The 252,636-nt window shown below is 38.2% G+C and overlaps 6 protein-coding genes across 7 annotated transcripts; 1 reads left to right on the top strand and 5 right to left on the bottom strand.

Annotated features, from left to right (window-relative positions):
• Positions 1–22,862: 22,862 nt before the first annotated feature.
• Positions 22,863–28,988, bottom strand: dtx3la (deltex E3 ubiquitin ligase 3L a). Its single transcript, XM_052114252.1, has 5 exons — positions 28,921–28,988; positions 28,696–28,829; positions 28,182–28,351; positions 24,492–24,703; positions 22,863–24,308 (listed from the first exon to the last, which is right to left on the bottom strand). Exons 2-5 carry the CDS (start codon positions 28,769–28,771, stop codon positions 24,239–24,241), a joined length of 528 nt encoding a protein of 175 aa, XP_051970212.1. The 5' UTR covers positions 28,772–28,829; positions 28,921–28,988; the 3' UTR covers positions 22,863–24,238.
• Positions 28,989–85,277: 56,289 nt separating this feature from the next.
• Positions 85,278–88,710, bottom strand: c1ql3a (complement component 1, q subcomponent-like 3a). Its single transcript, XM_052113722.1, has 2 exons — positions 87,744–88,710; positions 85,278–86,079 (listed from the first exon to the last, which is right to left on the bottom strand). Exons 1-2 carry the CDS (start codon positions 88,356–88,358, stop codon positions 85,900–85,902), a joined length of 795 nt encoding a protein of 264 aa, XP_051969682.1. The 5' UTR covers positions 88,359–88,710; the 3' UTR covers positions 85,278–85,899.
• A 5,166-nt stretch (positions 88,711–93,876) lies between these two features.
• rsu1 (Ras suppressor protein 1) lies at positions 93,877–140,830 on the bottom strand. The gene is made up of 9 exons (XM_052113721.1): positions 140,682–140,830; positions 140,453–140,564; positions 140,179–140,229; positions 133,545–133,665; positions 130,482–130,600; positions 126,927–127,009; positions 125,326–125,440; positions 121,787–121,919; positions 93,877–95,595 (listed from the first exon to the last, which is right to left on the bottom strand). Exons 2-9 carry the CDS (start codon positions 140,559–140,561, stop codon positions 95,493–95,495), a joined length of 834 nt encoding a protein of 277 aa, XP_051969681.1. The 5' UTR covers positions 140,562–140,564; positions 140,682–140,830; the 3' UTR covers positions 93,877–95,492.
• A 5,511-nt stretch (positions 140,831–146,341) lies between these two features.
• On the bottom strand, positions 146,342–194,020 carry cubn (cubilin (intrinsic factor-cobalamin receptor)). The gene is made up of 66 exons (XM_052113729.1): positions 193,881–194,020; positions 193,496–193,625; positions 192,922–193,050; positions 192,709–192,810; positions 192,005–192,108; positions 191,575–191,701; positions 188,008–188,176; positions 187,558–187,689; positions 186,930–187,025; positions 186,393–186,517; positions 186,132–186,318; positions 185,925–186,043; positions 185,409–185,643; positions 184,998–185,179; positions 184,741–184,903; positions 183,860–184,050; positions 183,029–183,185; positions 182,566–182,744; positions 182,127–182,292; positions 181,433–181,658; positions 181,174–181,304; positions 179,342–179,528; positions 179,060–179,220; positions 178,774–178,955; positions 178,432–178,588; positions 176,411–176,598; positions 174,295–174,454; positions 170,107–170,288; positions 168,577–168,751; positions 167,802–167,983; positions 167,503–167,659; positions 167,295–167,411; positions 166,840–166,953; positions 166,415–166,543; positions 166,190–166,322; positions 165,884–166,089; positions 163,509–163,690; positions 163,056–163,248; positions 162,773–162,970; positions 162,540–162,686; positions 162,264–162,454; positions 161,963–162,131; positions 161,474–161,648; positions 161,210–161,388; positions 160,915–161,124; positions 160,687–160,827; positions 160,164–160,345; positions 159,288–159,459; positions 158,370–158,567; positions 158,117–158,266; positions 157,760–157,881; positions 157,418–157,643; positions 157,107–157,294; positions 156,824–156,980; positions 156,025–156,174; positions 155,752–155,940; positions 154,861–154,990; positions 153,354–153,571; positions 151,188–151,393; positions 150,936–151,098; positions 149,630–149,838; positions 148,184–148,328; positions 147,914–148,095; positions 147,151–147,316; positions 146,814–147,049; positions 146,342–146,715 (listed from the first exon to the last, which is right to left on the bottom strand). Exons 1-66 carry the CDS (start codon positions 194,012–194,014, stop codon positions 146,608–146,610), a joined length of 10,896 nt encoding a protein of 3,631 aa, XP_051969689.1. The 5' UTR covers positions 194,015–194,020; the 3' UTR covers positions 146,342–146,607.
• Positions 194,021–196,037: 2,017 nt separating this feature from the next.
• trdmt1 (tRNA aspartic acid methyltransferase 1) lies at positions 196,038–205,017 on the bottom strand. Of its 2 annotated transcripts, none has more exons than XM_052113707.1 (10): positions 204,529–205,017; positions 203,290–203,399; positions 202,400–202,476; positions 202,237–202,308; positions 200,923–200,988; positions 200,519–200,588; positions 200,319–200,402; positions 199,438–199,754; positions 197,985–198,172; positions 196,038–196,260 (listed from the first exon to the last, which is right to left on the bottom strand). In XM_052113707.1, exons 1-10 carry the CDS (start codon positions 204,590–204,592, stop codon positions 196,160–196,162), a joined length of 1,149 nt encoding a protein of 382 aa, XP_051969667.1. In that variant the 5' UTR covers positions 204,593–205,017; the 3' UTR covers positions 196,038–196,159. The 2 variants fall into 2 exon arrangements, with proteins under 2 accessions (XP_051969667.1, XP_051969668.1); XM_052113708.1 differs by lacking the exon at positions 204,529–205,017 and adding an exon at positions 203,825–204,064.
• Positions 205,018–205,554: 537 nt separating this feature from the next.
• Positions 205,555–212,643, top strand: vim (vimentin). The gene is made up of 9 exons (XM_052113706.1): positions 205,555–206,234; positions 206,684–206,744; positions 209,256–209,351; positions 209,599–209,760; positions 210,913–211,038; positions 211,387–211,607; positions 211,893–211,936; positions 212,214–212,296; positions 212,387–212,643. Exons 1-9 carry the CDS (start codon positions 205,690–205,692, stop codon positions 212,426–212,428), a joined length of 1,380 nt encoding a protein of 459 aa, XP_051969666.1. The 5' UTR covers positions 205,555–205,689; the 3' UTR covers positions 212,429–212,643.
• The last annotated feature ends 39,993 nt before the right edge of the window (positions 212,644–252,636 follow it).

The raw sequence follows: 252,636 nt of genomic DNA, 5'->3' as shown, positions 1-252,636 counted from the left end.
TATCACACAATAAATCACAGTGAGCGGTACAGCTGATACAGGCTCAAGGACAAACAGGTCGCCTCTTCAGTAACAAAATACACCTTGTGACATACCCTACAGTCTGCTGTAAACTCAAACTTTATTTATTTATTTATTTATTTACTAATTGACAAGCCATTAAAATGTGTTTCTTGTAAGCTGACATTTAACATGCCCATTAACTTTTGTTATAGTTCAACATCAGAATTTTAAGTTAAAATGTATATAGTGTATTTCTTAGGTCCTGTATGACCACCATTTTTCACAATAACGTTTCTTCTTCAGTAGAACATTTGAAATTGTCCTGCGGTGTGACAAATGAGCCTATTCCAATAATAGAAGAATTTAAAAAAACATTTTTTTTCAATAATTGCATCAATATTGGGTAAGTTACTTAAAAATAGTAATAATGTAAGTTACTAATTATTTCTCTAAAAATGGTAATCATATTACATTACAAATTACTTAATTGTACAAGTAATCACATTACTAATTACTTTACTTTTAAGTAACACTTTTCCGCTCATCAAATTCAAAATAAAGTCTATATTTCTTTCTTGTTCATTGTTGCACATAAGTCATACACTCATCACCTCACATTTCTCCTTCACAAAGACTCATTACAGAGCCATTATTCATGTATTCTATTCTAAATAATATATTAGAAATAAGCATAACCCTATAATGTACTTAAAAGTAATTAAAATAATTGAAAGTCAGTAACTGTAATCTGATTACAAGAAATTAAATGTAATGCATTACTCTACTTTTGACTAAAAAGTCATTAGATTATAAAAACAAAATACTTTGTAATTGGATTACACCGTATACTGGATGCCACACTGTAGGACACTTGAAAGTTCATGTCAACCCCCCCCATAAACAACACTCCAATGGGATTGGCCTGTGATATTAAAATAAGATAAACAAAAATATTTGCATACTATGTACTCTTTTCAGGTTTTCTACACTTACATTTACAAACACTTTCTTTGCAGATTCTTTCCAAACACTATGCTATGTTATTATGTAAATAATTAATAGTATAAATAACATTTATGTATTTTTGATTACTTGGTAAAATTGCATGTCGATTTTCATTTCTTGAAATGCTGTTAGGTGTTCTTGAATGCTGTGAAAGGCACAAAAACAAATATATATATATATATTATCATTATTATGTCTTTGTAGCGGGCCGAGCAATGAACCTTGTTGAATCCCAATGGTGAAAGTACAGGATGAAGAGATTAAATCTTTCCAACTGACTAGCTATGACCTGTTATTCAAGTTGCACCTGAAGCAAACCTATTTTGTCACTGGTGCAGGTAAGTTTCTTTCACATGACCCAGTGTATACCGTTGAACATCACACCACCTCTGCCCTGTGTGAAAGACATACACTTTATAAAACCATCATCTAAATATGTCTCATACACAAACAGACCTGCAGATGTCGTTATACTATCAGCACAGATTAAATCCTACTAGCGTCACAGAGCGGTCTGCATATCCCGAGGGCCCATCTAGAGAAAGCTCTACCTGACAGCATTAGGACTGTCACCAGCGTACCCTTGACATCTATTCCTCCTCACTAGGCCTGTCATTACCAATCTTGTCCCGTTCTCACAGGAGAAAATCAGAGGGAAAAACCCAACGCATTCTCTGATAGGGAGGCGTAAACTCGGAATGGGGACTCTTTATCTGCTGAACCCAACCTTAAATATTATTTTGTTGTTGTTGTTGTTGTTGTTGTTATGGTAAAAAAAATGACATTTGTAGATAGCAAAGAGATGAAAAGAAACAATGTAAAAAAAAGGGATAAGGCATCATGGGTCGCGTCGCAAATTTTAACAAGTATCTTTGTCTTGTTTTCCAGTAAAAATAATGAAATATCCCTAAAACAAGTTAGGATTGGCTTCTGTAATATGAATTTGTGAAAAATCCTAATCTAACATTTTTCCCAAAATGAGATCTTAACTGAAATTGCCATGGTAACCAAGCAGAGAAGATAGAATTGTAAAGTTTTCTCTCTGTAATACGCCTCCTGGTCTCACTCAGCCGATGAGTTTGTTGGTATTTTTTCCCCACGGGGAACAAATCCGCACTAAAATCTCTGACGCTGAGCTGTTGCAGGTTCTCTCTCACGCAGTTGAGAAGCTTCAGCTTGAGTGGCCCACTCCAAGTGGGCCCTAATAGTCTTGTCTCGACGAACAGTTCCTACTGAATCTGCGTGACTCTGAGTCATGTCGTCGGTTGCAATGTTTCCCCGAGCTGCACAACCAGCTGGCCAAAACATCCTACTCTGCATAAACGCACACTTCTGTAGCAGAAGTCTTAATGATGCTGGATCACGCAAAGGGGTTACACTGAGATCCCCCCAGTTAAAGAGGAAGTTGCGCTCCATGTATGCCCCCCCCCCTCATCATTGAGATGGCAATCCCAATAACACAACATGGCAGTATTGCAGACCTACCATGCTTAAAGACATGGACATGAACGGGCCATTTAGTGGGGACCAGAGTGCACAAAACTGTCTACTCCATCTCCAAAGATAGCCCAGACAACTTTTCCCACAGAGTTTTCCTCATTCTCCCCACCACTGACCGCCAGGAATGAGAAGATTTTAAAAAAACGTTTACTATTTGAACTGTTGCGGCAGCTCGAGGCTTAAGTATGAGCATGAAAATGAGCTCCTTTCCAGTTCCGAATGTGAACTTCCCAGTGTTCAGACTCAGGCCATCCCCTGTATCCCCTGACTCTCTACACCGAACCATGGCATGGCGTGGCGTTGAACGCGGCTATGTACTTCCGATTGCAAGGCTGCCACCTTTGGGCAGTTTGTCTGTGGGTAAGCACCCTCAGTCATTAAGTTCTCGAGAGGGACGAGATGGTTGAGTTTGATTCGGTCAAGGCACAGAGACTTCACATGCTTTGCCTGGTGAGGGAGTTACATTAATGCATTGACCGTATGAGTAAATTCAGGCTGACAGATGCTTCGGAGGCCATTCAAAGGGTTTGGCCATCTCCAAGCAAAAGCTTTATCACTGGATTGTCAACGCAAATGCGCTTGATTGTTGGTGGTTAAGGCCCATGTCAAGGAACATGGCTTCCTCCTGGGCTTGGACAAAGGGTGTATCCTTGGAGAATATCTGTCTGGAGGAAACAAAACGCTGCATATGCTAGCTGCACTACTGATTTCTCGCTGTTAAGGTACCAAGAGATGCGCTCTCTTCCCTTCAGTCGAAAAATCCTGGTGAAATGGTGCAGTACACAAGTTTATATGTCTGCATCCTGGGCAAAGTGTCAAGTGCTAACAGCACCTCAGAGGTTGTTACCATAGTTTCATTCCCTTCTTTCAGGAAACCATGGTTACCGACATAACCAAGCCTTTAATGCACTATGAACTAACATGAGCTAACAATGAGCAATTCATAAATTACTATTAAACAAGATTAAAAAAATACCATAAACAAATTTTTTTTATTGTTAGTTCATTAAACCCAATGCATTGAGTAATTTTAACATATACAACCTTATTTCAAATTGATAAATATATTTTTATTGGAAAACAAGACAAATATACTCATTAAGAATATACATTTTGGGGTGTGGATTCAAACACGTAGTGCCCGCATGAACATCACACCACAAGGCATCAGCTCCAACAGAATAAATTCTTATGATGCAATAATACAATTAATATTTCCATAAGGCCATAGAGTATAAACAATATGGTTTAAAAGTTCCCTTAGTATTTATTCTGCCCATTTTGATAACCTGTTAAAACACTTCCCAGGGTCTGTCCTTTGAGGTTTATTCACGCTCCAGTAAATGCAAGTGAAGCAACAGAAAATGTATATGCCTTTTCATCTCTTTATGAGGTTCTGCAAAGATCAGCCCCCATTAGAATGCTCACCAGCTTATCTATTTAAAGCATCCAGCAACTCCTTTGCAGGGGTGGTTTGCCTGTGATATTTTTCTCAGTACATTAATGAAATCCTCACTCACATGATTTAATTCGACCCTTGCATTAATGGCAGAGGAAGTAATAATTACATTCAAATATTAATGCGGGCCCAGAGACAAAACCATGAATCATTAGCACTCGCCATGTCCAACACAAGCTCTTGTCCTTTTTCTTTTACCTGTGTCTGACCAGATGAATTAAAAAGACAAATAACTGCAATTCCCTTGTGGAGGGCGTTTAAAAAAAAACAAAAAAACTATTGGTTGAGCTAAGAGGGTGAGTGATGAGAGCAATTTGTTATGCTGTGTTTTGAACATGCTTGAGCTTAATGACAGAGAGGAGAGAGACAGAGATCAAGGGCGATATCAGGACTGTAGTAATCGCCTAGCAATCGCCACCGAAATGGAACCATGCAACTCAAATGTCATTTGTTTGAGAGTCCCCATGATGTCAAAGGGATAGTTCATGCAAAAATGAGAATTCTCTATCCCAATAAGGATAAGTTATAATAGCTTTGCACTGTTCTTCAGAAAATTGGAATAAAAATTAACCCAAGTAAACAATCTATAAACATACAGACTTGACAATGAAAATCCTCTCTACAACACCCCAACAGTCATTTCAGTCAGATAAACTCCTCCTTATACAGTAATTGATAAGGCCTTAAACACATCATATGCTCAAGCATATGCTCGAGATGAGATTGTTCAACAGAGTCCTTTAAAGAGATCTCACCCTAATTACTTTACTGTTTGCAGTGCCATGGGATAAATCTATAACTGGTCTCCCTAAACAAAGAACAGCAGCCAATTACTGATAAATGTGTTTTCAGTATTACACAGTAAACAAGCCTGAAGTGAGCATCTAATTGTGCGGGTGGACAGGACCTTCTCTGGTCCACCTCATTTAATGGAAAATAACCTTTATGGCCTTATGATGTCCAACACTCTGGGCAAATAATTTTGCCCAATGTGGGTTGAAAGCATGACATAACTGCCTGAAACTTTGCTTGGCTAAGTTAGAGCTTGCTTATTTTGTTAGCACTGACCTCATTACTAGAGGCCAGAGTCCATAGCTGTGTCCTATACTGTACACTGCGCACTTCCACTATGCATTCAGCCAGTTAGTGTATGAATTTTTAAGCTTAGTACCGTCTCAAATGGAACTGTAACGTTTTGTATTTTTATATTATAATTTTTTTTACTGCACGGAAGCATTCATTTTTCAACTGAAGGAAGTAACTTTTAAAACACGTACGATATGTCGCTGCTGGCTTTAGCGCTTTAGCCAACATTTCAGATAACATACAATCACTGAGGACTTTATTAGGAAAATGTATAAATTGCCCGAGGTGGTATTCTGCTGTTGTAGCCCACCTGCCTTAAGGTTCAATGTGTTGTGCATTCTGAGATGCTATTCTGCTCACTACAATATGTACAGAGTGGTTATCTGAGTTTCCATAGCCTCTCTGTCAGCTCGAACAGTGACAGTCTAGCAATTCTTGACCTCGCTCATCAACAAGGTATTTTTGTCTGCAGAACTGCCGCTCACTGGATGCTCTTTGTTTTTGGCACCATTTTTGACTGTTGTGCGTGAAAATCCAAGGAGATCAGCAGTTACAGAAATACTCAAACCAGCCCACCTAGCACCAACAATCATGCCACGGTCAAAATCACTGAGATAAACACATTTTCTATTCTGATGGTTGATGTGAAAATTAACTGACTCTCCTGACCCGTATATGCATGAGTTCATGCATTGCACTGCTGCCACACGATTGGCAGATTAGATAATCAAATAAATATGCAGGTGTAAAGGTGTTCCTAATAAAGTGTTACGTGAGTGTACATAATCGCATACATAATGTTGTCAAGATGTTGTCTCTCTTTACATCCATCATTGTGGATTGTGGAGCTGAATATCTTCCTTTGCCAAAATGATTGCATCCCTGTGAGGTCAGTGATTTGATGGTATGGATGTGAGTATTCAGGGGTTACTGTTACATATGTTTTTGTTGCTAGGTCATGGCTCCAGAAGAATTGATTTTTATGTTTATGATGTAATATTTATAGTAGCCCCAAGAAGTATTTGGACACTTAAGTCATGTTTAAAAATATCTGAATGTCATAGCATTAGATAATAAAATATAAATCAAAGCAAGGCACATCTGAGACAAATGATGCTAGAAATTTTTACAGAACTAACTTCACTTTTCCTTTTTCAAGGTCATTTTGTTCAATATATGAAGTTCCTACTCAGTTCTCAAACATGATCACAGGAAGTCAAAATATTGCCACCTAATGTTCTAGTAACCTGTCATCAGAATTCTGCAAGGTTGCTGACAAGCCCATCAGACATGTTCAGAGTTCAGAGACAGAGTGTGATTCAAAGGTTGCATAGATTACATTTTTATTTCACTGAAGGTAAATTTAGGGGTTGAGATTTGGGTTAGGGAATATGGTTATTAAAATGGGCATTCCTGTTGACTGTTAAAAAAATTACAAATAAAAACAACTCTTGGTTTGATATTGTGTTATCTATTGCCTACATTTTGAAATGTAACTTAAATGTCTAAATAATCTTGAGGTCACTGTATGTCTTTGTATATGAGACGTATTTGAGATATAATGTCATGCACGCTTTAGAATACTCACTTTAATTGCTCCTCCAGAGTTTGGCACAGGCAGGTTTGGGAGGGTTACCTTTTAAATGTATTCCACTACAGATTACAGAACACATGCTGTAAAATGTAATTTGTAACATATTTCATTTCATTAGATTACTCACGTATTGTAAATACTTTGGATTACTTCTTCAGCACTGGTACATTTCTTCACTTGTTTTGACTATAAAAACTCTGACGGTACAGAAAGACAAAATACACATGTTAAAAATACATTCTCTGAAAAACCTAAATATCTTATGCAGTGTTGTTTCTAAAACAAGATACATCAAATTGATGTATCTTGTTTTAAGGATTTTAAGGATTTGTAGATATTTTTACAGGAAAGCAATACAAACATTATTATCAAGAATAAAATTTTTGCCCTAATATCAAAGATCTTACTAGAAAAAATAAATTATGATCCAACATGAATTTTCTTGATAAAGAAATATGATCAAGTCTGGTAACATGTGCATGTAAAATGGGTAGAAATAGCATTTTAGCTTAGCGTAAAGCTGACAATTTACACAAGGATTATTTCTATTTCTTCTGCTCCAAACTTACTTCAGACTTATTTCTCTGTCTGCTCGTATGAATGTAACACATCATAAGAAAGTGTTTCACTGCTGTTCAAATGCACTTCGGATCGCATCATTTATATGTATAAATGTTTTCCATCTGAAAGGACTAAATATTAAATGAAACAAATGACAATAAAAGATAAAGTAATCTCTTCAGTAATCAAAATACTTTTTGAATGTAACTGTATTCTAATTACCGATGATTTAAATTATAACTGTAGTGGAATACAGTTACTTATATTTTGTATTTTAAATGCGTAATTCCGTTACATGTATTCCATTACTCCCCAACCCTGGGCACAGTGATACTCACTTTCTAGTGTATCTCGCCCATGGTCTGTAGTGGAAAGAAACAGAATAGACCATATTCCTTTGCAGTGCTTTGTAAACACCCCTCACAAAAAATAAACCCCCATATCTGATTGTAGTGATGTATTATGTAATAAGAAATTGATGCCAAAGATCACATTGAAAATGTGGTCATATGACAAAGCCACCAGCAGTGCCCTTCAAATAACCTCATAACCCATTCAATTTCTCCCCCTCTCTTTCTCTCTAAGGTCTTTCTCTCTCTAAATCTAAGTTGAGTTATGAAGTCACTCTCGCTATACCCCGAGCCCTATAGACAAAAGGCGGCTCAGACATGGTATCAATGCTTTAAATACAGGTCGGAATGATAGACAGGAAGAGTGGGGAGAGAAGAAATAAAGAATAAAAAACGAGTACCATGGAAGTGTCATTTTTCAGGCCTGACTCAGACCTGGGAGAAGAGGGGCAGTTAGATTTATGGGACCCCTGTTAAGACCACGCAGACAATGAGAGTGAGGGAGAGATGGAAAGAGAGATGAACGCTTGACATTTATTGGTGCAAGGGGAGATGGGCCATACTGTCAGGGATTGGGCGGCTCCACGGCCCTGTTTGAAGGTTATGTGAAGTCCCTCTCATTAAGAGACAGACCCACTGACAGGAAGCTAATCCTCAGTGGACAGCTCCCTTTCTCAGACAGAGAAAAAGCATTGTCTCTCATTGGTGGCAGCGAAAGAAAGGGAACGAGAGAGAGGGAGGTTTATTAAGAAATCGTTTTCAGGCCTGCCATTAGCTGCTCACTCTGTCAGCTGTAGAGCTGTAGCCGGTGATCAGAATGGACACTTAGATAAGAAAATCTTAAAAATAATATTCTTTGAAATTAAAGTGATATTGGCTAGCCCGAATATTCACACAGTAACCCTGTGTAGCCAATTAGCTAAATGGCTAAACTAGTAATGTTTGCTAAGACAAGCATCACTATTGCTTGTTCTCACACTTAGGCCACATCCACACTAATATGTTTTTGTTTGTAAACACATACATTTCGCTATGTTTACAGGTCTTATCCACACTAGAACAGCATTCTCATCCACCGAAAACGACTTTAGACTTTAGAAAACGCTTCTCAAAACTGGATCAATGTGGATGTGGATTTGAACAAACCCCAAAGCCTATGTAAATTCGGTATGTAACTTGTCCCACATCATTGATGACAAATGTTATATTAATGAGTTTTTAATGGTTTTGGTGGATGATAAAACTCATACTTGTACCAAAAACACCTTATTGACTTGATAGCAGCACCCTGGCAACCAGTCAAAACACCATATTGGCGGTGACTTCACAGGCAAACACCAATCATATATTCTTTAGAAAATGTAAACACAAGTTTCCGAAAACAATTTCATGGAGAGATCATAAATGATGGAAAATACAGTAGAACCTTGCATCCTGCCTAAAACCATCCTGCCTAAATCCATGCTGAACCCACAGAACATAAGAAACAATAAAGCATCAATTATTCAATATCAATTACCCAATATCTCACTGGACATGACCTTTAGTTGGTGGATGGCCACAGGTGCTTGTTACCACTCACCATTTGCTTTCTCACAAACACACTTTGTCACTACAGAGACAGAAAGACAAGCATCTTCAAGTAATCAAAAATTGTACCAAGAGTTAAATACAAAGGGAATTCCTGTGACAACAGCAACATTAACATTTTGGCAACCAAAGCAAAAAATTTGACTGTAATTTCCCAATTTAAATCATTGTCGTGAACTCAAACAAACGAAGGACCAATTCAGTGGCTTGAGATAAATATTGTATATGACATGGACACATGATAAAAACATAACACAGAATAGCTCTCAGTGCATCCAGTTGGATAGAGATTGAGGAACCGATGACCTTTAGGAGCAAACTAAGTTAGCTGGAAGAGTTTATTGTAAGGTCAGTTGTGGTGACAGATATGATGTTGTCAGTCACTACAACAAATTTTTAATTTCCAAGACTTCCAATATGAATCATGGACAAACATTTTTAAATTACATTGATTATAGAGCAATGCTCAAGAAGCTGGCAAATAGCAGGACATTAGAAGTAGCAGGGCAACTAGCCTCTGTTGTGCCATCTCATTTTATAACAGCCGGGTCAAAGGACAGAATATGTTCAGCAATAAAGTATGAGCCATATGTATACACTGCAGTCAAGATTAACTGTGAAGTTCAACATATTCTGAGCTATCTAAAACCACTGTTGTTCTCCAGTATATCTGGGTGGCTTTGTCCCTGTTCAGCACATGTATAGAGTCCAGGCAGGAGAAACAATGGGCCATTGATTTAAGCTAGGCAGACTCTACACACTGCTATTCCGTAACAGAGGTGATTTGTCACCAAAAAGGTCATAAATCACAAAATGCCACTTGGGCAGTTCAGCTCATCCACTTAGAAGATTTGTTAACCCACCAGGACAAGCTTAGACCCAGTCTGACGGTGTAAAATTTGGTATTAAAGCATTATAAAATCCATGCAAAGTGTCTGAGTATGTCCGAGCACATTGCGTAACACAATCACGAGAAATACCAGGATTACCTAACGTTTCTGGCAAGATTCTGCAGTGCGGATCGACTGGACACTTTACGATCCCCCGGGAGCCGAGGAGACGTCACGTTCAAATTGCTGGATTTAAAAGAATGCCGATGATCCGTGAGTCTTTTCAACTTTAAGTGCCTGTTGCTTGTTTAACCCTCCTAATATTTTCAAATAAGGCCCTAGCTTGTAATTGCAAGTCAAAAATAATTTGAAAGATAAAAGGAGTAAAAAATAATTTTACCAATAAAATCATAACATTATTTTAAAAAGATTTTATGCTATTTGGATCTTGTTTACATGTAAATTTCTTAATTTGAAAAGATGGACGTCTGTTTGATGAGGCCCTACACCAAAGTGTAAACTTTCCCACAATGGAAAATGAACATTTTCTTACCTTTTTCTTACTCAGAATTTGTTTTTGTTTTTATTGTTTTTCTGTGTGTGTGTGTGTGCGCATCCTGAGTGTGTGATTGTGTATGTGTTGGGTTGGGTTGTGTGTTCTTCCTTCTGTCAGTTTTAGTCTCACCCATTTATTTACGTGTGTTTGTGTGTGTGTGTGTGTGTGTGTGTGTGTGTGTGTGTGTGTGTGTGTGTGTGTGTGTTCTGCATTGTGGCTAATTAATAAATGTTATTTGACAGATTTCAGAAAAAAATGCTCTGCGTTATATTCTTTCCCATTCATTTACTATGGCCGGTCAAATGTTAAAGGTTTCACTTTTTTTGTTGACTACTTAGACCAAAGGAATAAAGTACATTTGTGTGTGTGTGTGTGTGTGTGTGTGTGTGTGTGTGTGTGTGTGTGTGTGTGTGTGTGTGTGTGTGTGTGTGTGTGCGCGTGCGTTTGTGCGTGCGTGTGTCCGTGTGTGTGTGTGCGTGCGTGTATGTGTGTGTGTGTGTGTATGTTCAAATAGCCATTGGGAGCAAAGTCACCAGTTATCAGTTAAAGGAAACTATTTTTATTAAATCTGAAAAATCAATTCAGATCAAAACTGACAGAAAGCAATAGGACAGTTAAAAAAACCAGAGTAGATAATGTTCGCAGTTGTTGTTATTACACCATACATTCAATAACAATGTCCACAGATGAAGTATGTCCGGAATCTATTTATACTACTCACATGCATACCCAAAGAACATACTGTTACCGGCTGAGAAGTGCATCCTCAAATTCCATACATACTGTGACAGTACACGGTTTCAAACGCAGGGACTGAAATAGTCTGGGTTAGACAATGGCTATGATGAATACATTTTGACTCACTTAGACTGTAATCCTGTTGTTAGTGGTGGTTGCTAAGGTAAGCATCACTATTTTTATTACTTATACATTACTTAGTTATACTTAAGGTTAAGGATTGTTTTAAACACCTGACACTAAGTATTAAACTTTGGTTCATAACTCGCCTTGCAGTGATCAGACTTGATCAGAATTATGTCTTGCGTCAGGAAGCAACATCCAAAATACTCCAACATCGCCTTAGTAATCACCAATAGCCCTTTTCCACAGAAATGGCAAGGGTTTGCATGCCGAGCCTGTGATTCGCAGGTTGACGGTAGGGGCAATCTGGAGCCTTTCGTAAGCCAGCCGCGCTTTTCCACTGAACCAAACGGTGACATAATGTGTTACGTGGCTATTTTACCTGGCCATAAACAAACATGGCACATCACAACAGTGTTTGTGTACAGCTTTTACTCTTGTTTTTGAGGGCATATTTGAATATACGGAGTAATGCAATCCAACGTTATTACATTGCTTAACAAGATTATCAGAGATGACATCTACGCTTAAGAAGACAGGTAATGTAATTGTATTATTTTCTATGAATCTTTGGCTTAACTTACTAAATTCTGTAAACTGTAACAGTGGAATCATTATTAACATTGGTGTTACAGATTGTCATATTTGAAGTTTTGCCATAGCATATAATATTATGTTAACGTCTTGATTGAGAATCCCTACATTTACTTGACAGATAGCTGCGTTAGTGTAGCTGGTCAAAAATGCCCTTACTGAACAAAACAATGCACACATTAAGAGGGCAACAGTGTAAGGAAAGCTAACAAAGTTGACAAATATAATAACTTACTAAGAACAGCAGCAGATGACACTGGCGATTCGGTGCTTATCTCGAGCGTGACTGGCTGAATTTAATGTCCCGTTTAGATAGTAAGCTGATCGGTGTCTGAGTCCAAAACATTTTGCTCCATCCACTGTCGCTTTTGTTTAGGTCCTTCTTATGGTCCCTGCACTCCCTTAAGTGTTTTTCAATTGGTTTATTATTTGGTGAATCATCTGATTCAAGCCGGCACGCATCATTTCATGCTGGATCTTTTCGTAGACTATTTTGTCCCCTTTGCGAACTCTCTAGTTCATCTCGGTTCTCCGTAAAGACCATATCGCAAGTAGAATGCTCTTTTGTCCATGTTACCTGAACGCGTTTGATGAGTTTTTTTATTGAGTTAAGAAGTACTATTTACTGCAGACAGTAGCTACTTTTGTTGTTTGTGAAAATTTGTTGACGAAACATTATCCCGCCCTCTGCCTCCTGACATAATCGATTCCTGTGTGGAGACCAGCAAGCTTATGGGGACGGTGTCGAACCAGGCTTTTCTGCGGTGGAAATACACTACCTGAATACCCAAGCAACCACATAACATCATCCTGACAACCAGCATCATCACCCTAGCATCATGAGAATTCCATAGTCAGGTTTTAAATACCTAACCAATTTTCACAATAGTATAATTCATTTATTCTAGCGTCTTTATCTCTCTGAAATAACTATGGCCTTCTAAAGACAGGAAGAGACATTGCAGCCCAATTCACACAACACAGAACTAGTCCTAGGAGCCATTATGTATGACTTTCTAATGCCAGACTCCTAAAAGCACTCAGGCCCAAAGATCGAGCCTCTTTGTACAAAGGCAGAAGTCCTGAGAATAGAGAAGTGGAGAGAATCATCTTCTATCTCTCCATCTTTCTCAACAGAGCAGAGTCAGGCCAGAGCTAAAGGCCACCAACCGATACGAGACCCCTCTATCAAGGGGATGTATCTGTGACTCTTTAGAAGCCCTGGTTCCATTCAGTTACTAGCGAGATATGTGCTCTTGGTGACTGTGTGTGGCAGACAGACAGAGTGGGACTAACCTTCGAGTACAAAAAGAAGCTGGAGGTTATCACATGGGCTGATCTGTGACTGCTTTGATTTGGCTGTGTAAGGAAGAGCGGTGGGTTTGCGAAAAGCCCATGTGTATGAGATGAAAAGAGCAGAGCAGGGACCTACTACGCTGATGAATGGAGCTGGAAGGCTGAAGAGTGAATACGTTTGTGTTTGTGGCTTTATGAAAGCAAGACAACAAGTTCCTGGGAGGATACCGAATGACAGCATCGTAAATCAAACTGAGACATGCTCCCCTCCCCAACCGGTACAAGTCTACATATCTACTGTTCTGTCTCCTCGCTGTTTCTGTAAATCAGTCTAGCTTTTGAATGATTAGCATTGAAGAGTGGTTCATGTACTTTTACGTCCATTCTTTTTTACTTTTAAACCCAAAAATGAAAAATGTGGTGTCTTCTTTATTAGTTTTAACACTGATGACTAGAATAAGCAGATACAAACTCATTTTCTGTTAACTGTTTCATTTTCTATTAAAAAGGAATAAAGAGAAAGGGGGAAAGGGCTCAATTCTGTTTTATTTCAGTGTTTAAAAAATGTACTGCTTGAATATTTGATGTGCACATGTGAGCGGCACTGAAACACCCCTTTTATCTGATTATGAACCTGCCCCGTCTTCTGTACTGTCTTAATTATATCATCCAGAATTAGAGTAGGGATTGCTCTGCAAATTTGTCTCACTTTTTATTAAAAATTGTTCCGAACCACCACTAACTGTAAACTATGCATGCCATATGTCTTAGAATCTTGCGGCTTGGCACATCATGGTGTTGTTGTGAGCTCTTGGTACATCACTTGGCCATATGCTGGCAGGGAGTTGGTCTATTATATATTATTTTTATTTGTAATAATATTTTATGATTTTGTAGTACCTATGTATTCATGTCCCATTGATAAATGTAATATAAAAAAAAAAGAGTTCTGTTGCTTTGGATAAAAGCGAATGATAAATAACTGTTTAGGCATCATGAACGTGGATTGGAGTGGACATAATTTTCCAATAGCTATGATTCAGAAACAAGATGTCCCGACGTAAGTCCATCGGGATGTGGGACACGGCGTGTAATATCAGGACTGTCCCTGTTATTGGGACATGTAGTCACCCTATCTCCATAAGCAGGGACGGATTATGACTTTCAAAGGCCCCGGGGACAATTATCTCGACAATTTGCCCCCCCTTCAAAAGGTGTTGTCATTTTCATGGCCAAAAGGTGATTGAAAACTTTAGTTTTCATTGTTGATGGGTTTTCAAGCGGGGGATCGCCAAACTGGATTGCGCAACCTTAAAGCCCAGGGCCCCCTTGGGCAGTTATGGGCCCCTGCTAGTCAAGGGCCCCTGGGCACCTGCCCCATTGGCACGGTCGGTAATCCCTCCCTGTCAATTTCTGCAAGCCATAGATTGCTGATACAGTGTGCTGCCTATGTAGTTGCCTCTTTCCTGGATGAACATTTAGTAAATATATTTTTACATGTCAAAAATAAACTTGCGTTAACTCGTGGGGGTTTTATACAAAGTGACGCAACTTTTTTTAATTCAATTTATCAATGGGACGCAGCACTTCATTCACTACAAAATCATACAATTTATAAAATTAAAAGAGCAAAGCTCATGCATAAATAAAAATCAACCCAAAGCTAATGGAAAGTTGAAAAAATTGATGCAAAGCTAGTAAATGAAATAAATTGAAAACATTTATAGAAGTATTTAGTGATTTCATTATTCATTAAATTATTTAATAGTTTTGCACTATTTTAATATGATTATAATATTTGGCCCACAATGGATAATTAACGCATTTTATTTGGCAGATCTAAAACTGAAATAAAAACTACAGTATACTGTATTAACTAAAACTAGAAAACACACACAAAAAAATTGGTTAAACTGAAACTAACAGCGATACAGTAAAAACATACTGAAAATTGAAATGGCAAATTAAAAAGAATATAGAAATAAAAGCGATAAACATGGACTAGACTCTGTATTCATCAACAATTCATAGTTACTTTTGTTAAAGATACTTTTCTAAATACATTTGCAAAGAATTATGTCTAATTCTTCTTTCCCTCATACTGACATCCTCCCATTCCTACATCGTAAATGTCTCACCTGTCACCTATATCTTCATTTCATCTCCCTGTTAACCTAAAGGGACAGGTCTGTCTTATCATCATGCGGGGACAAGGGCTAGAAACACTCTATCCATCTCCACATCAAGATTTAGTACTTCATAAACCATTTCCTCCGCAAGATTCACTCTGCGCACCATTGTGGCAGGAGCCTTATCCGCACAGACAATTCGGACTGAAAATACGTAATATTGTATCTCACTTCCCTTGTCGCCAAGGTTTATAGGGACGTAAAACACACTCTGTGTGACACAGATGGTATGTGCTGTGTCAAAACTTTCTTGGTTTTGATGGTTCAAAGAAACTCACGACGACTTACTACATCACTCTCTTTAGCTGAGATATTTGGTGTTTTTGTCTCCTTATTTCAATTAAATACATAAAATACAATCAAACAGCAAGTTACACTCTCACTGACCACTGCTTGCACCATTTCTTTTGATAAAATACATAGACAATAAATAACTGCCAACTCAAGCATTTACCAGCCAAACAGCAAAATATCCTGCATCTCCCACAGTCAATTCGTGATGGACTTCTAAAGACACATTATCATTAATCTTACAGTTCAATCAATCTGCTCTGTTTACTCAATTAATACATGACATGTATTGGGACTTTCAAAACATTAGCCATTACAGCATGGTTTCTTGCAAAGCTGCAAAGCTGCTTTGAAACGATGAGTATTGTGAACAGTTCTATACAAATAAAAATGATTTCACTCGACTTTATGTGGTTCACTTTTTGTGAGTCATTTGTTTTATGGCTAGCCATACAGTTATTTGCTAACTGATTTAGTTAAATCTCCCACAGGACCGGTGCAATTAACACTGAGCTGAGCATGACACAGGGTGATCATTACTGTAATGTATAGCATGTTAATGAATGCATCTTTGGGTGTGGTGGTAACAGAGGACAGAAAAGGTGGCCTGGTGTTTGAAAAGAAAATAAGAGTCGAAATGAGAGAAGACTTTGAGATGAAATGAGACGATACAAGACAAGAGAAGATGCGAGAACATCATTAGTGTAGAGCAGAAATGAGACAAGAGGAAAATAGTGGAGAAAATATGAGACAAGTGTAGACGACATGAGAGTAGGGCATAAATATCAATGAAAATAGAGCTGAATAAAGGAGAGGAGAGGAGACAACGTGTGATGAGAGTAGGGCAGAGACGAGGAGAATAGGGCACAGATGAAATGAGACAAAAACAGAGAGGGAGAGGAGGGGCATGAAATGACATGAGACAAGACAACATGAGACAATAAGAGAATAGAGAATGAAGATTAGGACAAGGGGAGACAAGTTGAGAGCCCAGATGAGACCATTAAAACAGAGATGTACAAAGGAGAGGAGTTGAGTGAACATGAGACAAAACAATATGAAAGAGTAGAGCAAAGAATAAGAGGACAGGAGAATAGAGCAGAGAAGATGAGATGAGACAATATGAGAGCAAAGGTTAAATGAGATGAGGGCAGAACAGAGGAGAGGACATGAGATGACATGAGACAAGACAACATGAGATGAGATGAGAGTAGAGTAGAGTAGAGTAGAGCAGATTTGAGACGGGGAAGAATAGAGCAGATGAGATGAGACAAGAGGAGATGAGAGCACATGTGAGATGAGACAAAAGCAAAGCTGGTGAGGAGAGATGAAGACGATATGAGACAAGACAACATGAGAATATAGCAGAGATGAGACGAAAGGAGAGCTGAACAAAGGGATGAGACAACATTAGAGTAAAGTACAGCAGAAAAGAGAAGAGACAACATGAGATGAGAAGCAGAGCTGAACAAAGGAGAGGAGCTGAGATGACAGGAGACAAGACAACATGAGATGAGAGTAGAGTAGAGACAACAGGAGAATAGGAGATGAGACAAAAGCAGAGCAGAACAGAGGAAAGAAGACAACATGAGACAAAACACAATGAAATAAGCAGAGCTGGAGAGGAGAGGAGAAGACATGATGCAAGAAAACATGAGAGCGGAGCACAAGAGGGGAATGAGAGACAAAAGGAGAACAGAGGAGGGGGTATAAGACAAGAGGAGACAAGAGGAGAGGAGATAAGAGCAACATGTAAAGAGAGTAAAGCAGAGGCAAGACGGGAGGAGAATGGAGCAGAGGAGATGAGACTAGATGAGCACATTTGAGACGAGACATAGAGCAAGAGGGGAGATGGAGACGACACAGGGGCAGATCTAGACATTTCCAAAGGAGGGGGCCACAGAGGGGCCAAAGTGTGCAGAGAGGAGCCAAATTAATAATGCGTCAGCATGAGTCTATGCTCTTGAAATCTGAACAAATGGCCTAATACATAAGGCATGTAAAAACAAACTTATCAATACCTACATAATATTTTTATATTCTTTTACATACTCTGATCACCTCATTTAATAATTTAATAAAGGAGCGGTTCTTTGATAACAGCTGAAAAAGAGTTATCATGAAATGTATTTTGCATGAGGAGGATCACATTTAAATCCAAATGATAATCCATTAACATGGAACAGAACATGAACATCAAACAGCAAAATATAAACTAAAAATAAATCTATACAAACAAATCTTGCATTGTATGGACCCACAGAGCTAAAATATTCTATTAAAAATCTTTGTTTGTGTTCTGCTGAAGAAAGAAATTCATACACATCTGGGATATGGAGGCCAAAACCTGCATAAATAATAAATAAATAAATGTAATAATAAAAAAATAAATAAAGGAATAAATGTCTTGATAAAACAAATATAATTAGTTTTTAATTAAATGTATTCCTGAATTTATTATTGTATGACTTTATTCCTTTATTATTTTCTATATTTATTTTTAACTTTATTTTTATTATTTTTAACTTTTAATTATTTATTCATTTATTTTGCATATTTTTTTATTTATGTGTTCATTTATTTTGTATATTTATTTATTCCCACATATATATTTATTTCCATATTTATATATTCCCATATATATTTATTTATTTATACTTGTATTTATTTTTACTTTTCTGTGTCCAACATGGAAATGAGGAAGGCGGTCCTTGCGTAGCTCCAGTGCATCATTGGTTGAGAGCTCAATAGTACTTATCGGAAGCAGATGGACGTCCCACCTTAGCACCCTCTGACTCGCACAGATTTTGAATATGCAGGGAACGTTTTGCAGAGAGTTTAACAATTCAGGATGTGCTTGGATATTCATACCGGCCTACAGCTCGCCTAAAACATCAATAAGCACCTCTACTCTAAATGAAACATAGTCATTTGATGCGTGGTTATCGACTTCATTCGCAAGTTGCGTAACTCTCTAGATATATGTGAAGCGTCAGCTATAGTTTTTATTTTTTTATTTTTTTTTTATTGCAGAACTTATATATACATACATACATAAACGATCAGGGAAATTAAGCATGGTTGTATCTTTTACAATGAACAATCATAACAACAGAAATCAATAGTATGGATTTGCGGACATCAAAATATGAAGTTATATACACAGAAAAAAAAAGAAAAGCATAAGGTTAAGGTTAAATCATATCATTTATGAAACTTGTTGAAGAAACAGCTACCCATTTATTTTGTGATTGTAGTATAACCAATACATCTTGGATTGACTTAAGCTCTTATGTTTTTGGCCCCACAAATAGCTATAGTTTACAAGATATAGCGATGACCTAATGTCACTTCAAAACAAGTCAAGAGTAATCGAGCACACACTTCAATCTACGATAAGCCAATGGTAAACAGGACTCGCCCACATAATTATCATAAAAGAGACAGAAATGTAAGAATAAATACAAAAACAAATAAATGTGGGAATATTTAAGTATAGAAATAAATACAGGTGGGAATAAATAAATATACAAATAAATGAATGCATAAATAAATAATAATAAAAAACAAATGAAAGAATAAAAAAAGTTTTAAAGAATAAAAATAAAAATAGAAAATAATAAATAAAAAGAGAAAATAATAAATAAAGGAAAAAAGTCTTTAAACTTTCATTAAAAACTAATTATATTTGTTTTATCAAGACATTTATTCCTTTATTTATTTTCTTATTATTACATTTATTTATTTATGTATTTATTTATTATTTTTGCATGTTTTGTCCTCCATACTGGGATGGCACAAGGGTGAGTAAATGATGAGATAATTATAATTTGTGGGTGAACTATCCCTTTAAGCTAACAGATACTCAACGCAGATCTATATTGTTATAATAAAAATAATTCCAGCTGACAAACATGGGATTCTCCATCAATAAAGCCTGTTTCATTCTGCGTTTCGGGGAGTGAACTGCCATCAGGCTCAAGTAGACTGACAGCATAGCAGAACAGTTCTGTTCATCATCATTCTGTACTACATCATTTTATGCTGCTTTATTAACTCCTATTTTGCAAACAGTTGTGATGATAAATAGGTTTCAAGTGCATTTTAAAGTTCGTGACGCTGGCTGCTCCACATAGTCAACTAACTGCGGTGTGTCCGACGGGTCTGTGAAATCTGGTTGCTCAAATGCATCTCCTCTGATCACTTGTGTTTGGATTTCGAAGGGAGTTTTCATGAGGATATACATCAATCACTAAGTGTGATTGACTAGTGTGTTACTGCATGATAATAAACCATAAGAAAGTGTGCAAAGAAAGCATGACGAAATAATATGCGGTTTCTCAGATTATTTTGCTTGCAGTGAGAAAGAGGCAATGCACAGGGGTCTCGAGACGTATTTTGAGACAGATAAGTTGAACCGCTCCTAGTGAGAAATCTACTATAATTCACACAAATGTTTCTGTCAAAACAATATGCTGTACCTGCAGATATGATTTTGCTTGGACATTTCGGCTTAGCAACACAAGTATGCAAATGAGCAATTATTATTATTTTTTTTGACAAATGCTTTTCCAGGACAGGGGCACTGAAGGGCCAATCAGATTTCAGCTGGGGCCATTGCCTCTGTGGCTCCTCCCCTAGATCTGTCCCTGAGACGACATGAGACAAGACAACATGAGATGAGAGAAGAGCACATTATGAGGCAAGATGAAAGGAAAACAGAAGAGATGAGAGGAGACAGTATGAGATATGAGTAGAGATTAAATGCGAGAGAATATGAGACAACATGAGATGAGAGTAGAGCAGAGACAAGACGAAAGGAGAATAGAACAGAGGAGACGAGACGAGGAGACGGAATGAGAGCACAGATTAAATGAGACAGAAGCAAAGCAGATGAGATGAGTTGAAATAAGATGAGACGGCATGAGAGGAGATTAAAGAACAAACAAGACGAGAGGAGAATGGAGATGAGACGAGACAAGTTGTGGCCCTGTTTCCACCTGGCATTACCATTACTCCAGTGACTACTTGTGTTCGGATTTCGAGGGGAGGGTCTCTGATTTCATGACGACATACATCAATCACTTTGTCAGTGTGTTACTGCAAGATAATAAACTGCAAAAAAGTAATAAAACATGACAAAGAAAGCGTGAAAAAAAACAGCACACTGTTTCTCCCAGATGCAGCTGAAATTTGATTTAAGAACAAATGCAACATTTCAAGCAGAATTCTCAGTTATTTTAGTATTAACCTAAGTTTTGGATGTGTGTTCATGTCATCTGTCTCTACATGTTGATATCAGACACACTGAAAAAGTTCAGTGAAGTTCTCATGTTTGTATACAGTCCGTATTCGCTTTTTCAAAGGTTCCGGTTGGATGGTTATTTCCCTTTAAAGCTGCACATAACTGGCAAAGTTTAAACTCTTGTTTTAGTACAGCAGTTGATTGACAGGTGAGGGGTGGTGCTTCGCTGTTGTCTGGGATGCAGTCAGGATGGATTGCGTTTCACACCTCAAAATCGATTCTGATTACCTCCGTATGTGGTTTCAGTGATCCAGTCACAAAAAGTTTTGGATCCCGTTTCAAACTCTATATAACGTTGCCTACTTGTGATCGGACTTCTAAAAACATATCTTAATACCAGGTGGAAACATGGCCTGAGATGAAAGCACAGAAGAGATTAGATGATAGCAGAGCAGAACCGAAGAAAAGAGATGAGACAAAAGGAGACGAGATGAGATCATATATGAGATGAAACGAAAGAGCAGAAGAGAGGAGATGAAATGAGGCAACATGAGATGAGAGTAGAGCAAAGATTAGAAGAAAGGAGGATAGAGGAGATGAGATGAGATCAGATGAGACAAAATGAGATGAGGAGTATAGAGAAAAAAGGAGAGGAACTAGTTAGTAATTAGAGAGTGCACTCTAGAAGAAGAATTGACTTTGGAGGGCAGTGTTGTTCTTGGAGAGGATACCCTGCGTTCACATCCATCTTCAGTGTCTGTGAGTCTGCCTTTTAATTAACAACTTTAGTATCTGCTTTGTCTTCTAAAAAGAGACGAAGTTTAATTGTGCCCCAAATTAAACAGCCTAATGAAAACATGCCTTCAGCTCATTCATCACAAACAGCCACAGCACAGAACAACTTTCAGCCCCCCCAAAGGGGAAGTCCACAAAAACACTCATGGGAAGAATGGGAACACTTTCTAATGAGAATTCCAGCTTTGTTTTCCTTAATGAAGGCTTGTTGGTTTCTCTGTTAGGGGAAGAGTCACTACTAACAGATGATCTCAATTCTCTGGATATTTGTATTGAAAAACAAGACAAATAAATGAGTAGAAATAATCTTTGCAGTCTAACAGAGGGTTAAAAATGTTAACAGTGGATGTACAGCAATGGGGCAGGATATAGACGAGAATCCAGCTGGATAATGGGAAATTCCAATACAACTTTCTCAAGCTGGTTCGTGACACATTCAGAGACAGTCTGGCTCCTCCGGGTCTTGAACAGAGAGAGGGGGGTAGTGACAGAGGAAGGGAGAACCGTGCAGATTAAGGGAGGATGGGGCACGGACAGATTTGATAGCTGTCACAGTCATGGTGGCGGCTGACAGTTGGGACTGATGACTCCTGGTGGAGAAAGTAGTTTAAGAACACCCCAGGAGATGACGGAGCCCTCTCTAATGGGACCTGCCAATCTGATTACTCTTTATTGTGTGTATAAAGCCTGGTATGTAATTCAGTTTGAGGAGAACAGAGGGGCACCGTCAGCCTGGGAAAGTTCACACTTGGCAATGTGCAGACTCATTTCAGGCGAGGAGGAAATATTACAGAGAATGTGTTGACTTCACCTGGCAGGCCATGAACACTGAGCAGGTGAAGAAAGAAGTATATGATGTTTGCTTCGTTTAAACTCCAATTGCAGTATAGAATTTCTCACATTTATCTATACTAAATCATAATCGATATTTGAGTCAGATTAATTTCAAGATACATGAAATAGTGGCAAATTAAAGGAAGAGTTAAAGGAACATTTTAATTTCTTTCATTATTTTGCCACGCTCATAATGTTCTAAACCTGTATGATTCTTTTTCTTTTGTGGAACACAAAAGGAGTTATTTAACAGAATGTCCAAATGACAAAAAAGCACCATAAACGTAACATAAAAGCAGTTCATATGACTCATGCACTAAATTTGAAGTACAGACCAAATTTAAATAATGGAAAATCTTCCTCTCCATCGCAACTCTTTAATCGAATTCAGGTAAATGTAGCATGTTTTACATCAATGACATTAAACTTTAAATGTTTCTGGTCATGGTGTGTGATTACATAGACACCAACCAGTACACTGATAACTATGGAAACCCTAAACAGCAAGGTGAATTGCTGTCACAGTGATTTATTTATTTATGTATTTATTGTCTTAGTGCCCTGGTGGCCAAGGTTGGTACTGCATGATAATTGTTAGCTTGTATTCTCAAAAATAAAATGTTGCTGTTGTTGAAAAAACATTTAAGTGAAAAACTTTAAATGTTATTTCCAGAGGGAAAAAAAATCTTTCAGAATTATTATTTTAATTTTTTTCCAGAGAAACAAATTATTTTCAAAGCCAAAAAGATATAGGAAAAAAATATTTGTGGATTTTTTTTCTTTGTTGGAGCATAGGCTCAAGAAGGACACCAAAAAACCTAGACATTTGTTTTTCATTATTCACCTTGACGTTCAGGTCTTCCACAGAGAACTGCCAAAATCAGCTTATTCTAACAATCCGACAATGCCAAAAAAAATAAAAAAGGTGTTTACATGTTATTTGAAATCATCGGATTATTCTCCGCTTTTGACATCAAAATGAAAACACTCATGCGTACAATAATTGCTCACATTGGATAAAACAGTAAGAATGCAGTTAAAGGTGTTTACATGCAATGCAAAATCATGATAATGTGCAAAAATCTATGCGTGCATGAAGCCATTAACTGTACATGACCTCACATGTTGTCGGCTTCAGCATTAACTCAGTAAGATTGTGTATACTATATCAATGCATTTATTGACATCAAACCTGGTGCGACACATTTTGAGTTAACAGCAATGTTTCATAAATTCATAAACCTCCATGAAGAGAGAAAACATTTTTACATTTGTATTAAAACAATTTATAAACACATAAAGCATATGTACCGTACAATGGCTCGCAATGTATGCAATGCTGTCTTACTTCCAGTGAGAAGATTATGGTCTGTTTAATACAAAATACACATTGTCTAATGAGCGGCAAGATACAGGATACAGCGTGCACCATAGATGCAACTGATCAATTTCCAACATTATATACAGTGGACTTTATTTGTCCATGTAGATTTGGCTGTAAATGTCAAACTCTGATTGACTGTCATATGAGCCTCATTATCCTGGTCTCACAGGGTCACGATGAAGTTAGTAATCCACAATAGTAGTCATAGTAGTCTCTTATTTGATCCCTTTTACCTTAAGACTCTTACTCAAAATTTTCAGGTAGTTTGGATCTGGAGAACCCAATCTGAGAGGGTGAAAGAGAAAATTATATACATTTAATTTATACCCATAATAATTATCCAAGTAATTGTCCACAACTGGGACAACAAAGAACATTTTCACAGATGTTATAGCTGTAATGCATGTGGTAGGGATAGTTGTGATCTGAGATGATCTGAGATGAAGTTTAATTAAATTTAGTATGTACCTCCCAGATACCCCACCATCTAATGGCTTGAGGGGAATATCTGCAAGAGTCACACAGTATTCGCCGCTGCTATCAGCTGCCACAGTGAACAGCAGCTTTTGTTGAAAGGCCACTTCTAGTTGCCGGAGAATCTTTGTCCCCATACTGTTCTGAGGCAGGAAGGTCATAGTCTCCATCCCGTTGTATCTGTGCCCTGGGTGTGGATGCCTATCCTACAGGGTGAGAATTGCACTTAAATCACACTTAATTACAAAATTATCAATTTTACTATTCAGCCTATGTCACTATGTCATTTTATTAATTTAGCATATGGTTGGGCCAACATTGTAATGGCAATATTGATACATTTCAATGGGATAGTTCACCCAAAAATGAAAATCATTTTCTCACACCTATGTTGTTCCAACCTGTATGGCTTGCATAATGCAAATGCATGTTTTATTAACTCTATGACCTAACCCCATCCCTGAACCTAACCGTGAGTAACATTTTTAATTTATGAAACCTCAGAATCTTGCTCAGCATTGTTTGTGTGAACACTATTACTTCCTGGTTCCCATGGAACCGGAACCCATGCCTCAGAGGTTGCTCATGCAGTAGTGCTAAAAGGACATTTATTTACACTATAATAGATGCAAAAATGTCTGATGGTGCCTTTTACTAATTCAGCTGAATGGGGTTTATTTCCAGGTACACGAACTGTCTGAGGCAACATGCTTATGTATCCTTGTGTTCCACAGAAGTTGGTTTAAAATGATATGATATAAAATGTCTGCACTACTAGTAAAAATAAAATAAGTTGTCCAACAAGCTATGCCAACAGCTCTAAGACTCATCATGCCCTTTTGCGCTCTCTGATTCCCGCTGTATAAATAAAAGGTAATAAACATTTAACATTGTAATAAACAATACCACTATAACATATAAAAACCAGACACAAAGTGTGGTAGAGGAATCGGGTTTTCTGATAACATCGCCGGATTGAACGACAGTTGGGGATACAACACATGAGGTAGGATGGTTTTTCTGTTAACTAGTAAGTGTAACGATACATATTCTGAGTATCTTACAAATATATCTGGAGCTTGACAACTTGTGTGGCAATACCTTGTGTGTAGCTTATCTGTCAAGAAGAAACTAGACAAGTTCGGCATCTCCATCGAACCCCAAAATTTCCCTCAATGCCCTTCACCTTGTAAATGCGATGCAAATGTTCACTCTGGATTTACTCCGTTCTCTGTCTCTGTTAGAATTTTGGCTAAGCTAAATATCTTTTCCTCTGTACACATCTGCCATGGATGTTAATTTTCCCCCGGTTGAACAAGTAGCCACGTCCCAAACTCATATGTTGAGATAAAAAGTGATGGGTGGAGTTGAGTGGAGTACCGGTTAAAGTATAAGTATCAATGTTTTGAAAGTGCCTGGGAGGTAAACCCACCAATGGCTTACTTATAGTGGCCAACAGTGGCAAATTCTCAGGGCCAGCAAAGCCTTCCCTGCTGGCCTAACATGCCAAATAAATACATATTTTTCATCATTTCATTCTCAATCACCTCTTTGCCTATGTGTTGTTAATCGCTTTCCACTCTTAATTAATATACAAACAGTTTATCCAATCAGAATTTATTCTTTGGAGGCAAAGGCAAAGAGTTCGAGATCTTGCTGATCAGTTGGCTGTAATCGCTGTTGGTATTGGCGTTGAGAAAGAGATCCTTATGGATTTAAAAACGCAAGATGTTCTGCATGACCGTGTGATTGCTTAATTTATTAAACAGGAAAGGAGGACTGATTTTCACTTCAAGTAATTTGGTAAGTGCTTTTTGCATTGTTATAGCAACATTAGTTTTCTAAGTGTAAATTCGGCTGCTGGAGCATTCAGTGTCGTTTCAAGTTCTGACTTTATTGCATGGACGTGTTTTTAAAATGTCAGTTGGTATTACTAGTTGACTGCCATGTAATGTATGATGGGCATACGGTGTCTTATTCATTGTGAAACTGTGTTTTCTTAATGGCATAAATTCCACTGAAGACTAGACTTAAAATGCTCTGCCCATGGCTGGTTGCCAATGTACACAATCGGAGATAGTAGAATGTATTTTGACTAGGGCTGTCGATTTAACACGTTAATTCAGTGTGATTAATTTTACAAAAAATTACGCGTTAAAAAATGTATGCAATTAATCGCAATGCCCCCAGACCATAATAAGGAAGATTCCTGAGAAATGCAAGCTTGTAGTATCACCTGTTTACTCCAGAGGGCAGTAAGTGAAATTTCAGCTGTGTGGCAATGAGCAGTTTATATAGTGAAGGAAACACTTCAGTAGGCAGAATAACACAAACATGCGTTACATTTTGCGTTCAAAACACTTGATGGAGCACAAATGCGATCTAAGGGATCTCAAGATGAGTTTAAAGATTGAGTATTAAACTATATTTAACTTGACACAGTGACCTGAACATTTTATGTTTATGATGCAACATACTCGAGACGCGACACAAGCACGTCTGACGCAGGGTGTGGCTGGATTGAGATCAAAATTTGGAAGTTACCTTCAAACTTATTTATAAGTACTACCCCACTAATTATTTTCTTGTAGAGAGATTTAATTGTGATGTCGATATATTCTGTACATTTTGTGGTCTGCAGGCGGAAACATTTTTTTATTTATTTTGGAGTTGTCCCAACTCGACTTGTTTTTGGTCTGATTTCTGCAAGATTGTTAGAGATCATATTATTCCCAGCTTTCAAATTAGTTTTGAAAATGTTTTATTCTGGGTTTTGTCTCTTTATGAGGAATATTATTGTTGGCAAAGTTTAGTATTCATAAATGTAAGTATGGTGGTTATAAACCATTAGTTTTAATTTTTCATTCAGAGGTTCAGCAACACCTAAGAACAATTTCCAATTTGAGTAACAAGAAAGCTGTAAAGTATATTGAAATATATTGTGTAATATGTGAAATGGATTGCTGTGAACTGTGTGCTAATGATTGACTTATGATCAATAATATGGTAGTAAACAATACATTGTATTCTAAAGCCGCTTTTTGTATTGTCTTATTAATGATTAACTCTTCTGCCACAAGATTGTAATGCATTTTAATTATCTGAATATTTTTGTTTTATATATATATATATATATATATATATATATATATATATATATATAAAAATAATTTTTTATATTTAAAGATAACTATGTATAATTCTATACACAATGTAATTAAAAAATTGTATCGATTGACAGCCCTAATTTTGACATAAAAAGTTACATACTTCACCTCTAAGGACTTTTATTTTGTTTACTTTTGTATGATGTTAAATATTGGTACTGTGTTGGATCGCCACTTGTAAAACCAGTTATTAGTTACTAAAAAATTCAATAAAATGACATTTATTTATGTTTGAGACAAATGTTTTGTCATTTGTTTTTCCAAGTTCCACACATAGACGACACTCAGACTTCATGTGCTTCATGTGAAAGCAAACTCTTAGAGACTCTGCATGAAACTCATGAACAATGCTTTTTGCACACATCATTCAGTGTTGGTATTTACCCTGTGGAAGTGTATGAGAAACAGGCTGGACAAGATTCCACAGAGCAGAGAACAAGATAGTCTAGATGTTTTAGAGAACTCTGCTAATGACTGAAAATGATACTGTAAAACATAAAATATGTGATGAGCTCACCGACTGGATGCCATCATCAAAATGAAAGATGATTTGAAAAGAGTCATAGTCAGGGAATCCTGGCAAACTCCGTCTTTCAATATTCCAAATCATTTGCCCTCCCTCAGGCTGAGTCCCTTGTTTTATCAGTGCATCCTTTTTGTGGTTAGGTCCTTTAGTTTCTGCTTCAACTGTCATAAAATATAACATGAATTTTAGCATATACAGTTACCCCAAAATGTGTACGTACTAAAGCCTTATGTACTAAAGTATGAATTGCACTGCATTAGATAACAAAAATCATACCAAGTGGCATCTGCAAACAAATTATGCTGCAAGACCTTTTCTCAGAACTAACCTCATTTTTCTAAACCATTTTTTGTTGCTTTTAAACAACTGGTCCTAAGGGTCTTTTGAGTGGCTGTATGAAGTTCACTAGCAGAGTAACCACAGGTCTCAATAACTCTGGACATATTTCACTAACATTAACATATTTTTTTATCGCTTGACCAACAGAAAGAGCTGGGAAACTCACCCATTTCGGTCAGTGGTGGAGGGCCTTTTCCATCCAGGTACCTGGTGCAGTGCATCTTATCCTGTGAAGCCCCCATGGTCAGAGTTAAAGAAGCAGTGATTTTATACGTCAGCAAATCATTGAAAGCACACAGCCTGAAACAGATAAAAACATAATATAAGCATCATTAATGATTGATTGATGTGTAGCATATTTACAGTTGTCTTGATGTTTCAGTGTACTTACCAGATGCCTTGTAGGGTGTACACTTGCCTCTCTGTCTCTCTAGAGTGGAGTGCTCATCTATGCCCTCACTGCAGGGTTTAAACTTTTTTCTTAGGTCACAGGTTGTAAGCACAAAATAAGGGCATAAATAAGGAAGTGAAAACAGGTGTAGTTAAACCGGTTCTGGATGAAAGCTGGTTGAGAAGGTGAGGGCCTTAAGGATTTAAGAGCAGATAAGTGGGGAAAGGTTATTGGTTTAAAACACTTCAACAAGATTTTATCTGATTTAGTTGGAAATCATGACAATCGCTTGATCTGGTTCATTCTCAAGAGACAGTGCTATTTGTGTCCCATATACATATACTGATACAGGTGATAATGGTGATAAACTTAAAGGAACAGTTCAGCAAAGAATGAAATGCAATATCCTGGTCCGTCATCTCAATACAATGGCAGACGATAGGGACTCTAGGGAATGCTTAAAGTATCATGGGAGAAGTTCATAGTGGAGCTGGCTTTGTTTAGCATTAAGAACACAGCAGGTTCGCACATGACAAAAGCAAGCCACTGTGAGATATATCATGAATGTGCTACATCAAGGTTTTCACTGAATATTTAAATTTTGGGCTGTTACTCAAAGCCTAAAAACCTGTATGACAGAAGCCGTACAGGTTTATAGTAACATAAAGGTGAGTAAAATATGAAAGAATTTTAAATTTCTGGCCAAACTATTCATTTAACAGAAAGGTGACCTACTATATAATATACACTTCTTATTGCTTATACATTCATAGAAATGTCAACCTAAAATCTTACTGTTAACCAAAAAGGCCATGGACATTGAATGTGCCAACAACTATACATTTGCAGATTTCATATCCAAAATACTTTATGCAAAACTTTCTGTTCCATCAATACTCTGAAATCTCTTTAAAAAATGAATGTAATCGTTCTGACATCAAAATGAAATAAGAAACATCATTATATATTTTGATACTTATTTATTATTTATTAAGTCTGTAACCACAGGGTTGGGGGTAATAGTTTAATAATTGGAAAAATGTACATTTGTTGACCTCTAATCTGAACATTGGTGGTGCCCCAATGTCTATGCCAGTTACAGCCCTTATACTTTCGGTCTCGGGTAAGAAAATATTATTGCCTGAATATTCAGCAGTATCCTTTTCAAATGAAATGATAAAAAACTACAAACTTTCCTGACATTTTCCAGTTTTTTCCTAGTCACCGTTTCCTGATGTTAAGATGACAATGTTCATACAGTATCTTATCTCTATCATATCATATCTCTAAACTTTCTAATAGATTTTCAATGCTCTAAAGCAGGGGTTTTCAAATTTCAGAGGGCTGCATTGGGGTGCTAGGGGGCCTTTCTGTCAGTTCGAACCAGCCTGCTTATTCTCCATTGACCTCTCTCATCAACAAGGCATTTCCATTTGCAGAACTGCTGCTCACTGGTTGTTTTTTGTTATTGGCACCATTCTGAGTAAACTAGAGACTGTGTGCATGAAAGTCCCAGGAGATCAGCAGAAATACTCAAACCAGCCTGTCAGGCACCAACAATCATACCAATAACTGAGATCACATTTTTCCCCAATCCAATGGTTGATGTGAGCTTTAACTGATGCTCCTGACCCATATCTGGATGATTTTATGCATTTCACTCCTGCCACACGATTGGCTGATTAGATAATCATATGAATAATATGCGTAAAGGTGTTCCTAAAAAGTGGTCAGTGAGTATATATAAAGTCTATAATATAATGCTTTTTCACAAACAGTATATATGGGTCTGTATACATTAAAATATATACTGCCTTAATTTTTAACTAGGGTGTCCCTCACACTGCAATCATTTTGCAGTGTGAGGGACACCCTTTGGTTTATTAAAAGTTTGAAAAACTCTGCTCTGCATAGTGTTTATCTCATGATGTTTCAGAGGCCATATATTGACTGTAAGTGTGTCGAGGTCTGTTCCTTATCACACACAGATGTGTGTTCCAACTCTATAAATTATTATTTAATAAAGCAAGGCTACAACAACATGTAGTGTCGTTCTCCAGAAGCGTGGAGAGAAATATCACTCAGAGAGTGTATGAAGCCATGGATTCAGTGCAGAGGCTCAGAATGAGATGAGAGGAGATGAGACGAAAGACTCCTGGCTGAGGAGATATTGAGAATCCCTGCCTTCAGCAGACAATCAATCCAGGGACCTGAGAAGAGAGATGGACCTGCTGATCTTTAGGCTTTGCATGTGTTTACTGTAAGTTTAATTGGTTTTCTGTGAGGTAACACAAACTGAATTGTTTTTGAGAGTTTGTCTGTTTATCTTTGTACATTCTGTGTCACACGCGCACATAGAAATTCCCTTTTTTGTTCGCTCTCATATACATATTTATTACAAATGCTGAGTTAAAAAATGAATTTTTGAGGAGCATTAGAGTCTTGATGACTTGATTAGAAGCGCAAGGAGCTAATCAACCAGATAATTCACACACACAGCAGAGAGTAACCTCTGATTAATGATATTGATAATCATATGCATTTTCAGAGTGTGTAACTAAGAGACAATCACACGCTCTGCCATCTTGTTCTCTTAGGCAGGAAACCTTTTCTCCACCATAATATTTCACACTTAAAGGACCAGTTCATCCAAAAATGAAAATCTTGTCATCATTTACTTACCATCATTTTGTTCTAAACTGATTTTCATGACTTTTAGTTCCATTCACAATTCCTACCCTGCTGAAAAGACCAGCATGGCAAGTCAATGGCTTATGCTGTGTTTTGTGTGCTGGTCCCCCAGCATGGGATGCAGGTGTGCTGGTGTCTTCACTAGGCTTTTAAACTAGCTTAACCAGCTACACCATCTAGGTTGTGCTGGTGAAAAGCATGGATATGTTGGTCCACCAGCTAGACCAACACCAAACCAGCACTAGCCAGCATAACCAGCCTAAACCAGCATGATGGGGCAAAAGGCACACCTTAGAAGGATAGTTCACCCAAACTTGTCAGATCAGTCATTGTTTATTCACCCCTGTATTGTTATAACACCATATTCATTTTTAATTTTCTTAACACAACTGGAGAAATTGTGAAAAATAAATTGTTCTCGGTGATGTCATATAACGGCAGTTTATGGTGACCATCTCTTCATGCTTCAAAAAGACACAAAAGTATAATTCAGAAGTCTAATAAATTATTCCATGAGACTCATGATTGTTATGAAAGCATGCAATAAGGTTTGGTGAGAATGTTCACTGACCGTTGAACTCCTCTGCACGTGAGCTTTAGAGCGACACTCAATATAAGTTATATTTTCTACATTATGTTAATCAGAGATTTTGTTTGTAAATACATCTATTCTTCCCCTACAAACTCTTCAGACATGTATGTAAGTTCTGTTCTCTGATTTGTGTGCAGCTATGTTGTGTTTTCTGTTGTTAATATCACTGGTGGTGCTGTTGAAATGAAGCAAAATTAGTTTTCGCTTGAACGCCCCATCTCGTGCATGCTGCGTCACTACTGTTGCTCTCCTGCAATGAGCTCTAAAGCTTGCTTGCAGTATCACGATCAGTGAAAATTTGTACTAAATAATACGTCTCAGGTTACGTAGTGTAACCCTTGTTCCCTGAAAAAAGCGGAACGAGATGCTGCGCTGAGAAAAGTGCTTTGGGAACAATCCTACATTGTGACCAGCTGTGAATATGTGTGTAACACGTCAATGAACATTGACCGGAATTTATAGTCTCGATGCACCTGTGGCCAGGCTATAAATAGATGCATCACCAGCGTGTCGTTAGATATATTTTTTTTCTGAAGAGCAGTCCTGGGACATCCCAGTGCGGCAAAGAAGAGCAGCATCTTGTTCCGCTTTTTTCAGGGAACAAGGGTTACACTACGTAACCCCAGACGTTCCCTTTACAAAAAGCTTCACTAGGATGCTGCGCTGGGTGACTCAGGGAGAAGTAGAGGAGACATTGCGCTATTCATAGAGGCAAAGAGGTCCTCTTCTGCCCCTTAAAATCTCAACCAGATTTGTTACAAGTGGAGCGAGCCTAGCACTTCCTGTGCTGTGGCGGAATTTCTATATGAAGATATGCATCCATGAGATTTATGGTGACCAGCCAAACGTGATATAGGGCTTGTGACACGATCGTCTTGATAGTTAGCATCTTGGACTTGAACGCCCTGACTGGGCAGTTCAAGCCTGAAGATCTAAGGTCGGACGCAACCCCCCACCCTTTTTGGAAACCAGGAAGTATTCACTGTAATAACCTGACTCTTTCTCTGGAAGGGGAACATGTTCTATGGCCCCTTAGACCGAGCGATTTTGCAGTTCTTTTCACAGTAGAAATGCCTACTCTGGTTTACGGTAGTGGGGACCACACCATTGAAACACGGAGGGAGGCGAGCGAATTGAATTCTGTAGCCCTTCTCTACTGTTCTTAGGACCCACATAAAAATATCTGGTAGAAGTTTCCACACTGCCAGGTACTCTGAGATGGGTATTAATTTAAGACTTCCTGTTGAGGGGGTGTTGAGTGTTCCGCGTCCTGGATAAATGCAGGAAGCCTCTGCCTCCCGAAACACCAGAGGCGGCGGGAAAGGAGAGGATTCATGGGGGTACAGGGAGGGGTGAAGTGAATGATACACGTGCCCCATCCCGAGGGGAGCTACCCCCACAGGGCTAGGCACAAGACCATCAGGGCTTTTCCTTCTAGAAATTACTTCCTTGAGGTCTTGCTCTGGGGGCTGTCGAGGGCGACGAGCCTGTCCCCAGTCTCTGCGAGGGGGAGCACGACTCGCCATGCTCTGCTTCAGAGCCTCCCTTCTAGAAGGACTGGGGCGGGACTGGGTGGCCGGCGGCCCCTCCCCTGAGTGGGGCGAGGAAGGAATTGCCCTAAGGCTTCCTCATGACTTGGTGATAACTATATTCATAGCGTCACCAAATAAACCAGAAGGTGAAACAGGGGCATCGGGAAGGAAAGTTTTTGTCCTTGTCTCAGATGCCTGATATATTTGTCCGAGAGCAGATCGCAATGCTCGCACCCGCCCCGCTCCAATGCGAAAGCTGCATGCTCTTCCCCCAAACAAACAAAGCAAAACTGATGCATGTCCCTCTCGGATATAGAGCGGAGGCAGGGAAACACGCATCGTTTGTCTTGACTTTCTGTCATATTTATATATATATATAGCAAGAAAGAGAAAGAAGAACAGGTTCACTGTGCAGTGCTTAACAGATTTTAACTCCTAACAGAGGAAAGACTGTTTTGATAGGCTTGTGAGACACACATACAGAATGCTCTAAAAAAAAAATTATCTGATGACACGGTGGTGACGCGTCTATTTATAGCCTGGCCACAGGTGCATCCAATGATCTCACCAGCCGAGGCTATAAATTCTGGTCAATGTTCATTGATATGTTACACACATATTCACAGATGGTCACAATGTAGGATTGTTCCCAAAGTGCTTTTCTCAGCGCAGCATCCTAGTGAAGCTTTTTGTAAAGGGAACATCAGATTTCTGTTTGTTTCTCACCAAACCTTATCGTATGCTTTTATAACAATCATGAGTCTCATGGAATAATTTATTAGACTTCTGAATTATACTTTTGTGTCCTTTTGAAGCTTGAAGATGTCACCATAATCTGCCATTGTATGACATCATCGAAAACAAAATGTTTCACAATTTCTCCCTTTGTGTTATGAAAAGGAAATTTTCTGATCACAAAGTGTATCAAGATTGAAAAAATAATCATTTCTGTTTATTGAATATTGATGGACAAACATAATTTGTGAAAAAATTATAATAACAGAACATTGTTTTAATTCAAATGTTTTTTTTTTCTACTTTGTTCTTTTATTAATTTTTTTTAAAGGTGGCAAGGGAGCCTTTTGCCCCACACTTGGATAAAATACCCCCAGGGGAGTTAAAGTGATATTGTGTAAATATAGGAACAATAGATTTAGGTAGGGTTGCCACCCGTCCCATAAAATACGGGATCGTCCCGTATCGAATGAATACAGGACTTGATTTGTCTCGTATTTAATCTGGTCAGATGGCGTCACGGAGAAATCGTTCCAGATCGCCAATTTAACTTTGATACAATTTGGAAATTTGCCTACGGTGGGTAAGGGACCATCTGAAATGTCCACACATGTTGCTAAAATGTGCTAATACTGAGGAGGGTTTAGTAAGGGACAATCTGAAAAGTCCACAAATGGTGCTAAAACGTGCTAATACTGTGGAAGGTTTGGTAAGGGACCGTCTGAAAAGTCCACAAATGTTGCTAAAACGTGCTAATACTGTGGAGGGTTTGGTAAGGGACCATCTGAAAAGTCCACACATGTTGCTAAAACGTGCTAATACTGTGGAGGGTTTGGTAAGGGACCATCTGAAAAGTCCACACATGTTGCTAAAACCTGCTAATTCTGTGGAGGGTTTGGTAAGGGACCGTCTGAAAAGTCCACACATGTTGCTAAAATGTGCTAATACTGTGGAGGGTTTGGTAAGGGACCGTCTGAAAAGTCCACAAATGGTGGTAAAACTGTGGAGCTTTTTCTATGTAAATGTTCAATAAGATCAAACAATATATGAATACACTGAGTCATAAAGACCAGAACAGGTGAACAAATAAAATTCAATTATAATGTGTTGCAGTGTAAAGTGAAAAACAGGATTTCAGGAAAGTACATTTATATTACATTTATTCATTTGGCAGATGCTTTTATCCAAAGCGACTTACAAAAGAGGAAGAACATCAGCGAATAATCTTAGGGAGACAGTGGTACAAAAAGTGCCATATTACAAAGTTTCACTATCATCAGAATAGTATACAAAACAGATTTAAGTGCAACAAGAAATGTAAAAAATATATATATTTTTTTTTTTACTGTTGTAGTTTGTATTGCTGTTTAGTGTTTTGTGATCGAATAATATCAAATGTGCCTTTTATCCCCGGGGGCCTTTAGCCCCATCATACCCTAATTTTAGTAGTGTATTAATATTGTTAATGGAACCATTAAGGAACCAGAATAATTATGAATAATCAGAATTGTTAAATTCCTTATGACTCCCCTCCATAGGGAATTACATTATACTTTGACTAACATTATAAGTTAATTCTACAAAAGCTTAGAATTTGACACCTTTCGGAACGGTCTTCCCAGTTTATCTTATCCCTCCTAAAATGCAACAGCACACATACACATTCTCTGGGCAGCATTGCAGAGAGAGTTTTGGTGTGTGTTGACTGTGTGTCGCGAAGAATGGAGAGAATGACTGGAGTGAGGGGGGCATAGATGTACTTCGCTCCTCTGAAGCGTGCCAGAACATTCCTCACAGATTTTTGCGTCATCTTCTTTCTCTTAAATCCATGGGAGTGCTGCGTTTCCATGGTGATCGAAAGTTATATGAGCCATCTTTATTCATCACTGTAGCCCGGAGGGCTGGAGAAGAAGCTCTGAAAAAAGAGACAGATAAAGAGAGAAACAGAGTAGATGTGAAAAAGACGGAGACGGAGACGATCTCTTATTTGTTTGTGTCTGTCTGGGGTTTTATTTACACCCATTCTACAAAGAAGGCACAAGGGTAAAAGCAAAGATCAACCGTAAGAGGATATTTTACCAGTACTTTTAAATTTTTTCATCATTTAATTCCCCCTCATGTCATTCTAAACCTGTAATAGTAGTCTATATGACTTGTGTACTATAATCAAAGTCTTTTGAAGCCATATGAAAGCTTTGTTTGAGCAACATACAGAAATTGAAGTCGTTATTCACTGAAAATCTGACAGCTGTGGTCACCATTCACCATCATTGCATGGAAAAGAGCAGCCTACGCATTAAGCTAAATAGCCTTTCACTAAAGAAAGTAAGTCATACAGGTTTGGAAGAACATGGGGGTGAGCACAGATTTTTTAGTGTTTTTTAATTTTATTTAGGTTTAAAGGTCAAAAGGTTTTTGAGAGAAACATAAATTCAGTAAAATGTGCCCAAATGCTTTCTCCTCCAGACAGTTTATTTGTAACTGATAAAATAGATTTGTTGTCAATGAGATCCATATTTAGATATTTTCTGTAAATCTGCTTTCAAATAATAGGTACTGTAAAAAGATCTGTACAAATGTAATCGACTTGAATAGACTTGTGGGTATTTTTGCACATGTGTGCATACAATAGTGTCTTAATACTTCCATTGATCCCTGCAGCATATGACACATGAAAAATAAACAAGGCTTTCAATGGAGACGATCATTCACACAAACAAACAATGAATTCTCTGCTGTACTACTTTCATAATCCATCATGCCCACTGGCTCTGAGCCCCTAATCTGTCTGCGTGTGGTCCTGTCTGAAGTCTGCTGCTCTATTAACAGTTATCTGGAACAGAGCCACAGAAGCATCATTTTGTTCTGATGCCGAGTCTGTCTGTATCTCAACCCTTCTCAAGAACTCCTTGTTAACTGTTTCTCTCCAATCGCTTCATCTGAGAGCAGAAGTCCCTCAGGATACTGAAAAGGGCAACTTTACTGACATCATACTGTAATAATGAGAGAGTGAAAGAGACTACACAGATAAACAAACACATTAGGTAGTATTCTTATTCTTGTGGGGGCTTTGCATTCAAATCCATTGTTCTTAGTATGACCAAATTATAATTACAATAGACTAACTCTAAACAATTAAAGAACCAAAAATGACTATGCTGTTGATACTATGGCAATGCCATGTTTTTTTTAATAATTATTTGTTGTTTATTTGGACATATACCATGCAATACCATGTTGTAACAAATTCAGAATATGGGTATTAAAGTAACATAGTAATATCATGTCAATAATGTCCCATTAAATTTGGGAAGGACCGTAAAATACATCTTTTTGACTTATTTGTTATTGTTTGAAACCTTTAAAAATCTTTATTATTTTGGGACACCCTCACAAAGTTTTGTTATTCTTCTTGTAACTTTCCAGGAAAGGCCATGAAAAGTCATACATCATTTACAAGTTGGCTATTTCCTATGGTCTCACACAATGTTGTTTGCATAAACTCGTACGACTTCATCACGTGCAAATTTCCGTATGTCTAATGCGGAAGTAAGCGCACGATGCGTTAAGGGCATACTTATTAATAATATGCCCTTTCCCAAACCCCTTATCTAAACTTAACCAATCAGTAGAGTGTGTAGGCAAGGTAAGAAGCTGTTGTGTGAGACAGAAGCAAGTAATTGTCGCGCATTAGATGGAAAAGATGTCCAGCTCAAACGAGAGCAGTCACACGATATCATACGAATTAGCCACATTTCGAAAAGTTGCACGAATCCTGACGATTTCGCCGTAAGAACGTGTTGCTTTATTGCTAAATATTCTACTCACAATTTCACATATTGTGTTTCCAGCTCAGTCTCACAGGTTAGAGCAAAAAAAAACGATGCAGTGTAGCCTGGTCCATTATAAATGGCTGTGAGAGCAAAAGTAATTTGTTTTCAATGAAAGTTGGTGGATGGGAAATTTGAGGATGAGCTAAAGCACAGCAACAGTTGGCAATGGGATGTGGTGGATGTATCCATAGACTGTAAAAAAAGATGGACGACGCACCTTCGCTCTTTTCCATTGGTGAGAACTGAAGCCGCCAGTGTCCCGATATGGCGCTGACATCTTGGGACTTGAGTCTGCGAAGTTGCGATTTCGCGACCAGACCTGCGCAGTAGTGAGCAGGAAGTAAAGCCGCGAAATCAAGACCCCGCCCTCACTTTCGCTGAATCAATCGTAAGCACACGCCCCTGCACTTTTGAATTTTGACTTATGACGGTGTGAAATAATTAATTATAAAAATTTAGATATTACATTTAAGGCTCCAATCTCCTCAGTCCTCCGAAGATCCCAAAAAAAAATCAGTTGGTGCTTCAGTGACTACTTCTCTCAGAGAACCTGTCAATCACAGCTGTCAATCATGATGTCACAGCACCGTTTTTATAGCATCAAATAACTAACAAAAAACAAACACTTGAAATTACATCAACGTGATAGAAACTACAGTAAATTACAGAAAATATCTTTTGGAAAAAAGATATGTGAAGTGTAATTTAATAGTTTAGTTGGTCTCACGTCCCGTTGAATAACATGGGGAGGCGGGGTTTATGACCTATACTAGGACCAGTCACCGGGGGGCGATCGAGACGTTTTGGCTTCACTTTTGAGGGCTTGTGCGGCACACTTGGAAGCGACAACCAATGGGAGTGAAGACAGATAAGCTTTACATTATTAGACAGTGACACCTTTGACTTTTGATGGGAATGACAACAGCTGTGCGGGATAGACCTACAGTCTCTTCAATGGGTTGGACAGTTGTTTAAAGTGTTTTTGGATTGTTCCGCTGACGAAACTCGTCAATTGAAATTTATGAAAGTTCAGTAGATAAAAAAACAGAAAACTGAACATTTTATGGAATTTAAGAGCTTTATAAAGCTTTATACAGTGTTTTTCACTGAAAAGATGGTAAGTCTATACCTCAAAGCCTCAGTTTCATTCCTGTCAAAAATCAAAGATGACGCTTCTGTGAATAAGGTCTATTGGCTATTTAAAAGGGTTTAACAGATTTAGGAATTTGAATTAGTCTTTTTGTGAAGCCCCAAATTAATCAGCACTTCACATTATTTTGGATTGTCCTTTTACACAATTATTTGGGATAGAGTTTTGTAGTTGAATTAACAAACCTTTGGAGCTTTTGGGTTTCTCTATGTTGGACTGTTTGAATTTTATACCATCAGCAAAAGAAAATGTGGATTTTATGATAAACCTGTTATTGCTGCTTGCCAAGTTTTACATTCAGCACAGCAAATTAATAATCAAAAGCCCTTAATGTTTTTTAAGAAGCAAAATATCCAATACGCCCAAACCATTTCATCTTCAAAGAACACCAAAGCTCTTAAGACTGTAAACCTATGCTTCCTCTTTAAATAATTTTGTGTTGATGCATAATATGTAATATTTTATACCAGGTGCTTTTCTCTCTTATGAGAGAAAAATGTTATATATATTATTATTATTATTATTTACTTATTTGTTTATTTTATTTTATTTTTTAAGAAGACAGATGAGCTCAACGGTTTTGCTATCTGCATTGCAATACAATTCATTTATTGTAAATAATAGATTGATAGTGGGTAGTGGAGTCTTGGGTGCAAATGAGGGTAATTTCCCAGGCACCAGTCTAAATAATAACAATAATAATAATAATGAGTATTATTTTTATTATTTAAATTATTATTATTATTATTATTATTACACACAATATCTATTATAATTCTAATAATAATTATTATTATTATAAACATAATGATTCTTAATATATTGCAGTAAAAAATGAAAAGTGTTATTTTTTCAAGCATTGTAAATACTACATTATTTTTCTTTTCCCACTATAAAGAGCTTTCCGGATGTCTTAACCAAAACAATATTTTCCCTCATGACAAAAATAAAATACAATACAAATTGTGAAAATATTATTATACATTTTGTATTTTGGGCATTTGTATTCTAAAAAATAACCACGTGAGCATACTGTATGTAATGTATACTCTACTTTGTGTATTGTAAAGTAAGCAGATATCAGAATATGTGTATATGTGCAGTGTGTGAGTTTCAGATGAGGCAGTCTATGTGGTGTGTTCAGGCAGAGCTGTGTGAACTGCTCCAAATGGCTGTGATATATTAATGAGGGGCAGTACAGTCAGGCATGCTAACAAATTGGATGTAGAGCAATTGACCCCCTCAGCGCAGTTTCTCTCATAAGGAAAGAGAGAGAGAGAGAGAGAGGGGGGGGTTGCACAGGATGAAACCAAGAAGGAGCTAAGGACATGGAAAAGGCTCAAACGAGTGCTAAGTTTTACATACATTGTTGGGAGCAAATGTACCTGATAGTAAAACCTGAAATCACCTTTTCTTTGTGAGGACTAGTCAACGATTAACATCTAAAAATTTACAAAATAATGTCTTCATGAAATATGCTAATTTTTGTGAGGATTAGGTTTAGGGGTTGGGTTAGAGAGATAGAATACTAAGTATAATAAAAACTGAAGTCAATGGAAATTCTCCATCATGGAGAAAGAAAAAAAATGCAAATCTGCAGTTTCAGTTTCAGTTTCAGTTTATTCACAATACCTCTTCAAACATTACAATAATACAGTTTTTAAAAGTACAGAGTAGATTGGGTACAGTACAGTGAAATGGGTCTCCCAAAGAAGCAAAAAAAAAAAAAGCTTATAAGTAGGCACCCATAGTTCTTGAATGGGTAGATACTGACAAGGTACAGTGAGACACAATAAATACACACAAATAAATACATACCATGACATATGTTACAACAACATACTCACTCATACCAACATACACATACGTCCCAGTAATCCATGAACATCAGTTTTTTAATAATTAAATATAGGTTAAGAAGAAATTATGTTTTAATTGTCTTTTGAAGTTGGAGATAGAGGGCAACACCTTAATACCATCATCAACCCTGTTCCAAATCTGCGGACCCCTACAAACAACACTCATACTGGTGCGCACATGTCTGCGATATTTTCCAAATATAAGTGGTTTGAATCTCGTTTGGTATGTATGCTGGGGGCTGGAGATAGGAACAAGATTACTCAATCTAGGGTTCAAGCTATTTACAATTTGAAACATCAAACAAGCATTATGATATTCATTTAACTCAGCTAGTCTTAATAACTTAAAGCGTTAGAATAGAGGGCTGGTCGGGGAATTTATCTCTGACCAGGACAACGCCCGTATGGCTTTCTTTTGCAAGGATTCGAGTTTTTTAAGATGACTTGTAAAGGTGTTGCACCATATCACATTACAGTAATTAAGGTGTGGTTCAAAGAAAGTTTTATACAATATCATAAGGGCAGACAGAGGAAGAAAATGTCTGATCTTATAAAACAGGCCAACATACTTTGATCATTTATTTACAAGATGGTCAATATGACATTTAAAGCTAAGAGAGTCATCAATGAGGAGAGTCATCAATGAGTTCAGATATGAGTTCAGATAAAATGAAATAAAACAATAATAATAAAAAAAGATTTTCCCCTATTGACGTGGTTGAAGCAAAGCATGAAGTGTGCACTTCCCCAGCCTACAGTCTTAATACTTACTACTTAAGTGCACAGCATGTATATCTTACCTTCACCATGTTTACACCGCAAAGCACTGCAGCAGTTCATTTCTATCAGGAAGACTCGCAGACTTGAGTGAAATATATGATGACATTTATTTGATGAAAATAAAACAGAAAAGTAATGTCTCTCTTTGGCGTAGGCCCCGTCTGGCGGTCCTAAGTAGTTCCATTCGGAACTCATACTCATATCCTGCCGGAGATAGGAGGCAGGGGCGAGGATTCTTCCCTCGTGCAGGACGGGACTCAACTTGTGGTGGTGGGGTGGTGGAGGTTGCCGCGTTAGCACACTGAAACAGCAATGTGATTGATTGTGAGCAGACTTATAAAGCAACAGCTTACATTTGATTGACTGGGAATTACCCAGCTAATGGTGCGATGACGTACAGCTTCTAGTATTCCCGTTAGAACTAAGCTGCGCTTACATATCTGTCTGTTGTCTCACGTCACCTCAAAGTGTTCACTAACCAATTAGCTGTAAGATTGCTGACAGACTTCAGCAAAGGTAAAATGTATTAATTTCCTTATTTTCAACTGAAATATAGGTAGAAAATTAAATGAATATTAAATAAATGATAAAAATTTATAGAATTGAAAATATATTTTTTATACACGTTAAAACTATGCATACATATGGTCGTCAACTGAAGGAACATCACAAAATATGCTTTGATTGTTGTAGGAGCAATCAATTTTTTCCACTCCACTTGCATGGATCCCATAAACCCTATTCCTGAAAAATCAAACTAAATATCTCAAAACCAAAGAAGGACCCATACAGTCCCTTTCAAAACTGTGGTTCTGCCTTTATAAGCATAGAAAATCCACATCTGTGGGGAAATAGATGTTCTACAGGTGAAATTCGAAAAATTAGAATATCGTGCAAAAGTTCATTAATTTCAGTAATTCAACTTAAAAGGTGAAACTAATATATTATATAGACTCATTACAAGCAAAGTAAGATATTTCAAGCCTTTATTTGATATAATTTTGATGATTATGGCTTACAGCTTATGAAAACCCCAAATTCAGAATCTCAGAAAATTAGAATATTACATGAAATCAATAAAAAAAAGGATTTTAAATACAGAAATGTCGGCCCTCTGAAAAGTATAATCATGCATATGTACTCAGTACTTGGTTTGGGCCCCTTTTGCATTAATTACTGCCTCAATGCGGCGTGGCATGGATGCTATCAGCCTGTGGCACTGCTGAGGTGTTATGGAAGACCGAGATGCTTCAATAGCGGCCTTCAGCTCTTCTGCATTGTTTGGTCTCATGTCTCTCATCTTTCTCTTAGCAATGCCCCATAGATTCTCTATGGGGTTCAGGTCAAGCGAGTTTGCTGGCCAATCAAGCACAGTAATACCATGGTCATTGAACCAGGTTTTGGTACTTTTGGCAGTGTGGGCAGGTGCCAAGTCCTGCTGGAAAATTAAGTCAGCATCTCCATAAAGCTTGTCTGCTGAAGGAAGCATGAAGTGCTCTAAAATGTCCGGTAGGCGGCTGCGTTGACTCTGGACTTAATAAAGCCCAGTGGACCAACACCAGCCGATGACATGGCTCCCCAAACCAACACAGACTGTGGAAACTTCACACTAGACTTCAAGCATCTTGGATTGTGTGCCTCTCCATTCTTCCTCCAGACTCTGGGACCTTGGTTTCCAAATGAGATGCAAAATTTGCTCTCATCAGAAAAGAGGACTTTGGACCACTGAGCAACAGACCAGTTCTTTTTTTCTTTAGCCCAGGTAAGACGTTTGACATTTGAAGCCCATGTCCAGGACCCGTCTGTGTGTGGTGGCTCTTGATGCAGTAACTCCAGCCTCAGTCCACTCCTTGTGAAGCTCCCCACACATTTGAATGGCCTTTTCCTGACAATCCTCTCCAGGCTACGGTCATCCCTGCTGCTTGTGCACCTTTTTCTTCCACACTTTTCCCTTCCACTTAACTTTCTATTAATGTGCTTTGATACAGCACTTTGAGAACATCCAACTTCTTTTGCAATTACCTTTTGAGGCTTTCCCTCCTTGTGGAGGGTGTCAATGATGGTTTTCTGCACAACTGTCAGATCAGCAGTCTTCCCCATGATTGTGAATTCAACTGAACCAGACTGAGAGACCATTTAAAGGCTCAGGAACCCTTTGCAGGTGTTTAGCTGATTAGAGTGTGACACTTTGAGCCTACAATACAGAACCTTTTCACAATATTCTAATTTTCTGAGATTCTGAATTTGGGGTTTTCATAAGCTGTAAGCCATAATCATCAAAATTATATCAAATAAAGGCTTGAAATATCTTACTTTGCTTGAAATGAGTCTATATAATATATTAGTTTCACCTTTTAAGTTGAATTACTGAAATTAATGAACTTTTGCACGATATTCTAATTTTTCGAGTTTCACCTGTATGTATACATCACTCTATTGTGATGGACTAATTGTCTGAGCTCTGTTATATAAACTATTACCGCCAAAGTCCATTTATTTTTCTTTAAATATAGAGAGGTGGGAGCCAGTGGCGGCTGCTGGTCTTTCAAAGAGGGGAAGCTCATTTTCGGCCTACATTATAAACTTATTTACCCTATTTTTTGCACTAAATCAATCTTAGGTGTTGATCTGCCCTGCTGTTTAATTCTAATTTTTTCCTCGTAAGGAAGACTTTCAAATGGCTTCGCCAAAATCAGGTCGACACCCGTTTCAGTTTCACCCGTACGACGCTAGCCTAGCCTACTGTATGAATGAATGAATGAACGAACGAACGAACGAACGAACGAACGAACGAACGAAGGAACGCTCTAAAACAAAATATATTAAACTTGGTAAAACTGAAACAAGGAATGTGGTGTATAATTGTGTGAAATGTATTATGCAAATTGACTAGCAATTTCGCCAAACAAATATAAAGAAATAGGTTGCAGCAGTTTGTCTTTCGACTACACTTGAGAAATCCATGATGGGACTGAGCGTGAAATAGCTTCAGTGACTTCTTACAGTACAGATTCGCTGTCAATCAAAAGGAGATGCAGTCTTTCGACAGATCCTCCAATCATCACGCGAAGCCCGAGTCGGGCCAGCCCACTCCTCATTCACCCCCAGAGACGCTGAGCGTCCGTGGGCGAGACATAATCGCAGTATTTATCCAATGACCGTCTATTTTCGGAGCACTGAAAAAACTGTTCAGAGCAGCCCCATTGAAGTCAATGGACGCTGGGCTTCAACAGGGAAATGCACTGACGCTTACGGGAATGTATGAGAAGTAAATCGAGTCAGCCGACCTGCTATATGTAATGTAGCTGATTCTGAACGAACTCGTCTTCGAGATGAACGTGTTCTAACGCATTTTTAGTCAATAAATTGTTTACACAATAGTACATATTTGACCATTATTTTTTTTGACATTATAGGGGAAGCTGAGCTTCCCTTGCAGTCTTAAAGAAATCCCCACTGGTGGGAGCGTTTAATACCAACCAGACAAATAGGGTCTGACCACTGTCAGGATCAATAAAACCTTCTCTAAAGGAAGCTACAGATCCCCTATTATCCAACTCTAGAGCTCTTATACATCTAAGAAGAGCAAGCAAAGATACAAGTCCATTGGGACTAGCACAGTCAATACTGCTCCCTGTTCAGAGGCCTGAGGGGGTCATGTAATGATCCATCCACTGAGCCAAATATTGTTCCAGCCTTCCGATGTTTTGAGAGATATTTTCGATCTACCTGCAAAAGTGTTTGCTAAAAGGGAAGAGAATTTGGCAGCATATACACTGCAAAGTTTGGGAATGACAACCGCATTTGAAGGAATTTTCCGGATTCTGTACAAATTAAACTCAATCGACAGGATTTGTGGCTAATAATCATAATGTTGATTACAAAAAACAAACAAAAAAAACATTTAGAGTCGTCCCTCATTTATAAAAACTAAAATCAAAAATCACAATTTGTTTTAAATAATTTATTGTGGTAATCAACATTATGCTGAAAATACTGTCGATTGAGATTAAGGCTATGTCCACATTAATCTGGATACAGTTGAAACGCTCTCTGTCCACACTGCTGTTTTCAAGGGTTTTCCAAAACTTGGTGGTGCTGGTAGCTGTGAACCTGCTGCAAACCTTTGGCGACAATGAAGAGTTTGCTGCAAAGCTCATTTGCATGTGAAAATTAATGAGTACCTTAATAAATATGTGGAAAGTTTGCAGCATTTGTGGCAACTCTGGAATTTTTGTAAGGGTTACTCTGTCCACACTACAACTTGAAGACAGTGGCTGTGTCTCGTTCAGAAGGATGCATCCTCTGGATGTCGCATTTGTCGGCCACATACGTCATCGGGGCTGTCTCGTTTCATAAAAGCGAGTAGGACACTTCGAAAGTAGCCTTCGACTGCCACCTTCTTTCACGGGAATTCAGAGGATGCTTGAGGTGTATCCTTTGTGGGCACTCACAACCCACAATTCTTTGCTTCAACTGAAATGTCCAAAAACAAATGACACCAATTTTCCCATAAATGTAATGTTCAAACGCAAGTAATATTAATTCCCAAGTTGAAATACCTGTGTAGATGGGTGCAGAGTATATAATATGTATAATTATACCAATATATGATTAAAATAAAGTATTAGACTAAAAGTACACCAGTAAAATCTATTTTCTCTTTACATCATTATAACTCTCCTAAAATGTACCTCATGCATTCCCTTCCAGAGGGGCTTTGTTACCTTCTCACTTAAAGCGCTTGCACTTGTTAAAGAGTGGCGTGCTGTCATAGCAACCATGTTACGTGCCGTTTCCGTATGTCCTACGTAGGCCGTCTCGTTTAAACGAGACTTGTTTAAAGGAGGACACTCTGTCATAGGTGCCATAGGTTGTCGACACCTACCCTAGATTATCATTCTATGCCTAACTTTGTATGCCCTACCCTTGCTAACTTCCCTCCATCTCTTGCACTTGGATGTACGCCATTGCTTATGTTGCATGAGTGCTCACTGCTGGCGGAACCCATGCAATGAGTTTAACTGAAACACCCAAAGCCCTTGATGTCAGTTTGTGGAATTATTTAGTGATTTTTTATTTTAGGGTAATAAACAGTCTGTTTAAGGTAGCCACTTCCATCATACAACAGAGTTGTGTGTGGGTGGGGTAGTTTAGGTGTGATCTGTGATGTCAAAATCGAGTTGTATTTTGGGATATAGAGCTGCATGAAGTGTACATCTGTGTAGACTGTCAGCAGAAACTTCCCTCACTCACTTAACGAAGTAAGGGATTCCCCCAAGGGTAAGTGCTTAGGGAAGTAAGGGAGTGGATGTTAAAAATGAAGTGGAACCCAGCCCATGTGTGTATGGAATACAGGAATCACTCCTGAAATGAGGATGGCTGACACAGTGATACCATAGCAACATTTGACGTTTTGCTCACAAAATAAATGGCAACAGTTTAGCCCTTTTTGTGTTTTATTTTAATAAAATGCTATTTTTATTTATACAAACTCTGTTGCATGTACCGTATGTTGATTAAACTGTTATACAACTACAGTAATTCATAAACATATTTCCAGTATGTTTTATTTGTTAACCCAACTGCCTTTCAGCTTTTACAATAGGCTAACATACTTTTCACCTGATCAATCAAATCCTTGTCACCCTCCAAAACTCTTCATATCAGTTCATCCATCAGTTTTCCACTCATAACTACATATTGGACATATACATAAGAAACAGTTCTCTATTGTTAATATGGCTCATTATGAATCAGACATGTTCGAAAGAGACGGTACAATGTGTCGGTGAGTTGTTGAGCAAATTATTCTGTTTTGTGAACCAGTTCAACCGATTCATTGAAAAGCTCTGAATTCACGTTCATGAATCTGGCATTGCTAGTATTTAGCTGCAGTGTGTAAGTGGCCTTCACTTCATTATTACTATGCAGTTCAGTCTTTGTCTCATCTATCAGGTTGATGAGACTATGCTAATCAGAACAAGTTCTGTTATTAGACGTCTCGGACGGAAAGTGGATTTTGTTAACAGAATCAAGCCGTTGAAGACTTCTGATGTGATCTGGCAGCTTCTGCTAGCTGCCAAATAATTAGGCTATCAGATGTCCAACCCTACAGGCAAACGTTGAGTGACATTAAGTGAAAGCTAGCTGCAAATATATGGACAGACCTTCCTGATAACTGAGCACAGAGTGTCTTAACAGACAACCTGATTCCTGCTCTACACAGACACGTCTTCAGATAATTCAACATTCTCCAGTGTATCTCACACTAATTAAATGCAAAACGTTCCATCCAGAAATGTCACAATTGATTTATCTTCTTTTGCAGACAGTGACTTTACTTCAATCTTTCCATGGATAAGTAGAAGAATGAAGGAAAAGCAGGGAAGGGAGTGGTGATGTTATTTGACTCCCACTTTATGTCCTTTTCTCTCTATATCACTCGTTTCTTCTCTCAACTTCCTCCTCTCCAGTGTGTTGACTCTTTCTTTCTATCCATCTTACTTATGTTTACTGGATGGTGAGTTTCTCTACATGTACCCTTATGATTCTGTAGCTAACATGTGAATCAGTCTGAAAACTTTCTGTCTAATGACAACATGGGAACCTCATAAATGACTGATTTGAGACGCTCTTTATAGTCACATGCTGCACGCAAATTATATACCTCAAGTTAATCAAAGAGAGACATGACTTCCCTTACACTAACCGCTGAGTATAGTGTTAGCATGTTGCTAAGATGCGATACACTATTAAGCACAAAAATATGCAGCACACAAATATTGGTCGAAATACAATATTCTTAAATTTATGGAACTATTTCCTACTGTACCTTTTAGTATTGATTGCAAAAAAAAAACATTTAATAAATAGTAACATTAAAACATTTAACAATGGCTCTAAAATAAAATACAACAACATTCATTAAAAACAGAAAAGTTAATCCATCCATCCATCTTTAACCGCTTATCCGAAGTCGGGTCGTGGGGGCAGCCGCTCCAGCAGGGGGCCCCAAACTTCCCTATCCCAAGCCACATTAACCAGCTATGACTGGGGGACCCCGAGGCGTTCCCAGGCCTGTGAGGAGATGTAATCTCTCCACCTAATCCTGGGTCTTTCCCGAGGCCAGAAAAGTTAATATAGCATTGAAATGACTTTTTTATTTTTTATACTACTTAAATTCACACTTTTCATTCCTCCTGCTGTGGCCAGGTGTACTTCCATAAAGATCACATTTTAATGAGAAAATCTCCTCTGGCTGATGTTTTGTGATTGTCACATAATATTCAATATTACAGTGTGTGAATAGAGACACAGGGCTTGTTACTTCCCTCACATGACCTGACCTGTTTTCTTGGTCATTGAGCCTCATTCATGAAACTTTCATAAATATATGAGTAAATTCAGAGTAATGTAACAAATGCTTCACACTCCCCAGATTTGTTAGTAAAACACGCGTGTTAGTGAATTCCAAACATTCGTAAATAGGGTGTGTGTGTGTGCACGTTCATTCAAAATTATAATCCACACCTAAGAAAATGCCATATCAGGAAGGCATTAGACTCACTTGTAAATCCTGTTAACATCTATTCAGAACAGTAATGAAAACAGTTTTTTGAATGAAGTGCAGTCACTTTAGCAAGCACAATAGTGTCTCAAAGAAAGTTACGCTCATTGCATTTTTTGCTGTCATATGTCGCTCTTTTGTGAGTCAAGCTGTTGACAACAAGGCAATTAAAAATGGTTTGACATGAGTATAAAAATGTTCAGTTCATGCCATGCGGTTTGAAATTCAGATTTCAGTTGGCTATAAATCTGCTATGCGCTGTAATAAACATGTAAATAATGTTGCGTTTGATTCTTCATGATTTGTGAATTCAGATGACATTATCCTCTGCAATCAGTCATTTAAAATGTACGACTTTTCATTTTCTAATCCAAAGAACTCCAAAAGTTGAACACGTAGAAGACTGAAACCACTCTCATCTTGACCAGCCTGATTTGTGAACTTTTTACAGCAGTTTGATTTCCTGTCAACTCTTTAATTCTATGAGTCTGGAAGGTGAAAAATAAGCTCTCTTCACTTTTTGCGCTTATTTCCAGTAAACACGCAATCTGGATTCATGCTAATTCACTTGTATTAGATAGAGCCTGATTTGTGAAAACTTTCACAATCCCATTTGATCATGTTTGATTGCGTCTTACTGCTCTATTCTCCCATTGAATTGTGCAATAGTAACAATATAGGCTGTGTCAATGGATAAAGCCATCAGAGAAATCAGCTTATAATTCTAAAAACTGAGCACCTAGATGGGTCATAGTAGGCTCAAATAGACCTTCATGATTTGTGAATGTTTTCACAGGTCAGTTTTTGCCTCTTAACCTTTCTTTGAGTTCTGTAGTCAACAGTTTACCTGAAAAATCAGTGTTATAGGCTTTGAGAGGTCACATTCTGCAAACACATTATAATTATAATAGAAAAACACTAGTTTCAACAAAACTGGATTTGTGAAAACATTCACAAATTGAATTTACTCAGTTTGATGGCTTCTTGCATATTGGAATTGTGAAAAACAAATTTTCTAAGCAATAAAACCAATAAACGTCTTATAATTCTACAAAATGAGCACCTGGATGAGCCACATTAGGCTTGAATAGACCATACTGATTTGTTCACTTTTTCACAGATCATATTTGGTCATTTAAACCTTTTTTGAGTTATTGAGTCAACAGTTTGCCTGAGGAATCAGTGTTATAGGCTTAGTGTTATAATTGCTCTGTGTTTTAGTCTTTCCCATTCATTTCCTATGGTGGGTCAAAAATGACCTGGAATGACCACAAGTGTTACTTTTTTGTCACGGGGGCTAAACCCTTCAAATCCACTCCAATGTTTTTTGTGAGTTCAGATGGCAAGTTAAAGAAATGTAACCAAGCCTTGGCACACTGAGATGAATTAAACAATTTTTTTTAAAGAAACCAAAACTAAATGGGTCAAAATTTACCCGAACACCACACAAGGGTTAAATAAAATGACTAGATAGTTGAGATATTATCCATATCAAAATGTTATTTGTCGACAGCAAACCAAAGCCATCAAACTGAGTCAAATCAATCTCTGAAATTCAGTTTTGTGTAAAACAATTTCTTTTCTATCATAATTATCATGTGTTTCAAGAATGTGAGTTCTCAAAAACTGTTGACCCAAGAACTCATAAAAATGGTTAACTGACCAAAACGGATCTGTGAAAAAAATCACAAATCATGAAGGTCAATTTGAGCCTAGTGTGACACGTCAATGTGCTCAGTTTTTAGAGTTTTAGGCCTGTTATTACTTTTTTGGCTTACAACCTTCATTTTTCACAATGCCAATATGCAGGAAGCCATGAAAATTAGTCAAATCAATCTGTGAAAAAATAATTTAGAAAAATTAAATGCAAGCAGCAAATAATTTTTTTTAAATAAGTATAGGCTATATAAAAAAAAGCTTGTTTCTCTTTTATTTTGTTTTTATTTAAAAAAAATATATATTTAATCCGAAAACTTTCATGAATCTGAGATTTACGTCAGAACAGCTTTACAAGTGATTTACACAAAAAATCTGTTCTGCTCATGTTTCACGAGTGAGGGTGAATTGTATTTTCTGGCTTTTTTGCATCTGGCACGAATGCCAGCTTTACAGGTCACATACAGAAGTTGTGCTACAAATATCTGATGGACTGAGTTATAAAGTTTCCATCATGGTCTACTTTTATCCATCATTTTAGTTTACATTTTAGTCTTGATATACTCAACATTATCAATTATAAATGCCAATGCGTAGATAGTGTAGGTTTGATGAAACGGGTGTTCTATTTAATAATATGCAGAGCTGGGGAGCGGACTTTTAAAAGAGTACAAAGTACGTTATTGATTTTTCTGGCTGAGAATGGCAGAGCACGTTTGGCCATTTCTCTTGTGTACACACATAACAACCGTGAGAAGAAGCACTGCTTTTCTACTGTTCGGGTCTCAATGCTATCTTGGAGGGTGTGTTTTGGAAAGATGTGGCATGTCTAATTCAACGGCTTAGTCTTTTGTAAGTTCCAGAACTTCTAAAATCACTCAAAGTACCTTTAGGCATATAAAACATGAAAATTGATGCACAGTATCAAATACACAGAATGTGTGAAGTCCTAACTGTAGAGAGCAAATTAATATGAAGATCCAAAAGCCAAATCCTGGACATTTTTCAGGTCTGGAAAAGAGCTTACATCTAGGAAGGAATTTTCAAGCTTTTAAGATTCATCATCAATCTTTGGGCAGCCACACTGAAATTGTAGTTTTCCAAGCAAACTAACAAGTATCTAACAAAAATGTTACTTCCCAACTCTACCTACCAATACATTGTGTTAAAACAAGTGCTTACTCATTGGAAAACAAATAGCTAGATACTGGAATAACCTACACTATTGTGAACAGCTGGATTACTGCCATGCTACTGAAAATGTACAGTGTAGTTATGTAGTGCTGCTACCTTTATTTAGTTACTCCACAACACTCCTATTATTTTGTGTAGATGTTAGTATACTTAAATGTGTATGCGGTTGCACAGGAATTCGATGAGACTGTTCCGCTGATAACTGAGCAGATGGATTTCAGAGACGTAAATGTATCTAATCACCCAACGTATATACTACATTGTATTTGTGTTTCAAACAACTACAATTCTTAATGCCACTGAAAAGCAAGATAGATCGAACAATGAGACTCTCTTCCTCTCTGTCACTTCCTTTCTGTCAGAGTGAACCAAACGGAAGCAACATGTCATTGTAAATGTGTCAGCTTCTGAGTTGTCTTGGTGACCATCAGAACACGAGCCCGTTAGGGTTGTGTGGACCATGATTGACTTGTCTAGGCTGTCCAGAGTTCACCTTATTCCCAAGACTGCCTCCTGGACTGTTTTTCTCCATAGTGCCTGCTCATTTCCTGTTTGACCCTATGGACATACTCTATGAGCGCTTGTGATGGTTATGGTGTGAGTTGACATGTCTTGTCTCCAAGTGACAAGTCATGGAATGAGAAAGCCATCAGGACATCAGTGTCCTGGGCACATCTGTGATCTGTGTTTTTATTATAGACAAACTCAAACACCTGTCTGTCTGCAAGACACGTTGTGTGATTTGAACATTAGACAGCTGACTTATATCACGTTGGGTAAAGCAGGTTGAGTTGGTCCCCACTAGTTTGGTTTCCTTGTCACTGGTATGTGGATCAGACAAGTTTTTTCCAAGTATGTTTGAACCTGCAAGCAGGAATAATGATTGACTTCTGAAGTAACCTCTGCTCCTGCAGTTGAAGTGTAGGCAAAGATTGTAATATTTTAGGAATTGGATTAATGCTAAACTTTTTTCATCCTTGCATATAGTGTGATTCTTACAAATCCTGTGAAGAAAATCTTCTGGTAATATTGAACTTAGCACTTAGCACTTCCGGTTGAGTTGACACTGGCATGTCTGTCTGTCGCTGCTCTCCGTTTTCATTTTGATGTTTTAGTTGGCCTTTTAAAAGAGTGAACTGTCACCCGGCCTTTGCTACTTTGCTACTGGCCCTTGCCAGTTTCAGTGGAGAGCTCCCTGAAAATGCTGTTATTTTGCTTCTGATATGGTTTTATATTACTCATCCCTGGAATTACAGTGCTTAAATTTTTCGGCCCAACAGTCAGCTGGAGTTTAAAACTATTGTGCTGCCTTTGGAATTGCGTGCCACCCCCAGTATGTCCATTGAGGGTTACACCAACATCCCAGCAGATTTCCGACTGACTCTGACAACCACAACATACCAGCCATTTGGTCTTCTCTATGTCGCCCTCCGACTGGTGCAAGGGATTTGAAGCGGGGGTCATTTTCAATAGACTGGACCTGGTAATTGTGATCCACTCACCAGTAACTCATTGTACTTTGGCCTCCATCAAACTGCGTTATCCTGCCTACAGCTGGTTAAAAATGCAGTAGCTAGACTTTTGACAGTGTCAAGAAATAGGAATCACATTACACCTGTATTAGCATCTCTACACTGGCTTCCCGTAAAATTCAGGGTTGATTTTAAAATTCTGCTTTATGTTTACAAGGCACAATCTGGTCTCACACCCAAATACATCAGTGATCTTCTCGTCGCTTACTCCCCCACCAAAGAACTCAGGTCCTCTCATCAACTTATTTTGAGGGTTCCTCGTTGCCGCTAGAGATCTAACGGGAATCGTGCCTTCTCTGTGGTGGGTCCTAAACTCTGAAATAATCTCCCTTACCATGTGAGGTCAGCTTCTTCAATAGCCATTTTTAAATCCTCTTTGAAAATGTATTATCAGCTGACAGTTAAGCATTCCCAGCAATCTGTGGAATGGTGAAATAAACACAGGACAACAATGTGCGTGTGATCAACTCTGGTCTTGCTGGGTTATCTTTATTTTAGCAAAATGTTCACATTAGAACAAGCACAAATGTCAAAAAGATTAATTGTCAGAACAAATTGTTTTCTTTATGCAAATCTCACTGTTTCAGTCTCTTTCTTGCAAATACACAGTGTTTTCATGAAGATATGTCCATCAGCCAATCACTGTGTTACTCATTTGCATATTCAAAATGCTGTTCAGTATTACATGACTTTCAGAGATTTCACTCAGTTCAATGGGGGCGCGTCCCGCATTCGCGCGCTCAGAGCCTGCTGAAATTAGCATATGAGGGCTATATAATGAACGTCCCGTCATGCCAGTTCTTTTAGATTTAATCTCCTTCAGCGAAGACCTTCTCTTCGCTGGATCCTCCGGATTTTTGGAGTCTTTCGCCGCCGTGGACAAGCTTACAGCGGGACTGCTGAGAGGACGCCGGCATCTTCAGCCGCCTTCGAAGCCTTCTGCTACGCCATCCGGCGCGCATCGCATATCCTTTACTGAACAAGCGTTCGCCCCCGCGACGCTTTTTAAGAGTAAAAGAGTTATTTTCCAGGCGTTGTTTCAAATGCCTTCAGCCTGCGCCTCGTGCAGAGGTCCTCTTTCCGACAGAGATCGGCACATCATCTGCACTCGCTGCCTGGGTCTGGACCATGCAGAAGCTGCACTCATTCAGGGCGGATGCCCTCGGCATCAGCGGACACGAGCGCGGGCACCAGCATGGACTCGGAGATCGTCCGTATCCTGTCTAAGGCCGTGGAAGACCTCGGGCTCGACTGGTCTTCTCTGGAAGAACCCGCCCGCAGCCGGCTGGATGAGTGGTTCCTGCAGGGCGCCGGCAGGCCCCCCGACAGAGACCCTCTCCTTTCTTCCCTGAGGTGCACGACGAGCTCATAAAGTCGTGGAAAGCCCCGCACTCGGCTCGCCTAAAGCCTTCTTTCTCTTCTTCGCTCTCCTCAGTGGACAGCGAGAGAAAGAGGCTACGAGCAACTCCGCCCCTAGAGGAGACTGTGGCCAACCATCTATGCCCACCCTCCACCGCTGGATGGAAGGCCAGAGCTTCTCACCCATCGAGCCGTGCAGAACCACATCAGCTCTCGCCGGTCGCGCATACGCCGCCGCCCGGTCAAGCTGCGTCAGCGCTGCATTCGATGGCGGTTCTACAAGTGTTTCAGGCCAAACTTCTCCGCTCTATGGGCGAGTCTGGACCTGAACCCGGCGCTTTAGGACCTCCGCAGTGCTACGGACGTAGCTCTGCGAGCCACAAAGCCACCGCCCAATCCATTGGCGGGCCATGGCTAATTTGATCGTCCTTGGCGCCATCTGTGGCTAACGCTAACAGAGATGAAGGGCGCGGATAAGGCACCCTTCCTTGGCGCACCTGTCACTCCGAGCGGCCTGTTCGGACCTACGGTGAGAGATTTCACGGAGCGCTTCACTGAGGCACGGAAGGATTCGCAAGCTATGCATCACTTCCTGCCTAAGCGCTCCAGCTCATCTCAAAAACCGCCCCAGCAGCAGCAGCGAGCCAGGGCAGAGCCGCCCAGCCGAAGAGCAGACCTGAAAAGGACGCTCGACGCCGCTCACGTTCCGCTGGCCGAAGAAAGCCGCAGGAGCAACGAGGCCCTCGACCCAGAATCACCCTGAACACAGAGCCTCGTAAGTCTTCCTAGCAGCAGGAAGAAAGAGAGGGAGTACGCGTCTCGCAAATGCCGGACCACTCCCTCGCAAACATTTAAAACATTACCCAGTCCCCTTACAGGCGGCTGGAAATGTCTATACAGCAGTCAATGGGCCAGTCATAAAACTCGCTCACCTGCAATCAAGCGCCGTTTTCACGCGACACACAGAAATCACCAAAAGAGTCATTTTCTGCCTGTGTCACTAAGGGTTCACATGTCCACACTAAAGTGCGCATTCCCACATATCAATACTGTCCAAACAGTGCCAAACACCTCCCAGCTCAGGCTGGATGTCTCAAAAATGTAGATCGTGTGCCTATTGTCATGTATGCACCACTACACACAAGCACTGTTCCCACAGTTATAAACACTTCCCCAGTAAAAGCGGGAAGTGCTATAAGTGTAGCGTGTGTGCCTGCCGTGTGCACGCACCCCTACACACAGCTACCCACACAGTTTCAAACAGCTATGCGCCAAACATCACAGATGCAATGCGCGAGCTAAGAAACTCCCGCTAAATCGCGGAAAGCTTTATGAATGTGGTGGCGTGCCCATAATGATGAATGCACCCCCACTTCAAAATACTGTTCATACAGTTTCAAGCACCTCTCCGACTCATGCTGTGAGCATTTGGAAATAGCGCATGTGCCTGTACTCTCACACGCACCTCTGCACTCGGCACTCAATACGGCTGCTCAGCGGCACCTGCGCCTCTGAGAGCCGTAGATTCTGTGTTAGCACAAAGCGATTTGCCGGCGGGGCCCATCGTCACTGCGACACGCCCCAGCTGGCATTCACCCCATATCTGTCGCGAGCAGAAGCCTGGGAAAAAATCCCGACATGCGAAATGGGTTTTGAACATAATAAAACACGGATACTCACTTCAATTCAGCTCGCAGACCACCCCGCTTTTCAGCGGTGGTCGAGACGAAAGTGAGGAAAGATGTGTCACATGTTCTACGCGCGAGGTGCTCAAACTGATAGAGAAGAGCTATAGAAACTGTTCCTCCCTCTTTGAGCGAGGCGGGTTTTTACAGCCGCTATTTTCTCGTCGAAAAGGGCGGTGGCCTTCACCCCATCCTGGATCTCAGACATCTGAACAAAGCGTTAATGATTCAGCTCGTTCAGAATGTTAAGAAACAAACATATCCTCACGCAAGTTCAGCCCGGGGATTGGTTTCTATCAGTGGATTTGAAAGGCGCTTTCACATCCCGATAGCGCCTCACCACAGGCCCTTTCTGAGATTAAGCTTTCGAGGGACAGTCATACCAGTACACAGTACTACCATTCGGCCTATCATTGGCCCCCGTACATTCCACGAAATGTATGGACGCGGCACTTTCCCCCTGAGACAGCGGGAGTCGCGGATACTGAATTACCTCGACGATTGGCTAATCATAGCACAATCAGAGGTTCAGTTAATGACACACAGATCTTGGACTATCAGCCATTTACAATGCCTGGGTCTGAGAATAAATTTTGCAAAGAGCGTGCTATCCCCAGCCAGAATATTTCTTTTCTGGGAATAGTGCTAGACTCAGTGCAGATGACAGCGCGCCTCTCATCAGAGCGGCGCTCTCTATTCGACGCCTTGCAACATCGTTCAGAGCGGGCGCGCACACCCCGTCAAGCGATTTCAGAGAATGCTCGGTCTCATGGCCTCGGCATCAGCTGTACTCCAGTTAGGATTGTTGCACATCGTCCTCTCCAGCGCTGGCTCAAGAGCCGCGTCCCCACTCCGCAGCGTGGCGCTCTGGCCACTTTTTGATCAGAGCGAATCACGGCTGTATAAAAGCCCTGGCGCCCTGGAAAGCCATAAACTGGTATCAAATCGGCGTGAGTCTGGGCGTGAATACTGCGGAGAAAAATGATCACGACAGATGCCTCCAAAATAGGATGGGGGCCCTTTACGAGGGCAGGCCTGTTTCCGGCTTTTGGTCAAACCGGAAAAGCGCCTACACATAAACTGTCTGGAAATGGCGGTGCGCCTTGGCTCTCAGAGCCCTGATTCCGTACCTGCAAAGCGAACACGTCCTGGTCGAGCGGACAACATGGCCGGTAGTTTCAGTATATAAATCGCCAAGGTGGACTCAGGTCGAGCTCCTGCACTCTATGGCCAGGGAGCTCATCCTATAGTCACAACACCACCTGCGCTTCGCTAAGGGCAGCGCGCGTGCCAGGCGTCCTGAACCAAGGAGCCGGACATGCTATCCAGAGACAAAGTTCTCCCAGGAGAATGGTCTCTCCACCCTCTGATGGTTCAGTGGTTATGGCGAACCTTTGGCGAGGCAGAGGTCGACCTCTTAGCCTCCAAGGAAAGCGCACTGCCCTCTCTTCTTCTCAAAAAGCACGGACGCGCTTCGCCCAAGTTTGGCCGAGCCGCCCCTTGTATGCTTTTCCCTGATCGCGATGCTGCCTCAGGTCATCAGTCGGATCAGGGAGGTGAAATGTGCAGTGCTCCTGGTAGCCCCACTCTGGAAAAACCAGGCGTGGTTTCCAGAGCTGGTACAGATGATGCAATCTGCCCCATGGCCGATTCAGCTGAGGCAAGACCTCCTCGGACAGGCCAGCGGGATGATTCTTCATCCCGCCCGATCTGTGGGCCCTCCATGCATGGCCCCTCAGCGGGTTCCGAGAACCTCCCCAGTGGAGTTCTGAAAACCATTACTGGTAGCGAGCCCCTCTCGAGGCTTGTATGCCCAAAAGTGGAAAGTGTTCAGTGACTGGTGTGATACCAAGAGCTTGAACCCCAAAGCGTCGCGAGATACCAAGTGTACTACGCCTTTTTGCAGGAGCTGCTGGAGGCGGGCCGCACACCCTCCACGCTCAAAGTCTATGTGGCTGCCATAGCGGCGTCACACAATCCTGATAAAGGACATTCATTAGGAAAAAACGATCTGATTGTTACGTTTCCTAAGAAGCTAGGAGGATGAACCCTCCTCGCCCACCTTCGGTGCCGATCTGGGACCTGGCCCACGGTCCTGGGCGCACTCAAAGGTGCCCGTTCGAACCTCTCCGAACCGTGCACCTCAAGCAGCTCTCGCTCAAAACCACGCTCTTGCTGGCACTCGCTTCAGTTAAAGAGTGGGCGACCTGCACGCTGTCATCAAGCTGCTTGCCTGGAATTTGGACCTAACGACTGCAGAGTTGTCCTTAGGCCAAAGCACGGGTATATTCCTAAGGTGCTCTCTACACCCTTCAGAGCACAGGTGATATCTCTGGCAGCGCTATCATCCTCAGCAGGCGAAGGTGATGCAAATTTACTCTGCCGGTCAGGGCGCTAAAGTATATTTGGAGCGTTCTGCCCTGTTCAGACAGATGGAACAATTATTACGTATGCTTTGGCGGCCGAACTAAGGGTCTCGCTGTCTCAAAGCAACGAATATCGGCTGGATAGTGGATGCTATAGCGCTAGCTTATGGAGCCAAGGGCCTTCAATGCCCCTTAGGCGTCAGAGCTCACTCTACGAGGAGCATGGCCTCCTAGTGGGCATGGTCGAGTGGGATACCCATTGAAGATATTTGTCTGGCGGCAGGCTGGGCCTTGCCTTCGACATTTATCAGGTTTTATAACCTACAGGTCCCTCACTGCATTCCAACATTCTATCAGTCTGACTGTGGAATGAACTGGAGTATGTATATGCTGGGCATCATCTCCTCCCTTATAAGGTCCGTCTCTGACCGACTTAGAGGTTTTATTATGCGTACCAGTACACAAAAGCTCAGTACATGAGATATGTGCTTGTGTTTGTACCAGGAGCGCCCCACCTTGAAGGCAAGGACGCCCTGTCATACCCCACTATATAGCTCGCCGCTGGCCGGCTCGTGGAATATCACTTTGCTTTAAGGCTCAGGCAACTGCCTCTGGCTTGATAGAGCGAAGTCAGCACGCACAGCATTTTACATGGTGTTCCCATAGCGTAAGCTACTTACGCAATAGGAGAGACCTCTCGATAGGGTTACTAACGTAACCTCGGTTCCCTGAGAGGAGGGAACGACTATTGCGTAAGCTGCCGTGTCTGTGCTTGGTCAGTTAAGCTTCAGTCGATTGAACCTAAAAGATCTGGCATGGCGGGGCGTTCATTATATAGCCCTCATATGCTAATTTCAGCAGGCTCTGAGCGCTGCGAATGCGTTGCAGCGCCCCCATTGGTCGTAGCGTTCTAAGTCGCCCCGTCACTGGTTCGAGCAGTTGCCGCAGCACAGCCAATGACCGAGCTGCCTCGCTCATCACTGTCTGCTGTGCAGCTGCAATGCGTTTTACATAAAGATTTCAATATTTCTCGAGAAACTGAGTTTTCCCATAGTGTAAGCTACTTACGCAATAGTCGTTCCCTCCTCTCAGGGAACCGAGGTTACGTTAGTAACCGAGTCGGTATTTACTCTGGTTCTATTGGTAACTGTCCCAAAGTCCCTCTTGTGCAAGTCATTGGTAAACCATCGCTTTCAGTGGTGCAAGGTCCATTCCTTACTTTCTGAGACAGTACATTTTCCGGTTCTACTCTCCCAGTTCCTGGATATTTTGAATTGCTGTCCCTCCTCAAATAGTAACCTTCATCTTCTTCAGAGCTAATCTCTCCATCTTCTTCTGCCTCCTCTTTTTGTGTCACCTTTCTGTTTTGCTGTCCCCTTGTCACAACACTTCTCCTCTGAGTTACTTCCTGTCTCTCTGGGTCCAAGCTCTCTGGTGTTGGTAAGTCATTCACAAGCAAAAGGAGGTTTCGATGCAGTGTTCTAATCTTGCATTCATTGTTTTCAGGATGCACAAAGTTGTCACCTAGTTGCTCTTTCACAACATAAATGGTGGGCTCCCAATAAGAACGCAGCTTTCCTGGGCCACCTCTCTGACTTAGATTCCTTACCAGGACACGATCTCCAGGTCTTAGGATGACACAGCTGGCTTTCTGGTCGTAGTACTCTTTATTGCGAAGACTCATCTGCTTGCTGCTCTGCACTGCAATTCTATAGGCTTCAGCCATCCGATCTGCCCAGCGTTCAGCATACCCGTGTGGGGTGTTGAATCCATCTTCCTGCACCAGCCCGAACAATAAGTCAATGGGGAGTCGGGGATTGCGACCATACATAAGGTAGAATGGTGAGTACCCCGTAGATTCATGTTTGGTGCAGTTGTAGGCATGGATTGCCTTCTGCAGATGTTCCTTCCAGCTTTGTTTATCCATATCAGTCAACGTCCGAAGCATCTGTAGCAAAGTTCGATTTAGTCTCTCTACAGGATTACCTTGGGGGTGGTAGGGTGTAGTCCTGGAGCGACCAACTCCAGAGAGCTTCTGTAGGGTGTGGAAAAGGGAATTTTCAAACTCGCGCCCCTGAGCATGATGTAGCTTTGCGGGGAATCCGAAACGAGGTATGAAGTCATTGAATATTTTCTCAGCTGAGGTCTTCCCAGATTTGTTCCTGGTAGGACAGGCCTGGCCAAATCTGGTGAAGTGGTCAATCACCATAAGGATGTATTCATACCCCCCACGACTGGCCTCAAGGTGCAAGTATTCAATACATACCAACTCAAGAGGTGCGCTTGATGTGATTTCTCCCATTGGTGCACGCACATGCGTTACTGGCTGTTTCTGTGTTATGCATGGACACTGGCGGGTCACATACTCTTCCACACTCCTCCTCATCCCAGGCCAGTAGAACCTTTCTCGAGCTAGCTGTAACACCTTCTCTGCCCCAACATGACTCATGTGGTTATGCAGCTGCTGAAGGACCATTTTCCGATACTTTGCAGGCAATACTAGTTGTCGTCTTTGTGTGGTTCTCCTATACAAGATGTTGTTTTCTAGGACCAACCTGTGCCATTCTCAAAACAACTTCTTTGTGTCGCTAGCGGCTGTGCACCGAACATCAGGGGTCACTGTCTTACCAGCTTCCTTCAGTTCGATGACTGGTCCAATCACCATGTCCTCCCGTTGGGCTCTACTCAATTCATCAGCACTGATGGCTGGTGAGAACTGGTTATGGAGTGTGACTTTGTCTGGTGCCGTCAAATTTAAGACTGCCACCCAGGCTACATCTCTATTCTTAGACATCATGTTGCCCTCCCAGTTTTTTTTGGATGGCATTTTGTGACAGGCCTTCTGTACACTCACTTTTCTGTCATTGTATATTGATTTGATTGATTTTTAAAGCACTTTGGGTCAACTTCTGTTGTTTTTAAATGTGCTTTATAAATAAAGTGCGACTTGACATGACTTTAACTGCAAATCAATACAAAAACATATGAAATTTATTAAGCATAATGAAAATGAAGCCTACATTTAGGGCCATTAAGATTTTTTGCATTGTGAAATAATTTTCCAGATTTTTTACTTTTATTATTCCCATTGTTTTCATTACAGTTACACTAATATATTACAGAAAAAAGATTACGTTGTACAATGAATTTAAATAAAATGTAATACTTTACAACAAAAAATATATATAATTTCTACACATTGCGGTAATGAGAACTAGGGTGTACAATAACAAAAACAATGACAAACTAGAACTGATAACAAAGTACTCAAACAATGGACCAATGAAAACAAGACACATGAACAAGGGAAACACATGACCACATCACATGAGGGAACAGGAAATCACAAGACAAGAACCACATGACCAGAACAGGAACTAAACTTACAAAATAAAAGACATGAACACAAAACATGAACAAAAACACATCTAGACATTACACACTGCCTCATGTGGCTGAAGCTGGAAGTGTGTTAAGATGAAATGTCCACAGGGTGGCGCCAAAAGTGAGTTGTATTTTAGCTGTAAATGACATTATACAGTCAACAGGAATGGATGTTACATAAAACCATTTATTTAAAATAAACATAAAACCATAATAGTCATGTAAAGTCAGATACACTGAGGGAAGAATAAGATAAGATGAGAGAGAAAGACATTGAGTGTGTACTGCCATGACAAATGTGCTTTTGCCATCACTCCCCCTAACAAAGTACAACAGACTCCTTTACACTCTGACAACAAATAGAGATATTAGGGATATTGGAACAGACAAGTCCCTTTAAGCTACATGGCACAATTTGCTTTGAGTTAATAGTCTCCTCTCTGGAAGATTTGATAAGCATGGAGAGCACTGTATCACATCCCTATCCAAATAGTTCCACAGCACTGTCACAACTGATAACATCAAAGCAGGGAAGAAAGGGCAAGGGTGCTACGTGTGTGTGTGTGTGTGTGTGTGTGTGTGTGTGTGTGTGTGTGTGTGTGTGTGTGTGTGTGTGTGTGTGTGTGTGTGTGTGTGTGTGTGTGTGTGTGTGTGATCTCTGGCACCACAGACAATCGGTTGTTTACAAACCATCAAATACCTTCAAGTTCCCAAAATGATTGCATTACTTGCAACAGCATTGTCATTGACGCTATAGGGATTTCTTGGTGTATGTCCAGTGTCATGTTTGCCTGCAACCACTAATAAATAAATTAATGAATAAATAATATTTTAATTTCTTATGTCATTATCTGAGGAATGTGGAAATGTACAAATAAAATATAAAGTTAGCATTATTTATTATAATTTAAATGCACTCATTGAGCATGTGTACACCTACTTATTCATGCTATTATCTAATTATCCAATCATGTGGCAGCAGTGCAATGCATGAAGTCATGCAGATGTGGGTCAGGAGCTTAAGTTACTGTTCACATCAACTATCAGAATAGGGAAAATGTGATCTCAGTGATTTAGACCGTGGCATGATTGTTGGTGCCTGACAGGCTGGTTTGAGTATTTCTGTAACTGCTGATCTCCTGGGATTTTCACGCTCAATAGTCTCTAGTTTACTCAGAATGGTGGCAAAAACAAACAACTTCCAGTGAGCGGCAGGTATGTGGACTGAAATGATTTTCAAGACAATTATTTTTAATTGTTTTCCAGTAAAAATATCTAAACATTCTTAAAACATGATTTATTTACTTGACAAGCAAACTGACATTAGATTTTACATCTTGTTTTGAGAGAAATATAAATTTAGGGAGATTTATGCTTAAAACAAAAAAAAAAAATGTTTTCCAATGGGTAAGAAAAATAAACTTAATTCAAAGGGGAAACAATTTTATTTTGATTACCCCATTGGCAGAAGTCTAAAGTTTACTATATTTTGTCAGATTTATCTTAAAACAAGGCTTGATATCTAATCCCATTTTGCTTGACAAGTAAATAAATCACTTTTTAAGAATGTTACGGTAATTTTACAGGAAAACAAGACAAAAATACTTGTTTTGTAGAGTTGTTGATGAGAGAGGTCATCAGATAATGACCAGACTGGTTTGAGCTGACAGAAAGGCTATGGTAACTCAGATAACCACTCTGTACAATTGTAGTGAACAGAATAACATCACAGAATGCACAACACGTCGAACCTTCAAGCGGATGTGCTACAACAGACCACATCAGGCACTTTATTAGGACCGTAGTGTTCCTAATAAAGTTCTCAGTAAGTGTATTTTATGGTACATTTTATAATAAATATAATGTACATGCAATATTTACACCAATGTGCATTTTGCAATGTATATATAAACTTGTAACTATATTAACTATATAAACTGTTTATATCTAACAGGCTATAATGTTTTGTTTATTTTGTATATAGTTTGGTCTACAAGTCAAGGACCACTAGTCAAATAAGTTCTATTTTGCATTCTTTCTAATTTAATGATACAAAAAAGAAATTACCTATACAAGTTATATTAGCAGCATAACAATGTGAGTGAAGAGTTAAATTAGAAAATAGACATGACTTAAAAATGCTCTGTATTTGGTACTGTGTGTCCCCCTTTTGCCTTCAGGACAGCATGCACTCGAGCTGGCATGAACTCCCTAGGTTTGTGCAAACCCTGAGTTAACATGGCCAATGTCACAAATTTGCATAAATACATATAAGTGCATCGGTTCAAGCATGTTTACCTTCTCCTGTGGCATGAATGAAAGCACGTTGTGTCAGCTGCATGGGAGGTTTCTCGTCCCATGTTGAAACCAGGAAGTAAGTGCGTTCGCATATTCAGTGACGAGCGAGATACAGAGGTTCCATTTTCCCTCTAAGAAAAGATTTTTACTCCACTGGCGGTTAGATCTAGGGTTGGGGTAGAGTTAATAAAATAGGCATTCCTCTTTACTGTATTACATCCTGTACAGATAATTATAAAATGGATAGTTCTGGTCCTGGATGTTGGTTGGTCAACCGTCATGATTTATTCACAATAAATCTCAGCTCTGACCTCTTCACGGAACTTCTATTTGTATCACTGCACAGTACCTATAGCTGACAGTAATTCTTGTTGCCTAGCAGTGTTCTGTTTACTGTTTTCCAGAGACTATTTATTAATGAGAGACAGGCCACTTCTATTAAAATGAATGGGACAAATTGGAATAGACAACCAAAGATCTCTAAGCGACCAATGGTCAACGGTTGTAGAAAGGAAGTCACGCCTCCCTGGTAAACGAGCCAAACAAATGTTAGATACAGACATCGCCTGTCAATCAACTCGAGAACCCGCATGCACGTTAGCTATACAAGCTGGGTAAATTTAGTGTTTTAGTGTAAAATTAGGTAAAGAAGCGCAATTTATAATTCCAATGTTATTAATTGTTACTGCTGATTTGAAATCTGTTCTTTAATTTGTAATCTTGATCAACTGCTTTTGATATTTCAGTCTTTCCCCATTCAAGGAGATAGGAGCTGCACTGGCATGACTGGAAATAGTCTCCCGGGAACGTTCCAAGTATGGTCGACTGTGTACTGACTTGCTAGAAAGACTTTGATATTTACTGCCAGGGAATATTTTTTCTGGCTGAAGGTTGGCATTAAATTATTTTACTTACAAAATATAGCATTTGGATGAACATTTGTGTCCTTATTATTATTATTATTGTGTAGTGACCATTTAATACACGAGGCTGTGCCATATTGTGAATATAAGGTTTGGATTAGACAACGCCCTTCAGCCATGACTATATTCACTATAGCACAGCCTCTCATACTTTATTGCTTAAAAACACCACAACTCGATTTTGGCACCCCTCTGTGGGCATTTCACAATGGAGCTCACGTATGCCTACAAGTTCAAAAACCTCCTGTTTCAACCACTGGGGGCAGTGCTTCAAATTTCGGTAAGCACAGACAGAGTTTAGCTCAGGAATAGTCAATCAGTCTGATGTGGTCTCAGACTTTCTCAGACCCTACTGTGTAAGTCATTTTCTGAGCTTTAGAAACAAATTACTTTCTTTAAGGACAAGGAGACTAAATACATGGATTTCTGTCTTTTTTCTATCTCCATCTCTCTTTTTTCTACACTCTATTTGACTGATGGATGTGGGGTTAGAGGTAATTGGACATATTTATTTTTCCCCAGTGGATCCTTCAGAGTCCAGGAGGATTTAAGGCTGTCAGAAATAGTTCCGTGGTGGGTTTTAATTATCCTCCTTGGAGCTTTGTCAGGGACAACAGTGTCAGCAGCCCAAACTGTTTTCCAAACAGAGCTTTAAGATCTCAAAGTCCATCTAGCCCAGACAGGGTCATCTGACATCACAGCCAGTGGCTTGTTTGGTATTCATACACACCACCAGCGACACACTCCAGTGTGGAAATCAAACCCTGCAGAAAAATGGTAGAGTTTAACATGGCATTCTTCTCACTTCATTATTTAAAAACCCTACAAATGTGAGTTTTATTGCTTAAATACATGTCCATTAGCTTTAACAGCAACTCTATGCAAGTATACTGTGTAGCATAGTATACACCTAATAGTTAACCAAATACAGATTTAGCAGATTTTCACCATTAGTCTCCTAGGAAAGTAGACCAAAAAGGAAATAGGAGAGTGTCAATTTAGTCCAATAAAACGATCTCTTGAATGATAATGGCTCCTCCCCCTAAATTACAAGTACCTCCTTAGTTATCAACTTGCTCCAATGTCCCCTACCATAAAAGTCTATCATAACTCTGTATCTGTAATATCTGCATGCATGTGGTAAAATTGTTTGTGTTAAAACATTGAAATTGTTTGTGTTGTGTCAAAATCTGCTGCACAGTGGACCGACTTAACATTAAACCTTTCTCACACTCTCTTATTCTCACTTTCTCGTTCTCGCTCTCGCTCTCTCACTCTCTCTAACCTTGAATAAGTATAAATAAATATGCTTGAATGTGTGTGTATATCTGATGTGGATGAGACACTTATTGATATTCCCCACACATTGATGACACACATCCATTGATCCAACAAGATACCACATTTCCTTTCCTCTTTTTCTCCTCCCATTTGTTCATTGCCAGAATAAAAATGGTTTATCTTATTAGAATGCACATGCAAGTGATTATTTATGAGGCCTGTAGACACTCACATATGATCCTTTAATGAAAAACTCTTTATTTCAACTGAATATCCTACTTTATTATTCCTTATGTAAGATGTCAACAAAACAAAATAAAGAAGAATCTGAAGATGGATTTGGAGCTCCATGAACTTCAGCTTAAGTGATCCCAATAAGTAGCACAACATGCCAGTATTGTGAATGTCCTGTAGCTATAACAGCTATCAGAAGTGAACAATACAGATTGATTTTGCTGGTCCACAAGCCTACGATCGTCCAATTCCTTTTACTGGCACTGCTAGATTAATGATACACAATGTATTCCCTCAGCATTTTTATCAGTTTGTATTGAATTTTGTCCCAGAAACACCCTACTCTCTCTCTCTCTCTCTCTCTCTCTCTCTCTCTCTCTCTCTCGCTCTCTCTTTCTCGCTCTCTCTCTCTCTCCCAGTAATGACACCTGTGAGTATTTTTGTACACTGTGTGTTTGTGAGAGAGAGTGTGTTTACACCATCATATCTCAATTAAGACTATTTATTAGAATAGACAGTTTTGTGCTTTAAAACTGTGTAAGTGTCTCTTAAATTCCATCTCATGGCAATAATCATCCCCCATCTTAGAGACAGAATCACTTTATGGTGAAGCATTTTTATTTTAAACTAGGGCTATCAATTTAGCAAACTAATTTAATGTGGTTAATTACATTAAAATGTGGTCATTAAAAAAAAAATGTATCTTGCCCCATGACCCATTTTTAGGAATTGTTCCACCATTGGAGAGAATTTAAATGTTTTGTCTTTGTAAACATGCGCAAGACGGACATCTTTGACTGCTGCGCTCACTGTTTTTCAGAAGTTCACGCTGTAGTGCTGCATTTTTAAGATGTGTCCATTTAAAAGGACTTAAAATGTTAAAAACGCATCTGGAACACCACTATTCGTTTTTATTTGTTGCACTATGTCTCGCTTTTTTCACGCTAAGACACTTTCGGTCTGAACGGCCCCTAAGGATCCTTTCACATGGAAGAGTTCTTGCATTCAAAGGCAGCTGGATATTTCAAGTGTATCTGCTTGTGTCCCACTAGACAGCCTGGAATACTCACTACATGACCACTCCAAGTAAGGCCCCCCTGAGTCTTCTCTTTACTGTTGTACATGAAACTGTTTAGCGGGTAGAATTCAATGAAGCTGTCAGCTGAGGACATGTGAGGCGTCTATTTCTCAAACTAGAGACTCTGATGTACTTCCCCTCTTGTTTAGTTGTACATCTGGCCTCCTTCATCTCTTTATGTCCTTGTTAGAGCCAGTTGTTCTTTGTCATTTTAGACTGTAGTGTACATCTTTGCATAAAATCAATTTCAAGCATTGTTTAGCCTTCATTACTAAAAAACAATGATTGACTGATGAGTTTCTAGAGAAAGTTACTTTTTTATCTAATATTGACTATTAAGACATGCCAGTCTATTGCATACTGGCAACTCAAAAACAAACACAAAGACAATGTTAAGCTTCGTTTAATGAAACTAATAGCTTTCAGCTGTGAAGTGATTCACATTTTCCCCTCACTGTCACCACCTACTGGTACAATGGTATGATTGTATTCAATAGAACTTTTTAAATAAATGTTTTAATGTTTGTGATAAGGGTTAGGTTTGGGTTAGGGATAGGTGTAGGGTTGCTGTTGGACTCAAATAAACACAACAAACAAAGTGTATGAATGTGACATCCAACTGTTGTGAGACTTTAGCAATGTGCCTGTTATTTGAAGGGGATTTAATTTGTAGTAGTGCATGCCTTGTAGTGGGCGTGTCTTGTAGTAGTCTTACAGGATGCAGACTGACCCCTCTAGGATATTTGAGACACTACATTTACCTTGACAAGGCTTCTTAAAGAGGCAGCACTAATAGAAATGCAAACACAGCAAGATGTTGAAAAACAGCAAAACACCATGAAACAGCCAAAGATGTAAATCTGCACATGTACATAAACCAGTAATGAAAATTTAAGTGCAGACAGAATTCAAGAACGCATTCTGCGTGAACAACATCTAAATCCAGGTGCATATTACATACAACTTTTACTTTATTCAATGCTTTCATCTGCTGCAATCATGCAATATCTTTGAATTATTTTCATTTGGGGCCTTTTCTCAGCCAATATTGATTAATGTAATTCATTGACATTAGGGTTAGGGTGAGGGTTAGGATTAGGCTAGGGTTAGGGTTAGGGTTAGGATTAGGGTTAGGGTTAGGGTTAGGATTAGGGTTAGGGTTAGGATTAGGGTTAGGGTTAGGTTTAGAGTTAGGGTTAAAGGTTAGAGTTAGGGTTAGGATTAGGGTTAGGATTAGGGTTAGAGTTAGGGTTAGGGTTAGAGTTAGGGTTAGGATTAGGGTTAGGTTTAGGGTAAGGGTTAACGGTTAAGGGTTAGGTTTAGAGTTAAGGTTAGGGTTAGGGTATGGAATAGGGTTAGAATTAAGGTTAGAGTTAGGGTTAGGGTTAGAGTTGGGGTTAGGGTTAGGATTAGGGTTAGAGTTAGGGTTAGGGCTAGGGTTAGGATTAGGTTTAGAGTTAGTGTTAGGGTTAGGATTAGAGTTAGGGTATGGAATAGGGTTAGAGTTAGGGTTAGGGTTAGGGTTAGTGTTAGTGTTAGGGTTAGTATTAGAGTTATGGTTAGGTGCAGGATTATGGTTAATGTTAGAGTTAGGGTTAGGGTTAGGATTAGGGTCAGAGTTAGGGTTAGGATTAGGGTTAGAGTTAGGGTTAGGATTAGGGTTAGAGTTAGGGTTAGGGTTAGGTTTAGAGTTAGGGTTAAAGGTTAGAGTTAAGGTTAGGATTACGGTTAGAGTAAGGGTTAGAGTTAGGGTTATAATTACGGTTAGGGTTAGAGTTAGGGTTAGGCTTACGGTTAGGTTTAGAGTTAGGGTTAGGGTTAGGGTTAGGGTTAGAGTTAGGGTTAGGGCTAGGTTTAGGTTTAAGGTTAGAGTTAGTGTTAGGGTTAGAATTAGAGTGAGGGTATGGAATTGGGTTAGAGTTAGGGTTAGGGTTAGAGTTAATGTTAGGGTTAGTATTAGAGTTAGGGTTAGGTTTAGGATTATGGTTAGGGTTAGAGTTAGGGTTAGGGTTAGGATTAGGGTTAGAGTTAGTGTTAGGGTTAGGATTAGGGTTAGGATTAGCGTCAGAGTTAGTGTTGGGGTTAGGATTAGATTTATGGTTAGGTTTAGGGTTAGGATTAGGGTTAGAGTTATTGTTAGGGTTAGGGTTAGTATTAGAGTTAGGGTTAGGTTTAGGATTATGGTAAGGGTTAGGATTAGGGTTAGAGTTCGAGTTAAAGTTAGGGTTAGGGTTAGGATTAGGGTTAGAGTCAGAGTTAGGTTTAGTATTAGGGTTAGAGTTAGGGTTAGGGTTAGTGTTGGGGTTAGGGTTAGGATTAGGGTTAGCATTAGAGTTAGGGTTAGGGCTAGGGTTAGGATTAGGTTTAGAGTTAGTGTTAGGGTTAGGGTTAGGATTAGAGTTGCGGTATGGAATAGGGTTAGAGTTAGGGTTAGGGTGAGGGTTAGAGTTAGTGTTAGGGTTAGTATTATAGTTAGGGTTAGGTTTAGGTTTATGGTTAGGGTTAGAGTTAGGGTTAGGGTTAGGGTTAGAGTTAGGGTTAGGATTAGGGTTAGAGTTAGGGTTAGGATTAGGGTTAGAGTTAGGGTTAGGGTTAGAGTGAGTGTTAAAAGTTAGAGTTAGTGTTAGGATTAGGGTTAGGATTAGGGTTAGAGTAATGGTTAATGTTAGGGTTAGGGTTAGAGTTAGGGTTAGGTGCAGGAAAAATGGTTTTTATTTTTATGTGCCGGGAAAAGAATATAATATATTATTTTCTTCCTTTAGGTAATACTGGCTCACGATTCTGGTTTATTTTGTATTTTTTCTTTCTCCATAAACAATTTACCCAGTGAGAGAGAGAGAGAGAGAGAGAGAGAGATAGAGAGAGACACCCCCTCTTAATACCCCACTCTTGAAGATTATGTATTACTTTTTTTTAAAAAAATTTCTCCTATTTTTTTAGGAAACCAACATTGGAGACATGCATACTGGAATTCCTCTCCCTATTAACCCATTCTCCCCCTCCAAATATCTTCATGTTACCCTTTTTGAATCCCCTTCACCCCTTCCCCTCCTGGTTAGGGGATTCACCTGGTCCGGTGTAGTAATCAGTTCATCCCCATGGCCTGTCCACCTCGCGTGTCGCCCTTGGTGGTTCTTCAGTTAAACCTTCACCACTGATGGCATAGCCCACTTAGGGATCCACTCTGCCACTATCCCAGGTTTCACCACCCTCCCATCTTCCAATTAGGTTAGGGTTAGGATCCCCCCAGTAGGGTTAGGGTTAGGGTTCGGGTTAGGGTTAGGGTTAGGGTTAGGGTTAGGGTTAGGGTTCGGGTCAGCATTAGGGTCCAATAAGGTTAGAGCTAGGTTTTGGGACAGCATTAAGACCCAGTAAGGCTAGAATAGGAGCTGAGATTAGAGACAGCATTAGGGCCCAGTAAAGTTAGAGTTAGGGCTAAGATTTGAGTCAGCATTAGGGTCCAATAATAGATTTTGGGACAGCATTAGGGCCCAGTAAGATTAGATTTAGAGCTAGGATTAGGGTCAGTTTTAAGGCCCAATTCAGTTGTAGCTAGAGCAAAAGTACGGGTCCATATTGAGGACCAGAGGGGTTAAGGCCAGTTTAGGATTGGGATTGGGTTTCAAAGCCACCCTCTAATTATAGTATTGGATAGATCTATTAATAGAGACATGGATATTAATCTTGTATAGCAGGGGTTTTATATTCTTGTCGAGTCATTTTATGACAATAGGGTTAAGATTAATAGGTGCCCACACCCCCATATGTATAAATAATATAGATATAGATACATTATATATTTCATAAATATATTTATTAAAGTAAATAAATATACAGAACTAAAACCAGAGAGATTGCCGCTGTCAAATAAAAACCTCTTAAGTGCTATACATTTAAAAAACCAAGTTCTAATCAGTGCTCAAAATCAAGTTCAAAAGGATTTTATAAAAAAGTTTAAAAGTTAATGGTATCAAGTCCCATAAGTGCTATTCTTCATATAAGTGCTCAAAATCCATCAAAATCAACCCATATCCAAATTTATTAAATTAAAGGGCACAACCACACACATAAAAGAAGTTGGTTTTATTCAATACCGGTCACTCCCCTATACATATACATATATATATATATATATAAATATATTTGTTTTAAATTTGATATATTATCCCTATCTATCCCCCACAAAAAACATGTAAACACATATACAACCCCATTTTTCCTCCCATCTCCCTAAAAAATGTCCCCTATTATCAAAGTGTACTTCTCCCCGATCGAAATCAAGCATTTAGCCCCCTGGAAATTGGGTTCCCAATCTATTAATCCACATCCATTCTGATCTACGTCTCTGTTGAGTGGACCATTGAGGATTACTTTGCAGACCTGCAATTTGAAGGTTTTGTATTCCATGCTGTTTAAAATGAAGGACTAATTGTGTATTACAGTTATTCTTTTTAATGTTATACACATGTTGTTTTATTCTAATTTCCATAGAATATTTTGTTTCTCCTACATATTTTAGGTTACACTGTTTACATGAAATAAGATACACCAAATTTTTGGTGTAAAAAGTAATATCGTCTGCAATTGGATATCCCTCTTTTTTAACTCTCAGATACTTCAGCGTCCTATGAAAATCAGCATAATTCATGTTGGGTGTCCGAGCCCGAGGTCTATATGAATCAGAGTTGAATTTTGATCTCACCAGCATACCTTTCAGATTTGTATTTTTCTTGTATGCCGAGACCATCTTCAGTCCTTGTAGTGGCTCATGTATTTGTTGGCTCTTATTAAACTCTTCCTTAATTCTGTTATTCAATATCATCGCTGGGCCCGAGAAAGTGGTTATCAATGGGAGAACTTCCTCTGGGTCTGGCCCCACGCGGTCATTGCCCCCTAGTTATCTCCAACAAGGTGTTAGGGTTAGTATTAGAGTTAGGGTTAGGTGCAGGATTATGGTTAATGTTAGAGTTAGGGTTAGGGTTAGGATTAGGGTCAGAGTTAGGGTTAGGATTAGGGTTAGAGTTAGGTTAGGATTAGGGTTAGAGTTAGGGTTAGGGTTAGGTTTAGAGTTAGGGTTAAAGGTTAGAGTTAAGGTTAGGATTACGGTTAGAGTAAGGGTTAGAGTTAGGGTTATAATTACGGTTAGGGTTAGAGTTAGGGTTAGGCTTACGGTTAGGTTTAGAGTTAGGGTTAGGGTTATAGTTGGGGTTAGGGTTAAGATTAGGGTTAGGGTTAGAGTTAGAGTTAGGGTTAGGGCTAGGTTTAGGTTTAAGGTTAGAGTTAGTGTTAGGGTTAGAATTAGAGTGAGGGTATGGAATTGGGTTAGAGTTAGGGTTAGGGTTAGTGTTAGGGTTAGAGTTAATGTTAGGGTTAGTATTAGAGTTAGGGTTAGGTTTAGGATTATGGTTAGGGTTAGAGTTAGGGTTAGGGTTAGGATTAGGATTAGAGTTAGAGTTAGGGTTAGGATTAGGGTTAGGATTAGCGTCAGAGTTAGTGTTGGGGTTAGGATTAGATTTATGGTTAGGGTTAGGTTTAGGGTTAGGATTAGGGTTAGAGTTATTGTTAGGGTTAGGGTTAGTATTAGAGTTAGGGTTAGGTTTAGGATTATGGTAAGGGTTAGGATTAGGGTTAGAGTTCGAGTTAAAGTTAGGGTTAGGGTTAGGATTAGGGTTAGAGTCAGAGTTAGGGTTAGTATTAGGGTTAGAGTTAGGGTTAGGGTTAGTGTTGGGGTTAGGGTTAGGATTAGGGTTAGCATTAGAGTTAGGGTTAGGGTTAGGGCTAGGGTTAGGATTAGGTTTAGAGTTAGTGTTAGGGTTAGGATTAGAGTTGCGGTATGGAATAGGGTTAGAGTTAGTGTTAGGGTGAGGGTTAGAGTTAGTGTTAGGGTTAGTATTATAGTTAGGGTTAGGTTTAGGTTTATGGTTAGGGTTAGAGTTAGGGTTAGGATTAGGGTTAGAGTTAGGGTTAGGATTAGGGTTAGAGTTAGGGTTAGGGTTAGGTTGTTAGAGTGAGTGTTAAAAGTTAGAGTTAGTGTTAGGATTAGGGTTAGGATTAGGGTTAGAGTAATGGTTAATGTTAGGGTTAGGGTTAGAGTTAGGGTTAGGATTACGGTTAGGGTTAGGGTCAGGGTTAGGGTGTGGATTAGGGTTAGAGTTAGGATTAGGGTTAGGGTTAGGATTAGGGTTAGAGTTAGTGTTAGGGTTAAGATTAGCGTTAGGGTATGGAATAGGGTTAGAGTTAGGGTTAGGTTTAGTGTTAGGGTTAGTATTAGAGTTAGGGTTAGGTTAAGGATTGTGGTTAGGGTTAGAGTTAGGCTTAGGGTTAGGATTAGGATTAGGGTTTGAGTTAGTGTTAGGGTTAGGGTTAGGATTAGGGTCAGAGTTAGGATTAGGATTAGGGTTAGGAATAGGGTCAGAGTTAGTATTAAGGTTAGGATTAGAGTTAGGGTTAGGGTTAGGTGTAGAGTTAGTGTTAGGGTTAGTATTAGAGTCAGTTTTATGTTTAGGATTATGGTTAGGGTTAGGATTAGGGTTAGAGTTAGGGTTAGTATAAGAGTTAGGGTTTGGTTTAGGATTATGGTTAGGGTTAGGATTGGGGTTAGAGTTTAGTTAGAGTTAGAGTTAGGGTTAGGGTTACGATTAGGGTTAGAGTTAGAGTTATGGTTAAGATTAGGGTTAGAGTTAGGGTTAGAGGTGGGGTTAGGGTTAGGATTAGGGTTAGAGTTAGAGTTAGGGTTAGGGTTAGGATTAGGATTAGGGTTAGAGTTAATGTTAGGGTTAGGGTTAGAGTTAGGGTTAGTGTTAGAGTTAGTGTTAGGGTTAGTATTAGAGTTTGGGTTTGGTTTAGGATTATGGTTAGGGTTACAGTTAGGGTTAAGGTTAGGGTTAGAGTTAGGGTTAGGATTAGGGTTAGGGTTAGAGTTAGGATTAGGGTTAGGTTTAGAGTTAGGGTTAAAGGTTAGAGTTAGGGTTAGGATTAGGGTTAGAGTTAGGGTTAGAGTTAGGGTTAGGGTTAGGTTTAGGGTTAGGGTTAGAGTTAGGGTTAGGGTTAGGATTAGAGTTAGGGTTAAGATTAGGATTAGGGTTAGAGTTATGGTTAGGGTTAGGATTAGGGTTAGTATTAGGGTTAGAGTTAGTGTTAGGGTTAGGATTAGAGTTAGGGTTAGGGTTAGGGTTATAGTTAGGGTTAGAGTTAGGATTTTGGTTAGAGTTAGGGTTAGGATTAGGGTTAGGGTTAGGGTTAGAGTTAGGTTTAAATTAGGGTTAGGGTTTGGATTAGGGTCAGAGTTAGGGTTAGGATTAGGATTTGGGTTAGAGTTAAAATTAGGGTTAGGATTAGGTTTAGAGTTAGAGTTAGGGTTAGGATTACGGTTAGTGTTAGGATTAGGGTTAAAGGTTAGAGTTAGGGTTAGGGTTACAATTTATATGGTATAAATGTATCATATCATAATACATTTGATTCCAGTTTTTTAATTAATTGACCACACATAAACTAATCCTGCCCCATCTCACCAATGACAAATTCATACAGTTCTATTTTTAACCAACACCAGATTCTGTATCTCTTATATACAGATTCACATACATACACCTAGAAAATGACAAATGAAAAATGACAAGAGAATGGAAATAGGATGTAGGTTTTCTGGGCCAACACAACAGTTGCGAGACACAGAAGAGTGGATTTAAACTCACAGAAGCATTTCTGGTAAGCTTAGGACACAGATGCAAACAGCTATAAAGATTCCTTAAGATCCAGTCAAACTATTTTAGCATCTACCCCATAAGTGTGTCTAACAAAGCTCCAGACAAACCTGTTGTTTTTTAGAACAAAATTGCTTAGCTCTCTACAATTTGGTTTATCTCTGGCATTTTGCAGCTGAAGTTATGATAGTGTCTGCTCACAGTTACTAATGCAGGGCATCATATGATCTGAGCAACCCAGTCATAAGTCTCTCTCGATGTGGGGATGACCTTTCTGAGAGTGGCAATTTTATTTAGCGTTTGCATAATTAGCTCATAAAATGTGGATGGTGGTTTTGTAAAGATGTGGGCTATAAATTCATGTCTAGAGCTCAAATTTAAACGTATCCACCTTTTAGGGCATATGTGTGAATTTAGGTTGCATAAATGCTTCTCAAACCCTGGCTGCTTCCTATGAAGTTTAGATTTCTACTGAAGGAAATGTTTACCCAGACATGAAAATTAAAAATATTATTTTACTCACCTACAAGTCGTTCCAGACCCTTATGGCTTTTTGTATTCAGTGGAACATAAAAGGAGATGTTTTCAAGAATGTTCAGAACTGCTCTTTCGCATAAAATTAAAGTATATAGCGAATATGTGTAGTCAAAGAGAAAACAAAACCTCCATAAAAGTGACTTGTATGCTATACTCCAAATTTTCTCGAGCAATAAAGCAACATGCAGTAAAATTGTGGAAGATTTGACATCACTGATGCCAAACACCATTGTTCTGGACTCGAGTCTCATAACCAATCCTGACCAGCCAAGTTTGAAAGTGCAGAAAGGCAAATAAGATGTGAAAGCTAAGATGGAGCGGATTATGTTTATTATTACAAAACAAAACCTTGTGATTATTTCTTTATTTTCAGATACTCAGGTATTCAGGGATTTTATCCAACATTCAAACTGTGATTGGTCATTTTGAACTAATCTCCACGCCCATTCTGCGTTAGAGCCAATCACTCATCTGATCAATTAGATCCATCCAATCAGTGAATAAGGAACTGAAAAATTATTAAAAAACTGTCAGGGCTTTTCAGTCAGACCTCATTCATTGACAAAAATGTGCTGTTTAAGTTTAAGAGACATTCACATACCGGCATGTCTAATTTTATTACCGAAACATGTATTGAAAACTCCTCATGTTAAGGATGATATTGTGGGTGAAAGATGACTAATGCTGAGTGATGTTTCAGTCATGGTCGCCCCTGAGAATGGCCAGAGAGTGTCAGCTGAACAGGTGGCATCTTGAAAAGGGTTCTTGGTGATGAATGATATCCGTTCAGGGGCAGAAAAGAGATTTTGTTTTCCATCACCAAAAAGAGAAAAAATGACCTGTGTCATTTCTGGCCTTGGCTTCCAAGAGTCCTGCCTCAACTGGATGTGTAACTGACCCTGTACAAATCCTTTGAGCCCTGGAATCATATTCAGAAGGTTCACCCTGTGACCTTTGGAATAGAAGGGGGCATGAAAGCTGATTATTGGAAAAAAGGTCAGTTCTTGCCCATATATTATATATATGTTTTATCTATAAACATTTAGAGATGATTATAAAAATAAGCTTAGGGGATCATAGTAAATAGGAGGTTAAGGTCTCTTTTTATTTTGGGAATTAATTGTCCACACAAATTTTTATTAAGTTAATGTGTCTGGATGTTTGACTTTTTAACTCTTGTCTAATTCTCATTATTTTCGATGATGATTCTGATTGAATTATCATTATTGTGTACATTCATACATTTATGAAATTAAATATTAAATAAACGTTTAGATTTTTTTACTGCACTGAAAACAAATATTCAAATAAATGATTATACTCAGAAATGTACATCTTTCTAAATAATGTATCTTTACTTAATTTGCATTAATGTGTACAATACCAAATATTAAATCCAAGGTGAACTTAGAGCGATACATAAAGTAAAGATATATAAGAGTCCTTGAACTTTTTTGGCTTAAAATCAATCAAATTAAGATTTTAAGTAATGCCAACTCATTCGATCAAGTAACAGAACTGAGGTTGTAGGGGGAATACCCATAAGCCCTTGCACTTTAATAATTTAGGAACATTTGTTTGGTCAAAAAAACTTATTGGGCCATTAAATTAGTTGTTATTAATATTCATATAGATATATAATGGATAATCATTCATTTTAGCTCTTTTTAGTATTATTGATGTTGTTATCCTGTAATTAGTTGTTTTGTGTAATAATACCATTGGGGTGATTAGTGTTCCCCCTGATAAAGTGAACTGATACATTTGTGTATCTAACAAAGGTTTTCTAGTTATGCTGACATAAAAATACTTTGCTTAAAATACTACATATATATTTTAGTAAATCCAGCACTTTTATTCAGTGCACTTGTGCAAATACTTAAATGCATTTTAAAAAATATACTTTTTAAATAAATTATACAGATATATATATATATATATATATTAATTCACAATTTGTATATATACCTGTATATATATATCTGTATATTTTTTTGGGGTAAGGGGAAACTGATCATGAAAATTTTGTCACAATGCAGAAATTTTAATGGTCCAAAACAGGCTTCTTTCTTTTATGCAAAATATAATTTCTATTTCTTTCTATTGATTTCGAAATGAACCAGACACATTTTTGACAGGTTTCGTGAGACTCCTCCATGCCGAAATATATGATCAACTCCATCAAAGCAATTAAAACAAATAAGAAACTTTGAAAAAGATGAAAAAGTGGGAAAAAGGCGAAAGAGAGAGAGAAAGAGAGTGTGTGTGTGTGTGTGTGTGTGTGTGTGTGTGTGAGTGTGTGTGTGTGTGTGTGTGTGTGTGTGTGTGTGTGTGTGTGTGTGTGTGTGTGTGTGTGTGTGTGTGTGTGTGTGTGTGTGTGTGTGTGTGTGTGTGTGAGTGTGTATTTATCACTTTGTGGGGACCAAATGTCCCCATAAGGATAGTAAAACCCGAAATTTTTGACCTTGTGGGGACATTTTGTCGGTCCCCATGAGGAAAACAGCTTATAAATCATACTAAATTATGTTTTTTGAAAATGTAAAAATGCAGAAAGTTTTCTGTGAGGGTTAGGTTTAGGGGTAGGGTTAGGATTAGGGGATAGAATATAAAGTTTGTACAGTATAAAAACCATTATGTCTATGGAAAGTCCCCATAAAACATGGAAACACAACGTGTGTGTGTGTGTGTGTGTGTGTGTGTGTGTGTGTGTGTGTGTGTGTGTGTGTGTGTGTGTGTGTGTGTGTGTGTGTGTGTGTGTGTGTGTGTGTGTGTGTGTGTGTGTGTGGACCTTATTATAAAAGGCCATCTTTATGTCAAGGATCTTACAGGTCTGTGAATGTTTTACACACAGAGTTGACTCCTGTTTGACCCCTCACTGATCGGCCCAGTCACAAACAGCTCGCCTCTGAAATAATATTTTATGCACAAACGGACAACAAAGATGATGTTTTATACCAACTGAGAGAGTTGTATAGTGTCCAAAATGACATAGTGAGAGAAAATATATCCATCTGTATTAATGTCATATGTCCAGTGTCTGGTTGGTGTTATTAAAAGACCCATTTCATCTTGAGTGATTTATTCCCGTTCATTCACAGCTGTAGAAGCCAGACCTCCATCTGGAGTGTTAACTTGAATATGTCCTCAGTGTGACCTTCACCATTCATCCTGTCAAAATTTTTATCTGAGAGTGCCGAAGAATCTTATAAAGCCCAAACTCCACAAATCAAATATTTACCCTTTTAGTGTGATAGATGGTCAAAAAAAAAAAATTCTAGCATAGAGAAACCATTTGCAAGTTCTTATTTTATTATTCTTCTACATTCCTCAGAAAGAGTATTTCTGGTCCAAAAATCTGGGTTCCAGTGAGGCAATGGAAGTAAATGGGGCCAGCCCATAAATGTTAAAATACTTACTGTTTCAAACAGCCACAATAAGTAAATAAAATACATGTTTATTTAGTGTGATAAAATCACTTACTATCCTTTTCTGTGTAAAGTCATAGGCAAATTGTACAACTTCATTGCCATGACGATGTAATGTAAAACTCTAAAATGACTGACCAAAAAAAAAATGCTTTGCAGCTCAAATAATACATTAGTTTAAACAAAAGAATTAAGTGCTGCCATTAAAATCTTTAAAAAAAATCCCCATTTCACTCCTGGAGTCGCAAGTTCGAATCAAGGGTGTGCTGAGTGACTCCAGCCAGGTCTCCTAAGCAACCAAATTGGACCGGTTGCTAGGGAGGGTATAGTCACCTCGTCGTGGTCACGATTAGTGGTTCGCGCTCTCAATGGGGCTGACATGCACAGCAGGCCACGTGATACGATGCCCAGATTGATGGTCTCAAAAGCGGAGACCACTGAGACTTGTCCTCCACCACCTGGATTGAGGCAAGTAACCGTGCAATCATGAGGACCTTCTAAGTAGTGGGAATTGGGCATTCCAATTTGGGAGAAAAGGGGATAAAACAAAAACTATTGTTTTTTTTTGTGGTAATCAAGATTAAGCCACAAATGCTGTCAATTGATCTTAACTTGTATTGAACCCAAATATTGGCACCCTTGGTAAATATGCGCAAAGAAGTCAAAATCTGAATTGTTTGATCTTTCATTCAAGAAATTCACAAAAATCTGTTCTTTAATTGAAGTAAAGCAATTGAAACCGGAAATATCTCATTATTAAATAAATATTTTTCTCCAAATCACATTGACCGTAATTATTGGCACCCTTTTATTCAATACTTTGTGCAACCTCCCTTTGCCAAGATATCAGCTCTGAGTCTTCTTCTATAATAACTTATGATGTTGGAGAACACCTGGCAAGGGATCTGAGACATTCCTCCATACAGAATCTCTCCTGATGCTTCAAATTCAGAGGTCCATGTTGGTGGACTCTCCTCTTCAGTTCACCCTTCAAATGTTCTATGGGGTTCAAGTCATGGGACTGGGATGACCTTGGAAGAACCTTGATTTTGTGGTCAGTGAACCATTTTTGTGTTGATTTTGATGTTTGTTTTGGATCGTTGTCCTGCAGGAAGATCCAACCAGGGCCCATTGTAAGCTTTCTGGCAGAAGCAGTCAGGTTTAGATTTTATATCTGTTGGTATTTTTATAGAGTCCGTGATGCCCTGTCTCTGAACAAGATGTCCAGGACCTCTGGCAGAAAAACATCCTCACAACATTCAAGATGTATATAGACGCACATCCTCTTCCAGGCCGATTCATAACATCTCCAGTTGATTGGAACTTGTTAATTTTTGCCCTGATGGTGGAAATTTGCATGTTCAATGCTTAAGCTATTTTCTTATAGCCACTTCCCATTTTGTGAAGCTCAACAACCATTTACCGCACATCAGTACTGTCTTCTTTAATCTAACAAACTGACTGATGAATTTAGCCTGTGTGCTACCTCATATTTATACCCCTGTGAAACAGGAAGTCATGGCTGAACAATTTCATGTTCCTAGTCACCCAGGTGCACTACATTTTTTTAAAATATGAATGGGAACATAATTCAGATATATTTTACTCATAAGAATTTGTAGGGGTGCAAATAATTGTGGCCAATGTGTTTTGGAGAAAAATGAGATATTCCCCTCTTCAATAGTTTTACATCAATTAAATGTCAGATTTTGGTGAATGTTTTTAATGAAAGATCAAAAGGATAAACAATGCAGATGTTTTCTTTGCTCATATTAACCAAGGGTGCCAATATTTTTGGCCACAACTGTACGTGAAGGCAGACACTAGTAAACATTTCCAAAATGTTTCAAACAGCTTTTCATACCACTACACAAGTATGCATTGCAGTCTCAACGGTGCCACACGGGGCACTATAGCAGATATTAGTGTGATCTCTCTGCTTCTACTGTGAGTATTTTATTTCAAGCCAACTACTACAGTAATAGCAAAACAACTGTTTAAAGAGCATATTGCTGAGCAAGTAAGTTTATAGCAACTTTAATCTGAATAATAACACATCCAATTTAATGGCACGTACGTTTGTTTGTTTTTTTCTCCCCAATTTGGAATGCCCAATTCCCAATGCACTCTAAGTCCTCGTGGTAGCATAGTGACTTGCCTCAATTCGGGGGGCGGAGGATGAATCTCAGTTGCCTCCGCATCTGAGACAGTCAATCCGCGCTTCTTATCACATGCCTTGTTGAGTGCGTTACCACGGAGACATGGCATGTGGAGGCTTCATGCTGTTCTCCACGCACAACTCACCACGTGCCCCACTGAGAGCGAGAACCACATTATAACGACCACGAGGAGGTTACCCCATGTGACTCTACCCTCCCTAGCAACCGGGCTAATTTGGTTGCTTAGGAAACCTGGCTGAATTTACTTTGCAGGCTCCAGTGGTGGTAGTCAGCGTCTTTACTCGCTGAGCTACCCAGGCCCCAATGGCACAGACTTTTGAAGGTAACTCGATCACCCTCTGAGTACTGAGGTTTGTTACAGCCACAGTAATGCAAGAATGCACATTAAAGGGATAGTTCACCCAAAATTCTCTCAGAATTGACTCAACCTCATGCATCCCAGATGTGTATGACTTTCTTTCGTCTGCAGAAGACAAGCAAACATTTTAGAAGAATATCTAAGCTCTGTAGGTCCATACAATGCAAGTGAATGGGTACCAAAATGATAAAGCTCCAAAAGGACATAAATGCAGCATAAAAGTAATCCATAAGACTCCAGTGGTTGAATCCATATCTTCAGAAACAATATTATATTGTAGGTGTGGGTGAGAAACAGATCAGTATTTAGGTCCTACTATCAATATCCACTTTTAATATCACATTCTTCTTCTTTGAAGGAGATTTTATATGAATAAAGCTTAATTATTGACCTGTTCTCACCCACAGCTATCATATCACTTCTGAAGATATTGATTTAACCACTGGAGTCTTATGGATTACATTTATGCTGCCTTTATTTGCTTTTTGGAGCTTAAAAATGTTGGTACCCATTCACTTGCATTGTGCGGACCTACAGAGCTGAGATATTCTTCTAAAAATATTTATTTGTGTTCAGAAGAATGAAAGTCATAGACATCTGGGATGGCATGAGGGTGAGTAAATCAGAATATTCATTTTTGGGTGAATTATCCCTTTAAGCATATTCAACTGAACTTCAAGTTGACAATGCGTTGGCTAAGTGCTCGCATCTGCGTACACGTACTTGCGTAAACATGTTTTAGGCCTTAAATCAACATGAAATCAAAGTTAATCCTATTTACTTTCTTAATACGTGTTCCTGATTTTATTGTGGTGCATATTATTCAGAAGAAACTAATGTAGTCTTACTGGTGTTTTATCAGAATGTAATAACTTGCTTTGCCTCTGAAATGACTTTCCTTTTCGGCTGATGTCATCAAGGTTGCACAGGCTATTGGCTAATGTTAACCAATAGCCAAATAACTAGTAAGACATTTTTTATGGGTACTATTTTAAATAATGCAGACTTTTTATAATCATGTAAATCACTAACCCATTTATTAAATGCCGGTTCTTTTCTATTTCGAAACATGCACTTTTCATGATCCAATCCAATTCCTGATGGATTAAATCAAGTCCCACTCCAGCATTTCCTGTTTCACTCAGAAATACGTCACATTTCAGAAGCAAAATGGGTTGCGAATGTCATTTCATGTTGACTTTAAAGTCAGGAGTGACATCTTATAATAGATTATGAACCAGTTATTACTAATTAATGTTCATTTAAAAATTCAACCCATTGATAGATCACCTGTTTATCCACATAAATAAGGAAAATGCACATAACTGATCAAAACTTCCATTTAATGGAAAATTTGTTTGAAGGGTTTGGAGATGTGAATGAGAATTACAGCAGCAAGACAGGAAAAAAAATAATCCTCAGATTTGAATTCGTCACACACATTCCTCTGCACCCGAACCTGGAGCCGAGAGAGCGAGAGACTGTTACATGGCGGTCACCCATGCTCTCCAAAGAGTTTCACATTGAAAAGGAAAAAATAAACTACCCATTACCATATTTACACTGAAAATAAGATGCAATATTAATAAATCACATTCTGGAAATCTCTGAAGATAGATACACATTTACATATTAACACCCATACTCTGCATAGTGTTCTAAATATCACAAGAAAACATATTCCTTTTCTGTCTAGTATGTCTGTGTGCAATAAAAGATGCCAGCTTACATTACACAGACACAAAAAAGAAAACAAATTCTATAGTTTTGACACCCTAATACTGCAGACTACAGTAAAAGGCTGAAAGCATGAACTATTCTGGTATATTTCACTGCAAGCCATTGCAACCAAGGTATTATGGTCCTAATTCATAATTAGCACTCACAAACAGTCAAGGACGAATAGCAGATGTACCGTGGGGTCCAAAAGTCTGAGACCAATGTTTTCACTACAAATTACAGTAAATTATCGGCATAACAAATTGGGTGGAAAAGAAGATTCATAAAAAAATACAAATACATGAATTTCACAGTTTCGTAATATTTGGTACGTCCCTCTTTTGGTTAAATGACAACATGCACTCGAGCTGGCATGGACTTTATAAGTTTGTGCAAAACCTGATGATTCCTGTTAACCAGCATGATTTGAGAATGTTCCAATGAGCATCTTGTGTGCTTCAATTGAAGCAAGGAAATCTGACCTTCTGTACAGAGTTAACATGGTCAAAGTCACAAGGTTTCAATGAAAAATGTCCAGATTTTTTAAATCGTTGGCTTTGTAGGTCTTTCGTTTAATGGAGTATTAGTGCAAAAGGGCACCATTTTTTATATTATTTATTTGAAACCATAAAATGTCTTTGTTTTACATTTGTCAAAATACTAAACTAAACTTTTTAAATCAGGTTATGAATGCCAGATTTTCAATGTGGTCTCAGACATTTGGACCCCACTGTATATTGTGCAATAGGAACACAAGAGGTACATTTCGATCCGGTTACATTTGATTTTGACATAATTCGTGCAAATGCTCCATGATACGCATATTAGGAAATTAAAGCAACATGAAACTCATTTAAGCATCTGATTTGCCTGGCATTACTGAGATGGCCTGATTATTACGAACAGTAAGTGTATTTGAATAACAAGTATTGTAGTATACTTTATTGCACATATAACTGATTATGTCAGATTACACATTATAAAATATCTCACAGGCTTCTTTGATAGTCACAGACATAAATAGACACAGAACTCCAGTAACTCCCTTAGATTCTTCTTTGCCGATTCTTCTTTACATATTTTCGAGTGTAAATCTTTCCTCTTTGTGATGAAGTGCTGGTTCCTGGGCCGTATTTGGTTCATTCTTGATTTTTGGATTACAGGGCATTGCTTTCTGCCTTCTCACCCACACCTATACACTAATGATGAGGGGGTTTGAGCAGGTCTGTCTACTTGCCCCAGGCCCGAAGGAAAAATAAAAGCGGAGGAATAGTGAAGGAGAAGAAGAGACCATTCTGGAGAGGTGAGTAGTTGGTGCGTATGTCCTAATCGGCGTATATGATAAAACCAGAGAAGGTGCTGTACTTGTTGTTGTTGCCCCCGTGGGCTTTGCCCCCATCTAGTTTGATGTAGACTTCATCTCCTGGCTCCAGGTGAAGAACGGCACTGTTGCTGGCGTAGTCATAGTTTTGATCCGCGTCTTGGGCGATGGCACTAGCGCGGACCTGCGGGAGGAAAGGAATGTTTAGTTCAACATTCAAAAGCTCTGGATGTCAAACCCCAAAATTGCTGAGTATTATATATGCTTCCCATGCCTAAAGGCGTAAGCAGATAAGAGAGACCCATCCCAAAAAAAAAAAAAAGAGTGAGATTTGAGGTTTGGAGATTTCGATTATGGCCTTTTGTGCATAACAAAAAAATAACAATGTTTATTATGTTATTGTCCCACTATATCATTAGTATACCATATATCTATATAGTCTAATGATAGACACACCCCCAGACCTTTAGTATCACAGAAAAGCATGGAATGATGCCTTTAAATGCACCAGGACTTGAAACAGTGCCATGTATATAACAATGACAACAAACCAATTCAAAATATGACAAACATGGTTTTAATGGAGAACAAATATAATCAATCATTGCATACTGTAAAATAGCCATATGTCTGAGAAATATGAAATATATGACCATTTTACAGTATGCACATGGGTAAAACTACATTTACAATTTTACCCAGGTAAACTTAATTTCAGGAACACAGACAGCTTAATGCCTGCAAAAATGCCTTTAATATAGTATATATAATGAGGCTGTTCATTACGTATCTCTTGTGCTGTGTTGTATGGTACATGGAAAACTGCTTGAACTCACTGACGCTGTTGAATCTATTAACAGTTTAAGTGTTTTTATTTAAGTCATTCATTTTCACCATGCGGAAACCCAAATCACTCCTTTAACTCAAGTTTAATGCCGCTTTGAGAAAAATAGAAAATAAAAAAATTAATTTAATATCATCAGACAAAAGCAGTTTTCATAAATGATAAATATTAATTATTAATTTTCAACAGCAGAACATCTGGTAGAAAGACTCTATTCATTGTTTTAAAATGTATCTCTCAAACCAGAGCATCCGAATATGTTATTAAAAGTTTGTAAATTAATTAACTGGTACTGGAATAAAATATTCTGACAACAATTAAAGTAATAAGACTGTTATACAATAATAATAATAATAATAATAATAATAATAATTATTATTATTATTATTATTATTATTATCGTTATATTATTATATTACTAAACATAATTATTCATTGTTTCCTATCCATCAATATTATGTTATGACATATAATATAATAATATTTTATAGTGTGTGTGTGTATGTATGTATATATATATATCTATATATATATATATATATATATATATATATATATATATATATATATATATATATATATATATATATACACACACACACACAAACATCACTTATATATTATTATATTATTTTTTATATTTAATACAAAAACTTGATAACTGACATCAAAAAATGTTTTAATGGTCTGATACTTTTATCCCAGATGTGTCAACAGCCTCCTGAAAAATGTTTTTTATTTGAATAGGTCAGATACCGCCTAAATATAACCTGAACAGGCACACAGTCTTCTATGCACAGAAAGAAAGAAAGAAAGAAAGAAAGAAAGAAAGAAAGAAAGAAAGAAAGAAAGAAAGAAAGAAAGAAAGAAAGAAAGAAAGAAAGAAAGAAAGAAAGAAAGAAAGAAAGAAAGAACTTGGTTCATATGCCATTCCTCTGATGTGCAGAATATTTTAACACATAAAGTGGTGTGTGTTGGTGAGTGTTGTGTGTGCGCGCGATCACCTGGTTGTTTTTACACAGATCAGCCCACATGCTGGTTCCGTCTCCTCCCCGCATGAGCACATGGTAAGTAAAGAAGTAAATTCCCGGTATGGAGCAGGTGAATTTCCCAGTCGTAGGGTCGTAATGATTCCCGAGATTCGTGACCACATCGTCAAACTTCAGCAGCTCGTAGCCCTCGTGTTGCTTTTTGAGCCCTGCGTAAAAGGCTATTTTGGGAACGGTGCTGTAAGTAGCCGCGCTGATGGCACCGGTGGCCACATTCGGTCCCGGTTGTCCCGGTAATCCAGGTCGGCCCGGTTCTCCTCTCTCCCCGGGAGGTCCAGGTGGCCCCGGTTCCCCATGCGGGCCCCTCGGTCCGGCTTTGCCCGGGCGCCCTGGTTCACCTTTCGGACCTTGTATAAAAGTTGGTAACGACTGCATAAGGTTGCTGTCCCGGACCGTGTCTGCTGAGACCGTGCTGGTAGGAGATTTGGTGCCATAAGGGTCGCAAACCATTCTGCAGGTGCCGAGCATCTCGTAGTGCGCGGCGGAGGTCCCGGCGGAACTCACCAAAACCGGTATTAGGATCACCAGCACTAAGATCATGACAACGCCGAGCACCCCAGCCACGATCATCCGCTTCCTGCTGACGAGTCGTGTCAGGACCGGCCGGTCCTCTTGTCTACTTTTGGGCGAAATTTTGAAAGCTGGCGAGGGACCCGTACAGATGAGAGGAAAAAGTCCAATGGTTTTGTGAGTGAATTTTTGGCCTGGGCCCCAACCGCTTCTCTTTCTTTTTTTTCTTTTTTTTTTCTTCTTCCAAACTTCTTTTCTGCTGATGTTGTCTCACTCAAGTCGCACTAAAACACAGCCCTGCCTCAGCATCCGCACATCTCCAGAAGCGCATCACCATCAGCATCTCTCCATGTGGACGCACAAAGAAAAAAACTCCACTGATGGGCGACAAAAGAACTCCGTTATCCTTCCTTCGCTTTTAAAGTCTTTCTTCCGTGCACAAAAGACAGGATGAGCTGGGAATAGCAGGATAAAAGTGGGTGACATGAAGATCTGGAGAAGACGCTCTGTGCGCGTGTGTGAGCGCGGTGCAGGACAGGAGAGAGAAAGAGGGAGGGAGAGATCGAGCACCGTCTTATAACACACCAAAACGCAAAAAACCACAGACACCCAAAAAATCTATCTAGAACTCTCCAGGAAAGACATAGGGGGGGAAAAAAGAAGCAACTAAACCCAAATCAGACGCGACAAACTAGACAAAACGCACTTTAAAACAAAGCGGGCATGTTGACACACCACGTGGGGTACGTTTTTAAAAAGGGAAGCTGCTGTTTATTGACAATGATTTGAGAAGAATATAATTTTTTTTGAGAAATACTATACATAAAGTAAAAAAGAAATAAAAATAAATCTTCCCAAACACATTTGTTTTTAAAACTTATAATAGGGGTTTTTAATGTCTTTTCAGCAATATTTTACCAGTAAAAATGTTTTGTATATTTAAAGACATATTCCGGGTTCACTTCAAGTTAAGCTTGATTAACAGCATTTGTGGCATAATGTTGGTTAGCACAAAAAAAATGTTTGACTCCTTTTCAAAAGTCAATGGGGCCAATCCATAAATGCTAAAACACTCACTGTTCCAAAAATTGGCCCCATTCACTTCCACTGTAAGTGCCTCATTGTGACCTCAATTTTTATTTTATTTTTTTTAAAAGAAAAGGAGGGACGAGTCAAAATAATTTTTTTGTGGTAATCAATATTATGCCACAAATGCTGTGGACTGAGCTTCATTTGTTCTGAACCCGGAATATTCCTTTAAATACACATATTTAGTAAGGAGTGGTGGTGGCGTAGTGGGCTAAAGCACATAACTGTTCATCAGAAGGTCACTGGTTCGATCCCCACAGCCACCACCATTGTGTCCTTGAGCAAGGCACTTAACTCCAGGTTGCTCCGGGGTGATTGTCCCTGTAATAAGTGCACTGTAAGTCGCTTTGGATAAAAGCGTCTGCCATTCTCACCCCAACTTGTCACATACGGACGCTTGGGCAGTTTCGTCGCTTATTGACACGCCGGGTGTACATTTGGCGTCATTTTTCAACGCGCAGGGTAGTCCGATAGACTTCTATGTATCTCTGAACCGGAGCGTGTAGCGTTGAAATTTCACGTCTTGGGTAAGCTGACGCCGCGAATGGGTCGAGAGTCGAGACTGCAATAAATAAAAATAAAAAGGAATAGGCTACAATGGCCCTCCAACTGTTTACGGACGCGTCGTAAAATGACGCCAAAGGTACACCCAGCGCGTCAATAAGTGACGCCAAGGGGTCCTGCCCTAGCGTCCGTATGTGACGAGTTGGGGTGTGAGAATGTGTTGATTCAAATTATAGTAAAAGCAATGATCAAACAGCAAAATTGGAAACGTAACACATAAAACACTCTTTTGACTAACAGGAATTATAACAAACTGTGTGGAATTATAAAATATAAAACATATGTGACAACCTGCCCCAACCTGACATTTATGAAAAATACCCTCGTCCTGAGAATACAGTTAAACTTTTCGGTTATCTCATTATATGGAAAAGTGTAATTATATTGTTCACCCTTGAATGTCAGAATGTGGTTTTATTGTGTTCACAGCTAAAACATTATAATGTAAAGGATAGAATTCACAAAAATATCCTAATTTTGAAATAAGTGAAGCATTTGTGCAATTGGACCTTTGACTCAAAGCCTTGTAGTTACTGAGATACGGCCCTTGTGACATCTTGCCCTGGTCACCCTACATATAAATATAACAGATACTGCAATATAAAGTGAAACCTCTAGATATTTTTTGGCCTCATTAAAATGGGTTTCTTGTTGACTTTTAAACGTGCAACCCCAAACTTTTGCATTCATGCAGTCCCTTTTTAGTCAAGTTGACATTCTGGGTCACAACATTTAAAAATGAATCTATTGGAAATATTTATTCACAGTTCTGTATGCGTAAACGAAAATGAACTTTGAAGGTACCTGCTGTACTGCTAAATGACACGACTGCCAATAGTATAGACCTGCTAGTGATGCGCTGCCACTACAGGACGCGAGAACAAATCATTCATTTAACTTCGATTCGAGAATCAACATTTTTACAGTTGCACAACAGTTTGGATGCATCTATCAGACAATTCAACAGGTTATTTGTGCAATGACCTCGGTTTTGTACTACTATTGGTTGGACAATAGTGCTTCTACAAAAAGTTATATGGTGAAACTATGGTACATTGATATATACCATGGCATTTACATGGTACTCCAAGGTACTTTCAGGAACAATGCAATACTACCATGGTACATGTCAAAAAACATATAGTAGTACCTTTGTACTTTTTGCTACTTTTTTTGTAAATGTGTCAGTGGACTGATCCTGGAGGTTGTTTGAAAGCTCACAAACATTGGCATCCCCAATCAGCATGCAAGCCATTCATGGTTACCTCTTTAGCAACTTGGTAGGCATATTGTGCTGTAAGATCTTGAACACACCCAATTATTCTCAGACAACACAATGGGCCACTATCCATACTGTTTACCTTGGGTGCTTGATGAAAGTCTACGCTCAACGGTGTCTCAGACCACACAATTTCATTGGTCGGCCTGGGACCAGCTCTCTAGAGGAGTTTCCCTCACCCCATAAATCAAGCGGCAAAAATCAATGACCTCGTTTTGCAAGGGCCTTAATGCCCTTCAGCGTATGAGCTGCATAGAGAGTACGCCACGAGATTGTTTGAAACGGGGTGATAAAACAAACTAAACAAACCAAAAAAGTAATCAAGTCAAGCAAAATCGCTACAAATCTGTAACTCCAGGAAGACAAAAAGACATTCATGGATTTCACCGAAAGGTCAGTGAGTAATTGTTAGCGGTGACGCATGTTGCCATGCATGGTGATCCATCGCCATTCAGAGCCATTTTTAAACTTTAACATCCCATTTCCTATCGACACTGGCAGAAGGATGGTACAAGCTCAGGTCGGGATCTAAAGAACTGTTTCTCTGCAGAGCAAGAGATTGATTGCTTGACGACTTTGCCTCCGCAATGAATGTCCAACAGTTTGTGCCAAACTTTGAAAACCACACCTCTCCAACTCTACAAGACTTATAGATTAAAATGTGAGGGATTCGAGAAAGTTTTGAAAGTGGATGAAGAATACTAGGGGTGAAAGACAGAAAGAGAGACAGTAGGAGAATGATAGAGGTGTGGTACGTGGTGTGAACAGATGTTCATGCTGAGTTTGAGAGTATGTCAAAGTAAGTATATTGGGGCGGGGGGGAGTGTGCACTGGACAGATGTGCCTGCTGAGTGTGAATGAGCAGGACAAGGCGACGCACACACATCGTCTGGACAAGGTAATAATGAGATTAGAATATTAGCCGAGAAGGGTTGAGACAGGAACTCCCATAAGGCTATCATAGACCTTCTTCCAATACAAACCCAATTATCTGACTCACAGCACTGAAAGGTCAGCTCCTTTACCCCTGATCACCTGACATGGATCTGGTCAGGGCCATTACAGGGCCTCTGATGCAGGGCCTCTTTTTAGATGTTATTATCCTCTTTAGCTGTTTCAGATCACACATTCCAAATCAAGCATTCTGTGAGCTGAGATTACAAGATTTTTATAAAACTTTCTCCCAAATAGAAAACTTGAGCCTCTAATTTTTAAAAAATTAATGCATGAAAATCAATGAGTTTGGTCTTTTTTGTTTTTTTTTTCCTCCATAAATTGTCGCATTAATTCAATAATAAAAAAAACAATACATTACATGAGACCTAATTCATGAAACACAATCAGAACAAATATCTGCGTAAATCGTTCAGAAAAAAAAAGTATTGTCTAATTTACTTGATAATAAAAAAACCAATAAGATCTATATATTTCTGTGTAAATTGTTCGCAAAACCCCTTTAAATTGTCCCACTGACGCGACAATAAAAAAACAATACAACAATATACAGAAGACCTAATTTATGAAACATGAGTAGAAAATTTGTTGTAAATAGTTCATAAAACCATTTTCCCCAACATTTTTGCAATGATGTGACAATTAAAATCCATGTATTAACATTAAACCTAATTCATGAAACACAATCAGAACAAATTTGTGTAAATATTTTTAGTAAATTGTCACATTGTTCTGACAATAAAAAAAACGAAACGATAAGAATTCATGAAACACTAACATCAAATTTCTGTGTAAATCGTTCGCAAAACCATTTTCTCCTCGGTAATTGTCTTATTGATGTGTCACAAAAACGTTATAATAAAATACTTTTTTATTAAATATTTGCAAAAGAAATTGCATCGACTCATCGATAAAAAAACAATACAATAGAAAACATAAGACCTTATTCATGAAACACAAGCAGAAGACATTTCTGTGTAAACTTTTTTTTTGTAAATTGTCATATTGATGCAGCAATAAAAAAAACATGAGACCTAATTCATTAAACACAATCAGAACAAAATTGTCAATAAATTGTTCGGGAACCTTTTTTTTTTTTTGCAAATTGTCGCATTGACATGACAATAAAAAAACTAAATAATTGTAAAAAACTAATAAATAAAATAGAAGCAGAACAAATTTCAGTGTAAATAATTCGTAAAACCATTTTCCCCCAAAAATTGTCTCATGTAGGTGTCAATAAAAACATATAAACAAGATCTAATTCATGAAACATGAGCAAAATAAATGTACGTGTAAATCATTGTTAATCCTTCCCATATTTGTTGCAATGGCGTGACAATAAAAAAACAATACTATAAAATACATCAGACACAAGCAGAGCAATTTGTGTCATTTAATAAACTGTCGCATTGACATGCCAATAAAAAACATTACAATAATTTTTAAAAAAAGTTTATTAATGAAACACAAGTAGAAGAAATGTTTGTTTTCATAGTTCACAAAACCATTCTTTCGTAAAGTGTCATGATGAGCTTTTACACAACACTGACTATATATAGACTAGGTCAATATCCATCTCATTTTCTGATTATTATCTGCTCTAATGCTTCTCTTACAGATTTACGATTCATGCTGAATTAAGAAATACAGACTCGTCAAACAACATTGTTATCATTTTAATATCAGAAATACAGCACAAGGCGCATAGCTTCATGTGCGCATGATAAAAGAGATTAAAATATTACAGCTTTATAATGTAATTAATTAAACATTCTGTGACCTTTTACAATATAAACCACATCTGTAAAAAAAGTAAAACTTCAAGCTTTGCAGAATAAGAAGATGTTAGTGTATGCAACCTAAAGGCGTAGTGGGCATCATTACAACCAAATTTACAATTATTGCTAAATTATTTCGACCACAATCCATTTTTTTATAAACTGCATTGTTCGGTAAGAAGTTGCACTGTCATGTTACATTGAAAACAATAACAGTCAGAAACATTGGCTGTTACATGTTGATGGTTTCAAAGAACGCCATCTATGGTTTGTTGCGATATCTTGTTGACCCTTTCAAATGGCCAGTGGGACGTTTCTGTCTGGTTTCGGCTGTGTACCATCTGAAGCTTTCTTTTGCAGCCATTCATATCTGTCATTAAGAGGCAGAGGAAGCAGTCAGCGGCATCCCCCCAGAGACCTGACACAATCCTGCTCAGACTCGACTAAGACCCCAAAACTTTGGCTAAATCCCTGTACAGTTATACAAGCTTTGTCACTACCCCAAAGAATTCACTAAGAAATGCTGCTCTCCTCATGTGGATGGCTGGATAGGACAATACTTCCTCTGCCTCTCTAGCGATTCAGGCAAAAGAAACATGTTCAGAAACCTGATTAACGTCCAACACCATGTACAATAATGTTGATAAATAGATCGTTCATCCAAAAATGAAAATTCCCTTACTCACCATCATGTTGTTCCAAACCAATTTGACCATGACCAATATTTCTTCTGTAGAACACACTAGGAGAAATTTTGAAGAATGTGCTTGTCGTTTTCTTTGCAATTACAAAGGATGGACACAAGAGCTTTAACGAATATACGAATCATTACTATGGATTTGTGTGAGGAAAAGACCAACATTTAAGTCATTATTCACTAATAATCTTCAGCTCCAGAAAACTGTTAACCACTGTACCGGGAGTGACCTCAAAACTGGACTTGTGAATGAATTATTCAGACTAGTTTTAGAGTCATTAAAAACATTAGACTCTTCATAACTATTTGTTCATGAATTGTACTGCTGCTTTTATGGCACTTTTGCATTATTCCGAAATCTTGAAAGCTCCAGTCACCATTCTTTTTAATTGCAAGAGAAAAAAAAAGAAAATCTCTAACAATTTCTACTTTTGTTTTTGTAAAACAGAAAAGTAAACTGCATTCGGCTTTAGAACAACACGAGGGTGAATAAATGACGACAGAATTTTCATTTTTGAGTTAACCATTCCTTTCAAGTGTGACTTAACAGAAGTAGCACTTACTCTTAAACAGTGTAAATATGTAGATCGTAAGTAGAAAAAAAGGACACTTGTCTCTTGGCAAAATCAGACAGTCACTTTTAAAACTTGGGTCAATAACATTCAGTAACGGGTTTTGGGGCGTATCAAGGGTGGACTCACCCAGAGGTTAGTGATTAACATAATACTGAAGCAATATAAAACATATTTTCAGAATAAATATAAAACGGGAAGGCACATGCAGTGAGGTTCAGCTCAGAGAGTTGGATCAGCCCTTCTTCATACTCTTCTTCACTTGTTTTTGGCCGCCAGCGGCTTGCGGCTGATCTTTTTGGATTTGTCCGTGTTCTTTTTGGGCGCCTCGGGGTTGGCCTGCATGTGTCTCCCATAAAGACTGCAAAACAAAAACAGACATTGTGTGATCACACCTGGCCTCTCTTAGTTTCTGCAAAAAGGGTTGAATACAGAGTAGTGAGGAAGAGGAGTGATATTTTTAGTGTTAAGCAGCTGAAAGAGGATTAAGTGTCCAACACACTGACAGGTCCCCTAGTGGGACACTGAACTCTCTGTGCTGTCCAACACCCCTCGGCTACAGCTGTGTATGGCACAGAGAGACAATTATCCACAACCACCCTACACAGAGTGGAGAGAAAGAGAGGACATGTAGGAAGAGCAATTTCCAGTCCAGTGGTCTCTCTCTATTTCAGAAGCACTCAAAGAGTAGGTTCAGTAATACAAGGAAAATTAAAAAGAGACAGATAGAAAAAGAGAGGGGGAGAGAATAAGAAAAATCTAAAGGGGATGAGAGTTACAATATGTATTATGGAGGCACAATCCAAACCCTGGCTCTGTTCCAAAACCTATTGAGCTCCCTTGCTTTCTACTTCATTATACGCAGCTGTCTTAAGGCAGCATCTTGAAATGAAACCTCAGAAGTGACCATTTTATAACGCTCCACATAGGTGGCAACTTTGTGCATCATGAAGTGACATTAGTATATTGCTATGCTAACAGCAAGTATTTTAATTGCTGCTTTTTGGTACCGAATAAATATGATGCTTTTTGATATTGAATAAAATCTATGTATAATTAGGGCTGTTACCTGATTAACATTTTTAATCGAATGAATTACATGGCATGACAATAAATCAGATATATACAAATTTGCTGTGAAAGGCCCCAAATAAAGATAATTCAATATTAGATAATTTTGAATTACGATTTGATAATTAGTGCTGTCAGTCGACGAAAATTGTTAAACGCAATTTTCATTTTTCATAGATAATCACAATTAATCGCAGATTTTGAAAGTGCTGGAATTTTACTCCATGTATACTTTTATCTTGTCAAAATGCATTTATTTCCTTTTTAGGAAAGAAAACAAAACAATATGTACATATGGATATGTACAAATATGTAAAACATTTTCCAAACAAAGCATTCCACTGTATAAAGATGCACTAAAACTGTACCAATTCAAGTAACATTAAACGTTTCCCAAAATCTAAGTGTGATGTTGACTAAATGAAATAACTAGTCCCCACATAGGATGCATACTCATTGCAATGGGCACTAAATCTCATAACCTCTCATCCTCCACAATATTAATCAGCCTGCAGACTGTGGCTATCCACTTTGCTACAGCAATCGTGAAGCTGCATTCATGATTCGCGTCAGGGCATCAATGCCAGCATCAAGTGCCGCTTTGATCTCCATATGAAAAGCTGTGCAGACAGCATCTCATACTGTGTTTCTGTTATAGATAAGACTTGACCTGCTTCTGTGGCAATTAAATAGCATCTTACAGAATCTGCAAAGTACTTATTTTCTGTCGCAAGTCTTGCTTTTAACATACAAATAGTGTTAAGAGATCCTTTCCCCATCGCTGTTGTGTTTGTATTGTGGTGTGTGTCAGTATAATGACTCAGGGCAGATACATCGCAAAGGTTCCGCCCTAGTCCACCAGTTTTTTTTTAATGCTTTATTAGTGGTAAATGTGTCAATCGTGATTAAGAAAAATTTACAGGTTAAACTTTAATTATTCACATACGTTAAATCTGACAGCTCTAATAATAATCAAAATAATTATAAATATAATACGTACATATGCATCAGATAAATTAACAAGTTAAAGCGACAGACCTGTTCCTAATTAAATTTTTTAAACCAATGTATAATTTCTCTCGCTATATCTGCCATCTTAGATGGATTTTTCACTGACCTCATCACAATGCATTATAATGGGATTGCCTTCTACACGCAGTATACACACACAACACTACCTGACAATTTGGCCAAAAGAAGGTATATAAGAAGGCAGCATAATTGCACCTCCTACCTTTTGGAACAGCTTTCACTTGAACGCCTCCTAAACCTTAAAATGCAGCCCACAAAGGCAGCAAGCCTATCTCAACAGTGATACCCACTTCTGCTTTAGTTACCTCATTATTACTCATCTCTGACTGGATGTTGACATAGTGGCTGGTGAGTGCAGGGTCGGCAGTGCTGCACCAAGCATGCCAGAACCATGACCATTAAATTCCCAAGAGTAATTAAAGAATACTATTTGAAGGAGTATTCTAATTGCAGAGCAGTGAAATGTCAAGCGGTAGCTCGGATTCATGACTAAAGTTCATATCAAATATTTACAAAGGACCACACAGGGCACGAGCTGAGAGAGCAGTCGTTCTCAGCTCAGTGTTTGAGCCGTTTTAATTATGTCATAACAGACGTTATGTCATTTAGCAGACGCTTTTATGTAAAGTGGCATACAGTACATTTATAATAGGGACAAATAATTCATGGGCTATGCCTTAGTGGGTTTGAACCTTTTCGGTTGGCATCTACTATACATTTTCATTTATGTTTATGTATTTGGCAGATGCTTCTACCTAAAGTGACTTACAGTGAATTCGAGGCTCACATTGTATCACTGTGTTCTCCTTGGGATTCTAACCCATGTCTTGGCATTGCGAAGACCTTTACCAGTTGAGGTACAGGAACATATTCAACATCCACTTACTCACAGAACATCTTCCCCTTTGCCATAGTTAAAAAAAAAATCTAATTTGCGATTGCGTAGTCAGATGCAAGGTCAAATTAAAAAGTTAGAAAAGTATATATATTTTTTTTTTAAGTCAAATAAAATTATAAAAAGTAGCGCAAGATTTTACATAAATTAAGTGAAATGTCTTTGGTTTGTTTGCATGTCTCATGAGCTATCGTTAACGGCATTAAACCTCTAATCACAAAATATTTGAATGTACATGTGCACAAATGAGATTTGAAAGCTAAGGCATAGTTTTTTGTTGCTTTTTTTTTTGTTTTTCAAACTAAGATCAGCCCTTAAACCTTTCTCTCTCACCACTGACACACTTGAACACATGCTTGAGAAACCATTCTGAAGCAGCACACACACACACACACACACACACACACTTATGACTGGGTGCCCTGACTGTGTTAGACATTCTTGACTGTAACCGAGACTAATTATAGTGACTTGGAATATAACGTAGAAGTTGTATGTACCAATTGTACAGTTGTGGCCAAAAATATTGGCACCCTTGGAATATATGAGCAAAGATGGCAGTGAAAACTAATCTGCATTGTTTATCCATTTGATCTTTCATTCAAAAAATTCACAAAAATCTAACATTTAATTGAAATAAAACAATTGAAAGAGGGGAAATATCTCATTATTGAAAAAAAATGTTTTTCTCAAAAACATGTTGGCCACCATTATTGGCACCCTTTATCTGAATTATATTCACATTTGTAACTTTTTAGTGCACCTGGGTGTCTAAGAACATGAAATTGTTCAGCCATGACTTCCTGTTTCACAGGGGAATAAATATGAGGTAACACACAGGCTAAATTCCCTTAATCATCAATCAGTGTGTTAGATTAAAGAATATAGTACTGATGTGCGGTAAAAGGTTGTTGAGCTTCACAAAATGGGAAGTGGCTATAAGAAAATAGCTTAAGCAATGAAAATGCAAATTTCCACCATCAGGGCAAAAATTAAGAAGTTCCAATCAACTGGAGATGTTATGAATCGGCCTGGAAGAGGACGTGTGTCTATACTGTCTCCACACACAGTGAGGAGGATGGTTCAAGTGGTCAAAGAATCTCCAAGGATCACAGCTGGAGAATTGCAGAAAGTTGTTTGGGAGGGTTTCAAGACAAAAAGCCTCTGCTGTCATCCAACAACAAACTCAAGCATCTTCAGTTTGCCAGACACTACTTGAACTTTAAATGCGACTTGAGTTCTATGGTCAGATGAAAACCAAGAATTTTGGCAGGAAACGCCAGAGATGGGTTTGGCGTACACAGAGATGATGTACCCAATGCCCATGGTTAATTGTTAATTGCATCTTGAATGTTGTGAGGATGTTGTCTGCCAGAGGTCCTGGACATCTTGTTCAGATACAAGGCATCAGACTCTATAAAAATACCAACAGATAAAAAAAATGTAAACCTGACTGCCTCTGCCAGAAAGCGTAAAATGGGCCCTGGTTGGATCTTCCATCAGGACAACGATCCAAAACAAGCATAAAAATCAACACAAAAATGGTTCACTGACCACAAAATCAAGGTTCTTCCAAGGTCATCCCAGTCCCATGACTTGAACCCCATAGAACATTTGAAGGGTGAACTGAAGAAGAGAGTCCACCAACATGGACCTCTGAATTTGAAGCATCAGGAGAGATTCTGTATGGAGGAATGTCTCAGATCCCTTGCCAGGTGTTCTCCAACATCATAAGTTATTATAGAAGAAGACTCAGAGCTGATATCTTGGCAAAGGGAGGTTGCACAAAGAATTTAATAAAAGGGTGCCAATAATTATGGCCAATGCATTTTGGAGAAAAAATATTTATTTAATAATGAGATATTTCCTGTTTCAATTGTTTTATTTCAATTGAAAGTTACATTTTTAAATTTATTTGAATGAAAGATCAAAAGGTAAACAACGCTTCTTTGTTCATATTTACCAAGGGTGCCAATATTTTTGGCCACCACTGTATGGTAAATGTTTTGTCATTTATAAACTCAAAAGCCACCCTCTATATTCCCTTACATTGTATGATACAGATCAGCATGGACTTTTAGCTAAATATTTGTTTCACAGAGGTAAGAAAGTCATAAAGGTTTGTAAAGACATGAGGATGTGTAAATAATAACAAAATATAAATTTTAGGGTGGACAATACCTTTAAGTGCCTTGATCAAAGGTGCAATGGTGATATCTTAAACAACTACTGCACTCCACCAGATCACCTTAAACCAGATTTAAAGAGTAGAAACCCTTTTCCCCACTAAGTACGTACATTACTTTGTAACACTTCTATAGTTTTGTTCTCTCATAAGCATGATGACATCACCACTAAATATCTCCTTGTGTTTCACAGTAAGTCTCTCTCTCCATCATTCGGTCTCTTAAGCACCAGGCTGCTAGTATGTCTGTGTGGTCCTGTCTGAGGTTCTTCCCTTGGGGTAAACGGCCCCTGTTTTTTCCTGTCTCCTCCAGAGCTGCCCAGCGAGGCGCGGAGGCAAGAGCCCAGCAGGGAGGCACTACTGAGGCCCCTACGGATCCTCAGAGTACAGAAATATAGAGACCTCCACGACAGCTTTCCATCTCATGCATTCCATGAAAAAACACTGAATTTACATCACACCAAAAAAATTATCCAAAAACACTAACACTGACTGTAAAGTGTGTGTATGTGCCGCAAATGCTTAATTCAGTGTTTGTTGATCAAGATACAGTGAATGTGCAAGCAAGATATGAAGGTTCAACTTTTTTTCACAACTGCAAAAAGAAAAAGACAACAAATGTCAGCATTCCAGATTGTTGTCATAATGATATCACTATATAGCTAATGGGATACAACATAGTTCGATTTGTAAACATTAGTAAATGCTTTAGGTATTGTGAACGAACAATGAACAATATGACTTTTAAAGCATTTATTAATCTTGGTTAATTTTAATTATTCAATTGTTCATTGTAAATTCATAATCTATTAACAAATTCTAACATTACTTTTTTTATGTAAAAACTCTACTAGTATATACTGAAATTAACGCAAATTAAAGCTAAAGAGTGCTGATCTTGTTAGTTCATATTGACTAATATAGTTAACTGTTTACAAATACAACCTTATTGTAAAGTGTTACCATTTAATCATACAGAATAAAGCAACATATTAAGAACAGAATAGTGTTCTTAATAAATTACTTATGCAATGGACAATTGCAGAGGTCCATACACATATTAAATATGTTGATGAACAAAATGTAGAAATAAACTAATTTCATTATATTCATTTTTGGCCTTTCTGCCACTTTTATTAATATGCCAGTGGAGAACGAACTGGAATGCATTAGAGTGGGATACTTGATCAGGAAATGCCGCAAGCCATATTCAAACCTTTGTCGCTGCATGTGCATTAAACACTAGGCCATGGCGCCAACTGTAGCATATTTTAATGAAGTATTTAATTAAGCCTCTGTAACTGTTAGAACAAACGATGGGGTCATTTAAAGAAATTCAAATCGTAACTTGCACTGAAGGATTAAACTTTGATTCTTACTTGCGATTTGATCATGCAGACAGGAAGATTTTCATGAAGCCGAAAGCATGTTAGTGAGCTGATGTAAGAAAAGTGCGCGTGTGTGTGTGCGTGTGTAGACCGTGAGATGTTCCGAGTGTGGCTGACTGAAGGAATCAGTGTTGACAGATGCACGTAGATGTTTGCGCTGGTGTCAGAGCTAAATTGGGCTGTTTTACAGCAGGCTGATATGCAGGGGGTGTGGGCTGAATATGAAAGCCATTCTCTCTTTCAGTGTCCCACTGGCTTGATGTTGGAAGAGAAGACTGAGAGGAACTCCTACCACATCTAATACAATGTCTAATGATCAGCATGTGACAGATTAATAATTCTGAACTGGCCAAAGAATGCATCAGAATCCTGTCCAACAACAAGACTCATCCCTTATGCGACCTCTTGTCAAAGCAATATCATTTGAAGCTATCAAGCTAATCGAAAAACACAGCGATAAACAGCATCATTACATGGTTCTCTGGAATACTTGATTGCTATTGGTAAATTGCGGCATTATGCAGTTAAATATTTTCAGACTGCTGAACTGTATAATTGACCTGGGCAAAATAATTTCTACATAACTGTGCTAGTTTCATGTCTCTTGAATCAACCTCTTTCGCTCTCATATACATGTTTCCCACACTTTTTGACCAATTAATTTCCTTAATATTTTCATGAATTTTCCATGATTTTTCCAGGCATTCGAATTGCTTGATGCGGATATCCCCCCTCCATCATTTTAAAGAGATCAAACTCAAAAAGAGTAATTGTTAGCCATTTAAATATTTTAGAACTGAAATAAATAAATACAAATGATTAGAAATGTCCATAATTTTTCAAGATTTAACTCATTTCTATGACTTCTCCAGGCCTGAAAATTCTGATTTTACATTTCTCTGATATTTCCAGCTTTTCCATGGTTGTGTTAAGTAAAATAATACAATAATTTAAACTCAAAACTATAGTTCATCTCCAATTATTTATTAATTTGGTATATAGCCAAGTATTAAGCAGGATAATGCTTGACAGGCAGTCATTATCGCAAAATAGTGAATTGAAATAAAATGCTTTGCTACAAAAATGAAATGTAAAATGCTATGCGGGAATTTGATGCTTCAAATTCACACAAACCTGTGAATCAATTACTCAAACAGTTCACTGAAATCTAGGCCTGTAAAACCATGTTACTACTGCAGTATTAAAATGCTGGTCGGCTACAAAGTAAACACACATTTATCCCCCCATTTATCTGATTTCCTCTTCACTTACAGCCAATTAAAAGTGGACCGGGACAGCAAAATCTACACAATCTGTTCCCGACGCAGTCAGAGACAGTCTTTTCCCTGTGAGTGCTCCAGTTCCACATGGGATAATTAATCTCGGTTACAGTCAAGAGTGTCTAATACAGTCAGGGCACCCAGTCATAAGTGTGTGTGTGTGCATGTGCTGCTTCAGAATGGTTTCTCAAGCATGTGTTCAGGTGTGTCAGTGGTGAGAGAGAAAGAATTCATGATAAATGTTTGGTTGACTGGAGGCTCATTGATTGGTCACTGAGGGTGGAGGCAATTTGTACTAGCTGCAATAAGGGGCAGTTAACACAGGGTGCATTCTTGCATTTAACAAACAGTGAGACGCAGCGCAGCAGCAGGGATTAGAATGCAGGTGTCTCGAGATGCGCTTTTAAAAGTTGGACTTGACACGGTGTCTTAATGCAGCATTCTTGATGCGACATGCTGAAAAGCAGTGAGATGCATTCCAGCAGTCTGTCTAGAGCATATTTACATAGAAAAACAACTGATGCGCATAAGAATAAAATTAACCAGCTAAACGAGTCACAAATGTGTGGATTATATCACATTCTTGCCTCATTACATTTGTATTTACATGTCCACATTTACCTGATCCTTTTATCCAAAGCATACTGGAGAAATACATTTTGTTCCAAACTGATGGTTGGAAGTTTTAGGCCACATTCGCACAAATCTGTTTTCATTCTAATGTCCTAGTTATCCAAAGTATGTGGTAACGGAGAGCGTTTTCTAATCACACCGTTATCGGTGGATGGAAAAAAAACTGTGCAGTTATAATGTGGATGAGAGATGTAAATGTAGTGCAATCAATGTATTTTCACTTTTCTAACGTCATCGTTTTCCAAAGTATGCGGTAATGGAGAGTGTTTTCTAAAGGCACTACTTTTATTGGAGGAAAACAACATTCTAGTGTGGATGAAAGATGTAAAGAGTGACATTAATTCATTTTCAGTTTTGTAATATCACCGTTTTCCAAAGTGTGCGGTAATGGAGAGCGTTTTCTAAAAGCACTATTTTCGTTGGAGAAAACGCTGTTCTTGTGTGGATTAGTGATGAAAACTTATTGAAATCAATGCATTTTCAGTTTTTGTTTTACTTCATCTTTTTCCAATGTATGCAGTAATGGACAGCGTTTCGAACCCCCCCATTTTCAGTGGAGAAAAATGGCATTCTACTGTGGATGAGAGACGTAAAGTAGTGAAATCGATGCATTTTCAGTTTTCTAACATCATCATTTTCCAAAGTATGCAGTAATGGAGAGCGTTTCGAAATTCACCGTTTTCAGTGGAGGAAAACAACATAATAGTGTGGATGACAGATGTAAACTAAGTAAAATCAATGCATTTTCAGTTTTATAACATCATCGTTTTCCAGTAATGGAAAGCGTTTTCAAACCTCGTCATTATCGGTGGAGGAACACTCCATCCCAGTGTGGATGAGATACATAAACAGCAAAATCAATGCGGTTTCACACTAAAAAATATTAGTTTGGACATGGCCTTAGACTTACTGCTATGCTACAAGTAATTCCAAAACTGCATTTCTGAAAACAGATAGTTCCAGCTCAATAATCTGACTGGATAAGCCATGTTCAAAGTCATTGTAAAATAGTAGATATAACCACACCTGTGAATGCACATCAGTTGAATTCTATATTAATGCGCTAGGTTCCTTGGCAACTGTAAAAGACGTACAGTTAAGATAATGAAATACAGTGCATTCAGAAAGTATTCAGACCCCTTCATTTTTTTCCACATTTTGTTATGTTTGTAATGCTTTAAACTATTTTTTTTTCATATCCATCTACACTCAATACCCCATTATGACAAAGCATAAAAACTGATTTTTTTGATAACTTTACAAATTTGTTAAAAAGAGAAAACTGAAATATCACAATGACATAAGAATTCAGACCCTTAACTCAGTACTTAGTTGAAGTACCTTTGGCGGGGATTACGGCCTCAAGTCTTTTTGGGTATGATGAGTCAAGCTTTGCACACATGGATTTGGGGATTTTCTTCCATTCTTGTCTGCTGATCCTCACAAGCTCTGTCAGGTTGGATGGGGACCATCGGTGGACAGTCATTTTCAGGTCTCTCTAGAGATGTTCAATTGGGTTCAAGTCCGGGCTCTGGCTGGACCACTCAAGGACATTCACAGGGTTGTCCCTAAGCCACTCTTGTATTGCCTTAGGCTGTGTGCTTACGGTCATTGTCCTGTTGGAAGGTGAACCTTCTCCCCCGATTGCTCAGTTTGGCCAGGCGGCCACCTCTAGAAGAGTCCTGGTTGTTCCAAACTTCTTTCATTTAAGAATTATGGAGGCCATTGTGCTCTTGGGAACCTTTAATGCAGCCAAAATATTTTGTAGCCTTCCCCAGATCTGTGCTCCGACACAATCCTGTCCCTGAGCTCTGCAGGCAGTTCCTTTGACCTCATGGCTTGGTTTTTGCTCTGATATGCATTTTCAGCCGTGAGACCTTATATAGACAGGTGTGAACATTTCCAAATCATGTCCAATCAATTGAATTTGCCACAGACTCCAATAAAAGTGCAGATACATCTCAAAGATGATCCAGAGAAATGGGATGCACTTGAGCTAAATTTCAAGCGTCATAGCAAAAGGTCTGAATTTGCGAAGTTATCAAAAATCTGTTTTTTGCTTTGTCAATATGGGGTATGGAGTGTAGAGTGATGTGGGGGGAAAATACAATAATTTAAAGCATTTTAGCATAAGGCTGCAACATAACAAAATGTGAAAAAAATTAAAGGGTCTGAATACTTTCTGAATGCACTGTATTTTACTAAACATAATTATTTACTAATTGTTTATCTGAATAATGTGATTATTCTTATTTCTCAGTCTACGTACAATAAAAGTATAGGATAGAGTGAAAGGAAACAACATTCAAACAATATAAAGAGAGAGACAGACAAACAGAGAGAGAGATGAAGCACATATCATTGGTGGATGGCAGATCATTTCTCGTACCTTTAACTACTGTTTAACACAAAAGAACCCCACAGCTAAAGTCCTTTCAGCATAAATACACAATCACTACACTCATCTCAGTACAGAACGCAATCCGTGCTGACAGGCCAAACGGAAATCCACGCACCAGCTAAATGAGAGTAAATGACAATAATGATGACAGATGGCAAATGGGTGGCAGAGTAGCTCATAACTGATCTCTCCCCTGACGCCCACATTATCAACAAGAGCTGAAGTAGCGACCGGTCGCCAATACAGTGAATCACAGCAGGCTTTCCCACCACATAGAACCCTAAACAAAGAGAATAATATAGGAACCAGTGGTATTATCATTAAGAACTATAATGAATAGAATATTTTGTTAATGTTCTGCAATTTGAACAAATTGGAAATGTAAATATATTTTGATCACTTCCAAACTAAATTAAAATTGACCATAAATTAATTTTAGTTTTAGACACACTTGAAATTAAATGGCATTAAACATATTTAAATTTCAATTAACGCAATATACATCCCTGAAAGCCCTAAAATACTAAAACGAATAACACAATATAATAAAAACTGAAACAAGAAAACACTAATAAAACATGCTTAAATCTAATTGAAATAGAAGACAAATTAAAAGTAATACAAAATAAAAACTCAATTAAGTTCAACATCTTTGTTTATACTTATGCAGTCTTACTATGTTAGACACTTTCATATTGTCTACACGATGGATGTTTAATTAATCATTCATCGTGCTGTACAAACACAAGGTAGTTGAGAAGTTACCCAGCACTCTCATAGCAGGTGTAATCAGTAAGCAGAAGGTTTGTGCTTGAAGTTTTGCTGTTAACATGGCCTTTTAGTGATGAACTCTAGCAGGAGTTCCTGTCTGAGAGTCCAAACTAATGAGAAGTGATGGAACTCCACTCACCTTTAAAACCTCCAGAACTGAGAGATGGAGAACACAAATTCAGTGACCAGAATGCACAACGCAATCCCACAGACTGAACTGAACTCTTAAAGGGATAGTTCACCATAAAATGTTTTACTTCTGTCGTCATTTACCCTCAGATTGTTCCAAACTCATATGGCTCAATGACATAGTTTTATTTATTTATTTTGTCGATGTAATAGTGTTCAAAAGTCCATTCAAAATGCAATTCACACAATTTTACAAAAAGAAAATGTAATACACCTACTATAATGTACATGTTTCTGAGTTCATCTGAGTTTAAAGTCATTTAAATATTTTTTCTGGGGATAAAAGTAAAAAATGTCTAAGTGGTGTCAGAGAATAGATTTGTCTAGAACATATTGTCACGTTCCAAGAGAACTAACAATGGGCACCCCTTTAAATACCTCATTATTGTGTGTAAACAACAACAAAAAAAACAGATATTTGGTAAATTTTATGAAAAGGCTAATTTTGTTCAGGTCAAATAGTAAGAACATTTATTTTATTATATTTATGACTTAAAAGTCCATGATATTTGTATTTTGACTTTTTTTAAAATTAATTATTAAGTTGCGTGCACTTATGTATATTCAACGTGTGAGGAAAGTATTTTCATATTTTATTTTTGATATTTTACTTGACAGTTACACAACTTACATTTTTTCATTTTGAAATGCTATAATCTTTTTCAAAAATGTATGAAACCAACATGGACACAAGCATTACATTTCTATGAACTTAATACATGTGTTTAAAAACTAGCTTTTTTAAAAGTCTGGATGATTTTTATTTTCATCACCTTGGTGAATGACCCATATACTATATGCATTTAATTATATGGTACATAAAAGGAATATTTTTGAAGAATCTTAAGTTTTGCCACTTAACACTGATTTACTTGGAAATGCTTAATTTATAAAGAGGTACAAAAGCTTGTTTTACTGTTCTAACAATAAATAATTTCCAATATATAAAATTTGCATATATATATATATATATATATATATATATATATATATATATATATAATGTCAAAGTCTGCTGGTTTCACAGCTGGTTTTATTATGTAACCTATAGGCAAGTGCAGCTTTCACAACAGTCGTGTCTGTTTATGGCGTCTTTTCCACATTAACGTGAGAATGAGAAAGAATCCAAATTAAATATTACATATTCTTAGGAGTGCCAACCCTTCAACATATTGTGGTTATTATTATTTCTGGATTGTGCAATTGAATTCAAAGAGTTTTTACAAAGTGTGTTATAACTAATTATAAATAAGCCGTCAGTTTTCATTTCATTTTCATGCTTATTAATGATATACCGATGGTTTTAATTTGGTCAATATTTAATTACAATAATTTAAAATTCTACTTTTGTGTTCCACAGAAAAAATAACAGCACATAGGTTTTCAACATGAAGTTGAGTAAATAATGACATCATTTTCTTTTATGGGTGTATTATCCTTTTAAGGGGAGTTCACACTACAGCGATTAAGCGGTTGAACGAATTTGGGTTTGGCCCGATCAATCGAAACAAAATGTGAGAGCTGTTCCAGTGTGAAAACTATGTCTCTTCAAATCAACAGCAATTTTCTTACAATATACCAGCCATGTTAATGATCACTTGCATCCATCATTAAGAACTTCCAAAAAGAACACAGAAGATCCAGCCTGCACAGTGTGATAGGACCACGAGGAGTTAAAACGTCCAGCTGATCTAGAGACAAAACAGTGGGCACCTGCTGACTCTTTCTCTCTTTAAACTGCACGACTACAGAATAAGGGGCAATGTGGGAAATCTGGTGTCAGTTCCTTTGCAGGAGAGCTTGATCTGAATGCTCGGCCATCTGAGGAGGCAGCAATGCATGAATATAATTAGAAAGAATATGGAAAGGGAAGACTCCGTCTGTGGCAATGAAACATGCCGGGTTTAATTGCAAAGAAATTACAGAATAAGGACAGCAATGTGAGAGAGAAAAACACAATTTACAACCTACAGTACACTTATTACAGAGACAGTTCCTCTGGTTTAACCTGGGATTAAGTTTCTGGCTCAAGAGCTCAATGGTGATGGATCACGGATCACTCTTCGAGGGTTTGAACCTGAAACCTTTCAGGTACTAGGCCAGCTTTTTAACCAACAGTTTAAAATAGGGATGGGCATTTTGGCAATTTTGTCTACTCGCATACTCGAGGGGCAATGGCATGTACATAATTGTACAGCCGTGGCCAAAAGTATTGGCAGTGATATAAATTTAGTGTTTTGCAAAGTTTGCTGCTTCAGTATTTGTAGATTCTTTTTTCACATGTTTCTATGGTATACTGAAAAACGATAAGCATTTCATGAGTTTTTAAGACTTTTCTAGGCAAAAACATTCAATATATGCAAGAGTCAATATTTACAGTGTTGACTCTTGTTTTTCATAACCTCTACAATTCGCTCTGGCATGCTGGATATCAGCTTCTGGGCCAAATCCTGACTGATGGCGATCCATTCTTGTCTTATTAGTGCTCGGACTTGATCACAATTTGTGGGCTTCTGATTATCCACTCGCCTTTTGAGGACTGACCACAGGTTCTCTATGGGATTAAGATCTGGGGAGTTGCCTGGCCAAAGATCAAAAATGTCAATGTAATGATCTCCGAGCCACATCATTATCACTCTTACCTTGTGACATGGTGCTCCATCATGCTGGAAAATGCACTCAGGATGCTTCACTGTTGGCATGACACAGAACTCATGGTAGCGTTCACCTTTTCTTCTCCAGACTATCGATTTTCCAGAAGTCCCAAACAGTCGAAAGGGGACTTCAGAGAAAATAGCTTTGCACCAGTCTTCTGCTGTCCAATCCTTGTACATCCTGCAGAATTTCAGTCTGTCCTTGATGTTTTTCTTGGAGAGAAGTTGCTTCTTTGCTGCCCTTCTTGACAACAGGACATTATCCAAAAGTCTTCGCCTCACTGTGCGTACTGATGCACTCACACCAACCTGCTGCCAATATTGAGCATGCTCTGCACTGGTGGCGACACGATTCCGAAGCTGACTCCTCAGGAGGCGGCGGTCCTGGCGCTTGCTGGACACTCTGGGACGTCCTGAAAGCTTCTTCACTGCAGTTGAACCTCTCTCCTTGTTCTTGATGATCTGATAAATGGTTCTTTCAGGTGCAATATTCTTTGAAGCAATTTCCTTGCATGTGAGGCCATTTTAATGTAAAGCGATGATGGCTGCACGTCTTTCTTTAGAGGTAACCATTGCTAACAAGAACACAATGATTGGAGGCACTTCTTCCCTCATTTTATAGCAATCTGTCTGCTCTTATAATCCAATCAGTATGATAGAGTGATTTCACCTGACTTGTTCTCGTTCACACTTTCACAGGTGCTGCTGATATGATTAGTGAAATTATGTTAGCTGGTCATTTTGTGCCAGGGCCAAAAAAAACTGTGAAATTAGTTTTTTGTGATAAAAGTAAATTGTTTTGGCCAATGAAGCTTTTTGAAATTATTTAAAATGCATCTGATCACTCAGCACAATAATCTAGAACAGGGGTGCCCGTGCTTTTCTGAATGGTGATCTACCTTTTAAGTGACTAGGTCAGAATGATCTACTACTCACATTACATTACGTGTCTTTTTTAATGTATCAAAACAAACACACAGTGTCATATTGGCTGCTAGTTTGCTTTAATGTTTCACACTTAAATCATTATTAATTTATGATTGAGTTTAATTTCCCTACCTACACTAAAAATACAGTAACAAAAGTAACATAGTCCACAATAGAAGCTAATCAACATGCATGTGATTTCATACACAGTGGCACTTACATTACATTTCCCATACAATTCAGTGCATTTACAGTACATCAAAATCCACACATTGGAATGCAACTTTACCCATTCAGGCAACACACACACACACTCACTCACATTGAAATGTAACTTTTTTTAACACTAGAATTTTCTTTTAACATACATACATATACAGTGGCATTTGGCCTACATTACACACTATATCACACTACAATTCACTGTTCAAACATTGAAACTTTCAGACAATGAATTAACTTTATGTACAATAAGTTGCATGTAGTTATTTTCTTGCATACACATGGCATGTTCACATCAGTGGTCAGTACCTCATTCAGATGATGACTTGCATTGGATGGAGTCCACCAGGGATGCATAGTGCGGGCAATAGCTACTGATAGCCAGTCTAAGACAGGCCTCCAAATGATCGTCGGTCAGGGTGGAGCGGTATTTGGATTTGATAAATTTCATATGTGAAAAGGTCGATTCAGCACAAGTAAGTAGACCCAAACATTGCAGTCAGTGATGTTGCACATTTTCTTATGTTGGGATACTTTTCTTCTGTGAGTAAACTCCAGAATTGTTCATGGGCCCTAGACTTCAAGTTAATATCCGCTTGTAGTGTCAAGATCTCATCTTCAACTTCAGCAGAACTGAGCTGAAACATTGTTGCGATTTTGGAAGCAAGGACATCGACCTCAGCATTCTCCACAAAAGGGAAGCACATAAATGTGGCAACTGGCTCGAGTACGGCGAAGTCTTGAAATCTCCTGTCAAAGTCTGACAGGACGGTGTCAATCTGTTCTGCATAACATGCACTGTCAATCTCTGTTAAGTCCTTCCCTTGATTATTCAGCTCAGATGCAAGGTTTCTAAAGTTCCCCAGATCATGGCGTTGGATCTTTGAAGAAAGCAGTTTAAGTTTTCCCTTGAAGGCGTTTACTGTGCTTATCATATCGATCACGATTTTGTCTTTGCCCTGTAATTCCACGTTCAGCTCATTGAGCAAGTTCGCCAGATCAGTTAAAAACGCCAAATCAAGCAGCCAACGATCATCATTAAGTTGCGTGTATTCCGCATGTTTGTTGTCATGTAGGAACTGCTTTACCTCGGGAAGGAGATCGCGGAATCGTTGCAGGAATTTCCCCTACTCAACCACCTTACGTCCGTGTGAAGCAGTAGGTCTGAGTGGTCGCTGCCAGCCTCCTCAAGATGCAAGCGGAACAGTCGTCTTTGAAGAGATCTAGCACGGATAGAGCAGGCTACTTTGTTTGCTACGTCCATAATTTCTTTCATGTTCAACATTTTCGCACACAACGCTTGTTGGTGTATAATACAATGATAACTTAAAAAATCAGGAAGCGCTTCATCCTCGCGGCATTTGGCAACAAATCCATTAGAGCGGCCGATCATGGAAGGTGCACCGTCGGTGGTGATTGACACCAATTTGCACACTGGAATCTTATTCTTGTCGATAAAGTGTTTGAATATCTCAAAGGTGTCACCCCTCGTGTGTGTGCGTTCATATGCAGAACTGCTAAAAGTTCCTCTTTTGCAGTCATGTCGTGGAAGACCATTCGAATAAAAATGCACAATTGGGCTTTGTCTGTGATGTCCGTAGACTCGTCCATCTGTAGCGAGAAGCACTCGCAACAGTCAATGTCCTTAGCAAGCTGCTGCACTAAGTTGTCGCCCATCATTTCGCATCGTCTGGTCACTGTATTTCTTGTCAGCTGAACAGCTTTGACTGCAGACATTATTTCTGTTTTGTTCAGTAAAGTCTTTAAACAAAGAATCCGCAGCCTCAATGAAGGCTTCCTTCACCATTACTCCATCCTGGAAAGACTTTTTGTGCCTAACGATCGTCCGACTCACCCGAACGATGCCTCTGTTCTGACCTTACGCTTTCGCTGTTGGCCGAGTGAAAAGAGACTGCTGTCCAAGAAGCTGAGACTTCAAATCCCTCACCTTTCTCTTTCTTAATTCACTGCTTGGAGGAAAGTCTGTATCAAAGGTTCGATGAACCATTCTAAAGTGTCTCTCTACATTCCCCTTCTTTGGAAGTTTAATGCTGGATCGACAGATCAGACAGACACACTTTGAGTATGACATCGTGAATAAAAGTCATCTTCCCATTCCTGATGGAAATGGTAAGTCTTTGCTTTTTTAATTCTTTTATTTCCTCATTCATTGTGGTATAATTTATGTCTGTCTACACTACAGATAATAAGCGAGCAATAGCGAAAAGCAACGGTAAAACCGTTGGCAATGGCGCATTTATGTTTATGGTTGTTATGGTAGCGTGTAAAAAAAAACTTTCTAGCAACCAGCAGACTGGCCTGTCTACACGTCAATCAGCGGGCACATGGTAATATAATGACATGATAGGATGGATTGCTTTTCTGAAAAGGCGCGTTTTTTTTTTTTTTTTTATTTATTTTTTTTTTTTAGTTCTGTGAGCTACCGTCATTGGCTCTGCGATCGACCAGTCGATCGCGATCGACGTATTGGGCACCCCTGATCTAGAAACAATGTGAATCAACACCACAACAACTGAAGCAGAAAGCTTTGCGAAACACAAAATTTATGTCACTGGCAATAATTTTGGCCACGGCTGTATATATATATATATATATATATATTACTGATATATATATAAATATATAATAACATGTTTGACAATCTGTCTTTTGCTGCTGCATTGCATCTTGTTCCAGTGTATCGTCTATTCATTAGTATAGGCTGTTAAAAAAATTATCTGTTACAAAATGTACAAAAGATTGCATAATCAAAATATAATGCATCATATTTTGTCATTATGTGAAGATTGCCCAACTCTCCAAGTACTCCTAGCTGCAGATTTTAATGCAATGATGAAGTGGATCTAATCCTAAAAGTTTTAATGTGCATGCGTATTCACATTTGACTGTTTTGCTTTATTACTGCAGCATACTCAATGGTCATTAATATAGTATTATATTCATATAACACAATTACACATATTTATATATTAGGGCTGCACAATTAATGAAGATAAAATCGCAATATGACGTGCAAAGGGCTAAAAACAATTTCATTAAATCGATAACTATATCAAGCTGTTCGCTTCAAAGTCTATGCACGCTGCTCTGTCCTGTCTGTATTGTGTATAAGCATTATTACAGTGTATTCAGAGCGGTTCTGTGCTCTACAACTCCATCTCGTGCTCAGAGTAACAGATGTGCTCCATTCGGTTCTGTGTGCTGAGCGCGTCATTTTTAATTTCATTAAGTAGGGATATAACAGTTTCAAGGTTTCACAATATACCTCGGTTTTAAAACGGACGTTATCATACCATTTAAATATTCTCATTGACGGAATTGCATGAATATACAGACATATTGTTTTCAGAACTTTTTATTTTTTAATTAAGACTGAATCGGCGACATTTACTGCATTATATAAACTTGATGAGATAAAATAAATCTTTTAACTGCGCCTTCCTCATGTTACATTCGACTGTCACTCAATTTAAAAGGTGAAATGCAGGTGTCATGAGTGCGGCACAAGCAGAGAAGAGCATGAGTGCAGTATGAACGAATCATACAGACATGTCCGAGCCTGAACCTTAATTTCCACTGCCAACATGGCATTGATGGTTACCCAGTCTGTAAAGTTTGTCACAAAAAAGGATCGGTTCAAACCTTAAGCACCATCTCCGTGAGCACCATCCCATGGAATTACTGGAAATACAGCATACAGGATAATAAATGATAACCCCTGTTTCATAAAAACACCAGATTCAATGTAGTTTTACATGATATGTAATGACTAGGTAGGCTAAAGTTATGCTTATGCTTTCTGTCACATTCACAAAGGCAGCAAAATGTTTTAAGCACTCGTTCTAAATTACGATGTTCATTTGCTTGAGTGCAGTGGAACTGTAGGCCAAGAATGAGTTTGATGCTGCTAATAATATGTTTCACTTGTAAAACCTAGTAACTAAATAGGGTTTACCATGTTCATGGATTTTGGTGTGCAGGAACTTGACACTGACAAGATCCATGCAGGAAACTAACAGTGAAACTGTGGCAGAAAATAAATTAATATTTTTTCCAGTAGGTATTGTTTAGAATTAAACAAATCACAAATGCAACATATAACAGAATGCATACAAATGCATATCTCAAGTGTGAACCCAAGCAATAATAATGAAAACTTTTTACAATTAAATTTTATTAATTATAAAATAACAATTAAAATGTTTTTATTTTTTTCATTATAATCATCTGACAACTGTACATGCTGCAAAAAAATGTATAAACATATTTTTTAAGTTTTTATTGTTTTACCTGTTTGTGATTTTTCTCTCTTTTTTTACCTTGTCAGATTAAGTGTGTCCTGATGTTCAAAATCAAAAGTTTAAGGGTTAACGTTGAAGAAATCCCTAGTTAAAAAAAATTAAAGTTCTATGGACTTTAGTTAAGCATCTTCATTATTTAATCGCAACAGACAATGATCACTCAGTTTGTAAAAACTTGTCAAAATTGGTCCTAAACCATCTTTTCAGCAGTTGGACTACTTTTCTAGGTGGATGAACTTCTGTTATGCATCACTGATGTAATTCCTTTAGGTGGATTTTTCTCCATGTAAACAGCATGTTGTGTGAAAGTCAGAGGGTTTACCGACTTTACATAGACATCAAAGTAGTTAAAAAATGTACTATTACTTTGCAGAGCCATGTTACATGTTAGGCGAAAGGGTCATTGAATGAGTAGCATAAAATGATATGGTTGCAAATGCATTTTATGACATTATCTGTTAGGTTTAGGGTAGGAAGGTAGGCTTTGTCGATTTAAAATCTGATAGATAGTTAACCTTAATAATGGCATCTATTTGGGAGAAAATGCTACTCGCTTTTTAGTGCCACACAGTGGACATTTCACCTTGGAATTGCTGTAATACATGTAAGGACATGAATCACATCATTTTCATGAGATCAGGATCGAAACTTCCATTGTAAGTGCATTATTGTGAACACGATTTTTGCTTGTTTTTACAAACTATTTTCTGTGATACCTTAAATTGTATTAGACCTGGAAAGTTCCTTTAAGACGATGCATGATCATCTTCTGAAACAAAAACCTTACGTCTTCATATAGCAATTCTATGCACAATACCAATATCTTCCGTTACTTAAATTAGAGTCAATCCTAGTCTTCTTTCAATAGGAAGCTTTGACATGTACTTTACAAAATCAAATAAAAAAAATCAATGTTTGTTTGAGAGACTAGATGATCAAGCAGTTTCATGGTTTGTACAGAGAGTAACCCACATAATCAGACCATGTCTGGAGCATTTCAGAGTTTATTTCATCTAATAAGGCTTTAATCCTGTTATGCTAACAGACCTTTTCATTTACATCACATTAGCAGCACTGTGCTGCCTTTTTTCTGTTTGTACTCTTGAGGTAATCATCAACTCACATAGCAAGGGGATTTCTGACCCTAGACACTTTATGACAGGGTCTCTCTCTCTCTCTCTCTCTCTCCATCAAAAACATGCATACAATTTATGATCTGTGATCTTTCTTTCCCGCTGACTCATACCCGTGGCTTTTCTTTCAAACGACTCGTGCGTGTGTGTGTGTGTGTGTGTGTGTGTGTGTGTGTCTGTATGTCAGGGTTTGTGCCGTTGGGGAAGTTAATTGCGGTCGGTTTTTCATTCAGCCCCGGACAGCTGTGAAGAGAAGTGCAGCACTTGTACCGCGGTCAACAAGCGTTTAGTGTCAGAAATGAATAAAAGATGGAGGGGAGGCGGCTTTACGATATGTTAATGCATTATGAGCACGGAGAGTCTCCCCTACGCTGTCAGTCAAATATAAGATCCTTCTGTCAGGTTAACAAGCCGCCCCATGAAATATGCATGACAGGTCAAAAAAAAATATTGGCTTATGAATATTAAGTAGGTAACTTCACCTAGAATTTAAACCTGATTTGCATTGGTTAGTACACGCTAACCATAGAGGGATAACCTCTTAGCACCTGCACGTTTCTGAAGCATCCAAGGCTTAATCTTAACATTGTCATTTTACAAGGTCCGCCACTACATGCACTGTGACCAAGCCAAATTTGAATGAAAACAATGATTACTTTCCGGAAATTGGGCAGGTTGGGGGTGTTGGGGGGTGGGGATGAACAGACATTTTTACAAATTGTGGGGGATTATATCACACCAATTATTATTGTCATAGTATTTTTGTCTTGAGGGGCGGCTCTGGCTCAGGTGGTAGAGCAGGTCGGCTGCCAATCGCAGGGTTGGTGGTTTGATTCCCGGCCCACATGACCGAAGTGTCCTTGGGCGAGACACTGAACCCCAAGTTGCTCCCATTGGCAGGCTAGCGCCTTGCATGGCTGCTCTGTCGCCATTGGTGTATGAGTGTGTGTGTGAGAATGGGTGATTGGAACACAGTGTAAAGCGCTTTTGGTAACCTCTAAGGTTAAAAAAAAAGCACTATATAAGTGCAGACCATTTACCATTTGTTTCATGTAAAATTATTATATTTTTTTTATTTATTATATATTTATTTTATCCCCAATATGGAATTCCCAATTCCCAATGCACACCAAGTCCTCGTGGTGGCATAGTGACTCGCCTCAATCCGGGTGGCGGAGGACGAATCTCAGTTGCCTCCGCATCGGAGACCGTCATCCGCACATCTTATCACGTGGCTTGTTGAGTGCATTACCGTGGAGACATAGCGCGTGTGGAGGCTTCATGCTACTCTCCACGGCATCCACGCACAACTCACCACGCGCCCCTCTGAGAGCGAGAAGCACATTATAGCAACCATGAGGAGGTTACCCCAAGTGACTCTACCCTCCCTAGCAACTGGGCCAATTTGTTTGCTAAGGAGACCTGGCTGGAGTCACTCAGCACTCCCTGGATTCCAACTCATGACTCCAGGTGTGGAGGTCAGCTACCCAGTTCCCCCGTGTAAAATAAAATAATCTACAAATGCACTAAGTTAAAATTCACTAATATTCATGATACATTATCAGAACACAAGCCGTAATATCTTATGCAGTTTTGTTTATAAGGTGAATGTATCTTATTTTAAACAGAGTTCCTACACTTTATGATACTTTTCCAGGAGTTTGCGGCAACAAATTAAAAAAATTATTTTGATTCAGACGATATTGACCCATAATAGACCCAAAAGAAAGATTCTCTCGCAGAACATGTTTGACTCGTCTGCGCTGTTTTTAAATAGTTTTTTAATGTAAACATGGGCTACACAGATGACTTTGACTGCTGCGTCACGTTTTGCATGAGAGGCCACGTCTTTTTTTACACACCGTGTTAGGTTAAAACGGCAACTTCTAAAAAGCGTTTCAAGACACCTGCATTCTGTTATATTAACTGCGCACCGTCTAGGTTTTTTTTTATCTCTGAACGGCCCCTTACTCTAAACAAGAGCAATTTCTAGCTGATTAAATCTTTTTAGTTTTCCAGCCTGAAAAATACCATTGTAAAATTCCCTGATATTTCCAGGCTTTCCAGAACCGTACAAACCCTGTTTAAAGATGTTTGGATATTTTTACAGGACAACAAGGCATTAAAAGTTGCATTTATGTTGCGCGTACACCCTTAAAATGCGCTATTCGCAGTTAGCCATTATTAATTTATTCCACAATTGAAACAGTCCAATTGTAGTGAAATATTGAGATAAATCGAGAGATATTTGTCCGGTCATGTAATCTCAACCTGTTGGCATTAATGAATGTTGCTCAACACCATAAGTAGAATAGAGCATATTTTCCTCTAAGACTGATACGACAGTGATGTAAGTGTACATCATTTTAAATAATACCATTCTACTATTTCTTTCTGTTTACACATTTAACAATTAACAAACCTTACAGAATATGATTTTTTTTGCAGTGTACTCCCCCATGCCTAGTCAAAATAAAAGCAGTCTGGAAGTGGATGTCTTTTTAACATCCTGTTTTGGTATTGGGAGATGCTGGATCAGTGATCTTAAATGAGAAAATGTACATCAGGGGTGAGAACTAGATGAGGTTAGGAGCGGTGAGGGAGAGAGAGAGAGAGAGGTGTGAGTCTTGTGATTTCTTAGCTGAAGGACATTTAGTCAGGTGAGAATGAAACTGTTGAACCATGGACATGCACCTACTGAGAATTACACACCGTTAACACTTGTCTAATGTGAGACAGCCAGTGTCTCTCTTTATCACACAACCATGCATTCACACACACATATATTTAAACAAACAGAGGAACACACCAGAATCCCTTCCCTGAAATTAAAGGGTTAGTTCACCCAAAAATATTTTATTTTAATATAAATTTACTCACCCTCATGTATCTCCAAACATGTATGACTTTTTTCCATGGAACACAAAAGGAGATGTTATGCAAAATGTTTGGTCTCAGTTACATTCACTTTCATTGAATGAAAAAAAAGGTTCAGTCCCAAATATTCTTTCAAACATGTTATTTTGGGTTCCACATAAGAAACAAAGTCAAACGGGTTGTCAAAGTCAGACTTTACCAAGTCTCCACAAAAGAGAACTTGGTAAAGATAGATAACGGTCAGATCTGCTTAGTCTCAGATATTTGACTGAGAAATCTAACGCATGAGGCGGTTTTTATGACTACTTGACATGAAACTGATGACAGATACAGATGGCATTGATTAGCTAAAAAATTCCCATTTATCAAAGAGAATCTACAATGTCAGCTATCATCGACGTAACCTTCAAACATTGTGGACTTTAATTCAATATAATGCATTGTACATTACATTTTAGAATCATAAGCAATACTGTTAAGTTTCGCAAAACACAAACAGCATTAGTCAATGCCATTAGTTAAATCCTACAGGATTTTGCTTCAGCAGCATAGACATTTGTTTTGCACCCTAAAATGTATTACTGTACAACAAAACTCTGAAGCTCTGTTACAGATATATATCTTTAACTACACATAATTTGAACAATAGGTCAGAATATATTGATTAAAGTTGCCCGTATGTCTTTTGAATTTGCATTTTTAACATTTCTAAAAAAAGTACACATAATACAGTAACAGTTCTCGGCTTATTACAGCTTATTCAGTCAATTTACTGAAGAACCGAGATGTCGGACCAATTCGGTCCATGATTCAGACCAATGACTCCTGTGATCGATTCAGTCTGATTCTCCAATTGGTTAGAATGAATAATTAAAAAGAACCAGACACATTATTTGTTTGTAAATTGCACAGCAGGTTGCACTTTTCGTTATCACATGCACAGTAGAAATAACAAAAACAACAAAACTGAAATATTTTTTATAGTCACCATATTTTACATTTCAGATAGCAGTATCTGATTATTACGCACTGCACAGACGCACACTCACACACACTGTCACAGTGTCAGCACACACTGAGAAGCGTGGTGGTTCTGGCTATGCCTGTAGGGGAAGATCAGTTCCGCTAAGTGGGTTACAACGGTCTTCTCCAGACAGCGGCACAGCAAGCAGCTAAATGATCAAACGGAGGGGGATTTGCCTCTTCTGTTCGGGGGGATTGGTAAGTGGAACAGGGCCGTAAAACATATGCTACAATTAGTCCGGAAACTTTTTTTCCCAGGTCAAAAGGATTTCGATAAGGTTTTTGGCTGGTTGATCCATCCAAACAGTTTTTTTTTTTTTTACTTATGCAAAAGACTTAATAAATAATAATAATTTTGTAGTATGAAAATCGATAGAAAACGAAAGACTGTTTGTGTGGGACTTAGACAGAATCATAGAAACAAGGCTTTTAGGGTAGTGCCTGCAGCTTTCATTTTAATTAGTTTGATAGTGCATTAAATCATCAGATCCTGAAATAATAAAATAAGTGCAACTTTCCTCTCTTTCATCACCATCCTTAGGGTTGTTCCAGAAAAAATATGTGCCACAATAAAACTGGCCTGTATAGAGGGACTAAATTTATACCTCGTATTTAGTGGAAAGTTTCTCTAAAAGGTGCTGTAAGCGATTCTATATGGAATGGCACGCACAAAACATTGCTATTACCTGACAGATATCACCGAAATAGGTGTCCTGAAATATGACACCTGTCTTTGAGACAGCAACAGAGAGATAAAAAAGAAAATACTTTCTTAATTATCTTAACTCTTGGGAGGAGTTTTGGAAACACTGGGGTGTGTCTAATTCAGTGGCGGAGTCTGGAAGAAGTTCCAGAACAGCTATTATCGCCTACAGCACTTTGAAGACCCAGTGAGAGTTTATGGATCAGGGTTGAGGTGGTCTCATTTAATTGAATCTGATGGCCTCGGAGTGCCGAGACTGCTGCCATGCTTTACTGACTGAAGTAAGTTGTAATATCCGATCCATCACAGGGGAAGCAGGGTCCTCGCTGGCCCCAGGCTGCTGGATGACGAACACACCGAGTACAGCACATCTGACCGCAGGCTGGGCAGTACATCAAGCAAACAGCCTTGAGTGCCCAATGATTCTTAAGTGACCGATACTGCTGTTAAAGAGCTTTGAAACCTGGAGGTAAATGAGCTGTATATTGTGTGACAAGTTCTTTGAACACCATATCTGTGATGTGTACAGATGGTAATGACACAACCAGCTTGCTACAAATCTGACACTAAGAGAGGACTAGTTTTCCTGGGGTGATCTGGTGTTAAATGCCAACCTCCAGACCATATTGGCAATCAGCACTGGGGTCATGTTATCTATTGTTCCTATACCCAGTCCTAACAGGGATCAAACCTGTAACCTTTATGAAAGCAGCCAGGATGCTTAACCATTGAGCAACAACTGCCCACCATCTCTTCTGTGTCAACAAAATACACTGTATAGGGTGGGTCTTTAAATGAACATTTTAATTTTAATTTAAAACACAAAGGGATGGACAAATCACTTACTACTTGTAGGTCTCCGAGCGGATATACTCAAACACGTGAGAGATGCCCAGCTGGAATTGGTCAGCTATAGGAGTCACCCAGGGGTTATTCTCAGCCTTAAACACCTGCTTCGGGCCCGTCAGGTCCAGGTTACCTACAGAGAGAAACAGTGAGGTGGAGAGAGAGTGAGAGAGAGGATTTGAAACAGTTGTAAAGAAGAGATGAGAAGAAAAGAGACAAGATGAGAAGAGTCGAGAAGAGCAGGGTCAAAACATACGACAGGGTCGATAAGACATGAGACAAAATTTTATGAGAAGAAACGAGACAAGAGTAGTTAAGAAAAGAAGACGAGATGAGAATATACAAGTCAAGAGAAGACAGACAAGAAGAGTTGAGAAGAGACAATACAAGATGAGAAGAAAACAGACGAGACAAGAAGAGAAGAGGAGATGTGTCGAGATGAGAAGAAACCAGAAATTAGGAAAGATAAATTGAGAAGAGATGAGAGAAAATAATAAAAGACATGTCGATAAGAGACAAAATAAGAAAAGTCAAGTCGAGAAGAGACAATGCAAATAAAAAAGAAGAAACGAGATGAGAAAAGATGTGAAGAGTCAAGATGAGAAGAGACCAGAAGAGAGGAGACAAGACGAGATGAGAAGAATAAGAGAAGGATACGAGACACAATGAATGAGAAGAGAATGAGACAAGATGACGTGTCAAGATGAGAAGAAACCAGAACAGAGAAAAGATGAGATAAGAAGAGACGAGAGAAGATGAGACAAGATTAGAAGGGACAAGATGAGAAGAGAAGAGACAAGATGAGGAGTCGAGAAAGGAAAAAACAAAGAATAAACGAGAAAAGAAGAAATGAGGAGACAAAAAGGAGATGAGAAGAAAGGAGACAAGACGAGACAAATGAGATGAGACAAGAAGAGAAGGGTTTTGAAGACAAGAGACAAAAGGAGAAGAGAAGAACAGAGATTTTGTCAAAACTGTACAGATGAAGCAGTACAGGTCAAAGTGCTATTGTGGTGCATCTTGGCAAGGGGTCTAATTAAATTGTTTCTGATTAGCAAGTGTTGAGCGAGCTGTCAAAGAGGAGGGCGAAATTAAACCTGGAACCCGGCACACAACGACACACCTCACAAACGCACTCAGACATGACCATTAGTGGAATCTTGCCCTTAACCTATAAGACAGACCTATATGTACAACTACTTCCAAAATCAATGTTACCGAAGACTTTGTTTGTCCAGGTTTTAATTTCCTCCCTAGTCACCCTCTTTTCAAATTTCATAATCGTATTAAACATAAGCTTTACACATGAGATGTTCTGAATGGCAAAAACTATCCGTCTTTCCACTCTTGTTCACATCCCTCACTTTTTTCCTCTCCTCCTTTTCCATTCCTGTTCTTGGCATGTGCGCTTGATTGCACCTTGTTAGCTGGGCTCTCTCTCTCTCTCTCTCTCTACACACACACACACACACACACACACACACACACACACACACACACACACACACACAGCGGCAGTCTTAACGAAGCAGGTCTGTGGATTGGGATTACAGGGACATGACAGAGGGGTCCTAACAAGCTACTCACTGGAAGAGTTTACCCTACAGGGAGCACAGGACAAAGACCTGCTGACCAGAGCATTCACACACACCTAGAACACCAACAACCAATTGCTTATTCCTGAAACACTACATGAAACTAGATTTTTATATTTCCTGAAGTACATATTAGTGACACTTGCCCATGCAAAAATCACCATGGTGATGCTGGAATGTTGTGGACGGTTGCCAGGGTGTTTGCTATGGGCTACCAATTAGGACCAGTTTATGCTCTTTTTTTTTTTTCTGCTAAAGGGCTCCCACTTTAATGAAAATCTATGAATTGTTTTACCCGTTTAACCATCTTAACCTTGTGCAACCCCGCAGACACATGCGTGGACATTGTATTTTGGCTTTGCTATATGCAAAACATAATTTTAATTCATTTAAACTGACTGACCACAGTTCAGGAGACTCTGTGCTGTCAGTTGTAAGTTAAGCTTTCACTGCACGGAGTCATGTGACAAAACAAACTTGCCGCCAACCACATCAGAGTTTGTCTTTAGGAGAAATGGCATCAAAACTACATCTGGTAAGAAACCTAATTCTAATTTTACAATGAAACCTGTTTGAGACTATAGTTTCATCCAATACGCCATTTTAAAAATGTTTGCGATTTAGAATGTACACTAATGTGTAGCATATTTTTTCCTTAGAAATCCTATATTTACTGTGCATTATCACATTGAGAATCAATGGCTTCATCCAAAAGCTGAACATTTTTGCTTTCAGATGCTTTATATGGAATTAGGATGAAAATAAGGTGCATTTCAGACTGTTCTGAACAGACCAGTGCAGACAGACAGCACACTAGAGGTTAAGTCATTCACTAAATAGGGAGCAAGGAAGCATCATATAGTTCACTATGCAGTGAAGTGTATTCACTCTTAACATACAACCAAAAGTTCAGTTTCAGGCTGTATATGATGTTTGAACCACTCAACATGGTTGGCAGACATGGGACACTGGTAATCAGTACATAGATTCAGAATTTATAATGTATTATTTTATTTTAACATGGTTGGCAGTGATTGGATGATGCTGGCTATTACTTTGAAAAATAATTATTTATGGTAATTTCTAATGTTATGTCTGTAACGTCTCAAAAACATGAATAACCAATACTCCTTGAAACATAAACTATTTGATTAAATAGCTTGGTTTTATTTAAAATTTCCCAACTTGGTCCCGTTGACAACATATGTGGTCGTACATTTTTTTTACGTTTATAAGGAGCTACTAGAAACAAATCAAAAAAGGAAATGGGAAAATGCTCAGGAGGTTAAATGCTGAAAATCCTTTGTCTGACAGTTTAGAAAAGTAATTGCACACCTATCATTAATGTCCATAGCACAATTGTGCAGGATATGTTACAAGTCCTGAGAGACAAGTAAATTACCTCTTAACACACCCAGGAAACATAGGCAGGGAAAGGTGAGAGTGTGTGGAGATTTCAATATTGTTAACTGCAGAAGGCAAGTACTTTCGTTTCAGATGTTTATATGACACTTAAGGTAAGTGCTGGCATAATGCTTTTATACTGATACACTAGAATAGATTAAGTTGCTGGTATGGAACAAGACAGGAGTAAAAATGCTGTCAGAAGGGCAGTCAGGTCTTGTGTGCTTTACGTGTACGTGTGTGTGTGTGTGTGTAGGTTTTCTCAGAGTGAAGACAGGCGGAGAGCAGATTGACCCGGGTTGACCTGCAGCAGCAACACACTGTGGGGTCAGTGAGGTGTGGTCCCCTCTGTATTTGCAGCCAGTAAGTGTGACACTCTTGATTAAAAACATGCAAGTAAGAGTGGATGTCTTTTGTTTGAGGTAAGAGTGCAAAGAAATGTATTTTATGTATGCATCCCTATCGGCCAATCATTGCCCTCTGGATTTAGGGTTAAATTACATGCAAACAGATATATGCACAACTAATTACATTTCTTACCAAGTTCAGGAGGCAGTACTGTGAGTCTGTTCCCTTGAATGTGAAGTTCCTTTAGCTGAGCAAGATCTCCTATCTCTTTGGGCATAGAGATGAGGTCATTATCCCTCAAACTCAACTGAGAAGAGAGAGGCAGAAGAATTAAAGAGCGACACCCATAACAAATTTCTCAACTGTTGTGTCAAAAATAATTTTAGTTAAGGGACAGACAGTATTACAGACAACATGAAATCAAAATTCCCTTTTTTGCTTGCTTAAAGAAACTGTTTACCCCAAAATAAAAAATCTGACATAATTTACTCACACGTCGTTCCAGACCCATGTTGTTGTTTTTTTTCATGGAACAAAAATGGTGACGTTTTAGTGTTCATTGGATTTATTTGGCATTTAATGAAAGTTTATAGTGACTCCAGTCTATTAAGCTCACAAATAGAGCAAAAAAAAAAGCAACCTAAAACCACAGAAAAAAGTATACAATTTGTTGCACTACAGTCCACGTCTTCTTAAACTATACAATCTCTTCGATTAAATTTACTGTGGCATCATGGCGCCAAATTACCGTGAAAATATAAACAAGGATTTTAGTGAATTCAAAGCGCTCCAGTTTTACTTTAATTTAACAATTATGTAATTCTAAATGTTATTTTTCATTGTGGGTTCATACATTTGTACTATTGTATACTTTAATATAATATAATTCCTCATCAGGTTGGCTGAGTTGCAGCAACAGTGTAAATGCAAAATGGACCAAAACTAAAGTGGACCAAAAAGTGAGATAGATATTTGAAGTATTTTGAAATATTTAGAAGCACATACACCTGCATTTATGCATGATTGTGAAAACAACATGAATAGATTAATTGTCATAATCATGAGATCCCTAAAATAGAAAAATAATCATCATAATCAAAATTATTTGTTTCACAATGAATCATCAGCCAAATGTAATAATCGTGACAGCCCCAATTATATGGCAAATTAAACCTTGTGGAGACATTTTTAAAAAAAAAAATGTTTTGTGTTCCACGGAAAATAAGAAAGTCAAAGTGGTTTGGAGCGACATTAGGATGAGTAAATAATTATTATTTTTGGGTTAGCCATTCCTTTAAGAAATGTCTCTGATTTTATTGTGTACAATTCATGAGTTATACTGTTGTAAAATGATTATGAAAACAAACTTTAATCAAAACTTTAACTTTCTCAAACTCAGATACACCTTTTCTTTTCCTCTTACGTAGCAAAGACCACACAGCAAGCAGGGGGGAGAATTAAGGCCAATAATATAAAAATACTGATGGATAAAATCTAGCCTCACCCTTCATTATTTCCTAGTGAACATTCTTTCACTCAGAAACATGTAAAATTACAGAAGTTAAATGCATATTGAATGGAGTCTTATGTTGTATTGTTAAAAAAAGTTTAATTATCATCCGCTTTGTGACTGTGCATCCAGTCAGATCTGAGCGACGTGAAGATCAGCCTCTAAATCACCTTTCACTGCGTCTGATAAAGAACACGCTGCGGAGAATAAATCCAACACACACAGCACAGAGCACCGCCACAAAAGCAATTGATTTCAGAGGGAATTTAGATAAATGACTCACTATCTGTAGCTTGGCCAGCTTGCTGATGTCTGGGGGCAAAATCTCAAAATCGTTGTCACTGAGATAGAGCGCGCGCAGGGTGGCTGAAATGAGAGAGAGAGAGGTGCGTGTTAAGAGGCTGGAGTATTGCAACCACTGATCAATACAAACGTTCATCTCTGATTGATATAACACGACTACAATCTTGCGCACATATACGCTACCGGTCAAACTTTTGAAACACTTGACTGAAATGTTTCTCATGATCTTAAAAATCTTTTGATCTGAAGGCATATGCTTAAATGTTTGAAATTAGTTTTGTAGACAAAAAATATAATTGTGCCACCATATTAATTTATTTCATTATAAAACTAAAAATTTAAAAAAAAAAAAAGTTTTTGAAATTAATGACGTGGACTAAATAATAAAGAAAAGCAGCCAATAAATGCCCAACATAGATGGGAACTCCTTCAATACAGTTTAAAAAGTATCCCAGTGTGATACCTCAAGAAGCTGGTTGAGAAATTGTCAAGAGTACAATTCTGCAATTCAAGGCAAAGGGTGACTACTTTAAAGATGCTAAAATATAACACAGTTTAGATAGATTTTGTTTAGTCACAACATAATTCCCATAGTTCCATTTCTGTTATTCCATAGTTGATGACTTTACTATTATTCTAAAATGTGAAGGAAAAAAATATAATAAAGAATGTGTGTTTCAAAACTTTCACCGGTAGTGTACACAAACACACCCACAAACACAGGGTCAAAACAAAATCTAGCATAAAATATACACACAAATAAAGTGTACTTCAGTTCAAAGTGACAAGAGATAAACACATAGGCCCATTCACAGACAATAAACAATTAAAAAAAGCAAGTAAACAGGAAATCAATTGTCTGTACTAAAATATTTCAAATCCAATACAAAAAGTAAATCAGGCCTGGCTACAACTTAAAGTTGTGAGGTGGGCAAAGTGACAGTCATGGCAAGTCTCAAGCCTTTTGCCTGCCACTACAAAGCATCCTGCACGCTTAACTCCCAACAGCCTGAGGCACGGGCCGGATATGAAACCTACTCAATTTTCACTGAAAGTCAGTAACTGTAATCTGATTAAAATAATTTAATATGTACATTACACTACTTTTTGTGCCTAAAAGGAATTCAATTACAGTAACTAATTTCTTTATAAATCCACTTACACCCAAAAAAGGTAACAATACAAATAAAACTGAAGTTTTGCCTTTAAAAATGAGCAGTAAAGTCTAAATCATAATTTTTAGCGTAAGACTACCATTATCGGTGAAGACACCTGTAGTTATATATATCACCAAAATAATTCTTGTCTAAAATAAAATACTGGCATATAAATTACTTTGTGCAAACAACTTTGCACAGACATCATAATAAACCTTCACAGACACCCCCATCTGTGTTTACATAGCAAAGAATTGGTCACTCCCACTTCCTCTCCAACTAATGCTCTGATTGGCTGATGTGACTCATTCATGAAACCTATCCATTTAACTTGCGAGTCAATATCACAGCCGATATCTGATGTGACTGCCACTCCAAACAGCAATGACAAATAATTTGGGAATGTGTTTAAAGTCACCATGAAATGGAAGTTATGACCGAATGCATACTGTATTGTGACGTGTTTCCGAGTGAAACGGCTTTTCGAACGAGAAATAAATGTAGGGTAGGGACTTTGCTAACATTTGGACAAGGCTGGAGCCGTTGTGCAAATACAGATGAATGTGAAACAAGCGAGTAGAAGCTAATTTGTTTTTACGTTTTAAATCACAATACAGCAAGTATAAAGAATAAACAACACTTACTCGAGCGGTATATAAGAAACCTCCGTCTGCAGAAAAATATAAATAAACTCCAGCAAGTTTCCTTTCGTTCAGCTTTGGCATCAGTGAGTCTTATTTAGAAGTCATCATTCTTATGCCCTATTCCATACGAAGACAATTACCCTCCATTGTGAGAGCTTCAGAAGGCTGAAAGGTGAACTACTTTTATCAGAAAACCTTTTTGGAATTGCCCCTACAGCATGGATTGTGCTCCTTTCAAAGTACCATGCAAAGTCATGATCAGCGCCAGTTAGAACACAGACACACTAGGGCAGGGGTGGGCAACTATTTTGGTAAAAGGGCCACATCTGGCTTTAAGTAGTGCATGACGGGCCACATTGTATTCCTTTTGTGATACAATGTTCTGCATTGATTTGATTTTTGTAACTTTTAAGCCCATAAATACTTGTGTACTCAATTTTCTGAAGTGTATCTGTGACTAGTGAGACTATTCTGCAATTGCCTAAAGTATTACATTGCTCTACAAAGATAGATACTTTTCTATCAGGCATTACAAAAATAAATAAAGGCTGAGCTTATAAATTTATTTTACCATCTCTCCTTCCCTGTTAATTTATTATTCAATTTAACAATCTCTACATCAGGGGTCTATTTTAATAAATAAAAGCAAATTGGAAATTTATAGAACTTTTAATGTTTGTGCAAAGCAGTGAGTTGACTTATTTTTCTAAAACATTACCCGTTTACACACTAGAAGGGTCATGATGCGGGTCTCCTCGATGGTTTGACGTTCAGCACACAACTGAATAACACAGGCTGCATGACTATGATAAATAAATACTGCAAGAGTTAGACTAACATACAGGGTGAAGGGACTTCAACATTTCTAAATTGCACAAATAAAAATACATATACATATTCGTCTCTGGCTTGCTTTTGCTCGCATGTCAATGGTTACCCCTCCGTGCGTCAATGATGCCGAGATCTACTGTTATATTTAATTTAATCACTGAAAAGGTTTACCTGCAAAGTAGCACCAAACATCACAAGCAGCCTCAAGAATAGACACAGATTAGCCGTATAACACTTCCTTGAGCAGAATATTGCACTACAGATCGCTAAATTGGTTCAAAGGGGAAAGCGAGACAGAAAAAGTGTACTCGCGTGCATGGTTGCCAGATTACAAATATCTTATCTGGCAACCCTGAGCATGTTAAACGCTGAGCATGTTGAACACGTTAGGTCTCAATGCAAGTTAACTAAAATATCCAATGAAAAATAAAAACGCTTTTAAGATAAATGAGCCGCGGGCCACATTAAACCATGTGGAGGGCATGATACGGCCTGCAGCAAAACTTTATTTTTGATTACACAGGGACTTTAAGTGAGTGTTTGTGTGTGTAGTTAAGAGATCAGAGACTTTGATTAATGTTAAGATGGTGCTATCATTATGTGACTGCCATTAAAATAACAGGTTATTAGTCCTCTGTTACTAATAATCATCGTCCTATGACAGTACCAGATTATTAAGATTATGATGATAATTATGTATGTTAACTGTTATGTTATTTGCACACTCTTAGTAAAATGTCTCACTCAGATTTGATCGTGCGATTTTGAACGTATTTTAGTTTCGTATCAGAAAATCCATAAATGGTCCTTCAACAGTCTGCGGGCTTGCTGGCTGAGGCTATGACATGCAAGAACAACACAAGTTATGGTGGTGATAAGATAAATTGTGTGTTGCTGACTTACTAAGGTAAAAGAAATTCCCAGGCAGCGAGGACTCGTTCAGGTTGTTGTACGTAAGATCCAGAACCTCCAATGCCGGAAGAGATCCAAACCCTCTTGGAAGAGTACTCAACCTGTTCATCCTACACACACAGACAATAAAACAAAGTCATCAGCTTTAAACATACAAAAGCATGCGTAAAATACCTGTCAATTCTTGACACAGGGGAACCCATTGAAAATCCATAGCAGATTGACTTGTCAGGGCAAACACAGACAGACACACACAACGCACAGATCTATCTTCCTGATTATGATTGATATTTGAAAAAAACACAGATTTATAACACAGCTCACATTTATAACCTCAAAATTATACTGTATACACAGTGGGGCCCAAAACAGACTAGTAGTGAAAATGCTTATATTTAGCATTTTTCTAATTTAATGTTTATATTTCATGCATTTTTTCATGACAAATTATATTATCAACATAGTTAATTTGAGTAATATTTGGTTTGTGTTTTAATATTTTTTTAAATCTTATAACGTTTTATTTCCAGGTTTAAATTATATTTAGAATCCCAGATTTTCAATGTAAACTTGTGGACCCCATTGTAAACATAAATCTTAAATATTTTAAATACATTTTTGTATATAGTTAGGTCAGCAATACCTGAAATTAAGCTGGAATTGTTAAAATCATATGAGTCCTTGAAATGTAACAGATTAACTTCTAGCTGGAAAAATTCAACATTCCGAAATTGGTGCTCAAGGTGCCCGACATGAGGATAAAACAAGGGAAAAAACAGAGAGAGAGAGAGGTGCCAAAATCAGATGCTGATTATCTCTTGGTATTTAAGCATATTTCCTTTGTCTATGTGTCCTTCCCTTCTTCCCTCTTTCTTTTTCCTTTTCACATCCTTCCTTTTATTCTTTCTTTCCTCCCTTCCTTCCAAATGACACTCAGTTGCCATGAAGACACATACATTTTGCCAACAGATTTCAAAGAAACAAACAAATTGATTCTACCACATGTTTGTGAAGCAATTACAAGCGAAGGGGAATTGTTTTGACAAATTAGATCAGAAAAGCAGGCTGGCACACACTCGTGTGTGCACCCCCACACACATACGCACATTTGAGTAGGGGGTCACAGTCAAGAATACAACAACCCGGCTTATGTTTTCAAGATTATGTATAGAAATGGTGTGTCTGACAGCAAATCGATAAAAATGTGCGGTGCCAGACGCAGGGCAGATTGTGCCACACTTTAATCCTGCGTGACATTGTGGAGGCTCAGCCCACAGAGGACAAAAAACCATCAGGATTTGGGTGGTGCTCAGGTGGGTACTGAATATCAGGGGATGGCCAGATGACCAGAGATGAAGAGAGTCAGAGGAAAAGAGAAGAGTAAATAGAGCAGTGCTGCCATTGACTAGGTTGCTTAACCACACAAAAAAGGACTGACAAGCTCTCCTTTGTCATACATAGATATATTTTGATAACCACGAGATAAGAGGGTTTGCTTAACAAAACATACTAAACTGATGCTACAACTGTCTCATGTCCAAATAAAAAGCAAACAAAAACTTTCAGGTCAGATCAGGAGAGGAAATGCGAGAAGACAAGAAACAGAAAGAGATTAGAAGTGGCAAGTGGACAATAGAGATGAGACAAGAAGAGAACAAAAGAGATGAGAAAATAACAAGAAAAGAGATAATAATTAAAGGAGATAAGATGAGAAAAGTATGAGGAGAAAAGCAATGAGACAATAAAAACAAGACAAAAGGAGAAAAGAGAACAGAAGAGACAAGAACAGATAAAGATGAGAAGAGAAAAGATATGAGACAAGACAAGAGAACAGAAGATACGAGAGAAGATGAGATATGAGACAAGAGAAGAGAAAGAGATGAGATATTAAACGAGGAGATAAGACGAGAAAGACAAAATTAGACAAAAGATTAGATGAGTCAAGCTGACAAGAGAACAGAAATGACAAGACGTGAAAAGACAAGAGATGAATCAAGGTGAAGAGACAATTAGCCGAAAAGAGAAAAGAGATGAGATGGGACAAGGCGAGTAAACAAGAGATGAGAAGAGAAGAGACAAGAAGAAATGAGACAAGAGATGAGCAAAGAAAAGATGAGAAGATAAAAGTGAGGAGATGAGAGGGGAGGGGACACAAGACAAGAAATGAGAAGAGACAAGATTAGAAGAGAAAAAAGATGAGACATAGAAGAGACGAAAGATGAGATGAGAAGAGATGAGAAAAGACGGGAGATGGAACAAGAAGAGAAGAGAAAAAGAGGTGAGTGAAGTAGACAAGAAGAGAACAAAAAAGACAAGACGAGAAAAGACTAGAGATGAATCAAGGAGAAGAGACAATGAGACAAAGCGAGAAAAGAGATGCGATGGGACGAGAAGATTAGGAGATGAGACGAGACGAAGCGAGAAGAGATAGGATGAGGCAAGTAAACAAGAGAACAGAAGAGACAAGATGAGAAAAGATAAGAGATGAGACGAGGAGATGAAAAGAAGAGAGAAAAGAGATAAGATGTGATGAGATGAGACAAGAAAATAAGAGAAGGTGAAAATAGAACAGAAAAGACAAGATGAGAAAAGAGATGAGATAAGACAAGAGATGAGTTGATACAAGAAGAAACGAGACAAGAAATTAGCTAAGAACAGATGAGAAGAGAAAAGAGAGAAGATGAGAAGCAGACAAGAGAAAAGAGGAGATGAGACAAGAGATGAGATGAGTCAAGTAGAAAAGAGAAACTAGACAAGAACAAAACAGAAAAGACATGACGAGTAAAGACAAGAGATGAGTTGAGAAGAAAAGACGATGAGATGAAGTGAGAAAAGAGATGAGATGGGGCAAGTTGAGTAGACAAGAGATGAGAAAAGACAAGAGAAGAGCAGAAAGAGAAGAGACTAGAAGAAACGAGACAAGAGATGAGCCAAGAAGAGAAAAGAGAAGGAGAGGAGAGAGTTGAGGACACAAGACAAGAAATGAGAAGAGACAAGATCAGAATAGAAAAAAGAAGAGAAAAAAAATACGAGAAGAGAGGAGGTCACACTAACCCAAGGTTCAGGTGTTTCAGTTTTTGAAGGCTACTGATCTGGGTTGGAAGCTCTTCAATCTGGTTATTAAACATATTCAACACTTCCAAGTTCTTCAGGTCTGTGATGTTTGGAGGCACAGCTAAAGAGAGAGAAAAAGACAGGACGTTTTCAGGTAAAAAAAAGTTCTGCAGATATAATCAATCTCACATCAAAGCATTTCTGTATTATAATCAACATTATTCAAGGTAAAGAGTTTCCAAACATGCGCTGAGGTCTAACAAGTAGACACCGAAGGCCTTCTGGTGACCTGCTGAGGTTTAACGGCTAATTATCAAAGTCAGCAAATTGATGTTCCGTCTTTGATGGCTCAATTATGGGTCACTCCCCCAGCGATAGATTTGACATTTTAATGATGGAGGCCTAAGCATTGTGGATCAGTACCACCCCTCCCTTCCCACAAGGCCATCCTGCCCCCTTCTTCTGCCGACAGAGATTGATGGGCCGAACAGGAGCTCTATCCGATAACTGGCTGATCAATGGCACCTCATTATGGAGGAGGGGAGGCAGGAGAGGTTTACACAAACAGCATGCCACGAATACCTCCAGAGAGATCAACGAGAGCTACACTGCACAGGACACGGTGGAACAAACGATTCAGCCGTCACACCAACAATTCAAAACTCTACAAAGGAAATGCAAGTGAATGCACAAGCACAAAGCCAGAATTCAGCATGTAAGCTTGTATAAAAAAAAATAGAAAACACTTGATAATAGAAAGATATAAAATTCAATAACAAACGTATAGTATGCTTAGTAGTTCATGTACATTCAAATATGAGATATATTAGACAGGCCAGGCCAATAATTCAGTCGAAATGTTACCATATTGAAAGAATTGGTCAGTAACCATGTCTGCTGCATAAAGGCGTGGAACTATAAAACTGAACTACAATTAATTCAAATACATTTCAGACATACTAATTACTCAAAAACCAGTTAGTTGCCTCAATTTTGGCACACAGTCTATGATTTTCCCCATAAAAGAAACTAGGAAATATATATATACACATTTCAAATGTCCCTAGGGAAATGTGAATGTGTTGAGAGACACTGCAGGACACTGAACCCTACATCCCATGTCAAAATCCTGGGACAGGCCACGCAACAATGCCCTGAACACTTCAAATGACACAAAAGATTATTCTCAGCTCCAACTTTTCCATCCTTAAGACACGTCCACCATCCACCAGACATCTACACTTTATCATCTTAATAAGCCAGAGACCTAAAGTGCTAGAGGTTGTTCTTTTTCTGGCTTTTCTTGTTCTTCGAAGCATTATTTAATTCTGCTTGTAAACAAATGCACATTTACATACAACTGTACACATGTTAAGTGTATGTGTGTGTACTTGGCACTAGTGTTCTCTCTATAGCAGGCAGATAAATCTGATGGTAACAGCACAAAGAGTATATGGGGCTATATAGAAAGGGTTTGCACCTTTGCCAAGATCTCCTCTCCTCATTACCTCAGCTGCCGGCCTGAACAGCATCCCTGCTTTACTCACGAGCCACTAATGAAAGGGTTCCAAATGTCACTGTAATTCCTGACTATCTTGAAAAGTTCAAAAGATGGCAGTTTCCCTGTCTCTGCTCTTTAGGAGAGGAAGATGATAAGGGAAATGCACAGGATAGGAAATGGGAAAATAAAAAGGAAACGAAAAGGAACTGAAATGAAAAGGAAAGGGGAGGAAGGGAAACAAATAAGGAAAGAGGTAAATGAAAAAGGTAAAAAAAGGAAACAAAAAAGGAAAAGGAGAAGAAGGGGAAGAGAAAATGATATAAAAGGAGAGAGTTAAAGGAAACAGGAAAATAAAAGAATGAAAGGGTAAAAGGCAAGGGAAGGTAAAGGAATTGGAAAGGAAAAAGGAAAGGAAAGAAAAGAAAAGGGGGAAATATATAAAAAGAAAGGAAATAAAAGGGGAAAAGGAATGAAGAAAGGAAAGACTGGGGGAAAGGAAAGAGGAAAAGGTAAAAGGAATTGGAATGGAAACAGAGGAAAGGAAAAGGAAACAAATAAAGGGAAAAACTAAATTAAATAAAAGGGAAAGATGAAAATGTAAAAGGAAAGGACAGAAAAAGAAAGGAAAAAGGGAAAAAGAAAAGAAAGAAAAGGGGAATAGGAAAGAGGAAAAGTAATGGGAAAGGGAAAGAGGAAAAGTAATGGGAAAGGGAAAGAGGAAAAGGTAAAAGGAAAGAAAAAGGAAAAGGAAAGGATGAGGAAAATAAAGAGGAAAGAAATCAGCAAAAGAAGCAGAGGAAAGGAAAAGAAAGGAAAAAGAAAAGGAAAGGAAAAGAAAAGCGTAGGAATACACTGATGAAAACTGAATCTCAGGATAGATTATGTTAATTAATTATAGAAAATACTCCCTTAGTGTCCCACTTTGTGCATTATATCTATCCATAAAGTAAAATGTTCTCCCTCATTTAAAGTAGCGACAAAACAAGTAGCGTGACCCGTAACTGAAATAATAATTTACTCATCTCAAAGTCTGCTTATAAATCGTATTAAAAAGCTTTGATCATATTACAGACAATACCTGACAGAAATGTGCATTATCACATCTTCATGGAGATTAAGAACAAGATTCCTGCATAAACAAACAAATCCACAACACTGCCTGTACAAATCAGATGAGAGTGAACATTGCTCAGGGCGATTACTGTGGACCCAAAGATTATGCGGATGAGGAAAAATCTTCATTTTGAGCTCTATACTACACTGACAAACAGTAGACACAATATATACCCTTGAACACCCAGGTTAGAGAAACATGCAGAAAGATTATTCTTAAACTCAGGTCTTCCAAATATGACAGCTGAAAACAATGTTTAAAAATGCTCCCAAATTCCATATTCCATATTCTAAATGTCAAATTCTCATATTCTCCCCCCTTTTTCACTGTTATGCACTTTAAGGCACATTAAATTGTGCAAAATAGAAAATCAGAACAACCTGGGATTAACAATGACAAGACAGCCCTCTAGTGGGGTGAACCATGTTCTACCTGCAGTGTTCAAGTAGCTAAAATCTCCAAACATCATCCAATCTCTGCTAAACATTTGTAAAAATGCTTTGGAATTATTTATATTGTAAAAAGCACTATACAACTAAATTTGAAATTAGTCGAACTATAATCGTGTACTGACTGCATAAAAATTTGAAGAACTATCAAACAATTCAAAACACATGACTGTCTTTTATTTCTTTCATCACATCCCCAGTGGGTCAGAAGTTTACATACACTTTGTTAGTATTTGGTAGCTTTGCCTTAAATTGCTTAACGTGGGTCAAACGTATTGAGTAGCCTTCCACAAGCTTCTCACAATAAGTTACTGGAATTTTGGCTCATTCCTCCAAACAGAACTGGTGTAACTGAGTCAAGTTTGTAGGCCTCCTTGCTTGCACACGCCTTTTCAGTTCTGCCCACAAATTTTCTATCGGAATGAGGTCAGGACTTTGCAATGGCCACACCAATACCTTGACTTTGTTGTCCTTAAGCTATTTTGCCACAACTTTGGAGGTATGTTTGGGGTCATTGTCCATTTGGAAGACCCATTTGCGACCGAGCTTTAACTTCCTGGCTGATGTCTTGAGATGTTGCTTCAATATGTGCACATCATTTTCCTTCCTCATGATGTCATCTATTAAGTGCACCAGTCCCTCCTACAGCAAAGCACCCCCACAACATGATGCTGCCACCCCCATGCTTCATGGTTGGGATGGTGTTCTTTGGCTTGCAAGCCTCACCCTTTTTCTTCCAAACATAAAAATGGTCATTATGGCCAAATAGTTAAAAAATGTGTTTCGTCAGACCAGAGGACATTCATCCAAAAAGATCTTTGTCCCCATGTGCACTTGCAAACTGTAGTCTGGCTTTTTTATGGCAGTTTTTGAGCAGTGGTTTCTTCCATGCTGAGCAGCTTTTCAGGTTATGTCGATATAGGACTTGTTTTACTGTGGATATAGATACTTGTCTACCTGTTTCCTCCAGCATCTTCACCTCATTTGCTGTTGTTCTCGGATTGATTTGCACTGTCCACACCAAACTACGTTCATCTCTAGGAGACTGAATGGGTCTCCTTCCTGAGCGGTATGATGGCTGCGTGGTACCATGGTATTTATACTTGAGTAATATTGTTTGTACAGATGAACATGGTACTCTCAGGCATTTGGAATTTGCTCCCAAGGATGAACCAGACTTGTGGAGGTCCACAAAAATTTTTCTGAGGTCTTGGAAGATTTCTTTTGATTTTCCCTTGATGTCAAGCAAAGAGGCACAGAGTTTGAAGGTAGGCCTTAAAATACATCCACAGGTACAACTCCAATTTACTCAATATATCCAATTAACAAATCAGAAGCTAATTCACTAAAAGCTTGACATCGTTTTCTAGAATTTTCCAAGCTGCTTAAAGGCTCAGCTAACTTAGCGTATGTAAACTTCTGACCTTCTGGAATTGTGATTTAGTCAATTAAAAGTGAATCAATCTATCTGTAAACAATTGTTGTAAAAATATCTCATGTCATGCACAAAGTAGATGTCCTAAATGACTTGCCAAAACTATAGTTTGCTAATATTAAATCTGTGGAGTAGGTTTGCAACGGTATGAGATTTTCACGGTATGACAACCGTCTCAGAAAATATCACAGTATACGGATATTACACAATTAGTATTATCAGTGAAAACAGAAGGATTATTTATTTATTTAATTTTGAGCAAACACTTCATTATAATTGAAACTTGAAACCATTTATTTTATTGAAGTATGTGTAAAACATGTCTCCCTTATGAAAATAAAATAAATAGAAAAAATAAGAAAGCTAACAGAATTATAATAAACAGAATTATAACATGATAAAAAATAGCATGTAAATATAACATTTTATATAACTAAAGCACGTTAGTTTACATGTTAAATGAACTACTAAATGAAAAATAACATCAGCTGTGTGAGCTTTTAAAGTAATGTCCTATGATTATTAAAAATGTACATATACTGTAGGAGCGCGACAGCACAGCCAGACTGCTCCTGTCTGTAACTTGAACTCAGTGGTTCTCAACTGGTTTGCTTCAGGACAGATTTTACATTGGAAATCAAGTGGCGACCCACCATAGATTAAACATAACCTGTATTTAATTTATCCTGGGTTGCATTTCCTTTTATGTTGCATAGTTTTGTTCATGGTTTTCCAGTACAAGGACATGCATCGTGTCATTATTTTTGTTGTTGATGTCAACAACAAAATCTACAGGAAGTTGTCTCTCCCCCCTTTTAAAAATTGAAGAGCATATTTACTTATTATGAGCCCATTATTATACAGTTTGTTACCTAATATTACATATTTATACACATATTACAAAGAAGGAAAGGCTCTTCCTTACCATGGTTAAGTCAGTGTGCTAGTCTTAAATAATAGTAATAATAATAATAAATTAATGCATTTATGAAAAATAAATTCCAGCTGAAACACATCTTTAACTACAACTGCCACTGTTGATATAAAATTAGCTCTAGCTTGCTTTTGCTCGCATGTCAATGATTACCCCGCCGTGCGTCAATGATGCCGAGACCTACTTTTATATTTAATTTAATCACTGAGAAGGTTTACCTGCAAAGTAGCAGCAAACATCACAAGCAGCCTCAAGAATGGACACGGAGTAGCCGTATAACACTTTTCCTTGAGCAGAATATTGCACTACAGATTGCTAAGTTTGTTCAACAGGGAAAGCGAGAGACAGAAAAAGTGCACTTGCATGCATGGTTGCCAGATTGCACAAAATAAGTATAACATTAGACGGAATATTTCCAATTTGCGCAAGCATAAATCTCAAACTAGGGGTGTTGCGTCTCTTATCTGGCAACCCTGAACATGTTAAACGCTTGTGGAGGCGCGTTAGGTCCCAATGCATGATAACTGAAATATCCAATGAAAAATAAAAACGTTTTTACGATAAATGAGCCGTGGGCCACATTAAATCATGTGGAGGGCCTGATCCAGCCCACAGGCCATAAATTGCCCATGTCTGCTTTAGCTGTTTGCGAGATTATCATTAAATCTGCCTCGGCAGTCCTAAATAGTCTATCACTTGGGTGGCCGCCAAAATACCTTCAATGGGAGAACCATGGCATTGCTCTTTCCCTGCTGTCCGCGAGTCTGAATAGACCAGATGAGAAACACTGCTTTAACTCACACACACACACGTGTGTGTGTGTGTGTGTGTGTGTGTGTGTGTGTGTGTGTGTGTCGCAAGTTGATAAGTCTGACAGGCAAACAAGGAGGAAAGGAGATGCACACGCGTATGTGAGATTCTCCATCCGGTTGCATTTTTTTCTCAATACCGTAGATAAGCAAATGTACATGGTATGATAACCATAAATTTTCAAACCGGTATACCGCTGCAACCCTACTGTGGAGTGGTTAAAAAATGTGTTTTAATGACTTCAACCTAAGTGTATGCAAACTTCAACTGTACACCAAAAGTAGTATCAAATACTTTTTCTATTAAATCAGGATTCAACATATTTGCCAATAAAAAAAATTTATTCTGATTTTGCTGAAAGAGACTCAGATTGAAAATATCAATAATTTACCATTCAGCTTGTTGTGACTCAGCACCAGTTGGGTTATGTTGGACAAGGTGACTGCAAAACAAAACAAATGTTTACACGATGACGTCAGTGATGATGTCATACATTTGCAACCGCAAACTTTTACATATGACACAATAACATATTACATATTAACAGCCATATATTTAGTGTAAGAATATCAAATTCATCATCCACACATGCATTATACAATAAGTGACTTTAAATTTGTAACGGTTCATGTTGAAAATAGCACACAAATTGTCCGTCCACTCACACAGCCCAGGAATATCCAGTAGGTTTGAAATTCCTCTGTCACACATGTCCACCTCTGGCAAATTCTTCTCCCGACTCTCCTCCACTATCTTCTTCAGTGACTTAGACATTTTCTACAAGATAATCAAATAAAAGACCCGACAACAAGCAGATAATCTCTGTTAGTAAGAACAGTGTGTGGTCACTTGAACAAGGCGCTAAACAACATAAATAACTAGCTCAGTTTTTACCTAACAGTGCGGAATAAACTCAAGCGTACAGGCAAAACTGAAAACAAAAATGTAGGCCCTCAGGGCAGTAAAACTAGATATTTTTTAAGCAAGACACTCGCTCACACCCAACCGGAAGTTGATAGTATGTCTGTAAATGTCTCCGAATTCCTCCCATAAAAGGCTATTTCCGGGGTCTCGAGAGAGGAAAAGAATGTCACGCGGAATTCTATTCCGTTGTCTAATCAGCTGCTAGAGAGTTGAAAAAAGGAAGCAAACATCCAATCAGAAAACGCACCGCTGAACCCCATTGAAACCTTCGGCCAATCAACGAATAGAAGTTGTAATATTGTACAGGGACCAGAGACAGGTCTTATTCTATCTCTTTGATATTCCTGTAACATCCAACGCAGTGAGGTGTGCATCGCTCTTCACTCAGTAACATTTCTGATGCAAAAACAATCTAACAGCGACATTTAACTGACTTTCCAGTAATTATTACTAACATATTGATTACAACCACAAACCACTGTATAGCTATAATTATTTTTAAAATATGAATTGTGAAGATATTGGCACATGTAATGATTTCTTAACATGTTAATTATTTTTACTATAAAATTCATATTTTGTATTTTTTTTTTATTTTTAGATTCGTAATGTTACACCCTTACAATTCTCCATCATAAGACAGGATTACATATTCTTTGCCTTGTCATGTTAGTTTATCATGACATTTTCTTGAAAAAATGTAAATAATTCTTCTTTATAACATGCTTAGATATAATCCAAAAAAAAAGTTATATGCCGTTTTTACGACCAAACCAATAATTATACTTATTATTAGTGTTATTATTTTAAGTTATATTACAAAGAATGCTTTGCCCTCAACTTTTTATTACGAGCATGTCAGCTCACCATCCAAACTTTACTTTTGGAATATTTTGCCATCAATGAATGTCTATGCAGGTGTCTTGATAGGGGCAGCTGTCTGTCAGGACCATTACAACCTACCTTACAGGGAAGACACATTGTTTAGTGATCTGTACAAGGTGCCAGTGCAATACGAGTCTTCTCTGTTTCCTCCTTCTGCATACAGATATGCCCTGGCATTGGAAATAAATAAATCCACACACCTATCCTCCCTTGAATGGGTTTGCTTGTTTCCAGGTGGGACCACTAACAGACTTAACTTGCTCTGAGTTGGTCCTTCCTTTGACTGACTCTGTCTGTGTCCAATTCTTGCATGGTTGATTATTTCAACAGAGGACTTAAAAACAGTAGCTCTATTTATAGGCTTGATTATATTTGGTGAGTGGCAACAGATGCTTCAGCATGGTTGAACTTGCTTTGCAGAGAGGGAGTTCTGGATTCCAGGGCCATGGTTTGTTTATGTTGTAAAATCTATAACCAACACCCTCAGCCAGAATTCTAAAGGAGAGTGGACACAGTTAGACGTGGTAAGAGGGCATGAGGAGGTGTGTATGTTATTTGCATGTACATAAAAGAAGCTATAAGCACTCAACAAAGTAGGCACAAAGGTGGGAATTCACGTATGTGTAGCTGTAGTTCTCTTTGATTTATGAGGTGCTCTCAAATTATGTGCCTGAGGAATTTCAGTGTACCAAGATTAGAGTAGAGCAGACCACCAAAATGTTACTGAACTTGAGCTGTAGTTTGTCAGAAATACATGTGGATGTTGTAGTTGTTGAATTGCTTGTTTTATGGCAAAAAGGAAAGGTTGATTCACAACTGCCTCGGTGCAGGTCAAATTCTGTTACATGGCAAGTAATAGACAGCATTTTCCCATATGATTAATTCCTAAATATCAATTTATTTTTGGGAACATTCATAGATGTACAGTAGCTTATAATGTATCAAATTAATAAAATAAGTCTCAGTATAAAAGGGTAAATCTCAGAAAACCTGACTTGGTCATATTTCACCCAATAATAACAATATTGTATAATATATATATATATATATATATATATATATATATATATATATATATATATATATATATATATACAAAATCAAAAGTAACAGTCATTATCTGGTGTGGCCACGAGCTGCATTAAGTACTGCAGTGCATCTCCTCCTCATGGACTGCACCAGATTTGGCAGTTCTTGCTGTGAGATGTTATTCCACTCTTTAGTTTCCAGACATTTCTGGGGGGAATGGCCCTAGCCCTCACCCTCTGATCCAACAGGTCCCAGAAGTGCTCAATGGGATTGAGATCCGGGCTCTTCGCTGGCCATGGCAGAACACTGACATTCCTGTCTTACAGGAAATCAAGCACAGAACGAACAGAATGGCTGGTGGCATTGTCATGCTGGAGGGTCATGTCAGGATGAGCCTGCAGGAAGGGTAACACATGAGGGAGGAGGATGTCTTCCCTGTAGCGCACAGCATTGAGATTGCCTGCAATGACAACAAGCTCAGTCCGATGATGGTGTGACAAAACCCCCCCAGACCGGGATGAACCCTCCACCTCCAAATCGATCCCGCTCCAGAGAACAGGCCTTGGTGTAACGCAAGCACTTTTTGCCAATCCTGTCTGGTCCAGCAAAGGTGGGTTTGTTCCCATAGGCGACATTGTTGCCGGTGATGTCTGGTAAGGACCTGCCTTACAACAGGCCTACAAGCCCTCAGTCCAGCCTCTCTCAGCCTATTGCGGACAGTCTGAGCACTGATGGAGGGATTGTGCATTCCTGGTGTAACTCAGGCAGTTGTTGTTGCCATCCTTAACCTGTCCCGTTGGTGTGATATTCGGATTTACTGATCCTGTGCAGGTGTTGTTACACATGGTCTGCCATTGCGAGGATGATCAGCTGTCCTTCCTGTCTCTATGTAGCGCTGTCTTAAACATCTCACCGTACAGACATTGTAATTTATTGCCCTGGTCACATCTGCAGTCCTCGTGCCTCCATGCAGCATGCCTTAGGCACGTTCACGCAGCTGAGCAGGGACCATGGGCATCTTTGTTTTGGTGTTTTTCAGAGTCAGTAGAAAGGTCTCTTTAGTGTCCTAAGTTTTTATAACTGTGACCTTAATTGCCTACCATCTGTAAGCTGTTAGTGTCTTAACGACCATTCCACAGGTGCATGTTCATTAATTGTTTATGGTTCATTGAACAAGCATGTCAATTATTGTTTAAACTACTACATTTACAATAGATATCTGTTAAGTTACTCGCTGGACAAACAGATAAATTGATTGTAATGTTAATTCAGCTACCTCAAGTTGATTCTATTAACCGATCCAAATGTTCATAATTAATTATAACGAGTTATGATTCATTATTCATGTTTCCCTTTTAATGATATGTTGACTGTGATATATTTTGATAAATAATCTCATCCCTGTTTCTAAAAGATTTCACCTCAAAGCTATACCTATATGTGGAATATTATTGTCAATAAGCCATGAGAATATTTCATAATTCTCTTATTAAAGCGAATTACCCACAGTAGAAATTGTGAGCTGATACAACGAGACGTTTTATTATGATTTTAATGGTGGAGAATTTTATTCAGACAAATAATCTAGTTATTTGTCATTTATCTAATTTATAATGGTTGTCAAACGCGACTGATTCCATTATAAATTTCCTTACATAGTAATGTAGAAATAGGTCCGTTTAATTTCATTCCTAGCTCACACATACTGTTTCCCTTACAAACAATGGCAACGTACACAACACTTTAACCCATTTATCATACCAAATTCGCTACATTTATTGGTGTGAGAATCTGGGCACTTTAACTGTTTACTGTTTATTTGTGCATTGTGGAACGCGTTGACGTTCTTATGCATCGATGAAACTGTTTTCATTAGTGTTGACCCAGATAATAAATCACTGGTGTTGGTTGCTATGGCGATGAAAGTTCACGAGAGGTCCTAAAGAGACTCTTCCGGGGCAATCTACCACACATGCGCAACATGCCAACGCCATATTGTAAACATAGTACAGCTAAGCTAATAGTATAATAGAACACCGCCGAACGAACCAGTTAGCGAACTTTAATTGAAACCCCTAAATACGCTTTATTTATTAGTAATACATTTAGGAGTAAAATGTGGCTTAATTTTTTATATCACTGTTACGTTCCACGTGTGTTTGTGTTTTGCTTTTTTTTTTTGTGCTCTTTTTGTATTCGCGCTCCTGGGACGTGATTTATTGGCTGCTTGTCAGGCGTGACGTCATCGCGTTATGAACCACCTGTGACATCCACCAATCCCTGGACGCTTCCGCTGATTTAAAAGCCCCATTGAAGAGAAGCGTGAGCAGAGCAGCGCCAGATCTCAGCACACATCCATGCGTTGATTGTTTGTAGAACTAAGTTTACGTGTATGTCTTGTGATTATTATTATGTTTGATACCTACTTGTTGGTTCAGAGAGGGTTAAACTTGGCTAAGCATTTGTGAGTATGACTAATGACTGAAATTGAGTGCAGTTTACCTTGTTCTAAAACAGTGTTGTACGCAGTAGCCCAACTGTAGACCAAATAGAGTGAAGCTTGTAGCCTATTGTGAGTTGTCTAATCCTCATTCTGTCTCTGCAATTTAAAGACCACGGTAGCTAGCATTCTAATTGTTAGTTTAGTCGGAGAGCGGTCGTCATTCATTGTTGTTTTGTTTGTTTAGTTAGTTAGTATAGTTTAGGTAAGGCGTCGATTACGCCGAAGATTGCGGTTTGTTTTCTGCATTTTCTTTTTGGTAGTTAGTTTTAGAGGTTTTGGGTTAAATAGATATGGGGGTTATGTTTTGTTTATTTCGTTAATTTGACGACCCTCTTGCTTTTTTTTTGGTTATTCATTTTTTCTGTTCTAATACATTTACTATATATTTTGTAACGTCCTCACTCTGAACGTTTTAACGTTAAGGACCTACTTCTATGATTGTTTTTTCCACCTGCTCATCTAGCCGCAGTACCTCACTTAAATGTTACGCAATCATCGCGCTAACATCTTTTAAACACGTAACAATCACATTGCACACACAAACAAAAAAATGGTCATAGAACATGCTAACGTTTTTTACTTATGCTGACTACCATACCAGTCGCAAGTTCGAATCCAGGGCTTGCTGAGTGACTCCAGTCAGACTTCCTAAGCAACCAATTGGCCTGGTTGCTTGGTTGGGTAGAGTCACGTTGGGTTAACCTCCTCGTGGTCCCTAAAATGTAGTTCTCACTCTCGGTGGGGCGTGTGGTGAGTTGTGCTTGGATGCCGCACAGAATAGAGTGAAGTCTCCACACGCACTAGGTCTCCGCAGTAACCCTCAACAAGCCACATGATAAGATGTGCGGACTTACGTACTCAGACGTGGAGGCAACTGTGGTTTGTCCTCCACCACCTGGATTGAGGCGAGTCACTATGCCTCCACGAGTACCTAGAGCGCTTTGGGAATTTTAGCATTCCAAATTGGTGAGAAAAAGAATATAAACTCCTTGCATCCGCAGTAAAACTGTCCTAAGGGGCCCTGTTCTTGCACTGTTTCCAAGGTCAACACATTGTTAGTAGTCACAGCTTCTCAAGAACATTGACCTTGTTGAGTTATGGAAAAACAATTATGAAAAGATTGTGAAAATCCAGAGAAAGTCTTTAATACCAGATGGTAATGTCTCAAAGCTCTTTGTTTTTGATGATCGTAATTTCTGGGCCAATTTTTTTAAACTTTGAATTTGAAAATCCTCCCTGTACAATACAGATTCAACCACACCTGAAATACAGTACATGAAATAACATCTTTTATTTTCCAAAAGTCATCAAATATACATATATAAACTAATTCTTTAAACAATTATCTACAAATGGTGGTTCATTATTTTATATTATGTCCGATTGGCCAGTGAATACATCACTGCATGTCATGATTACTAAGTGTTTCAAGTGTCTGTGTGCATGCGCATTCGTGTGTGTTTATTTTTCAGTCTCTTCTCAGCTACTCCAGGTGAGTCTGAACCCAGATGGAAGAATGGCAGACTGGGCAGAGAACTGCACAAACACAACATTTGAGGAAGCTCTGAAAGGGGCAATATTCGTCTCCTGCAAAATGGCAAAGAAAAACTATAAATATCGGCAATAGTAAGCACCACTAGTAATTTACAGTCGTAAAAATCTCCATAGTGCAGGTTCACACATACCAGTCCACAGTAAGGCCCAACAACAGGGGAGTTTGCATCTGGTCCATCGTACAGCTTCAAGTAGTTGTTCTCACAATCTCCTGGATCGTCAATGCTGATCTGGTTGAATGTGACCATCACAACTCTGCCACCAGGGGCCCTTATTCCCCACTCACAAGAAGTGCCATTGGCGTAAGTGCCAGGGAAGTTTGGACTGGTAAAAGAGCCGTGGTCTCCATATAACACACCGCCACAACCTGCACAGCAACCACATTAAAGACTCACCTAATGCTTTATGCAGTATTAAACTGGTGGCAATTATTGGGGTGTTGTAATTTTATGAGTAATGTATTCTCACCTTGTGGAGAAGAAGTCCAGGTGATTTCAAATCCATTGCGGGCAGTAGTAAAGTCACTCTTGAAATGCAGGAAGAGCTGGTTTGTTCCCGGAAACACGGGATCGGGAAGTGCGTTTCCACAGTGCTTCCCTAACAGAGGTGATGTGGCAGTGCTGCCATTTCGAACCTACAGCAGGAGTCAAACAACAGAGAGCAATTTACTCTAGACACCTAAAGTAACATCAATATCACCATCAGATGTACAGCAGCAGGCTATGTTTGAAATAACATACTCGCATCCTACCATTTCTGCAGTATTTAGTATGTATACTGTGCAGCATACAACAGAAAATACTGCAATAATCCTTCTATTTCCAATGTGATGTAATATAAAGTAACATCAGCCGTGATTTTTTTACATCTTTTTCTTGACTTATTATTTGATCAGACAGCCGAGAGTACCGGTAAAGCCGTTTTAACACAAAATATGTATTTCCTATATGATAACTAGATGGCATTCATGAAATTAAACATGATGTAACAAGGTTGTGATACAACAATGTAGCATACTACTGTTTCACATCCAATTTTCTTTAAATAGTTGGAAGAATTCAGTGTAGAGTGTACAGTATGTACAGTAATTAACAGTATTCTATTATTCCATTTCAATATGCCCAGATTCTACTGCAATCCAATGAAGTCTTGGGATATTTAGGAATGATTTCACATTTATCTCTTTACATTGTTACTGAACTATAAGTGGTTTAGTATGGTTAATGCTCACCTCCAGGTAATCAAAGTTGCAGGAAGGATGACTTTCCACGTCAAAACTGGTGAAGAACAGAGAAATTAAGTTGTTCTGTGGGGCCTGCAGTATGATGTTGCATTCAAGATTATGATGATATATGTTTGGCCAGCCTGGGCTCTTAAGATAACCATATTCCTGCTCGTAAACCCTACTGCAACCTGCAATATATGGACAAATATATACATTAATGATATAATCACATCAAGAAAAGAGAAACTGTTTTGGTGTATTAGGGAATGGACTCACTTGCCACCTCATAGGTCAGGCTGAATCCATTGTCAGTCATGAATTCATCTGATTTGAATGCGATGTGCATGGTACGGCCGTAACTGTAGAAATCTGGTATGTGCGAGTCTGCTGCACAGAACTTATGAGCTTGTCCATAATCTCCCTAAAAGAGAAGACAAAAGAGAGGCACTGATTTGGACATTTTTGGTTGGTACGGTTACAAAATTTGAACTAAAACACACTATTATGCTTAAGAACACAATTCAAACACACTCCTGCAAATACGGAGGACAGAAACCTGCAAAAATAATACATATAAAGATACAAAATACATAAATAAGTAAATACATTTCATATATGTTTGCATAAATAAATATATAAATAATTAAATGTGCGAGGAGATATACAAATAAGTATATAAATAAATGCACCCATTAATGCAAAATAATACAATTTAAAACAGTTGGGTAAATGCTAAAATGTTAAAGGAAATGTACATATTCAAGTTGTTTTTTTATGTTTTAGAGGATGTCAATCAAACATCAGTAGACGGAATTTCTGATCATTGTAAAAGTGCTTTGCTTGACTATGACAATAATAAGGATGATACCGAATTTTCACAATAAACCAATAAATTAAAGTTTAGCAAAGGATCTCGACTTTTATAGTCTCTAAACTATGGGACGTGGAGCAACTCTGCTATCGACCTTCTCTTCACCATTGTGAAACTGCAAACTCCTGCCAAAAAACGTTGCACTTAGTATCGATAGTTTGATTGTGATGCCTAAATAGCTTTTGACATCCTCTCATTAGCATGTTGCCCGAAGGAAAAATAAATATGGAACGGCATACAGAAATAAATGAATGATTAAATATAGAAATGTGGAATTCAAGATCAACTTTCAATTTAGCATTTCCTTAAACAATTTGCATTTCCCCAACTATTTATTCATGTTTTAAATTGTATTATTTTGAACTGATTGGCGCATATATTTACTTGTATATCTCATAGCAAATGTAATAATTTATATATTTATGTATTCATGCATATGCAGATGTATTTATTTATGTATTTGTGTATTTTTTTTAAATATTATTTTGGTTTTGTCCTCCATATATAAAGAGATACAAATGCTTTTTTTATTATTATTATTAGTTGCTGTATTATTGCAGTAACATTCAGTCATTTCCACTGACTATTATTAGATTGGATGTATAATATGCCTAATTTGGGCACAGTAATTTTTTTGATGTGCAAGCAATAAACCCCACTTTTTAAGCAATTGTCATTTGAACATTACAAATTACTAAAAAAATAACTACAATTTCCAGAATACTTTTATAACACAAGACGAAACCTTGCTACTATGTCACAAAAACTGGCAAGCCTTTATGCGGTTTCACAGCTTAGTATGTTTCTTCTATCATCTATGAAAGTTAGTGTTTTGGTTGACTGGGTATTACCACAGGGAAGTCTTTAAACTCCAGGAAGTTGCTGGTGCAGCTCTGGCTGGACTGAAGGTGGAACTGCTGCACGATCACTTTCACAGCCTCCTGAGGTGGAGCATCCAGTATCCAGCGGCAGGAGGTAAAGGGTGGGTACGGATTGGGAAAAAATGGAGATTTGATGGTCTGAGGGGATGATGTGGCATTGAATGTTCCTCCACAAAAACCTAAGCATATTGAATCAACATGTCAAAAACGTTTGGCCATAAAATGAACTGCAACTATAAAGAATTTGGGAATGCATGCATGAAAAGTCTTTAGTATGAAAGATACAGTCTAAGATGGGAAATTAAACACAAATTTTAAAATATATGTCCTCTGTCCTCCAGTATTGCGTAACCCAAAACGCATATTATAAATTACTGTTAAATAAAATAAAGTATTAAATGAAATAGTTCACCCAAAAATTGAAAAAAATCCATTTGCGGTTTTGTTTTCCGTGGAACAGAAAAGCTGAATTTCTGAAGAATCTTGACGTAGCTTATTTCCATACAATAATATTTCATAGTGACCATGTATATTATGTTCCAAAAAGGACAAAAAACACCTAAAACCACCATAAAAGTTAATATGCTATTAGTTTATGTCTTCTGAAGCCATATGACAGCTTTGCGTGACAAACAGACTGTTATTTTAAGTCATTATTCATTCAGTACATTTACATGCGCAGTTACAATCAAGCTACAGTCTTCGTGTGAATGTCCAAGTATATATCACAGAATGTGTAATCAAATATTTAAGGGAAGGATGGCAAATGCGCCTGGTTAAAAACACGTTGCACGTCACCTGTCTTTCGGAGCATGCACACAATGCTGAGGCCAATTGTGGTCCGATTAAGATGTGTACATGCAGGACGAAGGTGAACTACAATCGCATTATCTAGATCTGTTAGAACGATTTCAGTCAGAGTAAAGCATACTCAAACCATACGACATTTTAAAAAGACAAATGATGATTTTATTTTGACCGAAATGTTACTTTTAAAGTGCATGTACTGTAAATGTACTGACTGATAATCTACTATAATGCCACAGCTCTCAAATCAAATTTGGCGCCTATGATGCAGGTTGGATGTCTTTGACATCTAACCATAAACTGTCGTTGTATGTAAAATAGTGGTGTAAATATTCTTGAAAATTCTCCTTGTTTTCCATAGGAAAAATAACAGCATATGGGTTTGGAATGACATGAGGGTGAGTAAAAAGAGAACTTTCATTTTTGTGTGAACTATCACTTTAAAGCTGCTTCAGTCAAGAGTTCTTACTGTCCATTGCTCTGTAGGTGGCGTTAAAGCCACGACGTGACACAGAGCCATCTGAGACGAAGTGCACTGTGATGAAGTTACTGGCCGAGATGAAAGGTGCGGGCAATACATTTCCACAGAATGATCCAACCAAGGGATATTGATCACTGTCACCATCATAGATCTACAGATGGGTAAGATAAATTGTACATAAAAGACAGTCTGTACATTTGAAAGTTTTCACATTGTTATAATGACAATGAATGTCATTACCTTGACATAATCATATCTGCAGAGGGTTCCAGAGGGGCCTTCTAGCTCAAAGTTGTTGAAAGTGAGATTAATGGCTTTATTGACCTCAACAGCAATGGTCCACAAACAGTCCATACGTGGCTCATATTGGCCATCCATGTTAATATCAGGAGAACCAAACATGCCAGTGGAGGAGGATAGATAGCCACCACATCCCTGCTGAGGACCTGGGAAAAGGGATGGAGAATAAGGACAGAGAGAGAGAAAACAAGATGTGTTAATTTTTTAAACAAACTGTAGGATGATGTAATTTCAAGACACCACCTACAGGATGCAGTAGAGTCCACAAAGTCATGTTGAAATAGGAGCAATGAGTCAAAGACATCAAAATTAGGCGATGGGAGAAAGATGTCTGAAGTTGTTCCTGGCAGGCTTCTCAGCCTCATAGCCTCCATATGGTTAGGAATAGAGATCAGGGTGGGGTTAGGGCATCTGCTGTCTGCCAGGAACAAAACCTGGCACTTTTCTACAATAGGCTCAGTAATAAAAGTCATTACTGTAAATAACTTGCATAACTAATAAATATTTATATGAAATTAGTAAAATTGTGTCGAACACATGTAAGGTTTAGTGATATAAAGCATAATTATTCCCCCTTTAAAAAGGCTTTACAAAATGTACATTTTATTGGTTCTACTTTACAATAAGGTTATATTCTTTGACACAATGCATCAGGTATCATGCACCGACAATTATTTTATTTTCTTCATATTGCATTAATGTTAAATTATGCAACTTTTAATATATAAAATGTACTAGTGTATGTAGAAATGACCATTTACCAAGATTACAAAATGCTGTAGAAGTATTGTGCATTGTTAAAACACAAGTTAATTAATGCATTAATTAATGCTAACAAATACAACATTATTGTAAAGCATCACTGTTTTATATATTGTAAATTCCTGATCAGAGTACACTTGGCTTCAATTCCATAAACATTAGCATATGTGCTAACATTTCTAACTAGCTGCAAAAGTATTGCCATTACTTGCAAATAAATTGTAGGACAAAACAAAAGAAATGGGAGTACATTATTGGTAAGTGCTATTTGACAGCATTGGATGATAAAAAGCTGTCTTGTTATGGTGATTGAACAGATTCTATGTTCTAAAATAATAGCGAGGATGGTTGTAAGACTAGGCGATTCTCTAACCCACCTAATAAATGTGCTACAATAGTGTTTACCATTCAGATCTTATAGAACCTAGTCATCTTGAAGTGACTGGTGAATTAAATCTCAAAACTGTTACACAGAACACTGTTTATGCCCCTGAAGTCTTTGATTCCTAGTTGGCAGAAAGAACTTGTTCTATGTGATTCACTGTGAAATCATCCCCACATTTTCCATTCTATTCCAGCATGAGAACTATAAAGGAACCAGGTCCGATTAAAAGCAAATACCATCAATATGATACATTTGTAACAAGTCTGTCACTGTCCCTTTAACAGATTTAAAGGAGCATTGGATGTATTTTTTGCTGAGAAGAAGATCACAACAATCTCGAAGAATTTATCCTAGATGGTGGACGAGGTGAGAGAAATTCAAAACATAATTTCAAAATACCAAAAAGTAGCAATAAAAATAGTTAAATCTAATAACAATTTACAATTGTATCCATATTTTTGTGTGCTATGTTTTCAAGCTTATTAGGCCACATCCACGCTAATCAGTTTTCATTTTCAGTTGTTTAATGCCATCGTTTTCCAAAGTATATGGTAATGGTTACCGTTTTTTCGAAATGGTCCGTTTTCAGTGGAGTAAAATTATGTTCTAGTGTTGATGAGAGGCAAACATTTTTAAAATTAATGTGTTTTCAAATGAAAACAGATTCGTAAAAAACAGCCATTGATAATTACACTGTTAGCTTAGCAACATGCTAATTTCAAACTCTATCGAAATCAATTGAGAGACATATCTCTCCTGTGTTTCACATGAAGAGTGCTATTTATGTGCCATGTGGAGTTGATGTCTATGTAGAGCACTTCAATTTAGTCACTTATGAGGTTCCATTTTAGTTAGTATGCTGCCTAAGAAGGCAGTAGACAGCAAGGCTGTTCAAATCAATCAAATCACTTTATTCAGATGTTCAAGATGTGATTTCTGAGAAGATGAAGATAGTCTACCTAATGTCTCACTGTAGGTCGCTCTCCAACCCTCTGCCGTAACTGTAGAATCTGTAACGAACTCAAGAAACATCTGATTGGATGAGGACCTGAGTTTGGGTGGTATCTCACTTCCACAGAACTTCCCCATCAGTGGGGCGAGAGTGTCCTCTCCGTCGTACACAGCCACGTAGTCATAGCGACAAGTTGAGGAGGCCTCTAGACTGAAAGAGTTGAACCTAAAGGAACAATGTATATACATTAAATAATGTTGAGGAGGTTTATCACTATGTAAACCCTTTTTAGCCACACAGAACAACCATTCAGTTCCTCAGAAAGTGATAGCACTAATGGGATGGGGGTTCCTTAAAAGAAAGCCTCTAGGGACAGAGGATGAATGAAAGGCATCCCATCTGGTAGCGACACAACATCTCAGTGGGGTTTACCACACAAAGAGAGAGAGAGACGGATGATCATTCTCATGCTTTTCTCTCTGAACATCTGTCTCTCTGGTGGAACATAGCAGACAGGATGGAAGTCTATTGGGATACAGACTGTAAGAAGAATTGCTGCTCTGATTTGGGACCGTTGAAGGGAGTTTACCAAGAAAGTGGATGTGGCGGTCCAACCAACAGATATAGTAGTTGATATAGGGCTCTATATCTATATCTGTGGGACATACTTAGATGGCTTCAGAAGTAACAGGACTTATAGGAATAAGACTTTCATGAAGCCGGTCAAGAACATGTTAGGGTCATAATCGAAAGGAAAAAAAGATATAAGAAATTCTAACTTGCATAAAGAAAATGAAGCATATCTTCAAGACCACTACAATATTTTGCATTGTGATGTTATTTTCATGACAATTAAGTATATTTTCCATCCAAATTTCATGTATGCAAAACATAATTTACAATTTACAATATGTTTGCAATTGTTAACATTCATCGTTGTTAGGTAGTGATACCTAATGCATGTAGATTGAGCTTAACTGAAAGGATAGTTCACCCAAAACTGTAAATGATCTCATAATTTACAGACGTGTATGACTTTCTTTCTTCTGCTGAACACAAACGAAGACTTTTAGAAGAATATCTCAGCTCTGTAAGTCCATACAATTCAATTGAATGTGACCAGGATTTTTGAGCTCCAAAAAGCAGATAAAGTCAGCATAAACATAATCTATCAGACTCTAGTGATTTAATCAATGTCTTCCGTTGTGATCCAGCTGGTTTTGGGTAAGAACATACCAAAACATAACTGCAGTCTCCTTGGAGATCATGACTTTATGTCCTTTTTGGAGCTTCAAAGGCCTGATCACCATTGACTTGCATTGAATTTACCTACAGATCTGAGATATTCTTCTAAAAATCTTCATTTGGGTTCAGCAGTAGAAAGAAAGTCATACAGATGGCATGAGGGAGTAAATTATGAGAGAGCTTTCATTTTTGGGTGACCTATCACTTTAGCCCTGAACATTCCTTTAAATAAAAATCATGCAACTTTTTTAAATGGTGCCCAAACTCACTTGAGGTCGATGACACGGTTGTTGCGGACATATATGTGGTATGTGCAGTTGATATTGTGATGGTAGTTGATGATTGAGTGAGCTGGACTGCTGACTGTCCCAGCGGTGCCATTAAATACGCCACCGCATGCTGTTAAAAAACATCCATATACATATGAAAAAATAATAAAGCAATTTTCACTAAAATAAATTATACTTATACAAAGCAACTTTTGGAGGCAGGAATTAAAAAGAAACAAGCCTAGTTTGATTTCAGTTTTTTGTCTCATTTGGTAGTCTAAACATTATGAATATAATATTTACAACGAGTTGATTTCAACGAATTGTTTATTCATGTGTTGTACTGGAGGCTGATAACTGTACTTTGAGAAATTTGGGCTGTCTTCCAATATAGTGCCAACTCACAGCAAAGATAAAGAACACTTGACTGTGCATTTCTATTGTACAGTATGGGTAGTTCACAGTTACAGTGAATGAGTTTGTTTGTGGAAGTTACAGTGGACACTGCAGTGGAATTCTCTTGCATAATTGCACATTCCCTCAAATCCCCTCGTATTGTTTTGAAAAGTGCAGCATACTCGCACATTCCACAGTGATTCAGATCTGCATTACTGCTCTGGTAAACAACCCAAACCTACTCCAGCACGCTGCTACATCCAAGCCACACCCACTCTATCATACGCCCCATTCAAGATCCACCCACACCCTGTACGCCTTCAACTGCGCCTTGTCTTACCATTTGGTGAGATTTGCCAGTTGCAGCAGGGGAGGAGTTGAAAAGTGCCGTCAAGCAATGCTCAAACAATACTTATAGCTGACCAGTTTATGATGCAGTTAAACAAAAAGCATTAAATTCAAAAAGTACAACATTGTTTAGTGGTCGATGCTTACGTATGGTTGTGTATTCAGCCAGGAAGCCATTGTCATTAATTATGAAGTCAGAGTAGAAGTTTACAAGCATTGGTCCAAATGTGGCGAAAACGCCTGGGATGGTATTTCCACACAAAGTAGCCAGTGGAGGTCTTTCGGAAGTGATGCCACTGTAGATCTTCACACCATCGTAGATACATGTAGAGTGTGCTAGAAAATATAATTATGGAATAATTATGGAATTATTATGGAAAAGCTGCATCCCTCATGTACTTTATTTGAGAAAGTGCATACCTTCCAACTGGAATGTTTTAAACGTGAGGACAATAACGACCTGGTCTCCAGCATCGATTATGTAATTACAGTTGGAGCTATCTGGGTAGTGGTCTGGATAGTTTGGAGTCACTACACGACCATTTGGGGCTGTGAAATTTGCTCCACATCCTAAAAGAAGGCATGAAATACAGACATTAAAATATGTATATAAAACAGAATTCCCACACTTATTAACCAACAAATATGCATGAATTTACATGACGTTTACAGACATTTATGATACTGGATAAGGATGTTTTTAAAAATCATTCACTTCAGTCCTATTCATTAATGAATCGTTCAGACTAATTGAAAGTATGGTTCAACTGATTGTTTGAAAAGGAAATAACTCACAAGAACAATTTGCTTATAAACCTTCCATGGAAATTTGACTATAACCAAGAGTAATGTTTAAAATTTGATTAGTTTCAGTAACATTTTAAGGCCTGGAAAACACAAGGGACAATTTTCACTGAGAGCAATGATACTTTTTCGCCTGCGAAACCAACTTTTTCATTATTTTTCATTATTTAATGTACATTTATAACACTACAGTTAGTCATAAATGCTTAAGTTAATAAATACAGTTATATCATGCTCTTTTTTTCTATTTTGGAAAGTCATGGAAACTAAATAGTGAATTTTTTATTTCCTGATGAAGCAAATGGGAACACAAAAAATAATATTTGGTGTGAAAATTCCCTAATATTTCCAGGTTTCCCATGACTGTAGGAAACCTGTGATAAGTAGAACCCATTATACACCCTGCAATACATACTAGTGTAGAAGGCGGCAGAGAATCCTTTGCCAGGTGATTCGGTGGACTGGAAACGAGCTGTAATGACATTCCTGGGTGCGATGACAGCAGCAGGGGCTGTAGTGCCACAACCAGTGGCCAATAGATTCTCATCATTCTCTTCATTGGCTGACCACAACTGTCAGACACAAAAATAATACAATGCCAATCATGACACAAACAAACTCACCAGATTCAAATGGGAAATGGCTCAAATGAAATAAAAACAACAGCCTAAATATTTATTAAATTACCATCTACCAACCTTTATATAACTACTTTGACACTGCCCACTCGAGTCTGGGATCTGGAAGTCACTGGCAAAGCCCATTTCCAGATGGTTTCCATCATGGGCGATGATGGTCCAGGAACATTGAGTATTGGTTGGGAAATTCTGTGGATAATTTGGAGATTTGATGGTGCCTGAATCGGCATGGATGATACCCCCACATCCTGAAACAGAGAAAGGAGTTGCAGTAAACATCAAGCAAATTGTAGCACCCCTAAAGGAACCACTCAGAATTCATTCACTATTTCTTTATGATATACCTCATGGCTTAACATGATTCTGCATACCTGATGAGTCCGTCGTCCAGGTGGCAATAAATCCTCCTTTGGACACAGTATGATCAGCAAGAAACACCACGGCTAGCTTGTTGGAGCCCGATTGGACAGTTCCAGGAGAATTGTGCCCACAATACTGACCAATAATGGGGGCTCCTAGTGAGCCTCCATTGAAGATAGTAACCGAGTCCCAGGTGCACTGGCTGTGCTCTTCAACTTCAAAGTAAGTAAAACTGAGCTGGATAAGAAAATATGAAAATTATGTGACATTATGATGAATAACAGGGTTAGAAAGTACCGAAAACGCAAACGACACACAAGAGGAGTGAATGTAAAGAACAATTGTGAACTTACAGTAATAGTGTGACCCTCCGGAGCCTCCAAAAGCCAAGCACAGCGGCTCGGGCTGGGATAGTTGTTGGGGTATGCAGGGCTAGAGATGAAACCTTCCACTCCACTCTGTAAACCTCCACAGTCTAAGAAAAATCGTTGAGATCATGCATACTTTAATGGAGCTGAGATCCTTGTGCTTAAGTTCCTGCTGAAAAAACCCTTGCTGGTCTTTAGCTAGTCTCCCAGCCTGGCCAAGCTGGTTTTCAACTTGTCTGGCTGGTCTTCCAGCCTAGTCAGCTGAAAAGTGCCTAAAACCTCTACAATCAGTCAAGAGACCAGCTAAGACCAGCAAAATAACTTAGGATTTATGGGTGTTACCTGAAAAGTAATACGTGGCTTTAAAGCCCAGGTCAACTACAGCCTCATCAGACAGAAAGTGAACCCAGAGTTTAGAGGTCGACACCACTATGGGGATACTTGGAGGGGACTGACCACAGAAACGGGACAAGAGCTCTCCATTCATATCACCTGCATGAGAAGTACAGACACAATAGACCATAAATATTTGCTTTTCATCAGCTTCAAAATTGAGTCAAACTGAGTCTCTCTTAGTACATGAGGAAACCCTTACCCATTCTGAACTCCAAGTAGTCCCACTCACAGGTTTGGTGATGTTCTAGATAGAGCTCATCTATAATAACCACAATGGAGGAATTCACATGCTGCGGGTTCTGGATCAGCCATTCACAGTTCAGGTTGTTGCTGTAGTTTCCGTTGCCAAAGTTAGGCGAGGTGAAGTTTCCGGGTTCACTGAGTATCCCACCACATACTACAGTAAGAGCGAGTATTCATGGATGAAATCGGGATCCGAAACAGAATGAATTCAATATGTGCAATACAGAACTTGTGGCAATATAATAGGAATATTCCAGGTTCAATACAAGTTAAGCTCAATCAAAAGCATTTGTGGCATAATGTTTATTAACACAAACAATAGCTTTGATTAAAAAACTAAATAAACTGAAAACAAAAATTGCCATTACTTTACAATAAAGCACTAACAGTGGAAGTGAATGGGGCCAGTCTTTAAATGTTAAAATATGCACTGATTAAAAGTAGTGTCACAAGAGGTAAACATTATTTTAGTGTGAATAATTAGCATAATAACCTTGCCTCTGTAAAAATATATCCTATCTTACAACTTCATTGTCATGATGATGCAATACAGCTAAACCCAGTAATCCAGTAAATGCTGTAACACCAATAAATCTCAGATTTTATCCCAACATTATCCTAAAATCATGTTAACATGTATAATATTTACGTCTTGTGGCTATACTTTTGAAACAGTGTGTATTTTAATGTTTATTGACTGGCTCCATTGACTACCACTGTAAGTGCATAACTGTAACTGGGATTTTTGCATTTCTTCAAATAAACCAGTGGAAATAATTTTTTGTGGAAATCAACATTAAGGCACAAATGCTATCAATTTTGCTTAACTTCTATTTAGCCCAAAATACTCCTTTAAAAAGGTGTTTTCCCTCACCTGCTTCTTCCTCCGAAGAGTAATCTGCCTTGAATCCACCATTGGACACAACTGCATCGGTGCTGAAAATTACGGTCATAGTATTTCCAGAAGATTTCACCTGGGTTCCAGCAGGGACTGTACCACATAAACGATCCAATCGAGGAGCACTGGGTCCTAAACCATTTAGGACCTACACATCAAGGAATTCAAAACAGTAATGCCTTGATTCAATCATACTACAATATTATAGCTTTGGAGAAACATACATGATCCATATACCACCCAGATTGCCTGGTGCCAAGAGTTCCAATTACTAATTCACAAAGATTGTGTCAGCTTTAGCTGTATCATGTTGCGACTGTTTTTGTGCCATGTTAAAATAAAAAAATCTACAAGTTCAAGAATTAAGTCGTTACATTACGAGAATTAGGTTGTAATGATTTGAGAATGTCATAATAGGCCTTTTATGACAATAGTCATAATATTTTGAGGATAAAGTCAAAATTATTATGAATTACTTTCATAATAGGCCTTTTATGAGAATAAAGATATAAAGTTTCGAGAATAAAGACGTAACATTGCAAGATTAAAGCAGTAATATTTAGAAATTAAGTCAAAATGAAGCTAATTAAGTCATATAATTATGATATTAGTGTCATAGCACTACGATAGTAGTCATAATATTATGAGAATAAACTGAATAAGCATTATGAAATTGAAGTAGTAATGTTTTGAGTATAAAGTTGTAAAGGTAAACTATGGCCATTTTCTCGTAATGTTACAAATTTTTTCTCAAAATCTAAATGTTTTATTTTATTTTAAAGTGCACTAAAATCCCATTGTATCATGTGGCATTAGCCAACTTTTATAAGTGTAACAGAGACATGACCTTACCTCCACAAAGTCATACAGGCAGGTATTGTGGTCCTCCAGCCTCAGGTCAATGATGGTAAGGGTGACCCTACGACCTGGAGGAACAGTGATTCTCCAGCTACATACTCGGCTGTGGGGGTACAGATTGGGATAGTTGGGAGATGAGATGGTCCCAAATGGTGCATTCAGATCACCTCCACACTCTGTAAGAGAAATGATGTCATCTTATTACCATAGCCAGCAACATAACTTTGCAAGGGACTGTTCAGACCGAATACGTTCTTGCGCTAAAAACCTAGACACAGTGCAACAATCAAAGCAGAACGCAGGTGTCTCGAGACGCATTTGTAAAAGTTTAAGATCTTTTTATCTTGACATGGCATCTTAAAAATATGGCGCTCCTGTGCGAGATAATTAAAACAACTGCAAGATGTGGCGCAACATTAAAATAAGTTTGTCTAGAGCGCATTTACATTGAAAAACAACGTGGATGGACACAAAAATCCTTTTCGTAGTAACTACACCACCACAACTGCTCACTTGCCTTCAACACTGGCTTCAAATGACAGGCTAAATCCTGCTGCATTCCCACTACCATCACTAACAAATTTGACATAGGCAAAACTGTCTCCAGTGTCCATGGGAGATGGAAGGCTGTTTCCACAGTGTTTCCCCAACAGGCGTCCTGGAGAGAAGGAAAGGTTTCATTATTGACCCTAACAATAAAACGACACTCACAGCATGCAATGTTTTCTTCAAGATGAGCTCAAACCTGAGGCGTTATATTCACGGATTTCTACAAAGTCATTGGCGCAATCGGAGGAGCTCTGCAGATCAAGAGTCGTGTAAGTGATGGTCAGATAATGTCCAGTGGGACCCTCCAAGTACCATTCGCAGTTCGAGTTGTCTGGATAATTTGAGTCCGGATAACCAGGGCTATGGATCATACCACTCTGACCAATGTATGTACCTCCACATGTAGCTATTTAGGGAAACAAAATTCTTATAGCCATTAAGGTTGGAAAAATAGTTTAATTTGTGTGTTATAGAGATTAAATATGGATTACCAATTGAGTACTTGGCTTTGAAACCAATATGTGTAACGCTGGTGTCAGTTCGGAATCGTATATACATGTTGGTGCCAGTTGAATGCTGCGTAGATGGCCGAGTGTTGCCACAAAGCCTGCCAATCAAATCAGCATTTGATGTGGGACCATCACGAACCTCAACGTAGTCATAAAGACATCTAAGGGAGAAGATTAAGATCACTTATTATTGTTAGATGCATTTATTGTAAGCTTTTTGCTTGTTCTAAAATAGATGCAACATACCCAGAATGAGGCTCAACGTAGAAATCACCCTCAAAGTCGAGTTGTACAGCCTCACCATTGGGAACGGTGATTATCCAAACACAATCAATGTTTTGGGGGTAGTTTGATGGATAGTTAGGAGATGTGATGTATCCTGGTGGATCGCCATCATTTAGCTCAATAACACCACCACAAGCTGCAGAGTAATATAGAGATTTACTACAATTATTTTAATTTCGATCACTACTGAATGTCGAATGAATCTAAATTGAATCTAAAGGAAATTTAAATGAAACTGTTATTGTAGCAACAATCCTAGGATAAAAGGTTTCTTTATTGCACAAACTAAACGGTTACCTACTAAATATTTACATGTTGCTACTTGCTCAGTGTTTGCTTACGAGATTGCACACCTATAACTGGGTTTCCATCCACATATTTTTATGCGAATTTCGTCAATTGTATAAAAATGCTGGATGGAAACGCCAAGATGAAAAGTTCGCTGTTTACCTGAACTATGGGCTTCAAAAACCATTTTGAAGCCATTTCCTTCATTGGAGCCATCTGAGACAAAGTGGGCATAGAGACTGTTGTCCGTGGTCTGCAATGTGGATGGAGGGCTGGATCCACAAAGACGCCCTGATAGAGTTGGTGAGTTGCCATCAGGTCCATTGCGTAACTAATACAAAAGAATCAAAATAAACATTTAAATCTTCAAATAAAAAGACTTTCCAAGAAAGTCTTGGAAAGTCCAAGAAAATAAATTCTTGGACCAATGACTGATCTGATTCCATCTCCTACAGGATCTCACCTCCAAGTAGTCACCAGAGCTGCACTGTGTGCCAAAGCCCTGAATTTGGAAAGGGTTTTGGAAGTTTACAGACACTCTAAACCCTGGTGTGACCATTATTTGCCAATTGCAATTCAGGTTGGGCTTGTAGTTCTGTGGATACTGAGGAGAACTTAGAACACCTCTGTCCGTATGGAGGAAACCACCACAACCTGATAGAGAAGCAGAGAAAAATAGCTCATCCTCTTGATTATTCACATCATATGATTTTATAATTTCTGGTAACTCGCTGCTCACCTCTAGAATAGGTGGCATTGAAACCCCTTCCGAAAATGCTGCCGTCAGATGTGAATTGCAGGAACATGGCGTCACCGGTAGAATGGAGAGAACCAGGCAGTTGGCGTCCGCAAATTCTTGTGATCAGTGGAGAAAGATTGGTTTCACCTTAGAAGAAAACATACCTGAGATCAAGTCTCGAAAGTTTCCAGTTGGTATTTATGTTAAAGTGAATTTTTATGACAAACGCCTACCATCCCTGATGACCAGACTGTCATGGAGACATGAAACCTCATCTTCAATGTCCAGAGAAAGCAGGTTAAACTCTATGATGGAATTGGGAGAGCGAATGATCCATGAACACTCAAGGTTAGGCTCATACTGCTCAGGCCATCCTGGAGAGAAGAGGAACCGGGGAGTGTCGGCTGTCATCAAAGCTCCTCCACATGCTCCTGAATATAAAGGATGAAAAATAGTGACCGTTTTTGATTTGATCAAGATCTGAGAGTCAAAAGTAGAATATTTACATGAACTGACCTGGCTCTATAGTGGGCAGGGGACCAGAACTCTGAATGGCCGTCCACTCGATTAGGAAGCCTTTTCCTCCAAAGGAATTGTCAGATTTGAATTCAAGAGTCACAGTGCTTCCAGAACTTCTTACTGGGTTTGGCAGAGTCAGGCCACAGAACTCACCCAGAAGGTAGCCATTGGTGTTCGAACCATCAAATATCTAGTGTAGGGGAGAAGCTTTAAGCTCCAACATCATCATCATTAGATACCTGCCTACATTTATTGTCTATTAAACCATTATGGCATTTAAAGGCACAGTTCACCCCAAAACGTTGTTTAATTAATATCTCGGTCCTTCTGTTCATATATAGAAAGTCATATGGGTTCGGAACAACACGAGGGTGAGTAAATGATGACAGAATTGTTCATTTCATGGTGAACTATTTCTTTAGGAGGTGTGTTTTATATGAAAATGCAGACCTTGAGCTTGTCATAATAGCAATTGAACAGGTCCTCGATGTCAATATCCAGGAAATGGATTTCTATGTAGGAGTCTGCATTCACGGTGATGGTCCAGCGGTAGTCTGCATTGTTTGGGTAGGTGCGTGGGTAAAGAGGGGAGGCAATCTGGCCTGAACTGCCCGTGATCTCATTGCCATACACTGAGGAAGGAGAAATAGTGCAGAAATATACCTTGAGAGACAAGCAGTGTTCATTTTATACCGTTTTTTGTTATAGTTTTAGTATTTTGATGAAAATTTTCATTTTTCCTTTAAATTTAGTCAATATTTCATCATGTCATATTCATAAATTTGAGTCAAAATGGCATATCAATGAAAAATTACATATTTTAGTTGATAATAAACTGCAAAATGACTGTAATATACCAAACTTAAATTTTTTTTTTTTAAATATTCATACATTTTGAAATTTTTTTAAGGTAATTGACCTTAAGGTCCAAGAGTAAAATGTGATATTTACCAGAAGAAAAAACAAAACAATAAAAACAAGTTTGTAGGAATGTCGTTTTTTGTGTCCATGTTGGTTTAATACATATTTTATTGGAAAACATTTCTAGCATTTTCTACGAACAAAATAATTTAAGTGTAACCATCAAGTAAAATGTACTATAATATTTTCTTGCACCTTAATAGATGTGAATTTACACTTATTTCAACTTGTTAAAAAAAAATTATAATTAAATAATATCTGATTTTTTTTTGGTTACTCCATTTGACCATGTGCCTTTTCATAAACATGTCAAAATATTTGGTGTTTTTAAATTTATTTATTTATTTACATCACACAGTCATGAGGGTCTAAAGGGCTTCTCTCTGTTTTATTTTTTATTTTGAATGGCTACCGGCATGTTGGTTACACCACTTGACTGGTGGACAAAATTTTTCAAATATTACTATCCATCCATCCATCGTCAACCGCTTATCCTGTGTACAGGGTCGCGGGGGGCTGGAGCCTATCCCAGCTAACATTGGGCGAAAGGCGGGGGACACCCTGGACAGGTCGCCAGTCCATCGCAGGGCCACACATAGACAGATATACACTCACACTCACCTCCACATCCACATCCACATCCACACCTAGGGCAATTTTTTGGAGACACCAATTAACCTAGCCTGCATGTCTTTTTGGATGGTGGGAGGAAGCCGGAGTACCCGGAGAGAACCAACGCAGACACAGGGAGAACATGCAAACTCCACACAGAAAGGCCGGGGCAACCAGGGTTTGAACCCACGACCTTCTTGCTGTGAGGCGACAGTGCTAACCGCTGCACCACCGCCATAATAATAATAATAATAATGATTCCAAACTACTTAGACCAACATTTCTTTTTATTAAAATTTTAGCTTTTAATTACACTTTTTGTATTTATTTATCTATTTATTTTATTATTATTTTTAAACCAGTTTTTTTAATTAAGCCCGAGAAAACATTACTCAGAAATTGAAAACATGTTCATCATAGTTGAGGTGTATTAAAGTACTATTTGTTTGTTTTTTTTTCCCCAATTTGGACTACTCAATTCCCAATGCTCTCTAAGTCCTTTTGGTGGCGTAGTGACTCGTCTCAATCCGGGTGGCAGAGGACGAATCTCAGTTGCCTCCGCGTCTGAGACAGTCAATCCGCACATCTTATCACATGGCATGTTGAGCATTACCGCGGAGACGCTATTCTCCATGGCATCGACGCACAACTCACAACGCGCCCCACCAAGAGCAAGAACCACACATTATAGCGACCACGTGGAGGCTTCCCCATGTGACTCTACCCTCCCTAGCAACCGGACCGGTTGGGTTGCTTAGGAGACCTGGCTGGAGTCACTCAGCATGGCCTGGATTCGAACTTGTGACTCCAGGCATGATAGTCAGCATCAATACTCGCTGAGATACCCAGGCCCCCAATTAAAATGGCATTTTTTATGTATATTTAATAACTTAAATGTATAAATACATTGACCCATAAATATAATAATTTAAACATAAATGTAATGTAAAACAAACGAAACTCAGCCTATGCAGGGAAACCCCCAAGATACTATGGAATATTTAAATCAATTCTTTCGATATTTTTCTTCTTCTAAAAACATTGTTTGTGTCACACATGCGAGATGTTCTAATGTCAGAAGATGTTCAGATATTGGCCAGCAAGACTTCAGTGGTCAACCAGCTTCACCAGAAAGATCATGCTGGTCAAGATTTGTTAGCGAACAGCATGGCAATCACCAAATCATAACTAACCAGAATAAACCAGCCTAATTCAGACTGGTCTTCAGGCTGGTCTTTTCAGCAGGTTCTACATCATCATACGAAGCCAAATAATACATTTTTCATACTCACAGTGGGAGAATATGGCTCTGAATCCAGCTCCGCTGACAGAGGAATCCGAGACAAACTTAATCCACAGAATGTGGCCAGTTATGGAGGTGTAGTTGGATGGTAGGGAGTCACCACAGAAACGGTCAACCAGAGCACCGGTAGAGTGCCCTTCACGAATCTCCAGATAGTCGTTATTGCAACCTGTACTTTGCTGTAGCTGAAACATGCTACATCAGAAACCGAGAGAAGAGACTTAATACTGTTGTTATTTTTTTTAATTCATTAAGGGGTATTTTTAAAATCAATGTAACATCCTGATTGGCTCACACGAAGGACAGTTGTAGGCGGTTTCCAGGGGAACTAGTCAAGGTCCATACACACTCCACATTGGGAGGGTATACATCAGGATAGTTTGGACTGTTAAAAGCGCCAGATTCCATAAATAGATGCCCACCACAGCCTGGGAAAATGGGCAAGCACGTCCTTAAATTGCAGCCTTTTTATTAAATATGTCCACTTATGTGTGTTTTGAAAAGAATAATGAAGCCTAACCTGAGGTTGAGGCCATGTAGGTTGCCCTGAAACCTTTCTTAGCGACTGCAAAATCTGAGATGAAGTTTACCACCAGGGCATTGCTGAATGACGTGACTGGATGTGGCAACTCACTCCCACAATATCGACCTCGAAAAGTGTATGAATAATTCAAACTTAAGATCGGTCACTTAAATGTTATGGTATATAAAGTCTTAATTCTGATATCTGTATAAATGTATATACAAAATCCTGATGCAATCAGATTATTAAAGGAAGAGTTCACCCAAAAATATCTCCTTCCGCAGAAGACAGAAAGTCATATGGGTTTGGTAAGACATGAGAATTAGTTAATGATGACAGAATACACATTTTTGGGTGAACTATCTCTTTCAATTACAGTACATGTTCTCTTGTATTATTGGATAAAGAGATTTTGTCTTTACCAACAGATGGGGCTTCATAATTGTCTCCATCCAGGATCTCCACCCTGTCATGCGAGCAGTTACTGTACACAATCTCTACCTCAAAATCAGTGAAGGACAGGGTCACATGATTGACTGAAAGAGGCACATGTTGGGTGAGGTCAAAATATATGTTGATATGTGTAATTTGCATTCTAGGGAATCTAAGAAAGTTTGCAAATAAGCTAAAAGATATCTAGATTCAAAGTGCATTAACTAATGTTAACATATGTATACAACCTTTAACTTTAAAAATGTCTTAGAAATGTTGAAAGTAACATTAATATGAAAACCTTTCCAACCCACCTTTTTATACATTTTGTATAAAATAAAACAGTATGTCAGTTTAGCATTAAACTGGAAATTGGAATTACAAATGTAAAATAGATTGGAAATAAAAAAACGAAATTCAAAACTACAATATTGTTGTTACTTACACGGCTCTTGTGCCAGTATGATCCAGCTACAGTTCTGATTGGGTGGGTAAGAGTACGGGTACCGGGGTGATGCAATAGCCCCGCCCACATCGTCAGTGATTACAGTGGATCCACAAGCTGGAATACAGAAGAGTAACCATTCAGGGATTAACAGTGGAACAAAACCATGGCATAATTGGATGGGTGCATGAATGTCGACGACACTCACTTTCTGAGAACTGGGCACTGAAGCCTTTGTGGTTTTGAGAGTTGTCTGATCTGAAACGAACATAGACGATGTTCTGTGTGGACGTAATGGGAGGAGGCCTGGAGGCTCCGCACACTCTACCCAGAAGAGGAGAAGACTCATCGGGACCATCATGAATCTAGAGAGAAGACACAAATATAATTCTCTGCCTTTAAATTGTTCTACAGTTTTGTTATTTTTGGTGGCTTTTTTTGCCACGAGCCCTAGTTAATATCTGACCCTGGTACACAAGGAAAGCTCTGTAGAAGTCAAGTACTCACAGCCACGTAGTCAAACACGCATGTGATATGACCTTCGATATCCAGATCGGTGAAGTTAAAGAAGACCCGGTGACCCGTGTCCACTGTGATGATCCAGGAACAGTCCACGTTGTCAGGGTAGTTGTTAGGGTACTGAGGAGAGTGGATCTCTCCACTGGGGGCGGTGACAGCCCCTCCACACCCTGAATTTCAGAACGAATTTTCGTTAAAAGAAAAAGTCAGAAAGCTGAAAAATACTGCTTTTACAGGCTGTGATCTAGAAAAATATCGAGGCACATTCGGATCCAATGTTTACATCACATCCTGTCTACTAAGATACCTATATTGATGTGTTCTTCGCTGCCTATGATTTTTCACGATCCTGTGTATGCGGTTTAGCAGTTGGTTGAAAGAATAAAACTGGCAATTAATTTATAAACATACAGTGTGACTCCATTTCTACCAAGACATCTCTCAAGCTCACTGGAACTTGTTTTAGATCATTAGATATGACATTATGGTGCCTTGGAAGGCCCTTACGAGGAGTATTCTTACACAAAATGCTACCGGTAACGTCATTTAGAGGTCGTCTGTAATACCATTTTGGTGCTGATGTCTGAATGGTAGGAAAACTGATAAAAGATGGAAACCCATTGCATGTCTGAAAAGCAGATTTGGTACATTTACCAGAAAAGGCAATTTATATGTCTCATGTGTGAATGTGGCAATAGACTGACTTGGACAGAGAGGTAGCAGCAGCCTTCATGAGTGTTAAAACAGGAAAAAAAAAATTCACCTCCTGGGACCTCTTGCCAGGTTGCGTTGAAGCCCTTGCCACTCACGACTGAATCAGTCTTGAATAGAACAGTGATGGTGTTACTTGTGCTGGCCACCTGCAGAGGGTTACTTGAAGGGCGTGTGGTGCAGAGCTGGGCCAGCCGTGGAGAGGACAGGTCAGGCCCTCCGTACAACTAGACAAAGGGCAAAGGTGAGGAGATACTTACAGACTGGACATTTAGAATACTTATTACGTGACACACGATTTTGGGAAAAATCATAAATGCCGATTATTACCCTAGAGATTGTAATTGGGATTCATTTAAATTAATATTATTTACATAAAAATAGTTGTTTTGTGCAGAGCATCTGCATGCCATATACTTTATATAGGCTGTATATCAAAAACATTTGGGTGAGAAAAGACTGAAACAGTTTCAGAAGACATGGATTAAATCACTGGAGTCATATGGATTACTTTTCTACTGCCTTTATGTGCTTTTTAGAGCTTTAAAATTTTGGTCACCATTCACTTGCATTGTAAGGACCTACAGAGCTGCGATATTCTTCTAAAAAACTTTGTCAGTGTTCTGAAAAAGAAAGACATACACATCTGGGATGGCATGATGGTGAGTAAATGACAACAGATTTTCATTTTTCAGTGAACTATTCCTCTAACGCCTACCGAGTAAACAAACATGCCAAAATCATAATGAATCATAATTCACTATGATGAAACCAAAACATCAGTGCTGTTTAAAAATAATGTCTGTATGAGAAAGAACAACTGTATAAATCTGAAATATGTAGTGAGGGTATATGGATTTTGAAGGGCATCTGTGTGTGTGTGTGTGTGTGTGTGTGTGTGTGTGTGTGTGTGTGTGTGTGTGTGTGTGTGTAGAGAGTGAATGTGAATGTCTCCTAAGCCCTGTCTCTGAGCTCTGATTTCCAATTAATTTCTGCCCTGTTAGCTCCATTCAATGCTACAGTGTAAGTCAGCATTCCACAAATCTACACTACAAAACCCACTCTCACAGAGCCTGGTAGGTGCCAACTGGGCATGAGCAGGCACAGACACCCACACAATCATATTGAATTGTGTTCTAATAATGACAGATGTGTAAGGCATTTTGACTGTAATGGACAGAATATCACCTAATACAGTTAAAAGGTTCAATTTTAAACATTAGACATTTGTCAAAACGTACACTATACAACCCAAGCACACTTAATAGTATACTGCACATTTTAGAAATCACAGTAGGTTATCTGGTTATTCCATACATGTAGAAAATCTCCATAGTAAACACAATGAATTGTTAAAAAAATAGAACGAGTTTTATAGTAGTATGCCACTAGAGAACCAAAAACTGATTAGCAAATCAATTAGATTTAAAAACTTTTCCACATTTTCTGAAGATGATTATTTTACTTGCAGTGATATAGTACTTTGTCTGGGCCTCAAAGCTGGCTATAGCATATTTAAGACTTATATGAGAGGGTGAATGTTGGAGAAACAGAATTAAACAACACAAATTTATGGTTGTACCTCCAGCTTGTCAAAACTGCAGTCAGGATGATACTCTACGTCAAACTCAAGAATGGTGATGGAGATGCTACTGCCAGGGCTGGTGTGGATGTACCAGATGCACTCACGGTTTGCTGGGTATTTATTAGGATAGCCTGGGCTGTTGAAGGAACCAGAGGGCCCGATGAGCTCCCCTCCACAACCTGCAGAGGGTGAAAGTGAGGCACTTTGACTCACGTTTTTTATCACGTTTACACATTAAACACATTTAAAATAAGATCTAAGCTGAAAGAGCAGACATTATGTAATGATCTAATTATAATATTGTAGATTTATCTCCAAATCCGCTCAGCTCTATTCACATGCAACCTAATATTTTATGGTACTACCATGTTATTCTTTGAAGCACCATTTAAATATCATGGCTCATGAATATGGTAATCATTCAGCAACATGGTATAATATATTCACCAATTACCATAGTTTTCATATCTGGTTCTATAGAACCGCCAGAGAATTTAAAGAAATTCTGATTATTTTGTTTGGTGTAATTTCCTGTCTATAAGTAAATGTGGTTTAAGATGCCAAAGAGAACAGACAGTTACAATTTTCAGACCGGAAAAAGGTCTCGTACCAATCTTATCAGAGGAAATGATATGCCACATTGGCTCTCTCTGCCAGAAAGGCAATAGCAACATGATTAAAATGTGGTCATTGTAACATGATTGGTCAAACGGTTTCATTCTCCTCACCCCCACCCTCACTCTTAATCAATAAGATCAATCTTTGCGGCGTCCATGAGTCTGAGAGAGGACAAAGGAAGGGAGGAGCTACTTTATAGTCTTTCAAAATGGATGAATTGCCTTGCGACTGTGAAATGCATTCATTTTAATATTACATTAAAGGTGAAGAATGTAATTTCTACCTACAACTTAACAACGTTATTGCAAAAAATAACAACTGTTTACAAATTGGTTTCTCAAATTCACCTTCTGCTCATCCACCATTGCTCACCAAACACTAATCCTGCTGCAAACTCACACTATTGGTTGAGACAGAAGTTGGCATGTTGGACTGCTCAAACAAACAAAGCAATGTTTTGATACCAAGCAGTGTTTTTCGATTTACAAAATAATGGTTCTTTTGAATCTACTGGGCAACCAGTGTAGTGCGGATCCAAAACGAATTACTCTTCTGAACCAGTTCTTTTGAATCTACAGTGAAAACCACACAGCGCTACCAGTGTAGTCCGATTCATATCAAATTACTCTTATGAACTGGTTCTTTTGAATCAACAGCATGAAATTACAGTAAGACCAGTGTAGTGCGTTTCCTAAATGAATGATTCTTATGAACCGGTTCTATTGAATCAACAGTGAAAAACACACAGTGCTACCAGTGTAGTTAGATTCACGACAAATGACTCTTATAAGCTGATTTTTTTGAATCTATTGTGCAACAAGTGAAGTGCGGTTCCAAAACGAATGACTCTTATGAGCCGGTTCTTTTGAGTCTACAGCGAAAAACACACGGCGTGACCAGTGTAGTCCGATTCATGACAAATGACTCTTATAAGCTGATTCTTTTGAATCTATTGTTCAACAAGTGAAGTGCGGTTCCAAAACAAATTACTCTTATAAACCGGTCCTTTTGAATCGACCAGTGTAGTGCACTTCCAAATTAATGATTCAAATGAGCCAGTTCTTTTGAATCAACAGCGCGATACACACAGCTCGGCCACTGTAGTCTGATTCCAGAATGAATGACTCTTATGAGCTTGTTAGTGAATCTGACTTCTGAATAATATATTAGCAAATTTTTGTTTATTTATATATTTCTGTAATTGTTTTATATACACTGGCAGCCAAAAGTTTGGAATAATATACATATTTTGCTCTTATGGAATGAAATTGTTCACCAAATTGTATTCACCAACGTGGCACTCAGCTGATCACAATGTACAGTCAGACATTACTGATGTAAAAAAACAGCACCATAACTGTTTGAAAAAAGTAATTTTTGATCAAATCTAGACAGGCCTCATTTCCATTTCCAGTCATCACTCCAACACCTTATCCTTGAGTAATCATGCTAAATGGCTAATTTGGTACTATAAAATCATTTGTCATTATATCAAACACATTTGAAAGCTATTTGGTTCATTAAATGAAGCTTAACATTGTCTTTGTGTTTGTTTTTGAGTTGCCACAGTATGCAATAGACTGGCATGTCTTAAGGTCAATATTAGGTAATAAATGGCAAAAAAGAATCATCTTTCTTTAGAAACTCATCAGTCAATCATTGTTTTGAGGAATAAAGGCTATACAATGCTTAAAATTGCCAAATATGGAAGATTTCATTCAAACGTGTAACTACAGTCTTGAAAGACAAAGGACAACTGGCTCTAACAAGGACAGAAAGAGATGTGGAAGGTCAGATGTGCAACTAAACAAGAGGATAAGTACATCAGAGTCTCTAGTTTGAGAAATAGACACCTCACATGTCCTCAGCTGACAGCTTCATTGAATTCTACCCGCTCAACACCAGTTTCATGCACAACTGTAAAGAGAAGACTCAGGGGTGCAGGACTTATGGGACGAATTGCAAAGAAATAGACACTTTTGAAACAGAAAAACAAAAAGAAAAGGTTAGAGTGAGTAAAGAAACACAGACATTGGACAACAGATAATTAGAAAAGAGTGTTATGGATCTGAACCCCATTGAGCTTTTGAGGGAGGTGCGTGAGAAGTGCCCGACAAGACAGACACATCTGTGGCAAGTGCTACAGGAAGTGTGGGATGAAAGGTCACCTGAGTATCTGGACAAACGGACAGCTAGAATAACAAGGATCTGCAAAGCTGTCATTACTGCACATGGAGGATTTTTTGATGATAACACTTTGAAGTAGTTTAAGAAGTTCTGAACATTTTATTTCAAATTGTAATAGTAATTTTTCATGTTATTAATGTCCTGACTATACATTGTGATCAGTTGAATGCAACTTTGATGAATAAAAGTACCAATTTCTTTCCATAAGAGCAAAAACTGTACATTATTCCAAACTTTTGGCCACCAGTGTTTATAGTTACAGTATGACCATTACTGAATGGGATTTATGCCTTCTTTAAAAAGTCATGAAAAAGTCAGTGTAAACTTGTTTTTTGCAATGTATCCCTGATTTGTTATATCTGTTCTGAACCTGAAATGATTTCATCATTCGGCAACAGACTGATAAATATGTCTTCCTCCAAAGAAAGGAATGTTAATGCAACCATTAAGGAACCATATTGTTAAGAGGAATCAGAACCAGAATTGCTAAATTCCTTACAAATCCCTTTCCTTAATAGTTTTAAGTGTTTTAACAGATTTTACTTTATCTAACAGGACTGTTGCTGTACATCCACATCTTTGTATCCATGTCCTCCAGAAAAGTGTCTCAAAATTTACTTTTTTGTTGTTTTTCTCTCACGGAATGTTTTTCAGCTGCAGAATAATGCTGTGCACATTACATAATCACACTGTTCTTTTTTTCTACGCATTGTACCCATGGAAACCAAGAACATTTCACTCCAAATAATGACATCATCACACAGGGATGCATAAATGATTCAAGGTTCCAATGGCGCACGCTCTGATCCTGCTCTGACTACAAAAATAACACTGTCCACACCCCACAGCTCTTTGACGCACTATCCCACAAGCACAAAGACATACACATGCACACATCAGACCACTCAGTTAGCAGCACTGATTCCACAGAAAAATATGCCTCAATATTAGACAGATCAATATCCTGTTTTTTTTGCACTGTAATATATGAAAATGAAATTGAAACTTTGATGTACTGTAAATATAACATGGAGCAGTACAGTAACTTTGAAGGATGTCTTCACAGACAGAGAACACTGGTAAGCTCTTATCTCTTACATCTTACATCCAGCTGGCCAATCAGAGCGAATCCTTCCAGAGTGATGTCACCGCTTTGCCCATTAGGACTGCTATTTTTCAAACTGATTCAATTACATCATCCCTCTAGAGACTAAAGGTCACTAACCCCTTGCTGCCCAACAGTAATTTCCCTCTCATATTTCCTTTTATTCTGATTATCTCATTTGTCTTTCCACTGTCCTACACATCCAGATGTTTCTCACAATGCTTTAGGACTGGCACAGGTGATTATTTATACTTTAGTTGTGTTTCGGATCTTACCATTCTGGTACCAGTCCATTTGAAAGCCTCTGAATGATATGGAGACGTCGGACCTGAACACGATGTGGAGGCTGCCACTGGTGGTGGTACTGGCAGGGGGAGGTACGTTCCCACAGAATGTACCAATCAGAGGAGCCTGCTCGTTTGGACCATCGTACAGCTAGACAGAAATAAAGAATTATTTATATACCACTATACAGAAAAAGACTAATATCTGTCATAAGATATAAAACTCCTGATTTCAAAATCAATGACAGGTACAATTGTGGGATACCTTTCACAAAAAAATGCAACCAATGACATCACTAACAGCCCATCTCACCTACTACTTTTGGAATAAAAATGTGTTGTGCTATGGTTGGCTTCTCTACCAATTCTCACATTACATAATGTAGAAGTCAACACACTCCAAAATAACTCACGAAACTTTGAGGCTGCTGTGTGTGTGTATTTACCCATCTATGGGATGAGGTATATGAAAACAGATTTTATTATTTCCCAAGACTGCCAGAGGGAAAGCAAAGCTCAGAAAATAGCTCCATCTTTCCGAGAGGCCCCATGATGTCATCACTATTTGGATCACCATGGTGATGAGTAAACTCAGAAGAACTCAATGGCCCATTGTACGCTTTCAAACACTCTGCCAGTAAATAAGAGTAGTGATTGCATCACAAAGGTTGCATCCAAAAACTAGAAACAAGTAAGGTGCTTTTCAAACTGTTCTGAGACAAGAGGTCCATTAATTAAAAAAACGCTGCGGGTTAAGCCGTTAACTGATTAGACAGCAAGGCAGCAAGTCAGCTTCCAGCGTGTCCAGCGTGAATTTGACTTCTTGACCCTTCATACAGGGAAATATTAATATAATACAAGCATATACAACTCTTTAGCCATGAAAAGACATGTGGATGTTCAATTTGACTTAAGTGATCTCTTAAAACCCAACGAGAAATTACATTCACAACTTAATTTATTTTTGAAATGTGAAGCATTTACAAATGAAATGAGCGGGACTTCATTTGATCTAAAATATGGTCTGGGACGTGTAGGCTTAAGGTCAAGTTCATCCTCAAGAATTTCGTAATGTATCCCAATGGTAACACTTTTGTTTAAAATCTATTACTAATTAATTAAATCTATTAGAATCTATTAATGCAATAAAGGAATATTCCGGTTTAATTACAAGTTAAGCTCAATCGACAGCGATGTTGATCACCACAAACATTAATTGTGACTTGTCCCTCCTTTTCTTAAAAAAAAAATCTGGGTTACAGTGAGGCACTTACAATGCAAGTGTATGGGGCCAATCCGTAAACATTTAAATACTCACTGTTTAAAAGAATAGCAACAAGACGTTTAACATTATACTCATTAACATAATTTTAGAGTAATAAAATCATTTAAAAACCTTTTCTGTTTAAAGTTATGTCCAATTTTATAACGTCGTTGCCATGATGATGTAACAGCGTAGACCCCAAAAACAAAGGTAAACACCTTTACAGATCAAATAAGTTTTAATATTATAACTGTTTTAATAGAACAATTAATGTGGGTGCTTTTATAAAATTATAAGTGTTAGATTTCTGCATTTACACTCTTAAAAAATTGGCCCCATTGACTTCCATTGTAAGTGTCTCAATGAAACCTACATTTCTGCTTTTTTTTTTTTTTTAAAGAAAAAATAAAATAAAATTGGTAATTAACATTATAGCACAAATGTTGGCAATTGAGCTTAACTTGTATTGAAACCGTAATATTCCTTTTACTTTTATAACATTTATGTAAACTGGCATTAAATTATGGAGTTATCTTTTGGCAGCATTTTCAAAAGGTTACATTAGCTACAACATAAATAGAGGTTTGGTTACTGGTTAACATTAGCCAATAGCTTGCATGGTCTAAAATAGATGATGTCAGTCAGACAGAAAAATATTTGTCTAAAAGCAGATCAATCTTTTTGATGAAAGATTACGTTGACAAACATTTTTTTATTGGAATTATGTGCACTGATTAATCGTGCACATAAGATCAGAAAGATGTATAAGTAAAAAGTGTAATTTTGATTTCATGTTGAAAGTAAGAATTGAAGAGTTTAATGTTTGAATAAACATGTGCTGACCGTCACATAGTCGAAAGCACAGCCCATGTGTTGCTCCAAGTCAAAGGCAATAAAGGTGTAGTTGATGGTGTTGCCCATGGATGCCTGGATGGTCCAGCTGCAGTCGGAACGATGAGGGTAGTTATTGGGGAAGTTCAAACTCTCAATTCTTCCCCTGGACTGATTTGCAATCAGCACACCCTGGCAAACTACAGAAGCAAAGACAGTCCTGATTAACACCATTTATAGAACAAGATTCTCCCATTTTCTCCCCAATTTGGACTGCCCAATTCCCAATGTGCTCTAGGTCCCCGTGGTGGCATAGTGACTCACCTCAATCCGGGTGGCGGAGGACGAATCTCAGTTGCCTCTAAGACATCAATCCGCTCATCTTATCACGTGGCTTATTCAGCGTGTTACCGTGGAGACCTAGCACGTGTGGAGGCTTCACGCTATTCTCCACGGCATACACGCACAACTCACCACGCGCCCCACCGAGAGTGAGAACCACATTATAGCGACCACGAGGAGGTTAACCCAAAGTGACTCTACCGACCCTAGAAACCCGGCCAATTGGTTGCTTAGGAAGTCTGACAGGAGTCACTCAGCATGCCCTGGATTCGAACTTGCGACTCCAGGTGTGGTAGTCAGCGTCTTTACTTGCTGAGCTTCCCAGGCCCCCAGGAGTCTGCCATTTGAATACAAAATGGTTCCAAATTTCCACCACAAAATGAATGGTGATTTGAGATTTGTTAAAAATTATATTTGTTCATGATGGTGCTGTGATGAATGGATATCCTCTGTAGGACATTTTTAGTAGCCAAATTAAATAAACAAGTGAGAGTGTGAAAAGCGTGCTTTAAGGGAGTTTTATTTCATAAAAGTCCAAACGCTTGCTTGAGTTTTTGAAGATGATTTTAAACACAATGCAAGGTAATGGGACTGAAATTGAAGATACAGCACACATTTACGCTAGAGGCAACTTGCCATGACGATTAGAGCTGGATTTGACCATGCAGTACAATTTTTGCATTTGGGAAACACAGGGATGTTTCTGTTGACAGCCAAATATAAGCTAATGGAATTTCGAAAGGAGAAAGCACGAAGAAAGATAAATAGTGCTGCACTGAGCTCTCAACAGTGATATTTCTCCTTCACCAACATTATTACAACAAGACAAAAAAGCGCTAATCCAACAGTGTCTTTTGAGTTAACTTAAAGGGACAGTTACACCCACAAATGAAATACTTCTCATCATTTACTCGCCCTTATGTCATCTTAAACTTGAATTACTTTCTTCTGTAGAATACAAACAAAGATATTTTGATGGAACCATGATGTGTTTATATCCATTCAATGCAAGTCTATGGGGTCCAAAACATTCGAGCGCCATAAACGGCATAAAGGCAGCATAAAGGAAATCCATATGACTTCAGTGGTTTAAGCCACGTCTTCTGAAGCGATACGATCAGTTTAGGAAGAGAAACAGACAAGGCAAGGTGTAATTGAGTTTCAAATCATGATTGCACCAAGAAGACTGCAGCCTCTAAATTTATAGGGAAAAGGAATTATATTTTGGTCTGTTTCTCCCTCAAAACTGATAATATTGCTTCTGAAGACATGGATTAAAACACTTGAGTCATATGGATTACCTTTACGCTGCCTTGATGTCCTTTCTGGCGCTTGGAAGAGTTGGAACCCATTGACTTGCATTATATGGATAAGCAGTATGCACACATCATATCTCCATCAAAACATCTTTGTTTGTGTTCCGCAGAAGAAAGTAAGTCATACGAGTTTGAGGCAACATAAGGGTGAATGAATGATAAGAGAATTGTCATTTTTGGGTGAACCTTTACCCATGATGAAAACTAGACCACTGAGATACTTGCATTATTCTTGGATTTACAACTGAAGCACTACACAGTGTGTATTTACTCACAGCATAAAAACAATAGATGTGCTTCCCTTAGCATGTACCACTAATAAACCTATACGGATGGTTTGGAGATTGAGGTATGAATTTATTTCTTATCACTCACTGGTTCGGTATTGGGCCAGAAAACCCCCTGTGTGGATGATCTCGTCTGTACGTAGTTTTACAAACAAATTCTCCCTGGAGGAGTTGATGGGTGGAGGAATCTGAGTCCCACACAGTTTAGCCAACTGTGGAGCATTGGTGCTGTTGCCATCATACACCTGGTAAAACATACACACATCTAAGAATGACAGATTCTTAAAGGGATAGTCCACCCAAAATTTAAACTCATCCTCATGATTCACATTTTTTCTTTCATGGAACACAAAAGGAGATGCTAAGCAGTATTTTAATATTGCAATAAATCAATAAATTATCAAAGTTGTCTAAGACAACATTGTCTAACCGCCAAGTAGTCGAAGAAGCAGTTAGAAGAGGACTCCAGGTTAAAATCTCCAAAACTGAGCTCAACGCTACTTCCTGCACTGGTTTTGATGTGCCAATAGCATTCAGCATTGGGGTGGTAAGGCAGAGGGTAGCTGGGGGAGGTGAAATCTCCAGAACTAGTGGTCAACGTCCCACCACAACCTATGACACACAATAAAGAGCAGTCTTGCAGTACATCTTGAAACAGTGCCTAATATTCAGTTGATGCAATATACAAAAACACAAAACACGACAAAAACTCATACCTGATTGTGTACCATCCCAGTGGGCTTTGAACCCCCTGTAGGTGGCCGAGCCATCAGATTGAAACTTCATCCACAGCCTGTTGCTATGAGATACTATTATAGGAGGACCATTTGTTCCACAGTAATTACCAATCAGGGGGGATGTTTCATAGCCTCCATCTCTGTTAAAGAAGTATTTCAAAATAATTTTCAGCTACTTCAAGAGAACAGCTTATTTTAATAATTAAACATTAAGGATAGGCCAAAAAGGGATAAACCAGAGCTTTTATAAAAGTGTTTTACCTGATCTCTAAATAGTCAAAATTGCAGGAAATGGATCCCTCCAAATCAAAGTCTGTGATGTTAAGCATAATCTGCATGTTGACTTCCACAATGATTCTATATACACACTCCCGATTGGTGGGATAATTGTCGGGGTAGTTGGGTGAGTTTAACTCCCCGGTGGATGTTCTAAACACCTCACTGCAGTCTACATGGGCAAAGCAAAGAATTGTGAGATTTAACAACTTGAAATACAATTTTAAAAAGGATGTCTGTAAACTAGTGTCAAAAAGCACTACAAAAAACTTTCTTCTTCTTGTTTTCCAGTAAAAATATCTAGACAGCATCCTTAAAACAAGATGAAATTACTTTTTATTTTTGCCTGATATGGCGTCTAAAAACCGTTCCTGAGTGTGACACTGCGCAACGGTCAAAGACGTCGTCTAACGCTTGCGCACATACAATAGAATAACAATTGTAAAAATTGTATTTCTTTAAAGGAAAATTCTGGGTTCAATACAAGTTAAGGTTAATATAATATTAGCATAATACTGATTACCACAAAATACATTTATATAAAAAAAAAAATACACCTTTTCTTTTAAAAAGCAAAAATCTGGGTTTCAGTGAGGCACTTAAAATGGACGTGAATGGGGCCAGTCCGTAAAAGTAAAAATACTTACTTAAAAATAGCCACAAGACATAAACAATAGTGTGTTAACATGATTTTGGTGAGGAACAATTGCTTATAAACCTTTTCCGTGTAAAGTTATAGCGGATTTTACAACTTTGTTGCAATGGCGATGTAATATCAACAAACCCAAAAACTGTAAAAATGACAATTTAAACAAATTTACGGCTCAAATAATACAGTTTTAACAGAATAATTAAAGTCAGTGCTTTAATTGGCCCAATTCACTTCCATTGTAAGGTACCAATGGATAGCTCAGCGAGCACTGACGCTGACTACCACTCCTGGAGTCACGAGTTCTAATCCAGGGTGTAACTCTAGCCAGGTCTTGGCCTGGTTGCTAGGGAGGGTAGAGTCACATGGGGTAACATCCTCGTGGTCGTGATTAGGGGTTCTCGCTCTAAATGGGGCACGTGGTAAGTGCGGGTGGATCGCGGAGATTAGCATGAGCCTCCATATGTGGAGCCTCGGCTGTTTCATGCACAGCAAGCCACGTGATAAAATGCACAAATTCACGATCTCGAGGTGCTCCGCCACCCGGATTGAGGTGAGTAACCACGCCACCATGGGGACCTACTAAGTAGTGGTAATTGGGCATTCCAAATTGGAAGAAAAAGGGGATTTTTTGTGGTAATCATCATTATGCCACAAATGCTGTCAATTGAGTTTACCTTGTATTAAACCCAGAATATTTCTTTAAGATTTATTCCCTTATTTTTCTTACCCAAAATGTTTGTTCTTGATTTAAGCATACGGCTAACCAAATTTTCAATTCATTAGTTTCAATTGGGATGACGCTCTGTCATAAAACCAAAAGTCGAGAAAATGTAAACTTTTGCTGCATCGTGTTCTGATACATACATCTGTTAAACCAATGGGAATTTCAGAGAGGTGGGCCTAGTTGTCCTTTCGAAAAATCCAATTGGCTGTATTCCCACTTGATTTCAAACTGACTAAGCTCTTTCCAACCCCACAACACATATTCAACCAATTTCTAACTGTTAAGCACTCTCTCAAAGCTTTCTACAGTGTTTAGGTGCTCTATAAACAAATCTGCTTATCATTATACAAACTTTTGAAGCCAAATCCAAGCTTCACTAGCTGTAAATTCATGTCTTTGCAAATTGGATTCTAGTATCCGGTGGCTGCAATAAAATTCTACCTGTGGTCGCATTGATGGAGACATAGTTGGCTGAAAAGCCTTCTCCAGACAGACTGGAGTCAGAGACCAGCAGGACGGTCATCAGACTATCAGTGCTGGTCAGAGATGGAGGAACAGACCGACCACAGAACCTGAATGCAGTAAGCAATAGGATAACCAACATTTCCATTTAAAATACCTAAATGCATTTTTATCGTATCCATTTAAAAACTGTAAAAGACTATCATGGTCAAAAATGTCTAGTTTCTTGGATTCTTACCTGCCCAGAAGGGTGCCAGTCTGTGCTGTCCCGTTATCATAGACCTCCACATAGTCGTATATGCAGTTGGTGTGATACTCCAGGTTAAAGGTTGTGAATGACAGACGGATGAGGTTGCCAGGCTCAACAGAGATGTACCAGGTGCAGTTGGCTCCATGAGGGTAGTTATTTGGATGACCTGGGCTGGTGAATGAACCAGAGGGTTCTGTAAGCGTCTCTCCACAACCTGTTAAAATGAACACAAATGTCTAAGTAGGTAGGTAGTCATTTTTCTAACACTTGTCGATATGGTAATAACTCATGTGTTGCCCACAGTGGGGCTTGAATCTACAACCTTTCGGTTCCCAGCTTAGTTCATTCACCACTATGCCTCACTAGGCCTGGTCTACTCACTATGTTTCAGCCTTCTCTTCAAATGGTTAGGGATATGAACTGGGTAAGAGGTTATGGGTTAGGGAGAACGATGGTGTCAGGGTTATGTTAGGGTTTAGGCTTGGCAAATGCTGGCAAGCATTTTGGTTTGGCCAAAACTAATTATCTTAGTAAGCAGTATAATAATGCTACATTCCCTTTAGGAACAGCTTTTGTATTGGAAGCGTGACTTAAATGCCTTAAAATGCAGTCTAGGTGGCAGGATTCAGAATATAGTACAATATATTCTAATATACAATCTCTATTCAAAGGAAACTCATACCTTGCTCCACTGACCCAAACTCAGCAGTAAACCCATGGTTGGAGATGGATGAATCCGTTTTGAATTGGATAAACATGGACCTCTGTGAGGACTGCAGCATGGAAGGCATCTCAGTTCCACAGTATCGGCCAATCAGAGGGGAGCTGGCAGAAGGACCATCTCTCACCTGAGCAAGTAGAATGTGAAGTTAAAAAGACAGTTCACCCCAAAATGAAAAAATGTTGTAAATGTTAGACTTGGTCCCAACGGAAATTAGATGCAATGAAAGTGCATGGTGACTGAGGCTAACATTCTGCCTAAGATTTACTTTTGGTTTCTATGGAAGAAAGTAAGTTATAAAGGTTTGGAACAATACGAAGAACAACATAATGTTTCAGAAACAAATGTCAGACTATTCTGTAAGTTGACTGGATAGATTAGCGTCACGCTAATGTAGTACCTCCACATGATCGAAGACGCATGTGCTGCTTCCCTCAACGTCAAAAGTGAGGAAGTTTAGAGTGACCACAAAGCCCAAGGGTTGGTTAATGACCCACTCGCACACCTTGTTGTGGGGGTAGGGGTCAGGGTGCAGAGGAGTCCGGATCTGACCAGATCCAGAGAGGGTGCCACCACAAGCTAGTGAAAACAGCAACGTTAAATTCAAGATCATGTCTGAACTTGACTGGGTTAATTTACACTGATATTAAAAAGTAAACAGTAAATATAGTCAAAGCACCAGGATAATTACTGCCCCAAAAACACTCAACAGAAGTACGTAAACGCAGACCACAATTCATGACACAACGCAATTACGCGTTGCATTCTCAGCGTTGCCTCATGGGGCACTATAGCGGTCATTAAACTGTCTGCTTTGTTCAAACTCTGGTTTAATATGATTAAAGGAGGCTTCAGATTCTCACCCATTTCAAATGTCGCCCTGAAACCAGCACGGGATACAGAGCTGTCAGACTTGAAACGGATCCAGAGTCCATTCGTGGTGGATAAAATGGGTGCTGGCAGGACTGTACCACAGTACTTCCCAATGAGAGGGTCTGTCTCACCGGTCCCATCTCGAACCTGGGAAATTTGACCCAGTTAATTCACTGATATTGTGATATTCTAAACTCACAATGCTTATCACTTTTATCACATCCACTCTTATTTAATTAAAGATACTGTACATGCGCTGTACTGGAGCTGTCTAAATGGGGGCATAGTGCCCTCCAAAGGCAAAATGCAGTAACTAGGAATGTAAGACCTGCCTTACAGGTAAAAGAGCCAATCACCTTTTAGATACACACATCACATGTCAATCAATGCGCATGCACATTAGCTATACATGCCTGGAAAATTGCAGTTTTTTTTTTCTCCGTATTATGAGGTAAAGACGCACAATTATGATTCCAGGGTTGTCAGATTATACTGTTGATTTGAAATATGTTCATTGATCGCAATCTTGACAAACAGTTTTGGATATTTTGGTGTTCCCCATTCAAGTAGATAGGAGCTGCAATTTCATGACTGGAAATAGCTTCACGAGGGCATTCCAAAGATGGCCGACAGTGGACTGAACTGCTAGAAAGACTTTGGCTTAACTAAACATTTGATGCCATTTGTCTCAGTTTCGCCATAGTTACTGCATTTTTACTTTGAAGGGCTTTGTGGACTTTTATTGTTTTTATATAATGCTAATTCTAAATACTAGAGATTAACCCTAACCCATAAAGAAATGTTTTGGACACAAATCATACCTCCACATAGTCAAAAAAGCAGCCAACATGAGTTTCTAGGTCCATGTGGGTGAAGTTGAGGGCCACCGTTTCACTGCGTGGCATTCTGATTACATAAATGCACTGCCTATTGTGAGCGTAGTTATTAGGCCAGTTAGGAGAGATGATGATACCTTCACTCTCAGTGAAGACACCACCACAGCCTGGGTCAGCTGATGACATACAATGAATTGCATTACACTCAAGCTATTACAATGTGTATGAAATCAGTGTAAACTGTCAATTATTTCATTAGGTTCCTCTCTGATTTAACAACAATTGCAATGTGAGTTTTGACTTTTTATAGATATAAAACTCAGATAAACTGCTTTATGAGCTGAATGCATTTAAAAGGACAATATTCCACTTATGGATCCATTTAAATGATCGGTTCACCCATAATTCAGCTTCTGGAATTAAAGGGAATGCATTACGATACACCACATTATTTACATATGAAATATGTGAAAAGAAGGAATTAGTGCCCTAAAACCAAAGTGCATTCAGGATCCAGGAGCACATACACGTACCGTCAAAAGGCAAAACAGAGTAATTCCACGTTTTGTCAAACAATGCTTAGCCATGCTCAGAATCAAAGAAAAAAATCCAAAGAAATTTATTTTCAGGACCCTAAAGCTCATATTACACCCCTGTTCTCATTAACGTTATTTGTATATTGTATTACAGTAAAAAAAGATCACAGCGAAAATGAAAGGCAGTACAAAGGGAGTACAACTGCTATACATTTCTAAATGGTTTTTGAGAATCACCCACAAAGTACAAATGGTATCCTCTTTTTCATTCATCCCTGTCTTATAAATCACACTGTCTAATATGTTTTAAACTGCATGAGCTTTACTTACATGGTGAAGTAGTGTATGTAATGTGAAATCCCCGATCGTTGATACTGAAATCAGAGTGAAAGTGGATCCAGGCAGTCGGCCCTGTTGTCTGAAGAGGAGGTGGTGACCCTGTACTGCAGTATTTTCCCAAAACAGGATCTTGTGGGAGCAGTCCATCTCTGATCTACAACACAAAGCCCCAAACTGAAGCTATTTAGACTGCACACACCGAAAATGGTTCATATAATAAAGTTCTGGAGGCAACAGGCCTTGCGTACCTCAAGGTAGTCAAAGTTACAGTTATCATGGTGTTCCAGACTGAGGGTTCCAAAAGCGAAGGTGATAAGCAGACCAGGATTCACATTCACAGTCCAATAGCAGTCACGATTAGGTGGATAGTTACCTGGGTAACCAGGCGACTTAACGTCACCATACGTATTGGTCAGCTCCCCACCACACACTGGAAACAAACAAAAAAAACACAATTGTTCTGAAACTCCAGATTCTTTTAACCCCAAATTATTTGTAAACATCTGTATTTTAATGGTATTTGTCTCTAAAGCTTTTCAAACATAAAGCTTATGTTTCAGATGCGGTCAATACATTGATATTGTATATTTCAGTGTCTGTGCAAACGTGCAAACATATATGTGTGACTGAACCATACTTTACATACAAATTTGGTTTACCTGGTGGCTGGGATTCCCAGGCCACTGTGAAGCCGCCACGACTAATAGTATGGTCAGAGCGGAACCAGAAGTACAGTGAATTGTGCGAGCTGAAGAGTTCGGCTGGTGCGGCAGTGCCACAGTATTTCCCAATCATAAAGGCTGAGGCGCTTTCACCATCATGGATCTGCAGGAAGTCAAAGCTGCAGGAGGCACTATTCTCAATGTCAAAGAAAGGGAAGGTGATCCGCAGAATCTGGGGAGAAGAACAGGTCAGTAGAATTAATTTCCTGTTGCCACTGATTACAATAAAGCACAAAATCAGAAAAACAGAAAACATGTTAAACAATTGTTTTGGCCAGCAAATATTGTAAATAATAAATTGTATAACTATTTAGCCAACATACAAAACCACCTCTATTGATAACACGCATTTGTGTATTTGAACATATGTCTCAAAAATATATAGTTACCGAGATATAGCCCTTGTGACAACAAGACAACTAGTTCAATGAAGTGATGGTTAACTGCACTAACCTTGCTAGGGTCTGTTCTAACAATCCAGGCACAGCTGACCTGGTGATCATAATCACCAGTTCCAGGATTATTGGGGTAGCTGAAAGTTCCGGCTGGACTTTCCAGAACTCCTCCACACTCTGACAAAAAACATGAGGTTATAAAATCAGCACATGGAAAAACACTTACTTTCAGATACATACTCACTTTTGTGCATTAGACACATACCTTGCTGTTGAGTTTGGCACTGCGGGCCAGTCCATTGGGAAGTGCAGGTACAGGTGTAGCCATTGATCCCATCAGTGCAGGTGCCTCCATTCTGGCAGGGGTTACTAGAACACTCATTCACATTTTGATCGCAATTCTGACCTGCCCAGCCTGGATCACAGCGACAGATGTACCCAGTACCAGTATTCTGAGGATATAAAAAAGTTTGTTGGAAACTAAAAGTTATGAGAAATCCTTATAGCTATCAGCCGGAACACTAACCTCACACTGGCCATTTACACAAGGGTTACTAGTGCCACAAATATCACTGATCTGGGTACAGCCTGTAGGACCGTATCCATTACCCACATAACCAGGTGGACAGGTGCAAGATGGGATAATACTTCCTGCAAGGAGGCAAAAAAAGAAGGTATTTGGAACATAATTCAGAAATTTCTATTTACTAATATCTATAAAGCAGACAGGTAGACAGACAGACAGAAAAGTAGTTACACAGACAAAGAGATAGATAGATATTTACACAGACAGGTAGACAGACATACAGACAGACAGACCGAGAGAGAGAGAGAGAGAGAGACAGACAGACAGACAGACAGAAAGAGAGACAGATATAGATAGATAGACAGACAGAAGGACAGACCTGTAGCAATAATGTTCTTTATTCTATATCAGGATAAGTACATGACATAATAGCACTTAAACTTTAAAGCTCTTTTTAATTATCCTTTTACTACATCAGTGCTACTGGTCATGTGCTGCTGTAAAGAAACTACATTAAAATATAATGTGTGTGCACACCTGGAGTAGAGGCACATGTAGCCAATGGATGACATCCTCCATTGTTGGTGGAGCAGATGTCAGCTTGAGTGCAAGTCTTGCCATCTCCCTCATAGCCTAAAGGCACACATATGGAGTCAGCAGTCTCATCTTACAAGTAATAGCTGTAGTTTTAGTTTCTCTCTGTGTGTCTGGTGTTTCTCTGCAATCAAAGCAGCTAATCCAGTGAGACTAGCAGGACTAGCAGAGAGCACTTGCTTTAATTAACCCATCTAATGCATCTTTCCACCTCAAGCTCTCTATCTCCCAGAGGGCATATAATGAAACCTTAGCTCACACACGCACGCATCGGTCTCATTTCCAACCTATTAGACTGAGCAAACATGACTCAGCAGTGCTTTACAGGCCAGCTTGTACTGAAAGCAGGACAAATGACCCACAAATGCTCCAGACCAACTAAAAATAGACATGCTTAATTTCCCAGCCCTCTCTAGAGACAAAATTATGAACTAGAGGAGAATACACTGCTCCAGAATAAAAAGAAAGACCCTGCAGAACAATTATATTGGTTGGACCCTAAATATTAAGATATTAAAGGCACCAGGCTATATTTTTACAAAGCATATGAAGATGAGGATGTAAGTGAGACCTGGAGGACACTGTCCGCAGTGGAAAGAGCCCATAGTGTTGAGACAAGGCACCATGGGGGAGGTGGAACAGCCTCCATTGTTCATAGCACATTCATCCACATCCTGGCAGCTGTAACCATTACCCTGCCATCCTGGAGGAACCAAAATAACACAGTTAACCACATGAAAAGGAAATCATTTTTGTAAGCCCCTCTTAATAATAATATTTTTTGAACTAAGTAGTAATTTAGCGAATATGGTTTTCTAGGCAACATCCAGTACACTCATTACAAGAACAATCACCCCTGGAGAAAACTAGGATTACTTTAAGTTTCTTGCTCAATTACACAATGCAGACGGCTCATAGTTCAAACTTTGCAGGTATTAACAGGCGGGGCATTTGTCCAAAGTAACTGGACTGTTAAACGTTGTTTGATCTCATTTGGCTCAGCTGAAATGAGTCGTCTAACCTGCAGGACAAGAGCCACAGTAGAAGGAGCCCAGAGTGTTGAAGCACTGCACAGGAGGGTTGGTGGAGCAGGGTTTGTTCAAGAGGCTGCACTCATCAATATCAGCTGTACACGCCGCCTCTCCAGGTGGAGCCATCCAACCAGCATCACAGATACACTTATATTTGGGCTGAAATGAGACATTAACAGGTCAGATTAATCAAAAACACTAAAGTGAATGGAATTTGTCAGTGAAAAATGTTGTCAGGTGTAACCAGTCCTGCTCGACCCGTTCAAAGCGGGATTCGAACTGGCGTCTCCAGAATGGGAGGCGGTTGCGCCAACGAGAGTCTAAAGCCTCTAGCTTCAGTCATTAAAGTGCCTCTTGAGGCCAGGGGAGTGAGGTTTACATACTGCACAGCTACCTACCAGCTGGCTCCCATTACACAGGCAGACTAACTACCACTTAAAGGCAAACTTTTGACAGAAGAACTTAGTTACAGTATTTTATTTGTCCTTTATTTAACCAGGAAATAAACTCCTACAGAAGTGTCCTGGCCAAGACAGGCAGCCGCAGATGTTTACAGTCTTAATAACATATAATGATACAAATACATTCTCAAAGAAGTTAAAAGAGAAAAAATATTTAAAAACATTTGCAAATTGATATATCTTTCTCAAATTCTCGAATACGATATTTAAAAGCCAGCCTTTTTATCTTTAAATCATTTTGTAGAATGTTCCAATCACAGGGGGCATCATACCGAAAAGCTTATTTCCCTAATTCTGTTTGGACAAATGGAACCGAAATTTTCTGTTGGGTAAGAGAACAGAGATATGATGCCAATAAGCCCAAAATAGACTTATAGGTGAACAAATACCAATGCTTTAGTCTGTGTGTGGACAATGAGTGCCAAGTTTTGTCCATAACTTATTTAGATGAGCCTTAATAGATAATGATTCATCAAGTATAAAACCCAAGATATTTATATTCAGATACAGACTATTATAGTACCCTGCAAAGTGTGAGGAGGTGCTAGATTTGTTGTTGATTAATTTGAGTTAAGAAAAAACATGGCTTTAGTTTTATCGGCATTTAAAACAAGTTAAGCTATAAAGCCTCTGTTGCACAACATCAATGCAGACTGTAGTTGACACACAGATTGATGTTAAGTGGAAGCACAACAATAAATAGTGTCATCAGCATAGAAATGAAAACTACAATTTATAATATCAAAATCAAGGCAATTAATATAAATGGTAAAAAGTAGTGGCCCCAGAACAGACCCCTGAGCACAGATGAGTGACCCTCCATTCGCACACATTGTGCTCTGTTATTTAAATAGTTTGCAAACCAAGATATAATGTTATCGGATAGTCATATACTTTTAAGTCTAAGTTTCAATATTTCATGATCGACAGTATCGAAGGCTTTAGATAAATCGATAAAAAGGGATGCACACTGATGTCATTTATCAAAGGCCTCGATGATATCATTCCCAAACTTTATTGTAGCTGTAGTGGTACTATGTTTTTCCTAAAGCCTGACTGGATAACAGATCAAATATTATTTTCAGATAAAAAAAGACAATTATTCACTGATACGAGTTTCTAAAACCATTGAAAGAATGCAGAGTTTAGAAATGGGTCTATAGCTTATTTAGTAGGATCACCACTTTTTAAGAAAGGAATAACAAAGGCAGATTTCCATATCTTTGGGATTTAATTTGAGGATGAGGAAAGTTTAAAGATATAAGTTAATGGAGGAGAAATAAAGTCTGCTGCTAATTTAAAAAATAAAGATTAAATTTTTCTGGACCAGCTGACTCATTTTTATCTAGTAATTTGAGAGATGTTTGAACCTCATGGACGTCTCTCTCCATAGTCAATATCTCATTTCATTTCAGTGATTTTAAGTGCCAGAAAAAGAGATCCAGTATCAACAATGTGCTTATTAAAACAATCAAGCATTTATTTGTGGTGATGATTCAAGGCTGGATTCAAAAGGTATTTTCTGAAAACAATGTTTTTTGAGAAAGTAACCTTACACAGGGGATTTGTGCAATCCTGAGCAGTCTAATGCACAGGAAATCAACGTTTCAACAGAGCTCAGGGTTTCATGGAGCCATTTTTATTGATTTCACAGTCAAAGTGAAATTTCCTCACCATTGTTACATTAGGTTACATTACACAGCTTTAGCAAGGCTGAACTCTAAGGGATGCAGATAGTGGTTTCATGATGAAAAAAAGGTAATGAAGTGAAAATCCAATTTTTTTTATTTTGCACAGGTTCTACATCTAGTACCATATTCCTGTCAGAAAAGGCACTGATGGAAGTTAGTCTGTTTTTATGCCCTTTTCAGAACTCTTACACATGGAATTATAAAGACTTAAAGCTGAAGTATGTAACTTTTTCGGTGTTAAAATTATTTCTTCTATACCAGCTTAGTATGCAGAAACAACTACACTCACTGAGCACTTTATTAGGAACACCTGTACACCTACTTAGTCATGCGATTATCTAATCAGTCAATCATTTGGCAGCAGTGTAATGCATAAAATCAGATAGAGCTCAGGATCTTCAGTTATTGTTCACATCAACCATCAGAATGGGAAAAAAATTTAGCTTAGTGATTTCGACCGTGGCATGATTGTTGGTGCCAGACGGGCTGGTTTGAGTATTTCTGTAACTGCTGATCTCCTGGGATTTTCACGCACAATATTCTCTAGAATTTACTCAGAATGGTGCAAAAACACAAAACATCCAGTGAGGGGCAGTTCTGTGAGCGGATATGTCTTGTTGATGAGAGAGGTCAACGGATAATGGCCAGATCGGTTCGAACTGACAGATTGGCTAAGGTAACTCAGATAACCACTCGGTACAATTGTAGTGAGCAGAATAGCATCTCAGAATGCACAACATGTCAAAACTTGAGGTGGAAGGGCTACAACAGCAGTTCACGTCTGGCACTTTATTAGGTCCATAGTGTTCATCATAAAGTGCTAAGTGAGTGTATAAGTAAGCCAATCATAAATTAATTTTCTCGAAATCTATAAACGCTGTGTCTGTGTGGCACTATAAAAATTCCAGTGTTTGTTTTGAGAGACCCACTTAGACCCACCCCAACAACTTTATTCAACTAATGACGTGAATTGTGGGTGGGACTATCTGACTGTTTGAACAACAACAGATGAGGGGCGTTTTAGGAAATCTGTTTTAAAACATTGTTAATTTTTGCAATTCCATTCGGTGACTCTAGTGTCGCAGGAATTACATACGTCAGCATTAATATGTGATGAGAAAAATGATGACATATGATCTTTTGGCTCACGAGAAACCAGGTCCAATTCTTCGATTCTTGTTCAGTGTTTGGAGTCCTAAACATTCCCAATCCCATTCCTCTCTTTGCCCCTCAATATCCTGTCACCCTTGGCTAAAAATGACATAAATAAAAGAAGGGCGGTGCATCTGTTGTGAGGTTGTCTCTGCACCCACCTTCTCCTTCACATGGTTTCCTTTCCCCTCCGAACTGACCCATCAGTAAAAATGGCAAATAGCCCCAAAAATAATCAGTAAATGTGAATCACCTGGTTCGGTGTGACTCTGTCAGAATCAATGCACAGCCCATGAACACACAGATCCTGGCTCCCGCCTGCGCAGTCATCGTAGCGGGACGTACAGTGTGGGCCATACCATTCTGGAGTACATGTACAACTAAAAAACAAAATAAAATACAAATATGAACATACAACTGAGATCAGCTTTTCTTGGTGTTTTGATGCAACCCACACACAAGGTTGCTCAGACAGGTTATACAAGGGAGAAGGAAATGGAGGCACTCTCCAAAATAAATGGGAAAAAAACATAAGTCAGATGAAAATTGCAATCTTAAAGGTGTTGATTAAAGTACAGGGAAAAGCCCAGAAGAGGCCCCAAAACTAATAGAAAAACAACCAAACCCACAGAAGTTTGTAAGCGCTCCCATTGTAGAAATATAGACAGATAATTAAGTATTACGTGTAAGAGCCAGGTGTGTTGACACATGTGGCCCCGTTCTGACAGCCCAGAGGAGATCCTGCTAAGATCTGACACTCATTAACATCAACAGCACATGTGGGACCCTGTAAGAGAGTGAGACAAGTGGCAATCAATATCATTTACATTTACATGTATTCATTTGGCAGATGCTTTTATCTAAAGTGACTTACAAGAGAGGAATAATACATCATAAGTGCTTCATCTTAAGGAGACAGCAGTACAAAAAGTGCTGCATTACAAAGTTTCACTAGCATCAGAATAGTAGTATCCAAGACAGATTAGAGTGCAACAAGAATATATATATAGATTTAGTGTGTAATTGAATATTAGATTTCCAAACATTCCTTTAACAAATAAAATAGAATAGGAACAGAACAAGTGTTTCTGCATCAGATGACATGGCCCCCACAGAGCCCGGATCATAACATCATTGAGTCAGTTTGGGATTACATGAACAGACAGAAGCAATTGAGACAGCCTAAATACATCCTTGGAACAACCTATCTGAAAAACTGTGTGTAAGTGTGCAAAGGGGTCACACCAAATATTGATTTCATTTTTTATGTTTACTGCACTTTTTATGAAGTTATTTGACAAATAAAAATATTCATTGCATTATTTTTTTATATATTCTTGCTTTACAGTAAAACTTTTGCAGAGCACTGCAGGTCTGAATGACTGACCAGCCAGTTGTCAGGGCAGAGGCAGTAAAAGGCATCCAGTAAATTCAGGCAGGTTCCTGCATTCTGACATGGATTACTGCTGCAGGTCTTACGCTGTACTGTCTATAAAACACAGAAAACCATAAACTGTAATTAAATTGTAAAGACTTAAATGATAGGCCTTTAATCACATGAGCAATAAGGCTTGAGTAAATTTGATGATTACAGCAGTACCTGTTCTATAGTTTGAACTTTTGACTCAAGTGTAGTCACTCTGGTGTTGAGTTGATTGAGCTGGTTTGTAATATCCGGAGGCGTGCCACTGTTCTTTATGTTATCGATGTCAGCTTTGTTAATTTTGATCTGGAACAGAGTTGCACGTGCATAAGCTTTTGTTGAAACTTTTACCAGGTGCCAAATTCTTTAAAACAAAACAAAACAAAAAACATTGAACAAATAACAAAATAAAACAAAACACAAAAAAACTAAAAGAAAAAACAGAAACTAAAATGAAAAACAAAACATTGAAGAAAAAACAAATGCAAAAACTAAATAAAATAAAAACAAAACACAAACAAAAAATGCCAAAACTAAAATAGAAAACAAAAATGTATATTATGAAAAGATTCTCAAAACACCCATAGATATTTTGTGAAGATTTAACCAACCTTTCTTCCGATTTAGTGACATAACTCTAGATAGAACATATTCCAACATTTTTATAAAAAATTAAAAATTATTTTCTTTTCTACCAAGAACCATATTTTAATTCAAACACATGACTGACTCAAACATTGCATGACCTAACCTGATTTATCTGCTGGACGAGGTCCTCGTTCCCCACCTTCAAACTTCCCGTCCCTGAGGTTAAGAAACGAATGTCTTTGTTGTACCCAGCAGTGAAGGTGAGGTGTCCATTCTCTGATATCATACGAGGCCTGCAAATCAATTACCAGTTTGAAAGGCCCAGAATTTCAGTGTATTTCTCCATTTAATTTCTCAATCAAGGTAGCATTTAAACTTTTAGACAATGCATATTCTTCCATTTTCATTAAATATTGTGACATTTGAATTGAAAAGTTGCTGAAAGGAAAAAATATTGATAGTCAAAACGCACTCCAAGAAGAAGGTTTTCAATGTTTCACAATATCGAACAATTCCAGCGCCCTTTAAGAATAAAAAAAAATACATACTGGTCATTGCTGATATCCCTTTTCTGCCGGTCATGTGGTTGACCACTATGATCACACTGCAATCCAGAGAGGAAGAGGAGAAAGATGAAGGGCCAGGAGAAGCTGAGTGTCCGAGCCATGCTGAGAGAGCTCATCCCAGGACGCTCATCAGACACTGTACTGCACCTTCACACCAAGATCTGCCTAATGCCCAAACAGCTGATGCACTTTGGCCGCTGAGCTATCCTAACACCAATGAATTTCCCAAAATCACTCATAAAGAACAGGTGGCCATAGGGCATTTAAATAAGTTATTTCACTTTAATGGGTGACAGTCATGGGCTGTCACATGTTTTTTGGAGATTAGTAACCAAAGTTAAGGTTTTCAACGTTTTGCTTTTATAACAGAATTCAGGGCTCCTTTTCCTGTGAATGTGAACAGCTTCACAGTACTAGTTGCATCAAAACTGATATAATGTGTTATTTAATGTTTCAACACGTGAATCTAGATTTTTCTCTGTCGTCTGTACTGTGATCCCATATAAGAACATGTATAGTATCAGATATAGTACAAGCCAAATACACACCTGACTGAGACATTAAGATCTAAAGGCAAATGCTTAAATATGTGAAATTAGTTAAGACAAATATACACTGGCAGCCAAATATTTGGAATAATGTACAGATTTGGCTTTTTCCAGAAGGAAATTTGTACTTTAATTCACCAAAGTGGCATTCGTCAAATAACAGATAACAGATAAATAAGTAATGTCAGGATATTAATGATGTAAAAAAACAGCACCATCACTATTTGAAAAGTAATTTTTGATCAAATTTGGACCATTTCCAGCAGCCATCACTCCAACACCTTATCCTTGAGTAATCATGCTAAATTGCTAATTTGGTACTAGAAATCACTTGCCATTATATCAAACACAGCTGAAAGCTATTTGGTTTGTTAAATGAAGCTTAACATTGTCTTTGTGTTTGTTTTTGAGTTGCCACAGTATGCAATAGACTGGCATGTCTTAAAAGTCAATATTAGTTCAAAAATAGCAAAAAAGAATCATCTTTCTTTAGAAACTCATCAGTCAATCATTGTTTTGAGGAATGAAGGCTATACAATTCTTAAAAGATTTAATTCAAAGTTGTACACTACAGTCTTGAAAGACAAAGGACAACTGGCTCTAACAAGGACAGAAAGAGATGTGGAAGGTCAGATGTACAACTAAACAAGAGGATAAGTACATCAGAGTCTCTAGTTTGAGAAATAGACACCTCACATGTCCTCAGCTGACAGCTTCATTGAATTCTACCCGCTCAACACCAGTTTCATGTACAACAGTAAAGAGAACACTCAGGGGTGCAGGAGTTATGGGAAGAATTGCAAAGAAAAAGCCACTTTTGAAACAGAAAAACAAAAAGAAAAGGTTCGAGTGGGCAAAGAAACAAACATTGGACAACAGATAATTGGAAAAAGTGTTATGGATCTTAACCCCATTGAGCTTTTGTGGGATCAGTTAGACTTTAAGGTGTGTAAGAAGTGTCCGACAAGACAGACACATCTATGGCAAGTGCTACAGGAAGTGTGGGGTGAAATGTCACTTGAGTATCTGGACAATCTGACAGCTGGAATAACAAGGATCTGTAAAGCTGTCATTGCTGCATGTGGAGGATTTTTTGAAGAGAACTATTTAAAGTAGTTTTTTTTTTCAATTTGTAATAGTAATTTTTCACGTTATTAATGTCCTAACTATACATTGTGATCAGTTGAACGCCACTTTGGTGAATAAAATGACCAATTTCTTTCCACAAGAGCAAAATCTGTACATTATTCCAAACTTTTGGTCGCCAGTGTAAATATTACCTATGTATAATTTTCTTCACAAAATTTTTTATAAAAATGAAATTAATACGTTGGACCAAATACATGGAAACTTTCATCTGTTTAATGTTTTTGTTGTTCTTGTTCTTTTGTAAAGGCACTATATAAATAAAACAAATAATAATAATTATTATTAATCTGTAATCATAGGCAAATTACTTTGAAGAAGTTAAAATATAACTTTGATTTTTCTGTATTTTTCAGTCACAAAATAAATATTTATCTTGTACTGTATTTTGTGGTAGTAAAAATAAAACAATTATACTATTGAAAAAAAAAACAACTTTATTCATTAGTACAAATATGACAGAAATAATCATATATAAAATATATATACAGTATACTGTATATAATATAATAGACAGTCTCTTGCACATGGTAACATGGTATTGTCCTTTTCAGCTCAAAATGTTTATTATGACATCATGAGACGGATGAGATTTGAAACCACGTGAACGTTCAGGCTGTTCCCCAGCACACGGTACTGCTGCTTAACAGAAATGTGCTTTGGAAAGGCTGAAACACACAAAATGAAAACACATTTAAAAACAATGGTCAACTGCCTACACATGAATTCTAAGAGACCTTATATGTTTTTAGATTTTTTTTTTTGCCCAATTCCCAATGCGCTTTAAGTCCTCGTGGTGGCGTAGTGACTTGCCTCAAAACGGTGACGGAGGATGAATCTCAGTTGCCTCTACATCTGACACAGTCAATCTGTGCATCTTATCATGTGGCTTGTTGAGCGAGTTACATCGGATACATAGAGCATGTGGAGGCTTACAAGCACAACTCACCATGTGCCCCACCGAGAGCGAACCACATTATAGCGACCACGAGGAGGTTACCCCATGTGACTCTACCCTCTCTAGCAACCAGGCCAATTTGGTTGCTTAGGAGACTGGCTGGAGTCACTCAGCATGCCCTAGATTCGAACTTGAGACTCCAGGGGCGGTAGTCAGCTTCTTTACTCGCTGAGCTACACAGGCCCCCAGGAACCTTACAAGTAACTGATTTGGAACGCTCTACATTAGGCAGCAACTTTGTGTGTCAAAAATCACTCGAATCACAACTGATTTCAATAGATTTTCCCATTAGCATGTTGCTCTGCTTATTCAGTGATGCTCTAATAAACATTAAAATACATAAAGCACACAAATATCATGGAAAATACTATTTTATTAACATTTAATGGTATTGAAGGAATTACATTTACAAAACGACATTTCTCTCTATTTGTCCTCCATCTTGAATGGATTATTTTTACAGAGCTCTTCATAATCAGCTCACTGCTGAGAACTGCAGAAAGTGTGTGACTGTGTGTGCATGCATTTGTTAAATTATTAAAGTAAAATGGGCAGGGATCTCTCTAATCTTCTCTCTCTCCCTGTCTTCACATTGGTCTTGTCTGTTGCGCTCAACAAATAATCGAGACCAATGCTTTTTAACTTTAAACCTTTCTGCCACAGTCACTGAATAATCAGCTTGGAGTAAAGGCAGAACTTTCTTAAAATTCCCAACATTACGAAATATTACTTAAGAATGCTAAACTAGGACATGGTTTTAAAAATCAAGGCTGAAAATGCCATCCAAAAAGCGACTACCTTTTAATCTTTTTCTGATGAGAAGCCAAATCTCCAGTAGAACTTAATAGGCAGTTATCTATACATTATTGTTTTCAGAATCCAGTGGAATGGCACACTGGACTTTACAGCTTCAGTTCCAGAAACTCAGTTGATATATATGAATTTATATTTATTTATCTAAATTATTTACAAATCAGTTAAATTGATATTTTGATACTGATATTAAAAATGCAACATTTTTATTTCATTAAATATAAAATTATTTTTTCTATGTTTTCTTGTTGCACTTTTATTTGTGAATGTGTGGTTAAATGTGTTGCACCTGGAATAAGAGCGTAAAATACAGGTGTAAACATCCAAAACATTTTGTGATCTTACCACTCAACACACATAAGGAGGTAGTCAAAAACGCAATTGACCAGATTTGTAGTGTCAAGGCTGATCCACCCAGACAACATAATTTTTGTGCTTTTTTCCAATTATTTGTGCTTTGAAAACACACATTAACACACTGACGTAGTAAAGGATGCACGCAGTCACAAAATCAGAAACCTTCCCATCAAAATCTGAATACAATTGGTCACACAGGGCGCATTTGAGATGCATGTTAATACCAGGTGTAAACAGGTCTTAAGTGTCTGATGAATGTCTTACTGAATTCTACAGGGAAGCCCATGATGTTGGCAATCTCTCTGGGTGTGAAGTATCTCAGCTTTAATCGCAGAAGTTGCTTTAGTTTGTCTTCATCAGAAAGCAGCTCCAGACTCTTGAACACACTCTCCATCTCCACATCCACACAGGACTGAAGGACGGAACCTGTGCCCTCCACATAATGACCGTAACTACACAAAGAGAAACAACCGTTATGATCAGCAAAACAGGAGTTTCTTTTTTGTGCTGATTGTATGGAGTCTAGTTAAATAAGTTCACCCAAAAATGAAACTTCTCTCATCATTTACTCCACCTGACTTACTTTCTTCTGCAAACACAAAGATTTTTAGAAGAATATCTCAGCTCTGTTGGTCCATACAATGCAAGTGAATGGTGGACAGAACTTTGAAGCTCAAAAATCACATAAAGGCAGCATAAAAGTAATCCACATTGACTCCAGTGGTTAAATCTAAATCTTCAGAAGCAATATGATTGATGTGGATGAGAAACAGATACATATCAAAGTCCTTTTTTACTATAAATTTAGTTTCCTGCCAGTTGGTGGTGATATGCACAAAGAATGCTAATCGCCGGGGGGCCTGGAGTCGTGAGTTCAAATCCAGGGTGTGCTGAGTGATTACAGCCAGGACTCCTAAGCAAACAAATTGGCCCCGCCTCTAGGGATGGTAGAGTCTCATGGGGTAACCTCCTCGTGGTTGCTATAATGTGGTTCTCGCTATCGGTGGAGCACGTGGTGAGTTGTGCATGGATGCCGCGGAGAATAGCACGAAGCCTCCACACATGCTATGTTTCCACGGTAACGCACTCAACAAGCCACATTATAAAATGTATGGACTGACGGTCTCCGATGCGGAGGCAACTGAGATCCGTCTTCTGCCACCCGGATTGAAGCGAGTCACTATGCCACCATTAGACTAGGAGCGCATTGGGAATTGGGCATTCCAAATTGGGGAGAAAAGGGGAGGGAAAAAGGAATGCTAATCGCCAAAAACAAATGAAGAAAAATATGAAAGGGAAAATGGGAAATTATAATAAAACAATTTTTTTGGGTGAACTATTCCTTTAAATGGATTGGAGAGTGCTACACTCTTATTTGTACAGTAGCTAAAAATATGTGATTTACATTTAATATTAACAACATTTATTGAAAACTATTGAATTTTATGACAGCTGTTTGAATTCTGCGGAAAACGTGCATCTGATTTCCACAGAATTCTAAAGTTCTGAAAATATTTCACACTCTTGCATGTTCGTTTATTACATATTTTATCTAATTTAATAATGGTTTATACTAACTATTATTATGTAGTGCTTCGTTTTACATATCTTACAATATTTAAATCATTTGCAAAAAAATTCCCCCACAATCAGTGCAGAAATTGTAAAAAAAAAAATATATATTGCACATCAGGTTATAAAGCTTTAAGTCACACACCCTTTAGTAAAGCAGACTGATCTCCTGCTGCTGGGCTGAACTATATCCATCAGTACAGCGTATCTCTGCAGGGTTTTTGGGGGCAGCAGATACTGATCCATGTTCTCTTCCTCTTCCTCCAGGAAGTCCTGCAGCCTCTGCACTGTCTCTTGTCTATCCTGATTCCTCTTCCGTTCCAACTCTTGTTTAGTCTCAAGCTTAAAAATGATAGTACCCGTCTTTTCTCTCTCAGACTCAGACGGTGCAGGCTCATTGTTTGGAAGAGTTGAACTATCTGAGGTTACACTGGAGGTTGATTTGGGAAAGCCCTCTATAATCTGCCGAAAAGATGAGAAACAACAAATAACACCTTTTTACTTGTTCATACAACAAAGCAGCTATTTAATACTCTTTTTAAATGGCATGAATCTTCAATATTTAGTAACTTTGATGCTAAATTGAAATGGGGCCTGGGTAGCTCAGCGAGTATTGATGCTGACTACCACCCCAGGAGTTGTGAGTTCAAATCCAGGGCATGCTGAGTGACTCCAGCTGGTCTCCTAAGCAAACAAATTGACCCAGTTGCTAGGGAGGGTAGAGTCACATGGGGTAACCTCCTTGTGGTTGCGAATAGTGGTTCTCGCTCTCAATGGGGCACATGGTAAGTTGCGCGTGGATCGCGGAGAGTAGCATGAGCCTCCACGTGAGCGGTCTCCGCGATGTCATGCACAAAGATAAGATGCATGGATTTTACTTGTCCTCCACCACCCAGAGTGAGGCAAGTAACCGTTCCACCACAAGGACCTACTAAGTAGTGGGAATTGGGCATTCCAAATTGGGAGAAAAGGGGATAAATTAAAACATACAAAAGAAAGAAATTAAACACCTAAAAAGACAGCTACCTCTGTTGAAGTCTGGAACAAGAATGATTCTGGTGGTCTCTTCGCAATAAGAAAATATCTGAGCCTAGAATTTGGTATCCCAAGCTGTGGCAATAAAAACAAGAGTGGAATACAAGATATTTTATCAAATGAAGATCTGGTTTTTAAAGAGATAGTAGCATACCAGAGTGCCACTTGATCAAGGAAAAAGACATGCTTACAGATGTTGGTGAGATCAGAAACTCCTGAAAGCTGTAGTCACACTCTTTCAGCATCTTAACTAAAGCATCCCTGTAGATTTGAAGATAAAAACAATACATCAGTCTGCTTCTAGATTAACAGAGTGAGGAGTGTTTGGGAAATGTGTTTGGAGGTGCAACTGGTTTAGAAATGTCACAATTCACCTTTAAAGATCTGACAAATGAGATATTATTTAGTTTTAATACAAACTGTTGGGAGGATTAGAGTCTACACTCTCTTTACCATCCCTACTAACAATTCTTTTTAACACAATCCATGTTGACAGCAACACAGAGAGAAAATTCATGCCCCCATTGGCTCATAGCCACGTAACCATGGCGATCCCCCTGCGTAAAGGGCTCCTGTGCCTCCCAGCGGAGGTTACCTTGCAGCGGAGGTCTCAAAGCCTTTCACATTTTCCAGCAGAATAAAGCATGGACGCTTGCTGAGCCTGCAGAAGAAAGAGAGGAACGTTCTTTTACAAAAAGATCAGCAAAAATGAATCTGGCAGAGCCAGTGAAGAACACAAATCAGAAAGGGTAAACAGAAAGAGAGAGGAAGCAATTCCTTATCCTTTCATTGGTCATGAATTAATAATGTTAGGTGTGCAAAAATATTATGTCACTGTCAGGAAATATGCCATGTTCATAGGAAGCACTGGAGTGGTGGTGGTGTAGTGGTCTAAGCACTGGTAATCTTGTAATCAGAAGTACACTGGTTCAACCCCACAGCCACCACCATTGTGTCCTTGAGCAAGGCACTTAACTCCAGGTTGCTCCGGGGGGATTGTCCCTGTAATAAGGGCTCTGTAAGTCGCTTTGGATAAAAGCGTCTGCCAAATGCATAAATGTAAATGTAAATGTAAAGCACTTTTATAGGAATAGTTCACCCAAAATGAAAATTCTGGCATTATTTACTCACACTCATGTCGTTCTAAACCTGCATGCTGTTATACTACGTATATGGAGAACACAATTGTAAATAAACTATAAAAGTCCATTCGACTCTTCCGCTATGTTCCAAGTCTTTTGGCCAGGTCCACTTTAACTTTTTGTCTGAAAATGCATTATTTTTAATACATTTACATATCTCATCTACACTAGAATGGCCTCTCCCTTTACTGAAATCAGATACTTACGAAAATTCTCTTCATAATCGTATACTTTGGAAAACGACAGATATTTTTTGTTGGAAAAATGATGGTAGGAAACTGAAAACTGAGTTTTCAAACTTAAACAGATTAGTGTGGATCTGGTACTAGTGTAAGACGTCATTGACACTACAACAGCATTGGTTTTCAGAGTAATAACCAAATGCTATGCACAATTTTACATCTGGACTTTGGGAGAGGGCAGGATTATCAATGAATAATGACTTAATATTCAATCTGATCTTCAGAGAAACCTACCATATGGCTTCAGAATACCTGAAATACACTACAGAAGACTTATGAATTACATTTATGATACTTTTATAGTGTTTTGGGGTGTTTTTTGTATTCCTTGACAGCCGAGGTCACTATGTCGTTGTATGGCAAGAGCAGTATAAAGAGTCTTCATAAAATACTCCATTTGTGTTCCCCAGAAAAAAACACAACATACGGGTTTGGAATGACATGAGGGTGAGTAAATAATGACAGCATTTTATTTTTGGGTGAACGATTCCTTTAAAGAGAAGATCACAGATGTATCTGTTTGACCTTGGCAGAAGGTCCAGGATGTAGAGGAAGCTCTTCGTTCTAGGGTCTGTAACATCTCCCTGCAAGCCAATCCTATAGAGAAATATAAATATCCTCAGCCAACAATTCATCTGACTTTCTTCACATAATAGGCATGTTTAATGAAGAAAACATTTCTGATCACCTGGTGAAGGGTTGACATGGAGGACTCATCAAAATCATGTCAAATTTCAACTTGTCGAAATCCTGTAATGTCATTCCCTAAAATACACAAAATCAAAACAGCTTACATAAAGATATTTAACACATTATAAAAGACAAAAATGCTATCTCAAGCATTTTAAAAGGTAAAGACTGTTCCTATAAATCACACTCGTAACAATGTATGTAAATAAAAATGGTATAGAGTTATAGAGCAATAAAATATTCTTATGAAACCAAGTTAATTGCACTTAAGTAACCCTAAAGCATGAAAACATTAATTTTTATTACATCCAATACTTTAAAATACATTAACTTGTCTGATATACAGCCCTTCCGTTTTTATAAGCACACTGAATCTCTAAAGCATTAAACACAGAATGTTTAAAGTTTTTTGGAACGAGGCCAATGGCAGGTACATCATTACCATGCTGACAAAGCACAGAACCTTTAACCACCACAAAAACTACTGAGTTACTCTTTTACCTCCAATATGCTTTTAAAACCCCAGTCATGGGGTTTGTTATGTTATTATGTGCTGGCAGGACTAATATACAAACAGCATTTTTGAGATGTAACAAGAGAGACATGCTGTTAGGAACGCAGTATGATTTGGCATAAATTGGGCTTGTAATGTGTAAGGGTGGCAAATCGGTGGAAGTAATCATTCCTTCCTTTCAGATACAACTTTATATGTATATCTATGTTTAAATCATGTTTGTCTGCAATTATGAACCTAAAAAAGAAACCACCCACAACCTTTTATGGGACACACTTCGTGATCTGTGAAAACATCCAGATAAAATGTGTCGAAATAATAGTCACATGTAATCTTTTCAAAAAGAATTAAGAGTGCTTTTTGCAGGGACTCACCTCAATAGTTTTAGGTAATAGAGGGGTACTGGGGAAATTGTGTTTGTAGATTTCATTGGCTGTTGTGTTGATATCCACAGCAGCCACAACTTCAGCAGGAACTGAGCTCTCTGAAAGAAACATACACATTCATCATAAAATGTGTCTGAAAACTTTTGTCTGATAAGCAGTCTGTGATCCTGTCATATTTTAATAATGAAAGGAAAACATAGAGAGAGAGAGAGAGAGAGAGAGAGAGAGAAACCATGAAGTGAACACTGATAATAGTCCCCTCATTCAGCTGGTCCTGAGGCTCCACAAACAGACTAACACGACTAGCAATAATTAGCCTCAGAACACGGACACCCTCATCCACACAATCCAGCCCAACCAAATGATTAACGCACAAAATAAAACTACAGAACTTATTGGAATGAAACAACAAAAAACAAAGCAAACTACAATGTTATTTGGCCCTAAACAGAGATAGGACAAAACAGCAGAATACCTGAGTACAGTTAGAGACCACAAACTGAGGAAAAACATGACGACTTACAGACTGAGTGAACACAGCCTGGCGATAGAGAAGGGCAGATACAGACAGAGCTGATGCCCGGAGAGAGAGCAGGTTATGCCCGTACTGTAGCCAAGGACAAATAGAAACAGAGCTGAACTCCTTAACCATTTGCCCTAATTACAATGATATTCGAAAACACTTCTTTCCCAAATTTGACATTATTTGTCCCAATTTCATAAAGTTGAAGAATGATGCACAAGCTCAGTATTCACTTGGTGAACAAAGAGACTGCATTTCACTAGCAACAAAGTACATCAATTCCTGCCACACATTGAGGGAAGAGTCGACCAAACAGTGATGCGCCCATTCTCTCTCTCTCTCTCTCTCTCTCTCTCTCTCTCTCTCTCTCTCTCTCTCACTCACTCACTCACTCACTCACACACTCACACACTCACACACACACTCACACACACACACACACACACACACACACACACACACACACACACACACACACACACACACACACAATTTTTTTTTCCTGTTTTTCCACACTTGTTCAATACAGAATTTGTTCTACTTTGTTAATTTTTTTTTCATGCTCATATGCTTTGGTAATACAATGTACAATTTGTCATGCCAATAAAGCTCATTTGAATTTGAAAGAGAGAGAAAGTGGAGAACAGAGAGAAATAATAACTCAAATGTGATCTGCAGTCTCAAATATAACTAAGTTGGCATACCCTTTAAAGCATAATGCATTCCTCCTATTCCGCTGTATAACTCCAGAACACGGAGTTGCTCCATTCTTTCTCTTCTTCACTGAAGTTTATGATGTTTTGACAGCACACGACATGCCGCATGTGCAACCTACAATACATGACCCTCACGAAACAAAGCCAGTGAGCGAAGGTTCCGGTTTATTTCCTCCTACTACGACGCTGAATCTTCGTAATAATAATAATAGATATAAAGCTGGTAACAAAAAAATCCGCTTTGAGGTGCACATAAGGGTTCGAAATTAATGTTGGGCTCAGGGCAAAATGCCACCAAAAATAGCAAAAATATTGTTTTTAATAGGGTCTATTCTATAGTAGTCCTATATTAATACATACATTATGGCATAGACTAAACATGAGTCTAAATTGATTTAATTACTATGGTAAAGTATTAATTTCTCAATTAAATAAAATCGCATAATGTATTATTTAAATTGACGTTGTTTACATACATTCATTTTCTCCTGAGAGTAAAATCCCTCTTATTGTAAAACTTAATTTCCGATATTTGTTTGTTTACCAGTAGAGTACAACTTCGAATATTGACTACTAACAAATTATTAAAAACATAATGAAAAAAAAATAGGGAAATAAATAAATAATAACAAGAAATGTATTAAAGTTAAATAACAAGATACGTTTATAGCACATTTAATACACAATAATAATTCAAATCATTTCGCATATTAAATAATAGCTAATGACTATGCAAAAGTCTATTTTTTTTAAAACATTTAAGACCATAAACATAAAGGGAAAAATAAGGGAAAATAAAAAGCGAAAATTTAAATATAAAATATAAGAAACTCAATGAACTTATCAGCAAGGCTATTTGATATTGAATAAATAAATACATAAATTGGGTGACTTTCCCGGATTTGCTGTGGTTAAGACCCTCTCCGTTGATCATGCTCCTCTCGCAGACGGCCCCTCTACGTCACTTAACTCCCTGCACCGTTATGTCATTTGCATAGGGAGTGGACTATAAATCCGGGCCGAATCTCTGCAGTGGTCTCGGTTGGACAGGACAATCTGAGTGTCTTTGCGCTTAAACTGGGACAAAAAGTGAAAACGGTCGTAGGTTTCGAGGAGACAACATACCATTAAAACTAAAGGATTACAAACATGACAAGCCGAACAACTACAACTACATCTTCTTATCAAAGGATGTTCGGTGGGCAGCGACCCGCGATATCCCGTTCCACTTATTCGAATCGCCAGTACAGCAGCCCGGTGCGTACAACAACATCCAGGGTCACCTACCGCAGCGCCTCTTCCGCGCCTCCATCCATGTACATGTCCAAGGGTGCAAGAGTGCGCAGCAGCGCGCCCATGCCAAGGCTCTCCACCGATACTTTGGATTTCGGGCTCGCTGAAGCCATGAACACCGAGTTTAAAGAAACCCGCACCAATGAGAAGGCTGAGTTGCAGCATCTGAATGACAGATTCGCAAATTACATAGATAAAGTAAGACTCCTGGAGCAGCAGAACAAGATCTTGATCGCGGAGCTCGAGCAGCTGAGAGGGAAAGGCTTGTCCAGGGTTGGGGATCTGTACGAGGATGAGATGAGAGAATTGAGACGGCAAGTGGACCAGCTCACCAACGAGAAGGCAAGGGTGGAAATGGACCGGGACAATCTGGGAGATGATATAGACCACCTAAAACAAAAGTATGTGCGAACTTAGTGTCCCATAACAGATCAAGACAATACTCTTTTCTCAACTAGATTAGTAGAGTGAAATAAAACGAAATAATTAACATTCCTGTGGGGGGAAAAATAAGACTAAAACATGCTAAGTGGTCAGTTGGGTAGTTATAGAATGTTTGGGACACAGTATTTTTTATATAATATAAATGTAAATATATTACAATATATAGAGTATGTGGTGCACTTAGGGGCATAGACCCCCCCAGTTGGTTTAATTTTGTTGATGTAGGAAATTAAAATAAATAGATTAGAATTAGTTTAATGTCAAAGGCAATAAGGGTTTTAGAAGGTGTAATTACTGTCCTGGTGAGAAGCTTGGATGCAGTGAGAGTGAGATGTTGAGAGAATAGAGTGGGTTTGACACTTATAAAGGGTGTGGCTCTTCTGATATATCTATCTGTAATTTTCAGACTTCAAGAAGAGATGCTTCAGAAGGAGGATGCTGAACACACCCTGCAGGGTTTCAGAAAGGTATGTTTGTGCATTTGTGTGTGTTTGGATATGCATGTGTTCAGAAATACACTAACTTATAAAGTATTCAAACACCATTTTCAGACCCATTTTAGATCCTCAACTTTAATGGAATGCTCAACTTTTTATACCAAAGCTCATTACTCTGTGATTAGTTAGTTTCAGTTCAATTGTGATCAGATCAGTCACTAAGTGTGACCATTGAGTCTCACCAAATTCAGGGGCAGTGGAGACCTAGTCAAGCTGCCCTCCGGTCTGGCATCAGGGTTAGAAACAGAGAACAGACAGCTTTGTCTGAGAGAGCAGACCTGTGTGTTCTTGACAAAGCAAACTGTTGTACGATTGGGAGGGGCCAGAGCTTGCAAAGGGTCATTGGTGAATTGTGGCAGCAGAGAAGAGGATATTTTGTGTGTGTGTGTGTGTGTGTGTGTGTGTGTGTGTGTGTGTGTGTGTGTGTGTGTGTGTGTGTGTGTGTGTTAGTGTGACTGCCACCACCAGCTGCGTCCCTAGCAGCATCCATACTATTGTTATTCAATTCAATCAGGAATGTCTCCAAAGAATTTGCATGTAATGTGATTTTCTTTAGTGCAGCGGCATAGAAGAATAAGAAAAGGAAATGTGCTGGATTCAGAGGATGTCCTCGGAACACAAATATTAGTCATAGGTGCTTAAATAATGTAATATCACACATGCAAGAGTGCTGTTATGCTGAATATTGGCATGGTTCTGATTTGGCGGCTTTTATACAACAGTTCTATAAACAAGAATTTATATTGAATAACTGACATTTCAGACATAATCTGGCCAGCCATTTTGTTTCTTTTTGCTCTGTCAACAAAAACAGTTCAAACTTACAAAAATCGAGAGTTCGAGGCTAATTCGCCACTGATTATTTTTACATGCAAATGAGATTTGCAGCAAATTTATGTCATCTACCCACTCAGGTGTGGCACTGTCAAACCACTGTAATCGCGACTCTGAAAAGTATCGGCAGTGTGTAGCCACATGTTTTTTTAGTTGCCAATTTTTGTCAATTAATACTCTAAACATCACATTAAACTTCAAAAATCCATATATGCAGGGGCCTGGGTAGATCAATGAGTAAAGACGCCGATTACCACCCTTGGAGTTTGCAATTTCGAATCCCAGGGCTTGGTGAGTGACTCCAGCCAGGTCTCCTAAGCAAATAAATTCACCCAGTTGCTAGGGAGGGATAGGGAGTCACACAGGGTAACCTTCTCATGGTTGCTATTATGCAATTCGCTCTTGGTGGGGTGCATGGTTAGTTGTGCATGGATGCTGCGGTGGATGGCATGAAGCCTCCATATGCACTATGTCTTCGCTGTAACGGCAAGCCACATGATAAGATGCGCGGTTGGCGGAGGCAACTGAGAATCTTCCTGGATTGAGGTGAGTCACTATGCCACCACGAGGACACGAGTTCATTGGGAATTGGGCTTTCCAAATTGGGGAGAAAAAATAAATAAATACGGATATGACATGCAAGTGAAAACCCTAGAGGCTGGAAAACAAAAACAGGCTTCGGTTATTGATCGTGGAACACATTTGCGTTCAGGAAAAAGATGGATATGAAATATCAACAGTCTTGGAAGAAATCAAATTGTCCAAAAAAATTTGTGGGCCGGTTTCATGGAATATTGAGTCCCCCAATGTAATCCTGTTCCATTATGAACCCAAAGTTTTGAGTATTCTACACAATGCCTGATCGAATAAAACTTAATATCTTGAATATGTATGTAGTGTTAATCATGAAACTGCATCAACTGATGTCATGTAAGCTATACTTTGTATAACATGTTGCATGATATAACCAAAGCAACAAACGGTCAATTAAAAAAAAATTACTTGTGTTTTCAGTTTGCATGCTAACCAATTAGCCTGCTAAGCTAGCGTTTCATAATGTAATCCCAATGGTTTGCAAGCACATATTTAGTGCGTACTTCCCGTAATTACATCAATAATGTACATTTTATGCTCTATGATAAATGGATATCGTAATTCTGTATTGACTGATGGTATTTACATTATCAGAAATTAGAATCAGACACTTCTAATTAGTCATTACAAATAACTACCCAAGGTGGACAGGCTTATTAATATTGCATGGAAATGGAAATAAAATAACCCTTACAAAAAATCTAAACTAGCCATAAACTTGCCGCAAATTTTGTTCGTTAAAGTTCGTTATTTTCACATTCAAATGAGCTTTTGATTCGCCGCAAAAGTTTGCCAGAATTCTGTAACTCTTCTCCAGTAGTGGTGAACCTCTGGCAAACCTTTTGCAACTTTGCCGCAAAGCTCATTTGCATGTGAAAATTAACAGTGGTGAATTTGTGGCAAGTTTGCTGAAAATTTGTTAGGAACTCTTGATTTTCATAAATGAACATTTGCTAAAAGAAAGTAAACAAGACTTTAAGTAGAACATTCTCCAAAGTTCACAAACTGAAGAAAGCTGAAATGTGAAGATTTTTCTACATATTTTACCCACAGGATGTTGATAATGCCTCCCTTGCTCGTCTGGACTTGGAGAGAAAAGTGGAGTCCTTGCAAGAGGAGATTGCTTTCTTGAGGAAACTTCATGATGAGGTACAGAACAATCCAACCCATCTACCCACTGGCTTGTTAAGCTCAGTTGCTTGTGAACACTGTGTGACCCAACTCTGTGGTTAAATAGGCCCTAGAAAAATGTAGTAATACCAAGAGAAAGGCCTTGTTTTATTAAGGTTCAAGGCCTAGTTGTGTCTGCATTTCAGAATCAGGTTCTTTTTTAATTGCAAACAGCTTCTGTGCTTTTGAGCTTCATTTGAGTACTTTTTCCATCATCTCTCTGCAGGAACTTGCAGAGATGCAGATTCAGATCCAGGAACAACATGTGCAGATTGATATGGAAGTGGCCAAACCTGACCTCACCGCTGCCCTAAAGGACGTTCGCCAGCAATACGAGACTCTGGCCGCCAGGAACGTCCAAGAGTCCGAAGAATGGTACAAATCCAAGGTCTGTCTTACAACTGTGACTTATTGATCACCTTTTGATTGAACTTTCCTTTGTTTGGTTACATATAAAATTTCATCACATTTGTTGGAAATACAAATCACAATTGAGTTCGCTTTAATATCTCAATATTAGTTAATATACACTCACTGAGCACTTTATTTGGAACACCTGTACACCTACCAATTCATGCGATTATCTAAGCAGCCAATCGTGTGGCAGCTGTGCACTGCTTAAAATCATGCAGATACGGGTCAGGAGCTCCAGTTAATTTTTACATCAACCATCAGAACGGGAAAAAAATTTGATCTCAGTGATTTCGACCGTGGCATGATTGTTGGTGCCAGACGGGCTGGTTTGAGTATTTCTGTATTTCTCCTGGGATTTTCGTGCACAACAATCTCTAGAGTTTACTCAGAATGGTGCCAAAACACAAAACATCCAGTGAGCGGCACTTCTGCAGACAGATATGCCTTGTTGATGAGAGAGGTCATCAGAGAATGGCCATACTGGTTTGAGCTGACAGAAAGGCCACAGTACCTCAGATAGCCATTCTGTCCAATTGTAGAAAAGCATCTCAGAATGCACAACATGACGGATCTTGACATGGGCGACAACAGCAGAAGACCACATCAGGCACTTTACTAGGATCATAGTGTTCCAAATAAAGTGCTCAGTGAGTGTATATTAATATACTAAATCTCAGAAAACAATGAGATTACAATAACTTCAATAACTTCTGAACAAAAACATGTTCCTCTTGGAAATCATGGTAGAGAACTAAATTAAATAGTTTGTATCACATGAGAAATGACATGAGAAGAGAAGCCGTGGTGATCTAGAAAGACAGAGTGAGATTTTTAAGGATTAAGTGAGACTGGCTCAATTCAAGATCAGCTTCTTAAGACACAGCAGATGGTGACTTTAAGGCATCTTTAGATTTAGAGACCATCTGCTTCTCTATATTGATCATTTTAATAGATCAATAGATCCATTACCTTACAGACTTAAATGTGAAACTAGCACAGTCATCGGTGTCATTGAGGATGGAAGGAAATGAAAGCCAAAGAGGCAGATGGAGCTTTTAATCTGTTTAAGAACAGTTTATTGTGCAGTAGTACGGCCCTTTATCTCAGTTTCCCTCTCTTCCTGTAGTTTGCTGACCTGTCAGAAGCTGCTGCCCGTAACAACGACGCGATTCGTCTGGCCAAGCAGGAAGCCAATGACTACCGCCGTCAGCTTCAATCACTCACCTGTGACTTAGAATCTCTCAAAGGAATGGTGAGTACTGGAGAATATAATGGTAGTATTTATTTAAATGCTTAATATGGGTAGTTGGCAGTAAACCTAAACCCAATTGATAGTGTAATAAAGCAAATATGAGATGAAAATTGCAAATGGTGAAGCAACCACATCACAATGCAGTGCTTCTTTGACACTTTCAGCTCACTTGTCGACTCGCATGTTCTTCAGGACTCGTATCTTGGTCCTTTGCATCGCAAGTGTAATGGCTAGTAGTAAATAAGGAATCAATTTTGGGTCATGACCCATCAGTTGAGAGCAAATGCTTTATACTACGGCTCCTTATATTAAAAAAAACTATTATTGTATCCATACTGATAATTTCAGAATGAGTCACTGGAACGTCAGATGAGAGAGATGGAGGAGAACTTTTCCATCGAAGCATCTGGTTACCAGGACAACATTTTGCGTCTAGAGGAGGACAGCCGTAACATGAAGGATGAGATGGCACATCATCTACGTGAATACCAAGATCTGCTGAATGTTAAGATGGCCTTGGATATTGAGATCGCCACCTACAGGAAGCTGCTGGAGGGAGAGGAAAGCAGGTGAATTTTTGCATCCATCCATCTATTTATTTATCTTGTTATTATATTTATATGTCTTGTTATTATATTTATATATTATATTTCCTTCTTGTTATTTATTATATTTTTTATTACATTTATTTATCATATTAATTATTTTATAGATATACCTTCATTTGCTTATGGGATTCTTATATTTCCTTTCATATTTGAGTAAAGTGTGGCTTTATTTTAGAGTTTAAATTATTATTTATTATTTTTATTGTCACATATCATCTCTGACAACTGTCTCTTTCTCTTATATAGGATCACCACACCTTTTCCCAACATCACGTCATTCACCCAACGAGGTAAAAACTCTTTGATTTCAACAATATCCTTATAAACACGCTTTGGGACAAACTGAGAAGAAAGGAATTGCTCCTTTTAAGTTGGATAGTCGAGAAAGGGCTGAGATCTCTGAGATGAATAAATAATACATAGTGCAGATCTTGGGACTAGGCGGCCATGAACCAGTCTAAAAGATGCAGTTACCGCTAGAGGCTTTTCTTAAAGGCTTGTATCAAAACTAACTCGCATTTATCTAATGAAATGACTATGTACAGTAAATGAATATTTTGCCTGCAGAGTCCATGAAGGAAACCAGACCTTTGATTGACAACCTGACTAAGAAAGTGGTGATAAAGACCATCGAGACAAGAGATGGACATGTGAGTTACATAAACAATAAGAGAACATTATGAGTTTTTTCATTTTTATATGAAAATGATGACACATTTTGGCCTCTCTACCTATTGCAGATAATTAAAGAGTCCAGCCAAAATCAGGGTGATCTGGAATGAACTGCATCTGAACCTGTGACCAGTAGGGGCACTAGAGAGCTGAAGAAGGTGGCACTGAACTAGGACATGAACTTTCTTTTTGTTGTGTCTGTTAGAAGAAAAAAAAAAATAAGAAAGAAAAACAGCTTTAAAGTGCCTTTTTTTTTTTGCATTGCCACACTAGAGAGGACTGTTAATAGATCAGTATTAGAGCTGAGAAGACACTGTAGTTAAGACGACACTGAGTTAACCAGCTTTATCCCAGTTTATGTTTACCACAATGTCTGTAGTTTACACTGTTGAAGACCACAGCAATACTGCCACAGTAAAGTACTGCTACAGAAAAGTGTCCCAGAGTTTTATCTGTTTTGTATAAGAATTGCAGTTGACCAAAACCTTGATGAACTTGTGTCTCTTGCACCAGATGACCAAAATGTCAACAAATTTCCACTAGTTCAATAAACCTTTTCAAAATGAAAGAGATTTTTTCATTGCCCTTTATAGATCACTGCTTACCCGCACCATTATCTCACACTCAGCATGGTATTTCAGCTATTTTGATCACATTCACATTTATTCATTTAGCAAATGCTTTTATTGGACGTGACACACAAACAGGGAAAATCACAAGTAATATGTCTTAAAAGTTGATTCAGATTTGTCTCCTGGTTGTGAATGAACCTTTAGCTGACATGCTTTTCTGACGACAAAAAAACAAACTAACAAAAAAACCTGTTTTTGCACACTTCCACGTCATAAAATTAAACGGATTACCAGGATCTATCTTGAAAGTGAACAGCACAAGTACACATTTCTATGGTTTAATTAATGGTAAATTGTAGGACAAAATCAGGCTCCCTTTATGGTGGAGGGAAAGGGCAAAGACCAGAAAATAGTGCCAGTCTAAGGAGGGATTTGGTATGTTGGCATTAGTATTGTGGCAGCATTAAGCTATTAGAACAAATCTCCTGTTGAGGCCAACATTAAACTCAAAGCTTGACGCAAATTTGCACAAAACCTCATTTAATGATGGAAACTGGGACCAAATCCAAGAAAATGGTCTAAAAATATCATGATTCAGATCCTAATCTATCAGACATTTTTTGGGGATTAAATCTTAAATAATAAAGTGTAAAACTTTTAATAAACGTCAACCGTACACGATTACTTCGGGTTGATTTTAAAAACCATTTTCATTCAGTTCAATCAAAGTCTTTCTAGCAAGTCAGTCCACTGTCAGCCATCTTTGGAACGCTCTCGGGAAGCTATTTTCAGTCATGCCAGTGCAGCTCTTACCTACATAAAAAGACCAAAATCTCAAAGACGGTTGGTCAAGATTATGATCAAAGAACATATTTCAATTCAGCAATATAATCTGACAATACTGGTATCATTAATTGTGTTTCTGTAACCGGTCCTGCTCCGAACGGGATTTGAACCGACATCAGCTGGCAAGGGAGGCGGCGGGCACACTATCGGGGAGGCTAAAGGCTACAGCTTCTAGCGTCAGTTGCAAGTGTGCCACTTGATGCCAGGGAAGTGAAGTTTACACATACCGTACAGCTATCACGTACCAGCAGGCTCCTGTTCTTTAGAAGGTTCTTTACCTTCTTTACCTCTTATTACGCACAAAAAGCAATAATCCCATTTTGTATAGCTAATGCACATGCACGTGTAGAGTTGATTGACAGGTGATGTCTATATTTAAAAGGTAAAGCAGGACATCCTTTCTACATCTGTTGACAGTTGCTCAGAGCTCCTTGCTGGAGCGTTACAACTTCTCATTAATTTAAGTAGAAGTGGCCTGTCTCTGCTAAATAATCTCTATTTCAACTGACTGACTATGTTGTTTATATGGACTAAATCATTGATCCATTTTGAGTCTGAGAAAATGCAGACATCTGATATGACAGATGTATAGCCTGCATGGAATGATGTAATTAAAATGTTAACACTTCTTGCTTTAATTCGATTAGGCATGATTTTGTATGGCCTTCACATGGTTAAGGTAATTGAAAATACTTGTCATCGAACTGTTTTTCAAAATGCAGTCATTAGTCAGATTACAAGAGTGCATGTCAAAGCAAATTGACCGTAAATTGTAATCCAAATGCCTAGATCTTTTCCTCGTCTGCTCTCTAGTGGACGTTTTGGATGTTTCAAGTGGATTTACCATGTACTGTAAAGTGTCTGGTTGTAGTGAAATAGCAAAAGCAGAAAACGAGCCTTGATTGCCAATGATTGCATGGTCTATGAAACAAACAAACATTGTGATTGTCTTATGAATATTAACCATGGTGTGGATACCGATAGTGACGATAGTATTTTTGTGTGACTATAACAGCCAGATTTTTTTTACATCCTTATTTGAGTTGCGAGGGATTAATGGGATTTTGATTCGTTTTCACATACTCTAGTCACTTCACTCCGTTCAAATAGAGATTCGTTCAGATTAATTCACAGCGACCAGAAACCATTTTAATCTACAGTTTCTAATAAATTTCATGACATGATTGTTTTTACATACAAAATTGCCAAAGCATCAATACACACAACACATAATGGAAAAGAAAAAGAGAAGATGATAATAATAATAATAATAATAATAATAATAATAACAACAGTAACAGTAACAGCCTAACGATAAAAATAAAATGAAAGGCGCCAGTGATGGCAATAATAATAATAATAATACAATATATACAATATAAAATACAATGAACATTTAACAAGACATAATGAACGTTAAATAAATTAACAAATTAACATAAAATACTTGTAACAGATGTACATACAGTAGCTATCCCTTAATAATAATTTAAATGATACATGTTTAATGAGTGAGTCAGTGATTCAACTGATTCGTTACACGTTACCACAGAAACAATGGAAGTGAACGAGAACGATTTGTTCACTTAAATGATTGGTTCAAAAACACTGATTCGTTCACGAACGAAACACAAGCGTTTAAATGCAAGTGAAGAGAAACAAATATGGAAGTACGAGGAACAGTGCATTAAATGTGGATTCACGTGTATTATGCTAAATAACGAACCATGTGCACAGTTGTATGTTCCGACTCCGAGATGCTTGGAAATGACGGTTTAAAACCTGTGAGACAAAACTAACACTTGACGTTCTAAAATTCAAGTCGGTTGACTTTTCCGTCATAAAGAGTCAACAAACTAAGCGAACGTTTGCCACGTGCTAAGCCACATTTCCATAGCTCTGAAAACAAGTACTACCACTTACACTTATTGACAGTTTAGGATAATTATGACTAGCTGTGTAGGGAATTGAACCACGAATTGACATTATGTACTCCCATAAACAGTCTCAACTAACAGTCACATTGAATACGGTAAGCAAATGTATTTTATAAATGTGTGTAACTTATGTAATAATTGTTTTATTTAAATAGTATGTCAAGTAGTATGCCAATGGTGTTAGCATGCATAATGGATTGTGAGATGGATCTTAAAAGGATTCTCTCATGATTTACTCACTCTCATGCCATCCCAGATGTGTATGACATTTTTCTACAGAACACGAACAACGATTTTTAGAACAATATCTCAGCTCTGTAGGTCCATACAATGCAAGTGAATAGTGACCAAAACTTTGAAGCTCCAAAAAGCAAATAAAGGCAGCTTTGAAGCAATCCATAAGATTCCAGTTGTTTAATTCATGTCTTCTGAAGCAATCCATTCGGCTTTGAGTATATCTTGACGTCAGCCGTATCCTTGGCAATTATGATATCAAGCTCCATTACACTTCCTAGTGCCTTCTAGTGCTCTACATGTGCATCAAGCACTAGGAAGTGGAATCAAAGCTTGAAATCATGATTGTGTCTAGAGACTGCAATAGCAAGATGTACAGTGAAAATAAGTTATGTTTTGGTCTGTTCTCCCCCAAAATAGAGTAGATTGCTTCAGAAGACATGGATTAAAGCACTGGAGTTTTATGGATTACTGTTTGTGGAGGGGAGGGGGGCGGGGCCGGGCTGGAATGTCGCACGCCTGGTCCCAAATCGGCCTGATGGGGCGAGCGAGGGATAAAGGTGGCTGATGACGACGGTTCCAGAGAGAGAATTACAGGCATGTCCGTCATGTGTGTGTTTATGTTTGTGTGTTTTGGTTTAAGTTTTCATTAATTATTATTTATGTTGACAAGCCGGTTCTCGCCTCCTCCTTGCCCATCGTAACCCCCTTACACTGTTATGCTGCCTATGTGTTTTTTGGACACCATTTACTTGCATTGTATAAACCTACAGAGCTGAGATATCCTTACATAAATCTTTGTAGATGAAAGAAAGTCATATCTGGTTTGGAGTTGAGTAAATGAAGAGAGAATTTTCATTTTTGGGGGGATTTTTTGTGAAATATTTTGTATGGAAAGTGTGCTTATGCTATCTTCAAACTAGATGCCACTTGTTGTGATCATTTATTGTCTAATGCAATGAAATTCTTACATTTTAAACCATTGCTTAATGTTCAAATATTTTTTGGGATCACTTACAGTAGATGAAGTTACAGGCCTAACAGCAGTTCAAAGCTCTTTCACTTTGAGCTTCCTGATATGTGGCTGATATTTAGGTTAATTTGAGCTATTCTGTCTGAGAACCCTAACGTGAATATTATGTTTCTTGATTAGATGAACAAACTGCTGTTTTCTGGTGTTCTCTTTTTACAGTATTTGATTAAGTGGAGGACTGTAGGAAATGATCTGGGCTTGATTACAATCATGATCACACTGAGTGTCATGATTAGTAGAAATTTACAACCCTTATGCGATCGCTAATGGGGTCCAAATGCAAAAGTGATGATTAGATGGAGATGGAAGAGCCTGTTGATCAGATAAGAGAACACTGATTAGAAATTATAATTGTATATTTATTAAAAAAATGTACACTCCTTACAAATCTATATTTCTCAGTATAGATAGACAGCGCTACAGGGAGACAGAAAGGACAGCTGATCATCCTTGCAGTGGCAGGCCATGTGTAATAACACCTGCACAGGATCGGTACATCCGAATATCACACCTGTGGGACAGGTACAGGATGGCAACAACAACTGCCCGAGTTACACAAGGAACGCACAATCCCTCCATCAGTGCTCAGACTGTCCGCAATAGGCTGAGAGAGGCTGGACTGAGGGCTTGTAGGCCTGTTGTAAGGCAGGACCTCACCAGACATCACCGACAACAATGTCGCCTATGAGCACAAACCCACCTTCGCTGGACCAGACTGGACTGGCAAAAAGTGCTCCTCACTGACGAGTCGCGGTTTTGTTTCACCAGGGGTGATGGTAGGACTGTAATTTATGGTCGAAGGAATGAGCATTACAGTGAGGCCTGTACTCTAGAGCCGGCTCAATTTGGAGGTGGAGGGTCCGTCATGGTCTGGGGCGGTGGGTCGCAGCATCATCGCTTGTTGTCATTGCAGGCAATCTCCATGCTGTGCGTTACAGGGAAGACATCCTCCTCCCTCATGTGGTACCCTTCCAGGAGGCTCATCCTGACATGACCCTCCAGCATGACAATGCCACCAGCCATACTGCTCGTTCTGTGCTTGATTTCCTGCAAGATAGAAATGTCAGTGTTCTGCCATGGCCAGCGAAGAGCCCGGATCTCAATCCCATTGAGCATGTCTGGTACCTGTTGGATCGGAGGGTGAGGGCTAGGGCCATTCCCCCAGAAATGTCTGTGAACTTGAAAGTGCCTTGGTGGAAGAGTGGTGTTACATCTCACAACAAGAACTGGCAAATCTGGTGCAGTCCATGAGGAGGAGATGCACTGTAGTACTTAATGCAGCTGGTGGCCACACCAGATACTGACTTTTAATTTTGAAAGTTTGCTTGCTGATTTCTTGTCCCAAAATTCACTGCTTGGAATGCTTATGAGCCACCATATGGCTGAACATGGCTACTGTCAGACATTTATACAACTTATTTTATTACACCACCTTGGAATACTTGATTTTGATTGGTCAATCATAGCATTCTGCTGTCAAAATTATTGTACTGTTTATTAACCGCAAAGCTGAATTTAGAGGCCTATATGATTGGACTGGAATAATGATTGTGCATTGTCCCGGCCATACGTAAAAAAATAATAATAATTCAATTAACCTCTTATGCAACAGCTTATAGTTTTCCCTTTAAAGTGTTAAAGCAGAATTTGTTAGAATCATGTCCATTTAACACTACAAAGAATGTTTACCATTGGGTGGGTGACCCAAAAAAATGCTAAATCATTTTTGATGTTTTTGATTCTGCATATTATGCTTCTTACAGAACATATATTTATATTTTCTGTTAGACTTTAACTGGCACAGAGTGAACCTTGAGAGAGTTTGTACCCAGATGGGTGCTAATGTGCCTTTATGGCTAATTCATGTAAACTTTGACTTTACAGATTGATAGGTCAGAGCTTTAAGGTACAGAGATGGAGACTTGACTCCTCTGCTAAAGCCTGTGGTCAGTATGAACATAAAGCAACATTGTGCTTGAAACTGACATGACTGCTATAGTGGTAGCCAGATAATAAGAAATAAAGGCTGTTGTCATGGGCATATTACAGTCAACTTTGCTTCTGGCCAAGGTCATAGGTCAAATTAGTGGGAAGGAAGGAGGGTTAAAGGAGCCCAAAGCAGGCATAATTTACCCAGTCTAGAAGCAATATTAGAGGAATAATTTTGATACGGTATCGGAAATGAAAACATATAATAACTAGGTTTAACTAAGGAGACACTTTTAAAGCAAATTCAATCATTTGCACACGGCACATAAGACATTTCTGTAATTTTAATGGTAAAAGACTGTAAAAATGCTATAGAAATAAAACGTGAATTGATTAGTGAATATTAACTGTCAAATATACAATACAATTTGTTAATATATTTTAAGACAATACAGTAGTTTTTACCATAAAATGTTGTAAAAATAAAAATTTCTAGATGTTAAAAGTATGATTTTCCTGTATAATTAATGGTAAAAATGTACATTGTTTAACAAGAGAGTACATGTACTTTTTACAGTAAATTATTGTTAAAATTACTGTAAAAAACAATAATCGATTTAATAGATAATTTTTTTTTTACTGTGCCATTGTGGTAATGTAAATTACAACAGTTTGTTCTGTAAAGTTGTTTACATTTTTCTGGCAACCACAGCTGACATTTTTTTTAACCTTTTTTGTAAAAACAACAGGATTTTCTTTACAGTGTAGGGAATAGGCTTTAATTACTATAGTTCTGTGCGAAACACGTGCTTTCTTGTTTTAATCAAAGCACTGAAAACAGAATTAACTGCAATGCTCGGAAGGTAATCAAGGAAGCATTATAATTGATTTCTGGTGTCAGATTATGACACAAAAGAAAGCTGCATATTCCTAGGCTTCTATCACATCTTGTTTTCCACAGCTTGTGTTTTCTACTGACATTTCTTGGAAATGTTTTTTTTTTTCAATGTTTCATCAGCAGAATGATCAAAACACTGTAAACAACCAGACAACATATTGAAAAGACAATCTAACTCTCACTGATGACAATGCCATCAAAAATAGCTGACTCCAGCCATGTCTCCAAATCAACCAAATTGGCCCAGTTGCTAGGGAGGGTAGAGTCACATGGGGTAACCACTCTGTGGTCGCTGTAATGTGGTTCTTGCTCTCGGTGAGTTGTACGTGGATGCTGCGGAGAATAGCGTGAAGCCTCCACACATGCTATATCTCCACGGTAGTGCACTCAACAAGCCACGTGATAAGATGCGCGGATTGACGTTCTCAGACACGGAAGCAAACACCCGGACTGTGGCGAGTGACTACGCAACCACGAGGACTTAGAGCGCATTGGGAATCGGACATTCCAAATTTAGGAGAAAAAGGGAGAAAATACCCCCAAAAAAATACATTTCAAATTAGCACTGCTGTGAATAAGGTCTTTATATATTAAGTTTTTTATCTTGCATTGCTTTATATGACACTATCGGTTTGGTTTATATTTAAGATATGGGGAAGAGAGGTAGGTTTTATTGATTTTAAACTCGAAAGAGCATTAACCTTAACCTCATCTGTTTGGGAGAAAGTTTAACACCACGAGTGCAGCCAAGCGTGTTAGAAGCAATAGTGGGATTGGTAAAAGGGCTGTTGTGGAGTGATGGAGTTTCTTACATGTGTGTTCTGCTCTCACTGGGATGAGCAGGTAACCAGAGTGAAGCAGATGGAGCATAACACTTAATGATAGAAGCTCCTTCATGCTTTTTGTGATTTTAAAATGAAATTAGTGGATTGCTTTACCTGTGACCTTTGTATTGTACTTGAAGTTGATTTAAACAGCCATTCAAAGTTCAGACAGCTGTGACATGCTGGTATCTCAAGAGTGATAATCTGATAAAACACAATCTCAAGGTCTTTAGATTCTACATAAGTTAGAATAGGAACCAAACAGTACAAATTTGTATCGCTCAGAGACCATTTGTAGTTATGTTTCTTATCAGCTTGTCAACTATGTTTCTCATGAAATTCACTGGGAGGAATAAAAATATAAACACATTAGTTTATTATTGAAATTCAGTAAGAGTATAGAGCTATTGAAAAGGTCATTCTGTGTCAAATCAACCAGAGGGTCAATGGTTTTTTTAATATATATATATAATATCTTTTCTAGTGTAATAAATACATAAATGATGATGAAAGCCAACATATTCAACCTAGTCTACTGAGTAATCCATTATTTTGTAGAAGGTGGGTCAAAGTAACCATATTCACCCATGATTTTGGATCAAAACTACAGGTCAAAAAACATATATATTGAACTTTTCCACATCACTGTAAGGCTGTACAAGTTCACTGAAACTCGTTGCCCTAAAAAAGTTAATTTATCTGTTGTAAAAAAGTTGAGTTGACTGAACTTAACTTGGTTATGTTATCATTTCTTTGACTCAAGTTACACTGATATAAAATTGATATAAAATTATTTTTTAAACTAAAGAAGTCTTGTTGAGACAACAGGTAAAACATTTGAAAAACCATTTGATTTCAGTAATGTGGACTTTAACTATTTTCATTCAGATAACAAGTAATTTCACATTTAAATTTTAAAAAACATTTCACTCTTGCACTTAATTTGCATACTTGAAATGAAATGTGGGTTTATCGCTAATTCGCCTCCCAGATGACCCTAATTTTTTCCTCTGAAGTTTTGGTAAAATGGAGAGAGTATTGAGACAATTCATTAAAATTAGCCAGTTTACTATCATTTTAATTTCACAAATAAAAGCAATCAGAAGATTGATACAAAAGTTGTTGGGGGGGCTGTCCTTTTCTGCATATCACGGCGCCATTTTGTGCTCCGTTCTGCATAACGCGGCGGCTCAATTTTGCTTATCGCGGCACATTCAGAACGTTTCGCAGCTGATCCACCGGCCCGCTCGGTTCTCTCGCTGGCCAATCTGCCCCTGATCGGCCCCAAAGTGCATCGGCCCATTGGGAAAATGACCGGTATTCCAGATTGACAGTCCAGCACTGGTCTCAGTATAAGGGCCATCAATCGATGTGTATATGCTTTGTGCACAGTAATTAAACAAAAAAAAAGTATTATGCAGTGTAATATCAGGGTTTACACATTCCTGACATTCAGTGTTTTGAACAATCATCTAATCAAAAGCATTGCCATCACAACTGCATTATGTCCCACAACTTATAACGCCCAACTGAACTTGATTATCATCTAAAATTGTATTTGCTTCAAAATGCAAATGTATATTTTTTGAAGAAGCAGTAAATGCGATCTGAGATAAAGATGGTTAGATTTAAAATATTTAAACATTGTAAAATGTTCAAAATCTCGTTTTCATAAAGTGAACTCAGCATTGGACAAATCGTTCTGATGGTCTTGAAAAACGTGCAGAACATTCTGAGAGCGTCATTCAGCCGACTTTATTTATCTACAGAACAGGGTAAATCTAATTTAAGTTTGAGAAAAGAAAAGGCGTATGTCTAAAAAAAGATTTGTTTGGTAATTATTTTTTTTTTATTTAATGCTTTTTTCGTTTGGTAATTCTTTTAATTTAATACAGGGGATTTTGCCGCCATTTTTACAGAAGTAAAAATAAGAAAATATGCTTGTTAATTCAACTTGAGTATACAAACTGATTCAATGAGAACGGACTAAAGCAAGCTCCGATGATTGAACTAAAAACTTCCAGTAGGATTAGAAATCACTAAAATCATCCACCTAACTCAAATCAATTATGTAATGGATTTATATTATTTGTACTTCATTTATTTGGATTAAAACAACATCAGGAATAACAGAATCAGTTGAATGCAGCACCCCTTGTTGCATTATATCCCAACAATGAGCATCAAAATGTGTTGATTTTCCAAAGTTTTTCCAAAGTATTTTGTCATTATTAATTTTATGTGAATAATAAAAGGTATATTTGTATTTTCAGCAACTTTTGTACAGACGTTTCTTTTTGCTGGACAAGAAAAACTAACTACAAACCATGTGACCCACATTTGTTTTTTGACCAAAATTGCTAAAATGTAACAACTTGCCAATGGAGCCACAATGAGAGCCCCAAATCGCTGACATTTATAGGGCCTACAAAAAGACTGTTCTGAACCAGAAGAATTAACGCGTTAAATCGACAGCCCTATTATAAAGATACATATATTTTTAGCATGATTTTCAAACATGTTCTACATTTAAACTACTCAATGAAGACTTTGCAAGCTGCTTTGAAGCAATGTGTGTTGTGAAAAGAACTATACAAATAAAAATGACTTGACTTGATATAATGCAAGAAGGGGTGTTGAAGTCAACTTAATGTAGTAATACCTATCTCTTTGTAAAAATAAAATAATGATTTCTTGCCTTGTCCAATTTTTTTTCAATCTCATTGATGAAAATTTTAATTCTGAACCCTCTCTTTCTAAAAGAACGGTGTAGGATATTTGGTATGCTAAATTTAGAAGGGAATTTAGGGTCTCGAAATATGTGAGCTATGAACTAAATTAAACTGTCCTTATTGTACCTTATTAGGTAATTAAATGTATAAAGAATTAGTCGCTTTCAACAACCATTATAAATGAGATAAGTGACACCAGCACTTTGAGCACAATATTGGAGATGTACTTGCATGTCTTTGTTGTGTTTCCTTGTGTTCTTTGTGTTGCTTGGTTCTTGGCACTTGGTCAAAAGTTCGTTCTGTCAATGTTTTTGACCTCTGTATGATCGAATTTATTGTCTGTATGAATGATGAGGTTAGCTGTGAAGCGAGGCCTTCTCATGGTTGTGTGAACCGTAGAGAGTGATGAGCTTTCTTAGGACAGTTGATTTATGGTCCTTTGTTCCAGAGTCTTAAAAATCTCCTGCTCAAAAATAGAGCATATTTAATCATGAGCTTTTATATCTTGAAAATGGTACAAGAGACATGATATTCATTGCCATCAGCTTTCTCTGCATACACCCGTGTACACTTTCATACTAAACATGACATTCTTTTCATGGATGTTATACGTGTAGGTAACAAAACATGAAAATCCCTGGTTACAAAATAATACTGGTTAATTAATGGGTTATACAACATGGATTTTATCAAGTTAAGCTTTATAGTTACAGTATTCTTAGGAGAATGAGATGAATCGTACAAAATTAAAGATTATATTTATCAATTATATGTGATTGCACATCGCTACACACATTTTAAAGAGGTCCATCAGTCTATAATCATTAATTTGTCAGGTACAAACGTTACCACAGTTCAAAGTGATTTCCAGCATTATCTAGCAAGGCTAGATTAAGATGAAATGTCTTAGAGTTGCGCAAATCTGATGGTCCTTGTAACCATACACAGAACAGCCTGGTTTAACTCTGTGTGGCGTTCTGGCTGAAGGCCTGTAATTTATGATGTTGAAACATTCCAAACTGAAAGGCTGGATTTTTCCTAGATTCAAATCATGTCGCTGTAATTATTCTGCATATATATAATCTTACAATGGATTACTTGGTAAATACTTATCCATGGTATTTCATATTTTGGCTTTCATCATTATTTATTTTTATCTTTCTTTTAAAAATAAAAATAAAAAAAACAATAAAAAAATCAGCCGATGGTTATAAAATGTGGTTGATTTGACAAAGAATAACCCTATATAATTCATGTGAAAAGCATATTCATAATCATAATCTTGGAAGAATTTGATGAGAAATTCTTGAGTTTATATCAAAGCAATTCTGAATTATTGTTGAGATCTCTTTTGAAAATCTAGAGGAGACTTGTAAACTTATTAGACTACAAGGGTCTTTTTTCCCAGAAAATCTGAGAAGTAGGAGACTTGTCCACTTGATCTCATTGCTGCCTTTTTTTTTTCTTTCCAATGGGCTTATCTGCAACACAATTACCTCTCCAAACACATTTTACTAACCACACTGCAGTAAATACACAGAGTATTGATACATCTAACGTGTTGTGAAACCTTAAGAGGCACTGTTTTTAACTTGTGAGTGGTTGTTTCGTTGCCATGGAAACCTGCGAGCTGAGAGTCCTTGGGTGGAGTTTTGTGGACTATGGTCTTTTCAGAATCAGATAAACTAAGCTTTTATCCTGCTACACCCACTCAGGGATGGAAAACTTAACCAGCTTCATTCTGCTTTAAACGTCCTTGAGTTTTCTCCCTTTCTCTCTGCCATTCTTTCAGAGTGTCAGTGTAGGCTGACCCACGTTTATTTCACTAGTTGCATTGTTTGATTGAATTGGTGTCCTTGAATTGATCCTGATTTTGCAGCAGCAGGGGCAGACTGGCCATAGGAAATACCGGGACTTTTCCCGGTGGGCCGGCCACTGAACGGGGCCAAACACCGAAAGAAATTAAATAAAAACATCACTGCTTTCCGAATAGAGGTCTGTTGTGTTATAATGATTGTTAGACTTAAAAGTAATGGTTTAGAGAGAGGTCACCATGTTAAACCTGAAATTACATTTTCAGGTTTTATCTGACTTTAAAAAGGAATAATTGACACAAAAATGTTCATTCTGTTTTAGCTTGTACTCACACACATGCTTTTCAAACTTGTTGTATGTTTTTCTGTCTTCTGTTGAACACACGGGGATGTTTTGTCAAATGTTCATGCTGCTCTGGTCCATACAATAAAAGTAATTGTATCTAACTAAGTAATTGAGATCTAATATGACAAAAAGTGCCAAAAGTATTAAAAGATGTACATGTTCTATTTTCCAAATCTTCTGAAGCCATACAACAGCTTTGTATGAGGAACAGACAGGAATGTAAGTCGTTATTCCCTGGAAATCTTCTCTGCCAATCATTGAGTCATCAAACCTGGTGCATAAATCTATGCTGCTAAACGTCTTTTATGTTCCACAGATGAAAGAAAGTCATATGATACAAGTTTGGAACAACTTGAGGTTGAGTTAAAGATATTATCATTTTCATTTTTGGCTTTAATTCTTTACTTCAGCAATATATTTCATCCTGTATTTCTCTATTTGCATGACTCTTGGAAATTAAATGTGTGAATAAATTGTCACAGGTGTTAAGACACATATTTTTGTACATCTTTAAATAGTACTGGGGTGTAAACAAAGATGTCAGGTGCTGATGTCTGAGGTGTATTTGGTAAAAGAGAAAGAGAGAGAGAGAGAGAGAGAGAGAGAGAGAGAGAGAGAGAGAGACATGCTGAATCATCACTATCAGATTTTAATCTCAGCAGGGCATTAGAGCAGGTGTTTCTGGGTAATGACGCTGTACTTTGGTCTCTGCTATCTCTGCAGGTAGGTGCTCAGAACAGGTGCTCAAAAAACACAGCTGGTGATCTGGGAAGGTGTGTTTGGTACTGTAGATCAGTGTTTCCCAGAGTTTCTGTTATTTACCCCCAAAGTACCATCAGTAAGGCTCACATACACCTTTATTTTTATTTTTTTAAAGGTTTACTTAAAGGTTCTTTAAACTTTATTATATTTTTTGAAATGTTTATATCTTTATTTTTAACAAATGGGACTTTATTTCTTATTACTGCAACTTTATTTATTACAACATTACTTCTTGTAATTGTGAGTAAATCTCCAATTCTCTTAATTACAATTGTTTTTGTAATTGCAAATGTGTCACAATTGCAACTTTTATTTCTTATAATCTTTATCGTTTTATCTTTATTTCTCACAAATGTGACTATTTCTTGAAAATGCGACTATTTCTCTTAATAATCTTTTCTTGTAATTTCTAATTTATTATCTAATTTATCTTATCTTTTTATTTTCTTATTAATGCGACTATTTCTTGAAACTGTGACTGTATTTTTTGTAACGGCAAATGTATTTATTTTAATTGCAAAATTTTTTCTTGTATATCTCACAATTGCAACTTTATTTCTAGAATTTTATCTTTTTATCTTTTTTTAACAAATGCTACTTTTTTCTTGAAACAGTAACTTTCTCATAATTGCAACTTTATTTCTTGTAATTGCTCATTTATATCTCATAATTGCTACTATTTCTTATAACCTTTACAGTTTTATCTTTATTTCTCACAAATGCAATTTTATTTGTTGAAACTGCTCTTGTATTTCTTAAAATTGCAACATTATTTCTTGTAATTGTGACTCACAATTGTGACTATTTTTTGTAACTGCAACTATATTTCTCATAATTGCAACTTTATTTCTTGTAACTGTAACTTTATATCTCACAATTTCTTTTCTGTATCTCATTATCTCACTGTAACTGCAACTTTATTTGTCTTAATTACAACATAATTTTTTGTAACTGCAAATTTATATTTCACAATTGCAACTTATTTCTTATAATCTTTATCGTTTTATCTTTATTTCTCACCAATGCGACTTTATTTCTTAAAAATGCAACTATTTCTCATAATTACAACATTATTTCTTGTAATTGCTAACATATATCTCATAATTGCGACTATTTCTTATAAGCTTTTCTCATGAATGTGACTATTTCTTGAAACTGCGACTATATTTCTTGTAATTGTGATGATCTCAAAATTACAACAATATTTTTTGTAACTGAAAATGTATTTATCTTAATTGCAACATTATTTCTTGTACATCTTACAATTGCAACTTTATCTATTGAAACTATGACTATTTCTCATTGCAACATTTATTGTAATTGTGACTTTATATCTCATAATTGCAACTTTATTTCTTGTAATCGTTATATCTTAATTTCTTTATATCTGCATTGTATCTTTATACACATACCTGCACATGTATATCTCACAAATACAACTTTATATCTCTTAATTGCTAATGTATACAGTATCTTGATTGACATTTTCACAAATTTATAAAACTTGCACACATTACACAGATAATTTTTTTGTCTTTCCTTGAATATTTACTGAAGCATTTATTAGATTAATCATCATTCATTATTTTAACCTGTTCATTTTTCTGTTGATTTTCTTTTACAAAGCAAAATCACATTCTTTTAAATACCCTCTGGATAAGTTCCCTGCTTGGGAATAACCATAGTAGATCACGTCGTAGCCATGTTGGCGAGTTGTGCTATGTATGTGCTAATACAGAGTGAATGGGCGGTCATCCCCGCAGAGCTCTGTCAGACTGAAATCACAGTTTAATTATCTCCATGAGCTAGACACATGACATAGACCCTTCATCTCATCTTTCAAAGAACATAAACCCAGACAACATTTATTTTCACTTAAATGCACGCATCTGATTTAGATTCAACACCTGCTGACACCATATGGGACCTTAGTGAAAACAGATCACAGCAATAAGACTCCAATATAAAGGAAACATATTTTCATGGTTGCCAAGTGACAAGCCCCCAAGCAACCACCCCCCAATATTGGGTCCCAGCCCTCAGGTGAATAGAATATTTCTGGTGTGAATAGAGACATTAATAAAACTTTTTATTGTGGTTTGCACCAAAATACCAATAATTGTTAATACTTTAAAACCTAATACTTACAATCTTTTTCAGTTGACATTACATAGGCTATACTAAGATGCTCTTGAGGTAGAACTTGACATAAAGTCTCTTCAAAGGTTTCAGTAGGGAAGTAATACTCCACAATCCACTGCAACCCTGCCCAATTCTGGTATGGAACGCCCACTTTTCAAGATCCAATCATTTCTTGATGGATAAAATCAAATCCCGGGAAAAACAATTCTTGTTCAGCATTCAGCTTCATTCTGGAATTCATCATAGTATGGACACAGATGGGTTGTGAATGCTGTTTCATGTTGACTTTGGGGAATACAAAGTTACAACTGTTATTTTGTAACTATGTTATTTTGGGTTGAACTATGGTTACCACAGTAGATTTATTTTTTGTAAGGGGAGAAAGGCGTGTGCAACATAAGCAGGTTAATGAGTATTTGTTATGCCCAGTTCTTCTCTTTTCTTAAGTCACATTTATTTATTAGAGGTAAAACAATAATCAAAATGCAAACATTTAAATCATTTCACACAGTGAAACAATCAAATAAAAACAATATACATAAACACATAAAACAACATAATATCACTACACACATGTCCATCAAGTATTGAAAGCATATGAGAATATGGATAGGTTTTTAAACAAGCTTTAAAAATGGAAATAGTAGAGGATCTAATATCAAACCAGTGCACAACCTCGGAACAGCAACAGAAAAGGCACGTTCGCCTTTTAGCTTTAAGCGCAACCGAGGAATTGTAAGAAGTTGGTTTGCTGATCTTAGCGATCTGCATGAGTATTGAAGAGTAACAAGATCCATAAAAAATATAAAATCCATAAAAACATATATAGCAGGACCTTGTATTGAATCTTGTGTTGCAATGGTAACCAATGTAACATTACAGAAGTCCAGGCAGGAGGAAATAAAAGCATGTGTCACCTTCTCAAGGTTATTAACTGAATGAATTGGTTTAATTTTGGCAATGCTAGATAAAAAGTTGATAAAAGCAGTTTTTCACAACAGCCTTTATCTGCCTATCAAATGTAAGGGCTGAATCAAAAACTACACCCAAATGTTTAACTTGTGTATGTAAATTAGAAGCCAGTAATCAACATTTTTGGTCCTAGTGGATGTGGTGGGGAAATTAATTTAGCTGGAGACAGTTTAGTGCCATACAACTTTAACCACTTCCAGACAAAACAAAAGTGATTTAAAAGAACTACTGTCCCCAGGTTTCAAAGAGAGGCAAATCTGTGTGTCATCAGCATAAAAATGGTTAAAAAAAGACCTTATTTAAAAAAAAAAATCAAACCAATGCATATACAAAGAAAATATGATAGGCCCCAAAATAGATCTCTGGGGGATTCCACAATAATGGATGCTGAGGAAGAAGAAAAATCTCCAACCCTCACAGAGAATGATCTGCCCTCAAGATAGGACAAAAAACACTTTTAAGACTGTACCTTGGAAATCTCATAGTCTATTGTGTCAAATGCTGTACTGAGGTCCAATAAAATTAAAGCAGCATGATTACCCGAATCACCAATAATAAAAGGTCATTGACAACCCTTAGCAGTGCTGACTCAGTACTGTGGCCAGCCCTAAAGCCAGATTGAAATTGACTCAAAACATTATTCTTAGCTACAACAGAAGTCAACTGAGCAAGAACTACCTTCTTCAAACATTTTGATAAAAAGGGTAGCTTAGAAATCAGCAGAGAGTTTGTCAGATCCAGAGGGTCTAAGCTAGGCTTCTTAAGAAGAGGCTGAACAATCGCTTGCTTAAATCATAGAGGGACTGTCCCAACAGAAAGCGTAGTTGGATTTATTTATTTGTTAATGGTGGTGGTGTAGTGGGCTAAAGCACATAACTGTTAATCAGAAGGTCGCTGGTTCTAACCCCACGGCCACCACTATTGTGTCCTTGAGCAAGGCACTTAACTCCAGGTTGCTCTGGGGGGATTGTCCCTGTAATAAGTGCACTGTAAGTCGCTTTGGATAAAAGCGTCTGCCAAATGCATAAATGTAAATGTAAATGTAATGGTATTAAACAGAAGTCTAGGAGATTTAGAGTGAAGGGAGATAATATTATTTTCTGCTGACATCAGTAATAATCACAATGCCTCTAAAGCACAGCAGTATCGTCCAATCAGATCTAGAGTACCAAAAGCTACAGAGTTAATGATAGATCCCCAAACATCAGATGTATTAATGAACGAAAATATCTATCAAGAATGTGATTCAACAGAACTTTAAATAGAGGGACACAATAGCCTGTGCTTTAGTTTGTGTATACAATCAGTATCCAGATCACAAAGTGTATGAATTCAAGTGCCACAGGGCTGTAACATAACACCCGTGAATGGTTACATTGTTATAATGAACTCACAGTCCTGTTTAAAAGTTCTCTTTCAAAGGAAGAATTAGCACAAATCAGATTCTAACTGATAAAAGCGTGCAACTGGATCAAACGAGGTTGTTTTCTAATGTCAACTGAATGGTATCACACCATAAAAGTGTTTTGTCAGATAACCTAAACATCTGATTCATGCGGTAAGATCAAAATTAACTGGTCCAAAATCTTATTTAACCTTATGACCACATAAAGTTACACCAACTAAAGTACATTTTAAGGGTCAGATCAGGTTGTTAAGGTGCTCATTTGCACTGTTCGTACATAAGGCGTTTTAGTCCATGTGCACATTTTTTCAATAATTTTTCAAAGTATATAGACTTCTTTGTCCATTGCACCACGTGTCATTGTTTTTCAGTGTCTCTCGTAGTAGTGCCACAATTTCTAGACACTGTGTCAGGTTAAAAAGAACGTCAACTTTTAATAATATGACTCACATCCGCACCATTTCTTTTTCGTTTGAAATCTCTGTTTTCAGTTTCCTAGCATTATTGTTTTCCAAAGTATGCGGTAATTGCATTTCAAAACGCTCTGTTTTTGGTGGAGGAAAACCCAGTTTTAGTGTGGATAAGAGGTGTAAACATAGCACAATCGATGTGATCTCAAATAAAAACGTATTAGTGTTATATGGCACCTGAAACCTGCACTCTGTTATATTCATTGTGCTGCATCTATTTTTTTTTTTTTTCTTTTTTAAGCACAAGAACACATTCACAGTCTGTATGGCCCTTTACGGCATATAGATAGTATATGCTGTAAAGGGCCATAATATAGAATATAATAGTATATAATATAGAGCAGTGGCTAATACCAAGTCCTAAAAATGTTACATAGTAATAATAACAACTAACTCTGATACTAGATATTGATATTTTGGTGGGAACTGACGTTACTTTGGTGCATTTTTGTAACTGAACAGAAAACACACTTTCACATGTAAAATTGTAGATAACAGTTGGTTTTTATGGCAGTAAGTCTGGAAATCAAGAACAGAAATATAATTTGTAAGTTCAGTGACTGTGTGAAAGTCTGTTTGTTTTTATCTCTTTATACACTATGATCCTAGTCTATAACCTTGTTTTAACCTCATCTGTGCAGTGTTTCTGATGGAGTATTTTGTTTAAACATTGTGAAAAGGTTGCTGTGTCACAAAAGCACATAATATCATACACCCGTTCGACAATGCTGGTAAACCCACTCGCCCACACGCACAGTAACTGCACAGGTTTAAAGCCACTCATGAAAATATATCCAAGAATAACCAATTCATATTAGTTACTCAGTAGATCAGTGAATACATATGCTTACCGGTTACATAAATGGGCAAGTGAGTGTGGCAGTGAATGAGAGAAAGAGAGAGAGAGAGAGAGAGAGAGAGAGAGAGAGAGAGAGCGAGCCTATAATCAAGAACAGTTTAGCAGTGGGAAGGGTCACAGTGTTAACGGGAGGAGGAGAATGAGCGAGAGAGAGGGAGAGATAGAGAGAGAGAGAGAGAGAGAGAGAGAGAGAGAGAGAGAGAGAGAGAGAGAGAGAGAGAGAGAGAGAGAGAGAGAGTACGGAGTAAGAGTCGACAGTGTATGCGAGAGACAAACAGACCTGTATTAAGAGCTCAAGAGGAATTTTTACAAATGGGATCTAATCCCTGCTGGAGATGTCAACCCTGTGACTGCCTTTGCTAATGATCCTCTCTGATCTTTGACGTCGCTGCTCAGAGCACGCTTTCCCACCTGAGGAGTCTGTTACTAGAGACTCCTCCCTGGCAAATGGACAAGTTGGCAGAAGAGTTGAAAATGTCAGAGCTCAGCTCCAAAAAACAAGGATTTAAAAAATGCCGAAGTGCCACTTTCAGCATTGATGGCTTCAGCTTCACTATTGGTAAGAACAGCTGGGCAGGTGTGTGTGGGCGGATGTGTTTCTGTTTCATGCTCCGATCTTTTTTTTGTTCGAGCAAGCTGCCAACACACTCTCACAGCGAAATCGGCAGAGTTTGTACGACTTTTCTTAATTTGGCTAATTCGTACGATATCGTGCGACTGCACTCGTTTGAATTCCTACGACTTTCACTACAGCCAATGACATCACTGGACATCGTTTCCATCTAATATGTGACAATTACTTGCTTCTGTCACACACAACAGCTTACAGTCATGTTTACAAACTCTACTGATTGGTTAAGTTTAGAAAAGGGGTTTGGGTAAGGGCATAATATTAATAAGCAAGTCAAGTCAAGTCAATTTTATTTGTATAGCGCCTTTCACAACACACATCGTTTCAAAGCAGCTTTACAGAAGATCAGCATTAACAGACGATAAAACTGTAATGTCTATAAAGTCGATGAATCATCATTGTGTAATTAGATAAAATACGATTCATAATCGTGTTTAAAAATAATTAAATAATAGTTGTATTAATAACCCCAGTGAGCAAGCTGTAGGCGACTGTGGCAAGGAACACAAAACTGCATAAGATGTAGATTAACACCTCGTGTGTGGAACTCGTGCTTGCATCTGCATTACACATCCGGGAATTTGCACGTGATGAAGTCGTATGAGTTTATGTCAACAAAATTGTGCAAGATCATACAAAATAGCCAACTCGTAAATTGTGTATTTTTGTGTAATTGCAAATTTTCATGAGATTGGGTTGGAGCTGCTGTCAGTACTTTTGTGCGCTTTTATAATTCTACATTAGCTCATAATATAGATTTAGTTTGAGAAAGCTAACTTTGTTAAGGTGATGTGTAAGGTGAATCTTTTTAATGTTTTTGTACTCTCTTCTGTCTCAGCTTAATATGCAGAGACAACTATAAATAAGCCATTCGTAGGTTGATTCATCCTGAAAGTGTGGCAGTATGAAAACATTGCAAATATTGTTTGAGTATCCTAACCAGTCCAACAAACGCAACATTGGCTCAACCAATGGAATGAGTTTGAGGCAGGACTTTCTGTACATTCAACCACTGGAAGACGAGGGGAGTGTTTGGGAAACCTGCTTGAACACAGTCATCATTTTTGCAATTTTGTTCTGTGGTGCAGAAATGACTCTACTTTTCAATACGGTCTCGTAACAAGTCGGAATAAGTGTACAAGATGGTGAAATTGCAAGAAATAGTATGAGTTGGCTTTTTCAAAAACATATAGCTTTTAATCCCATAAAGAGAAATAAACGAGCCAACAAACAATGTAATTACGATTTTTCCTAAGTCTAAGCCTTACCCAAACCCTAAACCTAAGCATTATTTTAATAGAAAATGTTTTATTATTGGCTTACATGGTGCAGCCCCTCGAATACAGCCTTAATTGAAACTCAATTGGAAGAGAATGAACCAGCTCCACAACATAATAAAACAAAATTTCAGGGTTTACACATAAAGCACATCCAACAAATTGCATCTGAATATATTAAACTGTTCACTCAAGCACAGCTGCACCATAAACGATCAAACAGTCATGACATTTGAAACATTCATGAATGAAACTGGTTATCCACATGACACATACACATACTTTATAATCCTACACTGAAGAGCAAGTCACCGGAAATGCATTAAAATGGTCAAAAACGTCCATCTAGTGCATGTTTACATACACCAGCTATTAAAAAAAGCACAGATGGCTGCAAGAACACATCCAGAATGCATTTATACTCAAAACAGCAAGATGCAGCTCAGCAGAATGAAATAGAACAAGGTCTCTTTTTCAGTATTATAACCTGTCTTTTTAAAATGGTACGAGATACATGACAATAGTCAAATTCTGTACAAAATGAATTTTTCTGTGTTCTCCAAAAGTCTGAAAAATGTTATTGCCCTGTCAGATTGTGAGGGACACAACATCAGGATACTGATTTTTCTGACAGGCTTCAGAGTTTGCAAGCTGATTTCTGCAGGAATAAAGCAATACGAGAGCCTGATCGGCAAAGTGACATGACAGTTGTTGTGGCAGAACTTTGGATGGCGGTAATTATACTCCTAAAAGGTCATGGGCTTATATAACCATAATCCACAAACTGGAGAAAATGATGGCGGTGCTCAAATTGGTCTTCAGAAGGTACATTGGCATCCAAAAGTCTGAGTCCACTAGTGAACATTCCATTTTGAACACAAAATGAATGCGTTAATGCATGAGATTAATTAAAAAGGTTTTTTAAAAAAGTAAATTTTTCTTAATCGTGATTATGCATTTAACATTAATACAGCATAAACTACCATAAACACTGGTTGGAAAGACGGAAACTTTGCGAAGTGTCTGCCTGGAGTCATTACACTGATGCACACACCCCAAACACACACAGCTGTGATTCAGTGTCAGTGATAAAGTGATGGAGAAAGGAGCTCTTAATGCAATTTGTTGAACAAAACAAGCCTAGATAAAACTTGTGAAAAAAAAAAACAGTTTTTCCAGCCTAAGTAAGGCTCATTTTTATTACCACAGAAGCATGGGAAGTCTCAACTATCATCAAAACGCATAATGAGACAATTATTTCTGCAAGAGCTTTTCATGTGGAGTTCAAAGTGATGCTTGACACGGCATTGACGCTCAGACGTGAATTATGAATGCGGCTTCATGATTGCTGTAACAAAGTGGATAGCCACAGTCTGCCAGCTGATTAATATTGTGAAGAATGAGAGTTTAAGAGATTTATTGCCCTTTGCATGTGGGGACTAGTTAGTTCAATTAGTCAAACTCCCACTTAAACTTTGGGAAACGTTTAATGCTACTTGAATTGGTACTATTTTAGTGCATTTCTATCTTTATACTGTGGAAGGCTTTGTTTGGAAAATGTTCATAAAGCATTATTTAGTTACATGTTGTTTTGTTTTCTTTCCTAAGAAGGAAATAATGCATTTTGACAGGAAAAGGAGTATTTTTTTAGAATCAAATTCAGCACTTTCAAAATCTGTGATTAATTGTGATTAAGTAGAAAAAATTATGCATTAAAAATTACTTTTAAAATATACTCCACAACCGATTACAGAATGCATGTGGTAAAATGTCATTTGCCGTGTATTCCGTTTGAAGTCAGTAACTTAATCTAAATACATTGGATTATTTCTTCAGCACTGACACGTTTTTTTTTTCACTTGTTTTGACTATAAAAAAGTTAATAAGTGAAAAAAAAAAAAAAAAAAGAATTTAAATTTTAAAGATTTTGCCAGAGAGAAAAAAATATCATCTAATGTATATTTTATTGATTGAAAAACATAATCGTAAGAGATGAGAAATGTTTAAATTCATATTTTAATCTCTGACTTTTGACTGCAGAATTTGGTGCCTTGACAAATCTTAGACATTGTTTTTTTCTTTTTTCTTTTCTTTCCTACCCTTTTTTCATCCCAATTCCCAATGTGACTCGCCTCAATCGGGTGGTGGAGGACGAATCTCAGCTGCCTCTGTATCTGAGACCATCAGTCTGCGCATCTTATTACTTATCTTGTTGAGCGCGTTACCACGGAGACATAGCGCTTGTGGAGGCTTCACGCCATTATTCGTCGCATCCACGCACAACTTACCATGTGCCCCACCGAGAGCGAACCACATTATAGCGACCACGAGGGGGTTTCCCCATGTGACTCTACCCTCCCTAGTAACTGGGCCAATTTGGTTGCTTAGGAGATCTGGCTGGAGTCACTCAGCATGCTCTGGATTCAAACTCGCAACTCCAGGAGTGGTAGTCAACATCTTTACTCGCTGAGCTACCCAGGCCCCGATCTTAGACATTGTTGAGATCTACTCTGAAACTATATAAGAGATTCAGTACATAAGATTTTCTCAGATGAAACATCTGAGAAGCAGGAGACTTCAGCAAAATTCCAAATTTGCTCTCCATTTAATCTCATTGCTGTCTAGTAGATAGGACTAGAAATTAATAGTAATCTCTTCAGTAACCAGAATACCTTTTGAACATACCTGTATTCTGATTACCAACTATTTAAATTGTAACTGTTTTGGAATACAGTTACTAATATGTTTTTTTTACTTGAATATCTATTTTAAATACGTAATCCTGTTACATGTATTCCGTTACTCCCCTATATATATATATATATATATATATATATATATATATATATATATATATATATACATACATACATACAGTGGTTGGGGAGTAATGGAATATATATTTATATATATATATATATATATATATATATATATATATATATATATATATATATATATATATATATATATGCACAAGTATGTCACTTTTTAATATCAGTGAATATACATATTGTATATATTCTGTATATATTATCATACTGTGTGTGTGTGTGTGTGTATATATATATATATATATATATATATATATATATATATATATATATATATATATATACCAGATTTCTTTATAGGGAGGGATGAATGTATGGAAAATTGTTTATTTGCTAATTACCTGGCAGGGGAGGCGTGGGTGATTGTGTATGCCCCTCACTGGGAGCCTTTCTGTCGTCAGCAGGTTAGTCGAGTAGTGTGAGCTGTCCAGGAGGAGTCATTATCGTTAATTAAGTGTCCCTTCTCCTCATCTGAGCATCGACTCTTTGGACATTCAGCAGCCTGACGAACTTGCTGTGCTAAAGGCTCCTCTCTAATTTCCCTCTCATTACCTCTGTGCCCCCTGCAGACTGGCAGTCCCCACTTAAAACCTCACATCTCTCTCACACACACACTCACTCTCTCTCTTTTTCATGTTATGGTTCTTTTTCCTCTTTCTTCTACTGTCTTTTTATTAACCTGTGTGATTTGCAGTGTTTCAGATTTTTAGTCTTTCATTCTGCTAATTGACTAACGGATAATCTGTAAAAACAGTGCCTTTAAGCTTCTGCTGTGATAGTAGCTTTTAAAATGTATTGTGGATACAGCACACAGATTCAGGAAGCCCTCCATGCAGGTTAATTATGCAGTGCAGTAAGGTGGCCTGCAGAGAGAGCTCTCTCTTCAGTTTTTCCAGCAATGCATTTGCTCTGTGTAAACCTTTCATGTGTTCAACCTCTGATCTCAAACGACGTCTGCTAGTTGTCCCTCAAATAACTAATATGAAACACAAAAGCGACGACATAGTTTGTATCAACAACTTCTGTATCATATTTTCATACCATTAACAAATTCATCAGTGATATGCTAATAAAATATTACCATGAGTGAATATAATATTTATGTTTTATTTACTGGATGCTTTACTGTGCATGAGGTTAACAGCAGACACAACAGAATTTCAATGAAAGAAATGGCATTCTTGACCATTTCAGACATGAGATTTGTAGTGAGAAAAACCATGAGTCATCACGGCTGCAGAAGTTAAGCTACATCTATTTTCAATCTCTCCACAGTGGCGAATGAAGCTGGTGAGAGCAGTTCGAGACCCTTGGCACGCTTTGCACGTGAGTATCTAAAATCAAACATGTGATTCAAACTTTAATACTGAGCTGATTCACTTTTAATTAAAAATAATTTTTACTGGAAAGTTCGCATTTAAAGTCTCTTGATCATACAAGCAGATTTCTAATTTTAACAGCAGGGAGAGGTGTTAGAAAACCTTCATGTTGTCGATGTTCCATCTGAAGGCTAGGTGGCAGAATCAATCCAACACACAGCAATGAGTGAGTGTGAGTGTGTGATCTGTTTTCCTGTTGACAATCCAGATCCAGTGGCGGTTCTGGGGGGGCTGGCCCCTGACCCCCCATGCCCCCATCAGACGATATAACACTCACACAAATTTTATATCAGTGCATCACTGGCATTAAATTTCATGGCAGAAAATGACAAAAAAACAAGTATTGTTTATTTTCCTCTGTCAATCTCTTTATCTCTGTCATTCTATTTCTTCTTCTCCCCACCCTGGTCTTGCATTCTGTTGTCTACACCCCTCTGAGCGTTTGATCTCTGATTGTTGCATTAGGTTCCAAGTCTCAGAATGCTATGTGGAATGCCATCACAGCGGGCATCGGGATCAAGGACAAGGACAAGCGTGGCATTCTGATTGACCCGCGGAGCCTGGAGGAGATTCTGGCCGAAGACCTGCCCACTGCGGACAGCCCTGATGCTATGGAGAAGACGGCCATCAGGTTTGGCAGGCAACACACTCCTCACTAACAACCTTCTCTTCCTGTTCCTGTGTGCTCTGGATGAATTGTTCAGTAGGCCGTCATCTGCTCTGACTTGACCAGTACTGAATTTTCCACTTGGTTCAGTGTCAAAGTAATAGTTCACCCCAAAATGAAAATTCTGTCAACCTCATGTTGTTCCTCAACTGTATGACTTTCTTTTTGCCATTGATCACAAAAGAAGAAGCTTTGAGAAATAGTCATGCTGCTCTCTTCCATACAATGAAACTGGATGTTGACCAGGGGCTGCCAAGCTCCAAAAAAGGACATGAAAGAGTCCAAATTACTTTTGTGCTTCTTAACGACATTTAATAGCTTTGTGTGAGGAACAGGTTGAAATTTAAACAGTTATGTACAGAAAACCTTTCCTTAAATGAAAATCTTGCTTTAAAGGGTTAGTTCACCCAAAAGTGAAAATTCTCATATCATTTACTCACCCTCAAGCCATCACAGATGTGTCTGAATTTCTTTTCTCTGCAGAACTCAAATGAAGATTTTTGGAAAATATCTCTGCTATTTTAGTCCATACAATGCAAGTGAATGGGGGCCAGAATTTTGTAGGTCCAAAAAGCACATAAAGGTAGCATAAAAGTTATCCATATGAATTGTGAGGGTGCTAGTGTGCGTTCCTACTGCTGATGCTGTAACATTACTGATAGACTGCACATCTGGCCATATTTTGACAAAATATAATCACAGATGAGACATATTGATGGTAAAATTAAGATATCATTCTTTTTTGACAAGTTTTGTTATGTGTCACTGAAATGTGTATTTTACAGTTGAGAGTGTTTTTATAAAAACTACAGCAGTACAAAGTACCAGAAGTCACCAGCTCTCATTGAAATTGAATGAGATCTTGTCGCTTTGTTCGAATCAGAATCCAAATCAGCTTTATTGCCAAGTATGCTTACACATACAAGGAATTTGTCTTGGTGACAGGAGCTTCCAGTCGATCTCCATCGTTTTGAGTGTGTTCAGCTCAAGGTTGTGCTGGAAGTGAATTTCCCCTGTCTCACAAGCTGCTGCCTGTCTGTAAGAAAGCTGGTAATCCACTGACAGAGAGTTGGTGTAGTTTAGTCTGGAGTATAGCTGGGATGATGGTGTTGAAAGCCTAACTGAAGTCCACAAAAAGGATCTTTGCATATGTCCCTGGTCTGTCCAGATGTTGCAGGATATGATGCAATCCCATGTTGACTGCATCCTCCACAGACATGTTTGCTCAAAAAGCAAATTGAAGGGTCCAGTGATGTCCTTCAGGTGGGCCAACACCAGTCTCTCAAATTATTTCATGACCACAGACATCAGGGCGACAGGTCTGTAGTCATTAAGTCCTGTGATTTTTGGTTTCTTTTGGACAGGAATGATGATTGAACATTTGAAGCAGAATGGGAATTCACACATCTCCAGTGATCTATTGAAGATCTGTGTGAAGATGGGGGCCAACTGTTAACACAGGATCTTTGACGGGCGAAGTGCCATCTGGACCTGAAGTTTTCCTAGTCTTTTGTTTCCGAAAGACATGGCACACCTCTTCTTCACAGATCTTAAGTGCAGGTTGAGTATCAGGAGGGGGGAAGAGGGGGGTTGAAGGAGGTGTTGTTGTTTGTGTGAAGTGAAGTGAAGGTCAGAGCGGGTATGGGGTGTGAGATTGGGCCTTTCAAATCTACAGTAGAACACATTCAGGTCATCAGCCAGTTGTTGGTCCACCACAGGGTTGTGGGCAGGAGTCCTGTAATTTGTAAGTTGTTTCATGCCACTCCACACTGATACAGTGTGAAACTTGATTTTCAGCTTCTCAGAGTATCTTTTTTTAGCCACTCTGATTTCCTTATTCAGTGTGTTCCTTGATTGTACAAGACTTTATCCCCACCACTGTAAGCATCCTCTTTGGCCTGACGAAGCTGCCTGAGTCCTGCTGTAAACCGTGATTTGTCATTTGTCATTGTCAATGTTGAACGTTATATAAGTCCTATTAGGAATGCATATATCCTCCCAGAAACTGATATATGATGTAACAGTATCTGTGAGCTCGTCCAGGTCGGTGGCTGCAGCCTCAACAACACTCCAATCCATGCAATCAAAGCAGGATTGTTGTTCCAGCTCTGCTTCATTGGTCCATTTTCATGTCACTGAAAGTTGTGCATGTGTGAACAGGCCTTCACAGCTGTAGTAATTATTTACCATAATTGTGTTGGAAAATGCAGCTTGGACATTCTGCTATACTTTAAATGACTCCTTATGTGTTTCACCGATGAAAGAAAGTCATACGGGTACAACATATGGGTGAGTAAATAATGACAGAATTTACATTTTTGGCTGAAATACTATATCACTTTCAGTGCTTTCAGTTTCAAGAACTAAGTCGGGGAAAAATACTTTCCCTTTTCTAGCTGTGAATCTATAAAGCCAAGCTGGGTGAATGGACATGCTCCATGAGTAGGAATTATACAGTGATTATGTCTATTACAGTATGTATTATCTGCTCATAAGCACAGCTGGTCGGACTAGGATTATTCATTTGTTTAGAGCTCTGGTGTTGCTTGATCACTTCTCTTTCAGATCAAACCAGGCATCACAGTAGTAAAAGACCACACTTTTCAAAAGGATCCAATTCTGGCCTTTTCAAGTCCTACAAAGAACTTTTTATTCTCAAGTTTCTTTAGAAAACCCTCTGGTGCTATAAAGAACCTAGAAACCAATACGCTGATCTGAACAGCCTAAAATGTGAGCTCAAGAAATATTTTTTAACTCAAGAAGGTGATAAGAAGAAGGTTCAAAGAAACATTGAAGAATCTTTTATTTTTAAGAGTGCATTTGTGCTCCAGTTTGTCATGCTGTTCTCAAAAACAGATTTGCAGGTGAGCACACAAACTCTAATATTATATAGAAATGATAAATCACAAAAATAACATCCTAATTGCTTTGAAGATTGATGGTGTACAGTGATGATGTCCATCTCAAGTGCTGCGGTGTTGTAGATTCTCTTTTATGATATCTTGTGGTGTGACAGAGGGGCTAATCCATCCATCCCAGAGGACAGTTTCATTGTTCAGAGGTTGCGCTTTCATAGCTCAGTAGACTCTCATTTATGATTCATTTAAGAGTCTCCTAAACTTCCTTTGGAGAAATAGAAATAGACACAAATTTAGACAATTGTTGAGTATAGAGCTAATAAAATAATGAGGATAGCATCAGATAATTTGGTATTGGTAGAATTTGATCAGAATTTTGTTTAGGTCATATTGAAATATTTTCTTTCATTATGGCATCTCCTGTTTCAGGCAGAACCTATAACGGAGCGGATGGCTGCACTGATATTTCATCTGATTTTTAAATCTGACTGTGATCAGTTGTCTGTTTCTTGCTCACATTTTTGCTCCATTTTACAGAGTTTTAGATTTGGAGAGTGCTATGGCATCGGTTTAGAGGTTTATGGCAGAGTGAAATAGAGGGAAGGAGATATAAAATGAGTGCAGCAAGAAATTGGCAATGATTACTATATAAAAGGAGGCATTATCAGAGTTGCCTGGTGGAACGGTTTTCCATATATTTTTCAGAGCGAGGTTTAAATTCAAAATATTTCATCATGACCCTTTCAGATTGTTTGGTCATTATATGAGATTGAAATATTTCTTGACCATGTGAAAATACTCTCATTGAGCACTTTATCAGGAACACCCTGTACACCTACAATTACTAGAGGTGTGAACCTTCACTGGCCTCACGATTCGATTAGATTACAATTCAAAGGGTAATGATTCGATTATAAAATTATTCTCGATGCATCACGATGCAACTTGTCCTTCAATATCTTTCTTTTTCAGTTTCTTAAAAAAGAAATGTTACTCTCTTGTAAAGGTATTAATGGAAAGGAGGAGGCAAGAACCAGCTTGACAATATAAATGACATTTAATGAAATAAAAAGACACACACACAAACACACATGGGGCAGCTGCCCAAAAAACATTCTCTCTCCCACGCACCCCCGTCCGCAGTCGGCCTTTATCCCTCTCGGAGACTTGATTAGCCTGATAAGGGGCCACGACCCGGTCCCACCCTCGACACTGTCACATCTCTATTTTTTCCCTTTCAGCTTTTTATTTAACAGCTGAGTCACATGAAATAAACTGGCCTTTTACATTCAGTATGAGCTGTGAACAAAACATGGAGCATCCACAAGATTAAATAAATGGTTCTATAGTTTAAAGGAGTATCTCAGTTTTTCAGTTTCTTTCTTTAGAACCTTATAAAAAATCTCTTAAAAGCACAAAAAAAATAAAAATATATATATTAGTTCTCCATCAAAACACACTCAATACTATTACTTCAACAGATTACATTATTATTATTATTTTTAAGCATTGTAAATCATTTAATAGTATTTCATTATTATTTAAAATGAATCTATGCCATGCTATTCATTTTCATTTTTAAGCACAAATGGAAGTTGCTGGTCCAGGATGAGTGATATATCTGCTTCGATGAGAGTGCAGCTGTCAACTTAAATCATGCAGATATGGGTCAGGAGATTCAGTTAATGTTCACATCAACCATCAGAATGGGGAAAATGTGATCTCAGTGACTTCGAACGTGGCATGATTGTTGGTGCCAGACGGGCTGGTTTGAGCATTTCTGTAACTGCTGTTCTCCTGAGATTTTCACGAACAACAGTCTTTAGAGTTTACTCAGAATGGTGACAAAAACGTTCCAGTCTGTGGCAGGAAATGTGTTGTTGATGAGAGAGGTCAACGGAGAATGGCCAGACTGGTTGGAGCTAGGGTTGCAGTGGTATACCGGTTTCACGGTATACCACAGTATGAAAATCGACGGTTTTCATACCATGTACATTCGCTTATATACAGCACTGAAAAAAAATGCAACCAGACGGAGAATCTCACATGCGCTTGCGCATCTCCTTTCCTCCTCGACTGCCTGTCAGACTCGTCAACTTGCACCACACACACACATGCAGTGGAGAAAATGTCAGAGAGAAGCGAGGTGAGGGGTCTGACATAAGTGAGTGTGTGTGTGAGTTAAAGCAGTGTTTCTCAACTGGTGGGTCCCCACCCAAAAGTGGGTCGCAGGTCTATTCAGACTGAGTCGCTCGCGGACAGCAGAGAAAGAACAATGCCATGGTTCTCCCATTGAAGATATTTCGGCGGCCGCTGAAGTGATAACATATTTAGGACTGCCGAGGCAGATTTAATGATAATCTCACAATCAGCTAAATGCTTCTCATCTGCACGCATCTACATCGCACGAGTGTAATGGAACCAGCTCACGATCATGATCTGCTCTTCTCTCTGGCGAGCATGTGCAACTACCGGGCTTTGTATAAAAGTGAATGGTGACTGAAACTAACATTCTGCCTAACATTTCCTTTTGTGTTCCATGAAAGAAAGAAAGTTGTTGTGACAGCCGCCAAAGGAAGGGATGGAAACAGGTGTCAGCTTAAAGGGTAAGCTTTTTATTTCTCTCGTTCATACAATAACAGTGTTGTGGGGTTTTCCTTGGACGGGTTCTCCGCTCCCATGCTCTGTCACTGCTGCCCTTTTATGCCGCTCTCCTCATGTTACTGAAATTAGACACAGGTGTTAGTCATCATTTTAGCTCAGGTGTGAGCGCCCTTACCGCTTTTCTCTCCCGGACGGGCGCTTGACCACGCCCCCGCTGCCACAGTTGTTTTTAGTTTTTGGGGGCAACATTTCAGTACTATAACGGTTTTGGTTTTGCTCTTTAATGAGAGGCTCCATTGTGAGAATTTACCCCATTTGGTAAGACAAAAAGTATTTAATTTTTTCATTTTCCTGAGATTTTCAAATTTGGCCATAAAAAATAAAGTGCAAATTTTTCCTTTTCTCTATGCCATATAACCTACTTCTACAGCGATCTAGTAAATCTTCCCAATCCAGTACAATCCCAGCGTATCCCGAACAAGTTTTGCATGGTTGTCAGAAACTGCATGAAAGGGAACGACAGGGAAGTGACTGATGGAACAGTGTGGTATTTTGGACTCAGCTGTGTGCTGGTGTGCCTTGCTGTGTTAAACAGGAAGACTCCGGTGGACTGTGATGTTTTGTATAGTGATCGACTCCTCATTAATCACCCAGTGAGAGGATGGGAGGGAGGGAGAGGGGGGGACTGTATGGCATTAGCCATGACGTCAGCACCAGGCTCTGTCTGCTATAAATATCCCCCATAAACTGTGCTCCATTGAATCCTTAATGTTCTATCAATGTGTTATTGTGCACTCGGGGCGCTTGGGAAGACACATTTGGTGGGTAAGGTGATGGGTTGCAGGTGAGAAGGCGCCCCAGATGGGAACAAGCCTGTCTGAGCATGACATGATAAAATGTTAAGATATGGCGTGGTTAAGCTCCACCCCTCATTCCAGAGAAAGAATTTAAAAGTGAAGTGGAATTATGTGTTCGATGTCAAAGTCCCTGTAAATTTGACTAACGAGCGCAGGTTCATAGCCTTCATTTTCATGCCTTTGACCCATATTTTGATGGTTTTAATTTGGTCAGTAATTGGCCCATAAATATTGCAAATCTGATGGATGACTCTAGTGGCATGTTTCAGAAATGTCACACTTAATCTTTAAGAGTGACGAATTGTTTAAAGAACAATGAGATTTTTGGGATGTTTGTGAGTTTGTATCTGTGTGCATGTCATGAGCGAGGAGCTAAAATGGTTGATGAGGAGGTGTGCGTGAGGCATTCATTAAAATGGTGAGGAGAGTGTTTGTACCATGGAACCACCTTTGAGTCAGTGATTGGAAAAGACCAGTCTGATCTTATGTTGTTTTTTTTTAGAGGGTAGGACATTACGATTGACAGGGCTGCTCCTCCATAAGTCTTATCTAAAAAATGTGTGACTAGTTGAACTGATTCAGGGTGACCCTCATAGATTGGAGTGTCAGTCGTATTCATTATTCCAATTTACTAAAATGTGACTTTACCCTATGACAGACATGTTCACCTTTACAGTCTCTAAATTGGATTATCACAGACAATCCTGCTGGAATCTTTTTCATTTCATCTAAAAATTTCATTTAATCTAAAAATCTTTTGGAAGATTTTTAAAAAATCTATTTTTTAAACAGGTTCTTGATTTCAGTTATTGGAATGCATGTTGGCATTATATGACATTTTACAGATCAAAATGACTTGGAAAAATATGGATTTTTTTGTTGTTAAAAATGTTAATAATTAGTGGTGTAATTTTCTGATTATTTTTACAGTTTCTAATGGAAAAAATTCAAATTGTCTTATTAAAACTAGGGTGGTTACCAGGGTGTTGCTACTGTATGTGGTTGCTAGGGTGTTCTGGGTTATGGCTAGGTGGCTGCTTTCTTTCCCAATTTAAAAGGGCACGTTTACACTAATACGTTTGAAATCACCTTCATTTAGCTATGTGTACGTCTCTCATCCACACTAGAACAGCGTTGTCCTCCACTGAAAAGTAGCAAAAAATGTTCTCCATTACTGTACACTTTTAAAAACAATGACTTTAGGAAACTGGAAATGGAGGTTTCAAATGGATTAGTGTGGACGTATTATAGGTCTCTAGATATGGAGCCCTTTTTCAATTTTGATGTATTTTTTACCCATTTTATCATCCACCAGTGAAAATAATAAACGTTAGCTCAACCAGCTCTGGGAACCAAGGGTGTTTGGGCCACTTGGGCGCAACCAACAGCACGGTTTTGCACAACAATTGGTGTAGCACATGAATGGGAAGGAATGTATACTTGAGTTTCACTGGCCATTTGTGAGCTAGTCCTTTCAAGCCCAGCGGAGCCTTAGTCATTGAGTACCAGAGGAAGTGCATGGTCTCCAAGAAGGCAAACAGGTCCATCTCGGCTTCCCCAAATACTGTACCTCCCAAATCCTCAGAACGGTCTTTCTGGCTGATCCCCTGATGCAAAAACAAGTTTGCACCGCAGTTCAGGTAATCTTGGACGTGCATCGGACGCATAGACAAGAGATGCTTCTCGCACCAAAAGAGAAGCTGGCACGCCATGTTAAACCTTGGACGCGTCCGCACTCGCTCCCAGCTGTTTATGTGAGCAAAAACAGCAGTGTTGTCTGTCTGAATCAGTATGTGTGGCTAGGCAGTGGCATGGTGCCAACAACAGCACAAAAAGTAACAGTGTTGTGAACATCATCTTTATCTCGGCAAGTGGGGAGTGAGGGAAACTCTTCGGAGCCAGAGCGAACAGTTCTGTAAGCACTGAACCCCGCTTCATGGTACTCAAATGATTTCCGTTCCCAGAATGAAGTTTTCGGCTGGGAGTGAGGGAAACTCTTTGGAGCCAGAGTGAACAGTTCTGTAAGCACTGAACCCCGCTTCATGGTACTCAAATTATTTTCTTTCCCAGAACGAAGTTTTCGGCTGGAAGTGAGGGAAACTCTTTGGAGCCAGAGTGAACAGTTCTGTAAGCTCTGAACCCCGCTTCATGGTACTCAAATGCTTTCCGTGCCCAGAAGGAGGTTTTCGGCTGGGAGCAAGGAAAACTCTTCGGAGCCAGCGTGAACAGTTCTGTAAGCTCTGAACCCCGCTTCATGGTACTCAAATGATTTCTGTTCCCAGAACGAGGTTTTCGGCTGGAACGAGGACCACAAATTACAGGACTCAGGAGCCACAGAAGGAGTATTGCGGGAGGGAAAAAGACTCACCCATTATTATACTTTAAATGCATACAATATTTCTTCCAAAACACTAGAGTTTCTACAGTTAGTGTTACTACGTTATCTGCAAAGTCAATTTCAGTAAGGGTAGTGATGTGTGGATTAAAAAAGCCTTTTAATGACTGTTTTGCATGACACAATGTTTTCCTGTTTACATTTCCTTTGTGGTTTACAATGTCAGGTCTGTTTTAAATGGTTTCAACTAGCTTCAACACAGAGCCTTTAAGGTTCCCTTGTGTATTACTGATAATTCTGTGTTATTTCAAATGGGTTGCGCAATTTGTGCTGTGTTTACCACTTCAAGTGCAGAGCAAGTTTATTGTTGCGCTCACCCAATTTTTGGAGTATTTAGCTTTTGGTGTTTCACATGTGCAGCAGTGAGTGGCAGTGCTTAATAAATAAGAGTAGGGCAACGGAGAGACCTCTTACTAAATTTAGTCCCAAAATGTGACCATTACGTTGCAGTCTGGAGCCCTAAAATGCATTGCCTTAAAAGTCATGCACTATATTAAAAGTGTGTTGACATCATAAGATAGCATTGGTTGGAACAGGGTGAAAAGTAAGTGTTTATAATCTGATAATCTGTCCTTCTACTCATGATTAGTATGAAAGCAAACTGCTGTGACACGTACAATAAGCCACGTAAAATATAGACTTGTATAGTAACTTGTTTCGATTAATTTCTCCCTTAATTTTTTTTTCTCTCTGTCTGTCTCTTTTCATTTTTTCATTCTCCCCACTCTCTGGAGTAAATTCATGTGTAACACAGCAGGCCGAGGTTCGTCTCCTCTGAATGAACTCATCACATGTGAGGGTGCGAGACCGCTGCATGATTGTTTCTTCTGACATTAGCTGTCCCCGATGCTTCTCCTGACTTATGGATGATTTGACCTTTGAACACCTCCGATCTTTAGCTGTGGCGCATGGGAGCGTATTGTACACAGGTGGATGTCCCATTCTCATCTTGTCCAAATGGCCCCTCGCACCTCAGTTTTCTTTCGATTAGGGTTTCTCTTTTAGACTGAGCTTTCTGCCGGCTCTCTGATAGGTCTGTAGCAGGCAGAGCTCATTTTAGTGGAGAAACCTAATTTTCCAGTTGAGCGCAGCCCTGAATAGAATGAACTTAGTGAATGAAAGCAAGATTGAGGGGGATCGTAAAGGCCGGCGTTTGGAATGCAAGGAAACGGCAGGACAGGTGCCAGTTCGGGCAACACTATTTTTTGGCTGTGTTTGAAAGAGGGGATTAAAACTGCAGTGAAATAAATCACTTAAAGGTATAGTTCACCCAGATATGACATTTCTGTATTTATTTACTCACCTTCATGTTTTTCCAAACCTTTATGACTTTCTTTCTTCTAAGGAACACAAGGATATTTTTTACTTTTATTGTATGTAAGCAAGCAGCATCACATTTCTCCTGTTGTATTCCACAGAAAAACACTTTTGTGCAAACTATACCGTTAAATAGATCAATTCTTTCTATTTTTCAGATTTCTATGTTTATGTACTTCAAAACTGGAGAAATCTTTGATGCTAAATCGCACTATCCAGGGTTTTTCCTGGGTCAAACATGGTCTTTGGTGGTGACTGACGTATATCGTCATCCATATGCTTGAAGTTGGTTTATTACATTAACTTAATATATAACATAATGTTTTAATTGCGTTTCATGTTTACATTGGATATGGTTATTTGTCACCATCTAAGTATATGAAACCTTTTGAATTCTATGCAGATTTATTAATTTTTTTACTTTAAGGTGCTTTGTGAAATCAAACTTAATGTAATTAACACATTATTTCTATAATACAGTTTTTAGAAAGACTTCAAAAATGAGGAGCTATCCATGGTCTTACCTGTGCTTATGGCATTGCACTATAATATAAGGGCAAGAACATACATTTCTCTGTCTGTTTTGAGCAACCCGTCTCAAGAGCGACAATAACATTGACTCGACCAATGGTGAGAGTTGGGGGTGGGACTACCTGTTTGTTTGAAAAAGACGGGGCTTTTTAGAAACCTGTTTGCAAAACTGTCTAATTTGCAATTCCGTTTGGTGGCGCTAGTGGGGCAGAAATTAACTGCATCAGCTTTAATAACCAACTCCCCTTAAATGGAAAGAAATATTGGATTTTTTACTTCTGGAAACACACCGTGTGCTCTGTTGGTTCTTCTAGGCACATTAAGAAAAGAGCTAGAGTTTATAGTGTGGTGAAACAGCATACATATTTTAGTTTGGGTTTATCTTTCAAATGCCTCCCTTTGCGTATTGCTCACCAAAGAAATTTCAGTCTACCGAGAGCAACTGCATGTCGGGTGATCTAAAAGATCACCTGTTGTTTATGCTTTCATTCATTTACAAAGGAGGCCTGAAGAGTATTTTTTTCCTCTTACCTACAAATCTAAAAGACCAGAGGCTGTCATGTTAAGGGGGCTTGTTACGTGAAATGAGTGCCCCCCACCCCCACACACACACAAGCCACCTGACCTGCCCAGTGCAGCCAGACTGTGAGCGGGCAGGATTAAAAACTCAATAATTCATGAGCTGACTGGATGTTAATTAGCTTGTCCTGTCCGCCATTGCATTTGTGTCCTTTGGCTCTGTGGTACCCTTGAGTTTTCACAAGTCATTTCCATTGGATATATAATGACCCAGTAGTTTAAGAATGTTTTTTTTTTTCTTCACGTTTTTATCCTCTGATTTGGATTTCGTGGGCCTGACAACTCTATATGTTACTATAACACTTTCCCTTTCACCATGGTGCTCTTTAGTTATTTTATGTTACTTCAAAACCGTTTGACTTTCTTCTATGGAGCACACAAGGAGATGTTTGGTAGAGTGTTAAACTCAGTCACCATTCGTTTTCATTGTGTGGAAAAACAATGCAATGGAAGAGTAAAGAAAGTCATAGTGAGTTTCCTATTCTAATTTGGAAGTAATGTACCGGAACTGTATGATTTTCATAGGTTTCGATTCTGTTTACTGTTCCTTTAGTTAACATGCATTTTCCAACCTATTCGGATGGTACAAACATATTCCGACAGTGTTTCCAGCTGCATTCTCAGGCAGAGCTGTCTGAACCTATAGTGCGAAATACACAAAGCAACCAGTGTGGTCCAAATCCCAAACTACTGACTCTCATGAACCAGTTCTTTCGAATCTACAATGCCAAACATAGAGTGTGACCAGTTTAGTGCAGTTTCTGAAATAATAATTATTATGAACTTTTGAATCTTTAGCGTGACCAGTGTTGTCTGATTCCCAAAAGATATGGAAAGAAAGGCCTACAGAGTTTTGTTGTGATCAGTGAAATTTAAAAAACAATGCACATGAATATGCATACAGGGCTTCAGACTAACATTTGAGAGTGGTAGATCCAAAATGTACAGATGGAGACCCTCCCCTCAAATCTGAACACAAGTGGTCACAGGAGACGCATTTAAGTGAACAGGTGTAAACAGCGATGTGTCTCCCCTGACCACATGTGATCGGATCACCCGTAACGCATCGTAATACCAGGTGGAAACCTGATGTTGGAAGAGTGGCTGTAGTTGGTCAATATACTGTAACACTCTGCAAAAATGCTCATAGCCCACAATTGCATATACATGCACTTAACCTTGGATGAAATAATTCAATACCCTTAATTATTAATTATCCTCTCCATATCAACATCAAAGGGGAATCCTAACCAAGCTGATGTGCTGTTGAGTGGCAGATGCTAATGGATTCTGGTCAGTTATTTTTTATCTTTATGAGCCATCAACAGAACGGCTCCATTTAATTGTGTGCTATTCTAAAGTGCAGTCGGTTATTGATGCCGTCTTGGTTTAACTGTGGGTTTTCCATTTCCGCCCTCTGCTCCACCACTACATTGTGTTTACATTTGTTGTTGTAATGATATAATTTGTATTTCCACTTCTAGTTCCATTTAGAACTGTTCTCTAGTCAGAGATACGATCTCTGTACTGACCATCTGCTTCTTTGCTGTGTGATTTACGCTCAGTGGTGATTACAGCTCAGACATATCAGGGTTTATGTTTAATGCAGTGTATTTTAGTAATTTTCCATAATTGTCACCTTATGGAAAGAGTTTGATGGATACTGTCAGTACAGAATATGATGTGGTTTCATTGTATTTTTTTTTAGCTGAGAAAGATTTATTATAAAACATAATAATTCGTATTTATTCATCTTCGTTTCGTTAAAGTCAACATGAAATGGCGTTTGCAAACAATTTGACTTTTTACTCTAATGTGACGTATTTGTGATTGAAACATGATATTCAGCCAGAAAAAAGGGGAGGGACTTGGTTTTGCCCGTCGGTGATTGATTGTCTCGTGAAAAGTGGTCTCAATATGACTGGTGGCTGGAGTGAAGGGGCATGTCATTTTAGTGGTGGAGCAAGTTATTTCATTTTGATGGCAGATAACGAATAATGAATGAAATATTTTTTTTAAGAAAGTATATAGTGTTTTAAGTTTTTATTTCATGATGTCTTTTAAATGTACAGTATATTGCATTATAACACATTATAATGCATGAAATTTGACTATGATCACGTGCTTTAGTGCATTAAACTCTTTAAAGTAATACAAATTATTACATTAATTGAGTAATTTAATACGTTGAGTATAAAGTGTCCATCATGGAAAACTAAAAAAAACATCTTTGCACGTCATGGTGCATATTAGTGCAAATTTCTATAGTGAGTATACGTTTTTGTTGTCTTGAGTACAATGTCTATAAAATTATGTTAAACATGGCCATTCACACTGAACTCTATTTTTGCATCAATGCTGTTTCAAGTTTTTTCCGATGTAAAAATGCACTAGACTGACATCTTTGACCATTGTGCTGCATCTTAAGACAGCAAGTCAAGTTAAAAGCTTGTCTACCTTGTGGCACTGCGTCTAGCATTTTTTAACGAAAGGACGTGTTTGGTGTTAGCCCAATGTCCAGTATAATTGCGGATGGAAAAGCCATGGAAAATACATGGCAATTCATTAGTCTAAAGGGGTGTGAACCCTGAATATATATACATCACCATATCTT

Source organism: Xyrauchen texanus, chromosome 41 (assembly GCF_025860055.1).
Source record: "Xyrauchen texanus isolate HMW12.3.18 chromosome 41, RBS_HiC_50CHRs, whole genome shotgun sequence".
Lineage (NCBI taxonomy): Eukaryota > Metazoa > Chordata > Actinopteri > Cypriniformes > Catostomidae > Xyrauchen > Xyrauchen texanus.
The sequence above is the reverse complement of the archived record's forward strand: the minus strand, read 5'-3'. Positions and strand labels throughout refer to the sequence as shown.

What these genes read in the sequence shown, in the direction of transcription:
- rsu1 (XM_052113721.1), bottom strand. Translation starts at nt 140,561, where the DNA reads ATGTCTAAGTCACTGAAGAAGATAGTGGAGGAGAGTCGGGAGAAGAAT. An exon ending in ACTGGATATTCCTGGGCTGT is followed by an intron (nt 140,230 to 140,452) that starts GTGAGTGGACGG and finishes TTTGTTTTGCAG; the next exon opens with TCACCTTGTCCAACATAACC. An exon ending in AGTACTGCCTCCTGAACTTG is followed by an intron (nt 121,920 to 125,325) that starts GTAAGAAATGTA and finishes TTCTCTCTGTAG; the next exon opens with GTAACCTGGACCTGACGGGC.
- cubn (XM_052113729.1), bottom strand. Translation starts at nt 194,014, where the DNA reads ATGAGCTCTCTCAGCATGGCTCGGACACTCAGCTTCTCCTGGCCCTTC. An exon ending in AGGGATATCAGCAATGACCA is followed by an intron (nt 193,626 to 193,880) that starts GTATGTATTTTT and finishes ATTGATTTGCAG; the next exon opens with GCCTCGTATGATATCAGAGA. An exon ending in TACATACACTACTTCACCAT is followed by an intron (nt 184,051 to 184,740) that starts GTAAGTAAAGCT and finishes GTATGTCATCAG; the next exon opens with CTGACCCAGGCTGTGGTGGT.
- c1ql3a (XM_052113722.1), bottom strand. Translation starts at nt 88,358, where the DNA reads ATGATCGTGGCTGGGGTGCTCGGCGTTGTCATGATCTTAGTGCTGGTG. An exon ending in ATCTGTGTAAAAACAACCAG is followed by an intron (nt 86,080 to 87,743) that starts GTGATCGCGCGC and finishes TTCCTCCCGCAG; the next exon opens with GTCCGCGCTAGTGCCATCGC.
- dtx3la (XM_052114252.1), bottom strand. Translation starts at nt 28,771, where the DNA reads ATGGGGGCTTCACAGGATAAGATGCACTGCACCAGGTACCTGGATGGA. An exon ending in TCCACCACTGACCGAAATGG is followed by an intron (nt 28,352 to 28,695) that starts GTGAGTTTCCCA and finishes ATTTTATGACAG; the next exon opens with TTGAAGCAGAAACTAAAGGA. An exon ending in GATGGTGGGGTATCTGGGAG is followed by an intron (nt 24,309 to 24,491) that starts GTACATACTAAA and finishes TCACCCTCTCAG; the next exon opens with ATTGGGTTCTCCAGATCCAA.
- vim (XM_052113706.1), top strand. Translation starts at nt 205,690, where the DNA reads ATGACAAGCCGAACAACTACAACTACATCTTCTTATCAAAGGATGTTC. An exon ending in CACGTCATTCACCCAACGAG is followed by an intron (nt 211,937 to 212,213) that starts GTAAAAACTCTT and finishes TTTTGCCTGCAG; the next exon opens with AGTCCATGAAGGAAACCAGA. An exon ending in TCGAGACAAGAGATGGACAT is followed by an intron (nt 212,297 to 212,386) that starts GTGAGTTACATA and finishes TACCTATTGCAG; the next exon opens with ATAATTAAAGAGTCCAGCCA.
- trdmt1 (XM_052113707.1), bottom strand. Translation starts at nt 204,592, where the DNA reads ATGGAGCAACTCCGTGTTCTGGAGTTATACAGCGGAATAGGAGGAATG. An exon ending in TTCTGATCTCACCAACATCT is followed by an intron (nt 200,403 to 200,518) that starts GTAAGCATGTCT and finishes TTATTGCCACAG; the next exon opens with CTTGGGATACCAAATTCTAG. An exon ending in TCAGTCTGCTTTACTAAAGG is followed by an intron (nt 198,173 to 199,437) that starts GTGTGTGACTTA and finishes CTCTTTGTGTAG; the next exon opens with TTACGGTCATTATGTGGAGG.